The 288,358-nt window shown below is 39.7% G+C and overlaps 2 protein-coding genes across 20 annotated transcripts; one reads left to right on the top strand and one right to left on the bottom strand.

Annotated features, from left to right (window-relative positions):
* Positions 1-33,679: 33,679 nt before the first annotated feature.
* Positions 33,680-64,750, bottom strand: SOCS6 (suppressor of cytokine signaling 6). Of its 9 annotated transcripts, XM_073331734.2 has the most exons (4): positions 64,271-64,616; positions 46,090-46,187; positions 38,866-38,996; positions 33,680-36,027 (listed from the first exon to the last, which is right to left on the bottom strand). In XM_073331734.2, the coding sequence occupies exon 4, from the start codon at positions 35,900-35,902 to the stop codon at positions 34,298-34,300; it is 1,605 nt and encodes a 534-aa protein (XP_073187835.1). In that variant the 5' UTR covers positions 35,903-36,027; positions 38,866-38,996; positions 46,090-46,187; positions 64,271-64,616; the 3' UTR covers positions 33,680-34,297. The 9 variants fall into 9 exon arrangements, with proteins under 9 accessions (XP_073187835.1, XP_073187838.1, XP_078707709.1 ...); XM_073331737.2 differs by lacking the exons at positions 46,090-46,187; positions 64,271-64,616 and adding an exon at positions 64,674-64,734; XM_078851583.1 differs by lacking the exon at positions 38,866-38,996.
* Positions 64,751-122,810: 58,060 nt separating this feature from the next.
* On the top strand, positions 122,811-268,274 carry RTTN (rotatin). 11 transcript variants are annotated; one of them, XM_073331720.2, is made up of 49 exons: positions 122,811-122,944; positions 123,512-123,699; positions 124,423-124,621; positions 125,940-126,029; positions 130,214-130,304; positions 131,686-131,800; positions 132,313-132,463; positions 133,523-133,682; positions 137,097-137,278; positions 144,294-144,409; positions 146,445-146,615; positions 148,619-148,831; positions 150,237-150,349; positions 153,101-153,227; positions 155,704-155,829; positions 158,541-158,657; positions 161,683-161,822; positions 162,199-162,370; positions 166,005-166,104; positions 170,898-170,986; positions 175,723-175,840; positions 176,154-176,250; positions 177,751-177,819; positions 180,376-180,564; positions 183,187-183,426; positions 188,381-188,525; positions 189,779-189,933; positions 190,849-191,068; positions 194,915-195,043; positions 196,519-196,626; positions 200,397-200,555; positions 204,711-204,782; positions 209,956-210,148; positions 211,906-211,988; positions 221,047-221,158; positions 222,409-222,607; positions 223,926-224,016; positions 226,606-226,759; positions 227,130-227,267; positions 228,306-228,517; positions 235,345-235,450; positions 240,226-240,323; positions 241,275-241,352; positions 243,343-243,469; positions 248,488-248,690; positions 257,927-258,194; positions 264,673-264,776; positions 265,623-265,692; positions 267,791-268,273. In XM_073331720.2, exons 1-49 carry the CDS (start codon positions 122,914-122,916, stop codon positions 267,871-267,873), a joined length of 6,711 nt encoding a protein of 2,236 aa, XP_073187821.1. In that variant the 5' UTR covers positions 122,811-122,913; the 3' UTR covers positions 267,874-268,273. The 11 variants fall into 11 exon arrangements, 10 of the variants coding, with proteins under 10 accessions (XP_073187821.1, XP_073187825.1, XP_073187820.1 ...); XM_073331724.2 differs by having other exon boundaries at positions 133,517-133,682; positions 228,462-228,517; XM_073331719.2 differs by having other exon boundaries at positions 133,517-133,682.
* The last annotated feature ends 20,084 nt before the right edge of the window (positions 268,275-288,358 follow it).

The following is a 288,358-nucleotide window of genomic DNA, read 5'->3' as shown; positions in this document are numbered from 1 at the left end:
TTACTGGTTCTGTGGATGAAGGGAAAGCAGTGGATGTATTGTTTCTTGACTTTAGCAAAGCTTTTGACACGGTCTCCCACAGTATTCTTGTCAGCAAGTTAAGGAAGTATGGGCTGGATGAATGCACTATAAGGTGGGTAGAAAGCTGGCTAGATTGTCGGGCTCAATGGGTAGTGATCAATGGCTCCATGTCTAGTTGGCAGCCGGTATCAAGTGGAGTGCCCCAGGGGTCGGTCCTGGGGCCGGTTTTATTCAATATCTTCATAAATGATCTGGAGGATGGTGTGGATTGCACTCTCAGCAAATTTGCGGATGATACTAAACTGGGAGGAGTGGTAGATACGCTGGAGGGGAGGGATAGGATACAGAAGGACCTAGACAAATTGGAGGATTGGGCCAAAAGAAATCTGATGAGGTTCAATAAGGATAAGTGCAGGGTCCTGCACTTAGGACGGAAGAACCCAATGCACAGCTACAGACTAGGGACCGAATGGCTAGGCAGCAGTTCTGCGGAAAAGGACCTAGGGGTGACAGTGGACGAGAAGCTGGATATGAGTCAGCAGTGTGCCCTTGTTGCCAAGAAGGCCAATGGCATTTTGGGATGTATAAGTAGGGGCATAGCGAGCAGATCGAGGGACGTGATCGTTCCCCTCTATTCGACATTGGTGAGGCCTCATCTGGAGTACTGTGTCCAGTTTTGGGCCCCACACTTCAAGAAGGATGTGGATAAATTGGAGAGAGTCCAGCGAAGGGCAACAAAAATGATTAGGGGACTGGAACACATGACTTATGAGGAGAGGCTGAGGGAGCTGGGATTGTTTAGCCTGCAGAAGAGAAGAATGAGGGGGGATTTGATAGCTGCTTTCAACTACCTGAAAGGGGGTTCCAAAGAGGATGGCTCTAAACTGTTCTCAATGGTAGCAGATGACAGAACGAGGAGTAATGGTCTCAAGTTGCAGTGGGGGAGGTTTAGATTGGATATTAGGAAAAACTTTTTCACTAAGAGGGTGGTGAAACACTGGAATGCGTTACCTAGGGAGGTGGTAGAATCTCCTTCCTTAGAGGTTTTTAAGGTCAGGCTTGACAAAGCTCTGGCTGGGATGATTTAACTGGGAATTGGTCCTGCTTCGAGCAGGGGGTTGGACTAGATGACCTTCTGGGGTCCCTTCCAACCCTGATATTCTATGATTCTATGATTCTAAGTGTCCATGTGGAGTACTACATAGCTGTCTTGGAGGAACATATGAATAATAAGTGATCTTGGAATAACCTGACCAGTGACTGAAAGACAAGCATGCAGGGTGTGGCGGGGGGAGAGAATAGTCTAACAAGAAGATGAGGCAAGAGATCTTGACCGTAGTCTCGCCAATGAATCATGATTTAGGAATATCTGTGACCACATAAAGAATAAAGGAGGGTATTGCTGCAAACTGGCTCCCAGGAAAAGATTAAAAAAGGATAAACTGTGAAACTTTCACTTACAGTAGTGAATGAGGGTCAATGGCAAACAGGACGAGCAATTCAACAGAGTGAAGGATGACTTTAGGGACCTGGAAAAATAACTAAACATGGAAATGATAAGTGACTGTTTCAAAGATCCTGATGTGAGAGAAAAGGAGATTCACACAAGGCTAGATTACATAATCGTTACTCTTATTGTTAAATATATGCCAATCTGAACAGTTAAAGTAAATGGGTCTAATTGCATGAGTAAAGGCTGAACAATATGACCTATGATTTGTAAACACATGGAATTTAGCAACAAGACCACTGTAACACTGAGTGCTGGTCTCTCTCAAGTGAAGTACTACATTTACAATGAGGCTACATGTAGCCATTAAAAAGAGCTCTTACCTAGCCTGCCTGGCAGTTTTATGATACATCACCTACATTACAACTGTAGTAATGTGAGTTTCATCCTTCTCTAAGCTTGCTAAATTTATCCCAAATCCAGGTTTTTAATATCCTCACCATGTTTCCTGTTAAATCTTGAGTCCTGACATCTGGAAATGTAAGTTAATAAAACACAGTCACATTAGCTGAAATAGTTTGTGGCTCAATCAGTGCCAAAGGCACAAAGACCCTGTTACATGAAATGATTTCAAGTGTGTAATAATGTCCTCAGCCACCACCTTAAGCTGTATTCACCAGCTGTCTACCACACAGAGGACTTTTAGAGCCAGATGCGCATCCAGTTAGAAATTCACTGACAGTGAAAACAAAGGGAACGTGCAACATTAGGTGACACTTTCTGTAGAGAGTGGAAAAGAAGGGGACAAATTAATTTTTGGGGAAACTCCACTGAAATCAATGGAGTACATTCCAGTAGCCAATGAGTTGGAGAAGAAGGCAAAATAAAAAGCCTGTACCTTTACTTTCCTTTCTTACTCTTTTTATCCCTCTCATCTCTGTTGGAGATGAGCAAATGCAGAGTTTCCATGATGAATTTAACTTTCTTGATTTGCGGAATGGCTAGGAGAAGATAACTATATCTTCAGATATATTTAATAGAATGCATCCATAATTATAATTAACACAGGTTAATACATTTTATTTGGTTTCATGTCTGTGGGCCAAACACAATTGGCTGCAAGAATTCTGTACTTAACATCTGAGAACAGAGCTGTTGTTTAGTTGCAATTGGTTATGTGCATTTCTTGTTTCTGTTTTCTATTCCTGTAATCAGGACAAGGTCTTAAACTACTGCGACTTTGAATCTCTCAGGGAAAGGCAGCAGGCAAACAGGATTAGGGAATTTTAGAAGATTTGTATCCTTTCTTGTCTAGGGCACACAGGCTTCCTGACAAGATTAAACCAAAGTCTTGAAAGTCACCTGACTGCTTCTTCATTCCTATAATAGGTAATGTAAGCAATGAAGGAGTTAACAGATCATACCACACTCTGAGCATGCCTGTACTGAATGAACAGGGCATTTCAGGAAATAGTCCAGATTGCTATAGTTACATGCCAGTTTCCATGCACTTGATTGTGAGAAACTGATTAGGCTGAATAACTTTAGCTATTGTTTGGCTTGTGTAATAGAACAAAGAAATGTCACACCCTTGATCTAATCCTGTGCTTGCAGCTAGGGCAGTTTTGTTTTTCCATCTACAGTGAATCCTCAACTCTTCCTCACATCCTTTATATACCCCTAATGGAGCACATCTAGACTAGAAAATAGCTTGTGTTTAAAATATGGGAACACCTAGTGTGGAGTGGGAAGTCATGTTTAAAAATGTGTTTTCTGCTCCTTTTCAACACTAGGGTTCCCACCTCCCAAGTTTTTAAAACATCACTGTATTTGTCTATCATAAGTGCTATACAGTGTTTGAACACGTGCCATTACCATGTGTTATCTAACCCATGTTAAACTCAGTTTCCCCAGCCTAGACAAGCCCGTTTTCACAGTACATGGAGGATATCTATGTACTTCTCATTTGGGTCACTTCTTTGCAATGATCCAGTGTTGAACACAGCTTGTAAAGGGACTTAGCTATTGTGAGCTATGGAGGAGTTGGGAAAAGACCAGCAAAGAGAAACTGGATTTCGAATGAAGATGTGAAGTGTTCGGAACAGTTTACTCTTTACCTCCCAAAGAACGTCTACTGCCTGTGATCACCCTCCTGCCCCATCACAAATGAGATTTCTGTCTGGCTTCAGATGCGTATGTCTGTACTGCATTATTCATGCACACTGCAGTCACACTCTGGAGAGACAGGGCAGTGATTAAAAATGGCTTTCCTTGTAAAGCCAACCGGTCAGCTATTTGATCTATATAAGGAGCCTGTTTGCTGCCTTTGTTTAAATTTCTGCTCTAATGGGTAATGCCACCTACACACAAAAAGCAAAGTACAGTGGAGATTTTCTTTCTTTTATCCCTTACAATTGTTTAATGTTTCTCACTTCCTGGCTCACAAAGGCAGAGCTCTGTTTGCTGTGATAACGCAGCTCAGACTTTCATTAAAAACAATGAGGAGGCCAAATGTGTAATTATTTTTTAATATACCTGAATATAAACAGAATGCTAGGAAGTAACAGGTATGATTGTTAAGCTGGAATGTTTATGGTGTGCTCTGCATTATGCCAGCTGAATGGTGTAGTTGAAATGACCTCACCAAGTGTAGTGCTGAAAACCTCACTTTTACTAGCAAGGTGATAGGAGAATTGACAGCCACCAGCCTGCAGGCGTGATTTTACATGGCAGGGCTACTGGAAGTTTGGAGGAGGAGGCCATTGGTTCAGGAAAGGCTGAGTGGGTGGAGAGAAGGAAGCAAACTCATTGGAGTAAATGGAAGACGTTTTGGTTTGGAGCATATTGGTGCCATTGTGGGGAGGGAGCAGAAGAGCCATGCCAGAAATGTTCCATGCCGTAAAAGTAGGTAGGAGCGCCAACAGAAAAGGTTGGTACTGTCCAAGTTTCACCCGAAAGTGAGGGCAGTGTAGACACCAGTGCAGTAGGCTACCATACTGATGAGACTCCCACAGCAGACTGGTAGGTAATGCACGTGCTCCATTAAGTGACAGGAAATCTGACGCAGTCGGTCAGACCTGTAGAGGAGCCAACAGTTGATTCAGTAATTTGTGATTTACTCTTTTATCGTATAGACTGTTGTACAGCAATAGAAAATGATTGAGTGTCAGAGCCGAGAGGCAGCAGCATACTTGGACTGGATGCTTAGAGAAAATCCACCATCTGTCAGAGGCCACCAACTGCTCTGTCAGCAGAGTTGTGCTGAATTTTCAAAGACTCAAACCAATAACCTCTGTGAGGAGAATTCAGCTGATTCAGGCTTCCATCTTTTTATTTGATTGCTTATAAAGGTACAATACTTTTTGTAAAAGAGTTTTGGAAAGGTGTGATACAGCTACACTTAAAAAGGGGGAAATTGGCAGGAACAAACTATGGGTCAAATTCAGACCTGGTGTGAGTACCAGTCCAGTGAAGTTACCAAGTTACCAGTGAATTAGGCTCAGTGTATTGTTTGTTGCTAAAAGCAGTAGCATTGAAAGCAATTTGAAGTCTTACAACAAGCTGTGTTTGAAACAGTGTGATCCTCTTACCTGTTGTACAATCTTGCACTCATATTTACACTGTAACACACTCATGCTGGGCTTTAAATAATAGAACACTACATGAAATGTAGAACCAACTCTTTTTTATGAGGGAGGAAGGATTGTTTTTGTGATTAAAGCAGAGACCCAGGAGCTAGGAGGTCTGAGTTCTGTTCCCAGCTCTGCACCAAATTTCCTGTGTGACCTTAGGCAAGTCACTTGGGGCCATATACTCCCAGAGATTTTAAAGCAGAACTCTCCATTGATTTTACTTGGGATTTCAGCAAGGGGATTGATGGTAGGAAATAACATTTAATTTCTTTATGCCTCTGTTTCCTCATCTGTAAAATAGGGATAATAATACTCACCTCATCTGGATGGAAGGATCAATCAATTATTAGTGCTTTGAGATCCTGAGAAGGTGCTTTAGAAGTGCAAAGTATTATTGCTATGAGTTAGTCAGTTGCTAAGCTTCGTCCCTGCCCTGGTTGTAAATACATTCCTTTCCGAATGTAATCTTCACCAGCAGCAACTGCATCCTCAGCTCCCTCCACTGTTAGCACAGTGCTTATATTGCTACTAGACTCACACCAAATTGGCTGTTTCTTACAATGCTTAGTATTAAATGTGAACCAACCCAGTCTTTCATTTTGAAAAAGGAAACTCACACCTTCACTGATTAGTAGCAGATACAGCTTAATGCCAAGAAAGCCCCTGTATAATTAGTGACCCATTAGTAATCTGGAATTTATGCAGGACTATAGGCTGAGCCACAGCCTTTGATAGAGGGTTGGGCTGGGAAGGGGAGCGGCAGTGACCTTTGGTCAGAAAACAAGTCTATGAATCATAGGGCTTGACTCAGGTTTGGCAATTCAGACATTTTCTGGTGCACATGGAGAAACAATTGGCTGTCTAACAATTAACACCTCCTCTTCCCCCCAATATAAAATTATACTCAACTATAATAATCATAACCAGACGGTTAAAGATGCTAGAAAACATTGTAGGAATGTTTTCCTGAATTAGCAGGGAGATGATCTATTAGGTCTTTAACATCTACAGTTCTATATTAATTATTAAAATAACGTGTGAGAGAAGTTTGCTTGGGAGGAATACTAGACTTAAGGTACTCTCCATAAAGGCCAGACAACAGATCAACCAACTTTCAAATATCCAGGATAAAGTGAAATAAAACCAGAATATTTGCACCTGAAGATATAAGTGCTTTTTTTAGCAATATTTAAAACAAAATTTATACAAAGATAAATCTATAGGATCCCTCCAATGAAATCGTAATTAGACTATCTAAATAAAGGATTCAGTCTCCACTGCTGAATGAGGTTATAATGAACCTAACATTTATAGCCAAGTTCCTTCCTGAATATGGTAAATCTGTGACAAGAAAAAAGGGAAAGAAATGCAGTTACACTAAGAAAAGAAAAGATACTTGGGCCTGGATTCACAACGTTACTTAATGACTCCTTTTCTTTTAACGTTAGTTAAGTATTTCAATGTTGAGCATTGCACCGCCTAACTTTTCAGCACCTAGAAAATCACTGGAACAACAATGCAATCCACAAAGTCTTCCTATATCGTGAATGGGGAGAGACAGGCACCTAAGAAAGTGATCCACAAAAGCCATCATGACAGGCAGGGAGCTGCTTAAGCTGGCCAACGGAAGATGCTGACAAGAAGGGTGTGTCCTAAGCCCTTTCCCTCTCCCAGAGACAGGCACGTAAATCCAGACGAGGTGCCTAGCTCTGCAAGCAATCCACTTCCAGAAACAACTTTGCTAGCATCAGCCAGCTAAGGTGCCCAAGTCATTGCTTGTGCAAATGAGTTAGGTGCTGCCTCAAGCCAAAATAAATGGCCAGGGGAGGAGGATGTGGTACCACTGACACCTACCTTATAACTTTTAGCCTCCTGCCTAGAACCAGAAATGTAGGCAACTAGGGAACCTTACCCTGAAAATGTAGGTGCCAAGTGAGTTTAGGTTCATGCAGAGTTAGGTGGTAGCTGAGCAGGGTTTTGTGGATCACAGTGGAGCCTAGAAGTTGGACATAGGTGCTTAAGTCTGGGCTTTAGGTGCCTAAGTATCTTTGTGGATCTGGGCCTTCATGCCACTGGAGGGTATGAGTTGGCATCAACATTCAAAAGATTGACTTGAACCACAGATGTATTTATTTTTATTTTTTATTTTAACTAAGGGCTTATCTACATGAACCTTCAGTTTGCTGCAAGCTGGGAGATGAATGTACCCTGAACTAGCCTGATGCAGGTCACCTGTCTGTGTGGACCCTGCTGGCACACATTAACAATTCATCAGTACGCTTTGATCTAGTCGTCTTTCAAACAGGAGTAGGTCAAAATTAAACGTTTGTGTAGACAAGCCCCTAAGAAAAGGAGACAGCAGTGACCCTAGATCTTTCGTTTTGATTGCTTTGGAAAAGGTTGTGTGGCAGGCAGTAGCATAATGCAGTGAGAAGCAGGTCATGGGTGAAATCCTGACTGTATTGTAGTCAATGGAAGTTTTGCCCGTGACATCACTGGGGCTAGGATTTCAGTATTTCACAACTCTTGCACGTATTGAAGACAATGACAAATAGGTTAGGCATGGTAGTTTATCATCCTGAAGTTGTTTTGATTTCCTTTAACTAACAGTTTAGTAATAACTTCCTCATATGATTACATTGTCCAACTAAATCCACACTGAGAAGCAAAGTAACCCAACCTCCCACTCTTCCCCCTTGTTCTGCCTGACAGAATAGACAGGCCTCTAAGAAAAGCAGTCGTGCACCCATACCTCCCCCCAGTATATTTCCCTCCCCCTCTCCCCCCAACCCCCCCCCAACAAAAATCAGTAGGAATAATTTATTTCTACAGATATTCCTATAGTGGGCCAATTTTCAGTGTGCAGTGCTGTTGAACTAGGCTTTCAAATCTCAATCTTACCCACATTTTTCTCTTGGTTTAAGTGTTTCATGTGAGTTTAGTGTTCTTGAAAAGGGCCAGGTTGACAAGCTAGACACTAAGGCTAGGATTGTCAAAAGAGCCTAAGGAAGTAAAATACTCAAATCCCTCTGAACTTTTAATTTCCTTCCTTTCATATTTCAGTCTAAAGTCCTGTGCCCTCAGAACAAGTCTGACAGGGCCAGAGGCAGCAGAAGCTTCCCCAGAGTGCCCTGACTTACAGGGTAAGCTAGTCTCCATGATCATTCAGTCCTTGGTGCCTCTGCTAAGCTTTCAAACTAGAGTGTAAATTAATGCCAACTGGGCAGGTGTTTTCAAGACATAAATGATCATCTTCTGGGAAATGGAATGAGACCACCAACTGATTTTCCATAGAGTACAGTCTGTTTGGTGACAAGTAAGTGTACAGTAATTAAAGTAACAAGACATGGGCTGGATTTGAATTGGCAATATAGAGTCTAGCACCAGTCTCCGGCACTGACCAGTTATATGGGCTCATCAATTTTATCCCCATTAGTAAATTATTTTTATTCCAAATTTTAATATGCTTGCATGAGTGAAGTTTTCAACTCATCAATTTTGTTTGTATGTTTTAAAATGACCTTCCAACAGGATTCCTGAGGGGCATAAGCTATGGGAGGCTGGAGCATAACTGAACTTGTTGTATCTTAACCATACGTTAAATCATAAAAAAACCCACCTGTTTATTCGAGTAATCTGGCATAGCTTCAAGAGACCAGCTATTGATTGAAGAATGCTATTGCTAGTGTACATTTCATCAGACTTGGAAAAGCTGGCCTTTTCAGGTCAGGGCTGATTAATTCAGTTCAGCACTGCAGCTGTGCCACTGTAGTGATTTAAGTGTAGACATAGCCTCTGATTACCTTTCTCAGATCTGAAGAAGAGCTCTGTGAAGCTCAAAAACTTGTTTTCTTGCAGCAGCAGAAAGTTTGTCCAATAAAATATTACCTTACCTACCTTGTCACTCTGAATTATATAAGTTTCAAGGCCACAGCTCAGTCCAACAATTCCTATCAAAGTATTGTTCCATACAATGAACTTGAAAATACATTATTTGCTCAGAGTGACGTAATTGACCGTTTTGGATAGACTCAATTGTTATTGTATAACATTAGGAGAGGAATAAATTCACTGTAAGTTTGTTTCCTCTTTCCTACATGTAAATATTTTCCCCATCACTTTTAGCGCTTTAACTTTCACAAACATCAGAAACCAAGAGCTGCCTTTTTATTTTATTTAATTTGTTTAAGATTTAATAGCCAGTGGGCAAGATCTGGATCACAGTTATATTGGTGTAAATCCAGAGTAACTCCATTGACTCCATATTTCAGTTCAGAAGACATGAAAAAGTAGACTATGCCTTGATTTTAGTGAAGTTACTTTGGATTTACCCCAGTTTTGGACATCAATCTGCCCAATGTTAATATTTTTGAAGGTATCCAGTTTTCTAATAATAGTAGGTTTCAGAGTTGCAGAGTACATCAGTGGCAGAGCTATGAATAGAATCCATGGCTCTCATTCCCCTCCTCTAAGTACTAGTCTAATTAATTTTCAATTTACACAGACCTTTCATCTAGGATTTAAGATGAAAAATTAAAACAACTAAATATGGACTAACTTGACTGAATGACAATTAAGGGGAACAAGAATTTGTAAATACCCTAGTAGAGAGATGAATTGTGCAGGCTGATACACAAGTTTATAACTAAAGTAATGGGAGGACATTAAATATGGGGGAAAGGTGGGGAGAAACTGGATAGAAGGAAAACTGTCATAGCAGTATGGTCTGTTCGGGCTTATCTTCACTAGAAAATGAAGTGGTGTTAGAATGCAGTCTTGAGGAGCTGTATTAACTAACATGATTTTCTAAAACTCAGTGTAGACAGGGACCTTTATGTCAGGTGATTATTACCAGTTCCCACTGGATCAGTTGGGTTTAGCCATGATCTGCTGTCACTTAGATATTAAACACCACTTGACTTTATCAACACTAACTGCAAAGTCATGTTTAACAATTTTAATAGCCTCAAAAGTTATAGGGAGAAGCATCATCCTCAGAAACCATTCTGTCATTTGGATAAAAGATTTGTGACAGCATTGTAGAGAACAATCCTACACTGGTAAATTGATGACCTATTTAGGCCTTATTTTCATCTCTAATTTCAATGTTTCTATTATGATTGTTCATTTCACAAAACCTTCCCCTTTATCTGTCCCCTGATAAGGTGGTTCATGCTCGACACTGGGTTTGATTCTCCGCTGCTTCACACCTTCTATAGACATAACAGCTGTGTATAGTAGGTGTAAAAAGCTATCATATGAGTGGTCACATTTTACACTGATTTTTAGAGAGGAAGGATGAGTCAGTTGCAGCTTGTGATTAATGAACTAGTGGACAACAAGCGCTCCTCTGCCTAGCTTGTGTGGGAAGAGTTTAGGGACCAGTCTGGTAGGAGTAGTCAGAGGCCACTTATATGTACACACAACAGGCCAGGGGAGGGAGGAGGACCACCACCTCCCTTCTAATCTTTAGTCATGTGATTAGAATACTCCTCCAGGATGTGGGGGGAGACCAATTTGAGTCCCCCCTCTTCCTGATGAGGAGAAGGGATTTGAACAGGGCTCTACTACCTCATAGGAGATTGCTAACCACTAGGCTATGGCATAATCTACGATGGCTCTCCCTCAATCTCTCCTGTTGGAGTTATTCTACTTTAACTGAAGTGAATAATGAAATATGAAATTGGTCCAGAGAGAGTGAGAATCACTGTCTAGCCCAGCGACAGCAGATCCCTGTTTGAGTGTCTTCTTATCAGGTGGGGGTGGGGAGGCTTGAACTGGTGAGTGCTTTTACTACTGAGCTAAAAGTTATAAGGGAGATCCTGCTCCCCTAGCTTTTTTGTGTCGATCTAGGTGGCCCTGAGCACAGCTACCACACCAGTCCCTGTACACAGATTGGGTAGCTGAATGTCTATCTTTCCTCCAGTTTGTGGATCACGCTGTGGGTTAGACAGGAAATAGGCAGCTGGATGCCTAGAGTGAGGCAACAGTGCACATGCCCAGAGGCAGAAACGTAAGCACCAAGGGAACTTTTACTGAAGAAATTCAGCGTTGAATGATTTTAGGTGCCTGCTAGGTGGCAGCCATGCAGAAGGTTTGGTGGGTCACAATGGTGCCTAAAATTGAGCCTTTGCATGTATGTACCTTTATGGCCTAAGTCACTTTTTAAAATGGAACTTGGGCACAGAGAGATGGTGGGTTAACTCTTTCAAAAGCCCCTAAATTCCACTTCTCTAAAATGGGGAGAGTACATCCCTACCTCACAAAGGAGTTTTGAGGATACATTAAAGTATGTGAGGCACTCAGATACTACAGTAATGAAGGCCATATAAATACCTTAGAGAGACTTTGGCATAGGTGTAAATGACAACACAATGAGTAAACAACTAATGAACCCCTTCTTACTCTCATCTTAATCCACAGAATTTATTTCGATCAATAATTAACTATGTGCATTTCACTATTTTATAAATGCTCTTCTAGAGCAATGACAGCCTTTCACCCCTCTCTCCTCTAAAGATTAACGCTGACATTTCTGACATGTAATTTACCTTGTTTTGTTTATTTCTTTCATGCTTCTAAAATTTGCATATAATTATACTAGGCAATCTTTCTATTTCCTCCTAAATTATCTGTGGGAATTCTGAAAACTGATAGCAAGTTGACACTGTATCTTTTTCATACTATGCAAATATTATTTAGACATCATGCCAGTCACAGAATTGATTTAACAGATGTATAGCAAATTGAATATGTTCATGTGGTGGGAGAGAAGAGCCAAAATTAATTTAATGCCTGCCACAAAAAGTGCCTAAAAATGAGAAATCAGAATGGAGCTTTATTAGCAAGTGGAGAATTTATCTTCAGCCTCTAGGTAGGACTAGAACACACTGTTGTTTCCAGACCCTTAGTAGGTTGTCTTGTCACCCTTTATGACCTAATCCCTCTATGCGTCTTCCATCTAGTGTTGACTGACTGGAGGACATGAAGAGCTTGGAGGTGTACTTGTAAATATTTTAAACTAAATAACCCCCCAGTGGAGTATTGCCTCTGGTAGTGACTTTTCAACTCGACCCTCAGAGTGCACGCACCCTCTGTTTACATAATGGACCAATGCCAATTTATATTACTGAACACACTTTATCTTCTAAAGTACATTTGTGGTGTTTCAAAATAAACAAAAAGATTCTCAGATCCCACGGAGGAGTCTATTTGTTTGTTTTGTATTATAGCACTTTGGCAACTACCTTATACCTCCAAAACACCAGTACAGAAATGGTGTCAACTGGGTGTATTTCTCTCCTAAAAGGAAGAGCAAAGAACTGTCACATCAATGCCTCACAACTTTGCTCAGTTTCAGTGGAAGGTTGTCATTAATCCAGGACCAGAGAAGAGAGCAGGGCTAGCTGGTTTGGATCCACCATAACGGTCTCTATTTTTATATAGTGTAGAAAGGCGCTTGTAATCTGCCTGAATGCATCTTTGCAGTCCCATGTCAGCTAAACAAGAAAATGTAATATGTCTTCTTTACTGTTGCTGCACATTGGACTGAGGATTTAAGTGTTGGGTTTGTCACAACAGGCAGAATGCCCTCCCTTCTGGCACTGCCTCAATACATTAACGACTTGAGTTTCATTGGCTCAGCCCTGAAGAAACTGTCCCTTGTACACATAGAGAGGTCTGTGTACTAGCCTAGTCTCTCTCAGCTATAATCACAAATTTTTAGCTAATTGTCTAATTGCATCTTTTGTGAGTAATTGTGTTTAACTAGCGAGGAAGCTAACTTCCCAGGCATAAAATGTTTTATGAGATACTTCCTTCCAACCCACATTCAAAGTGCTCTTATGCTAGAGCTGGTTTCAAATTGATGATTTTGCAGTTGATTTTTCCTTCAAATGCCAAAGCCTTTCCATGTGAATTCTAAGTAGAAGGATATTATCCTTTATGAACTGTTTCACTGCAATACCATCAATCACTCTACTAAATGACTTGTGCATGTTACATGAGCAAAATGCTGAACCAATCAATCCCTTTTGCTTTATGAGTCTCAGGATAGTGTGAAGGCACCACAGCTGAAAGAACATACATTAATGCATCTGAAAACTCAAGACTCAGCTAATGTGGAGAAGTAAGTATGCCCGATGCTTCTCATTTTAAATCAGCAAAGAATGAATAAGTCAAACGTGGCAGCTATTGCAATCACCTACCCACACAATGAAACATAATATTGGGTCATTCCCCCTTATATCAGGAAATCTGATTAGTCTAGATTAAATAGATAGGATTTTTTTCAATAAATAAAGCTCTTATTTTGTGGTTCCTCCTAATAATTGGCTATTTTACCCTAACTGCCATCAGGCTACTGCATGCAAAGATGTTACAATCTATAAGTAGCCTCAGTAAAAGTACATATGGTGTGTCTAGTGTTTCATGTAAATTTCTTGTTAACCACTCTGCACCCTGTAGTTGTAAATACAATCACATGATAGTAGAATGGCAGATACTATAGTATTGGCCCAAAGGTTTGGGGTTCTGGGGGCTAAGGAAAGGAGAGAGGTAATATACAACCATGCTCCCTTGTTCATTGCAGAGTACTTTTGTCTTACATTCTCTTTAGCATTTTAGCAGCATGTTAGTTGCACTACAAACAAAAAGTAAACCACTGTCCTTCAACCAGAGGGTCCAGATTCTTTAGCTTGCAAATATCAATGATTAACATGTTTTAACAGGCTTTAACATGACTGTATCTTTCTCCTTGGAACATCCAAGGGTGGGTGAAAAGTATCTCTCTTAAAAGAGATTATTATTAATGGATGTAAGTGGAGAGTCTGGCAGTCAGCCAGCTGCTATCAGCCTCAGAGAAGACTCCCACTGGCACGTATAGGTATATCAACGCAAGTATATTGAAACTGGCAACATTGTTATCTATCTTCTTTAATCCAAAGGTAGCATTGAAAGGACCATGGGTTTTGGCTCTATGTGCATGTTGAGGAAATGGAGGAGAAAACTGAAATCCAGCTTTCGCACAACTTTGAGTTCCTGAATCCTGATTAGGCTCTGTGGGAACAAAGTTCTGGAAATAAATGCCAAGTTGTTTATCAGAGACTTCAAAAGGACGACTGAAATAAAAATTTGCATTTCCACAGAATCTTCTAAGGACCTCAGTCATCCAGCTGGACCTGGAGTGTTCTAGAAGCATTCTGTAGTGCCTTCTCAAAGACCTTTAACAAATGTATACTCACAGGCTTCCTATAAGGAGGAGATTAGCCATATTTTACAAATGGCAACACCAAGGCACAAGTGCTTAAAGGTCACGTACCACCATTATTCCGGATGTGAAACTTCTCATTGAATTTTGAGCAACTGGTAAGGCAAAGATATGGCACAGGGTCACACAGGATGCCTGGCAGAGCTAAAACAGAACAGCCAGGTCTCCTGATTTCCATTCCTATGCTTTATGCAAAAGAACAGTTTTCCTTTCCTAGACCTAAAAATGAATGCAGAAATAAACCCAAGCCTTTTTTGTGTAGTCTAGCTGGTTAAAGACATCCTGACATTCCCACCTGAGAAGATGCAACAACACAAGCATGAAGGCAGAGGCACAGAGGTCAACAAACTTGTAGTTTCAAATATCTATTCTCATGGAACAAAAGTCTCACGCTGCAAGGACTGGAATGGAAGCAGAGGTCTTTTATCTGAATACAAGGTATTCTATATTAGGATAGTGGATCCCAAAATCTGGTCTGTGGACCAATGATGGTTTGCATATCACTTTCTGGTGGGCCATGGAGGCATCACATAGTGCTGGCTCTTGTGCCTTATTTTCCAGCTGCTAAAATATACTATAGCTAGGATTTTTAAAAGCGCTCTATACGGGCCTAAATAGTCTCCCACTGAAGTCAATGGTAAAACTTCATTGGGAGCAAAATTAGGCCAACATTGAGTGCTTCTGAAAATCCCAACTACACACATTCCTAATATTACTTTCCCAATTAAGCTGCCACAAAGATGTTATGAGGTGGTCTATGTTTCTATAAATCTCTGTAAATTGTAGTTCATGCCATGAAAAATTCTAGGAAACCCTATATTAGGAAGATGCATTCAATAAAATGAATATTTCATTCTCTGGTAATATTTGTCTGTCTTTGTCTGCATCTCTTAAATTTCATGATATCTTCTATTTCCCAATAACCAGGAAAAGCTAAAAGGCTGGAGATATATTATTTAAACCTTAGAAATGAACAAATGTGGTTTGTGTGTTTCATTATGTCTCCTTTTACTTAGTCGTCACCACCAGGATAATTGACAAAGCCAATTTTCTTAGCTTTTTAGTCTCAGCCTTGTCTCATTCCATATACCCTAGCTATGCAACTCACTTTAATTCATGGGACATGAAATAGAATTTTGTTTAGATTTCCCTTTGGATCATGTTGTGTGTTCCCATTCTATCTACACATACCCCTTGTCATTTTCTAATAAATACACACATAAATTGTACTATACACCTCAGGCCATGTTTGGGGTAGCGGAGTCAATGTAGGTGGTAGAGATGGAAATAATATTCAATCCAAATAATCTGAAAGAGGAAGCAACTTGGAATGGGACAATTAAACGGAAAGTTGCCAACAGTTCTAGATTCCTTAAATGTAACCAATATTCACCTGCCTGGGACTGATGTTTCCTTGATCCCAAACCATAGAGCAAAAGCAGATTCTTACACTGTCATTCTTTGACAAATTAACATTTTTGATCCACAGCCACAATAATTCTGATTAGTTCGGTTCATGGAAACTTCTCTATCAAAGTTTGATAACATTTCCTGAATAGATTTTGCACTCATTAGAATCCGCAAATGAGCAGTTATCAACATCTGCAAAAATGTAATTGCCCCAAAGTCTTTCAACTAGGAACGGTCGATGAACAGTGTAATGCACCATCAGTATTTGGTAAGCTATAGTGGCTTGTTAGCACAATTAAGCTGTTTTTGAATAACATTATTTGTCATGATTTGAAAACTATCATCCCTCAGAAGTTGTCGCATCTTCGGGCTAGTACGGTCAGATTGAATTGCATGTTTATATTTATAGTTCAAATCAATTCTTACAGTGATTTATTTTACAGTAGAACCTAGGGGCCACAATCACAGATCAAGACCTCATTGCATTGGGTGCTAAACCACCATGTAGGAAAGAGACATTCTTGACCCAGACTGTTTACAATGTTGGTTTATGATAAGACATAACAGGTGAATGAAGCAGATAAAGGGTGGAGAGGAGTGCAAAGAGGAGGAGGTAACAGTAAGATAACTTTTTTCTCAAAAACAAAATAGCAACTAAGGTAGAAAACTGCAAAACCCCAAAGGATAAAATTAGCTTATAGCATTAGCAAAGAAACAAAACTTGTTCCAGTCCTTTATTGAATTCTGGAGTCAGCTCTCAAAGGGTAAGAATTTCATAAAACTTAACTAATCTTACCCTTGACCTCAGGCCACCTTGGTTTCAGTTAGTCTTAGTTGGATACAGAATTAATGAAAAGTCCAGACTTCTGCCACCTTCTACTCTTTCAGATTCAGCTTTATTGAACTAGGGAATGCTGCTTGGAGGTAAATCAACAAATTACTTAAATCCCAGATAATTCTTCATCACACAAAGAAACGGCATCTGCTCAGAAACTGATTTATAATGCAGCATGCCCCGATACAATTTTTGCAAGACCCTCAACTATGTGTCTGTTTATTTGTATACTTAAACTGTCCTGCCCATTAATATAACCATTGAAAGTGCTACATGTGCAGCATTTTGAATCATTGCATGTGTTAGGTAATCATGAAATGAAAGACCTTACTTCTAAAGTCAGCATGTGGTAGACTGGATAGTTCAACAAAAAATCACAGTTGATATAGATCAGGATTGTAGAGAAATATGGCAATTAAGATTGTGATTGAAACAGCCTTCTGACACTTCAGGGAAATATTCCTAACAACTTCCTGCTAATAGCAGAATGCCACACATGCATATAGACTTTAGTCTAGCCAGTTGGCATGTAAGAAAAGATTATACGGCATTATTGCAAATGTATCCAGATTCTAGGGGTGCTTTGAAATGCTATGGGATATGTGAAAGGAAATTTAAAAAATAAAGACTGCATATCTGAACATTCTGTCCCTCAATAAAAGGGAATAGTCAAAAATGGTACTTGCCCATAGAGCCTAAGCCACAGTAAACTAACTTCCAGAAGGTAGACTTGAGAGAATCTTATTGCCAACATGCTAATTCAAAAGATTATTTCCTGGCTACAACGTCAAGCCAAGGCATAATCCTCTGTCAGGACTGCACATTATATTATATGTGCAGTGCACCAAACACTCTCCTTTTCCTTCTATTTCATTTATATTGTGAAAGCTTATTAGACTATTCCCCTTTCATTGCCTCACTTCACTATGCCTCTGCATTGTCTCACATATGAGTTAATCACTTAGCCCTACTGAAGTCAACAGTAAAACTTCCGTTCATGTCAGTGGGGCCCGGATGTCACCCTAGTATATTATAGTTGCCTAAGATAGATTGTACACTCTGTTGAAGTTCTTCGATTTTCCAGATGTTCTCTAAAATGTCATGGACAACTTAATGTGCCATAATAAATAACAGTGCACAAACCAAGTTTAAAGTTCTAAAATAGCTCATTTTGAAAATCTTGATTGTCCTGACACATGCACACATACTTAGAGTATGTTTATTCCTTGTTCAGATAACTAAATCAGCAGGATGACTCCCGTGCATGAGGTTATTCACATACATGTATGTGCAGAACTGCTGCCTTAAAGTGCCATTGTAACCTTGACCCCATGTTGTAGCTGCGACTCAATAACAAATGGGACTGTCTGACACCCAGCAATAAGAAACAGTGCACATGCACACAGTACATTTGATATCTGCCTCCCATGAAGGTTTTCTGAAATAGCTAAGTATGAAAGTCCCACTTTTTAAATAATGTTTCCACTCAAAGTCTCTGTGAAACGAGTTTGGATGCTCTATGCATAGTCCATTGTTTCTTACAAAATGTTTAATTAAAGCATAAGGGTTTGGTTCATTTCACTTTTCAATGCAGGAAAGCTATGATCTGCTATAGCATCTGTTTTTCAGTGGGCTTTTGTTTTTTTGTCCAATTTGCCTGCTAAATTGATGGAGGCCCAAGGAAATTGTGACTTGCCCAAGGTCACACAGGAAGTTTGTGGCTCAGGCCTAATTAGCACCAAAGATTAGGAATGGATGAACTTTAAAAAAAATTAAAAATAGTTAAAAGCAGCCCAAATCTCAGTGTTATTCCCAGGCCAAATCTATTTTTTAAACTGTATGTTACTTTGGATAAACTCCCTTTCCCACCAAAACAAGGGTCTCTCCTTCTCCGTGCCTTCTTCCAGTAGTGCCTTGAGGCCTCACTCAACCTTCTTGCTGGTCTGCTGGGGCTGTGATGGCTTCCCCTCACCTCAACTCCATTTGAGGCAGGAAACTGCTTGTGTTTTGAGTTTCGGTGTTCTATTTTGGAGAGGAGGGGGAAGAACTCTGGGAAGGAGCTTGGTAGGACCACTGGCAGCTAAACTAAACTCTTCTGTTATTCTGCAGCTCGCAGGCCCCATTACTTGCTCAGTGCTGCCTCCTGCTCCACTGCAGTAGAGGGGAGACGGATGCTGCTAGTTGTTTCACAGTGCATATTCTCAAGTGAGTGAGAAGCATGGCCACACTATGGCCTTGATTTTATTTATTTATTTATTTTGAAAGGGCCTCATCCTATCCTCTCGTTTTGTACCAACAAGGTGGAAGACCACCTTGTATTTATTTTGAGCTTTATGTTCAGAAACCAGATCCCAAGAAAGGCTGTTATAGGAACTGTGGAAGCCTGTTGGTTGTGGAGTGTACTGAGGAGTCCAGAAGAGGGGAAATAGAGACAGTGCACTGCAGACTTGCTTCAGGACACAAGGGAGTGCTTGAGTGGTGATGAGTCTGTTTATAGTGGGACAAACTAATAACAAGATTACTTGAACTCTTATAACTGTTACATCAAAAGAACTGAATTCAATAAAAGCTAAAGATCATGATCAGAAGTAAAAATGATGAAAATTCAAGTCCATTTGCTTTAACAAAAGAATTACATCATTTTAGTGTTTACATTCAGATTTTTATTTTAGTTTCCTGTCAGAAGAATTGAAACCGATCTCCACCCTGATAAGCCATGTTTTCCACCAGATCCCCAAAAAGAGGGAAAGGTTTAATTTGACTAATACTGATGTCCACATTTTCAGAATGATACCATCTTTCTCAATACAGACCGTTTTATTTAAAGTTTGGTGGGTTTTTTTGTTTGATCCTCTATACTGTCATTGCATTGTACTGTTACTGGTAGGGCTCAGTTCTAATCTCCAGTACATGACACTTATGTCAACCAAACCAACAACAAGAAAGGGAAATCAGCAACCGTACTAGCAGAAATGTCTTCAGGGTCATACATGAGGACCCAGCTTTCTAACAGCTGCTGCACTGACTTTAAGAAACTTACATTCCTGTGACGATCTTTTAGACTTTGGGAAAAATAACAAGTCACTGATCACGTTTGCTGATTTTAATTACCTCCCTCTCTCTTTTTAAAAATACGTAGTCAAATCCCTGTGCAGTGTTCACTTTCATTCCTAATCAGAAACTTAAAAGTACTAGAAATCCCCCTCAGCATTTGCTCTTTTCAACTAAAATAAATCTTGTCTTTGTTCCCCATTGAAAGCTATTTGTATATTTCCACTGGGAAATATCTTGGACTCATAAAGCAAAAGTGCTACCACATTCATTAGCAGGGTATTTTACTTACTCCAAGAATATCAAGGATACAAATGTTAAGGATTGACCCTGTTTTTCCTCCCTTCAGCAATCTAATCTTTCTTTTAAAAGAAATAAAACTTATTTTTAAACTAAGGGCCCAACAGTATCTTTGAAAAATGAAACCATATTGCAGAAAGCTGCCTCTGAGTAACAGCAGCAGATGTACAGACATCAGGATGACCAGTCATCATTGTTTACAAGAGTGCTTCACTAATGACAACAAACATATTCAGTCAAAGAAAAGCATTTCTAATGTGTTGTAATGTTCATCCCCACCCAAAATTTGTTCAGTACGTCTGCTACCATATTGACCAAAAAGAAAAAAAAATAAAGTTCTTTCCCTCACTTGTTCTTTTGGTATTTCATCACCTTTGTAATACAGAGCTTGCTTCACCTTCTCTGCTCTAAAGGATGTGCAAGTGGTACTTTTCTGCTATAAGCTGATACACAAAGAGTCCTCCAAAGATTTCTGAAGCCCACTTTCAAGAAGCTCAGCAGATACCACAGAAAAAAATAAAGCCCCCTTTACAATCGTGGGAGATAGAAGCTCAAATCTAGTTTGCTCTTGCATTTCCTGTCTTGCTGCACTCTTTGAATGATTGCACAAATTTTCATTTATATTCAGCTACAAACATCTATTTTGGCATAGCCTGTGATGCTAGGATGATTCTGGAGCATTCAGCAGGTTTTGAATGAAAATTAACAATTCATAGAATAATGTTGGAAAGGTAGCTATTGGCTTTGCACTCATGCACTAAAAAGCAAGTGTTACATGAAAAAATCAGTTAGAAATTCCAGCTGGATCAAATCCCTCCTCTTACAATGGCAGATGAATTATAGCTCCTTGTAATGCTCCACTAAAAGAAACAGGAATTATTTTCTGTCACTGCTCCTCTCTCCCCTCCCACACCCCCGTTGCAATTTACCACGAATCTTGCTCCTGGCTCAGGGTTAAGCAGTGGTAGCTAAAGAGAAAAGATTTAGTGATTTTTTTACGTTCTGTGTATTTTTATCATAGGGATCAAGGTGCTAGCTCTCCTCATGTTTCCAGAGAAGAGAGAGGAAGAGATTAAATGAAGCTGAGCGTGGTTAACCATCTCCAAAAAGAACAAACTACATCTCACTGAAGGCAGCTAAAGTACATATTTTCTGATTGCATTCTTATGTAACCAACTACTGTATTTGCCACAGGGATATTTTGTTATCATTATCAGGACATGAAGTGTTTTGCACATTCATAGATGGGATGATCTAGGAGACTTCTCTATTAACATATGGTTCTTGTAATGAAAAAAAGAAGAGAGAACTCCTGCTTTAGAGCACTCAAAACCTCGGGGTGGCTGTGTGGGTGGGTGTGAGAGAGAGCACTAATTCTAAAACAACTTCCTCCAAGCTGTCAAGCAGCAATCATTATGGTATTGCTGGAAGATGGCAAAGTTTTAACCAACATGCTCTATGCAAACTATTTTCATTTTATATAAACCTTCATGCAGCTGATGGTATATATGATATCAACAAACTGAATTCAGTTTACATATCTCTTCCCTCCCACTAGAAATAAAAGGAGGGAGATCAAACTGATACTGTCCTATTAAGTTTATAACTATAAAAACTATAATAAAGTAAGAAAAAAAAAACACAAATGTAAGTACAATATAAAGCCATCTGTTGTTTGGGGTATTCTCTTAGTAAGTCAAGAATGACATTTATCTTATAATGATTTTGTCCTTATTCTCCCTCACAGTATTCAGAATTTGAAATTAATATTAATTTTTGTTTAGCTCCTGGCTTGTATTCCACTGTTAAACAGTGAAGTCATCACACCTTTGGTAATACTTTGCCAGTAAAATGCTATTGCAGAGACAAAATATTGTCATTATGAAGGTCTTATATGAATACTATTACTCTAAAAATGTATTCAATGCATATACAGTCCAGAATACACTTCCCACATCATTGTAATTTTAAAACAGGTTGAATTTTTAGACCCAAACTACTTGGCTATCTCTTTACAATAGAAGCTGTACAGAATGTAAAAAAGTATATTTTTGTACGAAGTATCCAAGATGATAGTAAAATCAAGAATATCAAATGTTTCTAAAAACAATTCATTTGTAATTAGGAGTGCAGCTAATGTATTGCAATGAATCCTGTACAACATTAACAAGGAATTCAAAGGATTAGAATTCCTAGACTAGAAGGCCATTATGAAGTATCTCCCCGACATGCTGAGTACAATTCTGTTCAACCTCATGTGCTGAGCAACTGACTTTTGCAAATTCCTCGAATGGTTGTGTAAGATGAATTTAAACCAAAGCAACCAAAACTGAATTACAACAGAAAGAGATCCTGCTACTCATTTCAAACGGCCAGAAATAAGCAGATACTTTGTTAAAAAATGCGTGTTGTATCACTTTAAGTTTCCAGAGCTTTTGCAGGATAACCCTATTTATCGTGACCACTTGTTTATAATGTATTTACTCTGCTATCAGGCAGGAACTAATTATATTTACTAATATACTGCAGCATACAATAAACAAATAGTGTTGCATATTTCCTGCATAACTGTTTAATACTTTTTAATGCAGCATGTTTACAAACCTTGCATCTGCACACTGGGTTGAAGGGCATCACATGGAATTAAGGTATATATTAACACCAGGGGAAGAAAAGATCTCTTCCTAGCCCTGAAATATTTTATGTTAACATTGATATCAGTAACTCCATGCCTCTGGAATCAAGCAGTTCAAAAAAGAGAGCACCACTATATGTTAATGTTTAGTCACATGTTCCAGTTACCCTTGGAAGGTCTCTCTATCATGCAGTACTAAAGCTGCCCACATGCAGTGAACTTTTTGGGGAACCTTGTTATGGAATTATTAGCAATCATGACTGTATGGCAGAGGTGGGCAAACTATGGCCCGTGGGGCACATCTGGCCCGCGGGACCATCCTGCCCAGCCTTTGAGCTCCCAGCTAGGGAGGCTACCCCGGCCCTTCCCCCGCTGTCCCTCCTCCCTTGCAGCCATGCCACCACGTGGGCAGCGCTCTGGCCCACCACTCCTGTCGAGCAATGCAGCAGCGTGGCTTGCTCCAGCATGGTAAAGGGGCAGGAAGGGAGTCCCCAGGGGCAGTGAGCGATCGGATGGGGCGGATGTTCTGGGGAGAGGGCGAGCAGGGGACGGGGAACAGGGTGGGTTGGATAGGCATGGGAGATCCGGGGGGCCTGTCAGGGGGTGGGGGTGTGGATAGGGGTCATGGCAGTCAGGGGACAGGGAGCGGGGGGGGGTTGGATGGGGGAGTCCTGGGGGGCGGTTAGGTGGGGGGGGCGGTCAGGTTGGATGGATCGGGGGTTCTGAGGGGGGCAGTCAGGGGGAAGGAAGTGGGAAGGGGTGAATAGGGGGCAGGGGCCAGGCTGTTCGGGGAGGCACAGCCTTCCCTACCCGGTCCTCCATACAGTTGCGCAACCCCAATGTGGCCCTCGGGCCAAAAAGTTTGCCCACCCCTGCTGTATGGATTCATTATTGTTACTGCTGAAAAAGTGTTTCCATTCTGATATTTCTCCTCCTTCTCCCTTGCAACTTCCCAAGATACCTGTTAGGATGAAATTTTTTATGCTTGGACTCCACCTGAAAGTAAATTTTTTTTTGAAAGTTTGACCAATTTCCTTTAGCCATTTGGAGTCTCAACAGGAGTTTAAAAAAAATCCAAAACACTGCCTTGTAAAATAAATTCACGTGATCATTCTCCCCAATGGGACAACTGTAAAAATGTCTGTGATATCAAATTTCAAATGGCGTGCACATAGGCATTAAGATGTCCTTTGGTAATCTTAAAATGTTTGTTTTCAAATAGTTTATAGCATGTGACAATGCAGGAATGAGCTGGCAGAGCAGAAAATTCCAGTAACCTGGTACCTGCACATTAAAAGATGGATACAGTTTATATGTGTATGTGCAGGCAGTTATCAGAATTTGCAAGCTCAGTTGCTGAAGGACACTGCAAGCTTGAATTGAGTAACACTGAATTTCATAAACATAACACCATAATATGAAAATCTTGAGGAAAAGACAGTTGTCTCCTATAGCTGACCAACTTGTCAGTGATGTTAAAATATCACACAGAGCTTTATGCATCAGAATACACATGGAAGAAGCATCAGCAATACACCCAATGAATTGAAGCCACACCAATGGAAACAGCTTCCCCATGACTTCCCTCAACATGTGCCATGCAACTGCTTACCTACTGCTTAAGAAAAAGAGAGGTACCATGCTCACCAACAACAGAGGAACTCAAGACAGTTTCCGACTTAAACAAGAAGATTTTATTTCAGAGGTGAAAGAAGAGAGATTTCTTATCTGTGATTTTTATTTTTCATAATACTAACATCCAACTCTATCAACCCAGAAGGCTCAAGTGGGTCTGATTTGCCCATTTCAACCACAGAGGCTTCTGGAGAGATTTCTGGGAACAAAGCTCTCCTTGAAGCCTGCAAGTAGCATCGGCTAAGGAATACAGCAAAATTGTTGGAACACTATTGCCAAGTGTACAAACTACAGTCAAACAGACAAATTATACACAAGTTCACTTGCTTATTTCTTTAGCTATTTTTTAAAATTATTATTTTGCTGTTGGTTTTTGGCAAGGTTTCCTGCAGACAGTCCTTTCAACGAAAACCAAACACTACAGACAGGAAAATGCCTCCTCCCCCAGAAACAAACCTACCCAAAGAACATTGCTGGGAAACAGCAAACAGTAAAGGCTTCATTAACATGTTGTTATATTTTGCAATGTGCTCAGGGCTTCGGATAGGTGAAAAATCAGAATTCATACATCCATTAATGAGGGAAGAAATCATAATACACTGCAGTGTTCTCCCATCCATTAATTTGCCCTTTTCCATTTTTTTCCTTATGAGGCTGGGATTTCAAAAGAGCCTAAGGTATCACAGTGGGAGATGGGTGTCGACTCCCTTTGGCTCCTTCAAAAAACCCAGCCTATATTTCCTTTTCAAATACTCTGTTCCTTTCTGCCTAGGAGGTACCTGGGAATCTTGCAGATTGGACTGTCATGGTCTTAGGTGGACTCAGAGGAGTTGTAGTTTTCGTTAATAGGTAACAGCCCATCTGTTCAACATTAAAAGGGCATCTGATTTTTCACCAACACTGAGCCTGGTTTATAAAGAATTTCACATTTCTTGAAGCATCCAGAGCATGTAACTGGCATTAGATAGAATAAAGGAATTGGCAGAGAAGTATATTATATTCAAGTGGAATTCTGTGTTGTCTTGGAGACAAAGCAGTAAACTAACCACTTAGGCAAATATCATTTACAATGGGATCCTCATAGAAAGCTCATTGATTTACCTCACTGATATCATTGCTAATAGGAAGAGGAAGTGTGCTGCCAGGACACTCACAGGTCTAATTGGTGCTTTGATAATATTTTGGAAAAGCACATTAAATTTCATTTTTCTTGGATGTTTCTTTGGAGATGGAAAAGTGACTTAAGACATCAAGAGATTTGAGAGTGAAGTAAGAGGCTATCACTTTCATGCTGAGCAGTCAGATCTCTTCATGCTGAGACTTGGATATACAACTAACTAACTGACTGAGGATTGAAGAATCAAGGATTTCCTGGGCCACATTAGGCCCATATTCAGTTCTCAGCATTTAGACTGTGATTAAAGTACACCATTTCCATTTAAACTAGACCCTGGGGAGAGTGTAACTTGTGAGAAATATAACCCCAGAGTGTCATTTAACTAGTATTAGGCATGTAAATTAGAAAATATATTTTATTTATATTATAGTACTCCTGATCAGAATCAGGTCCCTACAGTGCTAGAGACTGTGCTGAGTTTGCATACTGTACCCTCACTACCCTGTGATACGAGACCTGCAGCAGGACTGGCAGGCTCACAAGGCTCTGTACTGGAGCCTGGCTCTGAGACCCTGCAAGGGGGATGTCTACACTGCAATTTTATAGCTCTGCAGCTTGAGCCCTGCTAGCCCAAGACAGCTGACCTAGGCTCTGAGACTCTGTGCATTGGGTTTTTTTTAATCGCAGTGTAGATATAACCCTAGGGATTTATCTTTAATGCACTGAAACTGGAGAAAGGTCAATTACTAAGGACAACAGCAGATATAAGAGCAAGTTGCAGAAACTGAATGAGCACCCAAGTGGCATTACACTCACTCTCAGCAGTGAGTGGTAAGGAGGAAGAAAAGCTGTATTTGGAGTGGGTGTCCTGGCAGGGTTCACTTGTGCTCCCTAAAAACAGGAATATGTTGTACAGTCCATACAGCTTAGAAGCTCAGAAGATCAAGTCAGAAACTATTTCAGAACCAAACTAGTGGACAGAACTGAAATGCAGGCTCAGCCAACAGCACAATAGCAGACACTAGATATTAGATATCAGATATTAGAAAGTCCTACGTATTTCATTTCCCACTGAAACCTCATAGAGCAAAAAGAAGAAAGATACCAAGAAACTGAGTTCTACTTCCTCACACATATCCATGTTCATGAATTGCAAAGAGTCCAATCTCCCAATCACAGATGCTGGGGCTTTAAGGAAACAAACCCAAATATCACAAGAATTGGCAACACTGCTTCTCCAAACCAGTAAAGGAAAAAGTTTACCTGCTTTGCTTAGTTCAGAAATAAACAAAGCATTTTCCTATATACCACTTCACTTCTTTTAGGGCAAATAGCAAGGCAGTTTTGATTTTTTATTCTTAGTTAGCTTTAAAACTCCTTCAAGTAACACAGAACACAAATGGCTGGGCTACACTCCTGTGAAGCCCTACATAGAGGCAGGAAGGAATGTGTTTTTAATAGAAGATACTAAATAAGAGATTTTTCTGTGAAGAATTGAGTTCCCAGCAGTGGATGTGCAAAAGCAATGGATCGTACAGTCCAAAGAATTCTGAGACAGAACAAGAAAGAGCAGCTGCTGTTTCCTCATAGAGGCAGTGAACTGGGGAAAAGTTGGAATGCTGAATGCAGTCTCTGGGGGAATACTAGTGCCAAAAGTCTCTTCAGCCCAGAGGCCTCCAAGATTGATGAGATATGGGCAAACACAGAAATGTCCTCACCTGAAAGCTTTAGCAGAAAGCAAGACAATGTAGCTGTCATTAGGAAAAGGAGGATGATACTACAAAGTATTTTCTCCATTAATGTAGCAATAATTAAATAATATTTAAACTGCTATAAACTAAAAGGGGTTGCATTTAAAAATATGAATGGTTTCTGGTTCATACATTGCAGAAGGCTAAGCAAACCATGAAACTGTCTCTGAGCCAGAAGGAAGAATTCTACATAGCTTCATATAGCTGAGGAGAGTTGCAGAGCCTATAGTAAGATGGAGAACTTGTGTATAAAGCTTTCTCCTTCGCACTGTAGGATTCATGACGTAGAATTCTATAAACATCCTGTAACTAAATGTATCTTGATTCCTTCCAATCCAAGGAATCACTTCAGCTCAACATATTAGCAAATAGACACAGACTGAAGAAAATTAGTTAGAATACTAAATTTAGGACTAGATTGTGTCTAAGAATAGATGGATTGTGGAGCCCCACAGCACAATGCCTCCTGAATTTTCTGGGGCAAAGCCTAACACTATTCTTGTCACAGCTCTTCTTCCTCTCTTTCCCATCCCACTCCCTTTTGGATTGTGACCCCACTCTCCTCACTCCATGGGTGGAAAGCAGGGCCGACTCCAGGCATCAGCGTTCCAAGCAGGTGCTTGGGGCAGCAGTCAGAAGAAAGGGGCGGCAGAGTTTCCGCAGTGGCGGCAATTCGGTGGCAGCTTCTCCGTTCTGCCGGCCGTGGTGGCAACTTCTCTCTCTCCTGCCGTCCGCGGTGGCAATTTGACGGCGGCAGGTTTTTTCACTGCTTGGGGCGGCAAAAAGCGTAGAGCCAGCCCGGGTGGAAAGACAGCACTTTGACTACAGGGTCAGCAACTGGCTCTAGCACAGGGTGGAGAATCCTTGCACAACCTGTTCACACTCTGGACTGTTGTGAGTTGAGAGCAGGAAGTCTTATTTGCTTGTCCTTCCTGATGTCAGCCAAGCAAAGCTGGGTCTGCCTCTTCTTGCCCATTTTGGAAGGTATCGCTTGAATTTACTGCCTTTACAAACAACCATAAGAAGAGGGCCAGTTAGCCTGCCAAGGACCCCAGTGCTGCATTAGTACTTTAGGTGATTCAGTAAAGGTAACTGGCAAGTTGGCTAGCTAGAGTCACATGCTCCATGTTGAGGGTGCAGAATACATAGTGTTTCTGAGTCATCCCCCCTTCTTCAAGAAAATATTTAACTTTTATTTTCCCTATGTAATCCCATTCCCACTCTGAATGGCTTTTGATGAGAGGAAACAGCAGAATCAATTTTCTAATGTATAACACACTTAGAAGACATAAGGATACAAGTGCTACTGTGGACAGTAGGAGATTGGTTTAAAATAAAAAACACAAAACATATTCAAGAAAGCATCCTCATTCAGGACAGAATTTAAGACTATGCTTATGTTCCTTTTAAGTCTATGGGACTTAAGCTCTGTTCTGAACAGCGATGTATTTAAACACATGCTTAACTGCTTTGCTGAATCAGGCCTAACAGAGAACCCAAAATCTAAAAAGTGAAAAGCTGTTAGTGGTAACAAGGCAAAGTGTACTAAAGAAAAACAAAAAAGTCACACATATAGAACTAAAAACTACTATTACCATATACAAAGGAAACAGATTAAGTGAGACTTATACCTCAAATGAGAGAAGAAGATCTCATGAGTGACAAAGCCACAGATCTCATAGAAATCTTTAGTACTTATAGGAGAAACAGCATTCAAAGTTAAAGCACTTACGCTTTATTCCATGTTTCATGTGGTGAGGCATCTACCCCTGAGGGTAGGCTTTTTACATCCATTCTCCCATGTTTAAAACAAAGAAGATACATAATATGGACAAGACTGGGAGCATGAGCATCTCAATTATAAACATTTCAATCCTATAGAGTCATTTTCAAATTTATAATTGCACTAATAACAATCCCAACCCCATCCCTTACCCAAATTTAAATACACATTTATCCACAAGCTGACACAGTTGTGATCTTATTGGACTAAATTCACCCTGGCGTAATTGGCAGTAAGTTCGCTAGCTTCAGTGGAACTGAGAATGCTTAATGCTTACATTAGAGCTAAATTTGACCTGGTATTTTTAAAAGTGAAGTGTAAAGGACTTGATGTAGATAGACAACACAACCACATATCACACAGTACCTTTAAAATCAACTAGAACATGTGAACAAAAACAACAGCTGACTTAAGAGACAGGCAGAAATGTGCAACTACATTTGTCAGTATATAATCAAATCCCAAATGATTCTTGCAATAGCAGTGGCTAAATAGGAATTTTAAGTTCCAACCACCTTTGACCTCAACAAAGGGAAAGCTTCTTCACCCCTTCCCCACACCCACTCAAAGACTGACAGTATTAGCTGCTACAATAATGTGTTTTCTTTTAATTGTAAGTTTAAAAACAACAGAAAAAAAGCCATTGAAATATATATTAAAGCTGTGGTTTTGGGAAACTGAGTACCAAGTCTGTAGGGAGAAAACAAAAAAATGAAAACTTGTTATGTATATCATTTTTATAGACATACCAATTATTTATATAATACAAATTGTTAATGCTGTAATATTTTTGAAATTTTGTATGCATTCCCTGATTTAAACATCCTACTACCTTAACTAACCCAAACAGCACCAAATAAACTAGTGATTATGTATTTTGTACCTTTTTTAACTTCAATTTTGGAGCTCACACTCAAACTACTTGATGGCTTTCCTGAAAATTATGAACTCTCACTTTTTTTAGGAAAAAAAAAAAAAGGGCACCATTCAAGGCAAGCTTTTTTTGGAGCGTTTACACTAAAAAATTGAAAGCAGCACCACCACAGGAAACAGTGATAGCCAAAGCTATCTAAAGTGTGCATGCTCAATAAACACCATATTTTAATTATATACTGGCAACCTCCTGGAAAGCAAAAATGATAGCCAGAGATACAAGCACCTTAATAGCAGGAAAAATTGCAGCTATATTCTGATCACAAGCAAATGATAGCTCAACATCTCATTGATACGGATATAAGTCAGCTATCACGCCTCCCCCCAAAAAATTTTCAATATTTGATTCAGGATTTCATTTTGTTTATTGAATACTCCACAGATTCTCTTGTGAATGAAATTTTTATTTACACACTGTATCTAGAAGCAGATACATAAATCCTTATACAATTATTTTTCAAAAATGTGCAAGAAATTACTATAATTTTGTTTACAAACCAAAACACATTAAAATCAATGGACTTTGGATAATTCATTCTTTGGTGTGCTTAGTACAAATAACGCACACCTAGCTTGAAACATACAGAAAAATGTAAACTACAGCAATCTGGATTGCAAGTATTAATTTCATGGCACTCCATCACCACTATAAAATTCTTTAACCCAACATGTATTAATACAAAATTCTGTAAGAATTTTTTTCATTATCCGTGTTTAGGGTTTAGAACACTTTCCAGATAGAGCAAGCTCCATAATATTTTGTGATGTTATGAGCTATTAACTATCCCATGTCTATTAATAAAGAATGTTTTTAATATTTTTCTCTGTAGAATTTTAAAAAGTATTAAAAGAAATAAGATTGGCAATCAATATTGTACCCATCATTTAGCTTAGAATTTAAAAGTTATGTAACTGAGAACCATTCCTTACTGGAATTACAGGCAATATATTGCTGGTATTATGATTTAATTTACATAGCCAGAATTCATACAGTATGAAATGCAGAGAAGAAAAACTTCTCATATTTTCATTAGCCCAGCAGTCAATGTTCATATAAAAGCACCTCTTAGCATGATCAGACTATGAAATGTATATATTTGAAAATAAAATTTCTAATTAATAATAGCATTTCCAATGGTGGAAACCATCTTGATAAAAGCTACTAATGGTGGAAACCATCTTGATAAAAAGGATAGTATTAATTTATGTCAGCAGCAGCATAAAGGACCTGCAACCTGACCAAAGAATATAAAGAAACTTAATTGAAGCTAATTGAATAGCTTCAATTAACACTGTTGTAAGAATCAGAAAAAAACCTTTGACATAATATCGAAATACAAGCTGTAGTTTTATTCTTCTAATTAGTAAAGCAGTCAGTGTCACCAATAACTTCCATCATCATCTTGTAGCTTCAGAAATAAATTTTATTTCAAAGTTTCATCTTCAAATACATTTTGCAACAATTCAGTTGCAAGTCTGACTGTTGTGCTGACTAAAATAAACACTGTTTTACTTTAAAGGAACAGAGTCAAGTCATTTTTATTTTTATTTAATCTTTGTTTATCTTCCTTTAAAGGCCTGAAAATAACTTTTTCCTCAACCTACCATTTTTTGTTTTCTTCCATTTGGCAAACACAGATTTTGTTCCTCTATTTGTTATTGAGCACAAACCAACACAGTCTTTCCTGATTACAGTTGCTGCCTCTTAATAATTTTCAGTTGCCTTGTAACTAAACAACCTTACTATGGCTGTCACAGTAATCGCTATAATAAGCAACTATAAGTCAATGTTTTCAAAACAGGGTTTCTTAATTTGTGCTCCTACTATTGGCTGGAAGACTGCTTCAGTAACAAAAAGAGAGAGATTCTGAATCCATCAGTTTTAAAAAAATATGTCTTTACAGAATGGTGGATTTCAAAATATTTGAAATTTAGGACACTACAGCATCAGATTACAAAAAAAAGTCTAGGCAGGTCATCTCTTAGGTCTAAATTACTTGTCAGGGTCCTTTTAATCAAACCTATGGAAAGCTCGTCCAAAAGTGGCAATTAGAACTGGACCTTTTACTAAGTTTACAATTAAAGTACACAGCAAGGAAGGCAACTCAAAATGGACTGGATGATTTTAATCAAAAGTAGTATTTCAAAAGTAACCAACTCTTATAGGTGACCAAACAAATAAATGAAGACATGGAAAAGAAACTTGGCACACAAGTTCATATACATTTTCTCAACAGAGCAATGAAATTGGGATATTAGAGTTTCACATGTTTAAGCCCTTATACAAGGTCCATTAAATACTTATGCACAAAGCATATTTTAAATGCATCTTTCAGTTTGTTAAACACTGGGATATATTTCACTAATTTTATATAATTGCCTAATGTACTACACCATTCCAGAGACTTTGTACAATGTACGGTCCCTCTGGACTGCATGGGGGAAGAACTTTTAAAGTGAAAAAAATGTGAGAGGTTTCATTCTAACAAGTATGTTTCATATGCCATAAAAATTATTTCCTCTGTCCTCCTCTCAGATAGAATCAGAACACTGTACCAAGCTATAAGATTATTGTGCCTTTTTTAATAAAGTTTGTAGCCCTGATTCAAAGAAGAAAAAAACCTCCAGAAGAGAAAAATCTGGATTCAAACTTGCATAAATATATGTGAATGGCAGAGACAACAAATTAAACATATATATTTTTCTGAGAATTTTTTTTAAGTTTAAAAATATTATTGGACAAAAGAAGAAATCATTATCCTCTATCCCTCAGAACAGACAGGCTTTATCTGCCTTTGATTTTTTTTTTTAAATACTGTGGTCCAAAAAATAAATTAAAAAAAAATATATATAAATTTAGCATATCAATTCAGGCAACCCAAGATGTAAGTGCTACTATAGCACTTGGCGGCAATAGTGTATCCAATGCTACAAACTCATTTCACGGGCAAAAAAAGCTAGATAGAATAAGCAGAAGAAAATGATCCAAAAAGGATTTATCCCAGCCTTTTTCTATGTTGGTCTTTACTAAATAGAAACTCCTGCCAACTGCTGATGGAGAAGGTGACATGCTAAAAATATAACATTGATTTTAAAACAAAACAAAAAACCAAAGTTAGTCATGGTCACTTTTAAAATTGAAAACACAAATGTAATATAGCTATAAAGGGAAACACCAATATGATGAATATTGCACAAAGAAAACTTTGCAATCTAGGGCCCAGTCTCCCAATTCAGAAATCTCTTTTAGAAAGTCAGGCTCCCCATAGACTTTTCAAATGCCACTATCCTTGTCAGATGTTAGAAATATTTACTAAATAGATATGATACCTTTATGTCAAATCAGTCAATTTTCATGACAGCGCCTGGGACTGTTAGTAACGAAGCATTTTTCTGTGGCCACTGTATTAAACCAAAACCCCTTCTCCTTCTAATTTCAAATATACAAATGCAGCCTTGGGGATAATTTGTTTAAGCCCTCCCCCACTCCCCCCAAAAATCCCAGAATCAAATCCTAGCTAGCTATCAAAATGCAAGAGAGAAAAGAGAAGGGGGGGGGACAAACCAAAACCAACTGTAGTGTAGAAATTGGCTTTAAGAGGTCTCGTCACATTATCACTTTAATTGATAGTTCCTACAATTAGGGAGATTTGTAGATTTTTTTTCAACAGTGCCATTAGTAATCCATGTTTAGCACTTATCTTAAATACTACAATTTCCATATTGATTCTCTGTTTTTTCAAAACTGTTTTTAAAGGCTATTTTTAAAAGGAGAAGAAAAAATTATAAGGAAATTCCAATAAAAAGAAAATTCAACCCAATTTCTCAAAGGCAAAATAGCGTGTACAAACTATGAAATCATTTAGGAGAAAGGAGGTTTCCAAAGATATGCTGCATAACTATATTCCATCACACAGCTACATCAATTAATAAGTTTGAAATTAGGGCAGTTCTATGGAGATGTCCATTTAGGATGCTGGGAAATCATTTTCACTACATTCTGTAATTTATCTACCTGTATGTTTTGTCCACAATTATCTTTATAAAATAGGCCATTTTAAGAAGACAAAAATTCCATTCTACAAGTTTCATTTCACTTTTACTTATTGTTGAATACACATGAAATGCACTCGGAATGCATAAAAATCACAGTGGATAGCAGCAAAGAACTTGGGGAAATTAAGGAGAATCTGATCATTCACATTGAGATTATTTTCTGCACATTGATGAAAGATAGATATTTCACACTTCTAAAAACCTTGAGATCATTCTTTTTTTTTAAAAAAAGAAAGCCCCCTCAAACAAACAAAAAACACCAAACATAAACAAACAAAAAAGATGCATTACCCTTCTTTACACACAAAAATGAAACATTGTTATGGCAGCAAAAGATTTTGATAGCAATGAAAATTTGTAAACTGTATTTCAATCTTTTTTTTGTTCCCAAAGTGCAAGATGCAAGATTCCCATAAGCTTTCAGTAGTGCTTTTCTTGTAAATAATCCTTCATTTTGTTTGGCAAAGGCAGTTTCTGGATCAGGTCTATTCTGGTATACTGACGTATAACAAAACGACACAGGTACTGTAAGGAACGCACCTGCATAAACCGAGATACTGGGTTTGTCAATCTCACTGGGTAAGTTGCAGATCCAGGCAATCGAGACCTTGAATAGCAAAAAGCTCCATTTTCAGAGTCCCTGATTGAATGTTCAATTAGATCAACAATAGAAGTATGGCCCTCCACATCTGGTTGTTCATAAAAGCTAAACCTACCGTTTGAATGTTCAATTCTAGTATGAAGAGTTTTACCATGGGAGCGAAAACTCAGGCTTAAAAGATAACGGTCATCAGAGCTATCTCGAACAAGAAATGAACCATCGGGCACATTCGCCAGTTTTCCCTCTGCCTCCCAACGTGTGATAGGGCCCCAGTACCATCCTTGTTTTGCAAGTTTTTTCAGTTCCTCTGTGAGGCTCGTCACAACCATAGGACCACTATTTTGTACAGAGTCATAGACTCTTCCAACTCCTGGGGCAGAGTTAGGATCAAAATTCAAATGGCAGCGCATACTTTCAGCCACATGGGCATCTGTGCCATTCAGTCCATTGAAGTTCCTTTGGATTTGATTATTCTGCATTGGAGGTAGCAATGGTGAAAGTGGAGGGACATCACTGTGATTAACTCTTGGGCTTTGCAACATGACTCCTGTGGTACCAATCAACAAACCATTCACTGCCTGGTCCACAAAGATATCTGGAGCAACAACTACATCTTGATCCACCTGACCCTCATCTTCATGAAAAGCATTTCCGCCCACTTGAGAAGAAACAGTTGAAACTTCCATGGGTGAGGAACTATCCAGACAGTAACTACGTGATCCTTCCAAAGGATACATTCCCTCATCTAAAGGCACAGTATACTGAATGTAGTCCTGAGGCATTAGTCCAATAACTACAGGCACGTGTTCATCAATATGAAGATGTAGGTCCCCATTCTGGGATTCTGTACTTTTTAATGTATTGTTTTGTTCTTGAAACACACTATCTGACTGCAAGTCATGGAAGTCCTTTCGAACACCATTCAGTGCTGGGCTTGGGTTAGAGGAGTGGACCAAGGCCTTGACTTTCACTTCCATTTTGATACAAGTCTCTTCTGAGTTTGTCGATCGAAGAGGCCATGGTGTTGGACTGTAATGATGGTTACGGAGGGATGTGGATCTTAGAGGTCTTTGAGCTCTCACATCTTTAAAGGTTATTGGAGCAGATGAGGAAGAAAAGGTATCGTCATCAGCAGAGCTTACAGATGGCGTGCTGCCTTTCCCTTTCTGCTTTTGTTTTGCTGAAAGCCTTCTTTTTAAAGTACCCATTAAGCTTTCACTTTTTGATCTATTTTTGCCACCTTTTTCATCTTCACTGTTAACTTCACAGCTAGCCAAATCTTTACCATAGCAGCTGCCAAACAAGGAGTCATCTTTTCCAAATTCACTTAATGATGGCTGCTGAACCACTACAAAGTCACTTTCTTCTTTGCTTTTATTTAAGTTAAAGGACTTGCGAATTGTTTTGAGACTAATTTTCTTCATTATGACAAGTTACCAAGTCTGGCTGATCAAAAACTCTTCTTGTATTTTAGCCTTAACACATGTAGAGCAGCCTCTGCTTCATGTATATATTTTATCCAGCCTCATTTAACTTCAAGAGCCATTTCCTGGAAACAAATAAAAAGACATTTAACTTCACAAAAGAAACATTTTAAACGAAAACTACAGTTGGGCACCAAATGAATGCAAAGCTGTACTTAGGAAATCCAGTCAAGTTCAATAAATGACTTAAAAGTACAACATCTGCTTTTTGAGTTGCCTGCCAGTTGTTCTGGTTTTAAAATCACTTTTTAGTTTTTATATATAATTTTCCTCTTTCCTTTGCTATGTGAAAGACCAACCCAACACAGGGGAAGCTGACTAATTGTTGAGGATGATAATGGGTACAACAAGCTTCCTAGTCCAGGGCTAGATTGTGACTGGTCCTAACGTGGCCATGAGGAAATTTTCCTGTGTAGATAAGCCCTAAGAGACCTTCACTCACTCTGTGTGCCCAGCCTCTTTGGTTCCCACATCACAGGTCCAGCCATGGGGGGTGGAGAGCAGAGAGAGCAAGGTGTACCTGCTCAATACTACCCATTTCCCTCTCCTTCCTTCCCCACCCCAAGAGTATGTAGACAGAGGAGTGGGGAGTAGGTGGAGCCTTGGCTCCATCCCCTCTCCCCTACCCTCAACTGAGATGAAATGATACATGGGGCAGCACCACGTATAGGGCTACAATAAGTTACTTCCCCCCTACTCCCTACCCAGAGAATTCATGCCCAGGGCTCCTCATGAAGCAGCACAGCTACATGCCTCTCCTTACTCATGAGCCATGCAGCCTTGTAATATGCCTTTATAATTTGTGTACCACAACTACATTCACTCAGTTACTAACAACCAACCTTAATTTTTTGGTATAAATGATTACAAATGGAGCTCCCCAAGTTAGTAAGGGCTGCAGGATCATGCCCAAACATTAATTATAGGATTTCTGTCACACTTAAAAATGCCTTTTAATTTAAAGAACATGTTAAGAAAAACCATGTGGCTACAGGAAGAGATAACCATAAAAAACATTTTCTTGTCATTAAGGAGCAGTAGTTAAAGAGTGAAATGAGAGTTTCATTCACAGAATTGGACTTATAAGTTATAACAAGACAATATTAGTAACAATAACAAAACCAAAACAATCTCCTTCACATCTTATTGCAAGGTAACTTTTTTTTTTTTTAAATGCAAATCAAACAAGGAAATTCAGAGATATGGTATTCACAAAAAATTCCTTTCATTCACTTTTCAAAGGTTCTCCCAACTCCCTTTAGGGTCATCATTTCTTTAAAATAGGTGCATCCAGGAACATCAAACTTCATTGATGTTAAGTAGGAGCTTTCACAGGTTTGAGGGCGTGCATGTAGGAATTATAGAAACATTTAAAGGTGGTGTTGTGAAAATACTTAAATATGTATTAAGTAAAATACATAATGATATGGTATGGTATAATTTTTATTAGAATGAGTTTGCGAAAGCAGAATTACTCACAAGTGGCAAAGTAGGGAGTAGCTAGTAGAAAACTACATTGGGACCACAGGAAAAGGAAAGCTGTATATTGGATGAAAGGCCAAGATGGGGAATAGGAAGGAGGTAGCCACTTATGAAAGTTGGAGGCTGTCTGGTCCAACTTACATTCCAACACAGCTCGGATCTATGACTGGCTTCCAAGGTTTACAGGTATTTCTACTACTGAGCAATTCTTAAACATTTTTTAAAATCTAAGGAAATACTCTACAAAAATCAAACATATTTGAAATTAAGCATATGCAGAGTACGATCATCCAAACTATCCTAATTCTGACCCTCTTGGAGCACCCTGAGAGCAGACAAAACACATCTGCAAAAACTTTATCACAAAGTTTCACCAAGTTTAAGAATAAAGTATTAATTTTGAAGCCTCTAATGAAAGGAACTGGTGGGAAGAGAGGAAAAGGTCATCTCTGAATCGTTCTTGGTTCTGAGTGCCACTATGGGAGCAGAGTAGTTCTTGTTTGGATTTATTTAAACTGTGCATTAGCATACTTTTGATTATTAGAGGATTTTTGCAAAGTGGAACCTTACCTTGGAATTTCAGGCTAATATATCTTGAGAAAACTCCAACATTATCAAACAACACTAAAGTAACTACCATATTGTAAAGAATACAAGAGAACTGTCACAAAATGACATCGCTATATTTTAAAATGCTTTAGTTGCCAATATTTTCTCATGCTAGTCTAGAAAGAAAGATCTGCCACTTTCCACTGCAACTGTGAACACTATGTTTTAGCACAGAAACCTTATGGATTATAGGTCTACAACTTTTGGTAGTTAAATATATTTATCAGATTAATAAAGCATATAATGAGAATGATGGTCATGTCTTAAAGTTATAAAAACTTGTGCAGGATTAACCTTGGTATGTCCCAGGGCACCAGTTTATTCACCCATGAACAAGCAACGTGATCAAATGAATTATGGTCCTGGCCTGTAGCCCACTGAATTCAACTGAAATACTGAATTTAACTGAAATTGATTTCAATAGGCTTTTTATTAAGTCCTATTACGTACTGGACCAGTCTGCACTGAGAAGTCCAGTGACTTGGTTTAAGTTAAAAATTATATTGACCTAGCCTCATCGCAGGGCTGTGAAAAATTTGGCACCCTAAACACCACAGTTAGGTTGACCTAACCACAGTATTGCTGCAACTAGGTTGATGGATGAATTCTTCTGTCAACCTATCTACCACTTCTCAGAGAGGTGGATTAACCACATCAGCAGAAAGACCCTTTCCGTCATTGTAGGAAGCATTTACACTGCAGCGCTAGAGTGGCATTCCTGCATAACCATAGCTGTTCCTCTGTAGGGCAGACACACCCTTAACCTCTCTCTGTCTCAATTCTTCCAGATGTAAACTGCTAATAATACTTACCTCTGAGAAGTAGGTAGGCCTTATATTGAGGGCTGTTAGTAAAGAACTGTACAGACATACATACAGATGTGCAAAGAATGAAGCATTTAGGAACTCATTGGGACACTCTTGCATGCACAGATTTTTCCCACCTAGGGATGACAAAAATTAGTATATGTATTATTTCATGGAATGCATCTTGCCGTAGTGTTTGTTATAAAAGTAGCAGTTAATATCAGTGGGACAACTTAATTTGAAACTCTGTAAGAATTATAGTATTGCTGAGCCCCTGTACGGAAGTACTTTCTCAGTAGCACCTCCTGCATAGTCAATTTTAATAAGTTCTCCAGTAAGGTCTGATGCAGATATCTGCTGCTGTGAATATGCAGTATGTTATGCTATGGTATTCCAAAAAGTCTAGTGGACAATATAAATATTTTAGGAATACTTTGAGATCAAAAGAGGTAGAAAGCTAGACAGACAAAATGAAATGAGAGTGGAGACAGCCAGGGATCAAAGAAAGAAAGAAAAAGAAACTCTGATAGTCCAAAAACTTTTATTTTAAAATCAGATTTTTACCAAACATAATTTAGAAGAAGACATAGACTACTAAAGGCTAGGCAGGCTACAAAAAGTTAACAGAAAGCTGCGGGCGGCCATGCCTTTGGACAGTCAATGTAAACAAACTGTCTAACACCTCGCCAGCAGATTACCCTGATGGGACGCGTGCAGCCCGCGGGCCGCAGATTGCCTACCACTGATCTAACCCGACCTGTATAAAACGGGCCACAGGAATTCCCTGATTTAATTCCTGTTTGAACCAGATCATGTATTTCAGAAAAACATCCAATCTTGATTTAAAAATTGCTGTTAAGTTGTTCCAAGGTTAATTATTGTCACTGTTAAAAAATTACAACTTTTTCCAGCCTGAATTTGTCTAGTTTCAACTTCCAGCCATTGGATCTTGTTATACCTTTGTTTGCTGGACTGAGGAGCCGATTATCAAATTTTTATCCCCATGCAGGTACTTATAAACTGTGAACAAGTCACCTGAACTATCTCTTTGTTAAACGCATTAGATAGAGCTCCTTGAGTCTTACCACTGTAAGGCATGTTTTCCAATAATTTAATCATTCTCAGGGCTCTTTGCTGAACCCTCTCCAATTTATCAACATCCTTCTTGAATTGAGGACCCAGAATTGTCCCCAGAATTGGACAAAGTATTCCAGCAGTGGTGGCACCAATGGCAAACACAGAGGTGATATAACGGCCGTACTCCTACTTGAGATTCCTCTGTTTATACATCTATGGACTGAATTAGGTCTTTTGGTCATAGCATCACACATATGTTCAGCATATTATCCACCATGACCCCCAAGTTTGTATTGGAGTCACTACTTCCTGGGAGAGAGTCCCCCATTTTGTAAGCAGGGCCTACACTGTTTGTTCTTATATGTGTTTCTCTACATTTGGCTGTATTAAAAGGCGTAAAGTTGCTTGCACAAAGTTCTCCAAGTGATCCAGCCCGCTCTGAATCAGCAACTGAATCAGCTCTTCATTATTTACCACTCCCATAGTTTTTGTGTCATCCGCAAACTTTATTAATTGTGATTTTCTGTATTCTTCTAGGTCACTGATAAAAATGTTAATTAGCATAGGGACAAGAACCAATCCCTGCACGAACCCACTAGAAACACACTTGTTGGATGATAAGTCCCTGCTTACAATTATATTTCATGACCTGACAGTTAGCCATCTTTTAATCCATTTAATGTGTGTCATGTTAATCTGTATGGTTGTAGTTTAAAATTAAAAAGTCATGTGGTGCCGAGTCAAATGCCTTAGAGATACATAAGTATAATATATTAACACTATTGCCTTTATCAGCCAGTCTTGTAATCTTATAAAAAAAACAGGTATCAAGTTAGTCTGACAGGATCTATTTTCCAGAAACACATGTCGATTGGAGATGTTATGGTGGTGCTGTATTTAAAATATACCGTGAAAGCTAAAGAATTGCACGTGTTTGAACAAGCATGACACAGACTTGCTTATTCAAAATATTTCAGAGCAGTTTCAATTAAATCATGGTGTAAAAAAGGTCTAAATAGGACATCTGGCACGTCAGTCATAATGGTTTATGTGTGGTACTGTGTCAATAGAAAGTTTGTGTATTTGTATTTATAGAGTTTTTATTCATTTTACCTATTTCACCTAGGTTAACTATAGCCATTTCCTGAGATAAACACTATTTACAGTGCTGCCAGAAGACATTACTATGTAACAGGTCAGCTTTGGAAATTAATCTCACACACACACTTTTTCTCCTTAAAAAAGTTAATACAAAAAGCAGACACACCCATATGTGGCCAAACTTGAACAATTACAATAGAAATGATAATTCTGAAGTACTGAATAGAAACAAAAATAGAATCACAAATTGACACAGAGCCATTCTCTAACATTTATTTATAGAATTTACGCTTGCCTATCATTAGGGCTGCAAGTTTGTCACAGAAGTGAAAAAACTCCCTGATACTGACACTTCTCTGTTTGTCCGTGTGGGAAGGCTCTAGGTGGGTTGCCCCCACCAGTCTAGTGCTGAGGGTGGCACTGAGTGGAGGGACAGGGACATGTTGGAGAGCCAGACTGCTCTGCACTCACTCCACAGTGGCAGCTCCTGTGTCCCACAGGACTGGGCCCAGCTCCTCACTCCGTGTTGCAACCTGGCACATAGGGTTGCCCTGCTGCCCTTCCATCATAACAAGGGTGCAGCCTGGCCAAATTTGAATGAGTGGCATTGTGACCTGGTAAGTGTGGAGTGGGCTCGCTCTCAATGCTTAGGCACATTCTCACCGGACACAGGTGCTGTTGCTGCCTGGAGGGAGCATGGGGTAGGCTCTCTCTCAACCCCTGGACCCAGCCCCACAGGATGGGAGTCACCGCTGCAGGGTAAGTGCGGGGCAGGCTCACTCTCCAACTACCTCCCCCTGCCAAGGGACTCCCACCTTACTAGGCTGGAATCAGGGTTTCAGTGATAGCACAGAGGTTTCAGTGACTGTTGCAGGTCATCGGTGCCACCCAGGCAGGGGAGGAAGAGGAAGCAGTGGTGGTAGAGGAGGAGAAGGATGCTGGTCTACTATGATTTTGAAGAGATGGGGTTCAATTTCATTTATCAGGCAACAAATCAGTTACCCTTCCTATAATTAGATTTTTTAATTAATTAATTTGTCTATTTATTTCCATCAAATGGAACATGAAAACATTTAACTTGATTTTTAAACTCACAACTGCACTTATAGTATTGCTGCACTTATAGTATGCTATAGGTATAATTTAGAAATACAAAATCCCAGCCAGAACAAGTTATTAGATTTATCTACAAAGTTCACAACATAGCAAAAACACATCCTGTTTCAGAGCATTCAGCACAACCGTGCACAGAGATAAACTGAACAGAACAATACAGACAGTACCCACAATCACCACTCAATGCATGGTTCTGGAGATTTAAAAAAGGGACTTGTTTGCTATTTTTTAAAAAAGGGGGACACAATTCCGAAACATTTAATTAAAGCCGAATACTGAAAACAGGGAAGTACATAGTTAGCCTTGGATCTGAAAGCATCTTAATACAAATGCATAGTTACCTAACGTTGTGTACTTAATTATCATAGGTAACGTGCCACTGATTTTTAATGCCGAATGTGCTATTGATTTGAAAAGGGAATTATGCTTATAGAAGAAACTGACATGACATAGCCCCAATTTACTAAGAAATATGTTCATTTAAACTTTGCACTCCACATTAAAGCCACAGCCACTTAATTTATTTTTATTCTGTATGGAGTCACACATTTTTGTTCTGTATGGATTTCCAATACATCATTTAAATTTTTTTAATCCTAAACAATATATTAAAAGCTTGCATCTAACTGAGTCACATTTCTTTACTGATGAGGCACAACCACATCAAGTTTCAATGCCCGGAACTAAAAGATTCACAATAGTTTAAATATTTGAATAATTCAGATTTCTTTTCAAATTGAGTACTCAAAATTTACCTTAAAATGAATACCTCTGTGATCTGAGAAGCTGTGTCAAAGTATTATGGAATACTTGAAAAAGGCTGGGGCAAATATAAGTACAGTTATTTTTATACATATCAATTGTTAAGGAATGGTTCTTTAAAAGCTAACAATAGTGTATTTTACTTAACACCTCTTAACTTCCATTGGTAAGTTGCACCTTCAGCAATATGTTAAGAGACGAAGCTGTCTAATGAGATTTTCCCACCATCCACCCTCAACACTTCAAACAGTACTGTAACAGGGCCTCCTCGGTCCTGCTTCTGTCTCAGTCGACAAAGCACGAAGAGACCCTTGTACTGGTTCAACACCCTGTGCAGTTTATTTATAATTGAGTGCCACCAAACCTAGCACCTTTACAAGCAGGGGGAAAGCAATCTCTGTCTCCCCCTCACTGCCATTGATCGGGAACAGCGAACCGTGGCCACTGGGAGCTGCGGGCGGCCAAGCCTGCGGATTACCCAGACGGGCTGCATGCAACCCGCAGGCTGCTCACCACTGGGCTAATGGTTTATTTAGCCTTTCTGCCCTGCCCCACCCACAAATTAGGCACAGGTCTGCATCATCAGCTCCAATCTTCTATGCCTGATTGGTGCCGCTGTGAACAGGGTTTCATACTTAGCACTCTATAACAAGTACCTAAAATGTTTAATGTAGAGAGTAATGTCCATGTCCATACTAGACGCTACAAAATAAAAAATTCCAGGTGGGGAAGATTACACACAGCAATCTTCAGTTTGTTCACTGTGTCACAAGCACATTGGAGACACTGCTATGTTTTCTTTTTACTAAACTTGGACTAAATTCCTAGGTCAAACGTGAAAAATTCTGCTTTCAATTAAGCCATTTTAATCTGAATACTTCTTTATGTTGATGCTCTGAAACTTTCTGAAAACAAAGAAACACAACAGACCTGTTTGGGACTGGCCTCAGCACTGTTTTAAATTGTACCAAAGCCCATCCTATCTCCTTCTTGCTTTTCTTTGGAGATCTGCTGCTCAGCACGGGCCTCGTAGCTCAGCATAAGAAGCGCACAAACACTCTTTCATATGCGAGATGGAGAGATGTCAAAGCAGTTCTGAGGCCCTTATGGACTGGTGATTTAGATAATTCACCACATCTTACACTTTCACAGTTTAACAGTAATTCAGGCCCTTTTTTCTCTAACAATAAATGAAGACCTATGCCCTGAACATTCATTATTATGCACCAAGCATTTAAACCTTCCAAACTTTTATAAAATAACTAACAAAGGAAAAAAGTTTTCTGCCTCACATGGGTCTAACAAAGTCCCTTTTCCCAATGGCAAAAAAAAAAAAACCACATTCAGGTACAGCATACTCTTCTCTGGCTTCAAACACAAAATAGCTAGTCACATCTGTTCTACAATTCTTTTTACCAGAGATGCATAAATCATAAGTGGAAAAACTGCCCATCAGTAATAATGCTTTATCAGCAGCACATACAGCAAATCTGCTAACCATTATCAATCAGAATAGCAGAATAGTAAGGTAGTAAAGTTAATCTTTGCTAATAGAAAAGTAGGAGGAAAACCGCATTATTAAAAAACCCTTGTGTATGAAAAGTTTCTGCATCACTAACAGTGCAATCAGTTGTACACAAAATGACAACAGAATGCAAAACCATTTAAGCTGATGCCAGAGTGCAGAGTTGGGACCTGACGATTGGCCCTACCTTCAGGCAGCATCACATTGCTTGTTAGTGTTTTGCCTCCTATTAGGAGGCCAATCTGTAGCCAGATCCAACACTTCTACCAGGCAACTGGACTGGCCAGCAAGCAGCTGAAAATGCAAACCTGCAATGGGCTGAAACAGACCCTTTCCCTACTTCACTCAACACTGGCTGCAGGGACTCCCATATCTTTCCACATCTGTCTGGTTACAGTTCAAAGTAATATCTAGATTTCTTTTTTCTTTGTATGTGAAGTTTTGAATTTTTTCACACAACTGTTAGCTGAGTTGTGCAGGTATTCTGCTTTTGTGTGGCTTGGGTAGGTAGCAATGACTACAAATTTATATCTAAGTTTGATAGTCAGCACATTGTCGCAGCAGTGAGCTGGTGAATGTCCTTCAGCCCCTTGGCAAAAGAACGAAGGGGACACTCAGATATGATGGGTTTCAGAGTAACAGCCGTGTTAGTCTGTATTCGCAAAAAGAAAAGGAGTATTTGTGGCACCTTAGAGACTAACCAATTTATTTGAGCATGAGCTTTCGTGAGCTACAGCTCACTTCATCGGATGCATCAGATATGATGTTGTTTGTTTGTGCCTGGTATGGACTCTTAAGTATGAGTCAGGTTCCATTTTCATTTCTTATTGTTTCACAGGACTGCAACTTTGGGCAGTATGTCCTGGCAGCAAGGGTTAAACTTTAGCATCTAGGTGATGATTAGATTTATAGGGAGGTTGTGTTTGGGAAAGATTAGGCTTTAATCCACCTTCCCATCCAGATGAGGATTATAGATACAGGAAGTTGAGTTCTCCTTGAATGTGGCGCTCTCATACAGTAAAGTACAAGACACTGTGCTTAAGACTGGAATTCTTCAGTTCTACTGAGCCCTGAGGAAGCGGGGATGCTCAAAATATAAGAAGAAGAAGTTGGGAAGTTCTAAGATTCTGTTGCTCCCCTCCCCACCCTTTTTTTTACTGCTGTTAGGACAATGTTTCCTTTAGGTATTATCTTATTAAAGCTGTTTTTAAAAAAGTTACAGACACTTGGCTAGAATTACTTACATGGTGTCTTTCTTCATAACTAAGGGCAGGGAGCAATGTACTTTTAAAATATATTTTATTACAATGTAATAAAGGGTCCTACAAATTTATGTAATGAAAATGAAAGGGAGAATAGGAAAGATATTTGTAAAACCATAAAAGGACCTATCTTTCTCTAAATTAGGACCGTCTCTGCAAAAAGAAAAAACAAAGAAGTATCAACAAATCCTTTTAGTCCTGGAGAGCTGGAACACTTGTTGAAAAGGGCATAACCCAATCAGTTGTCCACATGAAAGTACTGCCTAAGAATTTTAGGCAACAGAGTTTGTCTGTGAAATCCCGATGCATTTCAAAAAGTAATTTTAAAAACACAGTAGAACTGTTTAAGGTGTGCACTGAAAGGCTAAAAGCAATAAAATAAAGCACCTTCTCAAAGAAATTTCCTGGTCAGCATCAGTCTAATCATTCTTTTCCTAATATGACTCCAATAACATCACCTCCAGCAGCAGTTTTCAAGCCTTTCCCTAAAAAGGGAAAGAAAACTGGCTGTAGAATAAAAGCAAGTGAATGCTCGTACACCGTTAAAATGCTATTCCAGTTTTCATGTTGGTACAGCAGTTAGTTTTTATTTTGTACTGTACTGCTTTTGATTAATATTTCTGTAACAAATAAACACAGTAACATTTTTCATGGTTCCTGAGTTGAAATATGCAGCAATCTCAGAGAACACAAGTGCACATAATGTGTAGCCAACTCAACAAGACAGCACCAAACTCATACCATGAATGATATCTAAAAGAACAACCTCCACTCCAATGGCCACATAAAAAATTGAATATGGTCAAATTCCTGCACTGATTTCCAATTATTGCTGGCTATGAAATGAAAACCAGTGCCATAAGAAAAAACAATCCACAGAACACACTCTACTAAGACTTTTTTATATTTTTTAATTTGTATGTACTATTTGTATGTGGAGATAGGCATTTTTATTGCTCAATTTTTGTAAGCTGTATTTTTCCATTTCTTAATACTTGACAAAAGTAACAATCCATGTTCACAAATTGATGTAGTTTGTAATGAACAGACTGATATATGCATTATTCCTAACCAAATATAGCTCTAAAGGGGTAGTGCAGCAGAACCTCCACTTAGACAACAAGTTGTAAGAAGAGATGGTGATGTCAAAATCAAAACTGAAGCAAGCAGAGCTGTAACTAGGCATTTTAGCACCTTGCGCAAGCAAGCATATTTGTGCCCCTTTCCAGGTTTTTTTTAGATGATATGAGTTAGGATATTATAGAGTAATGATAATGCATTTATTTTTGCGTATCAGTACAGTATGTAGCCAATAAAAGCTACTGTATGATTCTTTTAGGTGCCATATTCATTTTCACATAATCCTTTAACACCCCTATAGTATCCTCCCTACGCCTAAGTGTGGACACAGAAGAAAGTATATGGCTGTGGTGACTGTGAAATCTGATTATGGTGTGCTTCAGTGTGAGACAATGCTAATGCCAGGGTTACAGTGGCTAGACGGAGATATCACTGAGGTGATGGCCCTGGTCCCATAGAGAAGGGTTTCGGGAACAGACTGCTAGGTCACAGCCCAGAGTACTACAAGCACAGGTCACAGTGGACATGCTTCTTCACCAGTGCATATCTCACCAGCACCCTCCAATCCAGATCTGCACGCAGTGCAGATTTCCCTATTGGTCTCTTCACCTGTACAGTAAATGGCCTGTATTTTTATCTGTCTGGGCAAAACTGAAAATTGCCCCAAGCCCAGAATTAGAGGCCTTTTAAAAGCAAAGCCAAGGTGCATTCACCACTGTGAGCCAGTCTGCCCTGAAGATGTCAATTCCCTGATGTGCGAGTGCACCTTGCTGACCAGTTAATGGTGCATTATAACAATGGATCAGAGGGAGGCTCTTTATTCTTTTCTCTGCAATAATGACTAAATTAGGCTGTGGCAGCACAAAGTAAGGGTAGGTCACAGTAACAGGAAAACACAGCTTGAGGAAGAAGCACAGCGGTGTTTTACCTCTACTGAGTGTTGACTAAAAAGACATGTGTTACTTTTGCAATGTTTACTTTCTTTGGCTACATCTACACTTGCACTTTTGTTGGTAAAAATTCTGTCAGTCAGAGCTGTGAAAGTAAAACAGTAGCCGCCTAAAGTAAAATAGTTAACACAGCAATTCCGTCTGATAAGATGCATGCAAGTGAGCATACTCTTTTTTAAAACTGCAGTTTATTAGATTTTTAAGCACAAACATAAACAATAGGTTTAAAACTTCCCAGATATTTACCTAACATCTGGAATGGTACTGAATAATTAACAGCAGATTCGCAGTGGCCAGCTGCTCACCCACCGGGGAGAAATGGTGTCAGGAAAAATGTCTTTTAAAATGGCTTCAGAGGACTGCTTTCCAGTACATTTTATTAGATTTTTTTTTATAACTAACTTTTATAAAACATATAGGTCATAATAACCCTTACTACATTATTACTTTTTAAATTTTTTATAGACTTTTAATATTAAAAGCATCTAGACTTAAGGATTTTTAACCACCAAGGTTTTTAGTTTCAACTGTTTGATTGTTTGTTCCCTCCCCCCATTCTAATTAGCAGAAACTGCCAGCTAAATATAACCTTACTTCTAAAAGTCTGTCTCTAAATTAAATCTTAATTATGTGGTGTTTTATTTTAATAATTTTGGGTGGCTAAATTCACATAAATATGATTAAAATTAACTTAATTATATTTTGAGGTATATACACCCCTTAAATCCAGGGAAACACCCTGACTGACATAAATTTCACCAACAAAAACGCCAGTGTGGCCAGCACTATGTCAGCAGGCAACACTCTTCCACCCACTTACCAGGGGTGGCTTAATTATGCCAACCTCCTGTCGGCATAGAGCAGCTACACAGGAGACCTTATAGCGGCACAGCTGTAACGGTACAGCTGTGCCACTGTAAAGTCTGTAGTGTAGACATTGCCTTTGTTTCTACTGTTGCTTCCTCTTGCTGTAAATCACAAGCAGCCCAGGACTCGTCTGAACACCTCCTCCTAAACATGGAAGTACCTCTGCTCTCCACCCCCCATTTTAGCAAACACAACATGTGGCTCATCCTATCCAGGTGACTGTTACCCTGTTGTTACCCCCTCTACTCCTCCCTGTGCCGGGGTTGTGCCCCCTGCCACCATCTGGCAATGCCTCATGCCTGGGCTGAACACCAGCTCCTCCCCCTGCAAATTTTGCTCCTCGCCCCCTCTCCTGCCCCTGCCTCCAGCTTTGAAACACACACCCAACACAGTCAATTTCCACTCCCTGCTCAGACCCTGCCCATCACCCTCCTCCCCCCGATTTGCCTCCTTTAACCCTTTTTAATCCCCAGTGAGGGCAGCAGCTTTAGCAGATGTTACTGAGAAATGAGCATGCTCAGTAGGAGTAAGCCAGCACTCAGTGCCCTGCCTGTCTGCCGCCCTGCCAGAGTCCTAGTGCCAGGGAACCTGCAGGGATGAGGGGGCCTGAGAACCCTAGGCTCTAGCTGGACGCTTCTGGGCCTAATCGTGGGGGCGGGTGCAGGGGCTGACGCCACTAGACCTGATCCTGTGCGCTGCCCCACTTTTGAGCCTCCAGCGGCTCTGTGCCCTGTGCGGCGGCTGTCCCACTCTAGTTACGGCCCTGGAAGCAACAGTGTGAGAATGGTCCACAATGTCATGCTACTGTGAAGAGAACACAAGGCTGCCATTGCTCCTCACCACTTGAAGACTGAACTTGATGCCAGAGAGGTGAGAAAGATACTGTACGTTTTTTATGTTGCTTCTCTCCCTCAGTTAAAAGCTGCTGAATTGTGTTTAAAAAATAATCATGCATTGCCTGGCCAGGGCGTACAACCTGAAAATTAAAATTTGCCTTCTGTTTCAGTTTTCTTGCAACTGCCACCAAACAATACTTGTGTCTTATGCTGTACTTTGAGAAAGCACAGAAATCATTAGTCATGTCGATACCTCAAAGTATATTATGGGGTCTTACTAGCGAAGAGGAGAGAAAGGAGAAATTTAACTATGGTACAGCTAAGGTGAGCTGTCATGTATCATTTATAAGAAAATCAAGACAGAAAACCAGCTTTCATTTTCAACTGCCGCTTGGACATCCTACTCAGGAAAGCTAACACAAGACTTGTAACAAGTGCAAGTTGACAACCTGATCATTACGCAGTAAGTGGTTCAGTTTCACTTTCCCAGACTTGATTTTTAATCATCGGACAGGCAATGATTTCCCTAACCTGTTGTATACAGAGATGAGTTAGGCTCTGATACTACAAATGGTTCCATTGGGTGTAAAGGTTCATCCCCATACCACCAGTTGCAAGTTCAGAACCTTAATTAGTTCATCCCCAGACACCCTTAATGAAACCAGATTCCATACATTGTAGTGGCTTGTTTTTTATTTATTTGAGTGATGCATTCAGTCTTGATAATTATGGTTAATGTTTCAGACAAAACAATGAGACTGTTCACAGAAATAAAGTTACTCACATTCTAAATGTTTACAAGATCAATTCTTAATGTAATGAACTGTGAACCTAGAACTGCATCCACATAGGTGGACTTCTATGAGCATGCAGAGGCCCAATGAAGTTAACAGAGCTCCACGTGCAGTCAAGGATCAGTAGTAACAGGGACTGAATTCACAGGTTCTGCATAGAGAAATAAATTATTCTGAAAATGTCAGAAAAAATATGGTCTTTGTAGCAGTATCCCAACAAAATCAATACAGAGGAGAAATTATGTTTTTCTTCATGCACTATTCAAAAGCTTTGATAGCTGTTATCTACTAAAATAACCAAAGCAAAACATACAGAATGAAGTTACAAGGAATGATTCATTCAATTTAGGTTGTAGCTACACAGACCATGCAAACACTGATATTTATGTTGCACATGTGTGTCACTGTCCAAGAGACCGAAACAAGTTTGCAAACTGACACCTGAAGGCAACTATAGTCAGAATGTGTTAAAAAGGAAGAGAAAAAAATATATGTACAATATAGCTTCCCAGGTGTGTAGATTACATTCAGATTCTATAATCGGAGGATTTGTATTTTATTTATTTTAATTAGAGCTTATTTTCTCCTATCATACTTTCTGGAAGGACCTGACAGAATTGAACCCCAATCTACTGCTGCAGAGATTTTGTATACAAATACCTACCTACCTACCTGACTGCCTCAGTTCCTGCTGATTAATTATGGCGGCACCTGTGACTCCTCAAATTAACCACAGATTGGCTGTCTTTAGACTCCAGCTAGTCTAGTGTCGGGAAATAGCTGATAGATTCCATCTGATGAAGATGAAATGAAGAAACTACAGTTCTCAGCACTTCTACAACTCCTCCTTCAGTTAAACGCTTCTACTTTTAGAAACAGGAGACAAAAAGAAGAAACACTAAAACAAAGTTTGTCTTTCATTATAAGACACTAGTCTCTCTTCCCAACTTAAAATAAGATGCAGCCATACTTCAATATTTAGTTAACTCCTTCAATAAGTAAATGAAAATAAAGTGGATTTGCTTGTGCCTTTATGAGGACAACAAGCATGTTGCCTTGATAAAAAAGAAAAGTAAAAGATCTTTCATACCCATCTGTATAACACTCAGACGCAAAACTGGAATTTTAAACACAGAAGAAGTAGAAGCTGATAAGAAACATTCCTCAGATTTGTAGAGAGAAATAAAAAGGAGATCCAATCTAGGAATTTTTCCACAAAATGACCAAAAAGATGGCAAGAAAACCTGTTGCCTACCATTATCTAAAAATATTTGTCATCTTAAAGTAAGGCAAAGGTTAAGAAAAGTTATAAACTTGGATAGAGAACCACATCTACTTAAGGATTCAGACCATTGTTTTACTACGTGAAACGAGGTGTTACCCACTGTCTCTAGGTTAATTGAAAACACCAAAAGAGTAGAAACACTAAGGGCTTGTCTACACTTACTGGGGGATCGACTCACGGTGATCGATGCATTGGTGGTCGATTTAGCAGGTCTAGTAAAGACACACTAAATCAACCGCAGATCACTCTCCCGTTGACTCCTGTACTCCACCTGAATGAGAAGCACAAGGGGAGTCGACGGGAAAGTGTCTCCTGTCGACATAGTGCACAAAATTAAACAAACCTACCAAAGGACATAAAAGGCAAGAAGAAGAGATTCTTTAAATACATTAGGAAGTCCCCAACTTAATCAGTAACTGGTTAAAAGACAGGAAACAAAGGGTAGGCATAAATGGTCAGTTTTCAGAATGGAGACAGGTAAATAGCAGTGTCCCCCAGGAATCTGTACTGGGACCAGAGCTGTTCAACGTATTCATAAATGATCTGGAAAAAGGAGTAAATAGTGAGGTGGCAAAGTCTGAGGATGACACAAAATTACTCAAGATAGTTAAGTCCAAAACAGAATGGGAGGAGTTACAAAGGATCTCACAAAACTAGGTGAATGGGCAACGAAATGGAGGATGAAATTCTACGTTGATAAATTCAAAGTAACGCATATTGGAAAACATAATCCCAACTATACATATAAAATGGGGTCTAAATTAGCTGTTGCCACTCAAGAAAGAGATCTTGGAATTATTGTGAATAGTTCTCTGAAAACATCCACTCAATTTGCAGGAGCAGTCAAAAAACTAACAATGTTAGGAACTACTGCAAAAGGGATAGATAAGACAGTAAATATCATAATGCCACTATATAAATCCATGGTACTTTGATATCTGGAAATTGTTAAACAATAAATTTGTAAGCAGCTGAAGGTAAGACAAGAAGTAATGGGACTAATCTGCAGCAGCGGATATTTAGGTAAAATACTGGGGAAAACTTCCTAACTATCCTTATACTTAAGCTCTGGAGTAGGCTTCCAAAAGAGGTTCTGAAATCCCCATCTCTGAAGGTTTTTACAAACCAGCTGGACAAACAACAGTCAGGGATGGTTTAAGTTTACTTGGTTCTGCCTTGGCAAAGGGTTCTGGACTTGATGATTTCTCGAGGACCCTTTCAGCCCTACATTTCTATGATACTATGAAAACTGTGTTAAAAAACACCATAACCATTAAAAATATCACAAAAAATAAGGAAACATAACTAAAGGTTTCAATGCCCCATATATTTCTATTCCTTGTTAAACATCTAATTTAATATAACTGTCTCATTAAATGTATATAATAAAATAACCAAGTTGTGCAACACAGCTATATGAATGATCCATGTAGGAAAACCATTGTGCCTGTGTGGAAAGTTTTATTAACATCCATAGGACTCTGTGAAGACAGATCCTTACAGGGGTCTGCCCAAACAATCAGACTGCAAGATCAGGAGTTTAGCTATACAACAGTAAGGGCTACAGTTAAAATTCATGAATATAGCATAAGGGCCTCAGTGATTTTAACTATGCCATCTTTACATTGCATTAACACATTTTTTTTTTTGCATGCAATAGTCCTACGGGCTCAATCTTGAATAAATCTGTGTGCTTAACTTTAAGCACATGAATAGTCTTAAAGCCACTCAAATGCTTAAAGTTAAGCATGTGCATAAGTCTTAGCAAGATCAGGGTCTAAGACTATAATACAATTGAGGGTGGTAAACTTCAAAATGTGGTCAAGTGCTTTTTCCTGGTGGAGTTACAGCCTTACCCACTACATATTTTTATTTATATATAACCAGTAAAAACTATATGGATCTGAGAACCCCTGATAATATTTTAGTAAAGGGAAATCATGCCTCACCAATCTACTAGAATTCTTTGAGGGGGTCAACAAGCATGTGGACAAGGGGGATCCAGTAGATATAGTGTATTTATATTTTCAGAAAGCCTTTGAGACAATGTCCCTCACCAAAGGCTCTTAAGTAAAGTAAGCAGTCATGGGATAAGAGGGAAGATTCTCTCATGGATTGGTAACTGGTTAAAAGATAGCGTATGAATAAATAGTCAGTTTTCAGAATGGAGAGAGGTAAATAGTGGTGTCCCCCAGGGGTCTGTACTGGGCCCAGTGCTATTTAACATATTCATAAATGATCTGAAAAAAGGGGTAAACAGTGAGGTGGCAAAATCTGGAGACGATACAAAACTACTCAAGATACTTAGTCCCAGGCAGACTACGAAGAGCTACAAAAGGATCTCTCAGAACTGGGTGACTGGGCAACAAAATGGCAGATAGAAAAGGAATACTTCATCGGATGCTCTGATGAAGCGATCTGTAGCTCACGAAAGCTTATGCTCAAATAAATTTGTTAGTCTCTAAGGTGCCACAAGTACTCCTTTTCTTTTTGCGGATACAGACTAACACAGCTGCTACTCTGAAACCTGTCAAAATGGCAGATGAAATTCAAAGTTGATAAATGCAAAGTAATGCACATTGGAAATCATAACCCCAACTATACATATAAAATGATGGGGTCTAAATTAGCTGTTACCGCTCAAGAAAGAGATCTTGGAGTCATTGTGGATAGTTCTCTGAAAAGATCCACACACTGCAGCAGCAGTCAAAAAAGCGAACAGAATGTTGGGAATCATTAAGAAAGGGATAGATAATAAGACAGAAAATATCATATTGCCTCTATACAAATCCCTGGTACGCCCACATCTTCAATACTGTGTGCAGATGTGGTCGCCCCGTCTCAAAAAAGATATATTGGAATCAGAAAAGGTTCAGAAAAGGACAATAAAAATGATTATGGGTATGGAACGGCTTCCATATGAGGAGAGATTAATAAGACTGGGACTTTTCAGCTTGGAAAAGAGACGACTAAAGGGGGATATGATAGAGGTCTATAAAATCATGGAGAAAGTAAATAAGGAAGTGTTATTTACTCCTTCTCATAACACAAGAACTAGGGGCCACCAAATTAAATTAATAGGCAGCAGGTTTAAAACAAAAGGAAGTATTTTTTTACACAACACACAGTCAACCTGTGGAACTCCTTGCCAGAGGATGTTCTGAAGGCCAAGACTATAACAGGGTTCAAAAAATAACTAGATAAATTCATGGAGGATAGGTCAATCAATGGCTATTAGCCAGGATGGGCAGGGCTGGTGACCCTAGCGTCTGTTTGCCAGAAGCTGGGAACGGGTGACAGGGCATGGATCACTTGATGATTACCTGTTCTGTTCATTCCCTCTGGGGCACCTGGCATTGGCCACTGCTGGAAGACAGGATGCTGGGCTATATGGACCTTTGGTCTGACCCAGTATGGCTGTTCTTATGTTATGTTCTTATGTTTAAAATATACAAATATAAAATAAAGAAAACTCCTGCAGTCATCCCTCAACCAACAATGTTCCAGAAATAAGAAAAGAATAAAAGTATTTTAAGGCCTTTATTAGATTAGCACAATTACAAGTACTCCCACTCATGAGATTTAAGCTCTCCCACAAAAACCAGGAAGAAGTGGGAGGCCTTCTAGGGAGCCCTTAAGGTCAACAGATTCAAGCTATTTTGCAACAAAAGGGAAACTGAGTTCCAAACTCAACGGGCTCTCATGATACATATCCTGCCAGGAGCTTTTACATCTAAGGGACACGAGCTCAGCTACTCCCACTGACCACAGCTAAGGCAGTATGGCCTGGAGAGAGAGATATTCTCAGATAGGCAAATCCCATTTTTGGAGTACAATTTTTAAAAAAAACCTCATTCCCCAGTGTGCCTCTTAACAACTATTCATACTCTTGCTGTACCTCAAATCCATTTGACCTAAATGTCACTTTTTCCTTGTTCATCCATCTTGTTGTCCATTCATTCCACCTCTCCTAATTTGACAGATTACTTTTAACAACTGTAAAGTATGTAAAAGACGGATTTCTAATATTGAAAGAGATGGTAAAATCTTGTTAGGGCAGAAAAAAAAAACCACACTCAGCCAAGGAAAGAACTGGCTAATGTCTGTCTTGGAAATATAGCCCTACTCCAGAGCACTTGCCAACGATATCAAGTCTGGAGGGAAGGCTCTCCAGTTAGTGGGAATAAAGCAAGAAAGCAGGCTTCAGAGTTGGACTGCTCTATCAGAAGGATCTTCAGTCTGAGTAACCAGAAAGAGGGTGGGTTTTGATCCTACTCGAGGACTGTGCTTTAGCGTGTGGAAAGTCATCTACTCAACACACTCCTACAAACTTCTATTATTCACATACAACATTAAACATGAACATCACTCAAAGTAATTAAGAATAATTCAATTAGAGAAAAACGAAAAAGTTCAAGTTGCAAAACTAAGTCTGTTTGGAGGATCTCTAGCAGCAGCTTTGTGGGCCGGAACAGCAAACAATGTATAATTTTAAAGAATCAGATCATCTTCAGCTAGTGGTAAAAAAGGTAGTAACTTTGGTTGCATCCTAAACCATAAAATCCATCAGTTGATCTAGATACCTATGCACCGCCACTCTGCCCCCCCCGCTCCCCCAAATAATCACCCTAAGGGCATGGCTACACTGGAAACTTCGAAGTGTTGTTGCGGGAGCACTCCCGCAGCAGTGCTTTCAAGTGCGAGCCTGGTGGCACGCGAGCGCTGGGAGAGAGCTCTCCCAACGCTCCTGATAATCCACCTCCACGAGGGGATTAGCTCCCAGCGCTCGGAGCCTGTTTACACTAGTGCTTTAAAGCGCTCTGATTTGCTGCACTCAGGGGGTGATTTTTCACCCCCTGAGCCAGCAAGTTAGAACACTATAAAATGTAAGTGTAGCCAAGCTCTAAGATGTGAGCATTTACTCCCTATGCAAGCCCTCTGACTGATGAGCTTCTTGCAGCATCATGTGACAAAAAATGGAACTTTAGCTTTTTACTGTGTATTGTGTTGGGGGCAGGAAGAAGATTACACACATACATGGTTTTGATAGTAATATTAGTTTCCAGTGACACTGTCATTTTCCAATGTTTGTATTTTTGTAACAACACTTAGAAAACATACTGAAACATCTATTATTCACACCTGCAACGTCAAAGGCAAAGTGGATCTCATCCAAAATTACTTTATAACAGGTCACAATAAATAACCATCACTGTGACAAGAACATAAACACTGTAATAAACCTGAAGTTTTCTAAAACTGTCTGACCACTACATTTAACAGATTACAGAAACAAAGGAAGTTAAATCAAAATACATAATCTGTATAAAGTTATTAGGGAAGCAATATTCAGAGGGCAGTGTTACAGCAAACAAATCGGTTCACTGTGCATCCCAAACTGGGTGATACTTGGACATTTCACGATTGTTTTTATATTCCTTCAGAGAAAGTTAAATATTGTATCTGTTAAATGGATCAAAAATCCTTACAAAACAAATAACTGAAAATCTAATTTAATTTGCAGGCTCACTCTGTAATAAAAATGTGAAAGCCACTTAGGAACAACTTTTTAGACTTTACATAACAAATGCTTTGCCCATATAGCTATACCAGCAGAGCCTCCTGCTGTAGATGCAGCTTATGCCAACAGGAGTTTTTCTACAGGTACAGTAATACCACCTCCCCAAATGACATTATTTATGCCAACAGAAGCATACTTCTATTGGCATAGTTGTGTCTACATTGGGGTTTTAGCCAGCATAGCTATGTCAGCTGGGGGATGTTGGTTTTATTCACACTGTTGATTGACATAGCTATGCCAACCAAACTTTGTAGTCTAAACCTGGCCTTACATAAAATGTGGCTACATCCTTGCCCTTACATCCTTTAACCAGTTGGCTTGGGTAAAGGGTCAGAAAATGGTGGTGAATGGTTAAGAACCAACAGGAATTTGTAGAGGTGCTGAGCACTCACGAATCCTGTTGAAGTCACCTAGAATTACAGGTGCTCAGCAGCTTTGTAGTGGGGATGAAAACATATCACTCTTATTTAGGTGCTTAAACTTGAATTTAGGAGCCTAACTGCAGGCAGTCAGGTTTGCAACTGTTAGCCTGTTGATTTTGTTGAGTTTCCACCCCACCCCACCACCACCAGTGTAATTCTATCACCTAATAAAAGACAACATAACTGGCAGGAAGAATGCTCTAATCTAACACACAATGGCTAGCAGTGAGTGATGCCCTCCCCAGAAATTTCCAGAAGTTATGTCCTCCCCCTTATCCTGGTGAGAGCAGAGGAATTCTCTTTATTCCCAAAGATAGAACCAGCTGCTGCACAGCACTCTCAGGCTGTTCAGCAGCAGTCAATGGGTCCCTCTTCACAGCAGAAGCAGCACTAGAGAATTGCTTAAAGTCACCTTTTTTTTTTTTTGAGCAAAAATAATGGTATGTAGGAGCATTAAATGTACAAAAGCAAACAATATTGCTGTGTCATGTTTACCTCGGCATTTGTAATGACAGGCAAATAGCAGATCAGCAGCAACTAACAGTGGAGGAATATTTTAAATGACGTTAATTGCATTGAGTTACTTAAAAGCAAGTCTCCCCTCCCTACTCTCTTTTATTGCTCAGGACTGTAAACCTTGCTTCTGCTTTAATTTCACCCCAAATGCCTGAATAGCAATATATGATGTAGTCAGACAAGTTCACCAGTAATGCTAACACAGTCCTAAATCAACCCAGAAAAGCCAGAATCCTGGGTTTAAATTGCATGGAGTTGTATACACTTGTAATCTTTCGGAATGGTGTATAGCCACACAGCCTTTCTAACACTCAGCTGCTCTAGGGATTTCCACCCCTCCATGAAACAAGGTATTTCCATCCAAGTATAATGAACAATTCCATAACAACAGAATTGTGAAAAATACAGCACCTGGAATTCACTGGATTGTAGGCAATTTTGTAAAAATTCTTTAGAACATATGCCATAGAAAAAGAAGGATTTCATGTTACCAGAATAAAGTAATATTTTGGATTACATACTGTACTGAAGGAAAGGGAGGACTTGTGGCACCTTAGAGACTAACCAATTTATTTGAGCATGAGCTTTCGTGAGCTACAGCTCACTTCATCAGATGTTTACCGTGGAAACTGCAGCAGACTTTATATACACACAGAAATCATGAAACAATACCTCCTCCCACCCCACTGTCCTGCTGGTAATAGCTTATCTAAAGTGATCAACAGGTGGGCCATTTCCAGCACAAATCCAGGTTTTCTCACCCTCCACCCCCCCACACAAATTCACCAGCAGGACAGTGGGGTGGGAGGAGGTATTGTTTCATGATTTCTGTGTGTATATAAAGTCTGCTGCAGTTTCCACGGTAAACATCTGATGAAGTGAGCTGTAGCTCACGAAAGCTCATGCTCAAATAAATTGGTTAGTCTCTAAGGTGCCACAAGTCCTCCTTTTCTTTTTGCGAATACAGACTAACACGGCTGTTCCTCTGAATACTGTACTGAGTCTCTTGAAGGCACAATACAGAATGTGCAGACCAGGGAGAGGTGATGGGGAAAAGGTGGCTTTAAATGGCATTGGGTATACATTAGTGATACCGGGGGCTGTTCTAATTCACAGTAATCTCTTGATGTCTAATCCCACAGCCCAGAATCGCCCATATGTGCTATGGCCCTTACTGCAGGGCTTGCAAGAATGCCAGCATAGGTTATGTCTGCACAGAAGTAATTCTCCCCAGGGCCCCTTGCAGCACATTTCTATCCTCTGTATCACTACAGTGACAAATAGGCACCTGATCAAGAGGCATAATCTGTCCCTTTTTTATTTTCCAGAATTTAAGCCTAGTTCTCAGGATTAAATTATTAGATCAGACTGTGCATAATGTGCTGTCTCATGATACATCATGTTGCACCTTTAGTATTATTGCACAGATTGTCCTCTTTTTGCAGCATTGGTGAATCTACACGTAAGGCAGAGTGTATCTATACACCACAAAATCAGAAAAATATTGACAGACTGGAGAGTATAGCAAGACAAGCAACTAAAAGGGGGAAGAAAAAGACTGACGGGACTGATTTATAAATAAAGATTACAAGAACAGGAGCAGAAAACAAATTGGTAGGAATGAAATGTTAGCAGATACCTGAAAAAGCAAGCAGTAAGAGTACTGGGACAAAATTAAACCCAGGATTCACAGTTGCAATATCAGGAAGATGGTTCTAGTAGTAAGCTCTATTAAACTGTGAAATAATCATTCAAATAAAATAGTGGAATTAATCTAGTCACTTACAACTGGACAAAGCACTAGAGACATCTAGTAAGATACTCCCTCAGGTATAGGATTGTATTAGCAAACTTATCTAATAGAATTTAAACATGGAATCTGACATCCACCAATTTTGCAGAAAGCAAAATCCTAAAAATACAGCACTTAGTATGTGTTCTATGCATTTTCAAAATTATAGCTCTGATCTCATGCTTGGATATGCACAGGTAGATCCCTATACGCACAGGGAGACCCCACTGATTTCAATTAGACTGAATTATAAGGGTTTGACTAAGTGGATCCAACAGCAGGATCAGGGTGTAAGATACTGAAACATACAGAGATAGCATCAAAAACACTTAAGTCTGAAAATTTTGTCTGCTACTGTTAAAAGTTAAGACATAGTATTAGAGAAATATTTTGCTATTTCCCCCCTTTCTTTATTTTCTCTGTTTGACAACCACTTTGTGTATAGGCAGATTTCACTCTTTGTGGGTCTTTCATACACAGCAACAGGGAAGAAAGACTTTTAAAAAGTGTGACTGTAAAAACACCAAAATGCCAGGGAAACGAAGTAGGTGAGATAACCTAATTTATTCAGTTAACAAAATAAAGTTGTCTCTGACATTTTAAGCTTCCTTTAAGAAATCCAAAACTATGGGGAAAATGAGGTTATACTGATTTTGGATGTTTTTATCAAAATTAAGCTGTTAAAAATTCTAATGTGTTTTTTTTTAAAATTCCCATCACTTGTCCAATTTACTTAGTTAAAAGTTTCAATTCAAACATTCCAATTACTGTGAGAGAGAATATGAAACCAGTGATAAGAATGGCCCCAATACCCTGCTCTCTACCTGCAGTTAAATTGGATGCATATGTTTTTGAATGGCATAAAGCTGCCTTATTTAAACATGGTTAATGAATATTCCAATATAAACACTAGACATAACTTGTCCTACTCATAATTTTACTATGCGCTCTAAAATATAACCATATGTCATTTGTCACCTGAAATTACTTACATGACATATGCCCAAGTTTTCTTTTAAGGATCTTTATTGCCTGATGCTACTATAAATTTGTTGAGCTTTGTTACTGAAACTGCAGCCCTCGGTGAGTAACAACTCAAATATGTCTTCTGATGTTTGCTATATATTCCCGGACACACACACACACAGCCTACCAAGCCTACATTAAAATGGAAATCAGTTGAGATTACCTCTCAGTAATTTAAGGGTAAGAATCATTACAGGAATGTCGCAATTATTTCAAACAAACAATATAAACCCAGGAAATTCAAAGTTCAGGTTAAACTTAAAAGAAACCCAAACATGTTGCTGTATGGAAATGTACAGTTAAGACCCCCAAAATAATCTCAACTCTGCCCTGTGATCATCATGCCACAGCCATACAATTATGATCAATGCATTTTAGTGTTTGTGGTCCTGGATTACATTAAACTGATTTTTAGATTCCCTCCCCCACCATGTGGTTTGAGGTGTGCTTGAACTGCTCCCTCTAGCACTACTGCCTCAGGACCATAGTGCAGCAAAGCAGCACCACCAGAGGAGCTGAAACAGACATCTGCACACACAGACTGGGAGTCTTCACCCTCCCCTTCCATCCCACCACTCTCCTCCTCTGCACTCCTCCCCTTCCACTCAGACACCTGAAAGCAGCACTGTGGGGAGAGAAGGAAAATGGCAGGGGCTATAAACAGGAATGTCTCTGCACTTCTACCTCAGTTTCCCCAGCAGTGCTGCCCCCAGTGGAATCAACACAACAGTGCCATGAGGAGCCTTTCAAATACTGATGCACTGGATAACCATAGAAATTTAAAGGAGCAGTGATAGCTGGGACCAAGTAATCTATCTATGATCATTCTTAACATGAGTTCAATCTCTTTTATGCCACTGTCTCATTGCACAAGCACAACTGTAGCATGCAAATTAGTTATAGAGGAAGGATGATTGGTTGAGTGACCTCAGCTGTCAGTCTGGCTCTGTCTATAACAATTAGAAATAATAACTTAGTAAATTTGCAATTTAATTTATTTAAATGTAGCCTTTACACAGAATTGAAATGAGTGAACTATATGGAAAATTTGAAGAGTGCATATTCTGCTAAGATAATTCAGGACAAAAAAAAGGTTTGCTGCTAAGGGTTGAGCTACACTGGGAACTTACAACAGCATAGCTATGGATCTCAAGGGTGTGAAAAATCCACGTCCCCTGAGGAACGCAGCTGTGCTGTCCTAACTCCCAGTGTAGACAGAGCTACGTCAACAGAAGAATTCTTCCATTGACAGAGGTACAGCCTTTCGGGAAAGTGGATTAACTACAATGAAAGGAGACCCTCCCCTCCCCATCACTATAGTGAGCGTCTCAACCTATTTACCACTGTGGGCCGAAAAGGCGGCCCACAATGTGTGATGTGGGCCGCATCCAATACTACCTGTATGGCCTGAGGATGTCACATGGGCTAGAGCTGTGGGCTGACTGGGCCACAAGCAGCCCACGGGCCACAGATTGAGAACCACTGGTCTACCGTAAAATACTACAGCAGTGTCACTGTAGCATTTTAAGAGTAAACATACCCTAAGTGCTAAACTTCTTCAAAGGCTCACTTAATTTGAACTCTAAAATAAATCTTAGTTTAATTCTCAGAAATCATTGTATGGGGAGTGTTTGCTGTGTACTGCATATCTTAAAGAGGCTGAATACCTGCTTTAAGGGAAAACAACTAAATTTTGACTATGGAACTGTGACCATACTTCCACAATTTTATTATGAAATATGTAATAGGAAACAAGGAACCTCATTAGTGAATTGCGTAAGAGAAACTAAACATTTTAAAAAGCATTATGAAAGTTAAAGCAGATATCTTTTGTTTTAACTCATAATTTGCCTTCAGTTTATCAAACATAAATGCATATTTTCTTGTGTAATTGCTTTACTAAAAATTATCTATTAAAAAATTAATGACTACTTGTACTTATTCTCCAACAATCTTCCAGAAAAATTTAAGACCCCTAGCCAAGCAAAATAAATTATTTAATGACCACTATGAAGCTTCCACATGATCTATACAATCTAAGGACATGTTTATTAATATGAACCAACAGTACTACCACTCTTCAACTCTCCAGAAGAGGTGTACACATAGTGTTGTACAACTACCTCTGGGCTATAACTCCCTAAGAAGCAGGGAGGCATGGTAGGGGGCATATGTATGTGATTTGGGGCAACATAAGTGGAAACATATTTGACAGCTAGAAAAGAGGTGTTGAGGCAGGTTAGTGGAAAAGATGCAGAGTAACTGGAAGTCTGGTAGTGACACTTTGCCAGATGCAAGTGAAGTGTTTACAGCTGCCGTCCACCTCACCCAGACAGTGTGATCTGCTCTGCACCAGTGTTTGCATCCCAGAATCATGGAAGCCCAATTTAAATTTTAAAACCAAAAATAATGGAATCACAGAAGCTCAACTAGGAGCTTCCCAGCTTAAAGCTCCAACAACTTTGGCAGCTTTGTTGATTTTTGGCAACTTTGGTGTTTTGTTTTGTTTTTAAGTAATCAACTAACCAGAGGCAAAGACTAGGCTGTAGTTTGTCTGTTTCTGATGGAGAAAAAAACTGTTTGGGGTGAGAAGGCTGGGGTGCATGGGTGGGTCCAGCTGTTTCAAAATCTCTCCTCTCCCTCTCTCACACAGCAGCATATTATTTCTGCCCCTACTTACTCCTGGGTGAGAGAAGATTTATCAGATTTATATAATGCAATAATAACAGTGTGACATTTAGATTTTAACCTTCTCCTGAGCCTCAGAGGCAGAGGCCAAAGGGGTTAACCACAACACTAGCACTGGGCACCTGGCCTGCAGGGAACTTGGTTGGAGAGCGACTCTGCCAGCTCTCTTATTTCTGAGAGCGGGAAGGGGGCTACACATGGGGGAAATCCAGCTGCCTGCTGCCCTCAGCACTGGGATTTGGAGAGGGAGGTGGGCAGAGGGAGACCCCTTCCTGCACCGGCCTTTGTGGGGTTGGGTTTTTTTTGTTGTTGTCAAACTCAGATCCAGCCCCCCCCCCCCCCGGCCCGGAATTTTGAGGGGGTCACGGACAGACCCAGCCCCCTTCCTGCTCTGGGATTTGGGGGCGGGGGTATCTCTGCGGCCCTGTCCCGGGCGCCGCTCGCTCCCCGGCAGGCCGCGCCGCGGCCCCGGTCCCTCCGCGAGGCCTGGCGCCGCCGCTGGTGCGGGGAGGGAAGCGAACAAAGGCAGAGCGCGGCCCGGGCCGCAGCCCGCAGGGGCCGGGGCGGAGGTGCCCGCTGCCAGGGGAGCTCACCCAGCCCAGGCCGCCGCGTCCCGTTGCTGCTCCAGGCCGCTGCCGGCACCGCGGCCCAGCTTCGCGGGCGGCACCGGGGCCGGGCCGACCCCCCACCACCGCGGCTGCTCCCCGGCCGGGCCGCGCAGCGGGACTCACCGAGAAGGAGCCGCCGTCGCTGCGGGCCCGGCTCCGACTCCACCAGGCTCCCTCGCCGCCGCCTCCCTGCTCCTGCTGCCGCCGCTTCCTCCTCCCCCTCCTTCCTCCTCCTCCTCCTCCTCCCCCCGGGCCTCGGAGGGGCGTAAGGGGGCAGCCAGCCCGCAGCACCCGCCACCAGCAGCCACAGCGACGGGACCGGCCGGCTCGGCCACACGCACGGCTCGGCCGCCGCCTCCGGCTCAGCCCTGCCAGCCGCTCATCTCAGCCCTGCCTCCTCCCGGCTGCCCTGCCCTCCGCCAGCCACCCGCCTGCCCTCACCGCCCTGCGGGGGAGGAGGCCGTCAAGCCCCTTCCCTGGCCCGCCTGGCCCCCTCTCTCCGCTCGCTGGCGCTCGGCTCACTCACTCCGTTCCACTTCTTCCATGCCCCTTGCTGGCCGCTCTCTGCCCTTGGGTTTCCTCCCTCCCTCTGCAGCTCCCGCAGCAGGAGAAACCGCAGCAGCGTCGCCAAATCGTCCCTCACGGAGCATGATGCCAGAGCAGCGACAGAAAGGGCCAGGGCTGGCCGAGGATGCACATGGCTGCGTTGGGATATTCACAGGGGGGACCGAAAGTGAACAGCAGAAGTGCAGCTTGTATCCCCCACTAGAACATTCCTCATTTGCACTTGTTCATTAAGGGAAGTCCTTTTGTTATCCAGTAACTTCCTTTCCTCCTCCATGGTCCACTTTTGGAACCCTCGCCTTTGTATAAGTTTATAAATAAGGCGTATAAAGTGCACGTTTATGATGCTGTCAGAATTCCAAAATGGGTACAGCTTCACAGTTTACCTTCAGATGAATGCCTGGCTCACACCCCCATCCTTGCAAGATGCTCAGTTCTCTTAACTCTTACGGAATTGAAGGGAAGCTGCAAAATACTCAGTAGCAACCTCCTGCCTCTGCTCTGTTTATGCCAGATCCTACAAGGTGCTGCTGAGAATTGTAATTTCTGTGGGAGTTAAATTTTCTCAACACTTCACAATATTGTGTCCCCTAGGATTTGTATCTTCTTTTCTATTCTCCATTTCATCTTCTCCTCTCTTATAGCTTGACTCGGCCTTGAAATTGTCATTTTTAAAAGGCCATTTTTATCTTTAAATTTTGCTTCAAAGAGTGCCTGTGGGAGTGTGCAACCACAACAGCTGTTAAGCTTTTTTAATGTAAATGAAATGCTAATCAAGATCAATACATACATAAAAAATCCCTGATTTAGCCTTTTTGGCAAAAAGTGACCAGAAAGAATAAAACTGATTGAAATCTGTGGGCAGCAAGCAGCTTGAAACTTTTAAAAATATTTACCAAGTGATGAAACCTTTGACCTTTTGAGTAATATCAGTGCTATAAAATATGGCTTTCCTTCACTTCCTGGTTTGATTTATAAAGTTAATAACTGATGCAAATCAAGAACTCAATCCTGTAAATACTTTCACACTTATGTAATTTTACTCATATGAGTAGTTTCATAGGAGTCAATGAGACAATTCAGATGAAGGAAGTTATGTAGTCGCTTAATTGTTTGCAGGATAAGGGCTTAAGTTGCAACTCTTCTAGGCCATAGTCCTTTAATTATTTAAACACTTGCTTAACTTGTAAGCATCCAAATAGTTCTAGTGAATTCATGGAGATTTCACTCTTTTAATTCTTTTATGGCCTGGGATATGGGATTATTGTATGAATAAATTTAAGTTTTTATAGTCCGATCACGTGCGATTCAATGAGAAATGAGGACTGTAAGTATCTCTCAAGTTTGAGCTTTCAGCTTGGAAACATATGCTGTATTCTTTATCTTTCTTTAGAGAGTGCCCATTTCCATTTAATCTTTTATAGCTCTTAATGTGTTTGGTACATTTCAATGGATAGTGGGCCAAATTTACCCAGAAGGCACTGACTCCAGTTACAACAGGGATGATATTTTTTAAACAAAAGTTTAAAATGAAATTGGTCTTTTTTCAGACACGATGCACCTAACATCAGAATAAGCATATATTTTAATGGATTTATAATATTGTTATTATGGTCTGAACAGTGGTACAACAAACAAGACTTGGATATGGTACACAGTTCATGATACAAGGGTGTTCATATACAGATAAATACCATCAAAGAAAGTATATTGGGAAGGTTGTAAATATTTAAGTAACCCTCTGGGAATGGTAAAAACTGCTCCATTTGATGAGAGATGTTGGTCCAGATTGATCAGAATCTAGTCACTCTCATCCTTCCATATTTACAGTTTCTAAAAATAATTGGATCTATGATCCAATCCTGAAACCTACTGATGTGACTGGTCCTACTGAAGTCATTGAGACTATTGACAAAAAGACTACATGTCTAAGGCCGTGGAAGAATGCGACCATATTATTGGTAATGGTTTTTGTGTAGAGTGTAGTGATATTCATATCATACAAGCTGTTTTAAAACAATATTAAATTGAGTGTTTTGTTCAAAGGGAAAGTTAAAATGGAAAGTCTAGTTCCAAGGCAAATCAATAAGGAGTGCTATTCAGTGCGCCTCCTATTTGGGAGACATATGTACCACTTTGAGAAGTATGAGAGTAGGTTTTGGGGAGGGGCAAGAAAGCTAAACTGGACAGTAAAAGGGAGAAGTGAGATGCAAGGACTAGTGAGGGTATGGAAAAAGTCTGAACCCCTAAATATAGCTGGTGGACTTTCCCCTTTACTGAGTAACTTGTTGGGCATTCAGCAATGTAATCCAAAGGGCGCTTAGGACAAATTAAGGTTTGAAAGAGATCTATGCAGAAAGAGGGGTTAAGGGAAGTTAAGGAGCACCAGGAGAAACTGCAGTAAACGACTGTTTCAGTCATATTACAATAAAGTCAGTTTCTCAAGCGAGTGTTTTTGTGTCTACATATTTTTCACAGCCCTCCATTCTGTTCAGAGTGCAGCACTTGAATGAGTAAGGATTTTCAGAATTAGATTGTTGAATTATGGAGATATTTTGGTATAAACATTATTTTTAAAAAATCTCTGAAGGGATTCTACACTACTTGATGGACAAAGCATCTCCAAACTGCTCGTCTGACAGAACTAGTTAAACTAGATCCTGTAAAAGTTACAACTGAAGTCAGTGGAAATTTTGACACTGTCTTTCATGGGAGTAGGTTCAGATCTGTAATTAAGGCCAGAATAGTATAAATGTAGACACTTTTTGAGACTCTTCATTTGTTGTTCGCATAATGAATATTGCATAAATCTTTATCATATGAGGAAAATGTTCAGTTCTGTTTTTACCAGACTTTCATTTTTGCTCCTTCCCCGTCAATTCTGAGTTAGCAAATAATAGTAGGTGAAGTTAAGATTATTTATCTGTGTCCAGAAATAATTGCAGGAGCAAAATAGAGTCCATCTTTCAAAATCCTGGCCCATTATCAGGAATAAAATTAAGGCATTGAAATCTGATTCAAGAGATCCAAGGGGAAATTTCAAAGACTTTAAAACACCCTCTTTATTTTTAACAATGAACTGTTACAATTTAATTTTTTGAATGAGTAGGATATTTTTCCTGCTCAGGAAATATCATTTGCCATACATTTTATTTCAACTTTATTCTGAGTTAATTTAGGCCCCAATTCATCAAATACTTAAGCATGTATTTAGTCTCATCCACCTCATTCCCTCTGATTTTTCTGACAGTATTTCTGCTGAAATCTGAAGGAAGCCCGTTGCACAAAACAGCTGTTCCTTGGTACCACCACTAGTTTACATTTTATCTTTTGTGTTTGTACTTCACTCAGCATGCATAGTAAAGTTTGATTGAAACTAACTAATCTCTGGTTTTAGTCAGTTTAACTTTTTTATTCCTTCACAATCCTGTTCAATGTGGATTTTCAACATTATAGGGGGGTATTAAAATTGGAAAAGAAACCGATTTAATGCCTTTTAAAATTTAAACTACTTTCTTTAATGAAACATTTCTATACTTTCTAAATTTTGTAAGACCTCCCCCCTTTATAAATGTAAGGCTTATACTACTTGAAAGTGTCTAGTTAAGGCGCAAGGTGGGTGAGGTAATTATTGGTCCAACTTCTGTTGGTGAGAGAAAAATCTTTCATGCTACACGGAGCTCTTCTTCAGATGTGGGAAAGGTACAAGGAGTTTCACAGCAAACTACAAGATCAAACAGACAATTTAGCATAAGTATTTAGCACATATTCTACCTTCTCTGTATGTATATATGTATCTTCTTACTATATGTTCCATTCAATGCATCCAATGAAGTGGGCTGTAGCCCACGAAAGCTTATGCTCTAATAAATTTGATAGTCTCTAAGGTGCCACAAATACTCCTGGTTTTTTTGCGGATACAGACTAACACGGCTGCTACTCTGAAACACATATTCTAAGAGACCATTCAAGGTGAAGTGGCCCATTAACACGCCTATCATCATAGGACAAAAAGGGGGGTTAGTAAGTTACAGATCATTGTAATAATCCGTAAATCCAGTGTCTTTATTAAAACACTGATTTTTAGTATCTACCAAAGTTATTAATTTAAGCTCCCAGGCTCATCTTTTGAAAGTGCTGTGCAGGATTCCTTTGAGGATGAGGACTGAAAGTTCAGATATAGAGTGATAGCTTTACGAAAAGTGTTCACCCCCGGTGATATTGTGTTTTTATCTTATTTTCCTGTGTGAGTTCATTGGAAAGTGATTCTCTGGTTTCACCCACATATTTGTTGCTGCGGTATTTAGTGCACTGGATAAGGTACATATGTTTTGATATCATCACACCTACCTTCATAGAACCAGTAACCATCCCAAACACACTAAGAAATCTGTTTTCTACAGCCACTCAGGCATTCAGATACCACAGAATATGCTCTGAGGAGAAAGTCCAGGATATAAACCTTAACACACTCAAAATCGCCTTCGCCAAACAAGGACAGACCACCAGAAAAGTAGTTCACATCATGGAACATGCCACACAAATATCCTGAGAGAACCTGCTTCAATACAGAAATAAAACCCCTTTTCACCACACCCCTGGTTTGTCACCTACCAACCACTCTAGAATCCATATGAGGTGTCATCAAATAACTACAATCAATACTTGATGGGGTCTCCATCCTATAAGAAATCTTTCCTGAATCCCCTCTTCTGGCCTTCAAACAATGCACCCAACCTCTCCAAGCTCATTATCAGAAGCAAGCTTCCCACAGACCAGGACACACCAACTCAAAACAGAACTTGATCCTGCCAGAACAACAGATCCAGAACCTGCGGACATATCTCCATTGCTACAATGATCAACACCTCCTACAATACACCTCCCAAGATCCCTGAATCCTATACATGCCTATCACAATATGTAGTGTACCTTTCAAAAGATGATCCTGGAAGCTTAAATTCATAACTTTGCTAGACACTAAAAATCATGGTTTTAATAAAGACACTGGATTTATGGCTTAATGCAACAATCTGTAACCCACTAACCGCCCTGTTTTGTCCTATGATGATAGAGTGTTAACAGGCCACTTCACCTTGAATGGTCCCTTAGAATATGTGCTAAATACTTACGATAACCTGTCTGTTTGATCTTGTGTTCTGCTGTGACACTGACTCCTAATACCTTTCCCAGAACCAAAATAGAGTTCTGTGTAGCACGAAAGCTTGTCTCTCTCACCAACAGAAGCTGGTCCAATAAATGATATTACCTCACCCACCTTGTCTCAGGATTACTAGCTGTGAGGCAAGCAGAACACATATGAGCACTAAACTACAGCTAACTTCCAAATATTAAAAAAATCTAGAAAGCCATTCAGTCTTTAGACGTGTGAATTATTCCAGTATAGGAGTATCCAATTGTGATCATTTGCCAACTGACATAATGATGTCTTTCTGACCAGAAATAAAAATGGCATGGGTTAGATTGCTCACATGAGCAACAGTATGAAACTGTGCAGCCACAGGGGCAGATCAGACACCAGATTGCACAGGCGCTGACTTCTAATGGTGCCGGTGGGTGCTCGACCCCCCTCGGCCCCACTCCGACTCCACCCCTACCTCGCCCTCTCCCTTCCCCCATTCCAACCCCTTCCCCAAAGTCCCTGCCCCAACTCCGCCCCCTCCCGGCCCTTATTCCAACTCCTTCCCCAAATCCCCACCCCGGCCCCACCTTTTCCCCCGCTCTTCCCCCCTCCCTCCCGGAGCTTGCAACAGCTGTTTGGCAGCGGCAAGCACTGGGAGGTAGGCAGAGGAGCGGGGACACAGCACACTCAGGGGAGGAGGCGGAGGAGGAGGTGGGCTGGGGTGGGGAGCTTGGCACTAATTTTTCCCCATGGGTGCTCCAGCCCCAGAGCACCCACGGAGTCAGCGCCTATGCCAGATTGAGTGTTTCAGAGTGAAACTCAGCTGTGCTTGCTGATGTGCAGAACCAGCGCTGAGCTACAACTCCATCCACCCATTTTACACCCACCTGTGTGAGAGGAAGTGTAATAGTCTTGTGGAGGTTGCTTCTGCTCAACATTATGATTTGCAATATGGGTAAACCCAACAGCAGATTAAGGAGATGTTTTACATCCCCTTTTAACCTATGTGGGTATGCAACTCCTTAGTTTTTTGTGCCCAGAGGAAGTATAGGCATGTATACTTCCAGCTATTTAGATGACTGCATATTGTGGAGACTTTAGCTTTATGGGATTCTAGTATCTTTAAGACATTTCAGAGCCAACTATATATATTTCTTCCTCTGGAGCAATAGTAACTTTACTTTGATTAATTTTGTCTTAAATTGATCTAATGGGGTGGGGGAGAGTTAAATCAGTTGAACATGGGTTACTTAGTAAAGCATCATGTTCTTAAATACAATACATTTTTTTCTTCTTCACTTCTGGGGAGTGTAAATTAGAAACTGCATTTGTCATAATCCATCACTGAATAAGGTTTATGTTTTCTGTCTCATTTTTAAATAATTAGGTTATTTGTTGTTATATTACATCAAACAATAGTAGAATATTGGATGAAAACATTAACAACTCTAATGATATCATCTTATGGGAATGTTTTTGTCTAATTTAGTAGACATTTAGTTCCAAATTACCAGTATTTTAGTATACTTAAGTTTGTGCACACCAAGATTTTCAGTGACAAAAATGTGAGGAATGTTATCCATTTAAAAAGAAAATTAGGTAATCAGTATTGAAGTATTTGCTAGTTGAAATGATAAATGGAGTAAATCCCTAATTTCCATAAACAAAGTATGTAACATACCATAAGTAAAACCCAGAGTTTCAAAATGACTTTGGGTGCCTGAATTTTTGGATGCCCAACTTGAGACATTTACAGGGACCTGATTTTCAGAGAATGTGTGCTCAGCATTTTCTGAAAAGCAGAACTTCTAAGGCAGGGATCAGCAACCTCTGGCACGTGGCCTGCTAGGGTAAGCCCCCTGGCGGGCCGGGCAGGTTTGTTTACCTGCCGCGTCCACAGGTTCGGCCGATCGCAGCTCCCACTGGACGCAGTTCACCGCTCCAGGTCAATGGTGGCTGTGGGAAGCGACGGCCAGCACATCCCTCGGCCCGCGCTGCTTCCCACAGCCCCCATTGGCCTTGAACGGTGAACCACGGCCAGTGTGAGCTGTGATCAGCCAAACCTGCGGACGGCAGCAGGTAAACAAACCGGCCCGGCCCGCCAGGGGGCTTACCCTCGTGGGCCGTGTGCCAAAGGTTGCTGATCCCTGCTTTAAGGACACACAAATGCACACACTAACGTACCAACATCATTAGTTATTTTTGAAAACCATGACCCAAGTTCTAATTTTCTAGCTCTTGTAATATTTTCCTACAACCAAGATTTTTACCGGCATAAGTAATTATCTTCCTAAATAATTTATTGATGCAAGCAGCTGATGGTTCTACTTTATTTTTCCTAGGTTTTCCTTTTGTGAATTCTGTAATTACATTCCATTTTAATAGAATATGTGAAAAGACTGATATATGTACATATTTTTCAGAGCACAGTTTATTCCTTACTTGGAGAGTCCCCCATCATCACTTGATGTCATTGGGGAGGAAAACAAACACAAAGTATGTGTGACTTTTTTCCACTTCTGTCTGATGTTGGCATTAAATATGCAGTTCTTACTGTGAGTGAAATCCTGGCCTCACTAAAGTTCATGGCAAAATTCCCATTTACTTAAAGTTGACCAGAAGTTCACCCTAGCTGCTGAAGGTAAAAGGCCCAGACAAAATGTAGGAAGTCACTGAATGAAGCATAAGCAGCAGCACTGAGAACTACCAGCCAAGCTTGGGACAGGCCAAGTCATTCCCAGAGCTGTTGCTTATACTATTTCTATTATGTTGTGACATCCCACATCTTCGCATTAAATTTTTTTAAAAACTAACAAAAGTAAGATTTTAATTTTGTCAAGGTACCTGTGATGATCAAGACTTTTGTATTGTTCAGTGAGTATACAAATTGGACCATAACATGGTTTTCTAGGCAAAGATTATCTTTGGGTCAGCTCTGTAACAATTCACTTTTTATAAAAACTCTTCGCTGGGCAGAAGTCAGCCATATGAAATAATAAACAACTGTGAATAAATGAATGAACAATGAATAAAATTAGTTTGTCTGGGACTCTACAACATCCTCTGTCAAACATTGACAGAAAATGGCATGTTTTTCTAAACGAAGATCTGAGCAAAATTTTAGTTTTCAATTCAAATAAAAAACCCTGAAAAATGTTTGTACCAAAAAATTTTCTGCTAAAACATGTTTAATTAATTCTAGTTATAATGCTTACTTATTTCATTCTATGTCAAGAGGAAGCATTTAAAAAAAGGAATATCTTTGAAAGTAAGGTACATATGTCCAAAGCAAACATGTTTAAAGTTTCTGGTGAAGATAATGTTGCTTAGTTTCTGGCAAGAACAAAGAGAAGTGGTTTCTTAGATCCAATTGCTCTAATAATTACACTTATGGTAGACATCAAAGGCAGGACAGCAAGATAAAATGTAATAAACTTACTTCTGATGACCACATGGAAACACTGCTTGCCTACTGAAAAAAAAATAGCAGTTTTCATTGTCTATGGGCCAAAACCTGGGCAAAACCTGAGTAAACTGGGCTTTGCAAACAGGATCCTTGCAAAGAGATGTCAGAAGAATAGTATAGAATTCTCCTTCCCTTTCAAGACACACAGTAAGTCATCAGAGTACCTGCTACAGCCTAGCACCCAGGCCCACTGTATGACTCCACCCTCCAACCATAGGCCAAAGTATCTACATACTTCTGGAACTATTGGCCACATTCTGGTTTCTCTCATGTTCTGCCACAGTTTACCCCTCCAAGATGCTACAGAAACAGCTGTTGCAGAGCATTATGTGGAACAGAGGAAATGCAGAAGCCCCAGAAAGGCTTTTCTGCAGCCTCCTCCCTTCCTCAATAAAAAGATATCCTCAATAGGACATTTTATGGCCATTGGTATCAGAATTGGGGTGGGGGAGCAATTGTTTTTAAACAGATATTTCTCTCTCATTGGCAAACTATTTACTTCTCCGTAGTCAAGTTTATTCTATTCAGATGCTTATATCACCCTCATCACTGTGGTATCTGATCCCTGCTCTGCAACTCTTGCACAAGTAGTCACACTGAAGTAATTGCCACAAGAGTTACAGAACTGGGACATTCGTTTTTATAAAATTCAACTTTTTTTAAATTCAAGTGCAAAAAAGCAACTGAAATACTCCAGATGCCACCTTATGTTTTTCCAGAGCAGGCAGTTTTAAGCCTCTGGCCACACAGAAGCCATAGGTTTGGGGGGATAATTAGAATTAATGTAGCAGGTAAGAAACCTCCTGTGTGATTTGACTGTTGCCATAAACAGTCACTTGTGACAGTTGCTAGTGAAAGGTGTTTCCTAATGAATGGTTCCATTTTTGAGGGAAGGCGCAGACTGAGGAAGTCTTATACTTTGATCTTTCAGGTTAGAGCTGGTCAAAATTGCTTGAACAAAAATGTTTTTCATTGAAAAATGGCCTTGTTTCAAAAACAAATTTTCATGAACATTTTCAGGATGATTTTTGACAATCCTTTTTTTTTGTTCTTTCCACCTTCTTCCCCTCTTCCAGAGGGAGGAGTGGAGTGAGAAGAGCGGAAGGAATGAAAATGACATTTTTTATTTTCTGCAGATGTTCATATAAACCAAAAATCATTCCTTTGAAAACTTAAACATTATTTCTACATTAATTTTGTCATGAAAAATCTCTCATTTTTCAATCAATTCCAGTCCAGCTTTTATAAAACAAAAAGACAAGCAATTATAGATAGCACCTTTTTGTTAAACTAACTGAAAATAAAGTTGTCAATACATCACACTCCATTCACTAGACCCGAGAAAAGAGAGCAATGTAGAGCAGTAGAAACAGAATCTAAATGTTAGTTCACTCCTCATGTTTTTAGTCAATTCAAAAAGAGTGCATGAAAACCAAATAGTATCAGGTAGGATGGTGATTTGATGTTCTTCCACTTGCCATATAGCAAGTAGGTGTCCCATTAGCTGCCAGAGTTGCAACCACTCCAAACATGAAAAGGCAAGATGGGACCTCCTTAATCTTTTTCTTCCAGCATATATTTAAAAAAGAGAGAGAGAGAGAGAGTGCCAGGAGCCATAGAATATATTCAAATTATGGGTATAAGTACTTCTAAACTTTTAAAATATATCCCCAGTCTCACGAATCCTGCAGACTTCACAATTCTGACTGAGCTGTTGTCCTAGGGCATGATTCTGCTTCCACTCAATCTAATGGAAAAACCTCAAATTAACAGGTAGAATCAAGGTCCTCAGGTCACATGCCACTCCCTTTGAATTCAATGGCAAAACTCCCACTGACTTCAAAGTAGCAGAGCCAGGTTTGGAAGCAGGAGGGTAACGGATTATTGGTGGTAGGCTGAAGAGCGAGCCCACCGCACACTCACCCAGCAATGGTTTCTCCTGCCCTAAGGGCCTGGTTCCAGCTCCCCACTATGAGTGTTGCAACCTGGCACACAGTTGTGGTGTCATTTCAGCTTTGGCCTAGTCACTCCTCCATCATGACAGAGGGTCAGCTGGGCAAAATTTGAGTGAGAGGCAATGCAACATCATATATGGGGTTGCGGTACTACACAACCCAACGTGCCATGTTGCAGTGCCCAGCGTGTGAGCCAGGCCCAGCCTGAAGGACAAGAGCTGCGGGTCTTCAGAGTTCATGCTCCAGATCCATGTGAAAATTTGTTTTATACCAACTTTTGTCAATTGCATAATATGCTTGAAAAGGCATCACATATACAGCTAAAGGCCACTGAGGGCAGTCACATTCTCCTACCCTCATCAGCTCCACCAGTGACTTCAGGATTTATCCCCAGTGTTGCTTATAATGGGCTTGTCATGACACAAAGTACCTGCAGCCGCTACTTTTAATTGAAGGCAGGTTGTAAATAAAAGAAAATCTTCCTAGTTTCAAAACTTCTTGTGCATATAAAACTCAAAGTCAGAAAATGGTTGGATTTAACGTAATTGCAAGTTATTTTTCAATCAAGTAATTAGATCCACTGGCTTCTGGAATAAAAATACCTATTTCAGAAGAAATCATATTTAACTCTAGGTAACTCAGGATATTGGGGAGATGTGGACCTTTTCATGTCTAGATCACAAATTCAAATGTGGTCCTCATTAGCAGAAAGAAAGTTCAGTAACAACGACATCAGTACTTTAGCCAATGTGCAAAGAGTTGGGAACCTCATGCTCTTCCTTGTATATAATAAACAACAATGACAGCAGGCTGAACTTTTTCACAAGAGAAAATTGTGTTGAAAAGTGATCTTTCTTTAAAAAATAAATCTTTTCCAAAAATATTGTTTGTCAAAATTCAGTTTTTCATGGGGTCTTCATGATAAGTTTTATTGAAACTCAAAATTGGTATTGACATTTTTAGTTTACTTGAAATTGTGTTTTCTTTCTGACAATGGAGTTTTGAGTAAATTAAAAGTTTATCCAAAAATATCATGGAAAATTGTTGCAGAAGATGGGGAAAAGCAACTTGGTAAATTTTTGTGAAATTGTTTTCCCTTTGTTATATTTTGACCAGCTCTAATGGTACTGCTGATAGTCTCAGCAATAAAATATTGATGGAGTCCATTGGAGTCACAGCAGGAATGAATTTGGCCTCAGGATTAAAAGGGGGATATAAACTGGACTACAAACATTCACCTAAGTGTTTCTCTCTCCATGTCCATGGTACAGCAGATTGCCTCACCAATGTGGAAAAGCTTGCCCTACTGTACTAGTTCTACAGACTTTGGTTTCCAGAATATCAGATCTTTAAACAGTATTACATTCATCTGAAAATCTTCCACTCAGTACAAAAGTATTATTTTCACAAATTTCCCAGTTGATTTTACGAAGGCACCTGTTTAGTAATAGACTAAAATGTGGTAAATGTGTATTTTTCAATTTCTTATTTTAGAAACAAGACAGTTTGTCAGTTACATCAGGCTATTTTGAAGGCACATTATAAAATTCATATATGGTGGGTTAACACTAACAGTTCAACAGTTTCAGGGAAAAAAAGGAAAAAACAATATAAAGAGCTTCAGCTTATAAATAATTTCTTAGGTTATTCTTAAAATTCAGAATGCCCAGGAAATAGTCTACTTGCCTGCCCACGTTCCCCTAGCAGGCTTTCTCCCACAGCCTCTTTTGAGATTAATATCTTCTCCAAAGGAGCAATGGCAAAGACAATAATCTTCTGAACAAGACTGTCCTTCACCAAGCTTTCCAGCTCTCTAAAAGATGTCTTCATTATTTTGTATTAAAAAGGTAGTTGATATCCTCACTGTTGTTACAGGGATCCACTTGGTGCTACAGTGTCATAACAATGGCTTTCATCACCCTTGCCGTATGCATTCTTTGGTATTTTCAATACTCTTTGGTAAAGTTGCTGATCCTGGGCAGAACAGTCCATGGGTATAATCCTGGCCACATTGAAAACAATGTCAAAACTCCGACTGACTTCAGCCAGGAACTCCATCAAAGTGCAGCATATAATACCTAATATGATGTCCCATAGCTGCAAATGATTATCCAGCAGCGCAGCGTCCTCTTCTACTGCAGAGCAGAAAATACAATGGGCTTGAAGCTCACCTCAATATGCAGCCTAAATCTACACCTCTAAACCCAGAATTGAGAATGTTATAACCCTAAATTCAGAGCTGCAAATGCTTTCAACTGAGCCTGATAGACAAGGGCAAACTTTCATAGACTGGATGCTGATAGGCCTGCAAAAGGAACACATATAACACAATTACTTTGCATCCACAAATGCAAGGGTATATACCATTTTTGGTGTGCAAATCCATCTCTAGTTTTGTTTAAAACTTTGCTCTATAAAAAAGATAATGCTTTCCTTCAATAGAAGCTAAAATGTGAAGCAAAGGTAAGCCACTAAATGGTAAGAATTAACAGGTAGATTTTCAAAGTCACAAAAGGCAGCAGGTGCCTGACTCCCTTTAGCCCTTTAAGAGAAGGTGGATGTCTGACTACCATTTATGCCTTTGAAAAATCTACCCCAAAATCTGTTAGGGTTACATGAACTCAACATTTCTTTGCTTTTGTGCTCATCTGTATAACTTTTTGCTGTATATAAAATACTTTTTAAAATATATTGATATGAGACAGGGCAGAACACATTTCTCACTGTAAAGTTGAAGGCTACTTAGCAAAACTGAAAAGAATAATAGAGAAAATCTGAATGGAGGAGCATTCAACAGCTACAAGAACCCCTGCTTACTTTGATTATGATGAGAAGTGAAAGAATATTTTATCATAGATGAAAAAAAGGAAAATCGTATGTGCCTACTTTGCAACAGTAGCAATAGAATATTACTCAGAAAGATATTATGTAACACTGAATATACCCCATCTTGAAAAACGTTATCAAATATAGCCATAACATGTTAACTTTTTATTATGAATAATCAACCATAGATCAAAAATGAGGAATAGATCAGGACATTCATATTTATCAAGGATATGCAATGTGGGATCAATATTTAAACTAGGCACCTAGACACCCATTCCAGCCACTTTTAAATGCTTGAATCAACACTTTTGTTGTTCAACTAAATACCCATTTTGGGGTGAAATTCTGGCCCCATTGACATCCATGGCAAAGCACCCACTGACCCATTAAGGGGGCCAGGATTTCAACCTAGGTGGCTAAATGTAGACTTAGATGCCTGACTTTACATGCCCTCACTTGAAAATTGGACTCTTTATGCAATAATTTAGAGCCTATGTCAATGGAACACATCGTCTTTATAGGATCATAGGGTCCTGCTTCTTGATAAATATTCAAATGAATGTAAGCTTTTCCTTTAAAAAAATAAAATTGGTCTGTAAAAATGCTTTATTGAACTGATTTGTACTGAAGCACTAACTTAGTATATTTAACATTTTGTCTAATGGATGTCAGGATATTACAATGACGGTTGCTCACTGTCCCATAAATAAATGGAGAACAGACTGAGTGTATGATTCACCCAACCCAAAGGAGGCCTATCTATAAAACTATCAATGGGAAATAATGTAAAAATTACCACAAAGAAACAAAGCTACTATTACAAAGTTTACTATTAACAACTCTGAAGGGCTCCACTTTGAAAATTTCAGAGGTGACCAAGACACGGATTTAGCATTCTATGTAATTAAAAACAAGAAATAACTTTATAAATTTAGCACAGAACAGATGCCTCAGTAATTGAGCCTGGCTGTATTGTCTATCTCAGTCTTGCAGCTGGCTCCTGTCTTGTGAGGAGACTATGAAAAAATCAGCAGGAAGTATGGCACTCTATAGTGTCTTGCAGGATACGTGGTAGCTTTTAACTTTCTGCTGAATCTTAACTCTGCACCATGTGGCCAACACTACAGCTAGGGTTGTCATTTTGCAGCCAGCTGGGACACAGAGAGTTCGGCTGCTTATAATTCACATATAATTTACCAACTAGAGCTGGTTAAAATTTTGTCAAAAAAAGGAGTTTCAACAACAACAACAAAAATTTGTGGACAAACTCATTTTTATCAGTGTTTGAGAAAATTGACACAAAATATTGATAATTTTTTTGAAATTTCTTTTTAAAAAGATGATTATTTTCACCCTCCCCCCAAAAAGTTAAAAAATAATTAAGAAAACAAAAAAATTGTGAAAAATTTTAAGGAAATTCAAAAATTTTAATTTTCCCCTCAATTATTTTTATGAAACATACACTTTTTTATTCAGTCCTATACACAATTGTGGTAGACTGCTTTCCATCCACACTTAGCAGGACATTTCAAGTGTGATCCCACAGAGTTGTGTTATGGGTCCATTATTACTTAATATTTTCATTAACTATTGGATGATGGAGTGGCAAGTATGCTTGTAAAACTTTTAGATGACACCAAGCAGGGAGAGGTTCCAAGCACTTTAGAGGACAAGATAAGAATTCAAAATGATCTTGATAAATTAGAGAACTAGTCTGAAAATAAAATAAAATTAAATAAAGACAAGTGCAAATTACTGCACTGAACGAAGGAAATAGCAAATGCACAAATACAAGATGTATTGTAATACAAGCATTGTAGAGAGTTTGCAGGAGAGAGCTTGATTTTACTGGTTATGATAGCAGGGTGAGGAATGCCATTCACACAGTAAAAATACTTCTCCTAACTACTGTGACACAGATCCTGAGATCTGTTGGTGTTGCATGATTAAGATTAACAGTTAACAGTGTGTGTGTGTGTGTGTGTGTGCAGACCCAATAACTAGCTAGTCAACAGTAATGCAGAAAAGGATCTGAGGGTTATAGAAGATCACAAATTGAATATGAGACAACAGTGTGATGAAGTTGCAAAAAAAGGCAAATATCATTCTACGGAGTGTTAACAGAAGTTATGTAACACACAGTAAATAACTGTCCTGCTCTCTTTAGAACTGGTGAGGCCTCAGCTGTAGTACTGTGTCCAGTTTTGGGCTCCACCTGTTAGGGAACATGTGGACAAATACAAGAGAGTAAAAAAAAATGATAAAAGGTTTAGAAAACCTGACCTATAAGGAAAGGTTTAAAAGGGTGCATGTTTAGTCTAGAGGAGAGAAGATTGGGGAGAGGGCTTCAGATATGTAAAATGTTGTTATAAAAAGGACAGTGATCAATTGTTCTCCATGTCTACCAAGGGTAGGACAAATAGAAATCAGCTTTTTTTGCAGCAAGGAAGATTTAAATTAGATAGTAGGAAAATCTTTCTAACTATAAGCATACTTAAGCACTGGAACAAGTTACCTATGGAGGTTGTGGAATCCTCATCATTAGTGGCTTTTAAGAACAGGTTAAACAAACGTCTACCAGAGTAGACTGGATACATATAATCCTGCCTCAATGCTAGCTGATAGATTAGATTACCTATCAAGGTTCCTTTCAGCCCTACATTTCTGTGATTCTATGATTCACTTTGCTTAACTGTGCTTGTAGAACTGAATTCTGGGAGATTCTGAGTAATTATTGCATATTGGCATGGGCACTATTCCCAGCAAAATGAGTCATGGCTATGTCTAACCTGCCCAAGGCTTCCTCAAATTATTGACTGACAGTCCTTGCCTTTCCTCCTACGTATGTTTTATCATTTCCATTACAGTAATGCCCAGAGCAGTGGTTCTCAACCAGGGGTACCTGTATCTCTGGGGATATGCAGAGGTCTTCCAGGGGGTACAGCAACTCCCTCAATATTTGCCTAGTTTTGCAACAGGCTACATAAAAAGCACTAGCGAAGTCAGTACAAACTAAACTTTCATGCAGACAAAATGAGAAAGTAAGCAATTGTTCAGTAATAGTGTGCTGTGACACTTTTGTATTTTTATGTACGATTTTGTAAGCAAGTAGTTTTTAAGTGAGGTGAAACTTAGGGTAAGCAAGATAAATTAGACTGAAAGAAGTACAATAGTCTGCAAATGTTGAGAACCATTGGCCTAGAGGCCTTACTCTCAGTTGTGGCCTCATTGCACTATGCTTTGTACAGAGATAGTACCAGATCCAAAGAGCTTACAGTCCAAATAGACAAGACATATAAAGTGTAAGAGAGGAAATGGAAGTGTAATGACTTCACCAAGGTCACACAGTGGATCAGTGGCAAAGTGAGGAATAGAACCAGCTTGCCTGAGTGCTCTATCCACTGGACCATGTTGCTTCTCGGTGCTGTTCTGTTTCCTGACTCCTCATTTCTTAGCTTTCTTTCAGCCAGGTAAAATCTCTATGAAAACCCTAGGCCTGCAGGACAAAGTGTGCAGGTGTCAGGTGTATAGAGGGTCACCTGCAACACATGGGGAAAAAGCATTGTAGAGTGTTTGCAGGAGAGAGCTTGATTTTACTGGTTATGATAGCAGGGTGAGGGATACCTCTTCACACAGCAAAAAAACTTTGCCTAACTACTGTGACAAAGATCCTTTAACGGGGTGTTTCATGGTTAAGATTCACCAGTTAACAGTGTGTGTGCGCAGACCCATTCTATCGGGCTTATCCTCATCTGGTGGCAATTGATTTACTTCAATGAAATTGCAGTGGTCCAGGAGCCACATTAGCAATCAACAATATCCAAAAGACCCACAGTAGCGTGAATTCATTGTTTCATTTACTATAGTACTATATATTCATATTTAAATAGTATGACCGGGGAAATATTTTATATATATATTAGGGCTATCAATTAATTGCAGTTAACTCACGCGATTAACTCAAAAAAATTAACTGTGATTAAAAAACTTAATTGTGATTAATTGCACTCTTAAACAATAGGATACCAATTGAAATGTATTAAGTATTTTGGATCTTATTCTATATTTTCAAATATATTGATTTCTATTACAACACAGAATATAAAGTGTACAGTGCTCACTTTATATTATTATTTTTATTACAAATATTTGCACTGTAAAAATGATAATCAAAAGAAATAGTATTTTTCAATTCACCTCATACAAGTACTGTAGTGCAATCTCTATCGTAAAATGTAGATTTTTTTTGTTACATAACTGCACTCAATGTAAAACTTTAGAGCCTATAAGTCCACTCAGTCCTACTTCTTGTTCAGCCAATCGCTAAGACAAACAAGTTTGTTTATATTTATGGGAGATACTGCTGACTGCTTCTTATTTACAATATCACCTGAAAGTGAGAACAGGCATTCACATGGCACTTTTGTAGCCAGCGCTGCAAGGTATTTATGTGCCAGATATGCTAAACATCTGTATGCCCCTTCATGCTTCAGCCACCATTCCAGAGGACATGCTTCCATGCTGATAAAGGTCGTTAAAAAAATAGCAAGTTAATAAAATTTGTGACTGAATTCCTTTGGGGGAGAATTGTATGTCCTCTGTTCTGTTTTACCCGCATTCTGCCATATTTCTGAAAATAGCTACAGCACTCGACCCAAGGTTTAAGAATCTGAAGTGCTGTCCAAAATCTGAGAGGGACGAGGTGTGGAGCATGCTTTCAGAAGTCTTAAAAGAGCAACATTCCAATGCGGAAACTACAGAACCCGAACCACCAAAAAAAAAAAAATCAGCCTTCTGCTAGTGGCATCTGAGTCAGATGATGAAAATGAAGATGCATCAGTCCACTCTGCGTTGGATTGTTATCGAGCAGAACCCGTCATCAGCATGGAAGCATGTCCTCTGGAATGGTGGTTGAAGCATGAAGGGACACATGAATCTTTAGCACATCTGGTACGTAAATATCTTGTGACTCCAGTTACAACAGTTCCATGAGAACGCCTGTTCTCACTTTCAGGTGACATTGTAAACAAGAAGCGGGCACCATTATCTTCTGCAAATGTAACCAAACTTGTTTGTCTGAGCGATTGGCTGAAGTAGGACTGAGTGGACTTGTAGGCTCTAAAGTTTTAAATTGTTTTATTTTTAATGCAATTTTTTTATTATATAATTCAACATTTGTAAGTTCAACTTTCGTGATAAGACATTGCACTACAGTACTTAAATTAGGTGAACTGAAAAATACTATTTCTTTTGTTTTTTACAGTGCAAATATTTGTATTCAAAAATAAATAGAAAGTGACCATTGTCCACTTTGTATTGTGTGTTGCAATTGAAATCAATATATTTGAAAATGTAGAAAACATCCAAAAATATTTAAATAAATGGTATTCTATTATTGTTTAACAGTGCGATTAATTGCAATTAATTTTTTTAATTGCTTGACAGCCCTAATATATATATATGTAATTCTTACAGCAAAATGAATGACCAAGTATTATTATTTTATCAACTACAACTGGTTAATAACATAATAAAAGCATCTTGATTGGTTAATAATTAAATCATTTAATTAATTAAATCAATTAAATAATTAACCAGTCAGTGTCCAGTAGAAAAGTTGGTGTGGCCTTGAACTGAAAGCTTATAAGATAATAGCATGCCAAGTAGTGTAAATTACTACAAGAAAATGAAGTCACTAGACTCATCAGTACCATATTTTGACTGTTTATATGCGAGTGATTTTTACTGGTTCTCTAAGATCACTTTTGTATCAAAGCTAAATTTGTATATGATAATTTACTGCTAAATTTCTTACCCCTAAGCAGATAGGCAATGCATTTGAAATGACCATTTTTATCTAAGAAAGTAACTTAATAAAGCATTACTTGCAACTATTTAACATGCCTATGTCAATCAAAACATACTTCACCCATGTCACTTTTGGATGGCATTAATTCACAGAGGAAACTTAGATAAAAATGGTCTGTGACTCTCTGACACAGATTCAAAAGACAAAGGCTGCATTGTCTGCTTCTAAGGAAAAATTGCTGGAGGCGCTTCTTTTGTGTTCTTAATGAACACCATATGAAAACAGTCAGAGACCAACTCTTTACCCATATGCACTGGTTTATTAAGTCATGATACGTGGGCTGCCCTTCTTGGCATGCCTGGGTACATATGACAGTAGTGAGATAACAGTGGCCAATTTAGTTACGGGATATTTTTTGTGATGAAGTGACTGATATATTGCTTTGAGTGGAATTTTTAACATGGGATATGTGAGAGAGCGTACATCTCTAACTTTAAAGATTTATCAATCAGTGCAGAAATGTGAAAAGGGAATAATGTTTAGTTACTCTAAATGTTATTAAATCAGTGTCATTCCTTCATTAAACTGGAAAGTTAGACTTTTTAAAATAACAAATATTGTTCCTTTGAATTTAAAGTTTCTTCTATGCAGGCTGTTGATAGGCTGTTCAGAGGGCCAGGGAGCCTACCAGTTAGTGCACCTCACCACTAGCCCCTTGTCTTTCTGTCAGGGCAGTAGAGTGCCTGTTTCTTGACCCTAAGCCAGGCGACTTTTGGCATCCACCCATGTCTGGGCCTTCACCCTTAAGGTTGTGAGGGGGGCTCCCTCTCTACCACATCCCAGCTCAGGGTCTTGTGGGAAGCAACACCAGCAGGGTCCTCAGTGCAGAGAGTCTAAGTCCACTACCCTGAGCTACTTCCTACCTAGTGCTCCTCCAGATTGAGGTATGGCCCCTTCTGTCCAAGCGGAAGAATTAAAATGAGCAGAGTCCGGCAGGTTCTCAAACGGGGTGGTGGTTGTGGGCCTTATCCATTCTGTTGGCCCCTCTAAGGCTCAACCTTCTTCATGGCTTCCTGAAGGCCAATTCACCACCTTTACCAATTCACCACCTTTGACTGGGCTTCTGAGCTCCTTTCAACCTGCTCTTCTACCTGAAGCATGCTTGGCAGGCCTGGAGGGGCGGGGCTACATGGGCCCAATATTGCCTTCTAATTCCTTCGGGCCCAGTGTTAGCTTTATATAGCCTATCTCACAGGGGTACGAAGAATGGTCTAGGAGACAGGGCACTGGGCTAGACTCTGGAGACCCCGGTTCACTTCCTGGTTCTACCTCCATGACCTGGTGCAAATCATACTGCCTCAGTTCACCATCTATGAAATGGGGATAATGTTTCCCATTTCATAGGAGTGCTGGAAGGATAAAGTCAATTAATGACTGTGATGCCCTCAGATACCTTGCAGTGAGGAGGGTTATATAATAATAATCATAATACATAGCTGCTCTGTAGCACATTTTCTCCACAGACCTCAAAGCATTTTACAAAGGAAGTTGGTATTGTTATCCCTATTTTACAGGTGGGGAAACTGAGGCATGGGAAGGACAGTGACTTCCCCAAGATCATCCAGTGAGCCAGTGGAAAAGTTAGGAATTGAATTCAGATTTCTTGAGTCCCAGCCCAGTGCCCCGTCCGCTAGGTATAAGTATCTAGAGAGACATGCTTGATAATAAAGTTATATGTAAAAGGAAATTTGGGCCCTAATACAAAATAGATAAAACCCTTACATGAACTATTATGGTATAATGTCAATATAGAAGTGTATCTACTATTTACTGTGTAATCTAGTCTAAGAACATTTTTTCTACCTATATAAAAACTCTGGGCTACCTAATCAGTTTGCAATCTAGTCTAGAGTAAGGAACAGTGCATTACTGCATTGCCTCTGGAGCAGGCCAGAAGAGAGATTGTGATTTCTTGAGTCACAATCTCCCTCCTGGTCTCCTGCTACTCTTGGGAGGGAATAAACCTGGCAGGTCTATATCTGTAACAGTATCCAGTCCCCAGTGCATCAGCACAATTATATAACTGAGCATGTTGAAGTCAAGTCAAAGTTCTGTTGCCTCCCATCTTCTTGCGAAAGGGGTGTTGGATACAATGGCTGGCCCTGTAAAGGAGATCACTTATCTTTTACAAGTAGAATACAATTACAGATAGGATGTGTTTCCATATATGATTCTAATTTTTTTAAATTCCTAATCCATTTTTATTTCTTCCGAAGATGCGAGTCTTCCTGTGAAGGTAACTCATGTTTAATCCATGTGTTCTAAAGACAGAAACTATGTTTCATAATAAAACCTTTTCTGGAGGAATGGGGTAAACCATAGAGGTTTTCCATCCAGTAAAAATGTCTCCCTACTAAATCTTAGTATAGAAAGAACAACTGACAACACAGGAGTGACAACTTAGACAAAAGCAATAGTATAGAAAATGACTTTCTGAACATCAACTTGCCAGCTTGTGTTTGAAAGTTTCAGAAGGACTAACCATCATCAGATTGACACTACCATGCTTGCTGTTAAAGATATATAACTTTCATACAGTGAAGAATGGGCTGCAGGACACTAGCATCAAAAGCTAATGAAGTGAAGTAATGATTTATTTATGTGCAACCCATGATGAGAATATGACTTGCACAGCTGAGAGGGGTGTTCTGAAGAAATATTGAAACAATTTGAAAAAAATGAGTGCTTGCTGTTGAAAAGATTATATTAAAGTGAAATGGATAATAAATATCTCTGAAGGTGACAGTTCAACCGTTCAGCTCCATGAGGTCACAGGTCAGTGACAGCTTTCAATGTCTTCATGGATTTTTCCTATAAAAGGCTTGATCATTAAACAAAGCACTGGTGAAATAGTTATGCTAACTTGACAGTACTTTAAGTTTAAATATTTAAACTTTCACAGCAGATTCTCTTTGCTTCAATGTGAAACAAGAATATAATGTATTGACGTTGTCAGATGAACATTAGCAAAAGAACTGTTTTGTGAGCAGTTATTTAAAGTCGTACTTCTTCCAACTTAAATCTTACCCTGTTCTGTCTGTTTAATATGGTCACTAGTAGCATGACATCCTGCACCCATACCACTTCAGGCTGTTACATGATCAGATCTTGTCATATAGTGGAAAAAGCTTAGCAGCATCAGCTTCAAGTCTGAAATATCTTGACTCTTTGGAACCACAGGGTCAAATACAGGAGATGGTCCACTCAGCCTTTCATCCTTTTTGGGTAGATAAAGGCTAGAATTTGCATTCCTGAGCCAAATTCCTATATAGGCTACAGAAGGATGTAGCTTGTGCTGCTTTATTCAGGGATTCTTGGGGACTGGTTCAGCCCTAAAGGCTGCCCTAAGTGCAAGAGCCCTGGTGTTCTACATTTTAGTGCAGAAACTGCCTCTGACTCCTGAATGGGGGCCTTCTGCAACAATGGTATGTACAGTCAGCAGAGTGGGCTCCCCTGATCTTGCATGGGGCCTCTTGCACCAGGCATACTGAATGGGGACCTCATGCATTAGTGACATTTCCCAGAAGGGGCTTCAGTAGAGGAGTGAATTCCCCCGCTTGTGCAATGAAGAACTCTCCACTGAATGCTTCCGATGAAGTGAGCTGTAGCTCACGAAAGCTTATGCTCAAATAAATCTGTTAGTCTCTAAGGTGCCACAAGTACTCCTTTTCTCTCACTGAAGTTAGTGGGAGTTCTGGGTGCACAAGGAATGCAAGATTGGCCCCAAAACGAGTCATGCCATACAAGTTCACTGTGTGGAAGTCTTTTGGGAGAGAACCTCAAATCCAAGGTCCCCTTCAATTTGTGTGGACATGGAGATCTCACAACATGTTTAGTATAAGTAGAGGTTTGCCATGGTATCTTGGTCAATGTTTCTTCTTTCATCTCACTGTATTGCAGAGGCTTGCAAGTTGCTGCCCTGCAAGGCAGAGGTAGATACATTTCAGTGGTGCTTTACATATATAGTTGGCAAGTGCTGTACACATGTAAAATGTTAGTCTTGATAAATCAATACTTGAACAGGATTCAGCCGAGAAGAACCCTGATGTTATAGGAAGTTATGTTAGTGATTATAAGGGGCTGATCCTGAGAGGTGCAAGTTCAAGAGGAGTTGTGACTGCTCAAAAATCAAGCCTTTTGTTAGTAGCACTCTTCCTCCTTATGAGTGAGATCCTTAGGGTAGGGCCAGATCCTCTGTTACGAGCCAGATGCACACATAGCCCAAGTTTATGGGGGAGGAGAGAACGGCAAACGTTCGTCTTTTCACTTTCTGCTGGTCCAGTCCCCATAGGAAAGATAAACAAACCTCCAGTTCCTTACTTCTCCTTTCTGTTCTTATGGTAGTGAGGACCTTAAGAAAGTACTGGGGCTCACTGGTGGACCATGGATCATAATTTGAGAACCACTCATTTAATCTAGTTATTTTTAAATTAGCATTTTATTATAGTTTAACATAATTAACTGTGGTGTAATGCGCGCAGGAGATAACACTTTTACCTCCTACGAGCATTACACCACAGTTAATTATGTTAAACTACAATAAAATGTTAATTTAAAAATAAGTAGATTAAATGAGTAAATTAACAAATACCTCTTTATCTATAGGCATTCCCACTAACTTCAGCTCTGGACTAGAATACCAGCGATTATTATGAAAAGTTAGCAATTAAACATTAGAGATCATAGATATGGTTCTGGCTTTCAGGCACTACCATTAGATGCATATTAAATAATAATTCATTTTTGTACCAAAAAAATATTTTCAGTGACCTTTGTGCTTTACAACGATATCTGGCATTAACATTTAGGTGCAAATCTTAATCCTAGTTTGTAGCCCACAAAATTGGGCTGTGTGTTGGGGAGTTGCAAATGGAAGGTCTTGGAACAGCATTGCTCTGGGGGCACACAGTAGTAGTCCCCATAGCTCTTATACTCTGTGCCTGGAATGGCTAGTAGATCCATGTCGTCATTAATCCACCAGATCCACTCCCAAGGCTCCTCGGGTGCTGTGAACTAGGGGCCAGGATGCCACACACACACACACAAAATCACATCACCACAAAGCACAAGAGATGCAATGGGGTACCAGCATCTTGCTGTCCTTCGTGAAGTGGTTCTGATATCCTTAGGGGCCTTCTCTACAGCCATAAGATGAGGAAGGGGAGAGACAGGATTTGTCCTTAAAGAAAAATCACATAAAATAGAAAACAAAAATAAATTCTCTGCAGAAATTCCACAGCTTTTTTGAGGAAAACCTTTCTGATTTTCCTTCCTCATTTGTTTGTTTTAGAGGTGAATAGCAGTGGCCCTGATTCAGCAAAGCACATAAGTATATGCTTAACTTGGGGGGCATGCTTAAGAGCTTTGCTGAATTGGAGCCATTTACATAGAAATCATTTGGATGCATTTTTAAAATTATAACATGCAGTTTGCTATGCTCTTAGGGTGACCAGATAATAAGTGTGAAAAATCGGGATGGGGGTGAGTGGGTAATTGGCACCTATATAAGAAAAAGCCCCAAATATCGGGACTGTCCCTATGAAATTGGGACTTCTGGTCACCCTGTATGCTCTTAACTTGTTTCTAACCAAAATATTGAGAGGTATTGTGGTCACGCATTCAGGCTATGTCTACACTTGAAGTTGGGGGCATGGTTCCCAGCTTGAGTAGACATACCCATGCTCTCATTGAGCTAGCGTGCTAAAAATAGTAACATAGCCATGGTACCATGGGCAATGCAAGCAGCATCACAGGGTAGCTACCCTAAGTTCAAACCTGCCGAGACCATGTGGATACATACCTGAATGGTTAGCTCATGCCACTGCCCATGCTACTGTGGCTACACTATTGAGCTAGCACAAGTATGTCTACTCGAGCTGGGAATACCTCGGCTTCAAGAATAAAAGTAGCCTCAAAGTGCTATTGAGAGTACAAACAGCAAAGGAAGATAGGTAGGCTTTTGGTCAACCATATGGAAATGAAAAACTATAACAAAGACTAGTGTCAGATCATGAGACATTTTCTTTAGTGTCCAGCTAGAGCTGGGTAGGAAATGGCCGTCCCATTCCACAAATATCTTTGAGATGTTCCTCCCAAATCAGGATGAAAAAAAATCAATTTTTCACACAATTACAATTTTTGTGACTCAAAATTTCAAAACAAAATCCAGTTCAAGTCAATCAGAACATTTTGTATTAATTTTGACCATTTAAAAAAATCACTATAATTAACTTCAATTTCTACACAAAAAGTTGTTTAGAGGCAAAAAGTCTAATTATTTTTATTTAAAAAAATGTTTGAAACTTTTTTCAAATTTTGTTTCAATCAAAAAATTTCTCAGAAATGACCTTTCCCATTAGAGTTTTGGTTTCAGCAAACTGGCATTTTCCAACTGTCCATTGTCTGGAGTGGCTCACAACTGTGAGTGCCTATTTCAGGGAAGACTGACAAAAAACAAGGGCAGACACCCCAAACTAGTGGTATATTCTATTATTAGATTTCACTAAGCTAGTAACAAATGTGAACTCCTGAATCACTATATCACATCACATGGAGTCACAGACAGTCCCCTTAGACTCTCCAGTCTATCTTATCACCCAGACAAACTGAACTTTCTGATTAAAGGTTATTTAAACCTAAAATCACACCATATCAGGTTTCTCCCAGTCTCAAGAGACTTACCCCAAATCAATTGGTATTCCAGATCTTACCCCAAAGACAACAATGGCTGCCAATTCTATAGCACACTAACGATCAGTTTATTAGCTTAAAACAAAAAAAAGAGGATGCGAGTTATTAAGGGGTTAGAGCAGATAAAATATAATAACAAAAAGTCCAAAATGGTAGCAGTTTCCCAAAAGTCTTTTCAGGGCTACCCAGAATAACTCTGGGCATGTCCATCTTCTTATTCAGTGATTCTACCCTGTTAGAATCCAAACAGTCCAGAGATAAAGGATCTTCCTTTGAATCAGTACTTATATCTTCTTCTCCAGACAACAATCTGATAAGTGTTTGTACCCACACAATGGCCAATTGCTTTGAATTTAGCACCCTTCTTCATTTGCATTTGATTAGTTATTTAGTCATAGGGATATACATAATATAAATGCCTGCCATTACATTATAATAGGAATAGATAAGTGAAAACAATACAAGTACATTCCAATAGTTTTCATGAAGTTCTAACACCTGAATACAATACATTACATTACTGTTACATTAACACATTTTGATCTAGGGTTATTTAATTATCAGGCATGCATAATCTAAATGTAATGTAATAGCAAACAATAGGATATTGATAGGCAAAAACAATAGAATTAACATCTCCTTTGATCTCTATCAACACACAAGTGAATTGGCATGAATATATACTAATACATTTAACTCCTTTGATAGTCACACACAAGTGAATTGGCCTATGGCTCTGGCCTGAGCTGGTCTGTCAGCATCACATCAACAAAAACAAGTTTTGTTGAAAAAATCCCAACAATTTTTGGGACATATCTAGTTCCAAAATAAAGTTATAGATTTGCTTCAGGGTCTTGTACCCAATATGGCCTCAAGGAATAGCTTTTAAATAGAGCTTACTCCAATGAGCAACTGTGGATGCAATTTTCTCTGCTAGGGCTCCCCCACAAGGTATCGTAGTGTGGATAAAATATAATAGAAAGTTAAACTTGATGCAAAAGGGGATGCTTGATATGCCTATCTGCAGGCCGGTGTGCAATCTAGTAGCCTGAGTCGCAAATTGAGCATGGAAACCTATTGAGTTCTAATCCTTTCCTGGTATCAGCTCCTTCTGGGACTTGAACAAATAACTTAAACCCAAATTTTGATAACTGGCCTCTAATTTGGGGTATTTCCATTTTTGGATTTCAATGTAAATGTGTAAAAGAGTCCCCTGAGATTTCTCTCCCAGATGGATGAAGAAACTGACTGCACCCAGTTATTTACCCTGGTCCCCAGTTCTTTACAGCTTGCAAGAGCCCTGTCCTTTGCAGGCCCTCTTAAGTCTCTCCAGCTTACCCTGGAAGTTCACTGCACCCTCTGTAAGATCAGGGAGAAGATATCCTAGCTGAGAGGTTCCTCTGTCACTCCAGGAGTCACCCAGTAGTTTCCTACTTAAAGCAGTTCTGCTCCTTCCTCCACAGCTAAGTGCAGTTCCCCCCTTTTAAAGGCCTCCTCCCTACCATATAAGACTGACATGGCCAGAGCGGTGGGGTGAGCCCTAGGGCCTCTCTGTAACCTTCCTCATCAGCGTAGGGTCTATATACCCCATCACAGTATGGCTTGATCTTGAGAGACACTGAGCAGTCACAAGCCCAGCTCAAGCCAATAGGAGTTGCAGGTATGTAGCACCCCTGAAAACAGGGCCTGGGTGTCTGAAGTTGGGCATATATAAAATCCGTGGCAGCTAACATTAGAAAGGGCTCTTGAAAATGTGGCATTTAACTGATCTGACTCTTTCCCCATCTGTAAAATTAATTATACTACTAATCTACCTCACAGGGCTGTTGTATAACTTAATTAGACACTGGAAGAAATTCATCACTGCTGTACTCCATTGAAGTCCATGGAATTACACCAGGGATGAAACTGACCCAACATTTGTAAAGGTTCTATATAAAGGCTATTTTTTCTATTATCAATTACTGATTTATTTTTATATCAATACCAAGCGTGTTCTTTGATCTCCCAAATGCTCTAATACTTAAGCAAATGAAAATGATGCACAGTTTTCATATTTTATCCTCCATACATTTGAAAACAAATTTAATAATTTATGTTTAACAAAGCAACTTTCATATCAAAGTATCTCAAGGTATTGTACAAACCATATTTTAAATTTATCTGTCTAATCTGTCTATAACGGAAAATACAATACACCACATACCATCACTTAGGTGCAGCTATCTCTGTAGCAGAAAAGGGCAGCCATATACCTAGTACAACATAGGAGAGCTGTGTTAAAGATCCTGGGGAAACCTCTACATTAATGAAGATGGGAACAGAATCTGTACTCTCCAATCAGAACAGAGAGGACCTAATTTATTGTGATGTTCTGTACCTTGGGGGAACACCCAGCACCCCCATGTTCATCCTGGTAAAATGATTGTGTGGTATCCAATGCAAAATTTGTCACGTCGGGAGTCTTCGGAAGGCTCACGATGCACTGAGCATTATTGTTATAGCAATGTTATAGGTTATATTTTCATGTTTATAGTTATGAGTCTGAAAATGTGTCTTCATGGCTTAAAATAAGCCCAGTCAAAAGCTCTCCAAGAGCAGAGAGGCAGTTCACACCTCATCAGGGCATGTATGGGACAAACCCAGCCCAGCCTCACAGGAACAAAGGAAGTTGACCTAGACAGCAACAAAAGGATCTGTTGAACTCTCAAGGGAGTCACCTCCCTTCTTTTAGTCAGTTTGGGACTGCAATGAGGTAATACTCACCTGATTCTCAAGAGTGGGGGGCAAAGCCAAGAGGGAAGAAAGGACATGATAAAAGGGAGAGACGTTTGCCATGCTCTTCCTCTCTCTTCCACCTACATCTACAGACATCACCACCAAGCGACTGAAGGGCTGATCAAAGGGGAGAGCCTGGCTGAAGAGCAGCCAGCCAGGCTGTGGTGAGAAGCATCTAAGTTTGTAAGGGCATTGAAAGTGTTAAGATCAGCTTAGAATGCGTTTTGTTTTTATTTCATTTGACCAAATCTGACTTGTTATGTTTTGACTTAAAATCACTCAAAATCTATCTTTATAGTTAATAAATCTGTTTGTTTATTCTGCCTGAAGCAGTGCGATAGGTTTGAAGCATGTCAGAGACTCCCCTTGGGATAACAAGCCTGGTACAGATCAATTTCTTTGTTATATTGATTAACTCATATAAGCTTGCAGCGTCCAGCGGGCATAACTGGACACTGCAAGACGGAGGTTCCTAGGATTGTGTCTGGGACTGGAGATATTGGCTAGTGTCATTTGGTTGCACAATTCAAGGAGCAGCTTACATGCCAGAGGCTGTGCGTGAACAGCCCAGGAGTGGGGGTTCTCACAGCAGAGCAGGGTAAGGCTGGCTCCCAAAGTTAAAGATTGGAGTGACCGAGCAGATCACCGGTCCAGATAATACAAGAGGGGAATGTCACAGTGGCTCAGAGATCAGGGTGTATGTACGGCTTGTTACTCCAAGTGAAGTTCACGCTTTAAGCATTGATATTTGAGATTTTAAGTGAATCTTAAGTGCAGTGGCTAAGAACAGTCAGGAGGAGATCACAGTTTTGTTATTTTCTGTTTGTTTATTTTGGGTGAATAAGCTCAAGAAAGCAGAAAAATGACTACCAGTGAGGCAGCTACAAAACTAGAGCTGGTCAGACGGGAAGCTTCAGAGAAGGAAAAGATATTGGCTAGTGGCATTCGGTTGCTCAATCCAAGGAGCAGTTTACATGGCAGAAGCTGTGTGTGAACAGCCCAGGAATGGGGGTTCTCAGAGCAGAGCAGAGTAAAGCTGGCTCCCAGGGTCAAGGATTGGAGTGACCTAGCAGATCACCAGTCCAGATAACACCAGAAGGGAACGTCACAGGGAGTGACTGTGTTAGCTCAGCAATTCCTTCTCTTCACAACTGAGGTACAATGCCATTCCACTAAAGAGTGAAACACTCCCATGGAACTTATGAGTTTCCCATCAATCTCATTGTGGAAACCAGATAACACCAGGGGAATGTCACAGTTATCTTCTAAAAATCTCTTATATGGTAATCTAAATGGTACTCAATATATCTAACTCAAAAGAATAAGGTAAGTGACTGAGTCACTCATGTGAACATTCAAATCTGTGGCTCCAGGCATCTAGATATTTAAACCCAATTTTTGACAGCTTAGCTGTACCTTTTTGCTAATAAAAATAATAGCTTGTGCAATGCCCAGGATTGATCAATACTGATATATTTTAAAAGGCAATATGGGCCTGATCCAAAGCCCATTGAAGTCAATGGGACTGTGTTTTTAAAGTTAGCAAGTGGTTAAATATTCTCCTGAATCAGGACCTATAACTCTGGCCCAATTTGTCAAAAGTTTTGCAAACCCAAGTTTTGAGTAAGTTTGTCCCAAATTTCAAGAAACTCTCAGCCAAGTTTGGAGAGAATCTGTGCTGATTTATAATTTGGTAGGGAAATAGTGTGAAATTAATTGATTTTCCCCCACAGTTGCTGATGGTTTTTGATCATCGTGATTCTTTTTCTGATTACAGTGTTCCCTTCTGTTCACCAGAATACTCCCTCTAGCCTACAAATATATGAATCTATAAACTTTAGCTGGTCGCCCAAGGTTTGCTTTGAATTTCAGGGTTCAAAAGCAAAAGTCAAAAAGGGCAAACTCAACATGAATTAAAAATATTTTCATAAAATCCTGTGAATCAAAAACACCAAGTTGTACATAGTTCTAGTCCAGTCTCATTTCATGCTTCTCCTGGTGTGCAATCCAGATCTTAACCCAACAATAAAATAAAAATTGTACCCACCCAGTAAGCCAACACTGAATTACATTTCTACATGACATAAAATATATGAAAAGGGATAGATTCTCATTCTCTTGTGGTATGTTGTTTTTAGTTTTATGCTGTAGCTGATCAGACGTTTATAGTTTGTAGAAGTTGCATTTTTAACTTTCAGACTCTGGAAAAAAATCACAGGAATTTCCTAGGACAATTTGGTTAGTTTTCATCTTCACTGGGAGGGACAGTGTCAAGCTGGGTATTGCTCTGCATAGAGCTGATGTTGGCCATAATTTGCACAAATATAATCAAGTTTTGAGAAAATTAGTCATAGAATAAACAAAGCAATAAAGCATCAGTTGTTCTTCTTGCAACGGTAGTTTAACAATAGTCTCACTTTATGTGTGGGTCTTTTGTTTCTGGATCTGGGAACAGCATATGGGCAATTCCCCTAACCCTCAGAGGTCAGATTCCTTTATATCTGACCTCCACATTACAAATAGCAAACAAAGCCACTTGTGAGCTTTCTCTGTTTATTATTGTTATTCATGCAAATCCTTGAATGGTACTATTTAGGACAGTCATTGTTAGTCTCTCAATATATTGTCTATTTGCATACAGTTGCCACGAACTATAGCTTAGGTTAAAACAAACAAAATATAAAGTTAACATAATATGTAATAGAACTTTAGTACGGATTTCTCCATGATATATTTAGTTATGGTAAGCAAAGAAAGCTTATAAATATTATACCCAAATGTATCATGTTCCCAGTTCAATGCCTACAGACATTGTGGGCCCATTTTCATTTCTTTTTGTGTTTTCTCTGTCTTTCTTTCCTATTTTAGAAGAGAAAAAAAATTACACCACAAATATAATAGAGAGTATATATAGTATATGGAGCAGGTATTACAGACAATGTAATAATGACAATGCTTTTGTACAGCAGAATGTAACTTACAAAGGAAGGCGAAGGTTAGCTCAAATTGTTACAAGAGGAAAAATAAAGAATAGCCATTGTTGTCAATAAGAATCAAAGGACAATAAATTCTGAGGCGAAATAACATTAAAGTTAGATGCAGTGTAAAAAATGAGTGGTGCCCAAAATTGCAGACTATTGTAAGGTTTTGCCTTGGTTTACCAGTGGTGAAAAGGGATCAGTGTAGTGAGCTTTTCCATAGCAAGAATATCTCAGAAGTTGTTGAACCAAGTATCTGTGGAGGGAACATGAGGTTCATACTACTGAGAAGCTATGGAAAGGTAAGCGGCAAAGAAAAGCAAATAAAGGAGGGGATCCAATTTATTAGTATAATCAGAGTTACCAAGCCCCAGAAAAGCAATGGGTAAACTAAATTGCCTAGAAAAACTCAGAATCCAAGTGTGTGTGTGTGTGTGTGCGCGTACAGTAACTCCTCGCTTAATGTTGTAGTTATGTGAAAAATATGACTTTAAGCGAAATGATGTTAAGCGAATCCAATTTCCCATAAGAATTAATGTAAATGGGGGGTTAGGTTCCAGGGAAATTTTTTTCACCAGACAAAAGACCATATTACAGGGATCGGCAACCTTTAGCACACGGCCCGCCAGTGTAAGCCCCCTGGTGGGCTGGGCCAGTTTGTTTACCTGCCGTGACTGCAGGTTCGGCTGATCACAGCTCCCACTGGCCACGGTTCACTGCTCCAGGCCAATGGGGGCTGCGGGAAGCAGTGGCCAGTACATCCTTCCCGCAGCCCAGGGAACTTAAGGGAACGGAGAGCTGATGGGGGGCTGACAGTCCACCCTGGTTCCAAGCCCCTACCAGCTAGCTCCAACAGGCTGCTCTTCCTGCAAGCAGTGGACAAAGCAGACAGCTGCCAAATGACGTTATGAGGGAGCATTGCACAACTTTAAACAAGCATGTTTTCTAATTGATCAGCAATGTAACAACAAACAACATTAACCGACATGACTTTAAGTGAGGAGTTACTGTATTTGTAAATATTTCCAGAAAGATTTTTTCTAGTTTGAAGTCCCACCAGAGATGTTTAAAGGATCCTATGGAATGACTGCATTGCCAGTATAGATCAGATTCAGTGTGGTACATTCTACAAAATAAGGCCCTGATACTTGCTATGCCTTGTGTTGCCAGCTGCTCTGAAGACACTAGAGGATCCTCAGAAAATGCTAAGCATATATCCTGTGACATTCTCTATCTTGGGGGAATACCCAGCACCCCCATGTTCATCCTTATAATATGATTGTGTGGTATCTAATGCAAAGTTTGTCATGTCAGGAATCTTCGGAAGACTCATGATGTACTAAGCATTCTTGTTATGGTAATGTTATAGTAATCATTGTTATACTAATGTTATAGTAATGTTCTAGGTTGTAATTTCATGTATATAGTTATGAGGCTGAAAATGTGACTTCATGGCTTAAAGCAAGCCCAGGCAAAAACTCTCCAGAAGCAGAGGGGCAGTTCGCACCTCATCAGGGCATGTATGGGACAAACCCAGCCCAGCCTCACAGGAACAAAGGACACTGGCCTAGGCAACAACAAAGCATCTGTTGGACTCTCCAAGGAGTCACCCCTCTTTCTTTGGTCAGTTTGGGACTGCGATGAGGTAATGTTTACCTGACACTGAAGGTGGGAGGGGGCAAATCCAAGAGGGAAGAAAGGACATGATAAAAGGGAGAGATGTTTGTCATGCTCTCTCTCTCTTCCACCTCCATCTACAGACATCATCACCAAGCGACTGAAGCGCTGATCAAAGGAGAGAGCCTGGCTGAAGGGCAACCATCCAGCCTGTGGTGAGAAGCATCTAAGTTTGTAAGGGCATTGAAAGTGTTAAGATCAGCTTAGAATGTGTTTTGCTTTTATTTCATTTGACCAAATCTGACTTGTTATGTTTTGACTTATAATAACTTAAAATCTATCTTTATAGTTAATAAATCTGTTTGTTTATTCTGCCTGAAGCAGTGCGATAGGTTTGAAGCAAGTCAGAGACTCCCCTTGGGATAACAAGCCTGGTGCATATAAATTTCTTTGTTAAATTGACGAACTCATATAAGCTTGCAGTGTCCAGCGGGCATAAGTGGACACTGCAAGATGGAGGTTCCTAGGATTGTGTCTGGGACTGGAGATATTGGCTAGTGTCATTTGGTTGCACAATCCAAGGAGCAGCTTACATGCCAGAGGCTGTGCATGAACAGTGCAGGAGTGGGGGTTCTCACAGCAGAGCCGGGTAAGGCTGGCTCCCGAAGTTAAAGATTGGAGTGACGTAGCAGATCACCGATCCAGATAAAACCAGAGGGGAATGTCACAAGTCCCCTGAAAATTGGCCCCCTTCCAGTTGTATCAAGTTGGCCCCCCCAAAATGGAGGCACCCAAAACACTAGTCACTTTTGAAAATGTAGTCCTAAAATAGTAACATATTTAAACATGCCATGTTGATACAGTTAAAGGCAAAATCAAGAGCACTGGGAATTTAGTATTCAGTATTCTTTCTTTTTGATTATAAGAAATTGGACTGCACAAATTGGAGGTAAAAAATGTAGAGAGCAATCCTACAGTAGCCAAGAGATGGACTTCGTGATCTGATAAGCTTGTAATTTAAATGATTCTATATGACTCATCACTTTTTTACAAAATGGGTTTGCCTTGTGTAAATCTGATGTTAGGTGATATAACGGCTTTAGGTTCTTTTCAAATAATGATATTTAAGCCAGGCTTATTTATAATAACAATTGTCCTCTGGAACTTAATCTTCTTGCAAGGACACTTACTTTCTGTAAAAGAATAATATTCTGTATATCATGAATAGGGAGTGGGGGAAATCCAGCAATTAATGATAAACTACTATGTATGTGGAGAATGCAGAACTTTGACACGCATGCGACAAAATACCTAGATAGGAATTATTATTCTTTGTTATGGCTAAGCCAATTAATTTATTAATTTATTCATAAATTCAGGTTCATCTCAGTTTCTCAAGGTTGACCTTATTTTTAGAATGGGACACAAACTTCATTAAATGTCTGCAAATTAAATTTTAAAAATAAGAAGATGGTTTGGTCAAACTTGGCTAGAAACTTGGCTGCATTCTTCCATGTAGAGACAGCCCTATGTAGCAATCCTATCCTTAAAATTGGTGTAAAAACTTTGATATGGAGAGATTGGATGGACAGAGGAATCATGACTGTGTTGCAGCTAATTGACATGATCAATTTAAACCATTTGTAGATCTTCAGCAACAATTTGGCTTGCCCTGCTCCAGAGCATGGAAATATTTTCAGATAAAGCATTTACTTACGAATGTATTTGTACCAGATGCATTGGGAGCTCCAGAACTTCCAAAACTTTTATTATTTTGGAGGAAACTTCTTGGATTTACTCAGCCAGCAGTATCCTTTTACGATTTTCTGGCCCAAAAACTCTGCCAAAGATTGATAATTTGAGAGTTGCTTGGAACAGAGATTTAGATACATAACTGTCTCTGACTCAATGAATTGCATCTAATGTTGAAAGGCAGCTATAGACTGAGACTATGGATTATTCATCAAAAGACACGCTTTTGAATATACTGGTCCCCACATAGACTAATGGTAACGGGCCTCATAAATGCTGAGCACAGTTAGATATGTAACTCCCGGAGTGCTACATTAGCTCATATGTTTTGGGAGTGCCCCTGTATCAAGAATTTCTGGTCTGAGGTGGATCAAAGGACCAATGTATATTGGATGTTAAGTTGGAGCCCTCCCCCTTAAGTTTCTTTCTTGGATATATTCCCAATACCTGGAGGTTACCTGGTAAAAAGGCAGTGTGTTTCCAATGCACAGCCTTGGTAGCTAAATAATTAATCCTGCAAAAATGGAAACGTTGATCCCCACTAAATATTGATGCTTGGCACAGTGACATGGCTGATCTTGCAGCTAACAAACAAGTGGCATTCCACAGAAAGGGAATGGCCAAAAAATTCAAAACAAGTTGGGATGACTTTTTCGAGGTCCTCTCCTCCCTTTATCCTAACCCTCTTTATTTAATTTGTGCATTATGATGAATCTGGTATTTTGGTATATTTGTTGTGTTTGGAAAAATTAATACAACATTATAAATAATAAAAAAGAAGAAGGATAGAAAGTAGTGCATGGAAATCCTTAATATATAACATAATGAAGATAAACTTCTCTCTTTCCCCCTTTTTTCTGCTTCTCAGCTTTATTTCCTTTTGGGGAAAGGCATAAAGGAATTACTATCTTTAATATATATGGAGAGAAGTAGTAGGCTCGCCATTGTTAAGGGTGCAACTAAGTTACATTGTAAGTCCTGCTTTTAGCTCCTCTGTATGTTTGCCTTGGAAAATTTATTTGGACTGAAAATGGCCAGGTTTATTCTTAAGGCAAAAGAGCATTCTGCTATATAATGTAAATAAGCAAGGTCAAACTCTTTCTGAGTTACAGGTCACTAGGAATTTGACGTTTATCTAATGTGTCTTTGTTGTTGTTCTAGTCCCAAAACAGCTACAGCTATTTGAGAGATTGTATGAATTCTGAAAAAAGAAAAGGAGTACTTGTGGCACCTTAGAGACTAAAGCTTATGCTCAAATAAATTTGTTAGTCTCTAAGGTGCCACAAATCCTCCTTTTCTTTTTGCGAATACAGACTAACACAGCTGCTACTCTGAAACCTATGAATTTTGAGTGTATCTAAATACAGATCTACCTTCTCTTATCTCCCATTTCCTTACTTGCAAAAGTTTACTTTGGGCCAGACACTTAGCTGGTGTAAATTAACTAGTTCCATTGACTTCAATGATGAATGGGGATGGACTTAAGTACTTGCTTAAAGTTATGCATGTTTTAATGCTTTGCTGAATTGGAGTCTAAATCTACAAAACATTCTGGCCCTATTGACTTCAACAGAGCTATGTCACTTTACCCCAGCTAAAGATCTGGTCCTTTTATTTAAAACTGTTGTGCTCCTTGGTATGTAAATACAGTTGCAACCTTAATTTGAAATTAAAGGTTTTCTGTCTCTTTTATCTGATATTTTATGTGAATATTTTGGATTACATTATATTTTACTGTTTTATGCCTGTAATGCTATAGCCAACCTAAAACCTTATAGAGCCTATAAAAGCTCACATATCCAGCAATCCAGAGTACCTTACCTTATCTTTCCATGTCTGCAAAATTTTACAAGGAATTCTTTTCATGCCATCTGCCAGCACAGAGCACTGAAGTGCACTCCACCACCTTGAGACACTGCTTTCATCACTGAAACTCTTCTGACTCACTGTTGAGCCAAATTAGCTGAAATATCAGTACCTTTTTTCCCCAATACTAGTTTTATCCAAGCATTTAATGGTGTTTACTTTATCTAGGCCAGAGTCTCTTTTTGAAGTTCTGAACCATTTTCTCTCACAAGAAAGCTTTATTAATATAAGTTTACAGGCAAAATGCTGTGCCCACATTTTTCTCTGACTCATCTATTATCACATAGACTGAGAGACTTTTTTACATCTATAATCTACTAAAACTTCAAAATGGTTTAGAATCTTTCAAAGCAAGAATTTTGCATTTCTAGCAGCTCATCTTAAACATGGTAATGGAGAAAAAAATTACAGCTACATTAGCATTCTGTGTCATGAAAAGCTGCTAAAATAAGATTTATCATACCAGATCAAAGCATTGGTTCAACATCCTGTCCAAGCCCAGTCATCTGCTTCCAGCCATAGCCAATTTGTGATGCTTCATATGAAAGTGAACCCTTCTACTCCCTAAGACAGAGTTTACTGTGCGATACTGTATATAGTGTTGACAGTTTGGGAGACACAACTGCATCCTAACCTGTACAAGTAATCATCAGGCTGGGTTGGAGCATAATCAGGGATCTGTAACTGTGTCTCTGACAACCTCAGTTACCTCCTTTACACTGGATGGAATAATCAGACTGAGGCAGCGACTGGGTCTTCTAAGCCCTATGAAATCAATGAGTTCTATTAAAATAGCTCCCCAAGTCTTAGAAGTGGACACAGCTTTTGACAAGGCACTTATGTGTGTCCCTTTGTGTGTGCGCGCACACACACACACACACACACACACACAGAGTAGCCTAAGGCCTTTATTTTGTTTGTTTGCTAATTGAAAAATGCCTTTTGTTTTCTCTTTGTATAACCCCCTGCTCCCCCTGCCCCAAAACTTGGAAACAAAGCCTGGGAACAAAATCTCTTGTAGGAAAGGACTTTTTTATTGCTGTTGGACTGGGTTAGCCCACTGTTCTAGCTGAGAAGAGAATATTGCATTATCTTAACAATGAATAATTCTTGATGAAATATTAAAGTGAGAGTGATATGAAATATTAAAAGTGAACTCCATTCTTGGAGTTCCATTGACTTCATTCATAAACTACTCGAGCTCTACTTTCATTGCTTACGATGTCAGTGGAATTTCTTTAGCAGTGATTATGTCTCTGGTATTCTGAAAGGACTTTATGTATTACTGTATATTTCACTGTAATATATCATAGTATCCCCCTAGCAGCAGTGTAGTTAAGGTTGTCTTGGTGTTTTCCTAGTAATTCCATTTTCTGAAACAGGTAATTTGCCCCAAACCAAAATGTAACACGATCAGGTTTATAATACTAGGTCTCAGATCTGGAGACCATTTAAAAATAAATTGCACAATAACACTTAGGTCATTTTTAACTTGGTTTGTTTAAGTAAAATATAAAATGGAAATGTATTGGGATTAGATAGTATGGAAGACCTGATTAACATTTTCTCACCATATTTTGAGTCTTTACATCTTTTGAAGGACAATTCTCTCGTTAGGTGAAATTCATCCCTATGCAAATGGCCAGGACAAAGCCTATATGCCACTTGGGTCCAACCTAAGTTCTCAAAATAGGTTTCAATGGGACTTATGCAATATATAAATCTTATGCTGGCTTTATGCATCTGGGTGAATTTAATCCCTTGGGTGAAATCCTGGCCCTATTGAAAGTCAATGGCAAAACTCTCATTGACTTTAATAGGACAAGTTTTCAAGTTTTCATTCTTTATATGTTATTGATAACTGGGCAACCAGGTGTAATTTTATGTGTTACAGTTTAAAAAATATATTGATAAAATTAAGTCAGTTCACAGAAGGGCTACTAGGAAGATAAACAGCTTGAAGGAATTGATGTATGAGGGAAGATTAATAGAAATGAATATGTATAGCTTGCATTAGGAAAAGGAGGATGAGATGGATGACATGTTATCAGTTTATAAATATGTGAAGGTTGTAAAAATCAAGGAGGGTGAGGAATTGTTCATAAGGATGTCAAGAGGAAAAATGTAGGCATATGAAATGGTATACAGAAAAAAAAAGATTAATCATCAGAAAAAAATGTTTCAAGTAAAAACATTTAGCATATAGAATAATTGCATGAGGTCCAAAGTGAGGAATCATCAGAAATAGTTAAAATAGGCTAAAAAAAACCCTTATAAATATTCAGTGGGGACATTCTTATCCCTGTAGTATAGGTGAACTAGAAGACTCTCTCAGTCTTTTACACCTCTACTATCTAGCCTGAGATTTTAAAAAATTAATCTTAATGGCAACTAGGCATCCAGATCCCTGGTTATGAAAAGTTTCATCCCTAATCCATGATTCGCATACAATAGATCTCACAAAAAGATATGCTGAAAGTGTTCTGATGATCTAAAGCAGTGGTTCTTAACCTTTACTGCAGCCTGCACCCCTTTGGTTCTCAAAATATGTCCTCGCACCCCTTAGCAAAAATACGCAAGTACTACCCAGAGATGTTGTGGAGTTTTGCTGTGGAAGTAAACTGTAACCAATGCGCTAACAGGTAGCAGCTAACTCAATTCAAACAAAGCCGCGGCGCTCTAGGAACCACTTTACTGTGTGTTGTTGGTACTGTCCCCTGCCTTCACACCTTTACCAATGGTAGTTCCTGATCATGTCGCCCTTCACTGTTATTCCCTGCAAAACGGGATGGAAGATATGGAGCAATGGGATGATGATCTGATTCTGTTTCTGCTCCTTATTGCAGGACAAATGGTTATGCACTGGAATAGGGGATTTGTGAGGTGCTGGATGGAATTTGGGCAGAATTTTCTGACATGTAGAAGACATCTGACCTTGAGGATCAAAAACAATTCATTCAACTGCATTGGTACAGATACCATCAATGCCAGCATTGCCATGGTATGGCAATGGGTGGACCATTGCTTCTGGTGCAGAAGAACGAGCATTGCGTGATGGAATCACATTGTTTTGGTAACCTAGGATGACCAGCAGTGACTTCAGAACTTCCAAATGAGGAAACAGACCTTCATGGGGCTGTGTGAGGAGCTTGCACCAATCTTCCAGTGACAGAACACTCGATTCAGGGGAGCCATACCAGTTCAGAAGTGGGATGCTGTTGCCATGTGGAAGCTGGCTACACCAGACAGTTATAGGTCTGTTACAAATCACTTTGGTGTTGGAAAGTTCACTGTCGGGGTTGTGGTTGTGCCAGTTTGTGAGGCAATTAACAGCATGATTTATCCACAGGTGGTTGCCATATGAAAAGTTTCAGAAGTAATAGCTGGATTTCAGAGAATGGGGTTTCGAAACTGTGCAGGGGTCATTGATGGTACCTGTATCCCAGTACTTTGCCCACCACAAGGGGCAAGTGAGTATGTGAATCAAAAAGGTTACTATACACTCATTCTAAAAGGCTTAGTGGACCACAGAGGCAGATTCATGAATACAAGTGTGGGAAACTCTGGAAAGATTCAAAACGCCAGGATGCTGAGGAGATCGGGATTGTACTTGAAGGGGTAATAAGGGTCTTTATTCCCCAGAAACAATATTGTTCTGTATAGTGAGTCTGTGCCAACTGTTATTTTGGGGGACCCCAAATATCCACTCCTGCCTTGGATCATGAAACCATATCCTGACTGCAATAACCCTGGAAAAAGGGAATTCAGCTACAAGCTCAGTAGCTGTAGAATTGTCATGGTAGCCTGAAATCTCATAGGCTCTCCCTAAACACTCATCTGAATGCCAATCTGGCATCACCTGCTGTTGAGGTGGGCTCAAGACAAGTCCGGTTTACAGACTCTGAACAGGCAGCCAGATCCCATCCAGGTGCAAACTGGTCCTAGTTCCCTGTAGGTGAGGCAAATCAGGGATGCCATACATGCACATATCTTGGCACAGCAGGGAGACAGAAAATCCTGTACAGCTGCTGGAATGCATGCAAGGAATCATTGGTACATACTTGTGGGGCTACACAGCTTTGTGAGGGTTTTGTAGCAAAAGGTTGTTAGCCTTTCTGTGACACAGTGACATTGCACATATTCAAGACAATCATCACAATATATCTTCCTTAAATTATCACTTTGGGGTTAGGCTTGTCAAGTGGAGGGTGGAGACCGAGTTGCACAGTGTTCAGTGATTTTATCTTGACTAGTCACACTTGCTTACAAACCTCTGTTATCAGGAGCACTCAGTCTCTCTTAATGACCTTATGTGCCCAGTCCTGAAGCTCAAAATATCTTCAGTTCATCATACTTAGGAAGGAGGGGCCACACACAAGTCAAAGAAAATATAACATTTATCAAAAGTATTAGATGGAAAGCTTAATTGAAATATTTTTTTAACAAGAAAGGTCAGCAACAAATCTTTAAAAAAATAAAGGGAATGCAAGTGGGAACACTGCCGAAATGTTATTGTCTCTGCACCCGTCTCCTTGCCCTCCTCTTGACAAAAGGTGGTACAACAGGGAAAAGTGACTCAGGAAAAACCTGGGATATCTCCTGAGAGGGATTTGTGGGCAGGCACTTGGTGGGATTCAGAGATTCCCACAGGCTCATTGTTCACCTCCAGGACTCTCAGGTGGATTCCCCCGTGAGGGGTTTCAGGTGCCGATGGAGGATGAGGTCCTGGGAATCCTGCAGTCTCCATGTTCTCTTCCAGGTCACTTGGGGGTTCTTGAATCAGGATTCCATGGCTCAGCAGCACTCTGGGCGACAGCTAGAGGAGGGGGAGGAGGCAGTTTCTGGTTCTGTGGCCTCAGCAAAACCCAAACTCATATGACCACCAGTTCAATGAGCCTCTCCGTTAAGGAATGCTCCCATTCCCTGTAGTGTGCCTCCTGCTCCATGAACCAGTTCATCAGTGTTTCTTCTTGCTGAATGTCCCACTCCTCCTGTGTCCTGAGGAATTTTTCAAACTGCTCTTGGTTTCTCCTGTCCATCCTTGTGAGCAGCTCTTCCAGGGTCCTTCTCTGTCTGCCTCTGCCCTCCACTATCTGTGGGGTGCTGCTCCTGCCCTCCTGGTGGCAGGGTTTCACTTTCAGGAGCTGAAGGTCCTGTCAACTCAAACAGAAGGGTAGCATTTTACTTTTGGCCTTTGGAACAAGCTGAAAAATCCCCTCCCTGTAATATTACTTTGCTGTAGAAGGCCACAATTCTGATACTTTTCAGCATTCCAGGAATGCAACTGTTAGAATCACAGGGTTGGAAGAGACTTCAGGAGGTCATCTAGTCTAACCCCCTGCTCAAAACAGGACCAATCCCCAATTTTTGCCCCAGATCTCTAAATGGCCCCCTCAAGGATTGAACTCACAGCCCTGGGTTTAGCAGGCCAATGCTCAAATCACTGAGCTATCCCTCCCACCTGAAGATTATCTTTGGTTCTAAGACAAATATTGGTGCCCATGAGAAAGGCGCAGAGGCTAGTAATGGAGAGAAAACTGTATTTTTTTTTAAATTTAAAATGGTCATATAGTCTCAAGGTGGAAGAGAGGAAAGGGGGGGGGAAGGAGCAGTCCCTTCCAGGGGCCATGTTTATGTCCAGTTTGCAATTTCTTCTTTAAGGGCTGACCAACATTTGGAGAACATAGTAGTTTTCAAGGTACCAGAATGGAAAAGACAAGTGGTTTTCCAGTCCCATGGAGGAGATCCAGCAGTCTATGCCAGAGAGATGGTTCTACTAATGGTTACCCTACACATATTGCTCAATGGAGGGGTTTGATCAGCTATGACGGTGGACCAAACAGATTTTCACCATCATTGAACCTTAAGAACCAACTGCTACACCAGAAATTTGCTGAAATATGCTTACAGGGGTGGTAGACAATTGTGGGAATAGAGGTGGAGAACAACTGAAACTTGAGACCTAGAACCCAACTTTTGCCCCCTATCCACACTGAAAACTGGCAAAGGCATGGGGCCGTCCATGCCACAGTCTGAGGCATGTACTTACCCACACCCCTCAGGCATGCTATCTTACTTGTCTTCTACTTGCCTTCAGACATGTGCTCCTGGGGCTTAAATGTGGACAATAGGTGGGTTATGGCACAACCACACATATAGACATGTACAATTGCTAGTGTAGATGTACCTTAATAGTGATATTTGGGGATTTTCTTATGCAGTTATCTCTACATGTCTACCTAGACCCACTTCCTCTCTTCTACTTATGAGCAATATTTGACTGACAAATACATTTCCACTGTTATGGCGCTACTTTTGATCAGAATGTGACGATTTGGATTTTCAAGACCAGGGTGAAGAAAGAGAGATCATTTGGTCTAAGAAATCGTATGAGTCCTCTAATGACCTTATCATGGCAAAGACTGATTGAAGGCAATCCTGGATCAATATAGGAGACTTGACAACCATTTTCCTTTAAGGGAACATGTCCACCGTTCTTCTCTAGTCTCCTTTTTCTCCCAGAAAAGGCCCTGTGTTGTGGCAACATACTAAGCAGACAAATAGGACTGGATGTGTTTCTCTCTGCAGCTTTAACAACACTCCTGTGTCAGTCCTAATCCATAATTTTATCTGTAGTATATCTCAAAGAGCTCCCTCTCCCTCTAGGTGCTGCCTCCATTGCACTTCAGTCCTGGGAGCAAACAACCAAGCTCATCCTTGATCTCTGGTCCCCTGTGTAGTGGCACAAGTTGCCCTTTGGGGTGGCCCAGTTATTTGTCACTTTCATTGTATCTCATCTTTTTTTAAAAAAAGATCTAATTAACCCCCTTTTGATTAGTACAGATGCAATTTAAACAGCATGTGAAATGGTGGGCATCTAAAAACACAGGGCAATGTAGTTGTGAACTTGCAGCTGGTCTTGTTCAGTCATTATTTTCTTGAACTTTAAGCAGTGTGGGATCTTTTCATTTGATGGTGCACAAACTCTCACACATAATTTTGGGCTAGATTGGCGCTTCAAACCCACATTGGCAGGTGGGAGGGATAGCAGTTCCCAGAGATGCACCCTGTTATGCTGGGGAGGCACAAACAGCAGCAGCAGCTGATTCTATACCCTTTAACAGGGAGTAGTGTGTACGTCTCCCTGTGCTAATCCAGCTCTGCTTGTGTATATGCATGCATGCATGCGAACAGTGTGATAACCTCTCTTTTTCTCTTTATAAGGTTTCTCCAGTTATTTTTGCAACTGGAGTCCCCTGGTCCTGGTGTACAACACTTGAGTGTGGCTGAAGCTTGCATAGAAGAGCAATGTGAGAGAAGGAAGAAAGCACCTTTAGTTGTCTTCCTAGGCCTGCACAAATATTTGTAACAAGGCACTATCAGCAATTTGTCCTGAAAACATCTCAGTGAGATCTCTGCAGGGATACAGCCTGCAAGGGTGGTTTGGAGCTAAAAACTTAAAATCTAAAATGCCTCTGGCCGATAGTCTCATGTTGAAACGTTGCTTAAGCTGTGTACAGTGTGAACCCTCCAGTCATGCTTTTATTAAACAGGCAGCCGGTGACTGGCCTCTAGTATTTAAAACTTAAGTAGTGGTTGAATGAAAAGCTTTAGGTCTAACAAAGTGCTCCATGCTGCATATCAGGCAAACGGTTGTCATTAGCCATACAGAACCCCTCCAGCCTGCTTTCTCAAATGGACTGTTAATGTAACTTGTTGCTTTATAATTATATAGCTAATTACGTTATGGGGAAGAGACCTGCTGGCAGTAGCACTAGAAAAAGAGCAATTTTTCTACCTTAAGTCAGCAGGATCTGTGTTATATCTGTCTAACCCAGGCTTCCTTCAATATCAGGTCAGTAAATTTTCTTAGTGCCCACGGGAGAAAAGTTTTATGGATAACAGAATATTTCTATAATAAATCACTTTCTTACGGATAACGATAAATCTGCTTCCTTCAGGCGCTGAGCACAGCAGCAACAGATACTGGATTGCTCTTTCCTCTGTCCTTGAAATTAAGAGTTGGAAGGTACCCTAGGCAGTTAATTGGCCTTCTTAGTCAGAGACCTATGTTCACTACATGTAATTTAGATTTTTTTGTATGCTAAATTTTAAAAAGTATCACTTTGTGGTGGGAAACATAGATTTCTCTCCTCTAAGTATTACCCAACTAAGTCATGATAGTTATGCTAACAGCCACCAGTGCCTTCATAATATCACTACTGTACATTTTTTGCACTGAATGTTAGCCATTCTATGATGTCAAAACATCATCTGTAAGTAGAACTGGAAGGATTGTGGAAATCCTTCCTGTGACAGGGTGGCTTGCCTAGTGGGCTGGAGAACCTGGGGTAAGCCAACATGATTACAGAATCAGCCCCACGTCAGGAGAATACCCCATAAAGAACAAAAGGTGGCTGCAGTAATGGGAATAAAAAAAAGAGGCTTAAGTGATAATAAAAGTCCAAAGTGCTGTGTGTGAGTGAGAGGCACAAGACAAGGCCAAACAAGCTAGCTTGTTGTCCAGGCAGAGTGGCCTGAGACAGACTCTGTTAGGGTTCCCTCCCCACTCTGAACTCTAGGGTACAGACGTGGGAACCCGCATGAAAGACCCCCCTAAGCTTATTTCTACCAGCTTAGTTTAAAAACTCCCCAAGGCACAAATTCTCTCTTGTACCTTGGATTAGGTAACGCTGCCACCACCAAGTGATTTAGACAAACTCAGGGAAAGGACCACTTGGAGTTCCTACTCCCCCTAATATTCCCCTATAGCCCCACACCCCCTTTCCTGGGGAGGCTTGAGAATAAACAAGATGAGCACAGACCAACCTTGGGTTTTTTTAGGACACACACAAAAACCCAATCAGATTCTAAAAGAAACAGAACTTTATTAGAAAAAAGGTAAAAGAAGCACCTCTGAAAAATTAGAATGGAAGATAATTTTACAGGGCAATCAGATTAAAAAACACAGAGGATTTCCCTCTGGGCCAAACTTTAAAGTTACAAAAAGAAAACCAGGAATACACCTTCCTCTCAGCACAGAGAAAAAACACAAGCTAAAACAAAAATAACCTAACGCATTCCCTTGCTAGTACTTACTAATTCTAATGGAGTTGGATTGCTTGCTTCCTTGATCTGTGTCTGGCAAGCACACAGAACAGACAGACCAAAACCCTCTCCCCTCCCACACCCCCTGCCGATTGGAAAGTATCTTATTGGTCCTTTTGGTCAGGTGCCAGCCAGGTTACCTGAGCTTCTTAATCCTTTATAGGTAAAAAGATTTTGTTCCTCTGGCCAGGAGGGATTTTATAGTACTGTATGCAGGGAGGTTGTTACCCTTCCCTTTATATTTATGACAGACCCCATTAAGTGGGAAAGAGACAGACCTAGCGGAGAACTTAAGAGGCTGGGTAGCAAGTGACCCAGGAAAAACTACAACACAGATAGAGCAGACCTAGCTGTTCAGTTAAGGGCCCTGGATCCAGATGGATGGTTGGGCTCAGTTTCTCTACTGGCTCCACTTCAAGCAAGTGTGCTACAGGCTGAGGAAGAGTCTCAGAGAAGGAGATAGAAGGATTTTTGTTTGTGTTAAGGACACTTTTGGGACTTTCAGTTGGGACAATTGTGATTCTGGAAGGAGTGGACTTAAGATGGTGACCCAGCTGGAGGGCCAAGTCACTGGAAGAGGAAGTGCTGGAGCGAGTGTCAGCAAGGGGTGCTAGTCCAGTCAGAACTGCTACACCACTCCTGGTCACAAGGCGGGGGACGAGGGAACTCTGTTATACTACCAAGCAAGTAAATTTGCTTCTATAAAAAATAAAAATAATATTTCCACATTTGTCACAGCTAAAAACCCGCAAGCTTTATATGAGCATGTTTAGTCTTACAATTAATTCAAATGTGGGTTGTTGGGGTGGGGGGAGGGGGGGGGCACACAGAACTGGGAGCCAGGATTTTAAAGGAATTCAGTGCTGTACAAGACACAAATATCAAATATTTGTTGGCACACTAAGTATTTACCCCAGGATGTCTTTAGGCTGCCATTCGTATAGTTTTCCTATATTAATCTCCCATTAAAAGTCATTGCATAACTAAAATGTTTTGATGTGAAACCTGATTCTGTGACTTGCTGTTTCTAGTGGTCTGTCGTGCTGTCTTTACAAGTGTTTAACTTCTACTAGTTCTAATGACAGTTATATATTTGTATCAATGCCAGAATAAATCCTTTAGGGTATATCTCCTCAGCAGCTGGAATGTGTAATTCCCAGCTTGGATGCATGTGCTACAAATAGTGGTTGCAGTGTGAGAAGTGAGTATATACAAGGGGTCAATTGGGGTTGTATTTGAGTGGCCAGCCAGAGCTGCTTCCTGTGTAGCCATGGCAACATTGCTAATTTTAGCATACTAGCTTGAGCAGAGCTAGCAGGTGTAAGTCTACATGAGTTAGGAATTACACCTCCCACCTGCTATGTAAACATAACTTTAACGATTAGATGGTAAATTCTAGTCTGATGGCTGCAACACAAGGCCTAAATGGTGGAGAAGACAAAGAAACTGAGAGATTCTCAGTGTTATAAGGGGGATGCAAGGAATTCCTTGTTTTGCGGGAAATTGCCTAGGCCTCAAAATTCTTAAATTGTCATCTACCTTCTGTAGACTACACTTTGAAAAAGGAGGCTCAGCTTCAACTTAAGTCGCAGTATTTAAACACATACTGAGTGTGACTGCAGCTTCTGTGTTTTACAATTAGCATATTCACTGAATAAGATCATGGTCAGAAAACAACTTTGTAACAGTGACATCTTGGCAGCCATAATTAGTGTCTCTCTATGACTTTGATATCCAATTTCTCAGTTTACACAAGGCAGTTTATGCAAGTACTGCAACCACATGTCTGAAAACAAAGCAGTATTCTTTCTTCTTCATGTGTTACTCACTATTCATCATCAATGATCAAGTCTGTGGAGTCAGAAATCAGCAGGCTGGCAGTTCTGTTATGCATTTAATTCCTGAGGCAGAATAGAATAGATCCAGCTCATTCTTTGGCAGCTATTCTGACTCAGCAGCTGTGACAATAGCAAAGACTTATTTTTGTTAACTAACTAAGCAAATTTGACCGAGGTGGAGGCACCCATATGGCTAATTTTTCAAAGCAACTTCTTAAAAATGTTCCCACAATGTTTTCACAAGAAAAACTCTGTAGTTGCATATGCAAAGCAGGCTTTTGTACATATAACCATATGTACTTGCAAATGTACTTTTGTAGGCCCTTTTTGAAAATATGGTCCAAAAGGGATCAAATAAGAATTGCTGTTCCAAAACATATCAAAGGGCCTTCCAGTCTCTCTCCAGTAGTATCTAATTCTTAATGCTTCAGCGGAAGGTATAAAAGCTTAATGGGGCCAGTAATGTGCAGTTCCAAAATACCGTTTTTAAAGAACAGTTTTTCTTATAATTAGTGAAGAGCTCATCAGCCAATCCATTCTTATACGCTTATAGACATCTGACCAAACAGAACTCTTATGTGGTCACATAACATCTTATATCTCTTGCAGTGTTGTCTTATTTCAGTGATCTTAGCTTTAAGCACAAGAGAGACCTCTACATAGTTTGTATTGGGTATTAAAAATACACATATTAATAATCTCTTTCAAAAAGGACACACCATGATCCTCAGGTATCAAGCTGTGGTGGATGTAAAGTTGGTCTGTATTAAATTATGACTGATGTATGTAGACCTGGTTATTGGGATGTTCACTGCATGACTATATTTGTTTAATTTAATAGCAGGTTCTAAGAAAAACAAGCAGGAAGCTAAACAATGTCTTAAGATAAGGCACTCCCTGTGTACACTTGAGGGATGTTATGAGACAATGGGAGTGCCAATAACTCTGAGGAATCTGCTTCAATCTCTTGCTCAACCTACTGATCTGGGTTTAAGAAGCAGGGCTGAAGCCTGGGAACTGACAAGAACAAAGGACCTCAAGATGGATTAAAAGAGTGTTTTTAAGGGGGCGTCAATTTGTTGGGGCCTAATTAAAGTCAGACTGACACAGGCACCCTCTGGCATGTCTGAAGAAACTAAGCATGCCTACACTATCATCAGGAGATGATAAGCTTTAAATAAGATAGACATGTGTATAGACTGTTGTTTTTAAAATCCTCTTTCTCTAAGAGCTTTCTTCCTATTGCTGAAATTAATAAGAAAAGTAATTAGAGTGTCTGGTTACTCTATTCACCGCTCACAGACTCCCAAAGGAAAGAACTGCAGGTGCTGAACCTAGTCAGACCTGAGGGGTCAGCATGGTTGATACAGAATACTTACTGAAGTCCAGGGCCCAGCCTAAGAGTGGGAGAATTGTATGATTCCATTCCAGGAAAGATGAAGGTACAAGGCCTGAAACCTGAAGGAGTGCACTTAGAGACCAGAAGGGAGACAGAAATAGTCAGCTGGCCCTGTAACCTTGACACAAATAAAAGGAAGTACTTCTTCACACAACACACAGTCAGTCTGTGGAATTCATTGCCAGGAGACATTGTGAAGGCCAAAACTATAAACTGATTCAAAAAAGAATTAGAGAAGTTCATTGGATAGGACCATCAATGGCTATTAGCCATGATGGTCAGGGATGCAACCCCATGGTCTGGGTGTCCCTAAGACTCTGACTGCCAGATACTGGGACTGGATGCCAAGGGATGGATCACTTGATGATTGCCCTGTTCTGTTAATTCCCTTTGAAGCATCTGCCATTGGCCACTGTCAGAAGACAGGATACTGGGCTAGATGGAACATTGGCTTGACCCAGTATGGCTTTCTTATGTTCGTAGTAATATTTCTTCTGTGTTAATATGAAAATAAAGAATATCCATTTCTATTATCCAATTATTTCTACATTATTAATTATAATTTCAACATTTTTGAATAAACTAACATGGCTGCATATAGGAAGATGCATTTCCTACCTCATCTTCAGTTACAATCATCAAAGGCCCTCCCTTCCTTTGTCTACCCTCCCCAAGTCAGAATGCAGTTTAAGAGAGAATATTTGGCTCTGTTGCTTGCCTCCTCTTGTTCTTTCTCCTTAATTGACCCTTGATACTTTCTGCCTCCTACATTGGGGTGAGATCTATTCCCGTGATGTAGGAACTACTCTTACATAGCATTTTTGTCCCACTGGAAATAACACCAGTTTTTGAGGAACTCTGGGTTCCTTTGAGAGCTCAGAGTGCAAGCAAGGTCCCTCTCTCTATATATGAGACATATTTTTTTTATTAGTTATTCACCTGGTGGAAGTCTGCATCAGAAAAAAAAAGTGTTTAACCTCAGTGGCTCCCCACCCCCCATTATTGCTTTCTGTTTTATCCCATGACTCGAAGACTGTGAGGTAGATGTGGAGGTTAGTGTACAGACTAGCAAATACTGCTATAGAGAGGTTGTGATAACATGAGACTGGAGATCAGGTATTCTAGGTTATTTTCCCAGCTCAGACCCTTTGTTAACATTGTTAACAATTTCTCTGTGCCTCAATTTCTCCATATGTAAAATAGGATAATGCAACTTACCTCCCCTAGGAATTGGGAGATTTCATTTAGGACTGTAAAGGGTTTTGATCTAGTCAGATAAAAAGTACAAAATACCGCCTTTATTTATTAGCTGTAGTAATATGAATTATTAGCCTCTCTAATTCTTTGAACACCATGCTGAGAATGTACTATTTTATATTTTAATATGTGATACAAAAATTATTACTTTCTCAATATTTTAAGAGGAATGATTTCTTGACTTGACAATGATTTCTTGACTCAAAGAGTTAGTTAAGGTTGCATTAGTGTAAAAACAAAAATATAATATACAAAGTTTGATAGATGGGAATATTTTCGATAGCCAAGAAATGGCTTGTATCTATTAAACTACTTTTAATTTCAACTTGATTTCTTCTGAGAATTATATACGGTGGGATTGGAGGACAATCCTGACATCCAACAACCCTGGATAACAACTAAACAGTGGGTTCCTGAGAATGTATCAAGCTTTACCTCTGCAGTCACAGACCCTCCTAGGATGTTTGATGTGATATATTATCTAGGCAATAGAGTACAGAGACCTCTTTGCAAAGCCAACTATGTCTCTCTGAAAGCTGCTGAGAAGATAATGTAGTGCACTCTGTAAAAATAAATTTGAAGTTCAGTTGCTTTACCCACATACCAGGCTCAATGAGAATTATCTGTTAATTTTAAGTTGTATAATTAGAATCAGTTTAGTGTCAAAAAAGAAGAAGGGACTAGTGATTATGCAATGTGCAGCCCTTCTGAGCCAAAATCTTTATGTAGTCAGACTGGGCTCTTAAATAAAGACACCTTATGCAGCTGGAGGTTAGTTATTGCCAAACCTTTCAGGGAGGTGGATGCAGATGCAATTTATGCCAATTTAATTCAGTCTTTCAATATTGCCAAATGAACCATGACAGCACTCAATTTAACTGGATACTATATTGCTGTGGAAAGAAGACAGATAATATGTGTAGAAGGTAAAGTATTTTAGATACAATATCACACACTTGGATGTCCAAAGGTTTTGATATTTGCTAAGAGACCAATCCTCCCAAAGATTAGAGGAAACAAATTCTCAGCTATTAAAGCACTAAAGCATTCACCTAATAGCATTCCTATGATAGAAGTATGATTCATCATCTCATGGAACAAAGTTCTTTCTTTTTGTTTTTCAGACTTTCTTGTTCTGCTGTTTCACCACAGGCATCTATATTTGACACCAATGGATTTACCGAGTACACTAGGTCAATCAGATGTACCATGGTGTTATCTCCATCAAGTTAAATCTTTTGGCAATCATTATTGATTTAGATACAAGCAATTTATGTAGAATGTTTCACATAAGCTGTATCTCAAAATGCTTTAAAAAGTTAAATGAAAATAGGAGCAGGGAGCTGGAAAAATTACAAGGTATGGGCAAGGAAGAAAAGATGTGGGAGAATTGTATGATTATAAATGAGGTGAAAGGAAAAATCTCCATAGCTGCACCCAAACTGTATCTGCAATGTTGCACATGGAAACAATTTGTAACGTGGGCAGATTGGGTAATTAGCAAGCAGAATTCTAGGTAAAAATCTAGAGTCCAAATTAAGGCATATCTTGAAATTTGGCTCAGATTTTAGTAGGAAGAAATATAGGAAAGCTGTTCCTGATGGTAGAATCTACAGAGAAAAAGGCTCTTACACCAAAAGTAGCCAGGATTTCTGAAGAGACAAAAAGGAAATAATTGCTAAGGGACTAGAACGGGAGGAGAGTTCCTGAGAGACGCTGAAGCAAAATTATGGATTGTTTTAAGAACAGAAAGGGCACTTTTAAAGTAGATGTTTAACTGGAGGAGGAGGATGTTATGGTTATGCCACTTTATATGAGTGAGATGGTTGTATGCAGCATTCCACTCTTGTTGGAATATGGACAGCCAGGACTCATGGAAGCTGTAGAGAAGGAGTTGCAACAGTTAAGCTGAGAAGAGGCATGATGAGGATTTTATCAAAGGTGAAGTCAAGATTGTGTCTTGTACAGGCATTGTTTTAGAGGTGATCATAGGAAGATTTTCAGAATAGGAATACTGGGAAGAGAGAATTCAAGTGGAGTGAACAATGGAAGCAAATGGATTGAGAAGTGAGCTAGAAGAGACTTAGCCATGTTTGAGAATGCTCCCTTTACAGAAAAGAAACACATTTGTCTTTGAGACATTTAGCGGAAGGAAAACTACAAGGTCAGGTTAGACTAGAGAGTACGCCTTACAAGAAATATGCAAAGATCTGAATATTTGAGTATCATCTACAGATAATATCACAAATAGAGAGACGGTAAATAGAGTCAAGATCTGAACTTCTTAGGATACTGCAGAGGAAGACACAACACAAAGGGGGAGTTTTGGATTAAATATGATTGATGAAAAAGAGATTGAAAGGAGCTGTTTGAAAGTTAGAAACAAACCATGACAGGAGGTAACAGATGACAGTGCAGTACTATTCATCCTGTGACTGTGTAGAGCACTATAAGGAGATAAGCTGTTAACCAATGTGGGCACACTTTTAATGAAACTCAGTGAATAATTCCCCCAATGTCATTACTCATACACAGTTCTATTAGAGATCAACAGGAATACATACTCTCAAGGTTCCTCCCCCACTCTGAACTCTAGGGTACAGATGTGGGGACCTGAATGAAAACCTCCTAACCTTACTTCTACCAGCTTAGGTTAAAACTTCCCCAAGGTACAAATTAATTTTATCCTTTGTCCTTGGAATAACCACTGCCACCACCAAGCTCTAACTGGGTTTACTGGGAAACGTAGTTTGGACACGTCTTTCCCCCCAAAATCCTCCCAACCCTTGCACCCCACTTCCTGGGAAAGGTTTGGTAAAAATCCTCACCAATTTGCATAGGTGACCACAGACCCAAACCCTTGGATCTGAGAACAATGAAAAAGCATTCAGTTTTCTTACAAGAAGACTTTTAATAGAAATAGAAGTAAATAGGAGTAAAGGAATCACCCCTGTAAAATCAGGATGGTAGGTACCTTACAGGGTAATTCGATTCAAAACATAGAGAATCCCTCTAGGCAAAACCTTAAGTTACAAAAAAGACACACAGACAGAAATAGTCATTCTATTCAGTACAATTCTTTTCTCAGCCATTTAAAGAAATCATAATCTAACGCATACCTAGCTAGATTACTTACTAAAAGTTCTAAGACTCCATTCCTGTTCTATCCCCGGCAAAGCAGCATACCAACAGACACAGACCCTTTGTTTCTCTCCCTCCTTCCAGCTTTTGAAAGTATCTTGTCTCCTTATTGGTCATTTTGGTCAGGTGCCAGCGAGGTTACCTTTAGCTTCTTAACCCTTTACAGGTGAAAGGATTTTTCCTCTGGCCAGGAGGGATTTTAAAGGGGTTTACCCTTCCCTTTACATTTATGACACATACAGTAGAAACTCAATTATGTAAAAGTGAGCTGATAAGTAGAGATGTGTTCAGCAAGGGAGCCTGCTGGCTGAAGGCAAGGAGAGGAGCTGCTTAAGCCAACCATTCCCCTTCGGCCGAACAAAGATAATGTGAGACGGGAGAGAAGAGCTCTGTTGAACACATAAAGACTTCTGTACAGAAATAGATTATTTAAAAAAAAAACTTTTATATCTGAAGGTCAGGATTTTCCTTTGAGGTTTAATGCACACATAGCTAAAGAGGAAGGCATGGAGAGAAGTTGCCTCAGCTACTGGCTTCCCCAAAACCAGCACACTGAAGAGGAAGTGACAGAAAAGAGAAGCTACATTATGCTTTTTCTGTTTAATATTCTTCATGTGTATGACATAGATAGTTCCTCTCAAGTGGACACCAAAAAAAACTTATGCAAAGGAATGCCAAAGGGGAGGAAGAAATCAGAGTTGATTGGGAAATAGTTATGGGAGTCTGAAGGCTGATGAGGAGGAGCAGGCAGGGCAGATGGCTGAGAGATGCGAAGCAGGAGAGTACATATCCCTGGGGTAGACACTCACAATAACTGTGGACCAGATTCTCTCCTTAACTGCTAACTCCTCTTGCAAATATAACAAAAAGTGCTTAACCACACCCCATCCCAACTGCCAAACCTTCCTTCACTTCCTATAACCAATGAAAAGTGTCCTTACCCAGCATCCCCTTGCAGATGCACCAAGTCTCATGACACACCTTTTTCCCCTTTGGGGTAGCATTTGAAAATATTAAGCAAAAATTGGTCATCATGATCTTTGACTACATAGATCAGAGACAGTGGTCTGTGAATGAGAGTGTTTTCTGGACCTTTCTCTCATGTGAATATCCATATAATGCAGGCATCCAACATGGAGCAAAAATATGTCCTTACTTCCTTAGTGCTTAGGCTGACTGGCCATATTCAGGCAGACAAGGGCTTTCATTAGTCTCTTACAGATCCATCTAGCTTTGTGCTTTCTTCTGAAGAAATGTTATTGAATCGAATTTAGGGAGTGTGGCACTCTGTACCTTGGGGGAACACCCAGCACCCCCATGTTCATCTTTGTATAATGATTGTATGGTATCCAATGCAAAGTTTGTCATGTCAGGTGTCTTCGGAAGGCTCATGATTCCCTGAGCATTGTTGTTATAGTAATGTTATAGGTTATAATTTCATGTCGGTAGTTATGAGGCTGAAAATGTATCCTCATGGCTTAAAATAAGAGCAGAGAGGCAGTTCACACCTCATCAGGGCATGTATGGGACAAACCCAGCCCAGTCCCACAGGAACAAAGGACGCTGGCTTAGGCAGCAACAAAAGAATCTGTTGGGCTCTCGAGGGAGACCACCCCCTTCCTTTGGTCAGTGTGGAACTGCGATGAGGTAATGCTCACCTGACTCTGAAGGGGTGAAGGGCAAAGCCAAGAAAGAAGAAAGAACATGATAAAAGGGAGAGACTTTTGCCATGTTCTTCCTCTCTCTTCCACCTCCATCTACAGACACTACACCAAGTGACTGAAGCGCTGATCAAAGGGGAGAGCCTGGCTGAAGTGCAACCAGCCAACTTGTGGTGAGAAGCACCTAAGTTTGTAAGGGCATTGAAAGCGTTAAGATCAGCTTAGAATGCATTTTGCTTTTATTTCATTTGACCAAATCTGACTTGTTATGTTTTGATTTATAATAACTTAAAATCTATCTTTATAATTAATAAATGTATTTGTTTATTCTACCTGAAGCAGTGTGTTTGGTTTGAAGCACGTCAGAGGCTCCTCTTGGGATAACAAGCCTGGCACAGATCAATTTCTTTGTTAAATTGATAAACTCATATAAGCTTGCAGCGTCCAGCGGGCATAACTGGACACTGCAAGACGGAGGTTCCTAGGGTTGTGTCTGTGACTGGAGATATTGGCTAGTGTCATTTGGTTGCACAATTCAAGGAGCAGCTTACATGCCAGAGGCTGTGCATGAACAGCAGAGCAGGGCAAAGCTGGCTCCCAGAGTCAAGGATTGGAGTGACCTATCTGGATCACTGGTCCAGATAACACCAGAGGGGAACGTCACAGGGTGTGGCTGTGTTAGCTAAGCAATTCCTTCTCTTCACTTCACAACTGAGGTATAATGCCAATCCACAGTTCCACTAAAGAGTGAAACACTCCCATGGAACTCACAAGTTTCCCACCAATCTCATTGTGGAAACCTGAGAGTTCCTCTCTGATGGGAGCACTTTACTTTTCATTGTATGAGGTTGTAATTTATAGCCAAAAAGAATGTCACTCTGCCAGAGATGCTGTTTCTGTAGTTGCTCATGAAAAATTTCTTTCCACAGTTAGACCTGTGTGATTCTAGCCTCTGTGGAAAAACTAATTGCAGCAATCATTGCATGTTTATTATTATTTCAATAAAGCCCCTTTGTTTTATTACTCCATTGACACAAATATTATCTTGCAAAATGATGGACATCTCTGATTACTGAATGAGAAGAAAATTTAGCACTCTGAGGTGTGGGAGAATGAGGGCATCCATCTGTTTGCTAAGGAAACAGTCCTATATTAGAGAAGACCTCACATTTTACCAGAAACATTTCTAAATTTTGAACTTCATGCACAAATCATCAGGTATCTTAATTCTTTTATACAGGGTAAAACAAATTTATTCAGGGTTTGGACCCCATTGGGAGTTGGGCATCTGAGTGTCAAGGACAGGAACACTTCTGTAAACTGCTTTCAATTGAGCCCACAGCTTTTAGGGGACATGGTTCAGACCTGGGTCTGGGTTTGCAGCAGGCTAGCGGGTCTGGCTCAAACCAGGCAGGGTGCTGGAGTTCTAAGCTGCCAGGGCAGGAAAGCAGGGGCAGAAGTAGTCTTGGCACATCAGGTGGCAGCTCCCAGGGGGTTTCTGTGATCCAAACCATCACAACATGTCTTTAGGTAATCTAGAAGAAATTATTCTAATCCCTGCATGGTTTTCTAGTAGCATATTATTTTAGCAGATATACTGTATGAGAGAAAAATATCAGAAGGGATCATTTTATTTGCTTTCTGTCAAAAATATATAAAGTAGTGCTATGGGGATGCTAAATGTGATTCCGAAAGAAACATTTATTATCATCCTCCTCCACTTTGCTCTCTTTTCTCTCTACTCATCCTCATGATCTCGATAACCAGTTTATGGACAATCATATATCCAGTGAAATCTCCATCATTTAAGTAAAAGGTGTTTTTACAAGCATTATCATGTTATATGTAGCAGTTAAAAATAAAGGAATCATGCCTCTTCTCAGCTTAACTGTCACAACTCCTTCTCTACAGCTTGGTAATTCTTGATGCCAGCCTTGGTGCCTGATGATGTTTGGTTTCCTTAAAGCCCCTGCTGCTGAAATCATGTTATTGTCTGGGAATCTTAGCTTTTATCATAAAAACAAACAATGTTTCTAGCCTTATGTCTGTGAGAAAAAAGACTGAAAACATAAATCCCTAAGTGCTCCAATACCAGAGAGCAAACAGAAAGAACCCACAATTCATTGTTTGAGTCTCATGATTTTTAAACTGACCTCAGGGTGAAGGGGACAAAGTGTCCTATTCATTTTTGCTTAAGGCAAGGAGATCAAAGCAGAATAGTTTCGCCCTACAGCACAGACATTGGGGAGTTACTGAAAGAGTAAGGCTGAAATCTATGCTTTAGTTAATTTCACTCCACTGCACGCTGGCACAGCTATGGGCAGCAACCCCTCCGTGGCCGGTCTGCAGCGGGAGAAATGACACAGCTTTGGCTCGGGGCCAGGCGGATGGGCTGGGTCCCTTCAGTCGCGTGGGGGAACTTCATGTCCCAAAGCGAGCTCCACGAGGCCCAGCGACCCCGAGGAGCCCCAACGGGGCTGGGCACCACGTGAGGCTCCCCGGCAGGCTCGGGGCCCTTTGGTAGCCCGCCTCGTCCTCGCTCAGCCCCAGCTCGGAGCTCTTCCCGAGGGACTCGCTCCGCGCCTCCTGCTGCCCCCTCCTCTCCCACCAGGGGGACCGAACTCACGGGATCGGGCGACGGCGAGCCCACGTTCCGGGCGCGCGGTATCCTGGGAATTGCAGGCCGCCCAGGAAGAGTGGTGGAAGAACTACACCTCCCAGGATGCCTTGCGGTTTGTTGACCCCCCCCCCCCAGCAACGGTCTCTCTCCGCTTGCTCCCTCCTGCTCAAGGCGGAGCGGATTCGCCGCCGGACGCGGCGGTTGGATTCCGGGCGGGCAGAGCGGCGCCGCGGGGATGGAGCTGGCCCCGCTCATCCGGAAACTCGGTAGCTGCCCCGCGTCCCCTGCTCTGCTCCGCTCCGCTCTGCTCGGGCCGCCCCTGCCCGGGCTGGGGCTGGGAACGGCCGTGGGTGTGGGGGGGCTGAGCGGGTCCCGCTGCCACGGCCCGCGCCGGGCGGTGTGTCTGACGGGGGGGGGGGGGGTGCGCACGCGGACACTCGCGCACACGGGCCATGTCCACGCGTGTAGCTACGCGCGCAGGTGTCTGCACAGACAAGCTGGGGGCACGGGCAGTGCTGTGTATTTACAAAGAATGTACCCAAAGTCCTTTTTGTCTGAACACAGTAGAACCAAAGCAGATACTGCTGTATTAATACAGCCTTTTTATTTAAAAGTGAATTTAGAACTTTAGAAGATGCTCCATTGACTCAGGCATGGAGAATGAAGTACCATTTGTCCCTGTGACAAGCAGCAGCACAAGCTTTCCTAAATCTTGGATGTCCCTGCTGAGACACCAAATAAAACGAAGAATTGGGGTGGTATTGTAGATATGTTTCTGAACCACTTTTTAATTCTTTAGCACTCCTTTGCCGTCGTCGTCTTTTTTTGCACAGGTCATCAACTTGCAGAGATAAGAGAACGAGCTCTCAAGAATATATTGTGTAAATTAGATCATAATTTGATTTCATATGCTGATCTAGTCCAAGAAAAGTTGCTTTTTCTCCATTTGCTGGAATGGTTCAATTTTCCTATAGTTCCAATGAAAGAGGAGATACTAAATTTGGTGAACAACTTGGTAAAGGTATGAAATCTTGTTCTTAAACAGTATGCATTTACAATATTAGACATAAATGGAATTTACTCACACACACAGTACACCGTGCTCTTTTTTTTTTTTAGAGTGTTTTGCAACTAACTTAGATTAATTTACAAATGAGGATAAATATCACTAAAACCATTGCATAGATAATGAAACAGACATGGAGGTGAAATAACATGTGCAAGATGACATGGCAGGTCAGTGGGAGAGATGGAAAAATAACTCTGGTCACTTGATTCCCAGTGCAGTGACCAGTCTCAACTTTTGCCACATATACTGAAATAATCAGAAAAATGGAGAACAGGAATTTGCTTAGAACAGGGTTAGAGAATACAGTGGTTAAAATGCCTTTACTCCATTTATGGTAAAGTTTCCAGCACTGGTAACACCTGCAGAGCAGCATTATTGCTGAAAAATAGGGGATATTTGCCTAATTTGGATGCATGTAAAGAAGTTAATGGTTTGCCCCAAGTATCGCAGCTAGTCCTTTGCAGAGTTGGGTGTGGAACAGGATCCTGACTCCCAGTTCCCTGCGCTAATCACCATACAACAGTGTGGGAAAACATTTGATATTGAGTTGAAAAACTTAAATTTTCTGTAAGATAACAAAAAGCTGAATTTAAGTTCGATAGCTATGTCTTTCTGATGTAGTACAGAAACTTAAAGAAATTGCCAGCAAGTCTGATTATCCTCTTTCTGATCTAGCATCCGTCTGCTGTCCAGCAATTGGTTGGGATTGGTGCAGTGGAATTCTTTTCTCAACTTCGTCATAATATGGATCCAAATCTGCAGACTGTAATTGATGGGATCCTAGATGGGCTCTTCCTACTTCCTTCAGAAATTCCTGCCAATTATCCAGCAGTGTCTTATCAAGGTCAGCCCTTACCGTCAGACGACAAACCAGGTAATTTATATTTTTGAAGTTTACTTGCTTGGTTTTTTAAAAAGAATATTCCAGTTCACACCTTGTTCATTTTCTCTTTACATTTCTGAACACAAGTGTCTTTGGGAGAAGGCACTACAGAGTTTTGTTTCGTGGGGCTCCTTATCTAGTGCTCATGGTGTTTTTGGGCAAGGGTGATGATGTATCATTTATGTTGCTCCACTGGCCTAACCCCCTTGTGTGTGGGTAAAGGAGTATGGTAGTATCAGCAGCTATTCTAGCTTTGAGGCTGCAGAGTATGAGAGCGGAACAGCTCTTTTTTTGGCTCTTGCGGCCTTTCCGACTCTTGCAGAATTTCTCTGTGCATAATTTGTTTACTGGGCCTCTGTGAGGAATCAAGATTAGGCCATTAACTCTTGTTAAAGAACCTAACTAGCTTTATTGGTTCTCTTTTGACAGTTCAGGCAGATTTTTACTTCTCCAATTTTGATTCCCACTGTGTATGAAATGTGGTGATTTCCCCCCCTCTCCCCCCCAGCTACTAAGCTACAGCCCCTCTCATATGCCTACCCTAAATATCACAATGCTACTATGTGACGGTAACTTCTGATTCCAGTGTAAATTATATGTGATAAGCATGTGCTAGTTTTACTCAGTTCTTTAAATCAGAAGCCACAATTGCCCCTTCGATAAATAGTTAGCCTTTTTTAATTGTAGGGAAACATTAAAAATCAAGCTAACAGCGTGGATGTGGTTAGACCAAATGAGATTCCTAACTTGGTTTCCTGAAGCTTACTTTTGGGAATCCATATTGCTATTGATGTTCCAAAGGGATATTAAAATAATTGTGGGTGTGTATGTGTGTATTTCATATGTTTATATATTTTAAAAAGCCCAATAAACTGCTGAACTGACCTGCTACTTACTTTAAGGTTGACTGTGTACCTCTAAACTATCATTCTCTTTGGAAACTTTACCGACTATTGTTACAAAATTAGTACTTCAGATTAGAGGAAAACATTTTCTCTGTCTTTCAGTTTGTTTACTTTGTTCATTTGGCAGCACTTTGTGTATAGTCAGTTTCCCTGTTTGCCTAGGACACAAGAAGGAAACAGAGAAACATCTTACAAATTGGAGAATGTGATTGTAAAATTACAACTCGAGAGAGGACTCGGGCAAAGTGTAATATCTGAAATAAATAACTCCATTTAACTCCATAAGATTTCTAATTTAGGGATAAAGTAGAAAACAATTCAACCACAGAATACAGAAAAATACAATATTTATATACAATGAAAATGTGCTTTTTTGTTTACTGCCTTGTTTTGTTTTGTTTTAGTTTTACCCCAAGAAGAAATAGTCACTGGATATTTTCACCAAGGCAGAAGTAATTTGCAACAGATGGAAATCCCTCCCAAAAGATCAGTTGGTATGCAATTGAAATAATTCTGTCATACACATATATTCAATAGAGGATTCTGTGGAAAATATAATTTCCAATATCTTTTTAATTACAACTGGCATTGTTGTGCCTTCTGCTTCCTGCTGCCATTTCGTGAATATGGGCCCCATAGAAACTCCACTGGTAGAAATGATAAATCTAGTTTTCATCTAGTCATTCTTGTGGAGTAACAATTAAAAGTAGACATTTTAGAACATTTTTAATTTTTTAATATTTTAAAATTTAAAGGACCTAAATTCCAGTGGCAAAAGTGACTTAGGGAATTAGCCTAAATACCATTAACTTGCAATGAAATTTAGACTCTTATACGCCTAAGTCTTTTTTGAGAATGGGACCTACATACTTTTGAAAATGTTATCCTTTATCTAAATAGTAAACAGCACTAATGCTTTTTTATTTATCTAGTATCACTGAGATAACTGTAAGAAACATAGCAGAAGTACCTCTGTCACACACGTCCCTGATCAAACTTCCCCTGCCTGGACAATCACCTTACTTGGACCTCATATGCTGGACATGTATACTCTTAAGTTTCCTGTGATCTGAGCAGGCTTCAGAAATGTCTATTCCCTTGGCTTCCTTAGCATATTTCCTGTCCATGGGCTCTGTCTGTTACCTCTTTAAGGAAATGGGGCCCTGAGACCCCATTGCCAGTGACCCTAGGACCAGAGCTGCCCCCCCCCTCGCCCCGCAAGCTTTGAAAGTATCTTGTCTCCTCATTGGTCACTTTGGTCAGATGCCAGCAAAGTTACCTTAGCTTCTTAACCCTTTACAGGTGAAAGGGTTTTGACTCTGGCCAGGAGGGATTTAAAGGTGGTTACCCTTCCCTTTGTATTTATAACACCGCCTGTGGGGTAATTGGAGAAAATTAGCTTCCCCCAGACTTCGACCATCCTGTTGTTCTGTTCAGTCCAGATTTGTTCACTAGTTGGTATCTTTTAATGCGGGGTGGCCAACCTGAGCTTGAGAAGGTGCCAGAATTTACCCAGGTACATTGCCAAAGAGCCACAGTATTATGTAATGATTTACATATGTAAATACATGTATTTATATGTGTTTGTGTGTGTGTGCGTGCACACATAATCATTATATCATTTGATGTATAGTTAATGACAATAACAACAACTTGTCTTAACCTTTTACTTAGTGGGACTTCTGGCAGTCTTTGCTTTCAGCACTTCCTTTGAAGTTTGTGTTCAGTTGTGCTCAAATGCAGCAGTTCTCTTAAGTGGCTGTCTGTCAGAACGGATCGGTGCTTGGATTTCACATGTTTGAGCATCAAGAAAACAGACTCACAAAGATAGGCTGAGGCAAACATCAAAATTAATTTTAGGGCTGCACCTCTGATGTTGCAGTATTTATCCTTTGGTACAGATTTCCAGAAAGTAAGGGTCCCCTCTGTCTTCTGAACAGATTTCAATCTGTCATCTTCCAAAAGTTCTATTATTTCCATCTGGGATGTTGCTTTATCAGTGACTAAAGGGGCCTTCAGACAATCAGCTTCAGCACTAAAAGGGTCAATCAGAAATCTGATTTGAGGTCTTTTTCCTCAAAACTGTCCTTAATGTCTTTAATCATGCTCGCGTATCTAGTTGTGCTCCATTTTAGGGGTTCTGCAGCATCTTCTTTTGATCTGGCTTGAAGTTGTGACACTGAGGGAAATTGTGTCCGCTATCTCTCAAGCATTTGTCTGTGAAACAACTGCAGTTTGTTCATGAACGCAAATACGCTTAGATCAGACAGTAACTGGAATTTTCCTTGTAAGTCCACGTTTAGTTTATCCAAATGCAGCAGCATGTCTGCAAGAAATGCGAAGTCTAGAACCCATCCAGGATCTGTAAGCTCAGGGTGTATTCTTTGCTTCTCCTTCATAAACAATTTTACTGGTTCTAGGAGCTCGAAAAAATAGGAAATAACTTTACCTCTCAATAGCCATTGAACTGCGCAGTGAAATGGCAAATCGGCAGGGAAGTTGTCTTCATCCAGATATTGGATTAGATTTTGAAATTGTCTGTGATTGAGTGCATTTGAATTGAATGAAATTCACAATGTGCAAGATATGTTTCATGATGTGATCAAATTGGAGATTTGTAGTTGCCAGTTGCTCCCGATGACTAATACAGTGAAATGTCCAAAATTCGGGAAAGCTCTCATCAGACTTACAAAGCCCCACTAATTCATATCACAGATCCCCACATGGACAGAGCCCCATCTGTTGCAATGGCAGTGAGCTTCTGTACAGGAAAGTGGTGTTTCGCAACTAACATCAATGCCTCCTTTAGATCTCATCCATGAGTTCTGTCCTTTAGTGGCACGATAGCTAGGAGTTCTTCACTTACAACACAGTTGTCAGACATAGTCCGGATACATACCGTTAATTGAGGTTTATCGAGTACATCACATGACTCATCCAAAGGAATGCTCAAATACTCACACTGCTGAAGTTGCAAGTTAAGTTGCGATTCGATGTCACTGTTCAGGTTGGAGATTCTGCATTTTATTGTGTGGCGTGAAAACTGCAGGCCAGAAATTTTCTTCTGTAGATTCCTGTTCTCTGGTGACAGGATTGAAATCACATCAGTGAGGCAAGTTTTTATAAACTCACCTTCAGAGTCAGGCTTTTTTGCACAGGCTATGTGCCAGGCCACATAATAGGAGGCTAACCTTACAATCTGTGATCGGTTGGCAAATCTGGTGAAGTACTTATTCTCCCACTCCTGTTGGAAGCCTCGATTTTCATCTGTGTATTTTGTTTTCCATTTGCACTTGCCTTCCATTGTTAGATGGTGTAAGAAAACGTTTGATTAAAAATTTCCACACCAGGTAGTCACCGTGAAGTTAAGTCAAGGAGACACAGGTGCTGGCCTGGACTTGCTGGACCCCTGGCACAGCCCCAGGCCCTGCCTTCCACTCCACCCCTTTCACCAAGTCCCCACCCCACCATGACTCTTCCTGCCCCACCTCTTCCCACCCCATTCTGCCCCCTCCCCCAGTGAGCCATGTCTTTGCCCTTCCCCCTCCCAGAGCCTCCTGCTGGCCTCGAAACAGCTGATCGTGGTGGGCAGGAGGCAAAGGAACACTGGAGGAGGGAGTGGAGAGGCTGCGCACTGGGTCCTCACTCCTCCCCACTCCCTGCCCCAGTGCTTCCTGCTCACCGCAATCTGCTGTTTCGCAGCGTTGAGGAAGCTCTGCGAGTGAGGGAGGGGAGCTGGGCGCCACGTTCTCGCTCCACCTTCCCCTTCTCCCCCCCCCCCAGCCTCTTCAACACCATGAAACAGCTGAATGCAGTGGACAGGAGGTGCTGGGCGAGGGAGGGGCCCCGGGTGCTGCTTCCTTGCTCCTGCCCCCAGAGCCTCCTCAATGCTGTGAAACAGCTGATCTCGGCAGGCAGGAGGGAGGGGAAGGCGCTGATGGGGGGGAGGGGGGGGCAAACTGCGGACACTGAGGCCTGCAGGGGGCCGTGCCTGCGGACAGTCAATGTCAGCAAAATGTCTCGTGGCCCGCAATCAGATTACCCTGATGGACGTCAGGTTGCCCACCACTGCTCTATATCCAGTTAATCAGACCAACCTGCTGAAAAGCAATCCATAATGTGTAATGTTCTTTTAATTGTTCTGTCAGTAGTGTCACAAGATGAAAACTAGGTTTTACAAGTTGACATTGGCATTACCATACTTCTTTCACCAATTCACTTTTCAGCAGCATATTAGCCATCATTAGGAATACAAAATTACTTAAATGCAATTTTTAATTAAAAGGTTAATTTAAACAAGATATTGTCACAAATAAGAAAAACAAATAAGTTTAGAAATTACACAAATTATTATTAAGTGTAGAAATTGGAAATATAATTCTTTTATGTTCAAGTTTGGGAAAGTATATGTTTTTGCAGAAGAACAAGATAAGATTACAGGTTGATGCATGTGAGGTAGGGGAAATATTGCTACTCCTTACTGAATCTCTTTATGTAATATCAATGAGTGACTGCAACTTGTTCATTCTCTGATTACTCTACTGAAAACTCTCATTGGCAGCTCTTCAAATAGATTTAGTTCAATCAGGTTTTATAATTAAAAATTCTGTTTCTCACTGTACACATGTTGACTCTTCTAAAGAAATACACTAACATTTTTGAATATGCTTTTTAACAGTAAATCAGGCAGTGAAGTGTTTGAAGTTTTCCACATTTCCTTGGTTAACACTGACCACAACGGATAGACATGTTCTTTCATCAAATGAAAGGTAAAGTAATGGAGATTTTATAGTAATATTTTTTACTTCATTGGATTGCAACCACTCAAACTTCACTTTTCAGCACTAACTGCTCCTGTTGTGAATATTTTTTAAATGAACTGAGTGATTATAAAAGCTATTCTGAAGGCTGATAGCAGTCATAGTACACGGTACCCACTATAGTGTCTGAACTTTGTCCTGAACCTTTACCTTTAGCATAAATTGCTGAGTCAGCCAACAATGCCAATTTGGTGGGTTTTGGGATGTGGACAATTCGTTGGTACTCACTAGAATAAGATCATGAGCTTACTTTGTATGGGTCACCAAATCATTATTGGTAACTCAGATATGAACCCAGTCAGCTGTAGCTAGTATGTCTCAATTCCAGTCCCTTGAGCCAAATGCTCCTCCTTCCTGGTGTGAAAGGCTTTAAACGTTGATGTTACTCCCTTGTTGAAAACTAGATGATTTTCTGATGGTGGAATTTTAGACTATAAAAGCCTTTAAAGTGTTGTGGTAAAAACTTCTGTTGCTTGAATCACTTCAGAATAGGCAAAACAGCAGATAGTATATGTCTAGTACAGAGAATAATGGAGGAAGATGGACTAGATTACTTAACAGACCTGTTCCATCTCCAACTGACGTGTCACTGTTTGCAGAAGAAACAGATTTGTCTACTTTTCCTGTTTGATAAATTCCAAAATCTGGAAAATATATTTAATGTTTTATTTTTTCCTTTAAATGTGACAGTTTGACAGATTTCTGGTTCACAAAACAGGACAAGGTTACTACTTTGGCTTAGGTATTTAAAAACTATTTGTAATGAAAGAAGAGGCACAGTAGGGAAGAGAGGGTGGAATGAAAGAAAATTGAAAAAGCAAAGGAGAAGGACTTGAGAAAGGGAAGTTGGTGGAGAAAAGAAATTTTTTTTAATGGAAAACAGTAAAGCTAGAGTAAATGCCATTTGTTCTAAATTGGCTTCCTTTATGTAAATTCTTACGTCTGACTGAAATTCTCAATGTTGCTAATTTGGGTAGTGGTAATGGTAGAATTTTGTTACTTATGACATTAGTCAATTTGTTGTTTACCATAGGGAACGACTAATTTCACAGGGAACTTCTGATTTTCTTATCTCAATTTAAAATTCTGAAGGGATTAAGGAAATAGCTTCTCCTTGAGAAATATAGGTTGAAAATTGGTTTGATCGCAAATGGAATTGAGTTTGGGTGTAACATTGCTCTTGTTTGTCTACAAAAATAACACAACCAGGAACCTTTACTTGGAAAATGCTTTCAATTGCACTGATAGCTTTATAAGGAAAAGTCTATCTCTAATGACTTCCACCGTTCTAGTATTTCTGATATTTAACTAATTTCAACTCAATTTTTAGCTCTTTGAGAAGTAATAACCACAGTTTAATTTGGAGTACGTGTGAGCTTCTACAGGATGTTATTATGCAAGATTTCCCTGCTGAGATTTTCCTTCAAAGACCAAAGATTGTTCAGGTTAGAACTACCATCACCTAAAACTTTCCATTGGGTTACAAAGCGAGCCATGTAAAGCAGGAGCTCAAATAAATTTTCCTGATAATCCATCTGGAGCCGATGCTTCTGTGTTTAGATAGACACTAATTAAATGAATGTTTGGCTAAGTGGAAGGAGAAAATGGAATTTACTACATGGCGCACTTAAGAGAGGAAACCTGCATTTTTAATTTTGTTATAGTCACCTGCTTAGATGTTCACAACATCTAATCTATGCATACTATGAATTGGGTTTTTTCTCCACATTCTTCTGGCTAAGGTGAATGGCAAGTATCTCCCATAAAAGTTGTTTCTAGGCTGGCGACAGAGACTCATTTGAAAATAGTATGAAGTACACACTTCTTCTCGGACTAATAATGTTGCCTTCAATGAACAAAGAACTTTTAACTGTCCTTTCGGTATGGTTTTGCTTACACTGGTTCAGAAGTTATTTTATTTTTGTTTACAAATTTCTGTTAATCCTTGTGTTTTTAGAGCCTTCTGTCTCTACTAAAGCTGGCTTTTGGAAAATCTGGAAAACACCGCTTAGCCTTGCAGGCTGTGTCATGCCTGCAACAGTTATGTATCTTCTTAAGAAATAGGCTTAATTTTCACAGAGATCCAGGCTTTTTCTCCACTGACCAAGGTGTGTATAAATAAATGTTGTGTGTGACTGTGGAATGGATTTTCTAAAGATGATAATTTGTCATGTTTGAAAATTCCATCCTGTAGCAATGTGAGTTTGGGTTGCTGCCTTGCTCAAAAGTGATGATGAATCTCTTCTCTCACATGTAGGCTGTGCATGCTACATGTGTTAAATAAAAACTATTTTATAAATGTTTTAGGATTGTAAAAATATTAATTGGAATTTTTTCTTATGCTCCTCCACCTGTAAAACTAGGTGCATTAGTTACTGTGAGTCCAACTGTACAGGCCTCAAATGGAGAGGAGACCTCAATTAAATTAAAACATCAACAGCAGCATTTGAACCTGGGACTTCTGGATCTAGAAGCAAAGCCTCATGACCCAGCAAAATCATGACTGACTTTCACTAAAGACTGAAGGACACCCTCTCCTTCCATGGCCTATTATTCAGCCAAATTTCATCTTTTTTCTCTGCCTGCTTTGATGTTAGAGCTTTTCATAAAACATTGCAAGCATGTTGTTACAGAAACACTGCTTGTGATTCTATAGTTAAGACTGAACTGAATTTTGCGCTTCTAGCAAGATTCAGACATTTTTTTGTATGATGAATGGAGCACTTACTTTTTGAGTAAGAGCACCCACATCTTTGACCAAAAGCTGACCCCAAACTTCTTTGAGGCTTAGATAACTTTTTAAAAAAATCTTTACTGGGCTCTGCACTTCTAGAACTTGAAGCAGAAGTACCAAAATACAACACAAAATGTTCATGTGAGATTTCTAGTTGAATTTTACAGACCCAAGAATTATGTTTAAATTGTTTTTTTCCCCCAATGTTAGTCTGAAATGAACCTCTCAACTTTGAGATTCATACGGACTAAAGTAGATTGTGCCAACATCCTGTACTTTCCTCATTATTTTTCTTACTCTACTTTAATGAATAGTGTTAGGTTTTTTTGCCATTTGTTAACCAGCGTGGACTTTTCGTGCTTCACCGAGCGGTTTGTAGGACAGAGAGGTGCGTGGTAAATTTATTTTTCTGCTTTTGTTGTATAAGGTACAGCTTCTCAGAATTCTTCTATGTCTTATGGCCAAGAAGCAAGAGGACCTTATCATTCCCAGAATCCATCACCTGGAAGTAGTAGCCCTCGACCATCTGTGATTGGACGTACAGGTCAGCGTCCCAGAGGTGATGGCCAAGACTGGGATGCAGCGTCTTCCAGGTGAACAAAGTGGGAGGCTAAGTTAAGCCTGTTGCCTATTACCAGAATTACCTATTTTGCTCCTAGCCAGCTTGTGGGAAAACATGTGCAGTAGAACCTCAGAGTTATGAACACCTCAGAAATGGAGGTTGTTTGTAACTCTGAAATGTTCTGACTCTGAACAAAACTTTGTTCTTTCAAAAGTTTACAATTGAGCATAGACTTAATACAGCTTTGAAATATTACTGTGCAGAAGAAAAATGCTGCTTTCCCTTTATTTTTTAGTAGTTTATGTTTAACACAGTACGGTACTGTATTTGCTTTTTTTGGTCTCTGCTACTGCCTGATTGCATATTTCCAGTTCCAAATGAGGTGTGTGGTTGACCGGTCAGTTTGTAACTCTGGTGTTCATAACTCTGAGGTTCTTCTGTAAGTCTAATTGTTGAAATTAGGATGCTAATTGGAAAAAGTCTTTAAAATAACGAAACTTAAATTTTAAATGATATTCACAATTTCTAATATCCTTTTGATCTCTCTCATTCTGCTCCTAAAGAGAGAGAACTGTCTGGTATTTTAGAGATGAACTACAAATATCTGACACTCTCAAATTGCTAAAGATAAGAAATCAGCAATTCAGTGTGTGTAGACTGGGTTTACAGTGAGTTTTGAAAACCACTTCTTCTCCTATTTATTTGACAAGTATTGAGATCGGGATTTTTTGTTTCCCTTCAACAGTTAGTAACAGAAAAAATTTAGAATGAGTGTAATTTAATCTGATGTAACTATACACACTTACATAAAAAGTTTCTAAGGATTTTTGGCATACAAGCTTGACCACATAACATTTCAGTTGTACATGATTTAGCCACATAATTCAAATCTTATGACTGATTTACTGGACACTCTTAAAATGTAGAGGTTAGTGTGTATATGTGGTACTCCTCTTGGCACAAGATTTGTAATCACTCTAAGAATCTTTGTCCTTTATTAGGTCATTAGTTGAGGATTTAAAAAGACTGAATTCTTATTTAGTCAATGGTGATACCTTTTTGAGTCTTTATTGTATATTGGTTAGCTCTACTAACTATTAAGTGTTCTCACATTATAGATATGGTAGCTCAGATGATTAATTTTAAAGGTCTTGAGAGCTATTATTACTATGTAAAAAAGTTATTGGATCTAGTACATTGAGTTTTTATTAAGCAGGTATATAGCATGATAAATGAACCCTGTGCTTTACAGCACATAGGCAAAGACCTTTCCCTCTGCCCTGAAGTGTTTTATAATCTAACATGGGAAAGACTTAGCAAAGATCAACTCATCTGATAAATGGCAGGGGTGGCTATCTCATTGGCTAGGAAATCAACATAGGATGACTTGAACTTTTAGCAGGTGAGAGAGAGAGGACATATAGAGAACAAATGATAACTTAATGAAGTACCATATTGTGATCTGTTTAACGCTGTCTGCATGCCAGTGCTCCCTTAGTCTCCTGATCTGGCTGTCCATATGACAGGAAGCAGCACAGGTCTGGGAGCAGCCTACTGCTGCCCATCCTATGCATATGGGTGGGGAATTCATGGAGCTTTGGTTCTGTTCCTCATGCATCTGCTCATGCTGCAGTGAAAGTAACCTATGCCATGCTCAGGGAACAAAAGGGAGCCAAGAACTTGGACTGTGTCTGTTCTGTGTAACTACTCACTGCTTCTTGCATGAGGCTTGTGGCAAAGCCACAATTTAACTCGGCAGCAATATGGTGGAAAACTTGAAGCTCAACGAGAGAATGAGATGAATTAAACAACAGAGAGAAAAGAATTAGGAAAGAGGAAAAAGTGTTGCTTCAAAATTCCAATCCTTATGTCTAATACTATTAAACAAGAATCCTTTCTAGCCACCAACTCTTGTTCAAATTTTCATAATCTGATTTATTTTTCTATTTCTGTTTCTAAATATCACACTTTCTCTTCTTGTCTAAAATCTCTGGAACTTTGCTATCGTCTGTGTTTTAACTTCTGTCTGGAAACCTATCCTTTTCTTAATACTTCTAATGATTTGATGCGTCGTCTCGTCCTCATCTTATAAGCACATGTATGACAATCAGAACCATCCATTGTTGATTCATCTGTATTTTTGTTTCCATTGCTGTATCGTCCTTTTATTCTCCTTCAACTCTTAAGTTCAAAGAATCTATAGGAATATGCTGCTATCCTTTCAAAGTGCATTGGAAAGAGGAATCCATATAAAGACAATATAACATAATGTAACCATACTAGAGATCACTTCCTTCAAATTCTTCATAAGGGAAAATGAATAAAGTTATTGTATCTTGAATTGCTTTATAAATCCTTAGAAATATTTAGTCAAAATAATGACTTGTAGAGATGAAAACAATTATAAGAAAAACCTTATGTCTTTGAGCTATCTTCAGTTCAACACATCTGGCGAATCTAGGAGCCTTTAAAGGTAGCTGGAAAGAGATAAAAATCAAAATGTACTGTTGATGCATATGCTTGATTGTATTGAAGATGTCTTTGGAGGGGGTGGGAGAATAAGGCACTGTTTATCCACTTTGATGTATAAACAAGGCCTGTAAAGGATTTTATGTTCAGCTTGTTTTTCACATTAGAAAATCAGGTCTTCTAGGGACTGTTCTTTCCTGGAAGATTCTATGGGCAGCCAGAGAGGTAGCAGGGAAATGACATTGCTGATACCAAGCAAGTGAAACCTGATTTATTGAAATGAGACTTTAATTCAGACCACTCCACTGTGGGTTGTTTTGTTCTTACTTAGGGCTTGTCTCCGCTTACTGTGGATCAGTGCTGCGGTGATCGATCCACTGGGGGTTGATTTAGCGGGTGTAGTTAAGACCTGCTAAATTGACCACTGATCGCTTTCCCGTCGACTCCGGTACTCCACAGGAATGAGAAGCACAAGGTAAGTCGACGGGAGAGTTTCTCCCGTCGACCCACCACGGTGTAGACACCGCAATAAGTTGACCTAACGTATGTCGACTCCAGCTACATTATTCACATAGCTGGCGTTGCGTAACTTAGGTCGACTTAACCCCGTAGTGTAGACCTGCTCTTAGTTTTAGCACAACCATCTAATACACGGAAGGAAAAACTCTTTTTTGTCAAAGATTCAACGCTCCATTCATTCCCGATCCACATTTCTAGGTCCATCTTTGAAGATCTCTACTAAAACAGGCAACATCAGACTTAACATACTGTAAATTTCTAAGGAAAAAAAATGTCCCGCATCCTTTTTTTTTTTGTTTGTTTATGGGAGAAAAAGCTAGTCTGCCTTTATAAATCATAAAGAAATGAAAAAAAGGGTACAATCCTTTTTTACCTCTTCAGGTCTTTTTTTTTGTATGGTTAATTAAGTTTATGTTGTTTGACAGTGTTTAATTACTATATTGTATTTGCTTTGTAGTGGAAGCAGTACACAAGCTAGTGCAAACTCCAGAATATATCTGCAGTCACCGCTGGATGTAGGGCACATTGACCTGCCAGACCTGGAAAGTGAGGATACTTTAGAGTTACAGTTCCAACAGCTCAGCCTTCCTCAGTTCTGTGTGTCCACCCTGGAATATGCTGTACCTCTTCTAAGAACAGGTGAATGGATATTCGATGGTTTTTTTGTGTGCAGGAATCCTTATTTTCCCTCATTTTGTATCCCATCCCAGTAGGAGAATCCCATAATATTTTCAAAATGGGTGCTTTGTAAAGATTTTTTTTTTTTAAAAAAAAGCAGCCATTCTTAAGCACATTAACCACATTATTGTAGTTGTTTTGTTGTGGGATATTTGGTCAGGCTCTGTGAAGTTGGATTGGCTAATAGATCTCTGGCTCTGTTTTGCCCTAGAAAAAGACAGTGGGAAGAAATTGAGTGCACAGGGGAAGGAGACGAGGAATGTAGTGTGATTCAAAGGGAAGAGAAAATAGTGAGTTTGGCTGAGACAAAGTAAAGTGGTACAGGGGTGTGTAGACTGACAAGCAGGAAAGAAACCCTCTCTTAACTAAACGTGGTTTCTTTCTGTCACCAGCATGAACATGCAGCTCTCTTTTTTCTCTGTACTGTATTCTTTACAGGTGTCTCTATAGTTGCCCTCCATAAGCTTATGCAATTCACATTTTTAAAATAAAAATTCATTTTAATCAAAACTTATTTCTGTATAATCACTATGAAGGAAAAGATCTCTTTCTAACCCAGAGCAGGTACGTCGTCTCTGGGGCTAGCTCTGTAGCTTCCTGTCATGCAGCCCTGGTCTACTCGGAATATTTCTTGGCCTTGTCCATGTGAGAAAATATTCATGTGTGGCAGAAACCTTTAGATTTTTTCTATATTGTTCAGTCCTTTTCTTTTTTGGTGGACATAGAGCCTTAGTGTCCATTTGCTAAACATTAATATTTCAGAAGGACTTTAGAAATAAAATCTACCTATTGTGCCACATTAAAATAAGTTCAAAAGTATTTCATCTTGTGTTTGTGTTTTGACTAATCTGTAATTTTTTCTCTGTAAACTTCCATATACATTTATTAACTGAGGACTTGTATGATGAGAGAGAACGAATAAATCGTGTGTGACTCGTGCTTTATCTTCCTGTCACAAATTGGAATTTCAGTATTTATATATTTTACTTTTACTTTCTCAGTACTGACTTTGAGTACTTATTCTTGGGTCCTGTTTATTGCCAGGAAAGCAGATTTTTCTTGCTTCTGCAAAAAGGAGGAAATGGAATGATGGAATCCACAGATTTCTTCTTGCATTTCATTAATGACTTTACTAAAAGAAAGTGGTGATCAGATGAGTTGCAGAAAGGAACGAGGATGCCTTTCCTGTAAGAAATCTACATAACCTGTCAGTTATATTAGTTAGCCAGCTGAAAAATCCAAGTCACTTTTGACATCTGTTGTTATAGGTTTTGTTTTGGTAAATGGAATATCCAGATAACTTTATCAGGAAAAGTATTTTAATGGGCAGTTTATCTATTCTAAATTTTGCATTTTCATAGATTTATAGTGTTAAATCCTGGCACCATTGAAGGCAATGGCAAAATTCCCCTTGAGTTCAAACAGCCCAGGGTTTCACTGATAGACTTTAATGCCAGAATGGATTATGATTATATAGTGAGACATATAAGGCCATTTAATTTATAGAGAACAGATACATTTCAAGCTAATTTGTGGTTTTTGCATATTGCCTTTCAGTTGAGTCTGCCACTGCAAAGCCCCAGATTCACAGTACAGTCTTCTCTTCATCCTACAAAACAGCTATGCTTTGGAAGTTGGGGGAAGATTTTAGTTCCTTTGGATGATGCATAAGCCTACATCTACGCAGCAATGCAATGGGGGAGGGTTCCAGAGACCAGGCTCCAGCCTGAACCCAAATGTCTAGCCAGCAATTTTTAGCCTCCTGTGCCAGCCACAGGTCTTGTATGCCAGTATAGATGTACCCTATGTGTCTAGATCTGGGGTGATGTGGTTTCTCCCTGCTCCCCTCACCTAGGGGTGATGTAATTTCTCCTTACCACCCAACCTAGAGTTTAAATTCTTTACATGGCTTTGTCAGTGTAAGTGGGTTAGTTATATCTCCCTCTGCCTCCCGTAGGGTGGTAATGGGACATAAGTAGAAAACAACCTACTATATTTTCAGCCCGTCTCAGGAGGTGTGAAACCCCATGATCTGGGGACAACCCTTATTTTCCCCCGTTCTCCCCTTCACAACTCTCTACCCCTCTGGATTGCTAGTTTAGCAACAGTGTCTGAATGTGCCTTGGAACATAATTGTTGGCACAGTTAGTGGTACTGTTAATCTTAGATGATATTTATACGCTCTTTATTTTTCTAAACTGGTTAAATTAGTAGGGAATAAAGTAAGACCAAATGTGAAAAGTTATCTCATCCAAATATTACACTGTAGTATATTTTGGCCTGCCTTGGATAGTGTAAAGATTATTTGACTTGTAAAGATTTTTATTCAGACTTATTAATGTATCACTTTATACTGTCTTGATACTTCACTTTATACTATTTGTGTGAAAATATTTAAGTGGCTTTTTATGTTTTTTTTTGGAATATGTTTTAAATCAATAACAAAGTTCTTAAATTGATCTTTTTTTATGGTTTCTAATTTACTGAATATATAATCCAGTATTTAACTGTCTAGATGCAAGTATCAATTTTAGACCTCCCTGAACCAATGATTTTAACAGCCACACAGCATTCTTATGGATCAGTGGAGCAACTACTTGGCCTTTGTTTTGAAGCATGTTTATAGAATCATGCAGTTCATTAATTGCATTATTTATTAACCTATTTGGAGCTCTCTTGGTTTGAGGAGTTGGCAGGTGATCAACTTTTTTATTTGAATACCGTTTTGAACTACATTGTGGTGTGGGGATGTGGGAAGCTCTTGTTCACTGTATTGAACTCTTTTGGACTAATGGTCGGTAGTTTACCAAGTGGACACTAGTATCTCATAGGAAGTAGGGATGTAAAAGGTTAACTGGTAAGCATTAGGCTTATCATTAACTGACCTGAACCATTAACCCCCTGCGTGCCAGCCAGAGGGGTCCCAGCTCCGGCAGTCCCACTTATGGCTGTAGTATTTGAGAATGGTGGTCAGTTTTGTCTAAAATCCAAGAGAAAAGGCTGGTACGCTAACTTTGCTATGCTGTTCCTCAGTCATACTCAGCTGTACATTTTCTATTTGCAAATAGTGACAGATTTCCAGACTCTGGTAGCACAACTACTTCATTTTCCTTTACCAGTATTACAGCAATGTACATATTGATATTCTAAACCCCGTTTTACACGGAAGGGAAATTAGGTGCATCATACTTTGCTTCTAAACTTTTCTTAATTTTTTGTGGAAGTCACATTGATGATTGCAGTTATTTCTACATACATTAATTTACCAAATTTCCCCTTGCCCTTTAGTATCGAAGTCTTATGTGCCTTCTAACAGCAGTTGATTCACAGCGAAGAGGTCTGTAAAAGGACTTCAACTAACTGAACATGGAAATGTGCAGTAATTTGAAAGCCTAAAGAAATCAACCTGTATTTGTGACTCCTTAAGCGAACGAGTTAGGGTTACCACTTAGTTTTCCTTGCTTAATTTAAAACTCTCATCACACAAGGTCTCATCACACAATCGATTCTTGAAAGGTTGAAGAAATGCTTGTCTGCATTAATTTCAGACTTTTAACAACTTCCAAATGTATAGTCAGTTTAAATGTAATAAATGACTGATAATAAATCTAATACTATGTAAACATCTTAAATGCTATAAAACTTTATTTTGCTCTTTAAAAGGCAAAGAATAGTCATTCAGAGTATGTCTACACTTTTAGCTTGAGTGTGAGTCTCAGCTTGAGGAGACATACTCAAGGTAGCTTTAATTGACCTGGTGCACTTAAACTAGAATGTAGCCGCAGCGGCACGACTGTGGGAAGATAGAGTATTTACCTAGCATTTCTGATCTCTGATGGCAATGCTTGATTAGAGCTAGTGTGAGTATGTCTTCGGGAGCTGCAAATCTCACCCTCAGCTTGTAGCATAGACAATACCCTAAGTTACTATCCTTTGCATTTTATGTTTAACGCAAAATAAGTATTAAAACATTTAAGGTATTTACATATTATTAGATTCATTATCAGTCATTTGTCACTTGTACAACTTTAAACTGAAGTGTAGATGTACCCTCAATGAAAGGTTCATTTTGCTTTTAACAGTGAGTAGGAGATATTTTTATTTTAAATATATAAAATATAAATAGTTCCAGATTGGAAAATTCACTAAGATAAAAGTTAAAGTTATAAATACATATATAACATTATTATAATTTTGATTTATAAAAATTCAAAGTAAAAATTCAAAGTTCCACAACTGACTGTACATATTTCTGGACTCATTTTTCAGCTGTCCCGTCCTTTTTAAAAAGGTAGTCACAGTATGTAGCCCAATCTTGATCAGTTTATTTTAAATAACTAATTTAGCTCTGTTTAGGACCTTCTCCTAATATTCAGGGGCTAGCATAGATGCATTTCTAATGCATCAATCACTAGTATTAAGGAGTCACATGCATATATCCAAACTTAGACCAAGCTCTTATCCCTATTTTAAGTCTCTTTGGGGGAGGGGTGTTAATCTCTTTGGCCTTCCTTTAGAAACATTATGGGGTCCTTATGCTACTTTATTTGAGAAAGTCCTGTCTGAAGAAGTTCTGTTGATATGATTGCCATCAGTGATATCACACAGCAAAGGTCCTCTACTCTGTACCAGTTCTTGAAAGTTTCACACTTAGGGCTATCAGTGGGAGCTTCCACCTTGATTGAAGGTGCTGCTGAAACTGTGAGGAAAGTGGAGAAAGAGTTGCTATTAAGAAAGCTTGGCTCTTTTCCACTGGTGGCATTACATTTTAAGGTCCTGGTCCTTTATTTGGTGTTGGACTGGATGCTAATGTGGAGTATTGGTGTGATACTCTCACCGTTCTGCTTTGTTTAGCAAGAGGACCACGATATGTTGAATTAGCTGTAGCGTGCATGTGGCCTGCATAGTCCTCTCCAGGTAGAGTGCATTGAAATTGTCTAGCTTGGAAGTCACAAAAGTGTGGATTACGTTAGCTAAGTCTTTATCTGTGAGAGGTGGGTGCAGTCTCTATTTAGAAAATGCTCTGGCTGCTGTTGCTGTTATCTGTATTCATGAGGTTCCGCTGAACCTTGAGACTTCATTCTACCTTGACAATGGAGATGTTGCCTTCACTAGGTAGTGAAATTGTTGCTTTTGCTGATCCTTAAAAACTTTCTCTTTCCCTTTCCCTCACTCTCACTTCAGTCTTACCTGGATAGTGTAAACTGACTATTTCTTGATCAGAATTCATACTCATCTAGACTCCAGATCAAGTACCCACCCTCAGGGTGGGCGGGTGCGGGCTTACTATGGAAATGTAGCATTTCACTACTAAATTAACATGTTTGAAACCATAACTAAGATCAGGAACACTACAGTGACCCTCCTGAGCTATAAATGGGAAACTTTTTTAAAATTTAGTGTGTGAACCTCAAAAGTACGAACAAATATGTCACAAAGGAGTGGAAGCATAGGGAAGAAAGTGTACCCAGTGAGTCAATTGCAAGAAGACCTTAAGCATTGAGAATGCCAAACCTAACTTAGCCCTACTAAAGTTTTGCCCATGCTAGGAGGCAGGGCCTAACTTGTCTTGTTGAGAAAACTGCATGATGTTGAGTCCACTCCCAATAAATATGCAACAGATAAAGCAGCAGCTGTCACTTTGGAAGCTGCCAGCCTTCCATCTCTGCTCCTTTTGTGGCCACTAATGGCTTAGCGGCAACTCTCATGTACAGCACATCTGCAGGCTTGCTATTCCACATTTCTTTGCTCCCAGATCCTCAACTGTAAGAGTACCATGAAGCCCTACCTCAGAGTCACCAATAGGCAATCCACATTAAGCAGAATGTAACCTTCTGGTTAATGGGGACCAAGAAAAGGAACTTACAAAATGAAAGAGTAAAAAAGAAGTAGAAAAAAGGAGTAGGGGGTGGGAATGACAAGGCAAAAGATCCCAGATTGAAAAAGAACAGGAGAAAGAAAATGGACCAAAAAAAATAAGTCTGTGACTAGCTTGGGATGCCAGGAAAGGGCATAGCAGGATTATCCATCTACCAGCCTTTGACAAAAAGTAGGGAGCTGCTATCTTAGTACATAGGCTAGTGTGGAAACATGCATCCTATGTTGAAAACAAAACCACCAAAAATGGGGAGATAACTTTCTCTCCTGCCTATTCAGGTGGGATGTTTCAGGCAGATTTATCCCTGAACTAGAAAGATCAATCAAATAACATCATATCCACAGCGGTGGTAAAATGTGTCTGCAATACTACACAACTTTATACGTAAACATCCTCATATAGCCAACTGAATTTATTTGGCAAAATTCCTGTCCATGGTAAATATACATTAGCCTTTTTTTCCAGGAGTGTCTTCTCTAAGGAACTATTCCCTAGTTGTCATTTAGGAGTTCACCCAAGGTTAGCAATGCAACGTCTGTGTCTTCACTGGGCTTATAAAAATGCTAACAGTAGGCACAATAATACACTAGAAATGGTGTTGCTGTAACTAGAAGAAGGAATTTATCATTTCAATAAGCTGACCCTTGTGAATTCAGGGTAGTTAAAGAATCCAGGGTGGAATGTGACTTTTTCCTCACAAGAAATGTGAGTGGCTGGCTTTAAGTAGTCAGTGTCATCAACTAGCATATGAAGAGCTGTCTGTAGTACAAAGAATGAAACCGTGTCAAGATCTGAACTGTGTGTGGGGGGGGTGCCTAGTACTTTTGGTGAATAGTGAGCTCTCTAGTGCATTAACTGTCAAAATGTTCTTTCCAGAAAACAAAGAAAAAGTAGACGTGATTCAAAGCTATTGCTGGATGTTGCAGTGGTGACAATTGATGCTAACTAAGTAGCATGAATGCACAAGAAAATTAATTTTACAGATGTTCAGAGTTAAAGTATTCCCTGGCTGAAAAGTGGCTGTTCTACTAACATTAAATCATTTATACACTGTTTACAATTGAACTGCTGTAACATCTTTCACATTTGCATTCATAGGCAATAGTAGAGTGACAATGCACATTCTTGAATTACTTGCTGAAGATGTGCTTCTTATTGGTGATGCAGTATCTGAAGATGTTTGGGAGGACAACAGCCTCTTTGGGTTAGAGTTGGTGAGTCTGGAAAGTTTCTTATCTTTAGACTTTGGTCAATGGTATTTAACAGTTTGCCTTTGCTGTAGACATCAGGCATTTTCTGTACTGGAGGATAGCCAATTCTACTGAACTCCCCTTTTTCAAACATTTAAACAGTCCAATAATTACAAAAAGTTGATATTGCTGGCATGTTCCTCTTATTTTAAACTTTGATATGTATACTCCTCCTCTACTAGAAATATTGAAGTCATAAAAGCTTAAGGCCAGAAGGGACCACTAGATCATTTAGTTTGACTTCCTGTATGTCACAGGCTGCCAGCACTATCCAGCACCTGCGCATTAAACCCAAAAGCAGAAATGAGACTGAAGTAAATGAGACCCACAGGGAGAGAATAGGAGGGATTAACATGCACCAGTGCTAGAGGCCTTGCAATGGCGGGGAAATGATTAAATGAGATATACACAGACAGTCCTGGTAAGTGACCCACTCTCTCATGTGCAGACGAAGGCAACAACCCTCCAAAGTCACTGCCTAACTGACCTGGGGAAAAAAATTATGAACCAGAAATGCTTAAAAGTTTCATGGGCACTTGGTCTTCTGTATTTTCCTTGTTCTGGTCACAGCTTGACAGCCCTGCGAAAAGGGATCCTATTTTTTTCTTATTTCAGATTCTCTAGAGGAGAAAATTGACTTTGGTAATCCCGTCAAGAACTAGGAGGAGATGCTTCAGTGCCTACTTTTGTCCTCTACCCATGTTTCTGTTCTGTCTTTTTTTTTTTTTTTTTTTTTTGTATTTCTGTTCTCATTGCTGTTTGGAATGCTTCCCAATTTTTTGTGATGTGGATTTAATTAGTGTGCTGTTTTCCTCTTCCAAGTCAGTAATGTAAATCTAATTGATTGGGAAATAGGGGGCCTGATACTATGAATGGTCACAGGCTCAACTATTTGTATCACTAGCAGGGATGCAACTGTTTTTTAGGAGTAATAAAGCTTGATTCTACCACTGAGTTAATATACTCTTCTCATGTTCCTAAACCAGGAAGTCAAGCTACTGTATTAGTGAGCCGAGGAGAAATAAATTTTCTGTATTTTTTCAGATGAGTAGGAATCCTTTTCATCTGGCTATCTAATAACTGTGGACAGTGTTTACTTTAGAAGAATTATTGTTCGGTTCAATTACTTGTTTCCTACACATTTCCTTGCACTTTGGGCATATTGACTCAGATTTATACAGTATTTGTTAATTGCTTAGCACTAATTTACTAATTTTCAGAATTGATCAGCAGCTTTCATGTTTACAATAACCACCACCTTCTTAATCCAGCACTGTGAGTAGTGAAGAATAAAATGAGTTATATAGCTAGGTATCAGATATCGTTCCTACTTTCCAGATTCTAGCAAACCAAGCTTTACTAATGGTTCACAATTCAATCCATTCCTCGCTCTCTCAACATCCAAAGAGCTGATCTCATCTGATCTCCATTCACCAGTGATTGTATCCATTCATTTTCTGCGCTAGACTTCTAAGCAGTTCCTGAAATCTCTTATTGTTTCCTGTTAGGGCCAGTAGACATAACAGAAAGTTTTGATGTTCTCAAGACTCTCTTTTTTACTTACTAGGATAAAGTAGATATTCACAGGTTTAAATTAGATCCCAATGTTTCTAGTATTGAAACAGACTTTAAAATGTATTTATACAAATATTACAGAGTGATAGAAGATTAAAACAAGATGGGGGAAATACTAATTAGATTCTTTTCTTAAAAAATAAAAAAAAATCCCAAAACTCCAAATCCCGAAACTGGTGTTCAGAATCTCTAAATGTTCTAGAACTTTTCAGCCCATTTCTGTGTAAATGCTAAAATACAGTTCAACTTGTGTTATATTTCTGGAAAAGAATAATAGTAGAATGTTGACACTTTGCTTAGTTGTACTCCTTATATAAATATTTCACTTTTGTTCTTGTAAAGGTCCTGCAATAAGAGAGAATGATTGGTGATGATGCTTTTTGTTGATAGGAATTTATATTGTATCTTTTGTTTTCTCTTGCAGAAAGATAAGCTGCTTATGGTCCTGGGTTCACTTGGAGAAACCATATCTTACCACAAAAGTAACATCAGCTCAGAGCAGCCTGAGCTGATGTTAGTGCACCACAGAATGGCATTTATTAGCATTTCACTTTTCAGCATGCGACTGTTGCAAACGCTTCTCCCTGTAGAAAAGGTGAGGGGGAAACAAAGTTAGTAATGAACTGAATATTGTTAATGTTTTTACTGATTTTAAAAAGTAGTCTTGTTTTGTCTTTGAATACTAGGAGAGTACAAAGAGGTTCTTTCCTAAGATGAGTTTGGTTGTTGGTGCTGGTAACAAAGCTTTGTTGGCAAGAAAGGAAACCTGGTGAATTGCTGAGGTCGTAGGATAATGGAATAGAGTAGCCACCTCCACAGTCTTCAGTTTTTAAGCTTGTACGGGCCTTTGGCTAAGATCTGTTGCAGTTTTCAATTTCTGCTAAAGATTGAATTTTTTTTTGGTGAACTTTTTTCACTTTTTTTTTTTTTTTTATAGAACCCAAGGACTTCCTTCCTCTCAGCTCCTGAAATGAGAACACAAGTGTGGGTGGGTGTGTTGGAAGGCTAGGAAGAGGCATGAAAGTGTCACATTTCACTTTGGGTCATGATGTACTTTCATGAGCAGTATGTTCATGAATGTCTAAGATGAGCAGTAGAGGTCCTGCTCTGTATAACAGTGAGCAGGAGCAAGTGGCTTCGGGCAAGAAGACTCTCTGGTGGGAGTTGGCCATTGGAATGTTGGGTGGAGCAGCATTATCACGTAAATAGTACTTACTCTTGAAGGTTCTTTAATTCATCGTGACTGCCGCTAGCACTGTGCATTCATTATAGATTAATTATTTCCAAATACCATACCTGGAATCATATTAGATCAGTAGATTAGGTTATGCAGGAAACAGATATTAATTGTTCTAATTGTGTGATTAGCTTACAGAAGGTTTATTTGCTTAGATTGATTAACTGGGTAAGCCTTTTAAAAGGATACTTATACAAAAGCATAATTTTATCACTGCCGTGTTTTTCAAGCTATTCCAAGAGTTGTGTGGTTTGCGAGACTATGCTGCCCTCTGCTTGTTAATAGCAAATTGAACGCTGTTCAGATAGAATTATTTTTGCTTTACTTGCTCTATGTATTAAGGCACTTGAACTTTTGTCTGATGCCTGGACCATTATGTGCCATGATAATACCTTATATTTTGCAGTAACCTTAAACTTTTACTGTTTGCAAAGAATTATTACATCATGATAAACAGCCCTGCAATTATCTATAAATTGTAGGCAGTCTAAAAAATTGGAGCTCTGTTTAGGAATGGAATCTTTAGAAACCCTGGGAGTTTTTAGTTTATATTTAATGACTTGTCTGTATTTAAACAATTTTTCACTGCTTTGTTCTGCAGTGTAACTTTGTTTTTTTTCAGAAGTTTTGCAGCTTAACATTCATTGTCTAGGAGGATCATTTAACTGATACAAATATGATTTACCATGACTTGTATTGTACTATTTAACGTATATGCCTTCTCTCTAGTCCCTAAAAATTGTAGATATATCAATTTTTGTGTAAACACTATTTTCATTACTATCATTTTGAGTTCAGCAAATGGTTTTTTTGTTTATTTTTTTATCTTGTATGTGGACAGGAGTTGAGCAATATAGCTGTCAGACTCTGAATTACTAATTTGAGCTGAGTGACCACTTATTGCAATTAGAGCAAGTTCTCATCTGGTAATATGTTGCAACACCATACAATTGTAAAGCTGCAAGTATTTTAGGGATTATAAAGATACCTGTAATGATAACATTATAAAGGGCAAGAGGCTACAGAAATAATTGAGTCTGTGTTACCATCTGGTGGTTACTCATTAGAGACAATTTAACAAATTAGCGGAGGGTCCAATCCCAGGGCTGGACTATGCATATATATATATTACTTTAGCACAGACTTTTATACCAAAAGGCTATAGGCTCCCCTCAGTTTTTCCTAAAAGGTCTCCATCTGTTCAAATTTGTAGAATCCTGAAGTCAGTTTTCAGATTTTTTTTTAAATACTAAATAGCAGCATTGAGGGTTGCACTTGTTAAATAATTCAAAAGCTGAATTTAATAGCTAATGTTTATACTAATTTTTTCCTTTTTTTCCTCCCCCTCAATTTTTCTCAAGGCTAGCAAAGTGTTACCAGAGAGCTTGGTGACTGCTTTATTTCTTCTTTCCGTGGACATGCCCTTCTCCTTGGAATATCCAAGTATTCATGAATCTGTTGCAGCCTATTTGGAGCAGATGAATTCTGAGAACTACAGTATTTATAAACAAGCTGCAGAGGCTGTCTATTCAATTGACTGCACCTGTAACTTTATGATGGATGTCCGTAAGGAGGTATTGGATTCTGGTACAAAAACTATATTGAAAAGCTGTTTGAAAATTAAAAACGAACGAAAAACTAGAGACCAAAATATTTAGGTGTGAGAATATTCATTGTTTTTTGTTGATATGTGTACTTTGTTACCCTCATGTCAGAAATCAGTTTCACTTAATATCAACCACAAAGTTGAGAAAATCTGGCACATGCAGGAGTTAAAAATAAGGGGTATTGCTGTGTGAATTTATAACCAGAAAGGTCTGAAAGTAATTAGTAGTATATTTTAAGGAAAAAATGCTGTAAAGTAATTATGCACTACTTGAAATGACTTAGAACATTTTATATTCCAAGCAGTCCAAATAAGATGGCACTACCAACAAGGTAAAGACCTTTGGACACTCATTATGCTACGAATCTTGAGAGAGAGATCCTTATTGTCTTCATGTGTTTCATGGACATTTACTCTGTTAGGTACTCTGAAGTCCTTAACAAGGAGACAAGGAATAATGTGTTTTATAGTGTTAAATGATTTCAGTGTGGTACTAACCTATCTTCTTCCATTACTCAGTGTAAAGTTGTTCCTGTTTGTACAGACTACTACATTCCTTGTTCCATTAATAAAGCCAATAGAGAGAAGCTACATCAGGCACAGTCCCAAAGAAGTGTAATGTTATTTCTGGACAGAAGTATCATCATGTAGTTAGAATTCTGAGTTCATTCATCAGTTACATACACAGATTCAGAAACTGAATTTATGTCCTTGTACTTAACATTCAACTTAACTAGCTCTTAAAATTAAAGTTTAAATAATTTGTATTTAATACCTAACTCTGAAGGGTTAGCCTTAACAGATGTACAAAAACATAATATTTTATGTTTTGATGAGATTCATAAAGCTAGTTCTAGTACAGATAATCTGGATTAATAGTGTTATACTTTATAGACCCTAGTTAAGAAAACACTTATTGATCTTTACTGTAGTCTTGAAGGAAGTACTTCATTATTAAAATGGCTTAAATATTAAGGGCTTAGGAATATTTTGAGATGCTCTGATGTGTTATGGTCTTAATGCTGCAAAATGATGGGCACCCTCAGTTCGTATTGAAGTTAATGGGACTTGAGGAAGTTCAGCACCTCTGAGTTATTTAGCAGCCCACAAGCCCATAAATGTAGGCATTTGTACTCGCTAACATGGACAATTGATCACATTGTTGTAATTTGTTTTAAAAGTATTTAATAGTAACTGTAATTTGTTATCCTGGTTAACCACATGGAATAGTGTTGTTTTCATTGCAGAGAGAGACTGAGTCTGGCAAGATGTAATTGGTGGATACCACCAAATTTTCTAGTCCTCAGAATGTACAGAAGTAACTTATTTTTTAAATTAACATTAATAATTGCCTTTTATTTTTTATTTTTTAGGGAGAAAAACATTTCTTTGAATTAGTGGAATTGGCAGATCAGGCCCTAAATAGTCTTCCTTATCATCAGCACTTTCCATTACTTCAGGAAATCATCCATGTTTGCTTGAATATGTAAATAAATTATTACTTTAAATTATTACTATTTTCTTTGTATAGAAGAACTGTGTCCCATATGTTGCAGGTGAAGTGTGGACTCTTTACTCGTTCTAGATTATGGTCTTGTTCCCATCCTTAATTTATCCAAGCATATCTTAAAAGAAAAGAGATGTGCAAAGTTTTGTCACTAAACTAGTTAAAAAAAGAGAGAGAGCATTAGGATTTTTTTTTTTTTTAAAAAAAAAAAAGCATCTCAAATGTATTTGAAGGTCGAAGCCACCATTTTAACTCTGACATTTCTTGAAAACAGATTAGAAAGTAACTTTTCAAGGAGACTTGTTTAAGGACAACTTGGCATAATTTTGCCTTTGAAGCTTAAATGTGATAATGAGGATTTTGGGGAGTGGCCCTTAAAACCTTTCTGGTAAACAGTATCTCCTGGGTTGTTGTCCCTCCTTCCCCTTTTGACTGACTTCTGATCTGATCCCCATTTTGGATATTTTCCAGAGATATATATATATATATATATTTTTTTAACTGCAGTTGTTCTGCTAGAGAGAACTCTTTCTTATGTTGTAAATTCCAATGGGAGCTTACTTACCAAATATCTTTTTAAAGCGTACAATAGGTAAATACTTTCTGCTAGTCTGTGGTTCCTGAAAAGGAGATTCTGCATTGTAGCCTTGGTATGAAATTCAAATTTAAGCTAATTATACTTCAGAATTCTTTTCGTGGCCAGTGGGTATCAAAGACTGGGGGATGCTGTGCCTCACCAAAGAGCCTTTTGTGGTCCCGCCCATGCTCCACCCCCAGACCATCTCCTGCTTCCTGTTGGTGCTCTGCGGCTCTCCCCCATGGCCGGAGCCCTGGGCTGGGGCTGGTGCCAGCCTGCGGCCAGGGACTCCGGGCGATGGGAGCTGGTGCTTGCGCTGCCTGCCCGGTGTTTTGGGGTGGGGGTTAGGAGCACGCCACGCCTCCCGGCACTCTGGGGCTGGGTGGGGGAGCTGTGTTACCCGCTCGGTGCACTGGTGCTGGGGGCCGTGCATCCCGCTGAGTGCCCCGGGGTTTGTGTGCAGGGGAGCGTGTCGCCCACCTGCTCAGCACTCTGGGGCTTGTGTGTGGGGGAGCGTGCCGCCCACCTGCTCAGCACTCCGGGGCTTGTGTGTGTGTGTGTGGGGGGGGGGCGCGGAGGGTGCCTCTCAGCGCTCCGGGGCTTGTGTGCGGGGAGGCATGCCGCTCAGCGCTCCGGGGTTTGTGGGGGGAGAGAGCGTGCCACCCGCCTGCCTAGCATGCTGGGGATTGTGCAGGGGCATGCTGCCTGCTCATCCACCCAGTGCTCTGGGGCTTGGAGGGGATCTCTGCAGCTCACCTGGGGCTCGGGGCATTCTGGCGGCCCGTGGCTGTGGGGGGTTCTGTCAGGGGGTAGCAGGGTGGGATGGGCAGGGCTTTGAGTAGAAGGGGTGGGCTGGGCTGGGGGCTAGCCACCCTGAGCCCAGGTTCACCCTCCCCCCATGATTCTTTTCATTTTAATATACATAGTTTCTTTGGAAGGCTGTGGTTTCTGAGAATTGTGAGCAAGTTATAAAGGCAGGAAACAACAAATTTCATAGTCTGAAGAGACATTTCTATTCATGCTGCCTGTCAGAAAATGTGAATTCCACTCCTCTATTTTCTGCTGCTAATTAGGTATATCTGATAAACATTTATTACTGCAAGTGGATTTGCCACTGCCTATTAGTGCTAAGCAATCACTTAAAAAAGTTGTGCTCCTTTTTTCAGTATCCATTGCAATTTTGAGATATGCTTCGTGGAAATGGAAGCATAGACTGGCCAGGTTCACTTTTGTTTCTGGTCATTTTCACTTCTTGGTCCTTGTGCATTAGTGCAATGTCATTTTTTTTCATATTCTCTGTGTATAAATAAAGTCTGCTGCAGTTTCCACGGCATGCATCCGATGAAGTGAGCTGTAGCTCACGAAAGCTCATGCTCAAATAAATTGGTTAGTCTCTAAGGTGCCACAAGTACTCCTTTTCTTTTTGCGAATACAGACTAACACGGCTGTTACTCTGAAATTTGAGCTGATAGCTCTTCTAGGAAAGGTTCACTTATAGAAAAAGTTTACTGAAAGTATTAATAAAGACACAAACATATTTTTGAATCTATATTCAAGTAATTGATCTGTTAAATATTTATTACTGCAAGTGGATTTACCATACCAATTAGTGCTAAGCAATCACTTAAAGTTGTGCTCCTTTTTTCAGTATCCATTGCAGTCTTGAGATAAGACTTTGTGGTTTTAGTTATGTTGGCTCACTTATGTGTATGTTGTTTTGATCATGTGCCAGATTTATACAACTTAAACATGATGACTAAAATGTGAAAAATGTCACAGCATTTATACATTTTTCAAACTCCCCAACCAGGATTACTACTCTGATCATCTATAGTGCCACATTACATCAAGGAAAACTTAAGTGAAATGTACAGAAGTGAATATCAGTATTATAAGTTGCAGTTTTACAACATTGGAGGAAAATTCAAAATGACCTCTGAACTCTATATTGAGTCATTTCCTCTTCAAGATGATGACTGTCTGTACTTTAAAAGGAATGTTGCCTGTGTGCCCTGCAGTACACTGGACATAATCATAAATTTTGCAGAAGTCCTCCATGTCTTACTCTGTAAAACAAGCATGTTTATCAATGTGGTACAACAAACAGTATAGCCGCTAATTTATCTTGGATATTTAACTGTTTCCACTTGTAGCTGGAAGTCTGCCCAGGCTAACCAATTGCTGCAGGCAGAGAGTCAGAAGGTGCTTCTCCATCTGTTGTCCCATCCTCTGCTGAATATAAAAACTGAAGCTTACCATTGCTGTCTGGAAATTGTTAAGGTTAGAGCTACATATGGGTTTTATCATGTTTTCTTTGAAGAAAATGTGGATTATTTTTTTTTGTCATTTATCTGTGATTTTACAGTTTAGTCTGTTTCCAGTCTGCTATATGTTGGTCTGGACTTGAAGATTTATGTTTTATTTGTAAAAGAGTGAAGCCGAACTGGTTTGGCTATAGATCGTACTAGATATAGTGGCAGGGGTTAATAGAGTCTGGGATTCATATTGTGTGATAAATCCAAACAATGTGTTCAGCTTTTTTCCAAATACCCTCTCAATATCCTGCATGTCATTAATTTTACCTCCCTTATAACAGATTAAAATGTGATATTTAAATTAATTTTAGATCACAAATGAGTTATGCAGTCTAATTAACTTGGACACTGAAACTAGACTGGCTAGGTTCACTTTTGTTTCTGGTCATTTTCCCTTCTTAGTCCTTGTGCGTTAGTGCAATGTCATTTGAGTTGACCGCTCTTCTAGGAAAGGTTCATTCATAGAAAAAGTTTACTGAAAGTATTAATAAATATACAAACATATTTTGTGAATCTATATTCAAGTAATTGATGAAGAATCTCTTTAAACTAATAGATGACCTGAAAAAATAACATAAATTGCTTTGTGTCCCTTTTCGTCTCTGACTTAAACACCTGTTTAAAGTGTTTAGGTTAAGACTAGTCAACTTTTTTGTGTATGTACCTAATTTTGACTTTAAAAATATCGGGAATATTAAATCTTCTCTTCATTTTTCTGTGGAAATGTTATAGATGACTCATACATGTGGATTGATAAGGAGTTTCTTATCCTTTAGCCAAAGGGATAGAGTTGTGAGTTCCTTAAAACACAGCTGTATTCTGAAAAGTGACTAAGTAGAAATGGCAACTTCTTACTTAAAAGCTTACTCCCTGCTTGTATTCAGAGTTGTATTTGTTCACTTTAGTTCACTTTATTTGTTCATTTTTACTGCTTTTTACAATTCTGTCTAAACGTTAACTCTTCCAAAAGAACAAAACTGTGGGCAGAGAGAACTATGGATTCTTTTTCTCTATGAACAGAACTGTTTACTAAGTTTCAATTATTTATATTTGTGCAATCCAACTGAAGGCATTGGTTGTACATGCGTGTCACTGAGTGGCTAATTTAACTTATAATATATGTGTTACTGGGGCTGATGCATAAGATAGAAAGAACGCTAGTTGAGTTTCACAGACAGCAGTTAAAATCAAACATCATTGTACTTGTAAACAGATGGAAATCCTCTAGAAGCAAATAACCCCCCTCAGTTTCTGCCTTTGTCTTCCCTTTGCACAGTGCCTAGCACACTGTGGTCCTCGTCTGTAACTTATGCACCTACGCATTACCACAATACAAATGAGTTTCAAACTACTATTTTAAATCACATTTCACGCTTCAGTACCTGTCCTGAATGTTTGCATTAAATATATATTCACAAAAAAACAAAAGTTTAAGGAGTTTGAATAAAATCAGGTAGCTTCTCAAACGTTTTTGATTTTCACTTTCATAGTATCTGTGATGTCGTAATCCTACTAATTCTCCACTTATCCATCATCTAGGGTAGACAAGAACTAATTTTTTTGATACAAACAACAAAAGAACAAAAACTTTTCTCCAGGTCATGCTCTATATTTTAAAGAGTAGTAGTCTATTTTTTCCTTTTGTAGGGCACCTTTAAGGAATTTTGGTGAAATTCTGTTCCTATTGTAGTCGATGGTAGTACTCCATTGACTTCAGAAGAGCCAGAATTTCTTCCTTGGTCTGTCTCCTCTCTCCCCCTCCCCGCCATGTTTTCTGATACACGGATTATATTTGTCTAATCTAGCTTTTGCAGAGTTTGGGAAAATAATATGCATACTGGGTGAGATGCATATCGTATATTTAGTTTATCTGATTCTTTTTACTAAATCTTCTTTTAGTAGTACAGTAGTATACTATAAAAGTAGTATAAACTTTTCTGTAGTTTTATATTTAGGAATTTCACATGGACCATTCCAGAAGGTTGAAATGCCATTCAGCCTTTGAAAAGAGTTCATGAAGGATCAGTGTCTACAGCCTACTTTGCTTGGGATTCTCAGTCAAGAGGCAAAGGTGTCTACTTCCATAGTGCTCCACTTTCAGGGACTGTGGTCCTCCTGAAACGGTCAGGAAATGCCCAGTAACCTCAAATGAGAATTGAGGTATCAAGTTGTCACAGCAGGAAAGGGAGATAGCAACAGCCTGTCAAGAATAAAATATTTGTATTGTCATATAAATTTATGGAGCAACAGTAGCACCAACATCTATTCTGTAGCTCCTGAATGCTTATACTTTGCATGGCAATTGGGGCCATTTTAGCATAGTATGCTTATGTCCTTATACCTGGAACACACAAAGTAAGAAATAGCATCTGCAAGAAATGGTATAGAAATAGGAACTTCCTTGAATTTTGAAATTAACCATTTACTTTTTTTTGTTCTAGGAATGTTTGGGTATCCATAATGTCACAAAACCTGTGTCTTCTGTTTGTCATGGAGTTCACTTTCTTCTTCATCCAAAAGTTTTATATGAAATCTGTACATTTGGCCTCCAGGAGTCCCAAAATGAGGTATAATGTTAAAAAAAATCTTATGGGTTGACATTTATGCATGAAGGAATGATCCATCTCATATCCTCAGTGGTGTTTTCAGTTTTCCATTGAGAGATGGAAAGATAATTTTAACTTCAGGAATTGTAACAAAAGAGTTAAAAGTACCTTTTACTAAGAAAATAATAATAAAACCGAGAAATAAAGTTATTAATTACACTGCTTAGTTTCTTACATACACAGCTTCTCTGTATATAAAGTTGTTCAGTAAAGGATTCTTTCCTGTACATGTACTAACATACAAATGAAATTAACCTGGTTTATATGATTAAATAAAAACCTCCTCTAATGCATTGATTTTATTTGGAAGATATAGTAAAGAAGAATATGTTTTGTTTTTAATCTTATTATCCTGACTAGCAAAATATCAATTTGCAAAATAATACTTTAAATACTAGTATAATGAAGTCTGTGAAGTGCCTATAAAGTTTAGTGAAGGGGTAAATGGATATTCTCTGAAGAATAAAGACAGTATTTTTTTAAATGTTGGTTACCCTTTGAATTTGTATTAACAGCAAATAATCTTAGGTCCTGATTCATCAAACACTTCTATGTTTGCTTAAATTTAAGCGTGTGAATAGTTCTGTTAAAAGAAAAGGAACTCCCATGTGCTTATAGTTAAACTTCATGTGTAAATGTTTGAAGGATTGGGTTCATAATTTGTATTCATTCCCTGGATCTAATTTAGAACTGCTGTGAATAAATTGAAATCTAGTTGAAATCAATGTAGTTGTACCTACTTTCTAGCAGATTTGGATTTGTACTGTTGTCTGTTGATGGTTAAGGATTCCCTTAAAACTATATGCAAGCAACATTTAACAGCTTTCTTTAGCTGCAAATTTGCTGAAAAGCATTATTTCAAAGATTAATATCTTTAAGAAATTTAAGTCAAATTTTGTTGGAATATATACATTTTGTGCGTGAGTTTTTTAATATTGTATTTTCTAAAAGAGCAAGTACTGTAAAAGCTGTGTTATCCAGCACTTTATCAATTGGAAAGCTCTAAAAACCGGCATTTCTGATATCCATTAAAAGTCCAGTTGGTGCGGGGCTGGCAGGCTCCCTACCTGGCTCTGTGCGCTTCCCCGGAAGCGGCGACATGTCCCTGCTGCTCCTAAGTGGAAAAACGGCCATGGGGGATGTGCATTGCTCCTGCCCTTCCCCGAGCACTGGCTCCTCAGCTCGCATTGGCCAGGAACTGCGCCAATGGGAGCTGCAGGGGTGGTGCATGTGGGCAGAGATACTGACAATTTTGGGGAAAAATCTGAGTCAAGAAATGAATAAAAAACAACCCTTTCCCAGGAAAAGTACATTTTGACAAAATAGCATTTTGTCACATTCATCACCAGCTTTAGCTAGTGGTGTTGTGAAATGTGAGTGAAATACAGGTGTTTGCATTGTTTGTGAATCTCTTCCTTCAGACAGTCCTATTGACAACTCAAAGTAATACGATGTTGAGTTGTGAGCTTAATGTGTCTAGGGATTAATAAAAGTGCATATCTCTTCTCTGAAGAATACTATGAAATTTTTTTTCTAAATTTCTGTCTCTAATTATTCATAAATAATTCAGAAAAAAAATTGTATGTATATAAAAACACACGAGACAGAGAGAGAGAAGATTTAAATGTCAATTAAGTGTTTTGCTGGCATAATACTTTTGACTGTTTTCTTGAAGAAAGACACATGGTCATGCAACTATCTTTAAATCACTCTGGGGAAAAAACAGTATGTCATGGAGATTGAGAATTAAATGTTCCAGAGAAGTACAGTCACATAAGAAGGGAAAGAGAACTTGTTGTATAAAGCCAGAGACTGAAAGAAAGTAAGAAAGAGGCCAATAGGTGTCTGAGTTCATAGTGATTAATTTCTCTTAATGAATACTACTTTCAGTGCTTGGAAAGAGTCATTAGAATTTGAAAAGAATATGAATCAAAGATGGGGGGGGGGAAGTTATGGACAAAAGGGAATAATGGGATTTGACAAACCTAAAAAAATGTCAGAATGTAACATGTATCTTTTCATATTCTTCACAGAACTTTTTTTTCTTTTTAAGTAGAATGTCCAGTGCCATAACAGCCACTTGATAGCTAAGCTGTAAGTGCATTAAAACTTTAAGAGTCTAATTGTGGCTTTAACCACTAGTGTAAATAGGAGGTGGTGCAGAGTTTGCATTGCCACATGTACTGGTTGCAGAGGAATTGTTCAGGAAGAGCAGTCCCTCCCCTCATGGCTACATGCCAAAGTTGCCTCAGTTTTGAACCATCATTTAGAGTGGTTGAGCCTGTTACCTTTGGTGCAACCAACCTGCTCTGTGGAATGAACAATGGCCTCACCTCCTTCCGTCTCTTTCCCTTTTGGGATGAATGGAGGGAATATACCCTCTGAGCTCTGAGACTAAGGGTTTCAAGTCCTTGCATGAACTGTATAAAGGAGAAGAAACTCCTTGCTTGTTCCCTCTTTTTGTTGTCTCCTGTAAGGGTCTTTTGCAATCTAAGCTCAAGTGTGGAAGACAATACTAAACTAGCAAGTAATAGATTCTAATGCATATTGATTACATTTCAAGTGTTTTCTCCTTCAAAACCTACTTTAGAAAGCACAGCTTAATTTCATACTGTGGGATCAACAAATTCTTTTTTCTTTATTACATTATTTTATTCTTTGTTGTTGAGCAGGTGAACTCTGCTGCCAAGGCCATTCTTATGTATCTCCTGCAGGGGCAATTGATGATGACAACACTGACCTGGAACAAGTTTATTGAAGCCCTCTATCCCATCATTCCAATTTTACAGGTACCTGCAGCTTTTTTTAAAGCACAGTTTGTCTTGAGCTGAGGTTAATTACTTTACCATAAAAACACTTACACTGCAACATTGTCATGTTACACAAGGAGAAGAAAATTCAGCAAGGTAGAGGGTGGAATAGATGAGCAAGTAATAGTCACCTGAGCAGGCCAAAATGTAAGGGTGTTAAATAGGGGACAGTTTTGTATGTTTCCTAAGCAGATATGGGAAGTTCATTGCAATTGAAGAATCTGGTTCAGACTGTAGAGATAAGATAAAATGACGAATCATTCTTCCCTGTGTCAATTCACAACCCAGCTCTCTCCATCAGCCCAAATTCTTGCCTCCAGGTTCAGGAAAACTGAAACTTTAATGTATTTCTAACATATATCTCAAAGTATTTTTTACAAGAGTTCTATCTGCCTTTTAAACCTTCCAGACCAGAGGAACACTAAAACAAAACGAAAAACACCAAATGGTAAATGGAAAAAATCCCAGAAGCTTTCCCTTAGGAAATCTTCTTAAGATCAGGGTCTTGTATACCACAGTTTTTGGAGCTTTAGTCTTTTTGTTTTTATTCTATTATTTGTCTGCTTTGTTTTGCCTGAGAGATCTTAATGTAAAAGAAAATACTACGGTGTTTTATTGCAGTTAAACAACATTCTCATCTTTCAGAATGGAAAAATACCAAAGTGTCTGTCTTTCTTGTCAGTGATTTGATGTATAGATTAGAGAACAAAAAGTTGTGCAGTAGCTAACCACATGATCTTATGTTTCTCTTATGCTCCCTCCTCCTTTTGCTTGTCATAGGATTTATTTAGACTGTCAATTAACTACAAAATTCAAAATGTATTAACTAGCACAACTATATGTGAAATTGAACACAACTGGGAACAAATATTCGTGTCCTGCAACAAATGTTTGTGAAGTGCCTATGGTAGAAATTACAATTGTATTAGTTAATATGTAATCATTAACACTTGTTAGAACATGACTGAAAATTCCAGTGTAGATGAACACACATTCTCTTATGGCATACTGCTCAAATTAGATTGCAAACTTTTTGAGGGAGGAACTGTATTTTACTGTTTATGTAGCATCTAGTATAATGGACTCCAATATAGTTTGGTGCCTGCCGGCGCTACTACAAAATAGATTGTAAAAGTAATAAAGATCTGGCCATTTTTGCTTTATTTTCCCTCATTGTTTTTTGCGTCACTGAGTTTGGACATCTGTGGGAGGTTCCTGATTATTCAAATTTCATGTAACTTAGTGCAATACAGACCTAAATATGCTTCATATCTTTTTGGTACAAATTGGCTGTCGTCCTCCATTCGGGTGGCATGCCTTTTTGAAACTTCTGTTTTCTTGATTAAACATAATTAATGACCCTTACTGTCCTGAGACCTTCAGGCAGTCTCCATGCTTTGCTTTTTAAGTCAGGATTTGTCTACACTGGAGCTGTGGGTATGATTTGCCACTTGTGTAGATGTACCCACGCTAGCTGTGCTTTAGCTAACTTGCTAAAACCATCAGTGCTGATGCAGTAGCACGGGCTTTAGCAAGGTGTGTCCAAGCGTCCCCTTCCTCATCCCCGCACCTCCCTATGTATGTACTTGCTGGTGCAGCCTGTGCTCCCACAGCCTCACTGCTGTTTTTAGCAAACTAGCTAGAGTACAACTGGTGTGGGTATATCTACACAAGCTATAGGTTGTATCTGTACTGCAGTGTGGACATGCTCTTAAGTGGTAATGTACAGTGAACCCCGATTGCTGATTTGCCCCAGAAATGTCTTCTGCAGTGTCCATTCCCTCTCATTGGACACTCTCATAAATACTACGTTTGCTGCCTCCAAAGAGGCAATGCACACACCAGCCTATTAGACTAGCTGAAGACTCTCACTTCACTTTAGTACACTGCACTGAGATGGTTTATAATTAAACAAGAATAAGTCCGCAGACTATGTCTAAGATTTCCAAAGGGGTCCATACCTCCATTTGAAATTTTTTAGGGGTCTGCAAATAAAAAAATAGGTTAAAAACCATGGCTGTAGCCCTCCAGACTTGAGGATCCAACGTTCACAGGCTCAAAGGGTGCTGTGACCCCTAAGTGATGAATAACTAAAATGTCTCTTTGCTCTTATAGTACCCAAAGTCCATTGTCTCAGCCTCAAGAGTCAGGAAGGATTTCTGGGGTGCTTGCTAAGGTGCCGCTTGTTAGCTTGATTGCTTTGTTTACCTTATGTGTAAATATTCTTTCCTTGCCCTCTGCCTGTAATCAAGCCAGTCAGACAGTTGAATCCACATACCTTTGTCTAAGGCAGACTGGATTTATGCACTGCCTCCAAAACACATTTTAAGAACATATTTCCCACACAAACATACACATCTTTGTACACAAACTGTACATACATCAAGCGATGATATTTGGGACCAGCTTGTCACCAGTTTATGTATGATACTTTATGGCATACCTTTTAGATACACACTATGACAACAGTGTTTGTGGAGGGGATAGTGAATATGTCAGGCCTGATGTGAGTTACAATATGGTTGGCCTTCTGCTAGTGGGCATTGATGAACTCTTACAGTCACACCTGGTTTTTGTGGAAACATTTTATTTTGCAGAATTAAAATGATTTAACTTTATTAAAAAAAGTGATAGTTGCCTAAATAGTCCCCCACCTTCTATTGTTTTAAGGTAGGTGGCGTCCTATTTTTTAAGTCACTGGGTCGTGAGAATTTAACTTTGGGGTGTTCTGGAAAGGTAATCATTGTCTAGACTTGAATTAGAAAGTGTGTGAGGCAATTCCTTCCCTAGATGTGCTTAGAGGGAAGAAGCATGCGCTTAGAGGGAAGGGCATGCTTTATGTGCACTTCCAAGACTGTTTCATTTGAAGTACTTAGTACAATTCAATATAATCTTACCTAGAAAACATACAGTTTCCATTCATATGGTTTTGTTTTTTGTCAAAAGTAGACATGCTTGTTTCTTAATTAAGCAAACTGGTGAATAGGTTTTTAAATGTTTTTAGGGTTATGCAGACACAGAAGAGACACTGGGTACCCACATCCTGAGTCTAAGCAAAACGTCTTCTGACAAAGGAGAAGGGATTCTCCCTAGAACTACTAGATTAAGGGCTGCTCTACGACTTCTCTTCTCAAAAAAGCAGTTGTGAGTAGTAATGTCCTGTAATAATTTCAGCATGTGATTGATGTATGATATTAGCAAGTCTAACCTAAACTGTTAAAACTTATTCCATTGATTTACAGTGAGGGCTGATTTGAAATGTTGTGGGTAAATGATTAATTCAATAGCTCAGACATAGGTGAGAGGTTTATTGCAGGAGTGGGTGGGTGAGATTCTGTGGCCTGCATTGTGCAGGAGGTCAGACTTGATGATCATAATGGTCCCTTCTGACCTTAATATCTATGAATCTTAAACATTATCAGTGTGTTTTTTCTGACATTTTCTAACTCTGTATATATATCTGAAGAGCTAAAATGCCCCACTGAAAAGAACCATTATCCTTAGTACTTTGTTTCCTTAGAGTCCGTTCTGTGGCACTGAAACATCTAACATTCCATCTCATGAATGAAGAAGGGGCCAGCCTGAAGCGCCCTCTTTTGCATGGTTGTGTTCTCTCCAGTGTTCCTAACTTGTTTATTGTGGAAAGACCTATTGAGCTGAAGTTGGATGATACAAAAGAGTCAATTATTAAGGTGACCAAAATATCTTTTTAGCGTATTTTGTCGTTCTGTCCTTTTTGAACTGCTGATTAACGTCATGTGAGAAGGCTGCTGCTTGTCATTTATTTCACCTTCTGCAGGTTACAGTAATCTTTTCCCTTGAATGGTCTTGCACCTTAAAAATAAGACTGCCAGAGAACCTCTACCCTACAAACTTTAAGAGTAGCTTTTATGTTATAAGATATGTAATGGGGTCGCCTCTCACAAGTGCCCCCTTGTGGTCTGGTGTGAGCCTTCCATTTCTTAGTTGTTGGCATCCACCTTTTGCGAGTGCCCCCCCTTCCGCCGCCAGTTGTTTTTTTGATGTGTCTTCAATGACTCAGCCCTCTGGCTGAGTCTCACACACTGTCTTCCACCAAGGCTTCCCCCCAGAGACACTGCCCTCTATAACAGTCTAACAGGGCCCATCGCAGTACTCTCCATTGGGGTGTCCTTTTCGGCAGCCCTCCCTAGGCTCAATCTTTAACCAGACCAATAGGGCCCATCGTGGTACCCTTGCTTGGTCTGGCTAGTTTCTGGGCTCAGTCCTTGCTTGGTCCCTGCAGCCACCCAGGAGCTCCTTCTTAGCTTCTCTGATCTTCGGCAGTCCTTCCTGGTCTCAGCCCTGCCCACACTGAGCTGTCTGTGGTCCTGTTGCTCTTCCAGCCAGCCAAGAACCCAGCCCTCTGTCTTTCAGCTCCAGGAAGCAACTGACTGCTCTGTCTCTGCTGCTTTTCGTATGGCCCTCGTGACCTCTGGTTGGCCGTCCAGCAGCCCCTCTGATTGGCTGCTTCCTCTGCAGCCACTCTAGGCTGCCTGGAGTACTTCTCCTCTGCTTTCTGGGGCACGGTGAGGCAGGGCCATGAGGCCTCCAGCAGGGGGCCTCTGGACCTAGTCCACCCCATCACAAGGTGTAACATTGAATGAGACATGGGTTCACTTACTACTCAGCTTCACTAGATTTTACCCTGTGCAGATAAGTTAGCTCCACAAATGCAAAGTGGATGTACTTAGCTGCACACTATAATAGCTTATCACACTTGTTAAAATTCTATTGTGCATGAGTAGAACATTTTTTCAAACGGTCATGGTTCTGTTAAATCAAAACTATCTTTTGCTAGAATACTCAAAGGCACTTTTCATTGTGAAATATTTCCAGGCCAAATGTCAAGTGTCTGCCTCTGGCCACTTGTGCTGCTGGGAAACAAAAGATTACAAGACTCTTCTAATCATGGGAAAAGTGTACCTTTTAAAAAAATCTCTCGTTTCACTCAAACAGCTGCTCAGTTGCTCAGTTTCCAAAAAAATATTCACATTGGGTAGTCTGTCTAGATAATCTCAGCCCAAAAGATTAAAATTTTATGATGAAGATATGAACAATTGAAATGGGATTAATACATAAACAACCACGTAACCTTTGGTAATAGTGTTAGGTAGTTCCTACTATAATTTTTTAATAATACAGGCTGACATCAAAGCAAATGTCAGAGTTCTCTTCGTACTGTCATCTTGTCTTTAGCTGTGTTTTTGCTTCAAGTTGAACAAAATTCCATAGATCCACGTTCTCACAGTTATTCTCACAATCATGGAAGGAATTCCCATGGAAAGTAACTTTGGCGTAGAATGCATGATTATCATATACAGTAGCGTCCACTATGTGCTGGCTTCTTTTGAGACACTCAAGGAGTTTCTGCTCCATAGAGCTGATAATGTAAGGATAGACAGACAAGTAAACAGGTTAAGGGAAGGGGAAAAACAGCAGGCCCTTAGGTAGGTGCAATATCTGCTGCAGAAGATATAGATAGGTGAACATCTCATGCTTTCTGGGAGACCAACAGGTAAATATATACCTTTTTGGTCATATTACTGTATGTTGAAACTTGCTGAAAACCATTTAATATCCCAGCTGCTTATGTTGTGCAACCTCAAACCCAAATAACAGATGCTTGTAATCCAGGATAAGACAGGTGCAAAACAGTTCCTTACCATACAAGCAAATTCTACATCTATAATATAAGATAAAATCCAGGACCTACTTGTGGCTGTTGGGCTCTAGATTAGAAGTTCATGGTCTGCAGGAAACTGATGGAAGCAAATAGCAACCAATAAAATAAATCAAAATGTTAAATGAGTTGTGAAAGATGACATTCTTCCTCCAGCGTAAAAATAATGTAGCCACTCAGTTTACCATTGATTTTTTTTAAAAAATGTAAGATCTAAAATCTCTCTGTATATGTTGAACTTAATAGCTGACCTAAACACAAGCCATTTTAGAGAGAGTCTTTTTCATTTAGCTAAAACTATACCGCATTGAAATGTCAAGTAGTGAACATGTCAATGTAGTGAACATAGGATCTAGGACTATTGACTCTAATTCCCTGCTATTGTAGGTAACTACGTCACATAATCATGAATATATGCATGTAATAATAATGTACATTACTGCACTTGTTAATTACACAAGAAGAATGAGTATGAATATGTCAGGGTTCCCTCCCCCTTCTGAACTCTGGGTACAGATGTGGGGACCCGCATGAAAGACTCTCTAAGCTTATTTTTACCAGCTTAGGTTAAAAACTTTCCCAAGGCACAAATTTCACCTTGTCCTTGAACAGTATGCTGCCACCACCAAGTGATTTAGACAAATAACAGGGAAAGGACCACTTGGAGTTCCTATTTCCCCAAAATATCCCCCCAACCCCTTACACCCCCTTTCCTGGGGAGGTTTGAGAATAAACAAGATGAGCACAAACCAGCCTTGGATTTTTAAGACCCAAAAAACCCAATCAGAGTCTTAAAAATCAGAACTGTATTAGAAGAATGAAAAAAAATAAGAGAACAACTCTGTAAAGATCAGAATGGAAGATAATCTTACAGGCAGTCAGATTCAAAACATAGAGAATCCCTCTTGGCAAAAACTTAAGTTACAAAAAGACACAAAAACAGGAATATACATTTCCTCCATCACAGCAAATTTCACAAGCCAAAACAAAGAAAACCGAATGCATTTTCTAGCTAGATTACTTACTAACTTTACAGGAGTTGGGGGGCTTACATCCTTGATCTGTTCTCGGCAAAGGTATCACACAGACAGACAAAAGGCTTTCCCGCCCCCCTCCAGATTTGAAAGTATCTTGTCCCCTCATTGGTCATTTTGGGTCAGGTGCCAGCCAGGTTACCTGAGCTTCTTAAACCTTTACAGGTAAAAGGACTTTACCTCTGGCCAGGAGGGATTTTAGAGCACTGTATACAGAAAGGTGGTTAGCCTTCCATTTATATTTATGACAGAATATAAATACTTTTTTGAAATGTCTGTTTTTGCATACTTTAAAAAACAATGGGCATGGTACGTTGTTGTTGTTGTTGTTTCCAATTGCTACATTCTGGAAATTGTTAATTTTTTGTTCCCCAAGAAATGCTTTAGAAGCTCAGTAAATCAGACCATGATCAGTTCTGAGTGAATATATATATGCTGCTTGTAAGGATTTTTAGAATGGATCCTAGTCACATTTTATTTAGATCGTTTGTTATATGTCCTACACTTTGAGGGAATCAGAGGGCTAGTTTTCCTGTTTAACTAAGAGACATATATTGTAATGTATTTCTAAATACAGTTTTGTTTTAATAGGATGAGGCAGTGGAAAAACTGTATGGTATTCTTACTTCTGACACCATTGACCTAGTTTTGAGAAAGTCTGCAGCAGAGCAGCTAGCTATAATTATGCAAGGTAAAGTGTTCTGGAAATATTGATTCATGTGCTGGTGAGCTGGTTTTCTGCTTGAAATGCTATTTTCAAAATTTAACTATGTAACTTCCCCTTATATTATCAGACCAATATTGCAAAACTGTCATGAAAATTTCACAGCCCAAGTTCAAGATTTACTTGCCTGCTCTTGTTATACTTGAGAATGAGGGATGTAGATTTTATTCTCCCATCGGGGGAAAAAAGAATGGCTCTACCTGGGTCAGAGGGCAAGTATAATTCTGCAAAGTTACGGTAAACCTAATGGTTGGGATTTAAAATAGGGCTTTTTAGATTGACCCAGTCAACATGTGTTTTCCTTCCTTTTTTTCCTTGAACTTTATCACCTAATTTATTCTTGTTTATTAGAGATAATGACACTGCAAAATTCCTGCATTTCCATGCTAGTTATTTCTGCTTGCGTGGAAGAGACCATTCTCTTTAGCAAAGAGTAGGGTTTTTTTTAGTGTTATCCAATTCTTGGCTGAGATTGTCACTTTTTAGATTATGAACTCTATTTTGTAGACTGCAGTATTTTCTTCAAGTGGGCGAGGTCAGTCTTTAACTTGATTTTATTAAGTTACACTTGAAAACACAAGCACTCACTGGAACAGTAGAGTCTTCTCTTACTGCAATGGTCTTGAGGCTTGGCTAACTCACTCTACATTAACAAATTTATTTGAGCATAAGCTTTCGTGGGCTGCAGCCCACTTCATCGGATGCATAGAATGGAACATATAGTAAGAAAATATATGAGAACATGAAAAGGTGGAAGTAGCCATACCAACTGTAAGAGGCTAATTAATTAAGATGAGCTATTATCAGCAGGAGAAGGGAAAAAAAAAACCCTTTGTAATGATAATCAAGATGGCCCATTTAGACAGTTGACAAGACGGTGTGAGGATACTTAACATGGGGAAATAGATTCAATATGTGTAATGACCCAGCCACTCCCAGTCTCAATTCAAACCCAAGTTAATGGTATCTAGTTTGCATATTCATTCAAGCTCAGCAGTTTCTCATTGGAGTCTGTTTTTAAAGCTTTTCTGTTGCAAAATTGCCACCCTTAAGTCTTTTACTGAGTGGCCAGAGAGGTTAAAGTGTTTTCACATCTGTGATCTTCCAGAAAACACCATCCTGGCCACTAGGGATATAGAAGCTCTCTACACCAACATTCCACACAAAGATGGACTACAAGCTATTAGGAACAGTATCCCAGATAAAGTCACGGCAAACCTGGTGGCTGACCTGTGAGACTTTGTCCTCACTCACAACTGTTTCACATTTGGGGACAATGTATACCTTCAAGTCAGTGGCACTGCTATGAGTACTCGCATGGCCCCACAGTATGCCAACATTTTTATGGCTGACTTAGAACAGCGTTTCCTCAGCTCTCGTCCCCTAATGCCCCTACTCTACTTGCGCTACATTGATGACATCTTCATCATCTGGACCCATGGAAGAGGAATTCCACTATGATTTCAACAATTTCCATCCCACCATCAACCTCAGCCTAGACCAATCCACACAAGCTGTCCATTTCCTGGACACTACTGTGCTAATAAGTGATGGTCACACAAACACCACCCTATACCAGAAACCTATTGACTGTTTTACTTACCTACATGCCTCCAGCTTCCATCCAGGACACACCACATGATCCATTGTCTACAGCCAAGCTCTTAGATACAACTGCATTTGCGTCAATTCCCTCAGACAGACACACACGCCTACAAGCTCTCTGTCAAGCATTCTTAAAACTACAATACCCACCTGCTGAAGTGAAAAAACAGAAGAGTACCCAGAAGTCACCTACTACAGGACAGGCCCAACAAAGAAAATAACAGAACGCCACTAGCTGTCACTTTCAGCCCCCAACTAAAACCTCTCCAGCGCATCAACCTCTCCAGCGCATCATCAAAGATCTACAACCTATCCTGAAAAATGATCCCTTACTCTCTCAGATCTTGGGAGACAGACCAGTCCTCACTTACAGACAGCCCCCCAACCGGAAGCAACCACACAACAAAAACACTAACCCAGGAACCTATCCTTACAGCAAAGGACAATGCCAACTCTGTCCACATGTTTATTCAAGTGACACCATCATAGGACCTAATCACATTAGCCACCTGCACATCTACCAATGTGATATATGCCATCATGTGCCAGCAATGCCCCTTTGCCATGTACATTGGCCAAACCAGACTAAAGAATAAATGGACACAAATCTGACATTAGGAATCATAACATTCAAAAACCCATAGGAGAACACTTCAGCCTCTCTGGCCACTCAGTAACAGACTTAAAAGTGGCAATTTTGCTACAGAAAAGCTTCAAAAACAGACTCCAATGAGAAACTGCTGAGCTTGAATGAATATGCAAACTAGATACTATTAACTTGGGTTTGAATTGAGACTGGGAGTGGCTGGGTCATGACACGTATTTAATCTATTTCCCTTTGTTAAGTATCCTCAGACCTTCTTGTCAACTGTCTAAATGGACCATCTTGATTATCACTACAAAAGTTTTTTTTTCCTTCTGATAATAGCTCGTCTTAATTAGCCTCTGACAGTTGGTATGGCTACTTCAACCTTTTCATGTTCTCTGTATGTGTGTATGTATATATATCTTCTTACTATATGTTCCATTCTATGCATCCGATGAAGTGGGCTGTAGCCCGTGAAAGCTTATGCTCTAATAAATTTGTTAGTCTCTAAGGTGCCACGAGTACCCCTGTTCTTTTTTCGGATACCGACTGACACAGCTGCTACTCTGAAACCTGTCACTCTACATTGCTGTGCCTGACTCAGAGTCGACAGCATAAGGAATAAGCTTTCCAAAAGTTTTTATAACTTGCCTTTTCCTCTCAGTTCAGTTAGATCTCCCCTTAAAGAATCTAGTAGAATGTTGAGGAGGTTGAGGGAAGGCAAGTAGCTATTGCTTTTATTTAAGAGAAGTGTTTTGTGAAAAAGCCTGACTGGGTCATTCACACCACCGGTCTCAACTGATGTGCCTGGGCACAGTAGAGCTTCAATTGCAGCTAACAAGGAGCAGTTTACATTAGCCTGATCTGGTATAGGAAGCATGTGTACCAAAGGGGGTTCACTCTGAATGAGGAGTTCCTTCTATCTTTCTGAATTTATGTTCTTTGCTGGCCAGGATGTCAATGGTGGCTAGAGTTCATCTAGATAATGTTCCTCACTCTGCTTAATCCTAAGAAGCTGCCTGCAATTAAAAGGGGCTGAAATGTCACTTGTGAGTTGGCAGAGGCTTTCACAGAATCAAGATTAGCTTCTGTGATTACACTGTCTATTATAATGAAGTTATAGACTCCCTGTTGTTTTTAATGTAGTAGATTTGGGGAGATGGTGGGATAAATAAAAATAAATAAAATAAATAAATAAAAATAAATAAAAAACAAATAAAAAAAATCTGTGGGAGCACAGGGAGAAAATATACAAATTTTGTTAAAGAACAAATTTAGGTGAAGGCATGCAAACGTTGAAGGGAACATTCTCTGGGTCAATACATGGTCCAGGTGCACTCAGTAGTCTGAACTCAGAGAGCTTCAGGCTTTATGTAGAGTGCACAGGTGCATTCCAAGAGTGGATTTGTACATAATCTATTCAAATTCCAGTTGCAGATAAGTACTGTTTCTTTCTCCTAGCAAGAAACCCTAGTAGTAGGAGTTAACTCAGTTTTCTACAATGAAAAGATACTGACATTTCAAATATCAAATTTGCATTTTCTTGGTAGGTCATATACATGCATACAGTTCTTTTACATCCAGTGAACTACATTCCATGTTGGCTGTTGTAGTTTTCAACCTTTAGATAGGAAATACCAAGCATGACTCAGGGTGAAACTGCAGCTATTTTACTCAGCCCAATAATCTTAAATTCCCAAGAGAAGAATCTCTCTCATTTTAAAAACAAACAAAAAAAACCAGCCTCTGAAATACCTTCCTGAGTGTTTGATTACGGTTTTTATTTTTGAGCCAGGTGCTGTAGGTGGTGGTAATTGTACTGAAAAATAATTTCATTTGAGTATGTTTAAAAACTTACTGGTGTGTTAACCAATGATAAACATTGTAAATATCCTAGGTGAAATCATGGTTCCATCAACGTCAGTGGGAGTTTCACCTAGCTTTCCATTTATTTTTTTATTTTAATTGTGGCAGCTCTAGGAACTCCTGTTATGGACCTGGGCCTCATGGCATTAGGCACAGTACAAACAGATAACAAAATGTCTCTCCACCAAAGAGTTTATCCTTGTCAATAAACCAATATTCAGAGTATTTAATAAAATAATCCAAGGGGTTGGTGTATGAAAGAGATTGGCAATGAGATACAGATCCTTTCACTTGAGGAATAATGGTAAAAATCATTCTCTGATGTCTCCTAGGTGCTGAGGGAAAATGAGTTCATGGTCTCTTACACTTAGTAGGCAGGTATCTGTATCTCCACAACTACCATCATGACTGGCATAGTCATTGGCAGCCTCATTCCTGAGGTCAAGTGTTGTTTGGGTGTGTTAACCGAACTTCCTTGTCACCCCTTGAGAATAGGTGTAAGACATGTTGAAAAGGCTTTGAGGAGGCTTGCACTGCTATTGCCTGTGCTGTACCTATTCCGTGGCTAGAGGGCTTTGGCATTCAGTGATGTAACATTAGTACATCTCACCAGCATTAAAATAGTGTGTGCTCCCACCCAGAAAGTTAAATATAAAATTGGTGTGGAACTAATGGCTTTTGCTAATGCTTTTTTCTCTTACAGATGCCAAAATGCATGATGTTGTGAAAAAACTGGGTTTGATAGATAAGTTATTTGTTTACTTTACTGAATGTGTACACCGGGATGGCAAGGTAAAAATATTACCATGAGTTGTTTATTTTTGTAAATGTTGTGGTAAAAGCAGTAGAACTTGATATCTACCTCTTTTTTTTTTTTAAGCACAGTCTTTAAGTATATTAATTACACTAATAACACGACCATCTAAGAACACAAATATGTAATCTTGCTGTATGTTTGCTTTCTTCACTTGGCTTTTGCTTATGGTAGGTTCCCTATTAACTTAATCCATATGTGTAGTTAATATAGTTATCAAAATTGTGATGGAAGAATCTGCTATCCCCATTAACGCAGAATCATAGAAATGGTCTGGAAGGGACTTCAAGAGGTCATCAAGTCCAGCCCTTTCTGGTGAGGCAGGACCAAGTAAGCCTAGACCATTCCTGACAGATTTTGCCCAATCTGTTCTTAAAAACCTCCAGCAGTGGGTACCTTGGAATCCTGTTCTTCAATTTAGTTACCTTTCTAGTTAGTTTTTCCTAATACCTAAACTAAATCTCTCTTGCTACACATTAACCCATTGCTTCTTGTCCTACATTCAGAGGACGTGAAGAACAGTTGATCTCTTTATAATAACAGTTTTAAGATATGTTAAGGGCTATCAGGTTCCCCCTCAGTCATCTTTTCTCAAGACGAAACATGCAGAGTTTTTTTTACCTTTTCTCAAAGGTCAAGTTTTCTAATACAGTAACTCCTCACTTAACGTCCTAGTGATGTTCTTGAAAAATGCAACTTTCAGCGAAATGCTGTTAAGCAAATCCAATTTCCCCATAAGAATTAATATAAATGGGTGAGGGGGGGTAGGGTCCAGGAAAAAAAATTTCGCCAAACAAAAGACATTATATACATATACAGTATAAGTTTTAAATAATTTTAAACAAACAATTTAATACTGTACTCGGCAATGATGATTGTGAAGCTTGGTTGAGGCGGGGTGTAGTGGGGTTGGGGCGCTGGGGCTTGCCCTGTTCCACCCGCCTGGCGCTCCTGCCGGGGAGCGGGGTGGAGGCACGGGGCTTGCTCTGCTCCGCCTGCCTGGACCTCGTGCCGGGGAGAGGCGTGGGGGCTTGCTCCGCTCCGCCTGCCCAGCGCTACTGCCCGTGGAGCAGGGGCTTGCCTGCTTCCCGATTAGAGCAGTGGGCGGGGGAGCCAAACAGCGTTATAAGGGAACATTGCAGGACTTTAAAGGAGTATGTTCTCTAATAGGTCAGCGACCTAATAACAAAATAACATTAACGGGGACAACGTTACTGTACTTGTTATATTTTTTGTTCTCCTTTGGACTCTTTCCAATGTATCCACATCTTTTCTGAAGTGTGGCACCCAGAATTGGACACAGTACTCCGTCTGGGGACTCACCAGTGCCGAGTAGAGTGGGACATTTACCTCCCGTGTCTTACAAACAACGCTTTTGTTAATGCACCCTAGAAAGTTGGCCTTTTTCACAACTTCATCTCATTGCTGACTCTCATTCAATTTGTGATTCATTATCAGCCCCCAGATCTTTTCAGCGGTATACAACCTAGCTAGTCATTACCGCCATTTGTAGTTTATTTTATTTTTCCTTCTGAAGTGTAGTATTTGCACTAGTCTTTATTGAATTTCATTTTGTTGATTTCAGACCAATTCTCTAATTTGGTTAAGTTGTTTTGAATTCTAATCATATCCTCCAAAGTGCTTGCAACCCCTCCCAGCTTGGTCTCCTGTGCAGATTTTTATAATCCTGCTTCCAGTCCACTATCCAAGTCATTAACGAAAATATTGAAATCTCTAATCTCTCCCTTGTTGAAGACTAAAAAGTGATTTTAAAGGGTTCATAAAGTCAAACATTGTCTTTAAAGGTTGCATCCTGGACTCCTAAAGTCCAGTCCTCAACAGTGAGTAATCTACAAGAAGCAGACATGCATTGTAAAACATCCAAAGTTTATTGAGGAACATACAGATAGAAATAAAACAGCCTCCTGAATGCTTGAAAACTGCTGTCCTACAGAGCATTCACCAGGGAAATCTCAGCAGACAAGGTCACCCATAGAATTGAACAACGAGTTTGTAGCAGTCAGACATGCCCAAGCCTTTTTGTGTTTGTGATTGATTAGAAAACACTTAAAATTTCATGATCGTTCATTATTTCAAAGTGTTTGAATGCTTTATGTAAAAATGTCTTGGGCAATAGACTGTTCACAGGCTATTTGCTTGGATTAACTTTGGCTGCTGGCTCTCATACACTTCGAGACTTCAGGTTATAAATCCATGGTACGCCCACATCTTGAATACTGTGTGCAGATGTGGTTGCCCCATTTTAAAAAAGATATTGGAATTGGAAAAGATTCAGAAAAGGGCAACAAAAATGATTACGGGTATGGAACTGCTTCCATATGAGAAGCGATTAATAAGACTGGAACTTTTCAGCTTGGAAAAGAGACAACTATAGAGGTCTATAAAATCATGACTGAGGTGGAGAAAGTCTATAATAGAGGTCTATAAAATCATGACGATGTGGAGAAAGTAAATAAGAAAGTGCTATTTACTCCTTCAAATAACACAAGAACTAGGTTGAAATGAAATTAATAGGCATCAGGTTTAAAACAAACAAAAGTAAGTATTTTTTTTCACACAATGCATAGTCAACCTGTGGAATGCCTTGCCAGAGGATGTTGTGAAGGCCAAGACTATATCAGGGTTCAAAAAAGAACTAGATAAGTTCATGGAGAATAGGTCCATCAGTGGCTGTTAACCAGATGGGCAGGGATGATGTCCCTAGCTTCTGTTTGCGAGAAGCTGGGAATGGGCAAATTTTGCTGAATTTTTAATTTTTTGGTGTAGAATTCCCTTAGGAGTCTGAAGACCACAAAACACTTGTTAATTTTACAGAAGTTTTAATTTTAAGTTTATGAAGAAATGTTTTTAAATATTGATACTGGAAAAGGTATCTTACCTCAGTCACATTAAGGAGTTCTATCGCCAGATTCTGATAGCTTGAATGTGAGATCTACTCAAGGCTATTGCTGCAGAAGAGGTTTAATTCCCACAGCTCTATTTTGCCAGTTTTATTTTAGCATGATATTATGTTTTTGTTTAACATACAGAATACTAAGCTAATAAAATCCTTTTGACTTAGAGAATTGTCTATAGTTAACACTATAGTACTGATGCAAACAAGCAGAATTTTTGTTAAAGAATATCAGAGTAGAAACCCCTTAATAGGCATGATTGAGGAAGAGCACTGGTTGTGAATCTAGAGTAAAAAATTAGTGCTTAAATTAACCAAGCACCTAAGTCACAGTAAAAGTCAAGTCTAAGTCAATATTAAGTCACTTAAGCACTTCTGAAAATTTTTCTCTTAATCTTAGTGGGGAGAAGGTTGTTTGTGTGTACAGGAAATTTGGAAATCACAGTAAGCTATCACTAACTGTGTTACTTCTGTTTTGGCTGGTGTGTTTTGTTTGTTTATCTATGGTATGCTCAAAGTGGACAGGTGGGAAAGGAAGGTGGATTAATTGATATAGAAAGGCGAAGTCACTATCTTCATTTTCCTAAAATAAACCTTATACATCATAAAAAGACTGAATATCCATCATAAATAAAAACTTGGCTAAAATTAATGACTGGAATATTGAACATTTTGCTAGATTAAGTCATTCACCAATACTTTCAAAATGCTCTTGAAATGTGACTAGACTGACAGACCTGGAGAGTGAAGTTCTCTAACCACAGAACAGTTATGAGCTTCATCTATGAAAACTGTCCACCAGGATCTCTCTACCCTGATCTGAAGGGATCCCCTTATGGTGGTGAGACCATGGCTTAATTCCCATGTGCATTCAGTTTTTTTTGTACTTAGATATTGACTGCATACAATATCAAGATAACTTAATGCACCAGTTTGAAAAAATATACATAGAAATATAAACTTTTCAATAATTTTTAAAAACTGTACTGTAAGTATCCTTTTGGGGAGGGCTGCCAATGGAGTGCTGGGGAGAGCAGAGTTTTAAATAAAGCCTCAGAAGCAGCCTCTAGTTATAGTGGTGCAAACAGATTTCATAAAACAAATCTTAAGTATAGAAACTAAGGAAAGCAAAGTAATGGAATAGTCTCTGAAATACTAATATCTGAAAGAGATAGTAGCTTTAGTTCTTGGTGTTCACTGGACAAATTGTCCAAATGTATTCTGCTCTTTACATTCTGAATGAGGCCTTGGTTCTGTTTCTGGCTAGTCCACTGACACTCTAATCTTGGGCAAGTTACCTTACCTATCTGTTTTTCGGTTTTCCTATCTGTAATTTGGGGATAACAAAATTTAGTCACTGCTGTGCTGCACTTTGAGATCTGCAGATGAAAAATGCCATAAAGTATAAAATATTATTTATACTTTATTTAATTAGAGCTATTTGGAAATCTTTCTAATATAGACAGGACTTTAATTTTGTTTTTTGAAATGAACATTCAAGGAGGGGTGTGAGGTTAGAGGTCCAGAAAAATATCTGTTTACACCTGGAAGTAATTAAAAATATCCCACTGAACTTATTATAGCCAGTTAGGATGCACTGATTTCCAGATTCAATCTTATTGGTTAACAGTTTTCTAGGTCTTGGTGCTTTTGGTCTTTTGAGGAGATAAATAGTAGAAATTCCTAGCATGGCAGTTGTCTACTAATCATAAATTAAGAATTTTCTCATTTACTTGACTAAATAGTACTGCATATAGGGAGGCATCTACATTAACATACTCTTTTTTTTCTCCCCTGCAGATCATGGAATGTATTGTGTTGCCATGTCTTACAGTTCTACGAAAACTTGTATATGCTGATCCAATTATACGCCTGTCATTAGCACAGCAGCCTTCTATCCTGCTAACGTTATTGAGAGGTGACTTGAAAAAGCTTTGAAGTACTTTAAATGGAAAGAAAATGTCTGAAATATGACTAGCTATTTACAAACTCTCCTCCCTCCCCCCAAAAAACAAATACCAAACTCTCCACTGACACAGGATCAGTCTGTGGCTACTTCAGATAGCATAAAATGTTAAGAAAAAATGGCTTACTGATTTGAGCCGGTATTCTGTTCCTTTTGAAGTTAGTACTCCTGTTGAGTTAAAAGGGTTATATCAATGCTCTTGTATGTACTGTTGACTACCAATGTTTTAATGAAGAATGTTTTAAATTTATCTTGTTTTATTCAGTTTCCTTGATATTCCAAGATGACTGTGCTGTTCTGACTGAAAGTGCAGCATTGCTTTGTCTTCTGTTGTTTGATGAAGTAGCAAGAAAAGAAATCTGGTAAGCAAAACTATAGTAATTTAAAAATACCTCTCTTCATTATCCCTTTGTATGAAAATGTATAATTTTCTTGTTATGTTTTTGAGTTTGCACAAAATATTTATCCTACAATTTAATATAGAGCCTGATCTAAAGCCTATTGATATGAAGGGGTGTTTCTCTATTGATGTCAGTGGACTTAGGTTTTAAAGGCCGCATCCAAAGGTCTTGATCCAGTTGTTGGATCCTTGCACTTACATTGAATAACTCCTGTAGAGTCATTTGCAAGATAGAGGCATACGAAATTTTCCTTTAACCTCACAACAGATTATCTTTGATCATTACATTTCATTAATGCATTAGAAATAATTTCATTTCTTACCATTTGATACATACTTTGTTAGTCATGTTTGTACGGTGCTTAGCACAATAGGGCCAGAACCTGGCTGAGGCTTCTGGATTGTACAGCAATATAAATATTTCATAATAATTCTGTATTTGTCTTAAATTAAAATATTATTGCAAAAGCTCTTATTGTTTGTTTGCATATCTTTTCTGTAAATGCATTCCTCAATTATTTAAACAGTAAGCCAGGGTTCAGCAATCTTTGGCATGCGGCCTGTCAGGGAATTCCGCTGGTGGGCCGGGACGATTTGTTTACCTGCAGCGTGTGCAGGTTCGGCCGATCGCACTCCCACTGGCCGGGGTTCACCGTTCCAGGCCAATGGGGGCTGCGGGAAGCAGCGTGGTCCGAGGGATATGCTGGCCGCTGCTTCCCACAGCCCCATTGGCCTGGAACGGTGAATCATGGCAAGTGGGAGCTGCGATCGGCCGAAGCTGCGCACGCTGCAGGTAAACAAACCGTCCCGGCTCGACAGCGGATTTCCCTGACGGGCTGCGTGCCAAAGATTGCTGATCCCTGCAGTAAGCTCTCTTAAAATTTGAAAAAAATAATACTGCTTGGTTGATGGTAGCTGGGATTCCATTTAAAAATCCGTTTGTCTTTCCAAAAAAACATTTGTATGTGCTTCATCACTCAAAACAAATGTTAAGTCATTGGAAAGAAAGTTAGTATTGTCTTCTTGCAGTTCATATACTTGAAACTTATTGGAAAGAGTTGTTACTTTTATGTGAGGAAATACAGAATTAATTTGAACTGACCATAACGCTTTAATATACCACTATAATGTTATCAGACAGTAAACACATACAACAGATATTCTACAGGTAAATACCAAAGTATGTATGTCTTAAATTATAATATTATTGCAAAAGCCCTTATTTGTTTGCATGGTCTACAAACAAGTCAATATTAACAAAATAATATTATATGAATATACTGTTTGTTGAGAAATATCCTGTGAAGAGCCAGAAAGGAGAGAGGAAATAAAAAGATAGGTTATCAGAATTATGAAGTATTGGTGTTGCCTTAGTAGAAAAAGCAGAGTTTAAGTCAGGCAATAACAGCTAAAGATGAATTTCAGTCTAATACTACTGTTTAATGAATCTTTCTTTTTGCAGGGCCGATGATGTATCCAGTAATTGTTCTAACCGAACTGCCTTCAGCTTGCCTGTAGCTATTGTTAGACGGTAAGGCTCTTTACAGTTAACTTTATTTTTGTCTATGTGCTGCCAACCATTGGGGACCAATACATTCCTGGGATAAAAAAATACAGATACAGTAGAAACTCACTAATCTGTACATTTTGAAATTCACACAAAAGAATGATGGTAACTGCGTCTTTCCTCACAACCCATTAAAAATGTAAAAGTAAGTGCTGAAGTAAGGTGTCATATTGTTTCATGAGATTTCATTGTTTTTACAAAATGCACTATAGCATTATGAAGTGTTAAAAGTAAAGCTAAACAAAATTCTCAAAGTAAATTAAAATATATTTTGTGATGCATTAGCTTTACTGTTCTGTTTTTTCCATTTACTTGTTAATTTGCAGTAAGTTTCCTAGTCATCTGTGTGGCTTCTGAAAATTGTGTTATAAAGAGCAATGGTACCGTGTGTTTTGCCCAAGTGCTAATTTTATACGTAAACTAATATGGAGCTTTTATATCAATGAGTTTTTACTTAGTAGACATGAAAATTCTATTTGTTTCCCTGAATTGATCTGAAATTTCTGATTTATTTTTTTAAAACTTCAGCTCTACTCAAGCTGAAGGAATGTTGTTTGCCGTTGTGAGCTGCAGATGACAGCAACAAAAACTCTGATCCTGTATCAGAGTAGCAGCCGTGTTAGTCTGTATCCACAAAAAGAAAAGGAGTACTTGTGGCACCTTAGAGACTAACAAGTACTCTGATCCTGTAAACTCTTATGCAAGAGTTTAACTTACATGGATAGTCAGTGAGATTATTTACAAGTGCAAAGATAAGCATGGACAGAATTAGTGTCCTCAGACACTAAACACCTGGAATGCCGAGTCATGTTAACTTTCTGCTCAGCTCTGTGTTTTACGTTTCCTGTAAACCTGTCAGCTGCAAAATACTGTTGGTTGCAGAAGGACTAGTGGCCCATTGTGCTAGGCACTATACATTTAACGGATGCATGTGAAAGAAACGACATCTGTGCATCAAGGAGCTTACAATCTAAGCATATGATAAGAGGCAATAGATGGAGAAAAGCAAACTAGTGAGGGTGAAAGTGAAGTGATTACGGTTTTGCATAATAGTTAGCAGTCAGAGCAAATCATTTGTTAGGCAATATCCTTAGCTTTGTTTCTACTGTAATAGTATGTAACACTGTTAAAACTAAAAGAATTTTAAAGCTCTAACTTACTTTTCAGTAAGGGCCAGATCCTAAAAGGAGCTAGGAACATGTGAAAGTCTCCCTAAAATCAGCACAGGGCTTTTAACTATTCATGGATTTTATTGTTTTCTCAGCCTGGTTAACAAAAATATACTGCTCTGTTTCACTTTGATTAATAATCACTTTCTAACCAATTTCAAGTTCTCATGCACCAGAACATTATTAGTGTTTGGATTGCTAACACTTCAAGGGATATTTGTTTTAGTTAAAACAACAACAAAAGAACACCACCTTTAAATAAACCCCACTCCCACCCTTTTTTCCCCATGAGGTTGACAAAGATTTTGGGCTAAGGTTGGCCTTTGCATCACTTTTTAAAAAGTAATCTATCCAAAAAAGTGACTAAAATGACATTTTTGGTATTCCATACTTTTTGCCCTGCTCTGGTTTCCATATCAGATTTGCTCACCTTAAAGTTTATAATTTTTTTTGCCATTTAAACTTTTCAGATCAGGCTAATAATGAAAGTGATCAGTAAGCTCTAAAGATAATGGGGTTGTGACTCAGGAACTAGTTTGAACTACAGATCTGTTGTTGATGCAACTGTGTGAGATCAAGAAACCCCAGCTTGGCTGTCAGAGGTCAGGGTGAATTTTAGGGCTATCAGTTTTAAAACAAAACAAAAAATAAACTTCCAAACTGAGTAAATTTACATGGAAATGAGTAAGTAAATATGAAACCTCACAATACATGTGTAGTCTTTGCATGCTTTAAAAGTTTTCATTCTGAGCATCTTTGAGTGATTTGTTTTCTTTGGGGGGTTGGATTGTGATTGAAGTGTTTTCCCTTTATTATACGGTTATTCTTTTGTTTCTACTCAGAGGCCCAGTTTTGAGTCTTGCATTCTCTCATATTGTGACCATGTTGTTGTGGCAGGAGTAGTAGTAAATGAGAAGCTAGATTTCTATTTGTTTTACCTACCTAATTCTATGGTGTTCCTATATGGCAGCCCAGACACCATGCTATGTTTCCTAGCCAAAGGAGGTGGAAACAAAGAAAAGTATAGTTCTTCACTTGTTTATCTCTCTCTTACAGGTAGGTGGTGGTAGTAAGAAAATCCTTTTCAGGCTCTATATTCAGTGTGTTGGACGGGAAAAAATGGGTTTCTTCATAGTGGAGTAATCTTCCTTCACACACACAATCCTTTAGTCTGGGAACTTGGAGCTTCCAGATTGGAAGATGCTGTTGTGAAGGGAAGGACATATTTGTGTTCTGTGTTCTTAAGTAGTAAATGTGGCTTTTTTTCTCGCTCTGCAGACTTTCAAAAAACCTTGGTTGAAAGATTGACTGTCTTATTATAACTGAATATTTCAATACAATTTTTCTAAAGGTATCACCTCCCAATCAGAATCACTGCTCATCATGCAGTTAGTCCTAACTCTGTTGTTTTGCTGTTATCTTCTGACTGCTTGGCGTCAAAGCCTGTGTCAGACATGCTTAAGATGGCTTGGAATCTGTCATGGTACCATGGGATTGATAACCTACTGCAGCTGGTGAACTATGAAACAGAAGCACAAGCGTAAGTCATGATACCTTTATACTGAATCATAATATAATTAAAGTAGCCTTCCTACAAGGTTAAATGCCTTTTAACTTTATATTGCATTGTAGTCCAAACTGTTCATGGTTCAAAATCGCTATAATTTTAAGTGGTAAAGGATCACATACCGGCTGTTTGTGAAAAATGCTGTCAGGGGCTGCTAGTGTATCTGAGTTGCAGCTCTGTGATAAATCTAGAGCCTGCTCCTACTCCCATTAATATAGATTAAAAAACAAACTCCCTTTGATTACAATGAAATCAGGGTTAAGCCATAAAGCTAAGTGTTGCTGAACATGAGGCAGCTCATCTTGATTTTAGAGAGTGCTATATCCTGCTGAAGTAAACATTTGACTTAAATTCTTCATCTACTGTTGGTTTGGGATGGAATTTCCTTAAAACTGTTAATTTTATATACATGAAGGACTATTGTGGTCTTACAAGAAATTGGCCTTCATATCTATGTGAATTACATTTAACATAATTTTAAAAAGTGCTTAAATTTGCTGTATTTTGGTGTATTTTTCAGAGCTTAAATTTCCTACAAGTTGGCTCTGCTCAAAGGGCATTTGATTTATTTAGTAGGATTGAATTATCTGCTTACATATCTGTGATGCCTCCCAGGGTTACCCAGGGCTGTGAGGCATCTTGCTACCACTTGCCCTTAGCGTGAGGCGGCCTTGTCTGTACCTGCTGTGGATCAGCTGCTTGACTCCACCAGCCTCTGGCAAAACAAGCACTGTCTCCTCAGGCCTTGCTCTGCCTGTACAGGTTAGCGTTGGGGTTTGCCTATTGCCCAAGTCCTCCAAGCATCCTTCCGGAGTGCCCAGCCCATGATCTGTTGAACACTTTGAGGACTCTGATGCTTTACTCACAAAGAACTAGTACACACCAGCTTACTAGTTTAATTCAGGATCACCAGTCTACTTAACACACTGCACTGAGATATTCTTGTTTTCAGTATAAATATATAAGTTTTTATTATAAAAGAACAGAGATTCCAAATGATAATAAATAAGAACATTGGGAACAAATGGTTACATATAAAATAAAAACATAACATGCTTTCTAGAACCCAAGTTTAACTAATAAATTATCTTCCTGCATTAAGAAATTTCTTACCCAAAGTTTTCTTCTCAGCATTTTCATCAAGCCTGACTGAGATCCATTTTTCCATCCAAGCAAACTCACTAACATCTAAATTCCTTGGTGAAGGATGAAATCTCATCTCCTCTCTGCTGCTTTTATGCAGTTACTGAATATGGTCCCTTACCCCAGGATGTCCCCTGTTAAGATGCTTATCTTGGGGTTCCTTTGTCTTTGTAAATCCTTGGGCCTGCACCTGACGCAGACAGCAAATGGAGCCTGTCTCAAAGTATATACATTCGTTTTATGGAGATTGAGTTGTCCCAGAAGCATACAATACACAAAGGTCTCCCAGAGAGAGAACTGTTTACTACCCCCTTCCTGCCTAGAATCTGTTTATCACCTTCTGGTGACCTGTCTTAACGAGCACATTTTCAGTATACATATCTAGTTCCTTATGAGTTATCTGCACATACATCACAGGATGTGGTTGTGTATTTTAAATAGTTCTTCAAGTTTCTGTTCATCTCAACAATTTTTTAAGAAGTAACTTATCTAGGATAAGATGCTTTTCTGTCTTATTATCCATCTTACTATTAGTTAAAATAGGATTTATGATATCTGGGGCCCATATTGCTAGCTCCATGCCTATGAACATTGCAGAAATGTTTTAATTAAAGGAGAGGGGGAAAAGGAAGGAACAAAGCTGACCAAACTGAGACTTTTCCAAAGGTGCATTTATATTGAAACTCTTTAGAGGGGCATAATGAAGTGGCATCGTGCATGTTGATAATGCCACGCGTCTTTGCCTTGTCATTGCTATTGAATGTCCTGTGAGTAGTATACTGTATGTGAGAGGGTTTTGGTTTCAGTTCATCTCTCAGATGTCCGTGTCATGAAAATCACTACGAAAAATAGAATTAATTTGATACATCTGTCTGCTAATTGGGCGGAGAAGCCAGTGATTCTCAGTGGGGCGTGAAACTGGGGTATTTTATAAAGCTACTTCAACTCAGTAGATTGGCTGGACAAGCAGAGGAACTGATGAGTTGTGGACTTCATTAGAATGGGGAGGGAGCTATCCTTTGGAAGTTTCATCTACTTTGGGACATTTGAAGGCGCAGAGCCACTAACAACATCATCCTTATGGCAGGACAGTCATATTTATGCTGATTTTCCATAGGCAAATGCACACTGATCTAGCATACTCTTTTTGGTATACTCTGTCGAAAAATAAAATAGCATTCTCATAGAAGTGACTACCAACATTAGTACTGAGAAGACATAAGTACCATAATTATGCCCAATAGCTTCCCAATACAAACCAACCTTTAAAAACAAGACAGCTCAGAGTTCATTTTTTTTCTTAAAGACATGATTGATCAAAAAGAATATCAAAGAGGTTCACAGTTAATTTTCTCAATAGAGCTAGAAAAGTGAAGAAATCAGTGGCTATTAAAATCTTTTTAAAAGTTGCAGGTTATTAACTGTCATTCCGTGCCTTTATTTCTTTTTCAGATTTTTAGACACATTAAAGCTATCCTCAGAGGACATTCTTACATTGAAGATAACGCACACAACCGGTGGACTGCAGGATTGTCTTAATGCAGTAATTCAAGCTGTGTCCCACAGGGAAGTTAGAGCTGCTGTGACTAGGATGAGTTTTTATATTTTAAATGACAGGCTGGCTTTAAAATGTAGCACTGGCTCTTACAGGACCACTTCAAAGATCGTGGCTTGGCAAACAGCATTCAACAGGTAAGCGTAAGTGCAGAGTGTAGTCACTGGTTACAAAGTAGTGCGTCAGGGTATATAGGTATATTACGTTAAAAGCCCGACATTAAAAAAATGTTTTGTTTGCAAAGTCAAGCACTTGCAAGTTAGGACACTCCAGATTTATGGTTGTCCAGACAACTTTAATTTCATCCCCTTTTGTGTCTAGTACGTGTAATGAATGAGGCAAGTGTCTTGTGGAAGAAAGTATCATGTAATTAAAGACTGTGTCACACTTAACAGAGAGGGTAATTAAGCACTAGAACAATGTACCAAAGGTTGTGGTGGATTCTTTCACTGGCAATTTGCATCAAGATTGGATTTAAAAAAAAAAAAAATTGCTCTAGTTTGGGGAAGTCCTATGCTTTCTATTATACAGCAGGTCATACAATGATCCTTTCTGGCCTTCAAATCTATGAATATGCACAAGAGGGCCAAATAGTGGCACAGGTAATCTTAATTTTGCATTTCCTGGTATGCCTGAGTTTGCAACTTGTTATAAGATAGTTTTTTGTATTCAGTTTCCTAGATTGTGTTTTTCAAAGGACAAAGGTAAAAACAAGTTCTTCAAGTGCTTGTTCATGTCGATTCTATTCTAGGTGTGTGCGTGCCCACGTGTGTGGTTGTCGGAGATTTTTACCTTAGCGGTATCCATAGGGCCGGCTGTGGCGCCCCGTTGAGTGCCGCGCTCGTGTGTCGGTATATCAGGCGCTGCCGGCCCTACACCCAGTTCCTTCTTACCGCCCATGGCGGTTAGTTGGAGCGCCTTTCCTTGCATAGCAAAGGCTAGCAGTTTTGTCTCTTCTGACTTCGAGCCTTAAGACCTTGTAAATAGTTGTTTATAGTAGTTAGTGTTAAGTAATTGTTAAGTGGAGTTAGAAGCTAGAGTCCCTGCGAGGACTGTAGGTGGGGCATGCCCCGGTCTCCAGGGTATAAGCCCTGCATAGATTGTAACAGGCCTGTGCCTGTAGAGGACCCCCACAGCAGCTGCCTCAAGTGCTTGGAGGAATCACATGTGAAGGACAAGTGTCGTATTTGTAAAAATTTTCAACCCAGAATTCAGAAAGAGCAGGATAGTTGTTTGCGGGCTCTCCTCATGGAGGCTGCCCTTTGTCTGACTTCCGAGCCGTCCCACCAAACTCGCCTAACACCTTGGTGTGCAGTGCACCCCAGCACCAGGCTTTGCCTGTCACCACTCCCCATTGCTGGTGCCCTGAAAGAAAACAAAGAAGGATGGCTCCCCGGCACCAGGCAAGAAAAGCCATGGAGCATTAGGCAAAGGACCCGGTTCTGGCTGTCGTGCCACTCCAGAGCCATGTGGACGTGCCTCCCTGGTCGGGGCCCTTAGCCCCTTAAAGGATCCACCACTGACACCCGGGAGCGGTAGGGGACCCAAACTTCTGGCAGCATCAACGCTTTCCCAAGCTCCCCTGGTGCTGAAAAAGCAGAGGCCTCTGCCCGTGCTGCTGACACCGCATGTGCTGCAGGAAGTGGTAAAGGCTCCCTACGAGGGTAAGCCAGCTGCTAAGACCCCTCGGGGCAGTGGAGCGCTGCCGATCCCCCGAGACAAGGTGGCGCTCTCCATCTCTGTGCCGCAGATCTCCGGCATCTTGGCCCAGATCCTCTGGGGCTTGGCCTCAGTCACCAGCACTGCGATCCTGGTTCCCACCATCTCGACACAAATCGCTGAGGGAGCGGCGCTGGTCTCTGTACTACTGGTACCGTTTGCTTTCCCGACGGTTGTACTCTTGGTGCAGATCTCAGTAGTCTGCCCCATGGGAGCTCACTCTGTCGTGATTCCAGTCCCCTGGATACTGGAACTGGTCCCCCTGACAGCAGCACCAATCCCTCCACTCCAAACACCGGTCTCTGGCAGCGATGGTCAGCAGGCAGACACAGGCATCGATGGCCCCTCCATGGTCACTGGAAAGAGATTCCTCAGGCACAGAAGGGCAGTTGCCAAGACCCCACCGGCGTGATTGGGCACCTGAGGCTGCATCGACATCTACAGCACTGCCTTGGCAGCACAGCCGTTGACCAGCACAGTGGCCTTATTGGAGCGTGTGGGGCGTGCCAGTGATGATGATGCCCCCTTCACATCACTCATCAGCTGTCTCATTGGAGCAACAGCTGGAGGCACTGGGTTTGGTGCAGGAGACGCGCTCGGAGGTCGGGGTAGAGGACACAGCTCCCACAGCAAAACCCCCCTCCTACAGGGGAGAGGATGCCTGGCAACACCACATTCTACAGGCCACTATTCTCCAATCCCACTGAGGAGTACTAAAAGCACCATCAGCTCAAGAAACTCCCTGCTACAGCATGGGAACAAATCTACACAGACACACCCCTAGAGCCCCGACCAGGGGTATTCTGTCTACTACCCAAGATCCATAAACCTGGGAATCGTGGACCCCCCATCATCTGAGGCATTGGCACCCTGATAGCAGGATTATCTGGCTATTTGGACTCTCTCCTCAGACCCTACGCTACCAGCACTCCTAGGTATCTTCGACTTCCTGAGGAAACTACAATCCATTCATGATCTTCCTGAAAATGCCATCCTGGCTACCATGGATGTAGAAGCTCTTTAAACCAATATTCTACACGAGGATGGACTAAGCTGTCAGGAACAGTATCCCTGATGAGGTCATGGCACACCTGTGTTCTGTTTTATTCTAGGGATGGACAGGGTCTTCCTATCAGATGCATTTCTCTTTCCATGGTTGGGGGCGCTATATGCATTCCCACCAGTGCCGTTGATTCACTTTTGCACCCGAACCTGGTGGCACTGCACTTGCTGGCTTGGTTATTGCAGGGCTAAGTGCAGACAAATGGGCATGCTCATCCCATGTTCAGCAGGTCTTGCTGGGTAGCAGGAAACCCTCTACCAGAGCAACTTATCTGTCCAAATGGAAAAGGTTCACATATTGGGCCTCAGAATGGCGTATGCAGGACGAGCAGGCCCCGCTGCAGGAGATCCTGGATTATCTGCTGCACCTCAAACTCCAAGGTTTGTTTCTGTCATCAGTCAAGGTCCACCTGGCCTTCCTAGCACAGGTACCAATCCAAGAGATACCTGATAGATACCTGGTCATCTGTCCACACGTTCGCGTCTTGTTATTCGCTTGCCTAGCAAGCTGAAGATGACACTGGCTTTGGGAGAGCAGTGCTGCAAGACCACGAACTCTGACCTCATCTCCATTGATACTGCTTGTGCATCACCTAGAATGGAATTGACATGAGCAAGCACTAGAAGAAAAAATGGTTACCTACCTTTCATAACCATTGTTCTTCAAGATGTCCATTCCATAATCTGCCCTCCTGCCCCTCTGTCGGAGTTGCTGGCAAGAAGGAACTGAGAAGCCATAGGGCTGGTGGTGCCTGATATATTAGCACATGAGCGCGGCACTCCAGGGGGAGCCACAGCCTGCCTTATGGATACCGCTAAGGCGAAAATCTCTGATAACCATACACGTGGGCGTGCACACACCTAGAATGGAATGGACATGAGCAACACATCTCGAAGAACAACAGTTACGAAAGGTAGGTGACCGTTTTCTCTACATGTATAACTAACATGCTCCCCATCATGCATCATCAACAGTATTAGAACCCATAGCCTTCATGACTGTAGCACAGACTGCTACTTTTTGAGCTACAGGACTAAATACATTAGCTGTATCTTAATCCAGAAGAGGACAGGATGGGCTGCTGGCACCATGTGCTGGGTCCAGAATGCAGTCAGGGAGAGCCCAGCTAGCTCTCTTCCCTACCCAGGCATGGGGGAGGCTCCTGTCCCGTAATAATGGACTGCTGGGGCCATATGCTAGGTCTAAGGGGATTACAAGTGGAGCCCAGCTCAGTAATTGCTCTCCCTTCCTAGGAGTTAAGGAGGAAGGGAGTGGCTCCAGGAAAAGCTTGGCTCGGCTCTCTCTCTTGGCTCCCTGCATGCAGGAGTTGAAGAAGCTCTTGTCCTGTGTGGTTTGGGGCATGGGGGGTGGAGATGGGACTAGGGAATGGAACTCTGGAGCTGAGAATGGGCGAAGTAGGCAGGAGGGATTGTGGGGGGAAGCCTGGCTTTCTCCCTTCTCTTCTCACACACCTCTCCACATAGCAGCAATTCTGGCAGCTCACAGGTGTATCTGTGATGTTGCTAATACTACTGTGGCAGGTTTAGCCAGTCTTGGAATCTTCATTAATATTGGCACACTACCAAAACATTTCTGATGAAAGCAAGTGAGATGGAAAATGGTGATTTGAACACTTTAGAACTCAGCTAAATCTAAATGGAATTGCCTGGGACAAAGAAAAAATGCTTCTCTGTGAGAGTATTTCCCCTGGTGAATAGCAAAGGCCTGCTACAAACAATGGAAATGTGAGGGCTTCTTATGGAAAAGGTCAAAAATCTTACATGATGGAAAATGTTAAGCAACCTAAATAGATGTTGCTACCAGCTGCCCCTGTAATATTAAGTATCTAAGCTTTAAGATGTATAGTATACTTGGAGTTTTCCTAATAATCTTTTCTCCACAGAATAAAGTGATAAGAAAAGATCCTTTGCTTTCAGTATTTAAAAAAAAAAAATGTTAAAAAGGAATTGGCTTCTTAGTTGCCAAGTATATATAATTTACACTTAGAAAAGGAGCAAAATCTAAAAAGTAAATGACTAAAACAACTGAATTTAAAAGGTGAATTGTACAAAAGAAAGCAGCTAATTCGGCTTTTTTCCCCTTTAGTTAGTTTTGGTAGTATATTTAAGTGTTAATAGCTCTTTCCCTGTCTTCTGTTCATTTCTCTAAATTTAATCCTTACTATAGAGAAGTCCATAGTGGCGGTACATTAATGGATATTTTATATCATGTTGGAATTTCAGATCTCAAGTCATGTGCTTCAGATATGAAAGTGAAATCCATAGTTATACTGTTTGTTTGTACCAAAGGTTTCTGCAAGTACTTCCAGCTTCTACAGAAGATGAGAAGCTTCTGGCTGATGTCTTAAGTTTTCTAAACAAGTTGCTTAGGGAACAGAGGAAGAGTTTGGAGGTAGAACATCTAAAGTGGATTCTGGAGGTACTGTTTAAACATGTAAGACTATACCTAGGGGAAAATATAAATTGCAGACTTCACAAAGTGGTATAGCTGCAAACCATCCACAAATAAAGCCTTTAAAAGGCATCTTGATTTTGTTTGTTGTTTGCTTTTGGTTAAAGCATTCCTGGTGGGAAAACAGCAAAGTGGTTTCTGCTGTTTTAAAGAAAATTATATTGTTTTTACAAAATAAAGAACTACAATTCAATTTATCATCAGTAGTGATAGGTAACCTTGTAGTCTGTACCACAACTTCTAATAATTTGATGATTTAACATCAAACAATTGTAAAAGGTTTTGCTTTTTTTTTTTTTTTTTTGGTTATTGTGTGAATGACTTTTCTGATGGCAAGTGTTGCTTTGATGATGATGGGTTTCTACTCATATACCTCTATGATTTCAGTGTTAGGCTTATGCTCCGTAGTAATGATATTACTTAAATGGTGGCAGTACATTCTCTATTTGGACTGACTGCTGATTGTCTGTTGCTCATAAATAAAACTTCTTTTGAAGTGATACTACGAAAAACTGATAGTAAAATACTATTAACCAAGGATGAAGTCTGCAGTACTTTTAGGTGCTTGAGCTCATAAGATACTAGTTGCTTTATTTTTTAAACTACATGGGCCTAGAAGAAGGATAATTTATTTGGTTTTCTACCTTGGAAGAGATCCTGCATAGGGCATACCTTCTGCATTTTAAAGAATACTAATGAAATGTAATCTAAGCATAAAAGTGAGTATTCAGCATCCACCAGTCCCCGTTGTTCTCACTGATTATGAAAATCTGATCACTCTATCTCCCTAAATGGGAACCTGAGCACTGTTGAAAAGATAGCCCATTAAATATAAAATATATTAACAACTAAAAGCCATCAGATTGAGTCTTTCAGGAGATGTAGTAAAACAGGAGGATATAATTTGAACTAATATCTCAATTGCATGTGTGTATCTTTCACCTGCTTTTTGGAATCTCAGGGAAATAATTCATGTGACATTTGCATTATCTTGAATAGTACTGCTTCATAATGCAGTGTACTATGACTTAATGATCAGAACTTTCCTTGTGTACTGCTTAGTAGACTGGCAGACCTAATAGAAAATTATACATTTCAGGTTTTTAAAAGAAATATTCTTTAATGAAATTATTATACTAAATTGTAACTTATAACAAGTGGACCAAAAAAAAAATTCTCAGTAGACAGGGTATTAGAATAGGAATCAAAGATTTGAATGTTGTTCCCCTCTTTAGAATTCAAGTTCACTGCTAGACCTTCTGGTGCGATCTGAATCCCAGGTGCAGGATGAAACAGATGACATACAGACTGCTGTCAGGCAACAACTGCAGAAAGAACTGATTGGTCTCTTTAACACGTTGCTACTCTGCTTCACATCAGTTACTGACAGGTACAGTATAAGAGGATCTGTCCACATGATTCAGGGTTCAAGTATATGGTAGCTGAAATTTAGTAATATAGTAATGGTTATAGTATAGTAATAGTAGAGTAATATAATTATAAGTCCTTGGTGGCGCAATAGAAATAGATTGCAACTACATAGTTCCCATGTATTTTTTTAAATACCCTCTCCCCACTGTATACATGATTGTGTATATTTTATGAACATGAACAGACTTATTTAGTCAAATCAGACTGTTTATGGTTTCTTCAAAGCAATAGTCTTTTCTTTTTTCTCCAGTTCATTTTATTTTTATCTTTAAAAGTGAGGAATACATCTTTTTTTTTTTTAAGAAAAAGGAGGGGGAGCGGTGGTTTTTGTTCTTTGTTTTGTTTTTTACAAAAATCCCTGCTGATTGCCACATTTTGCTTAACACCTGGGTTCATGGCCTATAACACTGTACCATTTTTAGCTGGAATCTAGCCTGGTAGCACTTTAACTACAGGAAATATCTCTGATACCTTTATCATCTCTAAAACCAGAGTGAATTTTTAAAGTGCAACTAGTGAACTTGGCACTTTTTTTCCCTTCTCATAACAAGGGATCCATGATTCTGGATTTTTCTTTCCCTCTCTTTGGTGTGTTCTTTAGTATATTACAGGGTTCTTTCTGTATTCATCCATTTTTTTATTTGAGTGAGTGTTCCTATTTCTTCACAATGAAATTTGGGGCTTTTAGAACTGAAAAACACTTGAAGCTGGAAATGCCAAACTTTGTTTTTCTTCACCATATACAAGAGATTTGATACCTAGATTTATAGAACTACAGGAACAATAAGATGTCATTGGCATCCTATCAAATAATAATGATTAAGTTAACTTTTATACTTCCATCTGATACATTTGCCTTTTTTATTTGGAACAGAAAGGGCTTGGAACTTACTGATTGTGTCCGAACACAGCTGGCTCTGAAACTGCTACAGTGTTTACGGGTAACAGATGCACCCCACTTTTATGGATTGCCTTCTTTGGAGAGAACATTACGAGGAATGGTCCATGTCACTGCACACCCAGGATGGAGTTCATACTCTGCAACAACTGAGCCATTCACAATTTGTATGAAATATTTGACAGGTCTTCTTGAGGTAAGTAGCTTATGTTATCACTTGTATATTTGTGGTAACAACCGTAAAACAAGGTACATATTACTCTTGTGAACCATGTTTGTTTTGTTAAATGAAATATGATTATTGGGAAATTTTACTTGTTACTCTTGTGGCACAGTGATTTCAGCGAAAACTGAACAATGAATGAATTCTGGGTGTGTGTACACCATGCAAGTTGTAGGGAAGGAGTATCCGATAAAAAAATATTTTACTTCACCAGTTAGAAATCAACAAATAACTTATGAGTGGTGGAGTGAAGCAGATCCATTTTGACCAGTTTGAAATTGTATATTTCAATGTCTTTGTGTTTGGTAAGTTGGCCACATTTGATCCTCCCCTGGACCTTTTAATACCTTATGAGGTATACATGTTGACCATCACCACTACATTTCAAAGTGAGCTGCTAAGTTATTCAAGTATGAAGGTGCAGCATGGTCTTCCCCCTCTGTGCACTTTGGTCCTTACCCTGTTCCAAATTAAATAAATGACAAAAGTCCATTGACATAATTACATAGGATTGATTCCTTTATGAGCTTAGTAAAAGTCTATGCAAAATGTACTGTGCATATATAATTTTCAAAGAATCTAATTGATGAAATCAAAATTAATTTAATCCCAAACTTCTCAAGTCTATGCCAAATGAGGACTATTTTCATGCCAAATATCAACTTTTGATGCTCTGCTTTTCTGGCTTTAGTTGTAAAACAGTTGTTTTTATAATGTCCTCACTACATATAAGGAAGTGGGGTCCTTTATTTGGCTGGAAGGAGAAGGTGAATTTCCCTTTGCATGCACAGGGCTTTTCCGGCAGGTTGATAGGAAGAGGGTTGTTGCCCTCATTAAGGCCCCTCTTCTCCGCCGCGCCCCCTCCCCCCGGTACAATTACCTGTTCAGGTAAAGAAGCAGGACGCAGTAGAGCCAGACCAGGTCAGTGGGGGACAACAACTGTCCACTCCTCATAACAGCTGCCTTAAGAAAGGGGTGTAGTTATACCCAAGGGAGTTCTGGCAAAGCCGTCTTTAGCCTGGACAAGGCTAGCAGCACCCACAGTTCCACCTATGGAAGTGGTTAAAGTAGCAGACTTCATTGGTACCTACTGTGGGCATTATGCTAGTCATGGCTCTTCTCAGGGGTCTGGGAAGGCATTTTCTCTCACCATCAGATTGGCTGAGGTCAGGTGGATTTTTATCCTCCCCTCAATGGGTTAGGGCCTGGTAGGGTATGAAAGGAGGAATAGGCCATAAGGGGTTAATGTCTCAACTCGTTATGTAAGCTTGTGGCAAAATGTCCAGTGCAGGTACACCGTATGGAATGGGTACGATGATCAGGTAAAATTGATTGGTAAAGGATTTAAAGGAAGAATCCTTTAAAGCAGCAGAGAAAGGGGATTCGGGGTTTTTATGACTAATATAGTGGGGAGTTAGCCCCTCCCTTATAGTTCCCTTAACCACCATACAAGGAGTGGGTAATGGGGTTAAAGTAGTGAGGTCAGTGGGATCTGGATTGGAAAGGGGGAAGGCTGATAGCAGCCCCCAGAATATAAACACACATGGAATTACCTACACTGTACAGTCTTATCTGGTGTGTAATCCCAGATATTTAATTAAATTAAAACCACATGCAGTGCCTCCTACTCTTCTACTGGCATAGCCAGACAGTGGGGAAGGTTTTTTCTTCCTATTTTTTTATCTCCAATATGGCAAAAAATAAACTGAAGACTAAACTGTGGAATGTAAATGTTCTGGGTGGACACTAAAACCAATCTGTAGTGACAAGTATTAATCTAAATTAAAAACAAATCAATCCAATTTGTGTTGCTTTGTGCTTATGTTCTCTCATTTTTGTACCTGTTAGTTTCAGACAAGAGTATCACTAAATTATAGGAGGTAAATAAGGCTAGTACTTTTTCAAAATCACAATGTCCTTTGTGTGTTGGACTGAGTTTTATAATTAAGAAATACGAAAGAGAAAAATCCACAGGACATCTCCCTAGTGGCAAAAGTCCTTTAGAGCTGCAAAAAAAGAAAACCTTGGTAGGTAGGTAAGATAGCGGTAAACTAGGGAAAGCATAGTGGGCTAAAGGAATAATTTCATTGTTTGTAAGCCCCAAACCTTCATTTTCTGGTTCCTTCATTTGTTGTCAAAGTCTATGGAATTATTCTCCCCCCTGCATTCCCCCAAAAACTTATCTGTCTTCTAAAATAAAATATTACAAATAATTTAGTACTCTTAAGTAATCTTATAGTAATGTAGAGTAGCTGCAAAGTGGAGGAAAACAGTTTGTCTAGATTTTAACTTTGGTCTACCAACAGGTTATCATGAAGAGTGAAAAAAGAGATACATCAGGGGTTATTCTTTCAGATTCAAATTTTAAACATTGTTGACAGCTTTGCTAGCTCTGTGAAAAGACTATTCTGATAGAAACATTTTACTTTTAATTTAATTGTCAGCTTCTGAAATAACGGAAGACAGTCAACCAATGTCTGGAAGTCCTGAAAGAACTGATTACTATAATCAAGTTGTGATGAGACAAAAACATAGAGTTCAACAGCTGATTTAGCAATTTGGCAAGTTCCTAAAGTGGAAGTAAAATATTTGGATCCACTTGATTGATGAAAGCTTCAGATGGGAGTGTAGAATCAAAAATGGGACCAAGATTATAGATGGTGTCAAGTAATAGAAAGTGATCAGATTAACAGCTAGGATGAAGGCAACAGGGAACCAATTTCTAACATTTAGGTCCTGTCTGCAGTAAGTTTCATGCAATTTCAAGTGAACCCAGATATAACAGATAACTTAACAGTGAGTTGGTTTAGGGTTTTTATGGAAGGGGATGATCTGAAGGACAGGCAAATAGGCAAGTTATAATAGCAATGTTTTTGATGGAAAATGTTCTTTAGGTGTAATTCTTACACCTAATGGTTACATCAGTTTTGTGATCATATCACTGTTTAGCAGGTTTTGATGTTTGATGTTTAAAATTAAAATTCCTATTTATATCAGTGCAAGTCAAAATAAACTGCCCAATATAAACCCTCTTCCTGTAGTGCAAGTTTTGTACAAAGCACCAACAACTAAACACAGAAGCTTTTTTTTACAGAAATCTTGTAATAACAAATTTACTTTTAGCAAGAAGTAAGACATTATCCGTACCATCCCCTTTTTTTGAGAACCCAGTCAACCATAAATAATTTCTTCATAATATTGGAAGGCTTGCTATCCAAGGGACAATTATAAAGAGCTACAAAATATTTTAATTGACGGTCATAACTGTAAAGTATGTGTGTCTTTATCAGCCATGCAAAAGAAGTTTTATTTTTAAGTTATCCAAAGGGAATGTTTTAATACAAAATAGTAACTTGGGATATAGGGTTTGCGGCAAGCTGGATATGTGAATTAGTCAAGGCTAAAAATCGAGCATGTTTAGCTAAACAATACATTGTAATCCCAGGCATACTAATACAAGACTCAGAACAAAAACACCTGATCATGAATAACTGTGTGTATCACAACCACATAAAAGATCCATTAGGTCCCAGGCCCCTAGACAAATGAAGGACATTGCAGACCTGAGTGAGAGCCAAGAGAAGGGAAGGACATTGAACACTGGGGTACAGCCAGAACACAAACGAACCTCTGACCAAGTAGCTTATAGAAATGTAAAATATTTCTAAAATTGCAGGTAAAGGCTGCTATTTACACTAGTCATGATTTAAATTAACTGAAGTCTGCAGGACTGTTTGTATTTATCTATGTATTCCTCATAGTAAAGCCACCATGAAATTATGTTGCTTTATTTTATTTTTATTTTTTATTTTATTACAGGTCATCTCATCTTTTTATGTTGAATGGGGAGGAAATGCTATGTCCTTCATGGGCAAAGGCGTCACAAAGAGCACAGTGCTTTGCTTGCTTCACTTGTCCCATGAAATGATGGCTCAAGCCAAAAATATGGTGAGAGCTGCCCTTAGTTTGTCATCTGTGTGATTAAAGCATTGACACGTTGTTACTGACAGAGTTCAAACGTACAGTCTATTTTTGCTTGACTTTAGAGAGCAGAAAATTGAATTTTAACTGATGTTTTCCTTGGAAATGTGATGCTTTAAATTACTGAATTTGAACTCTAGGGAATGCTAATATCACTATTTTAAGTGTACCACATATACTAGCTAAAGTCCAATTCTGCTAACCTTACTTACTGAGCAGTATCACCCTGCAAGTAGTCCTTCTAATTTAAGAGGAAGTACTTGCAGAATGAGGTACTACTCAAAGGCAAGGATGGTAAATCAGGACTAAAAGTATGGTATTTACTTCTAAAATATTTTTGTAATAAGTATAGTGTCTTCAAAATTATTTTAAGTGAGTTTGCTTCTGGTACTTGGAAACGGTACAGTTGAAAAAAAAATAGAGGTTCTTTTAACAGAATGCTGCACAATATTAGAACTTTCTTGTGGTAATGTTGATGTACAAGATGCTGATTCAAGTCCTGAAACATGTTCCTAATGTTAAATGTGTGAGTGAGTCCTATTAAATTTAAGACTGTGCTTAAGCTTTGTGCTATATCAGAGCCTAAATAAACACATTGAGGTCCTGGACTCTTCTATTAAATATCTTACATCTTTGTGCAGATGTAGATAAGCACCTAAGCAATTTTATAGATTATGTGAAAAATTAAACTGGCTAAAAATTCCTACTAATGAGTATTGTTTCATTTTCTTTAATTAAATCCTGATAATGTAACGTCCAAATGTGCTTGTGACCATATTCTGCAAATTCAGTTTTTTAGGGTTAAGAGTAAGGTGGAAGCCATGGTCCTGAGCTTAAACTGGCTAAACACAATGCCAGAATTTTACTGTAATTCATTTTGGGAGACTAAAATAGAGTATAGGAATGCTCTCTGTTAAGACTGAAAAAAATTTAGTTCACACTGGGTGCAGATAGCAGATGTCTTTAATTCTGCTACTCATATTGCATTGTATTTTACTCTGGAAATAGCCCCAATAAAATCAAGGGGGCTTCTGGTGAAGTAAAGTACTACACAGTTCAAGGATAGTAAAGTTAGTGTCTTGGATAGCACTTCTCACTTGTGCAGCTAATCAACAGAATTAAGCTGTGACCCTTTCCTCTTAGCTCAGCGTTTATTTTTCTTTGTTAATTTAGAAACCATTATACCATATGAAGACAATAGTCTTGTCTTACAGACAAGTACATTTTTAATTTTAATTCCGTTTATAATGCAAAAAGTGTTTTATACCATACAGTAATATTGTTAAGCTTTATAGTTTGCCTCCAGAATCTTTGCCATACAATATTGTGCTTTGTACTGAAATAAAGGGGAAAAAAATTAGCTTATATAGTTGGAGGGCAGAGTTAATTTGAACTGTTACTGTCTGAAATAAATCCTTTTCATTTTTTTTTTTTCTGATCAGGACTGGGTGTCTCTCTGGTTCTTGCCTTACGATAAAAGTGAAGAGCAAGTTCCTTCTCGGCTTGGTCTGGCATGGCTAGTTCCATTATGGGTAGATAGAGATCCTGAGGTTAGTGTACTCTGGCATAAAACTGTTGCTCCAACTTTAAGAAACAAATGTATTACAAATCTAAAAACTATGTTTAATATTGAGACTTAACTAACTTGTCATAATTTTAAATGTGTGTTTTAAAAAAGTATTCTAAAGAATAGTTGCTGTTAGAATGTTTCTGTCAAAGCATCTTGAAACAAATCCCTATCCTCTAGGGATGTCAGGCGATTAAAAAAATTAATCGTGTGATTAATTGTGCTGGTAAACAATAATAGAACACCATTTATTTAGATATTTTTGGATGTTTTCTACATTTTCAAATTGATTTCAGTTACAACACAGAATACAAAGTGTACAGTGCTCACTTTATATTTATTTTTTATTACAAATATTTGCACTGTAAAAAACAAAAGAAATAGTATATTTTAATTCACCTAATACAAGTACTGTAGTGCAATCTCTTTATAATGAAAGTTGAACTTACAAATGTAGAATTATGTACAAAAATAACTGCATTCAGAAATAAAACAATGTAAAACTTTAAAACCTACAAGTCCACTCAGTCCTACTTCAGCCAATCGCTCAGACAAACAAGATTGGTTACACTTTGCAGGAGATAATGCTGCCCACATCTTGTTTACAATGTCACCTGCAAGTGAGAACAGGATTCGCATGGCACTGTTGTAGCCGGCATTGCAAGATATTTAGGTGCCAGATGTGCTAAAGATTCATATGTCCCTTCATGCTTCAGCCACCTTTCCAGAAGACGTGTCCATGCTGATGACGGGTTCTGCTCGATAACGATCCAAAGCAGAGCAGACCGATGCATGTTTGTTTTCATCATCTGAGTCAGATGCCACCAGCAGAAGGTTGACTTTCTTTTTTGGTAGTTCGGGTTCTGTAGTTTCCGCATTGGAGTGTTGCTCTTTTAAGACTTCTGAAAGCATTCTGCACATCTTGTCCCTCTCAGATTTTGGAAGGCACTTCAGATTCTTAAACCTTGGGTTGAGTGCTGTTAGAAATCTCACATTGGTACCTTCTTTGTGTTTTGTCAAATCAGCTGTGACACTTTTCTTAAAACAAACATGTGCTGGATCATCATCCGAGACTGCTATAACATGAAATATATGGCAGAATGCAGGTAAAACAGAACAGGACACATACTGTTCTCCCCCAAGGAGTTCAGTCACAAATTTAATTAATTCATTATTTTTTTTACGAGCGTCATCAGCATGGAAGCATGTCCTCTGGAATGGTGGCCGAAGCATGAAGGGGCATACGAATGTTTAGCATATCTGGACTGAGAGGTCAGATATGGAGTGATAATTGTTCTCCCCAGGTGATTTTTTTTTTTTTGTCTTTTATCTTTTTTCTGTGAGAGTGCATTCAAGAGCGTAGTGATTGTCTTGTTTCACCCACATAGGTGTTTTTGGGGCAGTTAGTGCACTGGATGAGGTACACCACATGTCATGATAGGTATGTGTAGGACTCATGGATCTCGAAATGTGTGTTGGGGGATGGTTATTGATCACTGTAGCATGGGAGATGATATGTTTGCAGGTTTTGCATCTGTTTTTATGGCAGGGTCTGATGCCACCTTGAATTGGTGAGTCCTGATCTGTGGGGAGCTTGCTTCTGATGTTGAGTATGGAGCGATTGTTTGAAGGCCAGAAGAGAGGGTTGGGAAAGATTTCTTTCAGAATGGAGTATGGATTGTAATTGTTTAATGATAACGCATATGGGCTTCAGGGTTGGGTGGTAGGTGACAACTAGGGATGTTCAGTCAGAAGTTTTTGGTTTGTTTGTTTTTGTTTTTCCTGTGTTGAAGTGGGTTCTCTGAGTATTTGGATGGCCCATTCCATGATGGTGTCCTTGTTTAGTGAAGGCAGTTTTAAGTGTGTTAAGTTGTGTATCCTGGGTTTTCTTCTTGGAGCATATTTCCATGGTATCTGAGTGCCTGACTGTAGGTAACTAATTTCTTGGGGTTGTTACTAAATCTGTGAAGGTAAGAGTGGTGATCCATGAGTTTCTTGATATAGTTCCATTGCTGAAGCTGATCATGGTGTTCAGGAAGTTCATGCTGGTGTGGGACTGTTCTAGAGAGAGTTTGATGGATGAGTGGTGGTGGTTGAAGTTGTGGTGGAAATCTGTGAGGGAGTTTAGGATGTCTGTCCAGATGATACAATATCATTGATGCGTCTCCGATATGTCATTGATTTTGTGGTGCATTTGACCAGATAGTCTTCCTCACGGTGGCCCATTGGGAAGTCATCCTAGTTCCTGCGGCTGATTTAAAAACAAAACAGAACACCATGTCGCCTGAGGGCAAACACTTCTTACAAAAATCACTCCATATCTGACCTCTTGGTCTTTGTCTTCAAAGGAAACCTGCACTACACCTTCATAAGACAAGACTGGGAACTTAAACTGATAACTCTGCTAGACACCAAAAATGACTTAATAAATATTTGATTTATGGCTTGTTACAACAATCTGCAACTCACTGACCCTCCTTTGTCCAACTACTGTACAGGTAAAAAGAAAAGGAGTACTTGTGGCACTTTAGAGACTAACCAGTTTATTTGAGCATAAGCTTTCGTGAGCTACAGCTCACTTCATCGGTTAGTCTCTAAGATGCCACAAGTACTCCTTTTCTTTTTGCAAATACAGACTAATACGGCTGTTACTCTGAATACTGTAGAGTTGTTAACTGCCCATTGAATTGTCTCTTACAATGTGAGTTAACTCCTTATCGGTTCCACCCTTGTATTTAGCTTTGTCATTGATTACCTGCCCCAGATCTGAAGAAGAGCTCGGCATGAGCTTGTCTCTTTCATCAACAGAAGTTGGTCCAATAAAAAATATTATCTGAGCCACCTTGTCTCTACTAAAAAAAAGTTCCTATTAACATGACTTGCACAAAAATTTAAAGCAAATATGCTCAGATCCAAACTATCAAGAATGTTTTATTTAAAACTGATTATCTGGAACTTTACATATACAATTCCAGAACAGGCTTACTCTGAAAAGTAACTAGATAATGCCATCTCCTTACTCATCATGTCTGCTTTCTATGTGTATTCAGTCCTATTGCCTTATTTTAGCAACTATCTTTGGTTTGATCTTTAGTGGCAGTTAGATGACACTATGATGGTGGACACCAGAGATGAATCTAAATAGAATATGTTGGGCTTGTTGCCTTTTTTTCCACAAAAGTTATGACCACATTGACGAGAGGAGTATCTGAGGGGGTGTTTTGTATTTTACAATTTGGGTAACAAGGTGTTCAGGAACAACTCACTCTCCATCTTTAGTCAGGGATACAGTCATAGTAAACTACTTACAAGACAGTGTATAAACAGCTTTAATCAACCAGGTTTCAAGTCTAGTTTAAATACTGGTGCCATTTACAATTAAAAAGAATATTCAGGTGTTGTTCTTTCATATGACATATTTACAGATGTTTGTAGGCTTCAGATAAGGCATCTGCATCCATTTTCCTGCTGAGCAGTTAATATTTATACTTGTTAATGAAAATATATATACAGAAAAATGCTCCTTTTATGTTTGTTAGGTGGAGAGAATTATCTCATCCAAATACTGAAAGCTATGTTGTCGGTCTTTTATATGCTCTTGTGTGATAATACAAGTAATTCATTAGTAGCTGTTCAAGAGAATTTAGAGATAATGAAGACTGCATGCTTCATTATAAAGGTTTAAGAATGAATTATGAAATATTAACATTTCATACAATGAAATACAGCTTCTTTCTTGCTAAAATGTTCCAGGTAAGGTTCACCTCCCTTGGAATCGGATCAGCTCTTACATCTCTTGAATTAGGGTGCATTGCTTTAGCAGAGAGCTGTCAGAACATTTCAGGAGGGTTATGGGGAACAGTGATAAACATTCTTCTGGACCAATCAGAATGTAGCATGGTACGCAGAGAGGTATGTCTTTGTTTGTCCTCCTATTGTCCATGAATACACATTTCTCTTATGAATGTATCTTCAAGGGAAAACGTAGTACAAGATGCTTCCTTTGTAAGCTGTTACTGAGAGGAAAGCTTCCAAGACTTTCTCAGGTGGCACAACATTCCTGCTGCCTTGGAAGTTAAATGCTACCTAATGAAATACATCTTTTTCTTGTCTTGTCTTAGCATTCGCTTGAAAAGCACCAGAGACATGACTACTAATGTAAAGCAGAAGTAATTTGTTTCAGTGATATGCTAGTCTCAGTGGGGTCATAAAAATAATGAGTTGCACACAAAGATACTGTCTGCTGTTACTTTATTTAACCTTATAAGAATAATCTCTAGCCATTCTTGCTATACATTTTTAAAGCATCTTGAATTCTAGACTGCAAATGGTTTTAAGTTCATTTTGATGTGGTATATAATGCAGGGGCTTTTCTTGTCTGCTTTTCTCCATGTTAAAAGAAATTAAAGGTTGGGTTCACTTTATGCTCATTACTTAACTTTGTACATTAAACTGTATTTTTCTTTTATATAGAAAAGTGTATCAAAATACTAATTGGTAATAAGTGACATATATGTGCTACAGATTGTAAATTAGAATCTTAATCCTCTGCAGTTCAAGACCACTTTCACATTGGTAGCACACCACAGCACTGTGTAAAATAAGCTATTAAATTATACGTACAATTTGTATTTGTCATCCAGTAGCTGCTTACTTAATTAAATAGTTTAAAAAAACACTCTAGAGGTCTGTCTTTTCACATGTTATTCAATGGGTGGTTTGTAAGCAACAAAAACTGCAAGGTGATGACTAGTGGTTTGTCTATTGCTAGCTAAGAACACCATGATACTCAAATATAAAGCAAACTTGTGTACACTTTCAAAACCAGTGTATGCTACTGGTCTCCGTTGCAACTTCTGTTAAATTCTGGAATATGCTCAAATTTTATTTATACGTTGACAGTTTAAGGTTGATGCACTATTCATGAATAAGCATCAGAGGTATATTTTTGTCCAGTGTAGCAGGTATTTATAATACAATAAGCATCTCACCTTAAATAGAAAATTCTTATTTCTTGTTTGTTGATAAACCCATTCCCAGGATACCTCTCATGGACTGGAAGGAAGCCTTATCAACAGGTCAGCGATTGAGCTGTAGGATGATGAAATCACAGAAGTGTAGGTCTGAGGGGACGTTTAGAGGTCATCAAGTCCAGCCTTCGGTGCTGAGGCAGGATCAAGTAAAACCTAGTGCATTCCTAGAGAGGTGTTTGTCCAACCTGTTCTTAAAAAATCCATTGAGGATTCCACAACCTCCCTTGGAAGCCTGTTCCAGGACTTAACTTTCTAACTATAAGGGTAGTTTTCCCTAATATCTAACCTAAATCTCCCTTGCTGCAGGGTTAAGCCCATTATTTCTTGTCCTACCTTTTAGTGAATATGGAGAATAATTGATCACCATCCTCTTTATAACAGCCTCTAACATATTTGAAGACTGTTATAAGGTTCCTGCCTCCCCCTTCAGTCTTCTTTTCTCAAGCCTAAGCATGCCTAGTTTCTTAACTTTCCTCATAGGCCATGTTTTCTAAACCTCTTATAATTTTTGTTGCTCTCCCATAGAATCTATCTCCAAATTCTCCACATCGTTTTTAAAGTGTAGAGCCTCAAACTGGACATAGTACTCCAGCTGAGGCCTTTCCAGTGCTAAGTAAAGAGGACAGTTACCTCCCGGATATTATGCACAACACTGCTGTTAATGTACTCCAGAATAATATTAGCCTCTTTCACTACTGTGTCACACTTTTGGCTGATATTCAGTTTGTGATTTGTTATAACAGGTCTTTTTCTGCAGTATTACCACCTAAGCCAGTTATTCCCCATTGTGTAGTTGGGAATTGGGTTTTCCCTTCCTAAGTGTAGTACTTTGGCACTTGTCGTTATTGAGTTTCAACTTGTTGATTTCACATCAATTCTCTAATTTGTCAAGGTCATTTTGAATTCTTATCCTATCCTCAAAAGTGCATGCAACCCCTCTGAGCTTGGTGTCATCCACAAATTTGATAAGCCTACTCTCCACTCCATTATCCATTCATTAGTGAAAATATTGAATAGTACTAGACCCAGTACTAACCCCTGTGGGACACTACTAGATACGCCCTCCGTTTGGTAGTGAGTCATTGATAACTACTCTGAATGTAGTCTGTCAACCAATTTTGCGCCCATCTTATAATCATTTCACCTTGATAGTATTTCCCTGATTTGCTCATGAAAATATCATGTGGGACTGTGTCAAAAGCCTTACAAAAATCAAGATGTATCAGGTCTACTGGTTCCCCTTATTCCTTAAGCCTGTAATCCTGTCAAAGAAAGAAATTAGGTTGGTTTGCCATGATTTCTTCTTTACAAATCCATGCTGGCTATTCCTTGTAACCCTACTGTCCGCATGGTCCTTACAAATTGATAGTTGAATATTTTTTTCCAGTTTCTTTCCAGGTATAAAAGTTAGACTGACTGGTTTATAATGTCCTGGTTGTCTTTGTTCCCCTTTTTGAAGATAGGTGCTATGTTTGTCCTTTTCCAGTCCTCTTGAATCTCACCGACCTCCATGACTTCTCAAAAATAAATTGCTAATGGTTCTAAAATTGCTTAAATACCCTAGGATGAATTTCATCAGGACTTGCTGACTTGTTTACATCTAACTTACCTAAACATACTTTCACCTGTTCTTTCCTTATTTTCGCTTGTGTTCCTTTTCCCTTGTTGTTAATATTAATTGTGTTGAGTATCTGGTCAGCATTAACTTCTTTAGTGAAGGCTGAAGCAATATAGGCATTAAGAAATTCAGCCTTCTTGAAATGAATCTATAGGTTTGTTCTGATATCTCAGCTCAGAGCTAGACACACTCATCCAAACGGGGCTGAATCTGTGAACCATTTATGAATTTAATGTAACACACTTCTCAATTTAAAATGAAATAGTAATTTTCCTTCTCTGTTTTCCCTGTAGCCATAATAAAGCTTTGAACTGCATGAGTCACCTTCTATTGAAAAATAGAGCTAGGAATGTTCAGCCAATCGTTTATATCTTTTAGTTGTGTTGAAAGAGTTTAAAATAACATCTGTAAATGTCTTTTCAGTTTGCTTCAGTGACCACAGTGCAACCAAGATGTAGTTAGATTCAAGCTTTATAACTGAGTTTTAAGACATTAAAAAACACTTCAGCCAAACATTTACTTAACAAATTACCTATTCCAAATAAAACCACTTGTGAGCATTGCTGCACAAAAAAAGCTTTCAAGGAGTTTAAACCTCTCATATTGTAAAACTTAATGCTCACATCATCATAGAGCTGTTGGGATCATCTTTTATTGTATTTTCTAAAATGATTTAATGACACTAGATAGAATTATTTCACATTTTATCATTGAACACATTGTTTAAAATATGCCCTAGATATTTAAAGGGGAAAACTTAAATGGCATTGGCACTGTGTTGTTTGTGTGGCAGCATGTGTTTGGTGCTACACAAAAAAAGAAAGACACTGTCCTGCACCAGTGATCTTACAATATAAACAAAAATAGTCAAGCACATAAATGCATTGAGGGTCATTGTTGAAGGACTTCGCTGAAGTGCAGTGTCTTAAAAAGAGTCAACTTGAAATCTACTCATTCTTTTTTAAGTTTAAAGTAGTTTGTTTCTACACCTGCCCCAGACTTCCTCTGCCTTTTTTGATGTGTTTACAATCTCATTTCCCTGTTCTTTTAAAATATTTTTCTCTTTACTGCTGCTCTGTAAAATCTACACAAACATTATACTGGGAAAACAGTTAAACTGCTGTACAAAATGCTTTTAGTTTCCCAAAGTAAAGATTTTTTTTTTCCTCTAATGTCTTTGTTTGAGTAGTTTTAGGTGTTTGTGATTTTTAAGGTGACTGTGTGCCTTTTAAACTTTCTAGAAGCTTGAAATTTGAAACAGCCTCAGTAATATTTCAGGCAGCGGGGTGACTTGCTGATTGACATATCAGTTTGACCTATGCTTTTGCTTTTAGAGTGCTGTTGGATCTGGTTACTTTGCTTTGTTTAGCTGCTGCAGCAAGATGGCAGTATCGATGCTTTCATTTCTTTTTTTAGGCTGCTTTTATTCTTCAGAACCTTCTTGTAATCCCAATGCTAACTGAAGAAGTGAAAGATTGTGCTTGGCAGGTGAGTAACTACATTTTAATAAGAAAAGTCCATGTGGTAGAAGTAGATTAATTGAAATTAAAATAATTTTGCATCCTCAGATATTTATTGCATGTAAGTATAAGTGAAAGAAATCATTCTGTGTAGTTGTCAGAACTGATTCAGGTATTTTTCAAGAGAAAAATATGAATATTCATATTCTTTTCATGTTTTCAGTTAGAGTTGGAGAGAAAAAATATCTTTTTGTTTAACTATATGGAATGCAACATACAAAGTGTAGCTGATAGTGATATTACGTAACATGAGTAATTCAGATTCCTTGAGACATATTAGTAATTTGTTTTGGCCAAACTCAGAATGTGATATTACTTAGGTAGGGGGGAAAAGACCCCTTTGGGCATATATTTTAATACATTATAAAACATCTTAAAAGTATCAGTAGGTGGAAACAAAGTAGTCATTTTTTACCCCCCCTCCACACCACCCCCCCAAAAAAAGGGGGGTGGGGATCATGCTGTGTAAATAACCTTGGTCGCTCTTTTAAAATTTAAAATTTCAAGCGCCTCTATATATTCCAGCTTGTGGGATATGGTACGCCTGGTGTTGAGATGTGGAACTGCCTTGAAAAGCCATGCTCATTAGTGGGTGCATGAGAGGCCTTGCATGAGGGTGATGTCCTTTCCCTTCTCTGTTGAGGGACTGCACCCTTCAACCACCTCAGTTCTTCGCCATCATCAAAGAGAGTGAGCAGATCTCACCTTTGTGTTCTTAGACTAGACCTTCCCTTATCCTAGGGTAAGATTTTCTTGTAAACATTTAGAGTGGCACAATGTAGAGTTCTTCCCTTGTCCCAGGGGTCTTTAGCCCCTTAACAGGACCATTTTGAGCCCAGAACCACATAAGGACTTCAAGAGGTACATTTCCTACCTGGTGATCATATCAAAAAGAGACACTCACATTCAGTGCCTTCTGTGGCTGGGTGAGACCTACTTGGAAAGTCAGTATGCAGTTTATATGCCTTTACTTGCTGTGCCATAAGAGAGAGATGCTTGAGGCTTCAGTCCCATCTAGTTCTCAATGTATATAGCCTGGTACTCTGATGGGCTCATTGGGGGCGCAGAGACTAGCCTCCGTGCCAGCGTCTTGTTACATACGACCCAAGATACACTTTCCACTTCGGCTTCAGTGCTGCCTTCTGTTACTGTCTTGAAACCAGAATCTCTTTGGCCTTATATTTAGAGCAAAGCCCTTACCCAACACCACTGGTGCTGGCTAAATCTAAAGCACAATCAAAGAACAAACCATCATTGCCTATTAAGTTCTCAGTAGCCTTGGTGATACTGGAGAAGTGCCCATCTGAGCACCTACTCCTTATTTTGAACCATTGAACCTGTCTAGCACTGACTCCTCTGTTGCAGCACCACAAGCCTGCTCAGGACCCATTTGGATAAAAAGGAGAAGAGGAAGCATATGGCCCCACAAGAGAGGCAAAAACAGAACACAAAAGAGGAAGTGCCATTTCTCTCCACTTCTGTACTCTGACCAACAAGTGATTTGAAGACATAGACAGCGGTGCTGTTGCCTCTTCTCCACACTCCTCCAGATCCAGATGTCATGACACCAATTTAACTTGGACCTCTCAAAAGTTTAGATTCTGCTAACACCTTTGATTTCTCTGTTTTGAGAATCCCCTGACTCAAACACAAGACACCAAACCTCTTCCTTTGCCTCAAATCCACACATCATCATACGGAGGCCCTCTTCAATTACTCATGTAGCCATATGTGCAGCACTTGTCTTTTGGAAGTTGCAAGAAAACATCAGCACTGGTGCTAATAACTGGTACACTCTGTTAGTACCAATGCCCTCATCAGCACCTGTCTCTCATTCTGCATAACCATAGCCTTCCTTGTCTGCACCAGTCCCCCAGATCTGCAGAAAATTCTGCCTATATCTCAGGAATAGAATTGAAACTCTATCAGAGGGACCCTGCAAGACTCCTTTTTTTGAGGCACATTCAGATGGCACCTCCCAAGAGGATCAACAAGGATTGAGGAGAACATTCCTATCTCTTATCTGTGGAGGCTAGAATACTATCATTGTAGTGTATCCAAAACCAAATCCACTTCATTTCATTACAGCTTTTAGGGGATGAGAACATGAAGGTAGACCCTCAAATATGGCCCGTTTTAGTCTTTGTATATGACCGTTAAATTTAGCTGATGTACTTTTAGGCCTGGTCTACACTAAAAAGTTAGTTGACCAAGCTACATCACTCAGGGTTGTGAAAAAAATCGACATTCCTGAGGAACATAATTAAGCTGATCTAACCCACAGTGTAGGCAGATCTAGCTTGATAGAAGAAGAATTCTTCCATCTACCTAGTTACCTCCTCTTGAGGAGGTGGATTACCTATGCCAGTGGAAGAACCCCTCCCATTGGCATAGATAGCGTCTACATTGAAGAGCTACAGCGGTATAGCTGCAGCATTTCAAGTGTAGACAAGCCCTTAGAGAGTTGAGAATTATAATATGAAGACATTTGCAATAACATTTTAATATTGGTTACAAAGATTTTCACAAAAATGCTTTGTCTTTTTATAAAAGAAGTTTCAAAGGCTTAAAAGTAAGGTGTGAAAGAATCAAATCACAATATTCCAAATGAGGTATAACAAATTTGTAACTTCTACTAGTACTGATTTGAGTTAAAGTAATTCTTATTAAGAAACGCAATTTAGCTGAAATGTCATTTGTCACTTAAGTATTCATGCTGAAAGATATTATCAAACAAGATTTCAAGGTAACTGGTTGAGTTAATACAGTAGAGAGTCAAGTCACCAATTTAAAATGTAAAATTACTACCAGGATTAAACTTTGTACTGGAAAAAAATATAGCTTCCTCCTCTCCTTGGTGTCAAGTGTAAGGTGATTTATCTGTAAACCATCTAACACAAGAACATTCAAAAGAAAAGCTGACAAAAGGAATATGGAGGGTAGTAGGGAAAAGTGTCATAGGCATGCAGTGCATTAAGATTTTTATTCCTGAGGCAAACATTTAAAAGGTTGTTAATAGAGAATGCAGCCCAGATTTTGGATGTTAATGTTTATTGCATAGTTAGTGTAGTTATTTTTCTTGATGGCAGCAAGCTCTGTCTCTCCCATGTCTTTAAAATGGCAAAACAAACTTTTGCCATCGGTAAAAATCAACCCATATAATTTGATGTTGTTGGATCACAACACAGTATGTTATCTCAAGGTTGTTGAAGTCCGTGCATGCTGTGAACATAATTGGTGAAAGACTTCAGTGCTTTTTAGCACACCCCTGTGGCCATGAATGGCTTGGGACAAGGTTTTTAAACTGGCATAGGCATTTCTGGATATCAAAACTTGAACTCAGTGTCATCACATGCATTGTCTGCAAAATTCCCTGATTATGCAGAAGTTGTGGTTGATATAATTAATGCATAGTGCTGATAGCTCTGTGCATATGGAGTGCAACCCTGTAACTCATTGTTAACAATTTATACAAAGCAGAGAAGTGTTTGTCAAAGTAACTGTTGCATTCTTATTGTGTTTCAATTGGTGCAAAAGGCAAAAAATGTTGATTATTTGGACAGTTATGTATTGACGCTACATTACGCACACTAAAAAGAAGAAAAGGTACTGCTGGGTTATTACTCAGAATAACTTTATAACCCAGAGTATACTTTGTCCTTCTAGTTTGTTACCCACTTGTTTTTCTTCCAGTTAAGCTTAAATTCTGCAGAAATTGATACGTTAGGGCCTGATTTGAGTCCCATTGATGGTGACAGGAGTCTTTCCATTGACTTAAATGGGCTATGAATCAACTTCCATGCCCTTTATATACCAAATAAAGCCACCACCAATGGCAAGTTGTTTTTTCTTTCAAGGAATTTTTACAATAGTTTCTCTTAAAGCAACATGAACTGCTATTAGGACTTCTTTTCAGAGTAAGCTTTTCTTGTAATGTGCTTTGTTTGAACGTTACTCAGTGTGAGTTCCATTGTCAAGTAATGCTTAATTATTTTTTACAGTAAGTTCAAATTAGGTCTAGTGAAATCTAGTTGAATGTTAAGTTCATTACATATCATGTTGGGAAAATATTTTTAATCTAAGAAGTCACTGTAATAGTCTTAGATTGGAGACAGTCCTGTTAAGTCTTTCTCAAAAGGTGTAATACAAGTCTTCAGATTTATTTTTTTCTAAATTCACTGCCTAAAAATGAGTGCTTTAGAAACTTCTTGGCTTAAAATCATTCCCTATCCCTCCTTGTAGCCTTATATTTATTTAGCTGTGTCAGATTTTCTCTTACTGTTTGGTATATTTTATTTTCTGAATAGGTTTATATTTCTTATTGGATTGGAATGAATGGATGCATCTTAGTGTTTCTGTAGCTTCAATCAGTGTCTAATTTGTTCAGGATACTTATGTTTAGGGGCAGAGAAATTAAGTATATTAGAGTGCTGTGAAGGTGCAATGTCCTTTAGTGGATCTGCTGTCACCCCTGAACTCTTAATATTATTTTTATTGTTAAAAGTAAGGAACTTTCTCGGTAAAGAGTATTATGTGCATTGTAGCATATGCCCTCTCAGTGCATGGTTTAGCAGCAGCATCTATTGGCTTCTGAGCCAAGATTTCTAAGATTCCTTACGTTATTTTAGCAACTTTAGCTTTGCTCAAAGCTACTCCTTTTTCCCCTTTGAAATGAACTGTCAGTCGCTATCCATGAACAGAATTAAATGAGAAATTATAACAACTTTCTAGAGGCTTATTGTAAAGCTATCTTGATGATCTATACAGGATCAAACACAGATTGAGATTCATACTTATAATTAGCCACCAGAAGTCTAGCTGTTTAACGGTTAAGTTATTTTAAAACAACCAGTTTTTTTATTACTACTTGTGATTTACAAAAAAGTCCTAAAACTGCATTCATTTGTGATGAATGCTTACAAACCCATACGATGTGTGACTGAACACGTTGCCATGATACGGAACATGTTTGTTTGTTTATTTTAGTTAAATATAATTTAGTTAAATATAATATATGGTGAGACTTTTCTTCAGATAGACTGTATAGAAAAGTTTTGGGCTTTGTTTCCGCCATGGGGGAGTATGTTTTGTAATGTAGATTCCTGTAAAGAAATACATTTTGATTACCCTGGTTTCCTCAGGGGCCTTGTGTACATGATGAAGAGTCTGGTCTGTCTCAGATAGGAAAACCTGCCCTTCAGGCTCTATTATATCATTGCCACTTCTATGAACATTTGAATCAGATGGTGAAGCACTGTTACCTAGGTCGATACACATTTGATTTGAATTGTTCCGTGGGAGAAAGCTGCATGGCAGAGAAAAATGGCATAAATGGTAAGTGACATTATTTATAACTTCATAATAACTTTATAATAATGCTTTTAAGCCAAATGCTCTTCTAGCTTGGAATTCACCTGTACGTGTTTTTACAGAACGTCGTGTTTATTCATTGCAACTGTCATTTTAAATTGAATGTATAGTTAAAGTTAGAATTGTTGGTCTCTTAAAGATGTAAGAATGAAAATTTCAGTTCATCTACTCCAGTATCCTAGAGACAATTATGTATTTTGTGTATGTGTTCGTAGAAGTTATAAATGGAAAATACCTGTTAGATCATCCAGTCCATCTTCCTGCAAAAGGTAAAGATGATGGGAAAATATTTAATTTAACTTTTAAGAGGTGTGACTTTGCAGTACAATAGCAATGAGAAAGCTCAGAGAGGCATTGAATATGTGGCCGGTTCTTAAAAGTGAAGCGGCCTTCATAGCCTCTTGAGAAGACACAACTTGTGTGTCTTAAGGCACCTCCCCAGGGACTCTTTAACAGAGTGGTGCAATTCAGACTTACTCTGATATATGACATAGCAAGGAATGTTGTGTGGCGAATATAGGATATTATTCAACGCCTATGGAAGTAAATTCTCTTTGTCCTCAGTGGGTCAATGAATGAACTCCTACTGATGCAAGACAGGAGAGGAGAATTAACTATAACTCCATATATAGGTTGTCCAAAACCAGGTTTGACATAGTATCTTTTTTTACTACAGCATTGCACGGACTCAGAGAATGCATGGCTAGGATCTCAGCAGTGAAATGATTATACATCACCTTGAAATTACTACTCCTTGAGCTAATTTCCAGCAGGACAGCACCCTTACATTAATGTACTTAGAACTGTTCTATACCACAGAAAGATGCTCTTCAATCAGAAACATAGTTTTGAAAAATCTCTGTCTAAAATCTTTTTAGGGTCATTGTTGACTCACTACACTTCCTCACATTACATTTCTTTGTCATTTTTCACAATAGGTTCTTCTTGGCTTATCCTATCTAGATTTCCTTAAACTATTCTATTAATTCCTTAGTATTTGATGTGTTTTCCTTACTTACACTCTACAGTGACTCGAAAGAAGTTCACCCAAGGTGCAAAATATCTGTTTCTAAGGAAAGAAAAAACAAAACCTATCTTGGACTCTTACTGGATTTTTACTGCTGCAATTTTTAGTATTTTTATATGTAACCATACAGCCTTGTGCTGTACAAAGCTAAGCAGAATTGGTTTGGTAATTATTTTCATGAGAGACCTCAAAGGAAAGCCTTCTGTAGTACCATACAGTATATTGTTGGTGACATAGTATGTTGCACTTTTCATTCCTTGGTGAGCATAGTATGTTGCTCACCTTTCCTCTCTTTGCTGGAGTCCTAACGGGTGTTGGGGATTAGGAGAAGTGGTGGAGGGAACTGAGGTGGTTGGAGCACCAGGCCCAGTTTTATAGCCCCGCCCTTAGAATATTGGCATATGCCAAAGGAGGGGGTTAAGAGGGACTCATGTGCACTCCTGTGGCCACTGCTAATAAAAGTTCCACTGTCTGAGCTGCCTCCGGCTGGCACATCCCCTAAGTGGGAATAAGCAGATCCTGTCTCAAAGAACTCTGGTTACAAGTAAGTGACCTTCATTTGCTTAGTAACTTTATTTTCCTGGTTGATTATACCCACCTTCCTTTCTATGCTTTCTCTACCTTTCCCCCCCATAAAAATAAAATCTTAAAACAGAATAGTTGAAAAGTTAGTTATTATTTCCTCTTTCTGCAGATTTTGATGACTCTATTAATCTTTGGAGAGTTCCATCCAGTCAAAGCCAATCTCCGAGTTCTCAGTCAACATCTGATACTATGGTAAATACCAAAGTATTGCATGCATATTACATTTAATATTGTTTATATAATATTTTCAAGAAAACAGACAGTAATGTAAGTGCTAAAACTGTAAAAATTGCAAAACTAAGCTAAACAATCATCAAGCTGTACACTTGTTTAGTTTTAGTAAATTGAGTAAAACCTCTGCATTTAGTCACGTATGCAAGTTCAGAAATAATGGCTTAAGTTACCCAGTTACATATGCAAGTAAACTTCAACTCTAGAGCCTCTAAATCTGATGAAGTTTCCTAAAAATTATGTTGTAATTTGATCTAATGAGTAAATCCAAATGAAGTTGTTCCTAGCTACTTTTTACTTTGTCCAAACTAATGGTTAATGGTTATGCCTCAGCATAACATGTCACAAAATCATGACAATGTGTCAGAATTTCATTGTATGCAGGTGCAAAGTCACAACATCTTTTGGGCCCCCAAAATGTTTTTAGAATATATGAAAATTCCACAAGCAGTGTTTGCAAGACACAGGACATTAGCAAATCTCTTTCTGGCTAGAAGAATGATAGCTGCAGTACAAGACTTCAAGCATATATTATCCCTCACGATATTAAATGTAAACCAAGAGAAATTGAAATGGATCCTCATGGCTGAAAGAAGGGATTCATAGGATCTCTGAAAAGGAAAAAAAAAATCGTATAATGTTCATATATTACCTGATGTAAGTTTTACATGTCTTGTCTACTCAGCGTTTCCCAAATGATAGGTCATGACTCCCCAGAAGGTTTTGAGATGTTGCACAAACATTTTAAGTTTAATAAAATGTAATTCAGTAAACTTAAAATGATAAAAAATAAATACAACAGAAACCCTTTAATGATATGTACCTTGAGGTCACTGTATTGTTATAACCTGAGCACTTGAGGTGAAACTATCTGTATGAGGAACTTAGATACCTTATTATCTAGAACTTCCAAGTAAGCTTGCATTTCAGACAACCGCCAAAAAATGTGTCCAAAAGTATTGGCAAGACCTCTCCAAAAAGATTCAGATCTGTTTTGAAAGCAGGGACGTTCGTGGTACCGATAATGGAATTAAAGGGGCACTTGGTCCACCTTGTAAAAAGACCTCAAACCTGAAAGTGAAAGATGGTACCATATTGACTGACAGGCAAAAACAATTTGACTGATGGACTGAGCATTACAAAGAATTCTATTCAAAGGATGCCATTATCTGTGATACTGCTTTAGCTGCCGTTCCCCAGCTTCCAACGATGTAGGAGCTGGACAAACACCAACTCTTGAAGATGTAGAGAAGACTATCGAAGAGATTGTGCCTAGGAAAGCTTGTGAGTAACATCTGTGCACTTCTGCATGCCTGTTGGGAAGAAAGCCATATACCCCAGGATCTGAAAGATGCAAAGATAATTATATAAAAATAAAGGGGACAGGGCAGGCTGCAACAACTATCAAGGGAAATCTTTGCTCAATGTGGTTGGCAAGGTGCTTGCAAGGGTCCTGTTGAAAAGACTCCAAGTCCTTGCTGAGAGAGTCTACCCTGAGAACGGTGTAAGTTCAGAGCTGGATGCTCCATTCCTGACACATCCTTCACATTGCACTTGTTGCAAGAAAAAAGCTGTGAACAGACACCTCTCTATCTAGCATTCATTGACCAACAAAAGGCCTTTGACACCGTTAGCAGGAATGGCGTCAATAAGATCCCAGTTGAAAATTGGCTATCTACAAAAGGTGCTCTCCCTATTCAAGGAGTTCCACGAGGGAATGAAGGTAACCATCCAGTATGAAAATGAAACATCATCCAAGTTTAGTATTGATACTGGTATGAAGCTGCGTCTTAGCACCCACTGGCTTTGGTATCTTCTTTTCTATTCTTCTTAAGTATGCCTTTGGAAATGATCGATCTGACATACTAATTGAATTGAGGATGTACGGCAGCTTATTTAACATCAGATGATTCCAGCATAGAAGGCATGACACTCAACTTACTATTTGGGATTGTCTTTTCGCAGATGACACTATACTCATCTGTAATTCACCCGATGAACTGCAGGTCATGGTGAACAAGTTTTCGATGAATCCACCAAGTTTGGCATGGTGTAATCAGTATAAAAAAAACAATTGGCTCGTTACGGAGTACCACATTCCACCTAAAATCTTTGTCAATCATGAGGCTCAGGACAACATGGATCACTTCTGCTATCTCAGCTCAATTCTTACCAATTCGTAACCTGGATAGGGAACTTAATGCTAGAATCAGCAAAGCTTCATTTACCTTTGGCAAACTTACCTCACCTATTTGGAACAACAGGTTGCTAACCCTGAACACAAAGGTGGCTGTTTATCAGGCTTGTGTCCTTAGTACCCTCCTTTACGATTGTGAAAGCTGGTTTACATACTCCAAGCAGGAGCAAAGATTGAGCAGTTTCCACATCCAGTGTCTTAGAAAAATCTTTGGAGTTACTTGGAACCAAGTGGATCACCAATAACGAGATCCTTGAGAGAACCAACCTACAATCTATGCAAACTATGCGGGACTTTCACAGGCTTTGCTGGTTGGGCACATGGAGTACATGCCTCAAGATCGTCTGCTGAAGGCTGTGCTTAATGGCCAATTTAAGAAGTGCCCACAACACAGAGGAAGACCAAAGCTCCGATACAGTGACAAGGTGAAATAAGGCCTCAAGAAATTCAGCATTCCCACTGACAAGTGGGAAAATCATGCCCAGAATCGTTCAGTTTGGGGAAACCAGGTTAAGACTGGTGCAGCCACTGCAAAGAGCCATCAGAGTGCCCATGCTGAGGCCCACAGGTGAGCCAGGAAGCAGAGTATGCTTCAACCTCCATCTGGTGAGTGGACCTGTAGCCACAGGGGAAAGTTTGTTGCTCACATGTCGGGCTCTTTTCCCATACCATTGCTAAGCACTGCTGACAGACCAACTTTGTTGTGTTTCCTTTCATCTATCAAGATGTTGGACAGCCATCACCAGATGTGATCTTTAAATTTGACCTTTCTCTAATTAAAGACACCAAGAGAAGATCACTCCAAGCCCAACAGGTGTCATGCTTTCCCCATCACACCTGAGAAAGAGCCTAGATGTCTTAATTGGTGAGGAACTGCAGGAGCATTTATGTACAGTGCAGATTATGTCTTGCTGACCCTAAGTAACTGAGAGTTGCCAGCTGGTAAACCGAATACAATGCTCTCCAGCAGGAACTGTTCTTTGATATTGTAATAGAAATAAAAAAAAATCCAAATTCTTTTCCAGAGTGCTAATCTTTGTAAACTGAAGCTGCTTTTTGTGTCAATTAGTTGAACTTCAATATTATTTATGGAGGCAACTACTGCCTCTTTTTAGTGAATCTTTAGATCTGTTGGGTTATTTTTTGACATACTGAAACATAATGGTGTTCTTTTTCCTTTAATGAATAATGATGGTTTTGAGTGCCACGTAATTCCTACTTTCATTAAACTATCTTACGCCAAAGACCTTGTTAAAATGGGTTCCTAATGGTCTTAAACAAGAGTGTTATTAAATTATTGTAGTTATTTTTGGTTTCTCCTACTTTTGACCTACTTCTAATGTAGAAATCATAAGTGCTTTCACTCCAATTAATCAGAGAAATTGACTGTTACTGAGAAAACTAATATAATACCTAGTTCTTGTATAGCAATTTTTCCTCCATAAAGCTCAAAGTGCTTCACAAAGGAGATAAGTACAGTTGTCTGTATTTTACAGATGGAAAAACTGAGGCACAGAGAGGTGAAATAATTTTCTCAAGGTCACACAGCAGGGTAGTAGCAGAGCTTGAAATAAAATTCAGGTCTCCAGGGTCCAGTCCAGCCCTTTGACCTACCTGTTTGTTCACACTGCCTCCTGGAGCAGGATCATATATTGTAGGATCTCTCTGGATTGCTGATTTTATACCATATCTGCATCTTTAGTTTTCTATCAGGTTATAGTATGGATAGTGGAAACATGTAATTTCTACTTCTCAGAGGAAGTGTTTCCTTTCAGCAGATAGAGTATAGTAGTCAGAGTGTGGTGAAAGTACTCTTAAATAAGACATTTCTTTTTAACATTCCCTTTAATTAATAATATCACTGAACACAAGTGACAATTGTGTTATTTTTATTTGATTATCTTTATATTATAGTATTAGGTGTCCAAAGACCTCGATCAGTACTGGGGCCCCAACATTCTCAGTGTTGTACAAAGAGATAGGAAGTCACAGTCCATGTCCAGGAGTGCTTATCATGTCAGCATGACCAGTTTGCAGTAACTTTTACAGAAGGTGGCGCAGTTTGAAGAAACTAAAGCCATCTCCAAAATGTGGCCATAACTTTCAGTGGTGACCATCCTTCCCAAGGGATCCTTCTCATTATTTTATAAATGTGTGTTTATGCTCTGGATCTATGGCTATCAGAGTGTTGTACAGTGAGGTGATTTAAACCTGGGATGGAGCTCTCACGAGAACTGATTATTCAAGGTCTGTTAGGGCAATGCCAATAGTTTGGGGGTGTGTGTGTTAATAATAATGGTAAAGAAAAAACCCTTAATTGGTAAGTAATGGTAGATGAAGGACAAAAACCCAAATTTTCTTTTTTTTTCCATTTATGCTTTCCATTTTATTAGCTAACTCACAAATACCCCTTACTTCCCTGTCTTTTCCAATTTTCAAAAGCTTTAGTTTTTATGCCATAAGAAAGTTAAATTACTTCTGATGAGAGTACATAGGTAGTGGTAAAAATATCCTTTTACTGGATATGATGTCTTGTACCATAAGTTTATCACCATCAGAGCTGATTTGTGAAGGTGATAAGATCTTTCCTTCATAGGACAGCAGCACACTGTGAAAATGACATTGTATTATTGTATGTGTCCTGTTTAGATAGCAGAAAAATTCTGTTTTTAAGCTTTATCCTTCTGTGATGCTGTGAAGCCATTACCGTTACATTACCTTTGCTGACTTCACTGGTGTAAGAAGCTAACCAGGTAAATTATTATGGATTTTTACTGACCTAAGACCTTGTTTTCCTTTTCTTGGGATGTAAGATTCAGGCAGCTTGACAACACAAAGTAGGGATAAGGAAGCTGTAAAGTGTACATGTTTTATCTGTACTATATGCTGTGCTACTAATGGATTCTTGAAGTTTTGGATGACCATAATTGAGATTCCTTGTCTAAGCTTATTCTGTATGTAGTAATGAACTCATGGGCTTTCTTTCAACACTTCGGCACAGTTACGGCTTTGCTGGCTTATGTAACATTATTTACTAAAGCATTTTCTATGACTGTTGAAGAGTTTCTTTAAAAAGAAAGGAATTTGTGGCTTTAGCCAATCAGTAAAAAGATTTTCAGAGTTAAGGTGCAGTGCTGAATCAGTGCAGATCTGGCCATAATTGGGCATCTCTTCCCTTTGCTGACCACTGTGACTGCTGCTTTGTATTTGATTAACAAAAAAAATCCCACGCCCAATCTTCTGATTTTTTTTTTAAGTAGTTTGGGTTTATTTTATTTCTGGATCCTGATCTTTACCGAATTACAAGATCACTGTGCTACACCTTTCTTTCTGAATGTACCAAGGCACTTCAGACCTGTCTGTGGGCCTGCAGGGATTGGCCAAACCTCCTTGTATCAGATTAGCTGCTTCTGGTGATGCAAACAGTGGTGATTCAACACTCCTGTGTTATCCATTAGCTTCATAACTTTTGAAGTTGATTTGAGGAAGTTGCAAGCAACGCTTTCACATTATCCGTTTCTCCTTCTTTCTTTTACTTTCTTTCTTCCTCCCCATGTCCCTCCCAACAAAGCTGAGCAAGTCAAAGAGGAAGAGGTGAACGCCATCTGAGAAGAGACCCTCTCAGACCCTCAGATCTCCCCAAATCAGCAAACACTTGCTCAGAAACTACTTCACAGAGATGTCAATCTTCTTGAGTACTTGGGATTCAGCAAACTGGTCTCTGCTCATTCAAGGATTTTTCTTCATGAGTAAGCCAAAAGTTCCCCCTGAACAACCTGGTCTGGTCCACCTCTAAAGGGATAAGCAACAGACTCCTGTCCCTGATTCTTAAGTGGTGAGTTAAGACCACTTGACGAGGAATCTGACATCCATTTTGACTCTCCGTCTATGCAAAAGGAAGATCTGAGTTCTGTTAGGATGATCCCCTGCACTTCATCTCCAGTTATATATATTGGCGAATGAGGAGCATTATGTGTGATGTGAATAAGCTCAGGACACCTCCACCAGGATGGGTTATGATCTAAAAGGAGAGAACAGAGCAAAAAAAGTAGGTCCTCTGGGGTGACTACCATATGCTCAAAAGGTAAAAGGAAATCAAAAAGACCAAAAAAAAAAAGCTTTTTTTTTGGGTGGATAAAGCCCAAAAGCTTTCCTGGTGCTCGTCTATTTCCACAACCTCTAGCATCTCCCCCAAAGCAGGGAAGTTCCACATTGGATCACAGTAACGACGAACCTGAGAAGCATAAGGAAAATTTTCCATTCAACTTCATTTCTTTTTCAAGGAGGAATGGGAAACTCCTAACAAAGGTAAAAGGCTCTGTCAGCAAGCTTTGAAATTCTGTATAGGATTATAGAAACTTTCCCCTTCGTTCTCCTCAAAGCCAGTGTAGGAATTGTACTTCCCACAAAGTTCCTGCAGAGAAAAAGATAGAAGCCGCTCTTAGAAGTTTCTTCAGAATCCCTGATAGCTCTATTTGCTGCCACATGTTTCACTAGAGCCACAATATCCCAGTACAACAAGCTAAAAAGACACAATCTCATAATAAATTCAACTTGTATTATGGAAAATATCTGTAGTTACTGCATTTGTGATTCCATGAAACTAGTAGCAAGAGTTGTAGCTAGTTCAGTAGCTAGATGTCACATCTGGCTTTAGCAGATAGCTATTTAAAGTGCATTCTTGGTGCCTCAAAACTTTCTGGTGGACTCATGTTTGAGAAAGATTGATAAGGTGGTATCTGAGAACATGGACAAGCTAAGGCTTCTCACTCCAGCGAAGTCCTAGGCTGATTACAAACCCTCAGGCAAGGGCAGAGGTTCCTTTCAAAGCCCATTGAAATCAGTGGGGTATCTTTCCATTGATTTTGATGGGCTTTGCATGAAGCCTTTTGTTCTTATCTACAGAGAAAGAGAAGGGAATGCTCTTATTCCAGGGGTAAAACCTGGACATGGAAGACCCAGAGGAAATCCAGATCAGTTAACAAGTCCAACCCGTCCTTCCAGTCCAAACAGTCACTGTGATTGTAACCAAATCCAGAAATAGGTCTGGGGCAGGATAGCCCACTGCTTAGGTGCCTGGTTCCAGTTGACTTCAGATTGGTAGGCATTGTAGAATGTAGCATGGATACTTGCTCTACATTCCTTATTCAAGAAACATCAAACCATCTGTGAAGACTGGGGGAGCTATCTGTATTTTTTTTATGAACATTGTGGGAATCCCTGTTTGATATTCAGTGGGTGACAGATATAAGGGAGCCTTATGGTTAACTCAGTGCTATGGGGCTCTTTACCCCAATCCCTGGTATTTGACACACAGTACAGGTGCTAGTTTCTTTGTAAATTGACCCATGCCATGTTCTCACCAGCAGGCAGGCTGGTGGCCCTGAAGGGAGTGGGAAAAACTTCAGGCAGGAGCTTCTCAACAAAGGGACTTGGTAAAAGCTAAAAGATATCCTGGTACCTGAGCAACACACACTGAGGGGGGTGGGAAAAGAGGTAAGATTGTTTGAGAGGCAGCATTTGTAGGGGACAACCTGTCTCTTCCAGTCACAATGCTTGGGGAGGTGCCTGGGTTAAGCAGAACACATTTAAACTGGAAAAGAAAGGCTAAGTTTAGTAAGACAACACGTAGGCTTTTGATACTTTTGAGCCTTCTCTCTGCTTGAAATGTTCCTATGATTAAATAAATCATACTGTGTTGAATAAGCTATTTTCTGACCCTGCTTGTACCAGCTGGTCACAGTTTCTGGAGGGGATTCCATACCAGGGACCAAAATGAGCTGGACCTAGGGCTGTAGGTAAATATATTTGGTAAGCGGCATGCTGTAATGTAGTGATCCAGTCTTAAAATTGTGTGAACAATAGCGTTCCACGCTGAGAGAAATGGAAGTGTAGGCCTGTCACTTGAAATAGGCGTCCACAGAGAGAGACAATGACAACGCTGGCTATCATACTGTGGCCAGACAGCATGAGAAGCTGAAATCTAAATGCTTCAGTGATTCAGATTCTTTTTCAAGGGGGATGAAAAAATCATGATTTTCAGAATTAAAACGGAATGGGATTGGAAGGCTTCCAATATATTGAACATCTACCAGTCAAGAAAACTGAAATGCCTCAGCAGGTCTGTAGTCCTTCATTAGGGTTTGCAGTAACAAGACATTTTACAATAAAGTGTTTAAAGAGAAGACTTAGATCCTGAACCTAGAAAGACTTACACAGGCACTCACGTGTAAGAACATGAGTAGCCCCATTTTCAGTTCAGTGAGGCTGCTCACGTATTTGAAGTTAAGCACCTACATAATACTTTCCAGGATCAGAGCTTAGTGTTTTCAAAAAACTGTCCATTGAATGCACCTGTATTAAATAAACAGTTAGTGTAATGTTCACGACCAACTATTGTGTATCCACAGCAATTGCTAAGGGAAGAGCTATTTGCTTACTGCTACTCTGGTTATCTGAACATTTAACTATGTTCATTAGAGATTAAAAAAGGTGTGACAAAAAATAAGTTCTGTTGTGGTTGATTTTATTCCATTTTGAATAGTTGAAAAGAATTGTGGAAAAGGCTGAGGTGCACTAGTGGTCTATCATGACCACTGGGCATGTGTCACTGGCACTGTGGAGCTTCAGGTGAGGCCAGGTTTTTTTAAATGTATTTCCAGGAACCTGCTTTTTAACACTGAATATTAACACACACACACACACACACTACCCCATCCCCGCCCAAACACTTTGTTCCTGAAAAATTAGCTATCTTCGGACAATAAACACCATAATAGTTACAAAGAGTAAATTGATTGCTTTGCTTTTGTGACTTCCTAGATCTTTTCTGCATCGCCGTCATTGAGGAGTGTTGATGAGCTGCAGGCCCCTACCCCGCTAGCATCAGCTTGTTTTGTCCCTGAAATACCAGTTGACCGGCTTATGGCTCAAGGTAAACCAGATTTGAGTTTAATTTTTAAATGTATCCATGGACACAAACATTTTTTGGTTGGTTTGGGGTCAGGGGAGATTAGCAATATTACATGAGGTTTTCTGTGGAATTGAAGGTAGGAAATCCATTATCCTTATGGGAAGGGAGAGAATTACACATGAACATTAAATACAACAGCTACTTCTTAAAGTTATAGCTAATTTTAAAAAGTATCTTTTTGGAAGTTGGCTGGTTTGGCTATCTGACCTTCATTTGACCTAGAAGTCTAGAAATAAAAGGTTCTATGTACTAACAAGTTGGTAATAACCAAAAGTTGCATGTGGTGGCTTTTTTGTAGCCTATCTGAAATAAATTCATGGTCTGTCAGTTACTAATGGACAGATGTCTGCATTGCAAAAACAATCACCACAGTTGGCACTAATTGGTGTTCCTACTGGTGGTCTCAGCAGTGGGGCCACGTTACGTGGGCACAAAGTCTGAGCTTTCCTGGCATAGCTATGTAAGGAAGCCTGCACTAATCTTTTTAGAGATACACATGTTTGATGGACATCAGTTTTTGTTGCTGTCAATCTGTCAGTTTTTCAGAACACAAAGCTTTCAGTAGAGAAATAAATGTCTGACATAAAGATCTTCTGTTTTGAATTTCATTGTCTCATTCTTTCTCCATCTCTCCTAATCTGTCATCAATCTTAAAACAAACAAACAAACAAAAAAAAACCCCACACACTTCGGCCCTCTCTAGAAGAGTGATTATTTCAAAACTGTTTTTAAAGTAATTATCTGTTAAAATGAAAAACTATATTTTTAACATTTTCAGGCAAATTAGCATTATGAATAGGCTTCTCTGGATTCCTCAGTCATAGAATCTGGGCATTGTCTTACTTAATTTATATAAATTTTGATAATATATTTTAGTATCACAAATGATTAAATAAAAACAACAGTTAAGGAACACTACATACAGATATTTCATTCATTATTTTAAATGTTTCCCACTTGTCGTCTTTCTGATTATTCATTCAGGTCTCTTGTGCCACAGTTTGCCAAGCAGCATTCCATATTTGATTTCTTGTAGTTTGAGGTGAAACTTCATATGTTTTTTGTTCCAAGAAGCCCTTGTTTTACTGTTTAAAAATCTAAAGAGAAGTTGGATACACTGGGTAGCAAATAATATGTATAGTTCTTTGTATTATGTAATCGCTCTGTTTTATCTTTGGATGAGTGTTTTTATTTTGGTCGCTGTGTTCTAGGTCAGAGTGACACAACCACAACAGCATCTCCAAGTCCACATGATTTTCCCCAGACTGCTGTTCTGTCTAATCAGTGTGCTCTAGTCACACCTCCTCTCCTGTCAGCTGTATGCAGCCTGCTGGACAACTTGCTGGTGGTTGTTCCAAAGGACACTGGAATTGCTCTTCGACAAGCACACTTACTAACACCGCTCAGTAGGTAAGAGATCAATAACTGCTGAGCTACAAACAGGTGCAGCAGTAGAGGAAAACTAGAACAGGATCAGCAATATCCATGTTTCTAACCAGGACTTTGTGACAGGTATTGATTGGCTCTCGGTACTCTGAAATGTTCACAAACGCTTTTTAAATGAAGCTAGCAGACGCATGTGTTCATTTTATGCTTTCGGAACAGGTACCCACTTCCAGACAGATGATTCTCATTATTTTCAGTGAGTCTTTCTGGTACAGGTTTACATCAGTGTATGCATCTCCTGTTTCCCTTTGGTAATGATTAACCTTTGTTCAGATGGGTATTTATTTATTCTCCATTTTTGAATATGTGATCATCAGACATTGAGAGTTGTAAGTGATTATATTTCATTGTGATATTTTTAATTGCACAAAGTGTATGCTTGTGTATATTGGAAAGTTTGGTTTGGAGGGGAAAGTAGAGTTTGACAGCATGGGACTTGTCCTTTTCCCCTCTCCTATATCTCCAAGTGATGTTTGGCAGCTGAGAGAGGGCTTAGGTTTGAGACGCTCACTATTTTTGTTTGTTTTTTGTTTTTGTTTTTTTAAGAACTCAAAGTAATTAAATGCAAAAACTGTTAATACTAAACAACATTAAAGTGATACTTAGGTTAAAGTTAATATATATTTTTAGAACAAATGTACTTATAGTATGTTACAAAAAAGGTTTAATTTTTCAAACTGTAGTGGTTGATCCACCTGTGACATATGAAGCACTTGCAGGTATGTTGGTCTTCAGAGCTACTTTTGGTCACATGAAGGAAGTATTTGACAGTGTTTTTAAACAGTGAAGCTTCTAGCTAGTTATATCTTAGTGCAGGACAGCCTTTAGAATTTCAAAGACTTTTATTAGGGGCTTGTCTACACATTACATATTAGTGTAATTAAAGCAATAAAAACCCTGCTAGTGTGGATGCAGTTACACCAATATAAAGGTGTTTATACCTGTGTAGCTTATTCCTGTGTAGGAAGGGGAATAAGCTATAGTAGAATTATGCACCTCCCTACTGATATAACAACATCAACACTAGTGGTTGTACTGGTAAAACTATTTTGCTTTTAAAAAAAACAAACACCTTTTATACCAGTATAACTGCATCTGCGCTAGGGTTTGAAATAATATAACTTTTTGGGGATAATTGTCACATCCCTGTAATGTATTTTATTCTAAGTTAATGATATGTACTGTTATTTTTAATAGCATATTAATATAGTTTCTTTTGTTTTGCATGAAAGTTGAAATATATATTACTCCGACAAACTATTTATCCTATATTTTCCATTAGTCTTGTAAATGCTAGGTTGGTTGAAAGATGTATGTTGGAATTGAAAGCTCCTCTGCCTCATCCATGTCACGTTGAACATACAAAAGTTCAGGTTAGTTGTATGTGATTATGAAATGCACTGTATGAATTTAGAAATCCTGAGTCCTAAACTTACACAACCCTATCAGTTTGTTTACATTGTATCTACCCAATATCTTAGAACAGCTGTATCAAAGCTATTCTAAACTGTCATGTAAATTACATTAAATCATAACCTATCCAATCAAATTCTTATGTAAACTTGAGAGGAAAATATACTATGTTTACTGGGGACCTGCATGAAAGACCTCCTAAACTTATGTTCCCCAGCTTAGGTTAAAAACTTCCCCAAGGCACAAATTCCTTTCCTTGTCCTTGGACGATATTGCTGCCACCACCAAGTGATTTAAACAAACATTCAGGGAGGAGCCACTTGGAGCCCTATCCCCCCCCCCCCCCCCAAAATATCCCCCCCAAGCTCCTTCCCCCTTTCCTGTGGAGGCTTGAGAATAATATACCAAACAAATAGGTTAACAAGGTGAGCACAGACGAGACCCTTGGGTTTTTAGGACACTAAAAACCAATCAGGTTCTTAAAAGAAGAACTTTATAATAAAGAAAAAAGTGAAAGAAGCACCTCTGTAAAATCCGGATGGAAGGTAATTTTACAGGGTAATAAAAAGATTTAAAACACAGAGGATTCCCCTCTAGGCTCAACTTTAAAGTTACAAAAACAGGAGTAAACCTCCCTCGTGGCATAGGGAAAATTCACAAGCTAAAACAAAAGATAATCTTAATGCATTTCCTTGCTATTACTTATAATTTCTGTAATTTTAGATGCTTCATTTCAGTAGGAGCAGGATTACCTGCTTGGTCTCTCTCTCTGTCTCAAGAGAGAACACAAAAAGAACACAAACAAAACCTGCCCCCGGCCAGATTTGAAAGTATCTTCTTTTCCCGTTGGTCCTTCTGGTCAGATGTCAACCAGGTTATTTGAGCTTCTTAACCCCTTACAGGTAAAGGAGGGATTTTTAATGCTACCCTTAGCTGCATGTTTATGACCATGTCAATTTCAGCTGATGCTGAAATCAGTGACAAAAAAATCAATGAGTAACTATAGGTATATCTACAGGGCTTAGGTGTCACTGTCCCTGCAGCCATTCAGGGAGTCCTCTGCAGCCCTGCTGTCATGGGAGTGAGTGGGTCTGTGACAGGGTAGTCATTTGTACACCTGATCCCTGCAGACACAAGGTGCAGTAGAGGCAGCAGTTGTCCTGGCCTTGCAGAGCAGAGACTCTGCACGTGGCTAGGACTTCAAGGAGAAAGACGAGCTGCTGGCGGCAGGGAAGGCTACCCCACTGCAGATCAGTTCCTGCAGGGTGGTGGCTGCTACACTCCTGGCTGGTGAGTGTGTTAGTGGGGTCAGTGACACCCAATTTCTGCAGGCACATGGTGCAGGGAAGGTTGCAATCCTGGCCCAGTGGAACAAAGACACCCTCAGCTCAGCTGTGGGGGGCTCTAGGAACTAGTCAGCAGCAGGGTGCCCTCCACTGCAGCAGAGGATGACGACGACGACTCCTTATAGCCTTGGCCAGGAGTCTCTGCTATGCCCAGACAGGACCCTGAGCCTTCTCCGCATCTTATGCCAGCAGGGATCCACTGTCACCAGCTCTACAGCTGTGTAGGGAGCCCTCTGCAGCTCCCTTGTCACAGCCCAGCTCGCTCACTCAACAGCCAGGAGTGTGGGAGCCGTCCCTGGCAGAAACTGTTCAGCAGTGGAGTGACCTCCCCCACAGCCACAGGATAATCCTTCTTGTGGCTGGGGGTCTCTGTTCTGCAGGTCCAGGATGACTGCTGCTTTCCCAGCACCTTGCTCCCTGGTGTCTGGGCCCCTGGGCCACAGAGAGAGCCCCCTGCTGTAAGTACTACCCTAACCCTAAATTCAACCCTATCCCCCACAACTTTAAAAATAAAATCAGTAAAAATAAAAAAATCTTAAATAAAAATTGACAAAAAAAGTAAAAAAAAAAAATCAAATTCTGCCAACCGTATATTTAGAGGCGACTAAGAGGGGATACGATAGAAGTCTATAAAATCATGAGTGGTATAGGGAAAGTAAATAAGGAAGTGTTATTTACTCCTTCTCATAATACAAGAACAAGGGGCCACTAAATGAAATTAATAGGTAGCAGGTTTAAAACAAACACAAGGAAGATTTTTTTTTCACACAATGCACTATCAACCTGTGGAACTCCTTGCCAGAGTGTGTTGTGAAAGCCAATACTATAACGGGGTTCAAAAGAGAGCTAGATAGATTCATGGAAGACAGGTCCATCAATGGCTATTAGCCAGGATGGGCAGGAATGGTCAGCCTGTTTGCCAGAAGCTGGGATTGGGTGACAGGGCATGAATCACTTTGATAACCTGTCTGTTCATTCCCTTTGTGGTACCTGCCATTGGCCACTGTCAGAGGACAGGGTACTGGGCTTGATGGACCTTTGGTCTGAACCATTATGGCCATTCTTCTTATGTTCTTAGATAAATAGATAGACATAGATATCTAAAAAGGTGTATTATGTGGTGTTGCCTAAAGTAGGTCTTAACATACTGTAAAATCAGATTGCAAGGATTCAGCTTTTGTGTCCTTTTTACTGTTTTAACAGGTTTTATTCCTACTTCAGTATTTGTCTTCAGTGTCCAGGCTTCTACAGTCATGTTTATTGGTAGATACTCAGCTTGTGATCCAGGATGAGCTAATGAAACCTCTTTTGGGAAATACCTTAATGATCCTCTCCATTCGCTCTCTGGATGGCTTGGGTAATATGTAGATACTTCTCTTGTCTAGACAGACAGATGCACATCTTAGAAAAATCAGTACCATCTTTCCTAACACTGTATGTTAAACTGTAGTTACATGTTTCATTTGCTATGTGCTAATTTTTAGAAGTTTATATCTGCTAGCCATTTACTCTCTAGTCTTCAAGCATTATTACGAAGTAAGGGGAGAAACTGAGTTAAAATTGGTTTGGGGCTGAATTATTTGCCTATGGGATAGGGGTGTTGCAAGTTTGTTTGGGTTTTTTTTTCATCATTTCTTATTTTAAAGATAAGTTTCTGTGGTCAGGCTTAGATATCCAGATTTCTCTCTCTGTGTTAATAGCTTGAACTTCCTATGTTCTGTTCGCAGATACTGAGTTAACATCTGCGGTTCACCAAACATGGACAGACTTGTTTAGCCTTCTGGCTATACTGTTAAGGAAAAGTGGCCAAATTGCTCTTCCATCTGTGACAGCAGCTCTTGGAAAACATTGGACTGCAATAATTGGTAATGCCTATTCTTAGATGGATTTAGACCTTGCAGCTAATAATGAGGATGACCTCTTATTAGATGCTATCAAATATTTATAAAGGACATGTCAATAACAATAAACAAAATGCGTCTGCTTTTTACTGAGAAGATATGGAGTGTATTTTTACCCTTGTTTGTTTTTTATAGCTTTTTCTTCTATAGTTCTGTAAAGTAATTTCTCAGCTATAACACAGCTTTCTATATATATTTTTTGTTTATAGACTTTAACAGTTTCTGGTTCTAAACTTTGGGATAAAGTAAATCAGCTTTAATTAGAGGCTGAACTGAGCCACAGCATACTGTTTTTTGCTTTTGTTTTTTTCTTACACTGATAGTTTATCTAAAACGTAAGAAAGCAAACAAAAACATACAAGCCTGAAAAATAGTTTTAAAGGTCAAAACCTTTTCTTGCTGCATGAGTCAATATGTAGTCACTTGTTATTGTATAATAGTTTAATCTATTACACAAATAATAATTTAATTATTGTAATTAAGACCCTGATTAAGCAAGGTAATCTAGCATGTGCCTACAATTAATCACCTAAGTTGTCCAATTGAAATCTATGCTTTTAGTTAGGCATGTGCTAAGTCACTTTTTGAGCCAGGGCCTAACTGCACTTCTGCCAACAGAGTCAGCTTCTAATGAAAAGCTTCTGATTGTTGCTGTCTTCAGTATAATGCAAGCTCTGGTCTAAAATATTCAAGCAAGTGACTCGTGTAGCAAGTGAAGGTTGACTAAACAGTTTCAGTGCTCATTTGTGGTTTTGTTCTTTTAATTTCAAGTGTAATATGAAATACTTAGTCATTCACACTTTCCATAAATTTAGAATACAGAAATATATTTTTAAACTTAGGAGCAAATACTTAGAGCTCATTGGATATCTCTTGCAAGCACTAGGGTGCTGTTCCCTGACCCATGCATATGCCTTGGATTAGTCCGTTCCAGGTCTGAAATGTTTAACCATGTCTTGATGCTGAAATTTAAAAAAATCTGTTATGTATTTGACCTTTTAGATACAATTTGTGACTGTGTGCATCTGTCTACCATATGTCCCAGTTTATATATGGCCAGTTTGCAATTCCTCTCCATTCTCTTGGCTGAAGAGGGGAAAAGGCAGCTCCAAGATAAACAGAATATTTGCCCCAACCCAACAATTACTTTTCTTCTAGATGAAGCTGAAGGAAGTTTGGCATCAGGAGCCAAACTTAATGAATTAATAATTCAGGTATAAATTTATATATTCAATAAATTAATACAATGGTATTATGGTTTTGATTATATGACTGAGATCATCTTTCTATTGTAATGCTGAATGTCTAATTAAAAGCTCGGTCAACTATTTTGAGAAATAGTCTTATTAAAGAATCCAGAGCACTTCAAACAAACTGGTTCATAAACTGTATATATAAATCACTCTTCCCACCACTGTTATACAGCTTTCTTTGAAGACAACAGCTGTTTAACACCACACAGCAACATTACATAATAGTTTAGGGTAGGAAGTGAATACAATATCTGTTTTAAGCTGCAGGGGAACATTTTACATAATTAGAATATCATTATGCAAATTTAAATAGGAAATAATTCGATATTTTGGCCAAAAGGATTCCTACTGTTCCAGATATGCCTTGGAATATTTAAGGATTGAGACCTTGTTTTTCTTCCTGTAAATGACAGCAGCAGAGTGCTCTTTAACATCACATAATCATAGAAATTAGGAACTGAGAAAACCCATTTGGCCATTTAGTCCATTCTTTGCTAGTGTCTGATTATTGCATACAAAACTTTTATTAATGCATTGTACTATCTAGTTTTAAATCTGCCAAGCACTGAACTTTTATCTCTTCCATTGGGAGACTGTTCCTTAACGTAATAGATCTCACCAACAGGACAATTTTCTTGATATTAACCAAAATGTTTTCTCTTTCCTAATGTCATCTCATTACTCCTCTTTATACTTCCTTGTACTACCCTAAATAATTCTTTTCCCTCCTTGATATTTACACTGTCAGTTGTAGAACATTAATATGTCTTACATTACTTATCACTTAGCTGCTATATATTTAACTTCTCTTTCCTCATAAGTCCTTCAGCTTCCTATCACTTTCATTGGCTTACTCTTAACTACCTGCACTTTATCGTTGTATATTTGGTGGTAATAGTAAGATTTCATGTGAAACTATAACAAATGATTTAATAAAACTGAAATATCCACATCGGTCTATTTTTAACTATTTTAGTCACTAGAAGCTGTCAAGTTTGAATTTGTTCTTTATAAATTAATATGGCTAACTGCTCTTATTGTTCTGATACCTAGATTCCCAGTGATATTAATGCCATTATTTTGCCACAATGCTGGAACAATAGTTCTTTTTCAAGTATGTGTCGGTGTGGATCTTACTGTAGATGTGCTTTATTTACACACGTGAGACTTGAAAAACTTTGGGTAGCAGTGACTGTTGGGGCCTCTCATGTGCCCTGTGACACCTCAAGCTCTTGTGCGTGGACATAAAGGGTGGTGTGAATGTAAGAATGGCAAAACTGGATCAGACCAGTGGTCCATCTAGCCCAATATCCTATCTTCCGACAGCAGCCAGTGCCAGATACTTCAGAGGTGATGAACAGAACAGGGCAATTATCAAGTGATGCATCTCCTGTCATCCACTCCCAGCTTCTGGTAATCAGAGGTGTAGATGCATCTCCTGTCATCCACACCCACAACATGAAGTTGCATCCCTGAACATCTTGCTAGTAGCCATTAATGGACCTGTCCTCCATAAGTTTATCTAATTCTTCTTTGAAACCGGTTATACTTGTGGCCTTCACTACGTCCCCTGGCAACAATTCCACGGGTTGACTGTGCATTGTATGAAGAAGTAAGGAAAAATGAAGTTTGTTTGTTTTAAACCTACTGCCTATTAATTTCACTGGGAAACCCCACGTTCTTGTGTTACGTGAAGACACGTTCCTAACTCTGCCTTATTAACTTTCTCCACACCATTCATGATTTTATAGACCTCTATCGTATTCTCCCCTTAGTCATTTCATCCAAGATGAACAGTCCCAGTCTTTTTAGTCTCTCACCATGTAGAAATTGTTCCATACACTTAATCATTTTTATTGCCCTTCTCTGTACGCTTTCCAATTCTAATATATCTTTTTAGAGATGAGGTGACCAGAACTGCATGCAGAATTAAAGGTGAAGGCGTACCATGGATTATGGCATTATATTTTCTGCTTTTATTATCTGTCCGTTTCCTAATGGTTCCTAACATTGTTAGCTTTTTTGACTGCTGCTGAAAATTGAACAGATGTTTTCAGAGAATTATCCACTATGACTCCAAGATCAATTCTTGATTGGTAACAGCTAATTTAGACCCCATCATTTTGTATGTATAGTTGGGATTATGTTTTCCAATGTGAGTTACTCTGCATTTATCAACATTGAATTTCATCTGCCATTTTTGTCACCCAGTTTTGTGAGATCCTTTTAAAGTATTTACAGTCAGCATTAGACTTCACTATCGTGGGTAATTTTATTTCATCTGCAAATTTTGTTACCTCACTATTCACCCCTTTTTCCAGTGGCCACAACCTTCAGTTTCCTCTTGCTGCTTGTGACAATAAGACAGAACTTGCCAAGTGTCTCTCACACTTAGCTCAGGCTAACTTCTTCATGTCTTCAGAACTACTTCTGATCTCCTGATTTCGACTGGTGTGACCCCTCTGAACTGAATTTTCTAGTGAGACCGCCTCTATACTCTCACACCCTATATAGGGCTCTTAAAATGACAGTCTCAAAACCTGCAAGCTTCAAGCCCTGTCTGTCTCTGAAGGATGAATACAGTAAATGTCTCTCTTGCTTAGGGAAATTTCATATTCTGAGCAGATGCTCTGTATTCTTGTCCTTCTCTGCTATGAGACACAAGTTGGAAGAGCAAGGCTATAATTCCACTTACTTGGAACAACCTTGTCCAGCATTCTATTGGTGAACATGCCAGTATCATGTAACAGCCCTTCAGTCAGAATGGCGACACTAAAGATTGCATAGGAGAAGAAACTGAAAGAAAAAAAAAGGAAAAAAAAAATCTGGTGCCAGCACTTATAGCCCCAGCACCAAACCCAACCTCAACATCAGTGTCAAAGCCAGCAGTGACACCTCGGTGTCTTGTCAGTCAGGCACTGAAAGGGGGTCACTCCATCATCAAGAAAGAGATCACTCTCCTCAGATGGTATCCCTGGTGAAGCTACCAATGCCAGAATTATCATGAGGAACCAGATCCAGGCACAGAGTGACATCTCCTCCCTATCTTGCCACTAAAGAATCTCTCTTCATTAGTGGATAAAGAGGTATGTGCTGGCACCTAACAATTCTAAAGCATTTCAGGAGCTCCTTGTGAGGATTGTTGGAGAGTCAGACATTGTGGAACTTCTCTGAAATAATCAAGCTGTGACATTCTGTCAGTTTCTGTTCATCAGGATCATCCTTCCCATTAACCCTTCTGGCAGACACCAGCCACTATACCACCAATGATGAAATGGATCAAAAAGAGGTACTAGGTGACCCCCAGATGATTTTATTACTTCCACTCACCCCATCTCAGGCTCCTTCATTGTACTAGCTATGTAGGAGAAATCGAGAATCAGCAAAAGTATGCCTAAGGTCAAGGAGTACAAATGACTCAACCTCTTTGGAAGGAAGTTGTACTTCTCTGCTTCACTGCACATGCACCAAGCTAACTGTGAGGCCCTGCTGCGACAAGTGTGACTTTCTCACCTGGGACAGGGTGAGTGCCTTTCTCACAAAGCTCCCTCATGACAGTTGAAAGCAGAGCCGGCGCCAGGCATAAGCAGACTAAGCAATTGCTTAGGGCCCAAGCAGCTCAAGAGGGCCCCCTATTAATTATTAGTATGCTTTGTGGGGGGAGGGCCAAAAATATTCCTGCATAGGGCCTCCCAATGGGCTGGCACCAGCACTGGCTGAAAGGTTCTTAAGGACATCATAGGGAAGCCCAGCTGGTGACAGCCTTACAAGCAGCGATGGATGGCTCAGACCCCTCAGCTAGATATATGGCCGCTGCAGTGACCATGCAATGTGTATTGTGGCTTCAAGCATTGGTCATCCAAGGGAAGTGCAGGCCATGGTCAAGGTCTTGGCCTTTGAGGGCTCATAACTTTTTCAGTGAGTGTAGAGACAGTGTTCTTCATTCACTGACAAAATTATAAACTATCCCTATGCTTTCTGGGAATGTATAGCCCTGATCTGTACCTTGAGCCCTCCGATCCTTAGCCCCAACCAAGAGAGCACAAGCCGTCTATGCCAAGAAGTGTCTGACCTAAAAGAAGGTGCATCTAATGTAGCAGTGATCTATTTCTCATTTCTAAATCATTACTTACTGTGATTGATCTAATACTGTGGTCTCTGATTAACCTCTCAGTACTTGCTCCACTTAGAGTAGTAGGGAATATGTTAAGGGATGAGTTCTGAGAGAACATGGACTTTTTAAAGTTGTTTTCTCAAGACAGTTCGGGGGGGGGGGGGAGAAAAAATGAACTTTTGAGACATGAGTAAGAATATTGTATAAGTACCCTAATTTACTTAGAAGTATTTATTTACTCCTAAGGGGTCACATAATGGGGTATTCAGATTACAGAAAAGCAACATGATAGACCAATTAGTAAATATATATCAAATATTAATGAGATGAGAACACTTATTACTCTTAAGTATGAGGCAAGATATACACAATTAGCATTTGACAGGCTAGCACAGGAAAAAAGCCTTTACTACTTATTAAGAGAAGTGCATAAAATGTGGTTGAATCACGAAAGCTCTTTGGCAACTTCAGTTGGAAGAAACTCAAAATGTAATTAATGATCTGGGAAAACTAACAGATTAAAATGTGTAAATCTTTTAATTTTTATCATACACTACTCCAATATGAATCCCCAAATTCCATTATAGAAATAGCAGAATACTTGCTAAGATGCATTTACCCACTGTTAGAAGAATTGCTATTGTATGTGGAAAACAAAACGTTAGCCATGACTAGCAATGTCACTGAACTTCCATTTCATTTCACCAGATACTTATTATGGGGTGGTTTTAGTTTTCCAAATGTGTCTAATAGGAAACTTAACCTGCTCTGTGGGTTTAAGGCTCTTCAAAGCTTGATTTACACCAACTGGTACCACTTTCCTTGGGGTTTCCACTTAAGGAAGGAATCTTTACATTGCTTCTGGAGCTTGTTAAAAGCTTGCTGTTGGAGATGCTTGCATAATGACTCAGCACAACTCCCAGCTGTTCTGGCCATGCCGCTCCCTTCCTAGGAGCAGTCACATTTTGAGATGGTTAATTACATACTCCTTTGTGAGGGTTGAGAGGTAGTATGTGCTGCCACAATTCTACACTCTCGCAGACCCTTCCATTCTTTATTATACTCACCTAAGCTAGCATACCTAGAGGTAAATCAAGCCCAAAGTCAGCTTTCTGCTGTTGAGAGACTTCCCAGCTGGAGGGCTTAGTGAGAGATTTTCAGTGGCCCAAAGGAGAGTTAGACAACCAACTCAAAATTTCCCTCTTATTTCCAACCACCAGTGCATACAATTCTTTGCGTCCCAAACTACACCATTCTTATTTAGCTTCCATTTCTCCTGACTTCTCTTGATGCCTTCCAGTTCTACACACTACTCATTTCTCCTAAGGTGATTTCCTTGAACTGTCTTACTTCAACCAAAAGGTGACCTACCTATAAGAACTACAGCATCATATTTTTTTCAAGTTATGTTAAATCTGTTAGTGGTTGATGAACTGTTCATAAACAGTACTTCATTCTATATTTTCATTTGTTGCTATCTTAGCAGAAGAGATTCCCCAACCCGTCTCATCCACCCCGTGAACTTGAGTTGGCCAGCTGCAGGTTTTTCTTTGCTGTGCAGACATACCCATAATCAAAATGTTTGTTTTCCTGTCCGAAAAACATTATTCTTTTTCATTCCTATTTTGACTCTCTTATTCAGGCCTGTCTAACTGCTTAAGCTCTGCAGTAAATAACCCTAAAGCAAGAATTAATTTATTGCACATTTAGGGTTTGAAAAACATACTGGACAATGACTTTTAGCTGGAGGACTAAAGCTAATAGCCAGGGGATGATATGTAAGATAGAAGCAGGTGGGGTACAATCTGTGAAGTCTAGGTGCAATGCACTCAGGAGAATTTCTGTTGTAGATGGTAGGATTTTTACTAGAGTGCTATCTTTGTTGATAATTTAAGTTCCCTCTAGTGCACTCCGACGGCTGGAAGGGAGGAGACCTTTCCCTCTTCCCCTACAACCTCAGAACCTCCTTACTGCTGTTGTGTGGGCATACACTCTAGCCTTTCCACAACCTTATGGGTTCCATCTGTTTTTAGGGCTCTTCTCTGCTGAATATCTCAAGTATATATCTGAGGTTCTGTTCATAGCCGTACCAATTAGCAGCAGAGTGACTTTTACAATTCTGTAGAAATTGATGTCGTATCTGCTCCTCCCCACTTACTCCCTAGGGAAAGTTACAAATTGGTGAGTGGATTTTTGCAGCTCTCTTGATATAGCAGGATCAGTACACATAGTATTTAAAAACTCAATCCCTAGGTTTAGTGTAAAGTCTTAACATAGTCACTTTCCCAATATCTAGCTAATCTTCCTGTCCACTTTTCCCCAGCAAAAGATAGCGTCCATATAGACACATTTGTTACAGATTGACAGTTGGGCCGGGGGAGAAAAAACAAAATTAATTGTTCTAACTTCAACATGTTTCTCTCCAATTAAAGCAGATAGACACCATGTTTTGGTGTTTCCAAAACAAAAATTTTCATAATCTCTGGCTTGTGGGAAATTTTGAAATATTGAAATTTCCTGCAAAATGAAAACTTTGCCCAGATCTAATTTTGAGTCATCAGAATGAGAACTCAAAATGGTACATCACTTGTACAGGCATAAACATGATCATGAACATTTCTCCAGTATATGTTTTACTTTTCCAATGTAGTGATAAATCTTTACTCATTTGCAGAGCTATGAAGGAAAATCCTCTAAAGATGTGCGGAAACGAGTTGCTGCAGGTGCTTTACTGTCCCTGCTGGCTGTCAGTAAAAGTGCTCAGAAATGTGCTTTGGAAGGTAAGCCTGAAGACACACATGCTACAGTATACTTAAAATACTCTGTAAATCAAATGCTTGCCAATAGTATTTTTTCATTGTCTTCAGTCTAAAAACAAAGCTGTTATTTTTAATACTGCTTTTAAGAAGCTTCTCTGTAAATAAAATGTTTGATTACTGAAGTTTATAATTATATGTAAATGTCAGTACCCCATCTAACACTTTTTGAATTAATTGTATCTTTATTATTAACAGTAATATTTCAGGTTACATTAACAGGTTACAACCCACAGCATTTCATTTAAGTGGATCTAGCTTTCTAGTACTAGTCAGTAGTGACCATGTGATGTCACCTTTGTCCGGCTTGTCCTTGCCCATGGCTCCACGAGCGCAAGTCGAAGCCACGCCATTCTGTTTTGTTGTGAGCATGTTCTTTCCATTTCTGGCTAAAAGTTTTGTCGTGGGATTGGCCCAGTACATTTTCGGACTGCCCAGCAGTCATTTATGGTCTTTGGGAATCCAGTTACTGATGAGGGTTGTCCACCCCTTGTCTTGCCTGCGGACTACATGACCTGCCTATCTTCGCTTTGCGTTGTACGTCGCCTGCACTACATCAGTCACCTCTGGACACCTTCTGATCTCCTCATTTGGTATATGATCATGAAGCGATATCTTACACATTCGCCTTACCATTGCTCTCTGGGTGACAGCGAATTTCTCTTCCTCCACTGGTGTGGAGAAAGTAAATAAGGAAGTGTTAATTACTCCTCATAACAGAAGAACTAGGGAGTCACCAAATAAAATTAATAGGCAGCAGGTTAAATATTACTTCGCATAACACACAGTCAACCTGTGGAATTCTTTGCCAGAGGATGTTGTGAAGGCCAAGACTATAACACGGCTCAAAAAAGTACTAAATCTGTTCATGGAGGATAGGTCCATCATTGGCGATTAGCCAGGATGGGCAGGGATGGTGTCCCTAGCCTCTGTTTGCCAGAAGCTTGGAATGGGTGACAGGGGATGGATCACTTGATTAACTGTTCTGTTCATTCCCTCTGAAGTACCTGGCACTGGCCACTGTTGAAAGACAGCATACTGGGCTAGATGGACCTTTCGTCTGACCCAGTATGGCCATTCTTATGTACTTATGCTGTGTGGTAAAACAAGGGGTTTATTTTTACCATGTCTCTTTTAAATAAGTATAATGTTTTAAAAATTTGTATTATGTTAAAAATGGGGGGGAAATCCTTCAGGGATTTAAAGTTGTTGAAGTAATTAGAATAACCCTCATATGAACAACATAAACTATAGCGTCTTCATTTTTAAAACCCCTAAAATGTTAAAAATCTGTAACTGACAAGGGAATTTACATCAATATTAACCTACCATTACAATTTGTACATCTGGTTTGTAAGATTATAGACAACTGAGGAGGCAGCTCCAGCCAAAACAGGTGATGAATTGGAATTGGAAGGCACCGAAGACATATGGGAGGCTGGTGATTGAGTGGGTCTTGTTACGCGTAAGCAGCAGAGACTCCAGTTAATCTGTCAACGATAAATCCTTTGAGTGCCTTAAGTCTTCCAGGCCAATGGGAGCTGCGGGAAGCTGTGGCCAGCACATCCCTGCGGACTGCGCCACTTCCCGCAGCTCGCATTGGCCAGGAACGGTGACCCTAGGCCACTGGGAGCTGCGGGCGGCCGTGCCTGCAGACGGTCAATGTAAATACTGTCTCGCAGCCCGCCAGCAGATTACCCTGATTCTCTGGGTTCCAAAGACCTACTGACCTCCCCCACACCCAAGTAAGAAACGTAGATGCCCAGAGCGGGAAAAAACCTCTCATCCACCTGGCCCAAATACCCAGCTGGCATCAAAACACCAGTTTTGACTTAATCTGTCCATGAAAATGGCCTTTTTGGTAGCAATCACATCAGCCTGAAGAGTTGGAGAAATTGGCACTTTAATAGCAGAAATACTGTCATAGTATTTTTCAAAGACCAGGTTTTTTTCCGTCCCTAAATTCCTTATTCTTTACATTCCTACCTAAGGCATCATCCGAATTTCATCTTAATCAGTCCATTAATTTACTGCTTTTTTTCCCCTGAAACCCACAGTTTTCAACAGGAGGCTTCCTTTCATACTGTAGGTGTCACATGAGGTTTGGCTTTATATATGGATAGGACCAAACTATTTTAGAAGTCTCCTAGACTGTTTGTTTCCATTGCAAGCAGATCTAAAGGATCACTGTCTCCCCTCAGAGGTTAAGGTGGATCTGTGGGTGTATTTTTGCATGTTACAATGCTATCAGCATTTAGCCTCCTCCTTGGGTGTTAGCACACTCTGCAAGATCCCAATCAACATCTATGGCATTACTTAAAGACATTCTAGTATATGAGAGCTGCAGAGCCACTAGCTGATCTTCAGTACATACCTTCTCCAAGCACTATTCCTTCGTCCATTCCTCTAGATCAAATATAGTGGTTGGCAATGTGGTTCGTTCTTGAGTTCTTCACTCGATTCCAAACTTCCCTCCTCCCTGTGGGGATGATGCTCAGGAGTTACCTGAAGTGGAGTGCACTCATGGGGACAGTACTCGAAGAAGAAGAAGAAAAGATTACTCACCAGCAGGAGAGTGAATTTGTGTGGGGGGGTGGAGGGTGAGAAAACCTGGATTTGTGCTGGAAATGGCCCACCTGATGATCACTTTAGATAAGCTGTTACCAGCAGGACAGTGGGGTGGGAGGAGGTATTGTTTCATATTCTCTGTGTATATATAAAGTCTGCTGCAGTTTCCACAATATGCATCTGATGAAGTGAGCTGTAGCTCACGAAAGCTTATGCTCTAATAAATTGGTTAGTCTCTAAGGTGCCACAAGTACTCCTTTTCTTTTTGCGAATACAGACTAACACGGCTGTTACTCTGAAACCTGTCACCCCCTGCTGTAACTATGGTTCTCTGAGATGTGTGTCCTTATAGGTGCTCCATTACCTGCTCTGCTTCAGAGTTTTCTTTGTGGGGCTTTGCAGTAGAGAAGGTACAGAGGGTGGTTCATCCATGCAGCCCTATTCAGCCTCTGAGCAGGACATGAGGCTGTGCAGTGTGCACCTCTAGGCTAGACAGACCACTAACGAAAATCTCTGAAGGCATATGGGGCATCTGTGCTTCTGAAGTGGAGTACCCATAGGGGGATACATCTCAAAGAACCACAGTTACTGTCCATGGTAAGTAACCTTTTAATCAGAGAATGAAGGCTTGTGTGTAGTTTTTCAATAATGTGATTTATTAGTGGAATATTATACATTTTATATTTATTTTTAATCTTCATAACTATTCTGTGCATGAGGTAATTACAGGATCTACTGCCCTAGTGAATTTTAGAATACAGTTTGAATTACTACACCTGATACATAGAGAGACACAAATATTTCTCTTGCCCTAAATTTCAAATAAGAATATTTTAAAATCTGTTTTTATCTTGTTTCTTTGTAACTATATATGTCACTGAGCATTTAACTTAAAGTTTAGAAAACACAAAGGCTCTGTTTCTCAGTCTAAAGATACCATCTGTATAAGAGTCTCATTCCTGGTTTTTGGTTTCTTAGCATGAGATTGGTAGATGCATGAAGACCGTGAACCGAACAGAGCATGATCCTTGCTAGAAATAATCCACAATTTTTGCCAGCTATAAGTATTGCCTTCTGAATGTTCATTCTTGACTGTAGGTAGCAAAAGAACTCCCTACAAGCTACTGTTCCAGATCACAGTGACTTGACGTCCATTAAGTATACTTTCTTCATCCCAGCTCTACCTGCTGGCCGGGTACAGTACACCATACATTTCTGAGACTTGGGCACATAAGTGTACTTTTGTGGTGTTCCAACACCTGTCTTTCTCAGTGCTTTGACACCTATTTTCCTCAGCATTTAGAGTACTAAAAACATTCAAACACTGCTGGTGTCTAACACCTGTTGTTTTTTTTTCTTTTACCAGTGTCTCAGAGCTTTTGTGATCTTCTCTGTGAAGACGCTGTGACTTTGTGCATATGGACAGTTGTAACACATTGAGCACTCCAAGCATACAAATAATAATAATAATAATTGATAATAATGTACTGTCCTAAACTAGTTAAACTGTTCTCTTTTTTTTTCATCTCAGAAGGACTGTATTTTGTAGGTGGATTCCTTTGTATAGTCTGCTTATTCTAAACTTGTGAAGGTCTTCTGGGATGAAGAACACTATGTATAGTGTGTATATATAAGACATTACATTCCCCACCCGTTGCTGTTAGGTCATGTACAGTAGTTAACTTCCACTATGTGAAATTGCCTCATAGATCCCCACTTGCCTGACAAATCCCAGAACTGTTAAAAAACAATTAGCCTAGAAGGGGACACTATGCCATGATGCATGCACACAGAAGCAAAGAGAGTTTTAAAGGTGTACAACCCTAACTCCATCAGTTCCTGGCTGTTTTTCAACTTGGTTGATGGATTTCTGACCCTCTTGTTCATAACTTCGTAATGTGAACTGGGTTTAGGTATTGAACACAAATTCATGTTCTTGGGTACCAGCTGAAATACCCTACCCACCTGAGTATTTTGGGTAAAAAGGTTGGGTTACTTGTTTTTACTCTTACCTCATTTCCATCATATAGAGAGCCTTAATTATGTGGAAAGCACAAAGTTGAAGAGTTGATTAGGAAACAAAATTCCTTATACTTTAATTTACAAGTGAGGGGTTTTGGGTATTTTTGAATGTGAATAGGCTTCTGAATTGTATGGATTTTGTCTTTCAGCTGACCTTATAGACAGCTGCATGGAACAGATGAAGCACATTCATGCACAGCTGAACTTAGAATCCCTGAGGCCTGGAAAAACAGCACAGAAAAAAAAGGTAACTGTAAAATTGACAAGGTGGACACAAAACATTTTATCTGCAGCAGAAGATTTTTTTTTCTGATATTTGATATTCTTTCTTGACAGTGACCGTGCATTTGCTTAGAGTATTGCCCAGTTATTGTGTGTTAATTGAATAATTAAATCTTTCCCTTGAGAGAAATGATTCAGACAGGGTCTCTTCCGCTAATCATCAGTCCGGCTAATTTTATCTGCTTGGACTCTTCACCCTTTTGGAAGGGAATTATGAAGGGGAGGGTTGAACATGATTCTAGAAATATATGGAGGCACAATATTGTAAATACTATGGATGAGTATCCTATTTGTATGTTTGCAACTTTCTGACATCCCAATGATTTCCATACTGTTAGTTTTTAATTATAGGGTATTGTTTTTTTGGAAAGAGGATTGCAGTTAGGATTTATTATTTAAATACAAAAATAGCTAGTAGTGTATATAGAAGCTCCCACAGCAATTTTTGATTGCATGTTATCTGTATTTTGTTTTGTTAAAATGGGAAAAAACTTGTTACAAATGTCACTTGTAAAGATAACTTTCATATTTCCTTCTATTTTATCCTCCCCTCCTCTCGCTCTCTCACATTGCCTCTTTGAAAGGCCTTTTACTTCATCACTCAGAGTCCTAGCCAGCATACATACAGGGATTTAAAAACAAGTGTTACATGTATCACCTTATAGAGATGAAGCATGGACCCTATTTTATATCACTGTTCCTTTATGCTTGATAGATGACCAGAAATAGATTTCTGTGGTAGATGAGCTTACTGAAATATCACTTTTCAGAGATGGTTAGCGTCCTACAAGTAAAGGTTCTATGGCATAAGTGAGAGCTTGTGTGTTACAATATAGCCATTAAGACAAACATGCTGCTTATATAAAATGGATTCTTTTTTCAAACTGACACTCTTGAAACATATTTGTCGAAACAGGAGGATAATCTTATCAGGGAACTAAGAATTGTTCTGCAGCTCCTAAGAAACTGCCTCTTTCAAAATGAAGAGTGCAAAGTAAGTAGTCATACTATTTGTATTATAATATTACCACATACAGCTAGTTCGGGGTCTAAGAATAAAGATTACAGATATGTTCAATTTTAAATATTGTTCAGGTTGATTGGACCTCATCTTAATACCAATGACCGGAATGGCTCATTTGTTTCCTGCAGCAGAGAACATTACATGCATACATCAAACCTTTTAACTCTGACACTGAAACTTCAGCTCCCAGCCACTGAATACAAACTTCTGCCAACAGAGGTGGTATGGGATGTTAAGCTAAAAATGTGTAGGTAGTGGCCAAAATATTTGGTAGGGGACTGTTTCCTACCCATTTCTTACCTCCCCCTGCTAGAAGACAAAATTTCCAAAGGGAAAAATGGAATACTTATTAGAAGGGTTGGGGTGAGGAAAAACATGGAGAAGAGTTCTACAAGATGTGTGTCCCTGTTGGTGCTCCACTATCTACCCTCCTTCCCTCTGCTTTGGACAGAAGGCACTGGAGGGAAGTTGGACCATACAGTGCTATATATAGCTGCCGCTCACAGCGCAAGACAGGGAGGTGTGCATGATCCAATGGGCACTGCTACCAGTGATCTCCAATCCCAGGGACGGGGTGCTGCCGCACCTACAGTGGAGCATCCATAGGGGGACACATCTCGAGGAACCTCTGTTATTGCACAGGTGACCTTCTCTTACTGCTTATGACTGAAGTTCTCTGAATGTATTCTCTGCAGAACTACACTGATCCTCCTTCCTTTTCTGCTTTTTCCAGAGTTTTAATAACAAATTTAGTTGAGGTAGAGGGAAACAGTATGTGTAGGAGGGTGAGGCCTTGTAAAATCGCAGTTGGAATGTTAGAACATCTTCAGTTTCATGTTTATGCTCACCAGTAATTAAAATGTTCCAGGATGACAACATTGGCTTGTTAGTGTAGATCTGCAGAAACAATATACAATAAAAGTTCTGTTATCCGGCCCTCTACCAACCGGAAAGCTCTATAAACGGCATTTCTAATCTTCATAGAAAGTCTGGTTGGCCCGGGGCCGGCAGGCTCCCTACCTGGCTCCACGCAGCTCCCCGCAAGCAGCGATTTGTCCCTGCTGTTCCGAGGCAAAGGTGCGGTTAGGCAGCTCTGCGCACTGCCTCCACCCGCAGGCATCACCTCCTCAGCTCCCATTGGCTGCAGTCCCCATCCAATGGGAGCTGCAGAGCAAGGGCGGGAGCAGCATGCAGAGCCGCCTTGCCGAGCCTCCACCTTGGAACAGCAGGGACAGGTCGCTGCTTGTGGGGAGCTGCCCGAGGTGAGTGCCTCCCAGATCAGGCACCCGGAGTCCCCTCCAGCACCCCACGCCCCTTTCTGCACCCAAACTCCCTCCCAGAGCCTGCGCTCCACACCCCCTCCTGTGCCCCAGCTCCACATCCTCTGCCACACCCAAACTGTCTCCCTCTTAGTTAACCAGAAATTTTCACTTACTGGCACCCCGCATTTCCCCAGCATGCTGGGTAAACAAGCTTTTATTGTATTTAGTAGCTGGTAAATATCCTTCAGTTTATACAGTATGAGGATGAAACAAAAAAATGTCAATGCACATCTATGAGAATTTACTAACAAGTCAATGGAGACTATCAAGAAAATAGCAAAAAATATCAGTGCATGTAAGTAAAGACAATCTTATGGAGTCCGGATGGAACCAGTTCAATCAAGTCTCAGTGTTGACTTGAATTAAAATGTGATTGAGGCAGCTTGTGGAGACAATATTCCAGTATTGAAACAAGACTGTCCTCTGCCTCTAGTACCATTTAAAGCAACCAAGTAAATTTTAACTCTGTAATCTAAAGTACATTAAAGGGACCCTTCAAGGAAAAAAGAATTTTTAAAAGAATTCCATAGTATGTTAAAATTCTTTAATTTCCTTTGTTTGCTTTCAATATTGCATAAAATGCTTCAAACCAATATTTATTATTGTACTGTATATTCCTCCTTATATCTTGCTGTTAGGTGGCAGCACTCGAGGCTCATCTTGTCCCTGTCCTCCACTCTCTGTGGCCATGGTTTATAATGGATGACTCCTTAATGCAAATAGCTCTTCATTTGCTTTGTGTCTACACTGCAAATTATCCCACGGGTAAGAGACTCAAGTTTTGGTATAATATGTCAAAACATTTTATCCAGAGTAATGTCTATGTAAATGGAAAAAAAGAGGCAAAAGAATGAGTGCTTCTAGTGCGAAAAAAGGTTCTGTGCTCTTTACAAACAAGTATAAAGAAAAAGAATGAAACCAGGCCTCATCAAAGTGGATGGGAATTTTGTCATTGCCTCAGTAAGAGTCAGGATTGTGCCTCAGGTCCCTGTTCCGAGGAACATATTCTTTAAATCTGAAAGTCTCTTCTTGTCTTTGGGGGGAAAAAAAGATTGGGTTTTGAAAGATCCTATATTAAATAGGTATTAAATTCCAGGTGAGCCTCAATGCTACTGAAATCCCCATAGACCCACCACATTGTAATATATTCTGTGGAAATACCACCTTCAGGAATTTCGTGGCAGCGAATAGCAAAACAATACTTTCTTTATTAAGAACACTCATGGATGAGCCATTATTAAGAAGGTTGTATTCCTGCAAGAAAGTGGTAATGTGGCATTATAAATGAATGGATTCATAGAATTTAAGACCAAAAGGGAGTATTAGATCATCTAGTCTGACTTGTATATTTCAGGCTATTAAATTTCACCCATTTATCCCTGTATGGAGCCCACTAACTTGTATTTGACTGAAGCATAACTTGTGTTTAACTATATCATATTTTCCAAAAAGGCATCCAGTATTGATCTGAAGGCATCAAGAGATGGAGAATCCATCGCTTCCCTTGGTAGTGTGTTTCAGTGGCTAATCACCCCAACTATTAAATTCAAATTAGAAATAAGTTCTTAACTAGCTTCTAGCTATTGGTTCTTGTTATGCCTTTCTTTGCTAGATTAAAGATCCCTTCAGTGCCCAATGTTTTCTCCTGATGAAGGTACTTACACATCGTGATCAAGTCACCTCTCAATCTTGTGATATGTTGTGATAGCAATAGCAAATACCTTTCTAAACACTTGATAAACACTGTTTTAGAGGCATCTGTGTTTTTATTATGCTTCCAACAACCTCGCTCATTATTCTCTTTCCATAATAAGTGTACCTCAGCATTCTGAGCATCAAGGGTAAATACAATGAAACACACTTGTGACTACCTGTTAATTGTGATCTGCTATCAGCCAACCAAATTTCTGTTCCAGTAAGATTTTTTGTCTTCTCCATATTAATTCACTGTGCAGTTCCCAGGTTCCCAAGTAAATAGAGAGTAATGAAACCCTCTCAAAAGTGAGTCAGCTTCAAGCCTACCCTTCTTTCAGGGAGGAGCCATTTGGCAGAGGTCATCCAAGGAGCTTCTGCATTCCATCAGCCCTCTATCCGTAGTTAAGGAGCGAAAGTCTGCTGTCCTTTTTGCACTGCCCTCAACTGAGCTTGGTTTCTCCCTTTTAAGCTCTTCCATCCATTTTTGACCTCTCTCCCAAGTATGATGGGGTGGGGCAACCTGCGTCCACATTGGGCAACACAGGGTTAATGAGCTAATATGCAATTTGTATACCCCATCACAAATTTTCTGAAATTTCTCTTGGGGTTGTCTATACAAAGGAGTTGCACCTGTGTAATTTAAATTGGTTCAAGCCAGTACAAACACCCATGTGGACATTCTTATATCAGTTTAAAGTTGGTTATATAAGCTTAGCTTGTGCCTAATTTATCAATGCAGACTGAATCAAAGTAAGCCAGGTTTAGTGTCACCACACACAACAGTGCACCTGTTTAAACCCATATAAAAATACACCTTGATTTAATGGTGCAAATTAACATGTGGACCATGCTTTAATGTATTTCCAGTAGTAAACCTGTTCAGCTGAATTATCTGTTGTATTCAGCCTACAGAGGAGGGGCATGGTCAGAAACAGAAGACATACCAAGTTTAGGAACTTCTAATTGTGAAAAACATTTGTTAAAATGAACGTTTATATTGTAAAAATTTATGGATTACTTGCTCGTTTTTATTTTTATTTTAGAATTTAACTTAGCGTATACATGCAAGAATGATCTGAAGGGTCTTTTTTTTTTTAGTAGTAGTGAAGGACTTAATATATTTACTTATATTGGAACAGCTCCATGATGTGGCCCTGATCCTGTACCATGTGGACAGATTGCTGTATTTGCATGGAGTTCCATTGATTTCAGTATGGATCTGCCCATACATTACAACTTGCACCATAAGACCTATATCAGCCAAAAACACAGGCAGTTATTAACAAACTTCAGTGAACTTTCAGGAGTTACCTATATTGGTGAAACTACTGGAATACTGTGTGTGTTTTTATTATCCACATTTTAAAAGGATGTTGAAACACTTGAGGCTGAAAGAGTCACAACAATTATTTGAGGGCTGGAGAAAATGCCTTACTGTGAGACATAAAGAGCTTAATCTGTTTTAATTTATCAAAAAGAAGACAGAGGTGACTTGATCATAGTGTAGAACCTAGCAGAGAAGGTCATAACAAGAACCATGGTGGAAGCTGAACAGGACAAATTCCTAGAATTCTTAAAAATAAGGCATACATTTTTAACAGTAATGGTGACTAACAGAACAAACTATCAAAAGAAGTGGTCCTGACACCTTCAAATCAAGACTGGATGCTTTCTGGAAGTTTGTGTGTTAACCAAACACATTATTGGTTTCAGTGCAGAGACAACGGGGTGAAATTTACTGGTCTGTGATATGTAGGAGGCCAGACTAGATGATTTAATGTTCCCTTCTGGCCTTAAACTGTTTGAATCTAGGTTAGAAGGAAGTTTCCATTTTTTTATTTTGTTTTACTTTGCCTATAAGGGGATGTGGTTTCAGTTTAATCATGTTTTCTTACTATTCAGGCTAGCTGCAAGCTGAGCCAACCCACTCACCTTATCAGTTCATTAAACCACTTCCGTTAGCGTCCTAGGAGTAAAGCAATGTTTGGTGATGCTCATCTATATGCAACAGCTAGAGATGAACTACCCCTTTTTTGTATTGTGGGGGTCCAACTTGGTTGTGTATGTGTGTGCTGGCTGCTACTGCAATATGAAAGTTAAATACATTGAAGGTAGGGGGGAGTGGGTGTATTTGTAATGCAAAAAATATTTTGTGGGAGGGGTATGTGGAGGAAAATTGAATCTGACCTTGATGTTTAGCTGCATAGAGTAATGCTGGCTCACACAGTCCAGCTTGCATGAAATGAAGGCTTTTAGAACATTAGGTTTATATTTCTAAAGAATAGTACTTCATGAATAACTTTAAACATTCAAGGCAGTTCTACTAATTTTTCCTGTGAGCAGTAACTGTGCATGTTACCTTACATGTAGAAACTGAAAAAATGCCCTGATTTTTCCTCTCAGCATTAGCATGAGATTAGTTTAACAGTTGCAGCTCGAAGGCCTTATTTCTGCAAATTGTTCCATGCAGGTGGATATGTGGACTTCGTTGGAACTCCACGCAGAATAGCTTTCAGGATTGGAGTCAATCCGTGTATTCCAGAAAAATAAAATGGTTACTTATGTGGCAGAAAGAGGCCAGTTTAATACAGAAAAATACCTTGTATTTCACACATTGCATTTATATTATATTTTATAATCCAGAAATTGCTAACTTTGAGGTTAAATTTATACCTTGCTTTTCTTTTTCGAGGTTATAAGAGTTTTCCTCACACCACTGTTGGAAGTGTAATAATGACATTGAGTTCTGACTGAGTATATGATAATTATTTAATAACAGCCATTCTATTAAGGTTGTTTATAAATAACTAAAAATAAAAAAGAAATTCACTAAATAGGACCAATGTTGCTATTTGTCATTGAATAAACATAAATGTAATTGTTGACTTGATTGCTGGAGAATTACTTTTCCCCACAAATTCAACCAAAGGTAACCATATATTTTAAAACATTTTTTTCCAAATGTTGAATAATTTTTTTTTTAGATGAGGCTTCCTATTGCTGCTGTTTACCAAGTTTTATAAAACAAGATGTTTCTGGAGGATAATGTGTCTTCCAGTGATTTGCAATAGAACTACTAAATGCAGCTCATCAGAATATTCTTTAATTAAAATATTGTTTTTCCAACAGAATTAGCAGCAGTTGTACCAGTGGTCTGGTAAATACAATCAGTATAATGTATTCAATTTGTTCACACATTTGCTTCCAATTATTTTTTAGGGTGATACCTCCAAATTGTACATGAAATTCACTTGTATCACACAGCCATCTTTTCTCTTGTCCTTCCTCTTTTAGCCTTACTGATGTAAAGTAGCGCTGATAAGTAACATGTAATAATTTTCCTTTGTATCACAAGATACTGATCATTTTTTCCCCTATGACAGTTTTTCATTTCTTCAGTAAAGGCAGAAGTTCTTCATTCTAAAACTTGGGATAGTTATCATTCACCTATTCCTTTTTATAATCCTATCTATAGTAAACCGTTTTTCTTCGATTTTGTGAATATAGCAAATTTTAGGAATTGTATTTTCCTTTATCTGTTAATAATATCACTGATGGATGAACCTCTGCTTTCCCTCAATATTTGATAAAGTCCACCTTTGCTAAACTAGGATCAAAATCCTTATTTTCATATATTGTCTGAAGAGGCGATTGAGGCAGATTTAATTTCTTTGACATGGAATCTCATATTTTAGGTGTTTAATATAAAGTGGAAAAAAGACTTTTTCCCCATTACATCTAGAAGTCCCAAGTAATATCAGATTTCCTTTTTGCTGGAAGCTTTATAAACACATAGTGAAAGACAAGGCTCTGCCTGGAAAAACTTGCTAACTAAATAGATAAGAGGGGAAGAGGTGAAATGTCTTGCCCAAAGTCACATAGCAGGTTAGCAGCAGAACTTGGGATTAAAACCCAGGTCTCCTGACTCCCAGCCACTTGCTCTATAGTCTAGATGATGCTGTTTTTCTATAGATATGGTATATACTGATTATATAGATTTCCCCCATCCAGCCTGGTCACTTCTTAATTTTGTAATAGTGAGGCAGTCTCATTTAAATGTTAATGATAACAATGTTTCATTCTTTAAGGCTGTGGTTCTCTTTGCTGGGCAAGCAGTGGACTGTCTCCATTTCAGACTGCACAGAGAAGCGCAACCAGCAACTCACTAATGCTCAGCATTATCAAGTTAGCTTCCCAAACACTAACTGAGAACAGCGCAATTCAGCGTACGGTCTTTACTCTTCTTTCCAACCTTGCTATTTCTCATGACTGCAAGGGTGTTATTCAAAAGGTAAGGAGGCAACATTATTTATTTCTGTATTTTTTGAGCACTTCAGGAGCTGCAAGGTGCATCACACAACTAAGACAAGACATGTTCCTGGCTCTTGAAGGCAAACAATCTAAGGCCCAATCCAGGAAACATTTGCAGATATGAGTTACTTTGTGTATGTGCGGAGTCCCAAAGATGTGAATGGGGCATGTTTAAATATTTACAGAATCAGGCCCTACACTCAACATGACCTAATTAAGAGGGTAGGGTAGGGAAATGATAAAAGATGGCTATCTGAAGATCATGAAATGCATATACACTTGGTTATTCTCATAAGCAGTGTAATTCAGGAGTTCACAAACTTTTCCAAAATAGGGATACATCTTACTATGTTTCATGGACTACTCTCTATGCCTTTCCCCAGACCATATTCCCATCATTCACAGCTGCATAATATCCCAGAGGCAACTGCAGGAAGAGTTATAATAGAAACACATTTATGTAGTTTTATGTCTCCTTGATGCATTGTGTTTTGTACTATTTGAAAACTGTTAATCGCACAATATACTTTTTTTCTTTCTCTCCTTTCTGTTCAGTTTTTCTTTCCCTCCCACTCACTTGCACATTCATCTCCACTTAGTCCCCTTCTCTTCCTATGCACGTGTCCCTCTCATCTGTACTCTGTTTTCTCCTGTTTGTGGCTGGTAGCACCTGTTTCCTTTCTCCCTCTTATATAGCAGTAGCCTCTAAGTAGAGGCAGCTACTTTTCCCTGTTTCCAGTTTCTTTTGCTTTGCTTTGCGCTGCTCTTCAGTGAAGAGTCTGAGGTGTTGTAAAAGCAGCTGCAAATAAGGAAGACCACCACATGCCCATCTAGTGCTCAGTCCCTGGAGCACAGTTTAGGATCTGCTTTGTATCTGATGGGACTCTTACTATAAATAGAGTAATAGATATGAGTGGCATACTACTAGTCCATACAGTTGGACAGGCTCTTTCGAAAGAGCATCAGTGCTCCTCTTTGCATTGAGCAAAGTTCCATTAAGGATTATTGTGGAGATGGGGGAACCTCAGAGTTTAACTATTCAGATCCCCACAGGGAGTTGCCTTCTATTGCTGAAAATGGGAGGGGTTGGAAGCTCAGCTGTTCCTCTACAATTGCATTATTCTACACAAATAATGTTACTAGTCATACAATAGCGTCATACACATTAATCATAGTAGTAGTAATTTGGCATGTGTTTTAACACACTAGAAAAATTTTAAGACTTTTAAGACGTTTTCAATGCACTAAAATTTAAATTCATTTTTGAAAAGGAACTGGGAGATGTGTAAAAGATTTTATGAGAGACACAAAGTGGGTGAGGTAATATCTTTTATTGGACCAACTTCCGTTGGTGAAGGGGACAAGCTTTGTAGCATCACAGAACTCTTCCTCAGGTCTGAAGACTGTAACTAGAGTGTCACAGCTAAATACAAGGTGGGACAGATTGTTAAGCATAAGGGGTTCACACATGTTGTAGGAGACCACTTAAATATGAAGTGGGCACTTAACACCTCTGCAGTCTGAAGACAAAGGAGGGTGTATAGGCAGCAGTGTGTGGTACAAATTGCAGTTGGTGAGCCATAAAACCAGCTTCTGTTAAGTTCCTGAGTTTTAATGTACAGCAGAGTTATGATGAGGGATGTTATTGTATAGGAAGGTGACATCCATTATGTCAAGGATGGTGTTCTGAGGAAGGTTGTTGATGTTGCAGAGTTTCTGGAGGAAGTCAGATGTGTCCTGGAGGAAACTGTCCCTTTGTGTTCATGAGTGATTTGAGGGTGGTTTCTAGGACTCCTGCTATTCATTCAGTAAGAGTACTGTGGCAAGATATGAAGGGTCTGCCTGGATTCCCTTGTTTGTGTATCTTGAGAAGCATGTGGAAGATCCCTGGGGTGATTTTTGTAGGGGAGGAGGTTGCAGAGTTTATCTTCAAGTTGTTTAGGGAAGGATTTCATGATATCCTTAAATTACTGTGTGAACTGTGGTGTGGGATCTTCTTTGAGTTCTTTGTCATAGGTGAGGTCCAAGAGTTGTCAGTTGGCCTCTTTGACATAGTGATCGCAACTGCACACCCTTTGTCTGATGGTTTGATCACTGTCTGGTGTTTGGATTTCAGGGACTGTACAGCTGTCCTCTTGGTGGTAGAGAGATTGTGGTGGACGTCATTTTTGTTAAAGAATTCACAGTTGATTATTTTTCCTGAAGCAATCAATATAATAATGATCAAGTGTGTGCTTTGTCCACTGGGGGAGGTGTCCAGTCATGATACTTTTTTCTTATAACTGAGAGAGGGGACATGGTTGTTGTGAGTGAATTCTTTGAGGCAGAGTTGCTGAAAGAATTCTTCTAGTTCCACATGTTAGTATGGTATCAGGTTCTGTGGTGAGGCAGAAGTTCAATCCCTTAGAGAGTAAAGATAATTCATTTCATGTTAGAGGGAGTTCTGATAGGTTGATGTTGTTGAGGTGTCATTTGGTGTCTGTGTTATGTGTCCTGGTGTCGTGATTTGTACCAGAAAGGTCAATCTGTTGGTTGTGGAGTTGCTGAAATTGGTTCAGCTGTGTGTGTGTGTGTGTGTGTTGGATGGCTGTCATTTGTTTTTTGGGGGAGGGCAGGGGATGTTATAATTGTTTTAGGTTTTCTACAGTATCTCTAGTTAGGCTTCATGATTTTTTTTAGGAATATAAGAATGACCATACTGGATCAGACCAAGTCCATCTAGCTCAGTTGTGATGGGTTGGATTACATTGATCCCCTGGGAGCTGCCACCTGATGTGCCAAGGCTACTTCTGCCCCTGCTTTCCCTGCCAGCTTAGGACTCCAGCACCCTGTCTGTTTAAGCCAGACCCGCTAACCTGCTGCAAACCCAGACCCAGGTCTGAACCACGTCCCCTAACAGCTGTAGGCTTAACTGAAAGTAGCTTACAGAAGTGTTCCTGTCTTTAACAGATGCCCAACTCCCAATGAGGTCCATGGTGCGCACCCTAAATAAATCCATTTTACCCTGTATAAAGCTTATACAGGGTAAACTCATAAATTGCTTGCTCTCTATAACACTGACAGACAGATATGCACAGCTGTTTGTCGTGTGTCCTCCCCCCCCCCCAGTATTAGTACATACTCTGGGTTAATTAATAAGTAAAAAGTGATTTTATTAAATACAGAAAGTAGGATTTAAGTGATTCCAAGTAGTAACAGACAGAACAAAGTGAATTACCAAGCAAAATAAAATAAAACATACAAGTCTAAGTCTAGTACAGCAGTAAAACTGAAGATAAAATCTTCACCCTTAGAGATGTTTCAATAAGTTTCTTTCACAGACTGGACACCTTCCTAGTCTGGACACAATCCTTTCCCCCTGGTACAGCCCTTGTTCCAGCTAAGGTGGTAGATAGGGGATTCCTCATGATGGCTGCCTCACTTTGTTCTGTTCCAGCCACTTTTGCATTAGGCATGAATCCTTTGTCCCTCTCTGGGTTCCCACCCGCGCCTTCTCAATGGAAAAGCACCAGGTTAAAGATTGATTCCAGTTCAGGTGACATGATCACATGTCACTGTAAGACTTTATTACCCACTTGCCAGCACCAATGTGTACAGGAAGACTTACAAGTGAAACAGAGCCATCTGCAGACAATTGTCCTGGTTAATGGGAGCCATCAAGAGTCCAAATCACCATTAATGGCCCACACTTTGCATAATTACAATAGGCCCTCAGAGTTTTATTTTATATTTCTAGTTTCAGATACAAGAGTGATACATTTATACAAATAGGATGACCACACTCAGTAGATTACAAGCTTTGTAATGATACCTTACAAGACACCTTTTGCATGAAACATATTCCAGTTACATTATATTCACACTCATTAGCATATTTTTATAAAATCATATAGTGAGCGTCACACCAGTATCCTATCTTCCAACAGTGGTTGGTGCAAAATGCTTCAAACAGAGTAAACAGAACAGGTCAATTTATCAAGTCATCCATCCCCTGTCATCCAGTCCCAGATTCTCGCAGTCAAAGGTTTAGTGTAGCGGTCCCCAAACTTTTTACTTCACGCCGCCCCTGCAACTCCTAGTGCCGGGCGTGGGGCTGTGGCTCCGTGAGGTAGGGATGCATACAAGGGTACGGGGGCCGAGGCTGGGGCCATAGCTAGGGGTGGGCACAGAGCCCTGGACGCAGGGCCAGGAGTCCAAGTGAGTGGAGCCCCAGCTGTGCCCCCCCTCAGCATTCCTTGGTGCCCCCTGCGGTGGTGCGCACCATGGATTGGGGACCTCATTTAGGGACACCCAGAGCCACTGATTGACCTATTTTCCATGAATGTACTTAATTCTTTTTTAAATCCAGTTATACTTTTGGCCTCCACTACATCACCTGACGATGAGTTGACTGCATTATGTGGAGAAGTACTTCCTTATGTTTTTGTTTTAAACCCGCTGCTTATTAATTTCATTGGGTGACCCCAGGTTCTTGTGTGATGTGAAGGAGTAAATAACACTTCCTTATTAACCTTCTCTACAGCATTCATGATTTTATAGACCTCTATCATATCCTCCCTCAGCAGTCTCTTTTTCTGAGAAGTCCCTGTCTTTTTAATCTCTCATATGGAATTTGTTCATACCCTTAATCATTTTTGTTGTCCCTTCTCTGTACTTTTTGCAATTCTATTTTTTTTTTTTTTTGAGATGAGGTGACCAGAAATACTTGCAGAATTCAAGGTGCTGGTGAGCCATGGATTTATATAGTAGTATTATATTTTTTTTCTATCTTCTTATTTATCCCTTTCCTACTGGTTCCTAGCATTTTGTTAGCTTTTTTGACTGCTGCTATACATTGAGTAGATGTTTTCAGAGAACTATTCACAAAGACTCCAAGATTTCTTTTTTGAATGGTAACAACTAATTTGTAATTTGTTTGTCCAAGGCTTTCTGAAAGTCCAAATACGTTGGATAACCTTTGTCCTCATGTTTGCTGGCACCTTCAAATAATTCTAATAGATTGGTGAGGCATGATTTCCCTTTACCAAAGCCATGTTGACTTTTCACCAACATATGTTGATCTGTGTGTCTGATAATACTGTTCTTTACTGTAGTTTCAGCCAATTTGCCTGATACTGCAATTAGGCTTGCCAGCCTGTAATTTCCAGGAATCACCTCTGGAGCCCATTTTATAAATTGGCACCATGTTGGCTATCTGCCAGTCATCTGATACAGAGGCTAAATACCATAGTTAGTAGTTCTGCAACTTCATATCTGAGTTCCGTTAGAACTCTTGAGTGAATACCATCTAGTCCTGGTGACTTATTACTGTTCAATTTATCAGTTTGTTCCAAATCTCCCTCACATCCTCTGCCGTGAAGACTGATGCAAAAAATTCATTTAGCTTCTCCATAAAGGCCTTGTCTTCCTTGAGTGCTCATTTAGCACCTCTGTGGGCCAGTGGCCGCTCTGACTGTTGGGTAGGATTCCTGTTTCTGATGTACTTCATTTTGCTGTTAGTTTTTGTCTTTTGCTAGTTGCTCTTCAAATTCTTTTTTGGCCTGCCTTATTATACTTGACTTGCCAGAGTTTATGCTCCTTTCTGTTTTCTTCCATAGGATTTGACTTCCAGTTTTTAGGATGTCTTTGTATCTCTAACCACCTCTTTTGCTCTGTTGTTTAGCCATAGTGACATTTTTATTGTCCTTTTACTGTATTTTTTATTTTATTTGAGGTATACATATAGTTCGAAACTCTCTTATGGTGGTTTTAAAAAGTTTCCCTGATTCTTGCAGGCATTTCACTCTTGTGACTGTTCCTTTTAATTTCTGTTTAACTAGCTTCCTCCCTTTTTTTTTTTTTTTTTTTTGGTAGTTCCCCTTTTTGAAGTTAAATGCTGCTGTGCTGGATTTCTTTGGTATTTTCCCCTCTACAAGAATGCTACGTTTAATTGCATCATAGTCGCTATTACTGAGAGGTTCAGTTATATTCACCTGTTCGACCAGAACCTGTGCACCACTTAGGACTAAATCAAAAATTCCCCTGCCTCTTGTGAGTTCCAGGACTAGTTGCTCCAAGATGCAGACATTAATGGTGTCTAGAAATTTTATCTCTGCATCCCATTCTGAGGAGGTATATTCCTAGTCAATATAGGGGTAGTTGAAATCCCCCATTATTATTGGATTTTCTGTTTTTGTAGGCTCTCTAGTCTCCCTGAGCATTTCACAAATCACCATCACCATGCTGGTCAGGTGGTCGGTATTGTACTCCTACTGCTTAACTCTTATTTTTCAACTATGAAATTTCTGTCCATAAAGATTCTGTGGTACTGTTTGATTCATTTGAGATTTTTACTATATTTAACTCTGTGCTTTCTTTCACATATAGCGCCTCTCCTCCACAGGTGTCACCTGCTCTGTTATTCCTATATATTTTCTTCCATTGTGTTGGATCATGTGGTAATTTCTTGTTTGAGGTGGTACCTTCTGGAATGTGTGAGGTGCTGGAGGTGGTTCCTCAGTTTTTCTGCAGACCTTCTAACTAGCTCTTCAACATATTTGGAGTTGTATGTGGTGGTCAGAGGGTTATAGATGGTGATCCCTCTGGGGATGATGTTTTATTTCTTGCATTTGCTCAGGAAGTAGATGTCACTGTTGAGTTTGACTTTCTTCTTCCTGTTATGGAGTTTCCATTTTAAACAGCAAAATTAAAAGTCTTCCATTCTTATTGTAACTGTGGTCCCAGGACATGAGACAGACAAGGTGAGTGAGGTAAGATTTTATAGCAGTCAGTATATATTAGAAGAAGCTGTTCATGAGTAAATAAGAAGATAAAGTTTTGGTACTGTCATTTGATTTATCTGTCTTGCAGACACAGTGATAATGAAAAACAAAAATACACTTTTAGAGAGGATAGCACCTAAATCAAATACTTCTACACTGTCGGAATTCTCGTTTAGTTAGGTTTAAGGGTTTTTTTTTCTTTTCTCTTATTTCAGGTGTATGCTGAAAAGTTCTCATTTCATTCTTTTGAATTTTGCTTTATTTTGCTAGCTTTCATTTTATTAGATTATAAACTCTTTGGGACAAGGACCTTGTTTTACTATGTACAGAGACTAGCTCAGCGAGGCCCCAATGCTGACTGGAGCTTCTGGTGGTACTGAAATATAAATAGTCTTTGGCATTGATGCTCCAAAAGCTGGTAATAAAACATGTTTGGTATTACCTGGTTGTATTTTATTTAATGTCTTTGTAGAGTCCTTTCCAAATTAAGATTATATTATTACTGGTGCTCCTTTTTGATTAAATTGCTGTCTTCTTCATCTCTCTTTTCTCCATGTGCTGTCAATGTACATTACTGCACTTGAAGCTAATTATGTGTTTGAAAATAAAATAATTAGCATAATCGTGTATTCAGCTCAGTATATTTAGACATGAATTATATTGAAACTACTTATGTATCAGTGTTTCTTTTTTTGGAAAGGTTTTCCTGTTGGAAGATCTCTCTCAATTCTTTCATTTTATTTGTTTTCTTTTACTGTTAGAGCATCTGTCTGTCTAGTGAAAAGACTTGACTGTGGTCTTCTCTCCATAGCTTACCCTTTGGTTTGGCTACAAGGGTTTACTAGTTGAGTGATTTCTCCCTCCTCCCCACCAGCTGAGTGCTTATGTCACAGATCGTGCAGGTCTTACTGGGATTGAACTACATTTCCTTGTGAGAGAACTTCAGATGTGAAAGGATTGACACACTCAGTTACAGACCTTCCTTAGGGTGGAGACCAACAAGCCAGACCCTCTCTCCCATGCAATGATAGAGTAGGCTTCCATCTGCCCTAGAGCACCTTAAAGTGGAAGTAGAGTTTTTTGATACCATGACCAATGCCAGGTCAAGCAAATCAAAGACTCTCTGGGGCATCTTCAGCACCACGGAAGCTGTGTTTAGGAGGATGGAGGTTTCATGGCAGCTGCACAGAAAAGAAGGTCAACAAAGGATGGTTACTGGCAGTGGGAGGAGTGGGCAAACTCTTTGTTACCCTTTGTTTCTAGAACATTGGAGTAGATGATGCACTTTCCTGTAATGGCCAAGAAGTTCTTGCTTTTTCACCACACTTTATTTTCTTAAATGCCAATCTAACAGCTTTCCTGAAATGTAAGTAAAATGTACATACGGTTTTGATTTTTTTCATGTGTCTACAGATTGAGAGGGTCATGTGAGTCAACGAACTGAGAATGGGACAGTGTAACTATTAAAACTGTTTAATTTGACGGATCACCAAGAAAAACGCCAGTGGTCATTGACACTACAAGAAGCTACAGACTAGGGACCGAATGGCTAGGCAGCAGTTCTGCAGAAAAGGACCTAGGGGTGACAGTGGACGAGAAGCTGGATATGAGTCAGCAGTGTGCCCTTGTTGCCAAGAAGGCCAATGGCATTTTGGGATGTATAAGTAGGGGCATAGCGAGCAGATCGAGGGACGTGATCGTTCCCCTCTATTCGACATTGGTGAGGCCTCATCTGGAGTATTGTGTCCAGTTTTGGGCCCCACACTTCAAGAAGGATGTGGATAAATTGGAGAGAGTCCAGCGAAGGGCAACAAAAATGATTAGGGGACTGGAACACATGAGTTATGAGGAGAGGCTGAGGGAGCTGGGATTGTTTAGCCTGCAGAAGAGAAGAATGAGGGGGGATTTGATAGCTGCTTTCAACTACCTGAAAGGGGGTTCCAAAGAGGATGGCTCTAGACTGTTCTCAATGGTAGCAGATGACAGAACGAGGAGTAATGGTCTCAAGTTGCAGTGGGGGAGGTTTAGATTGGATATTAGGAAAAACTTTTTCACTAAGAGGGTGGTGAAACACTGGAATGCGTTACCTAGGGAGGTGGTAGAATCTCCTTCCTTAGAGGTTTTTAAGGTCAGGCTTGACAAAGCCCTGGCTGGGATGATTTAACTGGGAATTGGTCCTGCTTTGAGCAGGGGGTTGGACTAGATGACCTTCTGGGGTCCCTTCCAACCCTGATATTCTATGATTCTATGATAAGCACTTACTTTTGAAACACTTTTTTTTTTTTTTGCTATTGCGAAATATTGCTGAAAACATGTTTTGAATAATATGGGCATAGGAGACTAACAATGGGAACATGGGACAGGTAGACCAGTACACTAGTTACATGGAGGGTGTGTGTGAAAGGAATATTACTTAGCAATGAAATAACGCTGTGCATTTTCTCTTTTCTGACAGAGTAACTTCTTACAGAACTTTTTGTCTCTGTCATTGCCAAAAGGAGGAAATAAAGGCCCTAGTACACTGGCTAGCCACTGGCTAAAGCTGCTACTGAATATATCCTTTGGAGAGGATGGACAGCAGATGATTATGAAGCTAAATGGTGGTTTAGACCAGCTGGTGGAGATGAGCAAATACAAACACAAGAGTAGTCACCATATAGTCCTTCTTATTCTGCACAACATCTGCTTTAGTCCAACTAACAAGCCCAAGATACTTGCGAATGGTATATATCCCAATGATATCTAAACTCTCGTCTAGATTTTGCACTACTATATTTTATTGTAATTTGGGGTGCTGACAGAAAATCCAATATATTGTTTACAAAAGCATTTTTTATTCAGTGAATGCTCAGTCTTCTAACAAAAATTTGGGAAATTATAGACATTAAAAACTGGAAGAAATATGTTCAAGAAGACTATAGGAAACATACCAGACAGCTAAAATTATTTGTATTTGTTCTTAGAGTGCTGGTCCCAAGGGTGCTCCATGCACCCCGGGACCAGAAATCCTTCAATAGCCACGTCCAGTGGTTCATACCTGTGCCCTTCACCTCGTGCTTTCACTTGAGGGCATAGGGGCTGGCACAGGTCGACCTGACTCTCTCTCCATTTCTTTTTCTACCGCTCCTGGTCTGGGACAGAAACCTAAAGTCTATAGTCTTTAGTTTGCTCTAAGTTCTAACCTGTGAATACTGTAAATAGTTTAATTATTTTAAAAGTTTTAGCATTTAATTTGTTAGTAGTTTTAGCAGGAAGCAAGGGAATTTGTTCCCCTCCGCCCCAACCACAGTTATTCCTCCAGTGCTTGGGACGCTAATGCCCACGGTCCTTGCTTTGTCTCACCACTGGTCTTCCCAGTAAGCAACCCCCACAAGAGCTGCCTGTACTGGCTGGGGGAATCACAAACCCCATCAAAGTGTGAGATCTGCTGTTCCTTCTCCTCTTGCACTAGGCAGTCTTGGGAGTTTAGACTTTGACAGCACCTGATGGAGCTCTCCATGAGACCTTGACTGGATCCGGGACCCTCCTGCATTCTGCCTCACCGTCTGGTGCCTCTGGCCTGGCACCAGCACAACCCTTAGCAGGTCCTGAGACTACATGAATCAGAATCACAAAGAGGGTAAGGAGATATACCCTCATAAGAAGTCAGACAAAATCAGCTCAGCAGTCCTGGAAGAAGAGAGCTGCTTCTTCCTTTTCCTTTGGGTCCAGGTGTGACTCCATGCCCTGGAATGGGTATACCGGAGTTCACAAGGAACGCAGGCCTCTCCCTGCCACTGCAGGTCCATGCTGGGGGAGGGGCACCTCTTCCTGCCGCAACTCTGAGCCCCTGTGTAGGGCTTAATAGGCAGCTGCGCAGCCTAACAACTTAGAGGGAACTTAGGTTGGCACCTGGTCTGCCAGCATCTCAGACCCCTCTAGAGCATCCAGAGGAACAGTTATAGCCAGAGAAGCGCATATCACTGGATCCACCAACAGCTTCTTCATATTCTCTGGGTGAGACAGTGATGCTGGTCTCCCGCTGTTCTCCAGATGACGAAAGGCAGTACCAGGAATTTACACACAAAGCACTTGGACGTTCTCATGTTGACTGCTACCTCCAAAGTGGCACTCCCCATGAATGAAGCTATTTTGGACCTGGTGTATCCTCTGAGAGTACTGAACAAGATCAAACAAATCATCGTCATTCTGGTTAAACCACCTTGGCTGAGGCAGGTCTAATACTCTTACCTGATTCGTCTCATTTCCAGTTCGGCCTTTCTCATCTGCTGTCTTGGGATTCTGGTCCGACACTCTGTCCTGACGTGACCATCATCCAACTCAGAGCTTGGCTCCTCAATGGTTCTCAGGGAGGTTCCATATTCGACAGAGGTACAACAGGTCCTATTTAATAGAAGAAAGGTCTCTTCTAGAAATACTTGCCTTCAAAAATGGAAGAAATTTCACCATTGGTGTACCAAGCAACAATGTTCACCAGTTTATTCTTCCCACTCCACTGTTCCTGATTGTGTTGGATTTAAAGAAATCGGGTCTTTCCATGAGTTCTGTCAGAGTTCATTTGGTGGCTATTACAGCCTTTCATTCCCCTGTGCAGGAATTCTCAGTCTTTTTCAACCCATAATAGTAGGATTCATCAAAGGGTTGGTTACCCTTATTCCACAAATCAGAGAACCTATTCCTGTATGGGATTTGAGCTTGGTCTTTAATAGTCTTATTAAACCTTCTTTTGAACTGCTAGCTAAGTGTTCTCTGGTGCACTTATCTATGAAAATGGCATTCTTAGGGGCCATTACTTCTGTTCACGGAGTTGGGGGACTGAGAGCATTAATGGCTGATCCCTCACCACCACTACCATGCTTTACTGTTTTCTTCAAGCGTAAGGAATCGTTACACCCACATCCCAAGTTCATACCTAGAATACCCTCCAGTTTTCACATTAACCAAGTTATCCACCTTCCTGTGTTTCCTCCCCACCCACCCCCAAAGCTACAGGAGATTAGAGAGAAAACTGCCCTCCATACCTGGGACATTAGAAGGATTTTAGCCTTTCATTTGGACAGAACCAAACCATTTATAAAGTCTTCTGGACTTTTTATCTCAGTTACGGACAGATCTAAATGATCCACAGTCTCCATCCAAAGACTTTCAAAGTGGGTTTTCAGTTGTATTCTTGCTTGTTACAAGGCTGCTAATATTCAGCCCCCCTTGGTGAATAATAGCTCATTCTACAAGATCCCAAACTACCTCCATGGCAATATTAAAAAATGAAACAATTGATGTAATTTGCAGTGCGGCAACCTGGGCATCAGTGCACACTTTTCTCAAACTCTTTTTCCCCTGGTATGCTCCTCTATGTCAGGTGCTGCCGTTGGAATAGCAGTATTAGATCCAGCTCTGAATCCCCCCCGCCCCCTTCAGGGGATGGTTCCCAGTAGTAGCCTGAAGTGGAGCACACTTAGGGACAATACTCTGAGAAGGAGAGGTTATTCACCTTGTGCAGTAACTGGAGTTCCTTGAGATGTGTCCTCCTATCACTAGGATGCTCCACTATCCACCCTCCTTCCCCTTTGCTTCAGAGTTTTGTCTTGCGGGACTTTGTGGTAGAGAAGGAGTTGAGGGCGGTTTACCCACATAGTTCTCTATATCCTTGTTACGGGACACGATGCTGTCTGGAGCCCATGCACAGGTCAAACAGGCACTGAAATCAAAAATATCTGATCAAAGGCACATGGGGTGCATGTGCACCTGAAGTGAAGCACCCACACATCTCAACACACATCTTGAAGAATTCCAGTTACTGCACAGAGAGAGTATCCTCCCCTTATCCTGGATTATCTTCTCCCCATAGTCATCGGGCCTGTCCATCAGCTCATTGAGGGTACCTTTAGCAGTTATTAATGCCTTTCATCGTCTGATAGAGAGCTGCTCAATTTTCACCCAGTTCACAACTGTAAGGTACTTAAAAGGCATTGTCAGAATGTTCCTGTCAGTATCAAGACCTACTCCTGTTTGAGATCTAAACCTTGTGCTATCGGTTTTTATTAACCCATCATTTGAATCTTTGGCCTCCTGCTCCCTCTTACACTTAACAATGAAGAGGGTCTTCCTGACAGCCATCACCACAGCCAGGAGGGTGTGAGCGCTCAGAGCCTTTACGGCAGACCCATCTTATATGATCTCTCATAAAGGGAAAGTATCCTCAGATTGCATCCCAAGTTTATCCCCAAAGATCCTTTTGACTTTCACTTGAAGAAGATGATTCAGCTACCTCTATTTTACCTGAAACTTCTCAACACTAGGGAAGACTGAAAACTCCATTCCCTAGATGTACACACAGCTCTGGTGTTCTGTCTAGGCAGATCTTGAGAAGATCTCTGAGTTTATTCATCTGCATTATTGAGCAATGAATGGAGAGGCAATATCTTCCCAAAGGACCTCAAGATGGATTTCCAGTGGCATCATCCTCTGCTATCAGCTTGCAGAAGCCCTTCCTCCTCAGTCAAGTCTCATTCTACCAGAGCTCAAGCCTCTCCAGGAGAACTGTAGGGTGGCAACTAGGGGCTCCATTCACACACTTATTAGACTGTATGCTCTGATTCAAACCTTGGCTTCCTTTGGTTCTGCAAGCCTGAAAAGTATTGTGCAGAACACTTCCTTGCACCTACCTTGTCAATAAGCACTGCTTGGGAGTCACCCATAGTGAATACCCATAGGCACCAGCTGAGACAGTTACCTTATAGTAACTGGAGTTCTTCATGATGAGTGGTCCTTGTAGGTATTCATGACCCATCCTCCTTCCCCTCTGCTCAGCTCAGGTGATTCATGGTAGAGTAGGAACTGGAGAGAGGGCGACGGTCTGTGCCACCCCTCATGCCCTCATTTGAAAGCATGAGGAGTTGAATGGTGAACGTGTGGAACAACAGACACTGCTTTCCAATAACTTCTGGTCCCAATTGCACAGAGTGCATGTGCATCCATAGTGAATGCCCACAGAGACCATGCATCTGAAAGAATTTCAGTTCCTATAAAGTAAGTACATTCCCTTTATTCTGAGATCTTGCTATTTTGAAATTACAATAATATAACTTGAATGGGAAGGTTTTGACTAGGCACTTGAATGGGAGACCATGCCTTTTTTAAAAGGAAGTGAGGAGGAGTCCTGTGCATCAAACACTTAGCTTTTACATAATCTGGCTTAGAAATACAATTTAAAAAAAGGTTTCAGAGTAACAGCCGTGTTAGTCTGTATTCGCAAAAAGAAAAGGAGGACTTGTGGCACCTTAGAGACTAACCAATTTATTAGAGCATAAGCTTTCGTGAGCTACAGCTCACTTCCTCAGATGCATATCGTGGAAACTGCAGCAGGCTTTATATATACACAGAGAATATGAAACAATACCTATTCCCACCCCACTGTCCTGCTGGTAATAGCTTATCTAAAGTGATTTCCAGCACAAATCCAGGTTTTCTCACCCTCCACCCCCCCACACAAATTCACTCTCCTGCTGGTGATAGCCCATCCAAAGTGATAACTCTTTACACAATGTGCATGACAATCAAGCTGGGCTATTTCCTGCATAAATCCAGGTTCTCACATCCCCCCCACCCCCATACACACACAAACTCACTCTCCTGCTGGTAATAGCTCATCCAAACTGACCACTCTTCAAGTTAAAATCCAAGTTAAACCAGAACATCTGGGGGGGGTTAGGAAAAAACAAGAGGAAACAGGCTACCTTGCATAATGACTTAGCCAATTGGCCCCCCCCAGATGTTCTGGTTTAACTTGGATTTTAACTTGAAGAGTGGTCAGTTTGGATGAGCTATTACCAGCAGGAGAGTGAGTTTGTGTGTGTATGGGGGTGGGGGGGATGTGAGAACCTGGATTTGTGCAGGAAATAGCCCAGCTTGATTGTCATGCACATTGTGTAAAGAGTTGTCACTTTGGATGGGCTATCACCAGCAGGAGAGTGAATTTGTGTGGGGGGGTGGAGGGTGAGAAAACCTGGATTTGTGCTGGAAATCACTTTAGATAAGCTATTACCAGCAGGACAGTGGGGTGGGAATAGGTATTGTTTCATATTCTCTGTGTATATATAAAGCCTGCTGCAGTTTCCACGATATGCATCTGAGGAAGTGAGCTGTAGCTCACGAAAGCTTATGCTCTAATAAATTGGTTAGTCTCTAAGGTGCCACAAGTCCTCCTTTTCTTTTTAATTTAAAAAAAGAATCTTATGAGTTAGTTATAAGAGCTGTCTTTCAGTTGGACAAAACTTAGACTGTGCATATTCCCTATACCCCTCAGAAATCTGTGCCTCTTATGTCAAGTCATGCCACTTTTCTCCAGATATACTGATCCACTCCTATACTATAGGGATGAATATAGCATAAATGCTTACTGCAGGGAAATAGAAAGAGTTCTCTTTGGTAGTTTGTAGAGGCCAGGACTACTTAGAAAGGATGTTCCACTCTTCTGTAATGAAGTTCCCAGTAGCTTCCAACTGAAGCTGTTCTCAAATTTTTCCAGATCATTGTTGAGTGTCTTTGATAAATAATCATTACTCAACTCCATAGTCTACCCAATGCATTTGTATTGTGGAGTGAGCAGTCAGATGTGCTGAACAGATAGACCAGATGACTTTCATTCTACTGAAAGCCCAGAGGTAAACTTTGGAGATGAGAGAATCTGAGAAGGATAAGGCAAAAAATGTGACAGTAGTGATATCAAGCAGGTGGCAACCACTGTAAAAATTGGCAGACTGTCTTAATTCTACCCCATTGTACTGGTAATGATACTGGTACTGTATATATAATATTGTATATATGCCTATCAGGTGTTCTTAAAACAGCTTAATATGTAGTATCTCTTATGTGGTTCAATATTTATGTGCAACAGTCAGCTATGCACATTGTAGTGGCTATAATTTAAAATGTCCATTCTTTTATGGCTTAATCTTAATTTTTAGTATAGACTATATTTTGCTTCTTATATTTATTAACATTATTTTATATTGCTTACAGGTATGCTAGGTACTTATTCATATTAAACTATCTGATTATATGAACTTTGCACTTGTTGTGCCATAGCAATATTTATCCTAGAAATAGAGACAAATTGCCAGAATAAAAACATTTCATAGGTGGAAATCTGTCATAATGTGTTTTGCTAGTCTTTGTGTATGCCTTTGTTTTCTTCATTAGATAAAGCTATTGCAGTGCTGTCTGCCTGTTTAGAAAGTGACAGCCTCACTGCTCAGAGAATAGGAGCAGCTGCACTTTGGTCTTTGCTTCACAATTATCAGAAGGTTAGTATTTGAAAAGGCTTCCAATTTAAAAAAAAAAAAAAATCAAAGCACTTAACCTGCAGTAATAACAGTTATATCCTTATAACATTTTTGCTATAATGTTGATCTACTACAAGTTAGATGTCCTGTAAAATGTATCCTTTATGTCCAGTTATAAAATTAGGCCTCGATTCTGCAACTTGTTAAGCCTGGGCAGACACCCATGCCTTGGCAGATCCCATTGGAATGAATGAAACAGATGCTGGGATCCACTTCCAAAGAACAAGTTGCAGGATTGGGGCCTTAATAAATAAATCAAAAACCTACTCACTGGAAGATTCACTTCCTTTAAAATTATTTGTAATTAAAACTAAGTCACTAGTTTTCCTTTCAGAGGAGATATACAAAGGAGAGTCAACTTATTTTTCACATGAACCTAAGTAACATGACCGTGTTCTTGTAAGTTATCATGTAGCTTCTGATATATGCTGATTACAATATGACATTTTTATTGCTTTAGAAGTCGCACAATATATGCCTTTTTGTACTGTGCTTTTTACCATGAAGTTTGCAAGAATGTCACTTGTGTTTGCCAATTTAATATTCCAAGCAGTACTTGCTGATACACCAAGCCATGGCTTGGGAAATGGGTTCCATCATTGCTGCAATTCATTGCTCTCCTGTTTATTTTTCACAAATGCCGTGTACAAGATGGTATAATCACTTGTTGCACTGTTAAATTCTTGAATGCTATATTCTGTTGGCTTGCTGCCAAAAAATAGCTGTGGTTTGAAGACAGCCTGATTTTAAAAGCATCAGCATGTGGTAATAAATGTAGTTATTGGATTATTCTTCTTTGTGCTACAGGCAAAAGTGACTTTGAAGAATCCATCAATAAAGAGAAGAGTAGATGAGGCTTATTCTTTAGTGAAGAAAAGTAAGTTATTGGAGAATTTAGTTTCCATCTCAAAGGAGTAACCGCCAATTCTGTAATTTTTCTGTGAAAAGAAATCATTAATACACTATATTGCTCTGCAGTACAACAAAAAGGAAGCATTTTGTTGTGCTGTAAGTTTTTTCTAAAATTTTGGGTTCTGTTGATCCTTTTAAATTCACCATGTACTTTGCTGTTCGGCATCTTTTTTCAAAATAATAATAAAAAAAGCTTCTGGTGCCAAATTGTAAATAAGATTTGTGAGGTGGTAATTGCTAAGGATTAGTCTGTGAGATACATTTGATTGTGATGGCAGCAAAACGATTTTGTAGCCAGACTTTCTCTGTGCTAAAACCTTGTATTTTGGTGATGACAACCACTGCCCAGTTAGAACTGACCTCACTTAACCTTGCTGAATTCTGCTGCACAGGGAAGACCCGAATACTGTTCTATCCTGACAGTACTGCTCTGTAAATTGGCTGGTTTTTACTTTGACTTTGGATGGCTTTTTAAAAGCATGTTGACTGTTCTAAGAAGTTGCAGTTAGCTATAATTTGGACAGCTTTTACATAATAGATAACTGTTCTTGCAAGCTGTCCAAAAAAGATTAAAAGCATGTCTAATTGGACATTTCTCTAAGCAGGACTGTAGAGTGGGGTTGTAGCTACAGTAGCTAATATGTAGGCTTGTTTGTTCTGCTCAGTCTCATTGGGGCCCTGCTCCTGCAAAGACTTATGTGCATGCTTATCTTTAAGCACCTGAGCACTCCTAGTGAGTTCAGTCAGTCTGTACATGCTCCTCAGTACACGCACACATCATTGCACAATTGGGGCTAAATTGCCATATTTGTTTACAAGACAGAGTGGCCAGCAAATGGCTCCTAAATTTAGACTATTTTTTGTTTTATTTTGGAGTAGACTAGCCCTGATTAGATGGATTTTTGCCAGCATATCTGATGACCGTCCTCTGTTAGAAAATACATTTTAAGTTCTATATAATGTACAGTGGTTTTCTTTCCACTCATTTGTGTGGTGTATTCTGTTTGTACTGTTCCAGCCTATTGGTTCAATAGGTTTAAAGTACTTGTGATTGGAAAGTCTTGTTTGCCTGGCAAAATCATTATACATTGTACGTCCATAGAGCTATATAAAAACAGCATATGTTGCTAGAGATATTATAATACCTCATTATTCTAATAACTCCTTGAATTACTGAATTTTTCACATTAGCAGGTAACTAATACAAGGATGGTGCATTATAAAGTTGATTATTTTTAGGTTTCAGAGGAACAGCCGTGTTAGTCTGTATTCGCAAAAAGAAAAGGAGTACTTGTGGCACCTTAGAGACTAACCAATTGGTTAGCCTCTAAGGTGCCACAAGTACTCCTTTTCTTTTTGATTATTTTTATTACCATAGCACCTATTAGCCCTAGATTGTACTACTTATTTTCACAGATTAGTTAAATTTTAATTATAACCCTTTGCAATTATACACAGTTGCCAGGAAAACTTACCTCAGGAAAATATATCTACTAGGCTGGCCTGGGAAGCTTTCATGATTTTACAAGGCTGACCAGGCTTCCAACTAGGGGAGCGAGTGGGAATGTACTGGTTGGGGCACCATAGAAATCCTTTCAGAGTGTTCGTGGCTCGACTTCTGAAGTGCATTACTAGCCTTGTTTTAGCTTTGTCCTTCCCCACTCTACCCTGTGCTCTGGAGAAGTTGTAGTAGAAGCACAGTCTCATTCATGCTGAGGCAACTGCCAAGGATACACTGGTTGGAGCCTGAGGAAAGGCTCGTTTGCCTTCCTTGTCCCAGTTGATTGGAAATTTCCAAGGGTATTGTATTAGTAAATGTTTTGTAATGTCTTTTGTGTAGAAACAAAGACAGCAATATGAAATGCCAGTACAGGATATTACTGTAAAATATTTGAGGGGAACACGACTACCAATTTGTTGTGCAGATTATAAAATGTGTGCATTAGCAAGAGTCTCTTGAATCTGTGGGTTTGATGTAACCTTTGAAGTCCGAGTACGTGAAATATTGAAAGGTAACAGAAAAGCTCTGAAGTCTTGGTTTTTTTTTTTTTTTTCCTTTTTAGCTCTTTCGCAGCCAGAAGGAAACCAGCTAAAAGCCTATCACTTAAAATGTCTAGAGAATCTAGTGAGACTTCTCAATAGATAATGACTGTTGGTGAGTTCTCATTATTGAAGGTGGATTGCTTACTCCATGGAAGACTGGAATTTAAAGGAAAGACCTCTAATGCTGAGATTTGTGGAGGCATCGTGTCACAGAAAAAATTTACTACGTCTTTGGGAAAAATGATCACCTAACGCCAAAGAAATAACATAGAATATGGTTGAGACTGCATATACTGTATTCCCAATGGGAAATTGTGGTGATACTGCATCTGGGAAATGCAAAAGGAGAATGAGAACATGGGAGGGGGGAAGGAAATGGTATGGGAAATTAATAATTTTATTAAATTATGTGTTGAAACTATTACTGGAAAATATTAGTGGTTGGTTTGAGCCCATCTAAATAAAGTTTTTTTTATTAAAATAAATCTTGGTTGTGGATCATAATTTATAGATGAGTTTAAAACATGAAAAAGGAAGAAATAAAACTTCTCACTTAAAAAAGGGATATGTGAATTTTTACATCTGCTATGCTGAGATAACCTGGTATATCATAATGGCTAGGTGTCGAATAGCAAGAGTAAATCTTAATTCTTCTTCAAGTGCTTGCTCATATCGATTCCAGTTAGTTGTGTGTGTGCCACATGCACAGTCATGGGAAAGTTTTCCCCCTAGCAGCACCCATTGGGTCAGCTGTAGAGCCCTCTGGAGTGGCGCCTCCATGGCACTCAATGTATGACCTTGCCGACCCCAGCGCTGCCTCAGTCTCTTCTTGCTGCCCGTGACAGTTGTTGGAATTGCGGCTTGCTTTCGCAAGTTCTTCTGTAGTTCAGTGTATAACGTTTTCATAGTTTCATAGTTTATAGTTAAGGCTGCGATTTGGTCATGGAGGTCGCGGAAGTCACGGAATCTATGACTTCCGCAGACCTCTGAGACTTCAGCCCGCAGCTGCTGGGAACTGCAGGGTTCCCCCACCTCCCGCGGTGGCCTGGAGCTGCTACCACCGGCGGTGTGGGGGAATCCCCCGGCAGTTCCCCAGCTGCTGGGGCTGCGGACGGTGGGGGGTAATCCCCTGGCAGTTCCCTAGCCCCCACAGCTCCCTAGCCACAGCAAGCGGTAGGGGATCCCCCACAGCTCTCTAGGCGCCACAGGTGAAGGTCTCTCCCAGCCACAGGGCAGGGGTGCCAGCTCCCAGCCACAGGAGTGCAGGGTGCTGGACCCTCCTCCCTCCCTGTTTTGTCATAGACATTTTTAGTAAAAGTCAGGGACAAGTCACGGCTCCTGTGAATCTTTGTTAATTGCCCGTGACCTGTCTGTGACTTTTGCTAAAAATGTCCATGACAAAATCATAGCCTTACTTATAGTTATTTTGTTAGTATATAGGAGTGGAAGGTGGGGTTCTTCCCCACCCCAACTTTCCTGTTTCCCTTGGGATTCGGGGCATGCCTCAATCCCAAGGATTTAAGCCCTGCAAGTCTTGCCACAAGCCCATGCCAACAGGCGACCCCCACGATTCTTGCCTCAAGTATCTATGGGAGGCACACCAGACAGACTGGTGCAAGATTTGCAAAGGGTTCTGTCCCAGAACTCAGAAGGAGCGGGACTTTAGTTTAAAACAGCTCCTCATGGAGGCAGATCTGAAACCTCGGCATGGCAGAATCTGGCACCGAGTTCTTCTGTGCGGCGCGCTCTGGCCTCTGTAAAAGAAGCGGTGCCAAGGCAGGACTCTGGGCACAGAGATCCTCGGCACCGTCACTCCCCGGCACCAAAGCCGGTGTAGACTGCAAGGTACCAATCTCATTCTCCGGTGCCACAGAAGCAGCACTGGAAACAGGACAGGGACTGACCCCCTACACCAAGGTCTGCTGTCCTGGAAGCTGCCATTGGGGTGCATCCTACAGAGGAGTACCTGCCACCGAAGGTTCATGAGCCAACGCCGTCAACTTTGGCCCCACAGAACAAATGAGAGAGGCGAGGCAGCACAGTCTAACCCCCAAATCAAAGGAGTCTAAACGACTGGACCTTTCCGGATGCAAGGTCTATTCGACCAGAACTCAGGTTTTACAACTCAGGATTGCCTACCAGCAGGCAATCCTGAGCAGGTACACTTCAATTCCTGGAACTCCATGCTAAAATTCAGGGACCTAGTACCCACGGAGTTCAGGGAGGAGCTTGGGGTTATTGTTGAAGTGGGCAAGGCAGTGGCACGGACCTCATTACAGGCCTCACTGGACACTGTAGATTCAGCAGTCGATGCCTGCGTGGGACCTCAATCTGGTTCTTTCCAAACTGATGGGGCCCCTATTTGAACTACTGGGGACCTGTTTGCTTCTGTACCTATCATGGAAGATTATCTTTCTAGTCACCATTACTCCAGCAAGGAGGGCCTCAGAACGTAAGGCTCTCACCTCCGCCCCTCCCTACACAGTTTTCTTTAAGGACAAGGTGCAGCTTAGACCTCACCCTGCTTTCCTTCCAAAGGTTGTGTCCCAATTTCACTCCAATCAGGACATTTTCCTGCCTGTTTTTTAACCTAAACCTAATGCGAGCAGCCAGGAACAAAGACTCCACTTACTGGACATTTGATGAGTGCTCACCTTTACAACAAATGCACGAAGCTGTTCTGAAAATTGAACCAGTTGTTTGTGATGTCGGCAGATCGTATGAAAGGTCTTCCAGACTCATCGCAGAGGATCTCATTGTGGATCACCTCCTGCATCCGCACCTGTTACGAATTGGCCAATGTGCCAGCACTCATGGCAGATTCCACAAGGAGTGAGGCCTCCTTAATGGCATTCCTGGACCAGATGCTGATTCAAGAGATCTGCAGGGCAGCAACGTACTCCTCAATGAACACTTTCACCGCTCACTATGCGATTACCCAGCACACCAGAGATGATTCGGCAGAGCAGTACTCCAGTCTGTGATTCCATAACTCTGAGCCCACTGCCTAGGTAAGGCTTGGGAGTCACCTGATTGGAACCGATATGAGCAAGCACTCGAAGAAGGAAAAACGGATCCTCACCTTTTTGTAACTGTCATTCTTTGAGATGTGTTGCTCATGTCCATTCCAAACCCACTCACCTTCCCCTTTGTCGGAGTAGCCAGCAAGAAGGAACTGAGGAGGCAGCGGGTCAGCAGGGACCTATTTTCACCGCCATGGAGACGCCACTCCAGGGGGCTCCATAGCCCACCTGACGGGTGCTGCTAGGGGAAAAACTTTCTGACAACTGTGCATGTGGTGCGCACACTACTAATTGGAATGGATATGAGCAACACATCTTGAAGAACAACTGTTACGAGAAGGTGAGCAGATGTTTTTTCCCATGGATTTTTCAGTTTAAAGTTAGAACCTTAACTTCAAAATGTGTACAAGAGAAGTCCCTATTGATATTGCCATGACAGTTATGTTAACATAGCAGCTCTTATGTCTGTGCAAGTGTTTCAGGCTCTTCTGTTGGAAATCAGAATGGAAAAGTTATAATTACAACATTGTAAGAGGCACTTCCAGAAACTGTGTTTATTACTTGTAGAGTTCTAGTGCTTTGCAAAAACCACAGAGGCAAAGTGCTACCTTGAAGAGATTAGACTGTTAGGCAGGTCTGTGTATCCTTAAACTGCTATCATGTCAGTCATATCATCATGGTTTTCCTAATAAATTCTAGATACATTCAGGAACATCAGCAAGTGGAAAGAGTGTCACCATGTAGTGTGTGGCTGAGAGCTCCATTGCAAGTGCTTCTGAGATCCATTACAGGGCTGCTTTGCTTCTCCCTAGGTACACATGGTGTTTTCATGAGTCCCCCAGGGAGAACTGACACACAATTAAGCATGAACAAACCTCTAAGAAACACCTGAAGCAGAGATTTGAGTCTCCATTTTTAACTGTCCTACTTTTCCTCCAGACCAGACCACAAAAGACCGTAGCACTTTTGAAAACTGATCTGTCTTTGCTTATTTTTGAAATTATACTCTGGCAATAATAATAAAACTGTGCAACTTTATAACATAATAATAGACATTGCCATGATGCAGATAACGTTGGGTTAGCTCTCTATCAGGACAGTAGTGGCTCAGATGAAAATCAGCAAAATCCTGGGTGATTTTCCTGAAAGGAGAAAAGAAGTCCTTTAGATCATCAAGGCCTGATTCTCCACTACCTTGCAAATTGCATAGTCATTTATCCTGGCGAAGCTGCTGTGAAATGCTGTCATTCTGACCTAGTAGTGTTTTACACCCACTTTGAATAAGTATAAATGACTGCACAAAATGCAAAGCAGTGGAGAGTCAGGACTACAGTCTCTAATGGATAAAGTAGATTATGTAGAAAGTCATCACCACAGTTATAATATATGTACTTTATGATTCCCCAAGGAACTGGAAACTTCAGACATTACTGCTTTCCTTCAGAATCTATTGTTTAAAGATTTTTCTGAAAAAGCAACTAATGAATAGGCACATAAAATGTCAACTCTCCCACCTCATCTGACAGAGACAGACAGAAAGCCAGGTCTTTCACTGCCAAATTTATTAATTTTAAACATAAGGAATTTATTATGCATTTAGGAGGAGCAAAAAGAAAGCTGTTATATCAATTTAAAAATATTTTTTTCTGAAGTTTACCATGTGGATCCAATAAGGCAGAGAAAAGAGTGATGAGTTATCTAGCTAATTCAAAAGCCAGTTGTATTTGGTTGATATAAAAAAATATATTTTCTCTGTAGAGGTACAGAAATTGAAAAGCTCTTCACTATTGTGAGGAAAGAATCACACGTGCACATTCAAGAAATAAAAACCATACAAGATTTCTCAGCTCAAAGGAGGACCTGTCTGAAGATTACAAGCATTGTGACAAATGATCTGTCTACATTCTAAACTTTTAAATTCTGCACAGACAAGGGTTCTTTTGTCTAATTGGCATCTGATATTGATATGTCTAACACACAGTCTAAGAAAAATTTCACTCAAATCCAGGTAGAGTACAACATGGATGTAATAGAATTGGATCTCCTTTTTAATATATAATTTTGAATTTATTAAGCTATTTGTGTTTCTTTATCCAGTTACTCCTATTGTAAAATGCAGGTAGACTCAGGTTATATTTGTTGCTGTAGCAAATTTTACTCTGTTAATTTGTATATCTCAAATCCACAGCCAGACAAATGCTTTATATTTCTCAACATTTTATTTATGAAGCAATAATGGGAGGCAGTTTTAACTGTTCTCTATTATGATTAAGGTAAATAAGGCCTAGGAAATCTAGGTCTACAGGTCCAAATTTGTGCTAAAGCTGGCTAAAATTCTTGAAGTAGAATTTGTCAGAGAATGAAGATGTTTTCATGCAGTAGGAAAAGGTTTTTTTCTCTGCTCTCTCTAAAGTTCACTCTCATGCTGTTATTTTCAACCAGTGTATACTAATAACTCACGTTAAAAAGTGCCCTGTTGGTAACATTCTAATACATTGCTATCATGGAAGCTAAATATTTAACAAAATCAGAGAACATGTAACAGACATGTAGTGGTTCACCAAACGTTCATCTGCATCTCTTTATAGGAAATGGTTGAAGAAACCACATATATTTCTGTCAGACTTCCTGTATGAGGGCCCTTAGAGCTACTTGTACAAACTTAGAGACCACTGTACAGACTTAGACTTAAGATGGAAATTACTGAAAATTCATAAGCAAAATAATACCTGGCTTTCATCAGTAGATCTCAAAGCACTTTACAAAGGCAGTAATATCATTATCCCTGTTTATCAGTTAACTGATCTGATATTCTTACACACATTTACCCTTAAGGTAAAATCTAACAATCTTCTAATTGATGGGAGCATATGTATCATTTAACCGTGCAAACCTATTGTAAGCTGTGATGGGGGTTCACCCCATACAAGCCCTAAAGGGGTTAAGGTGGCTCAGAAGGAGCCAATTAACCATATAGGCCACACGTGGGTTTCCCTACAAATCAGTGGGGCAGTGGCACAAACTGGGAATTGGCATGAAGGACTGCCAGTGTACAGACAGGAGTTGGTCCAAGAGGGACTTTTATACCCAGGAAGGGGAAGACTAGATAGTGACCTAGCTGGAGGGCTGAGCCACAAAGGCGGAGTTCTGTGACGTATGAGAAAAGAGACCATCACAGCCATAGAATCACTGATGGTAGGAGGGTGCCAAACCAGGCACGAGCTAATCCCCAGACCCAGCCACGTGGGGGCACCCCAGCAGTGAGTGAACCCTGTCACAATTTGATGGAGAATGCAGGCATGACTGTTGCCCCCATGACTCGCCCAAGGTGAGTGTGAGAGGTTGCAGTGGAAGAACAGGGAGAAAGATAATGGGGTCATGTATGGAAGCTGCCTTTCCAGAAGGCAGCTACACTCTCCCATTTAAGGGGGCTGGCAACAAAAGGGGATCCCGGTGCTACTTACACAGGTCCCTGGAGCAGCAGAGATAGTGGGAAGCACAGTTATACTTGTAGAGCTGTTTGAGGCTTGGGGAACAGCAGAATTTATATAGGCTCTTGCGGGAGGAAATTAGCAGAGACTTCAGAGGCTGGGAAGAGAAAAGAGGTTCTTAGGTCAGCAGTGCAGCCAAGGAAGCTTTATGCCTATGGGGACATGCAAAAAAAAAGTGACCCTAACTGTATGGGGATAAGAAGCCTTACACTGGAGATGGGAATGCAAGAAAGCCCTAAGGCATCTAACGTGCTGGGAGAGTTGGAAGGGGGTGTGCCTGTTTGTTCTATGGGGAATTGTGACATGTGAGGAGACATTGCCCTCGTAAGAAGCAGAAATGTGTCCAAGAGAAGTGCAGGGTCCTAACTGGGGGACTGAAGAAAGTTGGAGACTGCAGCATTGGCACAGATATAGTAGAGAAGGCTGTGATGACAGAGCGTGAGAAGGAACTGAAGGGGAGAAAGGTTCTTACGAAGACAAACCTGAAGGAGGCAGGGATAAAAACAGAGATTAGCCAGTATATGTTTAGAACCCAGATCCTGAGAGAGAGTCTGCAAAGCAAGGGAAGGGGCTACAAGAGAAGGCAGTAGCTGCAGAGCAGACCTTACAAGTAGCTGTACAAGACCTAGAATATCAGAACGAAAAGTAGTGGTACACCATGGAAGAGGGGGAAACTGTTTCTCTTGATGAGTGAATTGGAGCAAGAGCGAAATGACCTCCGGGCACAACTCTGGTAAATGCAGGGTTGGGGGAATCCATACCCCTGACAGTTGCAGTCTTGATGGGGAGAGTATGTGGTGGGGTGTTCACCCCATGCCAGCCCTGATGGAGTTAAGGTGGCTGAGATGAGGCCAGTTAACCTTATAGATTGCACCTGGGGGAAAGTCAGGCTTGACTGACAAGCTCTAATTGAAGATGAAGCCAAGCTGGGCAGGAACAGACTGGGCTTGTATAAAACTAGGAAATTGAAAGGGGTGCTGCAGGGAGAGATTCTGCAGTCACTCTGGGCACAGAGAGGTGGGTGTGAGGAAACCCTGGGATTCTCCTGTCCCTCACATAAGAGGTTTAGTCAGAGGAGTTGTAAGGAAACCCTGTGGAAGGCAGAGTAGGAAGAAGCCCAGGAAAAAAGCAGCAAAGGTTGACTGTGTACACTTTGGCTGCTGAGGATAGGGTCCCTGGGCTGGGATAGAGAAGGGAATCACTGGGAAAGTGGCATAGACTGGGAATTGACATGGAGGACTGCATGGGCCAGTATACAGACAGTCCAAAGGAACTTTTGATACCCCAGAGGGGGAAAACTAGATCAAGACCTAGTCGGAGGGCTGAGCCACAAAGAGGGAGTGCTGTGAAGTATTGGAGAAGAGACCGCTACCGCAACTGAATGGCCAACGGAAGGGGGTGCCAAACCTAGCAAGAACTAATCCCCAGACCCAACCACAAGGAGATGCCACAGCGGTGAGTGAAACGGGCTGTATAAACATAATTATTTCTAAGAAAATAATAAATCTTAAAATATTTTTAAATGTTAACAATGACAATAAATTACACCCTGACACAGAAATCTTATGTTTTTAGAGAGTGCTATAACGAACTTGTTGTACTTATAAGTTACAAGCTTCTGAAAACATCAAATTTCATTATAAAATCAATTTTCCATACTGAACAAGGCTTATTCAGCCAACTCGGATGGCACAGTCACCCCCACAAAATAAGTGGTTAGAGTGTGTAATTAAACTCTTGTTGGCAAGGTCACATCACCTTCTATGATGGAAGCAGTAAATATCTACATTATACATACTGGGTGTGTTTGTGTACAGACTAATGCTGCTTCCTGTCAGTGTAGGAGCCTCTATCTTATAAAATTGATAGCAATAGCAAAGTTCTTAGTGGACTCTGTGGCATCTCTGGGTCTTTTGGGGAGTAAAGATTGATATATTTTGATGATGGGGGGTGATATTTTGAGTGGGTTTTTTATTTTGTTTTTTGTATGTTAATTTTCTTGTACTATGGGGGATTATTTTTGGACGGGGGAGGGTAGGATAGAAGGTGTCAGTGATGTAATTCCGAGCCCCCTCCGTGTCAGCCTTCACAATCAGGCATTCCTGTCCCCACGACAACTGGAGGCAGACCAGATCTTTGCTTTGAGCCTGGGCTCCTCATGAAAACATCCCCAGAATTCTCTGCTTCCAAGCAGCCCATGCGGCAGACCCCGGATCTCCCACTGCAGCAGAACTTGCAGAGGATTTCTAAAAAAAGATTTTTAATTAAATGTCTCTGAGTTTCTTCATTGGCTTCATTTTTTTTTCTCCTGAGAATGGCCAATCTAAAAAACAAAGAAAAACCCCTTTTTGGCTTTCTGAGGAGGGTTTTAAGGGCTGTAGGCTCTCCTCCCTGCCCCCTCAGAAATGGCAGTCAGAGATAGAGAAACCTGGCTCCAGTCTCGGTCAATGCTGAGACAGTGAAGTTCCGTTCACTGAGAGCAAGCCAGAATCAGTGGCCTGTAACAGGGCCACTGTTTTGTTTAATTTAATAGTGCAAGAGTAACTCTAGCATGTCTCCTAGGCATGGGATTCCTATTCCCACAGCTTCTAGGGCCAGCAGGAAAGGTTCACTGGAGTCTCCTGAATCTCTGGGAAGAGGTCTCCCCTTAGCAACCAGGAAGGAATTCCTGCTCCCAGCCAGCATGCAAGCAAAATCTGTGCTGAGACGGTTGAGAATACTACAAAGTATTCTAGCCCCTCTTCCTACAAGCGGTTTTCCACAGGCAGCCAGGCCTCAGCAAACATGAAAGGTGCCAGCCCTTGTGACCACCCTGATACCAATGCGTCATTTGTCCAGCACTCATTTTGTGTGATCAGTTCCCACTCAGCCTGGCCCCAGCAACAGGGAGCATGGCATAAAGTGAATCATATCCCCTTCTTTGGGAGACAGACCCTACCTCCTCTTCCCTCCCAGTCTCCAGGGGTTCTACAGGAGGTTATAAAGTGGCTACTGGTTTCCTCAGGGTACATGTCTGCAGACAGTCTCACAATCTTCCTGATAATGCACTCTGTCCCTCATGGGGCCCGTCCACTTTTTTTTCCAGGTGTTTGACATAGTGACTGGTGAAGCATATTCCTCACAAGCAGCTCTTAAAGGGGCAGCACAAAGATGTAAACCTTCTCTTGAGAGATCCCTCCCCTCTATTCCTCTGAAGGGAAGAAGAAATCTCTAAAGCTGGAGCTTTGGATGAGAACTCAGACTCTCAATTAAGCTTCCCAGAATTACGTGAGAATGGGGATATAACTTTGTAGGTGTTTGTTTTCAGAAAACAAAATGCCAAAAAAACCCAACAACCCTGTAATTCTTCCTCACCTCGTTTATGATGGTGTGATTAAGGTGGAGTAGAAATTCCCTGTAAATACCTGCTTGAATATCTTTTAGTTCTTATTACTCTGCCTGTAGTTAAGCCTGCTGTGGTCTCCTTGATAAAGGACATAGTTACACCAGCTGAAGGAGATCATCATTCAGGCAAAACTTCAATACAGCAACTCAGCCCTGTGTATGTTGTCAGATGAATATTCTAGGGGAAAATACTGAAATATGCCATTGCCGCATTATTGTTCCAAAACTTCAGAATATGAAAATAAATATCCTGGACTGCTACTGAAGATATGGAGAGTCATCCAGAGAAACCTTTAGTTTCTGCTACAAGAAGAAGCATTTTCAATACAGAGTACTCTCTTTTTGGACTTGTAACTTGTACATGGGTATTCCTAAATGCCATATCATCCCTCCCTTGCAAGTGAAAGGAATGTATGTCTTTCCTTGCCTTGTTATGCTATGCAGGACACACAAGCCAAATCTTCTGAAATATGGTTTTGAGCGAGCAATTAGAAGGGCCAATTACAGCCCCTCACAAAACTCCAGCATCTATTTTGTAATTCAAGACCACATTTGTTTCAGAAGAGAGACGGAAGTAGTATGGTAACATAAGCTGGCTTCTTTTTTTTTTTTTTCTTTTTGGTGCAATTCTGTGGTTGCAGTTTTTCTGAAAACAATATATTTTGCAGGTGCACACCAGCCATACCACCAGGCTACCGTTTGCTTATGGACTTGAACTATCATTGCCACACATTAATGCTCTGAAATTACAAAGTAGCAGATTCTCTGACCCTGTGCAAACTCAAATTAGAGGGCAGAGTAGAAACTTGAAACAGTACTGATGTGGAATCTACAAGCAAGCACGAGCACTATCTCATCACATTTGAAACTTGTGGGTCATTTGCCAGCTTGAGTACAAACTTTTAAAGCCCTGAGACCCTAGTTTTGAACACTAACACTTGTGTAGTCCCACTGCAAGGCAGAAGCCAACCTATACTAGGATTGATAAATTGCCATTTTTGTGCATTATTGTTGCATTCCAGTCAATAAATAGTGGCTAGGTTGGGAGGCAGTTTGTCCTCTATGCCCATTATGTTAACTTTTTTAATACAAAACCTGTATATATGTATAATATGGTAGAGCTGGTTGGGAAGTGATATTTTTTTCTCCTGTAAAACCACAACTTTTCATTATTGCTCCAGGGAAACCCTAAAATTCATGTCAAGGTTCTGCTGCAAAAGGTTTCAGTTAACTAGCTCTTTAAAACTTTTATATAGTTAACTTCCAATGCTGGAAAATACTGTAACTCTGGGGGGTTCTTCCTGAGAAGTGGTTCAAAGCATAGGCTCAGAGCCAAAGATCTGATATGCCTGCAGTTGCAATGGTGACAGGAAAAACATCCTGTTGCGAAGACTCTCAAAATTCCCAGGTAAGGCAGAAATTTCCCTTACTTGTTCTGGGGGACAGGTGGTTTTGAATGTTTTGCGGCATCTCAGAAGATGGTACTAATTTAATCTCTGCTGCAAATTCATTCCATAGCTGGATCTCCTCAACTGTGACTGCTTTGTCCCCAGCTCTCACATGCTTCATCTTAGACTTTGTCATCTGCATTCTCAGAAGGGTGCAACTGTTTCAGCAGTTCTGCTATTTAAAATTCAGTATTTAACATAATTGGGGCTTGGTCCATGAATTGTTTTGAAGATTAAGACTAAGTCTTTAGATTGGCCTCTGAAACGGACTAGAAGTTAGTAGAGAGACTTGAGATTTGGAGAGTCTGTTGTGCTCATGGCAGCCTAAACCATGGAGGAGATAGGCATAGGTGTTCTGTACCAGCTGGAAAATTTTTGACCAGCTCTGCTACTTGGTAGAAATGGGAAATAATTTCTGCTTCCCCGTCAGGCGAGGAAATATGCTGTTTTCTTACCCTGCTCTCACCTGGCACACTGCAAAGTTAAACCTTTCTATTTCAATTATATTACAGACCTTACTGGCAGGACCGACGGGGAAGGGGGCAGGCAAAAGAAGCAGCTGGCCTGGGACTCTGGACTCTGCTGCAGTAGTGGTGTCCGGGAGCCCTGGCCCTTTTAAATCGCTGACAGAGCCCTGGGCGGCGCAGGCCAGGCAGCACAGACGGGCTGGCTGAGGGAGGCTGACACCCAGCCCCACCCCTTCTGCCTGAGGCCCAGAGCCAAGCACCAGTCCTATAAGTATTTAATATTACTTTCACCCCTGCTTTGAGTTAATATTTGTGCTTTTTAAGTTCTTTAGCTGATTTTGAACCTCCATTTCAATTTTTAAAAATTCCATAATCCTCTTAAATTTTCACAATGGTATTCTGATGTTAATTTCAGTAGAGGGTAATTAAGAACAATATGTAAGGGTCTTGTTTATGTGATGATAAAGCTTTATAGTCTTGCTGATGTAAGCAAAACCATTCAGGCCCTTAGAATATGTGTATATATTGACCCTTTGGAAAAATTTCAGTCCTTGGTCCTCTGTTTTTCTTCTGGAAAAAAAATTAAGTCAATCAAACATGATGATGAAGCTAAAGTATTTTTACTATGGTCACTTGTATCTACTGGTGAAGATGGAAAGCAAATATTAGTGAGTTTTATAATGACAATATGGTTCTGTGATTTAATTTTACTCTAGTTCACTTTGGATAGTGACAGGCCAAAATGCCAAATTAACAGCTTCTATTAACCAGTTAGATAACTTTAATATGTATCAAAGCTGGATATCTACTTTGAGTAGCTCCTACTGCTATCTCTGATACTGACAGTCAAAAATCCATTTATAGATCTGATCACTTCCTTCTGGGACAGTAATGAGACAGTACCCGTTAGTGCATAGAAGAGAATAGGTCAGGTTTCACTGGCCTTCCTAATGTCCCCTCCTACCTAATATAAAATGGCCTAAGTCTTCTGCTTAGTTGGCCCAGTATTTTACTAAAATGGCTGACATACCAATATGAAAATACTTGAGACACCAGTAGGTTAACACCTGTGTGTAACTTAACTGTAACACATCACATACATAGAATTTTAAAAAAAGGAAAGGAGTACTTGTAGCACCTTAGAGACTAACCAATTTATTTGAGCATGAGCTTTCGTGAGCTACAGCTCACTTCATCGGATGCATACTGTGGAAACTGCAGAAGACATTATATACACACAGAGACCATGAAACAATACCTCCTCCCACCCCACTGTCCTGCTGGTAATAGCTTATCTAAAGTGATCATCAAGTTGGGCCATTTCCAGCACAAATCCAGGTTTTCTCACCCTCCACCCCCCCACACACAAACTCATTCTCCTGCTGGTAATAGCCCATCCAAAGTGACCACTCTCTTCACAATGTGTATGATAATCAAGGTGGGCCATTTCCTGCACAAATCCAGGTTCTCTCACCCCCTCACCCCTCTCCAAAAACCACACATACAAACTCACTCTCCTGCTGGTAATAGCTTATACAAAATGACCACTCTCCCTACAATGTGCATGATAATCAAGGTGGGCCATACCCACCCAGCAATATTGTTAACCTATCCAACTATACTCTCAGCCCAGCAGAAGCAGCTGTCCTATCTCGGGGCCTCTCCTTCTGCCCCTCCACCCCCACGAACATGATACAGTTCTGTGGTGACCTAGAATCCTATTTTCGACGTCTCCGACTCAAGGAATATTTCCAAAATACCTCTGAACAACATACTAATCCACAGAGGCCTCCCTACCAATACTACAAAAAGAAGGATTCTAGGTGGACTCCTCCTGAAGGTCGAAACAGCAGACTGGACTTCTACATAGAGTGCTTCCGCCGACGTGCACGAGCTGAAATTGTGGAAAAGCAGCATTACTTGCCCCATAACCTCAGCCGTGCGGAACACAATGCCATCCACAGCCTCAGAAACAACTCTGACATCATAATCAAAAAGGCTGAAAAAGGAGGAGCTCTTGTCATCATGAATAGGTCGGAATATGAACAAGAGGCTGCTAGGCAGCTCTCCAACACCACTTTCTACAAGCCATTACCCTATGATCCCACTGAGAGTTACCAAAAGCAACTACAGCATTTGCTCAAGAAACTTTCTGAAAAAGCACAAGATCAAATCCGCACAGACACACCCCAGGAACCCCGACCTGGGATATTCTATCTACTACCCAAGATCCATAAACCTGGAAATCCTGGGCGCCCCATCATCTCAGGCATTGGCACCCTGACAGCAGGATTGTCTGGCTATGTAGACTCCCTCCTCAGGCCCTACACTACCAGCACTCCCAGCTACCTTCGAGACACCACTGACTTCCTGAGGAAACTTCAATCCATCGGTGATCTTCCTGATAACACCATCCTGGCCACTATGGCTGTAGAAGCCCTCTACACCAACATTCCACACAAAGATGGACTACAAGCCGTCAAGAACACTATCCCCGATAATGTCACGGTGGCTGAACTTTGTGACTTTGTCCTTACCCATAACTATTTTGCATTTGGGGACAATGTATACCTTCAGATCAGCGGCACTGCTATGGGTACCCGCATGGCCCCACAGTATGCCAACATTTTTATGGCAGATTTAGAACAACGCTTCCTCAGCTCTCGTCCCCTAAAGCCCCTACTCTACTTGTGCTATATTGATAACATCTTCATCATCTGGACCCATGGAAAAGAAGCCCTTGAGGAATTCCACCATAATTTCAACAATTTCCATCCCACCATCAACCTCAGCCTGGTCCAGTCCACACAAGAGATCCACTTCCTGGACACTACAGTGCTAATAAACAATGGTCACATAAACACCACCCTATACCGGAAACCTACTGACCGCTATTCCTACCTACATGCCTCCAGCTTCCATCCAGGACACACCACATGATCCATTGTCTACAGCCAAGCTCTGCGATACAACCGCATTTGCTCCAACCCCTCAGACAGAGACAAACACCTACAAGATCTCTGTCAAGCTTTCTTACAACTACAATACCCACCTGCGGAAGTGAAGAAACAGATTTATAGAGCCAGAAGAGTTCCCAGAAGTCACCTACTACAGGACAGGCCTAACAAAGAAAATAACAGAACACCACTAGCCGTCACCTTCAGCCCCCAACTAAAACCCCTCCAACGCATTATTAAGGATCTACAACCTATCCTGAAGGATGACCCAACACTCTCACAAATCTTGGGAGACAGGCCAGTCCTTGCCTACAGACAGCCCTGCAACCTGAAGCAAATACTCACCAGCAACCACATATCACACAACAGAACCACTAACCCAGGAACCTATCCTTGCAACAAAGCCCGTTGCCAACTGTGCCCACATATCTATTCAGGAGACACCATCACAGGGCCTAATAACATCAGCCACACTATCAGAGGCTCGTTCACCTGCACATCCACCAATGTGATATATGCCATCATGTGCCAGCAATGCCCCTCTGCCATTTACATTGGTGAAACTGGACAGTCTCTACGTAAAAGAATAAATGGACACAAATCAGATGTCAAGAATTATAACATTCATAAACCAGTCGGAGAACACTTCAATCTCTCTGGTCACGCAATCACAGACATGAAGGTCGCTATCTTAAAACAAAAAAACTTCAAATCCAGACTCCAGCGAGAAACTGCTGAATTGGAATTCATTTGCAAATTGGATACTATTAATTTAGGTTTAAATAGAGACTGGGAGTGGCTAAGTCATTATGCAAGGTAGCCTATTTTCCCTTTGTTTTTTCCTACGCCCCCCCCCGACGTTCTGGTTAAACTTGGATTTAAACTTGGAGAGTGGTCAGTTTGGATGAGCTATTGCCAGCAGGAGAGTGAGTTTGTGTGTGTGTGTGTGTTTGGATTTGTGCTGGAAATGGCCCACCTTGATTATCATGCACATTGTAGGGAGAGTGGTCACTTTGGATGGGCTATTACCAGCAGGAGAGTGAGTTTGTGTGTGTGGGGGGGGGGGGGGGTGGAGGGTGAGAAAACCTGGATTTGTGCTGGAAATGGCCCAACTTGATGATCACTTTAGATAAGCTATTACCAGCAGGACAGTGGGGTGGGAGGAGGTATTGTTTCATGGTCTCTGTGTGTATATAATGTCTTCTGCAGTTTCCACGGTATGCATCCGATGAATTGAGCTGTAGCTCACGAAAGCTCATGCTCAAATAAATTGGTTAGTCTCTAAGGTGCCACAAGTACTCCTTTTCTTTTTGCGAATACAGACTAACACGGCTGTTACTCTGAAACATAGAATTTTAAGTATTGGAGAGAGCATTTCTAAGAAATGTTGGCTAACAGCCCTTATCCCATGAAGCCTTCAGTGATAAACACCAAGCAATGGTTTGCTTTATCATCAAACCCAGGAAATGCATTTCATTTAATTATAATTTTTCTTCTCTGATTAAGGTGGGACCTGTAATTTCATCAGGTTGCACCAAAATTATGTAATGAAGATGGCTGCAGTCTGCTCTGTTTTATATATCTACATCTATCTATATATACACACACATATATTAGGTGGGCTACTGATAGATTGCCACTGCAGCTTTCATCTGGGCAACATTTGGGCTATCTTGGGCTACAACCTTTCTACTAACTAGCAATGGAAGTTTTGAGGATGCTGTTTATTCACTCCACATTCTCATGTTTTTTTTGTATCTACTTTCTTCCTTACATAGCCTTAAAATATCCATCTAAATAAATAAAGGGCTCTTAATTTAATAAGTGGTTTTTTTTTTTTTAGCGGTAACACTAAACCTAGACTAGTTCTTCCACTTGGCAATGTGTAAAATCAAGACAAAGTATGCTATAAAATATTTCCTTGAACAAATAGTCCACTGAAAACCACCAGCAAGATTTCTGTGTAAGTCTAATAAATAACTCCATGTATTTACATGGATTAAATGGGATCAGATAAAGCATGGAAAATATTTGGTCTTTAGTTGTGAGGAGGTTTCTCGCACTGGATGTCGCTGTTTTAGAAAGGGAGGTTGCAAATGCTCTCAGCTTTTTGCAAATAAAAGTATATCCTGCAACTTGTAGAGTAAAACTCCAACAATGTAGAGAAATAATGAAAGGGGTCTGTGCATTACCCATGCTACTGAAAAAACCGCAGATCAGCAGATAATCTGACAGCCTTTTGAAAACCCTCAGTAGCAAAAGCCCCTGCTAGCCACTCATGTGCAATAAAATGAGTGCTGCTCATATCTTGGGGGCGGGGGGAAGGGAGAAAAGAACAATTTTACAACTGAAGGTAACTTCAAAAATATGGTGACAATACTCCATTCTTTTCAACAAAACAGCAAATAACACAAGTATCTTGGGCTGTATGCTTGTAGAAATATCTACAAGCATTGCAGATCAGTTTCATGTTGGCAGTTGACATTTTTAATATTTGTTTTGGAAATGCTCAAAGGCTCCAACCAGGATCAAGAACCTGTTGTGCTGAACAGCTGCTGTCAAGAGTTTTCAGTCTTCGGCCCCAAACTTGCAGTATGATTCACCTAGTCTGAGCTATGCAGGGTCAAGGCCCACGCAGACAAGTGATGTATAAGAATGGCCATAGTGGGTTAGACCAGTGGTCCATCTAGACCAGTATTCTGTCTCCCTTCTCAGAGGGAATGAACAGAACACAGCAACTATTGAGTGATCTGTCCCCTGTCAGCCAACCTCAGCATCTGGCAGTCACAGGTTTAGACTCACCCAGAGGATGCGGTTTCCTTACTGACCACCCTGGCTAATTGCCATTGACGACCTATCCTCCATGAACCTATCTTTTAATTCTTTTTTGAAGCCAGTAGTATTTTTGGCCTTTTCAGCATCCCCTGGTAAGGAGATTCACAGGATGACTGTGTGTTGTGTGAAGAAATAGTTCCTTATGTTTGTTTTAAGCCTGCTGCCTATTAATTTCATAGGTTGAACCCTGGTTTGTGTGTTATGCGGAGAGGCCCATAATGCCTTTTTTCACAGCGTGTATGATTTGATAGACCTCTGTCATATTCTCCTCTTACTTGTCTCTCTTTCTAAACTGAACAGTCCCTGTTTTTTTAACCTCTCCTCGTATGGAAGTTCTATACCCCTAATAATTTTTGTTGCCCTTCTCTGTATTTTTTAAAATTCTAATATATCCTTTTTGAGATGGGGTGACCAGAACTGCACACAATATTCAAGGTGTGGGCATGCCATGGATTTATATAGCAGCATTATGATATTTTATTTTTTTATTATCTATCCCTTTCTTAATGGTTCCTAACATTCTGTTCGCTTTTTTGACTGACACTGCACATTGAGCAGATGTTTTCAGTGAACTATCCACCAAGACTCCAAGACCTCTTTGAGTGGTAACAGCTAATTTAGACCCCTTCATTTTGTATGTATAGTTGGGATTTTTTTTTCAATGTGCATTACTTTCCATTTATTAACATTGAATTGAAATTGCCATTTTGTTGCCCAGTCACCCAACTTTGTGAGATCCCTTTGTAACTCTGCAGTCTGCTTTGGATTTAACTATCTTGAATAATTTTGTATCATCTGCAAACTTTGTCACCTCACTGTTCACCCCTTTTATCTCCCTCCACTGTGTAAAGGATGGAGAGAGAACGATCAAGTCAAATATTAAAGCTGGCAACAAAATCCATAAAATATTGACAAAAAAGGACTTTTCAATGAATGGAACTTTTTGAGCAACTTGTTTTTGTCAAACTTTTATCAAAAAGGTTTTCAACAAAAATTAAACCATTTTGTTTAGAAATTTTTTTTTTCAGGAGGAAAAATAATCATTCCCTGACCAGCTCTCTGACTGTACCATTTATTATTTAAAAAGTGCAAACATGTGTGTCCTCTATGCCCAACTGCCTCCCAACCTAGCCACTATTAACTGACTTGACTGAAATAATAGTGCACAAGTAGGGTTGCCAACTTTCTAATGTCTGAAAACAGGACCCCCCTATCCCATCTCTCTTCACAGAGGCCCTGCTCCGCCTCTTCCCTCGAGGCCCTGCCCCACTTATTCTTCTACCTCTCCCCCTTTACAAAGTCTGCCAAGCCCTCTGCAGCTTTAATGCCTAACAAACAGATTCCAGTCCCAGCAACGTCTCTCTAACCCCCGAGCAACTCCAACATGAGCAGTCCCAAGGGACTTGCAAACCCCAGTTCCAGCAGGCCACTTGGAAGTGCAGGTCAGATGAGTGCTGTGGTCTCTCAGGAGCAGCCAGGCACCCCTGCTTGCAAGCTAGGACTCAGTACTCCTGCACAGCAGCCTCCCTCTGCACTGCCTGCCCAGCAGTCCCCTTACCCGCCCATTCGAGCCCTCCCAAACCCCAGAGCTGCCTGACAGCTGCAGCTCGCGTTCCTTCCCTCCTGGGGAAAGTTCCATGCCTGCTGGGAGCCCCTCACCCCACTCGCCATGAGCCCCCACATTCTGTCCTCCACTGCAGCCCTGCAAACAGTGCTCCTTTAAAGGGGCCACCCACATCAGTGCATGCATGCTGCCACGGGAGCTGACTCCTCAGGGCTGGGTGAGAGGCTGCCACTTCCCTCCAATCCACCCCACTCCCTCACCCACAGTGACCGGACTTTTGGTTTCTGGTCAGTACAGCCAACTGGACTCTGCCAGGTCCTCTTTTCGACAGGACAAGAGGTATTAATCCTGCCATACTTGGGCTTCTATCCAGCAGTGGGACTATTCATGTGTGTGCTGATATCAAGATAAGGACCTCAGTGCTTTAAAAGTTTGTGCTCAGGTTGGAAAATGATCCAGAAGTCTGAGGGGTGATGAGAGAATGCTCCTGCTTGCATCAATAGATACAACATCAATAGACTCCACAGGTCTCGGAAGTTTCCACTCTGCTTTTTAATCTGTAGACTGTAGCAAGGCAGTAAAGGTCTTTAGCAAACTTTTGTATACCCTGTGGTATGGCTGTTGTGCTCCTGCAAAATATATTGTTTCCACAAAACTGCACAGAATTGTAGAATGGTGCTGTCTATGACAATATACAACACACCTTTCAAGGGTCTGGCTCAGTTATAACAGAAATTAACATTTTAAATTATTTACATGCTCCATAAGATTTGAAATATTTGAAATAAAGTTGCTTTAGGACCTTTGTAATTGAATTTCTTAATATGCTAAAGTGTGTGTTTTCTTATATTGTACTACTTAAAACATCTGTACAATGACACAGAACTATGCAGTATTCATATTCATTTTTTCTCCTTGAAATGACAAATCCTGCTGCTTCTCAGAAATTATCACACACAACTGGTGGGCTACTGTAGTCCGCTGTTATAAATCAGGCAATCTGAAAACCTCTCTGCAAAAGCCAAATTAATATGAAAGAACAAGCAGAGTTGTTCAGTATTAAGTCATTACAGTATGAAAGGACTAGCCAAGAGTCCTTTCAGGACCAGTATTCTAGGACTTTAGTTTGTTTAAGACTGTTTGTAATCATGAAGTTTGTGCTAAGATAGAATGTATGACAGCTAATAGATCAAAAAGAACAATCATTTTAAGCAATTGTTGCTTTTACAGGGACATCATCAACTTAAAAATCACACTTTTGTCAGGTGTCGTGTACTAATAGACTTTAATGTTTAATTACAGAAGCAAAACTTTTCTTTGTTTACTTTGTCCATTTGAGAATTTTATATATAGTCCATTTCTCCACTTATTTGTGAGTCTTTCATACAGCAGGAGGGCAAAGAAAAAAAATTTTTAAAT

The sequence above is a fragment of the Lepidochelys kempii genome, chromosome 2, assembly GCF_965140285.1.
Source record: "Lepidochelys kempii isolate rLepKem1 chromosome 2, rLepKem1.hap1, whole genome shotgun sequence".
In the NCBI taxonomy this organism is placed as follows: domain Eukaryota; kingdom Metazoa; phylum Chordata; order Testudines; family Cheloniidae; genus Lepidochelys; species Lepidochelys kempii.
This window is presented reverse-complemented; position numbering and strand designations above follow the sequence as displayed.

Bases quoted from the DNA above. Each gene is read 5' to 3' on its own strand.
- SOCS6 (XM_073331740.2), bottom strand. From the start codon at position 35,902: ATGAAGAAAATTAGTCTCAAAACAATTCGCAAGTCCTTTAACTTAAAT.
- RTTN (XM_073331719.2), top strand. From the start codon at position 122,914: ATGGAGCTGGCCCCGCTCATCCGGAAACTCG. The intron at 130,305-131,685 runs GTAAAGTAATGG...CTCAATTTTTAG, and splicing joins GTTCTTTCATCAAATGAAAG to CTCTTTGAGAAGTAATAACC. The intron at 150,350-153,100 runs GTAAATAAATTA...TTCCACTTGTAG, and splicing joins ATCCATGTTTGCTTGAATAT to CTGGAAGTCTGCCCAGGCTA.